This window comes from Camponotus vicinus, unplaced genomic scaffold, assembly GCF_025532165.1.
Source record: "Camponotus vicinus isolate PSW18456_S1 unplaced genomic scaffold, iyCamVici1.0 SCAF_2, whole genome shotgun sequence".
Classification (NCBI taxonomy): Eukaryota; Metazoa; Arthropoda; class Insecta; order Hymenoptera; family Formicidae; genus Camponotus; species Camponotus vicinus.
Genome location: NW_028141956.1, coordinates 21,911,315 through 22,199,672, shown reverse-complemented (window position 1 = coordinate 22,199,672; position 288,358 = coordinate 21,911,315). Strand labels below are relative to the sequence as shown.

The window sequence follows — 288,358 nt, the reverse complement described above, 5'->3', positions numbered from 1 at the left end:
AATTTTCAAACCGACAGAGGAAAAGAATTTTACAATGCGAGTGTCAGAAACTCATGAAGAAACACAACATTAATCATTACTCGACGTATTCCGTTATGAAAGCCTCGGTCATGGAACTATTCAATCGTACTTTAAAAAACAATATGTGGAAAATGTTTACGTTCAATGGAAATTACAAATGGATCGACGAGCTACCTCGACTCGTTGCAGAGTACAATACGCGAAAACATCGCACCATCGGTATGAGACCTGTCGACGTCATTCCGGCGATCGCCAAAAAACTTTTAAATACGGTGTATAGCAACGTAAAAATTGCGGCTCCGACAAAATTTAAAGTAGGCGATTCGGTACGCGTGAGTAAATACAAGACCATCTTTGAAAAAGGTTTCATACCTAATTGGATGACCGAAGTTTTTAAGATTGTCGAAGTGCAGAAAACTAATCCCGCGACATTCATACTCGAAGATTCGCGTGGAAATCCCGTCGCTGGAGGATTCTACGAATACGAACTACAACGCGTTGCTAATCCCGACGTATATCTCGTGGAAAAAATTTTGCGGGAAAAGGGTGATGACGTATACGTAAAATGGTTGGGAATGGATAAATCACACAACTCCTGGATACGTAAAATTAATGTATTGTAAACATTTATTAAAATATATAACATATAAAATGTGTATAAAATATATATAAAATATGTGTATAAAATATATAAAATTGTAAACATTTATTAAAATATAAAAAAAAATAAAATATAAAATATATAATGTATAAAATATAAAAATATATACATGGTTATGTACAAAATATACAATAATAAACAAAATATACATTTATTTACAATGGTATCCTATAATGTCCCCACGGTAGCGTATCGGTGGTTTCGGGTACGATATATCGCTTGTCGTCGTACGGACTCAGAGCAATTTTTGTCTCGCGGATTGCGTATACTTGATGTAATTTCGATCGTATACACGATTGCTGACGCGTCATTTCAACCTCTTCGTTCAAGCACCGCGTGTAATCGTCAAACGTTATCGTTCTCGCGACAACGTTGCTCTTGAGGCCTTTAACTTTCTTCGTGTCTTTCTTACCATCGACTCGTAACGCGTACATTTTTGCTCTGAGCCCGATAAATTCGATCATTATGGCACCGTTGTTTTCATCCTTCATTAGACCCGGTACCTTTTTATTTACAAGCGGTATACCGTACGCATTGTCTACCGCATAATCGCTCGTGTCGAATCTGCTGACATCGCGTTTCATATTCTCATACACGTCTTCGCACTCAATGTGATATATGAGACTGTCGGTGTCGGTGTACATGACTTTACCTTTGTCGCGATACATTGGCATATACTCGTGATGAAACTCGTACAAACATGTCTTGGATATGTCGAGTATACACATACCCACGTAAATTGGTTTGTAGAATTTCACCTCGAGTTTACGCAATTCCACAGCTATTAAATTTTCCGAAAAGACGCTTCTGCTGTGGAAATTTGGTTTTGCAATCTGCCTCTGCACCGTACCGGGAGGGTCCCGTTAGCGCACGGTGCGATAGTGCACCAACCCGATAGCACACGAAAAATTGAACACAATTCCCGATAGCACACGTCCCGATAGCACACAAGGTTCCACATGGGTTTGCAACGGGGCGGTGGGGCGCGGGGCGGAGGGGGGGCGGGGGCGGGTGCAGTCTATGCGTGTACTTTCTCATTGGTGTGCTATCGGGATTGTGCGCGATTTACTTTGTTGTGTGCTATCGGGACGTGTGCTAAAGGGACGTGGACTATCGGGAATTGTGTTCAATTTTTCGTGTGCTATCGGGTTGGTGCGCTATGGCACCGTGCGTTAACGGATCCCGCTCCACCGTACCGCCCGTCCCAGTGTGTTAGTAATTTTACATCTACACGATTGCGCACATTTTCCATCGTTTTGCCAAATACCGCATTATTCATCAATTTGTATAAATTTTTTTCAAAATCGTTTTTAGCCAATGTTCTAAAATGTGTGTTTAGTTCTATGTAATTTCGAAGCCAGGGAGATTGTGAAAACTGTAATATTCGGTATATTTTTGTAACGCGAAGACCGTGACGCGTACACTGCTGCAGGTTGCGATAGTGTATCATGTAACACTTCTTATCGTATAACGTTGCGAGCAGCTTGAGCTCTCGCTTACCAGGTGGTTTATCGCGTGTCGGGCAAAACGGTAGGTCAGTGTGCGCATCGTGAAGATGTTGCGGGTACTCGAGATCGATTTCGAGGATATAGCTTGTAGGCGAATATAGCGCGATCGATGATACGTCAAAATTGGACACGTCGTCGACCCATCGAAAATCGGCATAGGGCAACGGCTGACACATTGCCCATCCGTACAAGTTATTTACATCGAAATACATCAAGTATGACGATGGTTTCGATGGATCGAACGACTCCATGTAATTGTTACGAGCGTATTTGTTGGAACATTGGCTCAGACCACCGCGTATACCACTTTCGATAAACATAACCATGTCGATATCTGTAAGCAGCTCGAATGTAATTTTCGTATGCTTCAACATGGCGTCCCACGTGTATCCGGGGAGAGTATAGTAATACGCGGGGTCGAGTCCGTAACTTTCGATACATTTATCGCGAAAGTTTTCAAAAATATCGACTAATAACAAGACATCGATTTTGAGGTACAAGTCGCTATATTCGCCTAGCGTCCGAATGGAGAATCGCTTCCAGATGTTCTCGGCGTACGCGTAATCGTTCTCGGATACAGTTTCGCCGGTCAAGGAACTGTAAAATGATTCGCGCGATGGTAAACACGTATTTTGCAACTTGTCCACAGAGTCGATATATTCGTACGGAAAGACGCCTTTCCGTGTTAATAAATTGAAATGTTCGATGGATAAATTTTGAAATTCCGATTTTAAAATTTTGAGTTTATCTTTATCTAAAAATGATGCCAATTTATCGAGACTAGATGTAAGAAATTTGTATGAATCGATAAAACGTAATTTTACTTGATTTTTTGATTTTTCTTCTTTAAGCTCGACATTTTTAGTAAACGAAATATACTTTTCTTTAGTTATTGGAAGTAACTCGACTCTCCCTTCGAATGCTGTGGCTATTTCCTTGATAATGAAATGTGAATCGTAACCAGATAAATTATGAAATACTATGGGAATGCAAAAAGATTCTTTATAATTTAGATTAGTTTGAATGGGCGGGACCTTTGTATCGTCCGGTCAGATGGCAATGATCGCGTACGCGTGTATCGTCTTCCGCGAATGGTTTTTCACATATATGACATTAAGTAGCGTGATGCAATTTTTCCCACTCCTCGGGTGTTAAATCTACCATAGGGACATTAGTAGTTAAAATACTTTTTACACGCAGTGCTATATTTTTAAGGTCTTCGACGAACCATGCTATACATTCGGCACTGCGACGCGAATGGTATGCCGATAATGATTCGTCGTACGAACAATGTACATAATATGCAATACTAAATACCCTATGGTGTTGATACGCGTTCTTCTCTTCCTCCATCTTGGTCAGAACGCATTCCAAATCGGCGTATACGATGAATGGAAGCCGCTCCTTCCGATTAAAGTTGTTAAATTTGAGCCACTTGTCCTTGTCGCTCGGTAATCGGATAGCGCAGTCATTCATCTTTCCACAGTCGACCGTATGCGACTGCAACTTGTCGTCCGAATTAAAGTAATGCAGGCATCTGTAAAAGAAAAACATTTTTTAAAATTAAGATTTGAACAATTTTATATATAACTTATAATTATATAAATTATACGTACCGATCACAGATATATCTTTGACCGTTGTGTTTGCTCAGTTGCGAGCTTACGATTCGGGATAAGTTCGTGATCCACGCGAAATGTCCGACGTTGTTGCCGTCTTCAATGTACAGCAAGTTGACATGCTTGTCCCGTTTCTGCTGCGAAAGACGTATCGGGATAATGCTGTTCTTGTCTTCGATGCTGTACACATTTATAGAAATGTCATTAACAAGTTCAAAATTTTTTATTTGGTTCACAGTCACTGGAAACTCAATGTCCCGGAGATTCAGCACTGTCGCGTAATGCGGATACGATGATTCCCGTTCCGCCTTTCTTTCGGCGGGGTATAGAGCGGCGACCACTGCCCACGCGAAACACGCATTGTCTTTTGATTGCACGTTAATCACCGCTCTTTTCGTCATAATCTCCCGCGGCAATTTGATATGACATCCCGCGCGCATAGGATTATACTTATTTATATTTACAGTTAAATTTAGTATTCGCGACAGTGCCCACCCGCTGTCGCGTTCCTGAAACTCTTCCAGCGACGCTAGGGTGAGCTCGATGACGCACCGTTCGTACCACTCGCGTAAGTCGGATGTGCGAAAGAGTTCATAGGTTCTCGTATTGATACTTTTATTTGCGCGTTTATCACCCGACACGAATTCACCGTTAAATATAGTGTTCACTTTCACATTATAATGTTTCTTCATAATGTTCTTCACATGTTATAACACAATGTCTTTGGCGTCTTCGAGAAATTGTCGAGGTTCGATGTGATTATAGTTTATCACCGCACCAGTCAATATACGACTCTCGAACGCCGTATCAATCTCACGCCACACAAGTCCATTTTGACGCGCGCTACATCCGGCACCCGCGTGAAACGTCCGCGTAACGAATTTTTCAAACCTTCGAGACGCGCGATCCGAGCAATCAGCGATTGTCGATTTCCGATCGATAATCGTGGTCGTTTGATCCGACTTTGCTCTTCCAACGACTCAATATACGTATCGCATCGTTGCTCCCACACAATGTAGTCTTCCTATGAATTCACCAAAGTGGATTGCTCTCGCAAACTTTGTTCCTCCATATTGTATCAGACTTGCGAAATGCGCTTCCCAATGATAGTTCTGGATGTACTTTAGCGAAAATACTGGCGGGGTGTGCCTCTTTATCATGATTTATATACTGTCTCGTGCATATCATCGAACATTCTAGAATGATTTCATCTTAAAAAATTCCCCAGAATAGCGTGTGCAATTTAACCTTGATAGTTTCGCGTTTTGTCACGTACATTTGAAAATTCTAACGTGATTGTATCAGGAGCAGCCGTACATCGGCGCTTGCTTTTAGCGCATTCAGCTAAATCTTTGTTTAGGGATGATGCGCATTTTAACCTTGACGGTTATTTTTTTCACGTTTTGTCACGTACATTTGAAAATTTAACGTGATTGTATCAGGAGCAGCCGTACATCGGCGCTTGCTTTTAGCGCATTCAGCTAAATCTTTGTCTAGGGATGATGCGCATTTTAACCTTGACGGCTATTTTTTTCGCGTTTTGTCATGTACATTTGAAAAAATCTAACGTGATTACATCAGGAGCAGCCGTACATCGACGCTTGGAAGTTTAGTGCACTCAGCTAAATCTTTATTCTGAGGATGATGATATCATCGCAGCCGTACATCGGCGCGACAAAATTTTAGAGGAAATTAAAATGTTGCGTCAGCAATAATCCCCTCTACATCGCAATTTGCGATACTATTTGAATTAATAATAATTCTAATACGATCAGTATTACATCAATCGCGCGTGTGAAAGGTTCACTGAAGAAATCAACATGAATTTTTACGTTCCGATTCGAAACGGCGAAACTCCACCGTGTAAGGCTGCGTTCGGAAACATCACCCGGGTGTACCCGGGTATCATTTTATCCTTGTTTAACATTCGGTGAACAACAAGGATAAAATGATACCCGGGAGCACTCGGGTGATGTTTCCGAACGCAGCTTAAGAAGCAAAAATGCGACACGTAAGATTTGATTATTTAAAAAAATTTCTTTTCTTATTATTTTTTTAATATTGTGGTCTAATTATTTATATTTTTATAGCATTCAGCTTCGTTGTGCGGCTCGCATACTTGGAAGAAGATACGCTCTAACCCCGACGTCGTATATGTATTTGGACATTGGAATAAGCGTTGGAGCTGTATCGTACGTGGAGCTGATTCTCGGCGATAATCGAGGCAATCAAATAATATTGCCTTTTTCAACATGGAATTTGTTGATGCAGAAGCAAGCAGACATTGACTGTTTTCTACAATTGACTGCTCCCCCATTAAGGATTGGAGATCTAACGATCGAAATGCATATTTTGCATCAATCAAAAATTGTAAAACTCACATTATGCGAAAATTCTTTGTATATGAAACCACAAACATTATTACATTTATTTAATTTTGAAAATTGTATCGATCATATGCACAATTAGTTATGCGAGAATACCTATCTCGTAAATGAAAAATTTAAACAATTTGAAACTGTATTACAACGTAACAATATTACTACTGTATGCGATGCTGTAAAAACGATACGCGAGAGTGATGTCTTTAACAGCGAATCATTAATTGATTGCGAATTACTAACATGTACTGTAAATGATATTCTTTACGATGCGTGCAATAAATAATTTTTTATTCCATCTGTGATTTTAATTCTTTCCTTCCATACGAATAAGAATAGTTGATAATTTTCTCAACACGCTCCACCAAAGATGTAGAGAAATGCTGAGATAGATGAGACGTGATGCTCTAGTTAGAGTGAGACAAGAGATATTAAAAGATATAAAATGAAGAGGAGGCAATCTGCGGCATTAGAGTATCATTCTTGTGAGCCACAATTCTTGTAGTCATAATTCTATAGGGAGTGTGGAAATCGCGCCTAATCAAATTGATATGTGATATGTGATTCGTATGAACAAATTTGTTAATTATATTTGACAGTGAAAAAAAAACTTGGACTTGTGTGTGATTGTAATATATGAATAGTTAAAAGTATTGGATAAAGATAATATTTAAATTTAGATTAATTAATTAAAAGACAATTTTTATCAATACATATATGTGTGGACTATAGCATATAAAATAATATTACAACAATGGATCTGCAAACACGTATAGAAGAATGGAGACGCATAATCACCTTTGTTCGAGATGACAATAATAGTGCGATGGAAAAATCGAACACTAAACAGATGTCGCAATATGTGCGCGATCGAGATTTAGGCATACGAGGTATGCGTAAGCAACGTTTCGTCAAACAAACCGAGGTTACTATGTATGAAGGTGGTTATACAGAATGGCCCGATCATGTACAACTGAAAACTTTTCGTGAAATTCGAAAGACACAATCTCACGTCTCAATTGATGTAGACGATGATGATGACTCTTATTTCGGTAGTAAACGTAAAATTACTCAATTCATAGACTCTGATAATGTTTGGCAATACCAATGTATCAGACGCCATACTGGAGGATATTGTAATCAAATATTTAAATATGAGGACACACAATGTTTGTAGATATCAAGGTATTGATTACAGTTGGGTAGATAAGTGTATCAATGACTGCAAATACATCCCGTGTATAAATATACGTATCCCAACGGGTATAACCCAAACGTACATAGATTTGATACTCTGGGATGATTTCGATCATAATATTAAATATGATGATTTTAGAAAATGGATTGCTGGTAATCATCATAAATTATTATTACACATAACGCGGTATTGTACACAATGTCAATCTCGTAAATGTAAACGTCCACCCGAAATTATATACAAAAAGTATGTAAGTAAAAAGAAGAAGCAACAGGAAGAGAATGTACAGGTAACAGATAATTTTTGCTAATATAATTGTGAAATTAATTTAAAATATTTAAGTAATTATTTTGGGTGATTTTTTTGCAGGAGAATGTCTCAGGAGAGATGAGAAATCTGAATGAAGATCAGAATGGAGATCACAATGGAGATCAAGATGGAGATCAAGATGGGGATCTAGATGGAAATCAAAATGATGATCAAGATGTAAATTTTGATGAGCTATTCGCATACTTATAACGGATTAAATTTTATATTTTATTATTATTTTATTAAACACACATACACACACACACACAAATGTAATATTACACATTTTAATAAATTTTATATTTTAATTGTAAAAAGAAAAAATTGCAATTATTTATACGCCTTTCCTTGCGCTCCCATCCTTTGGCATCTCTCTCTCGCGCTAGTTGTAAGTCTCGCGATATCTTCGTTACGCTCTCTCTCTCTCGCGCGTTAATCATAAGTCTCACTATCTTCGGCACGCGTCATTGTTTTTACGCGCTATCTCTTTCTCTCGCGCTTAGATAGAATAAGTATAGTAATCTCTCTCGCACGCGCTATGACACAAAAATGTATATAGTTAAATAAATGTTATATTTTATATTTATAATTGAAAAATGTATTTATTTACACAAATTTGCCTTCCGCTCCCATCCTTTGCGCTATCTCTCTCGCGCTAGTTATAAGTCTCGCAATATTATCGTTCTCTCTCGCACGCGTTGCTCTTGCGATATTATCGTTCTCTTTCGTACGCGTTGTTCTCGCGATATTATCGTTCTCTCTCGCACGCATTGTCTTGTGCTATTATCGTTCTCTCTTTCGTACGCGTTATCGTTCTCTCTCTTTCATATGCTCGTCGCTATCACTCACTCACTCACTTACCTTTGCGTCGTCCTTCTCCCACTTATGCGTCATCTTACAATGCGTCGCCCTTGTCCCACGTTGACATCATCCTTGTCGCACGTTGATGCCATCCTTGTCGCACTGTCCTCTTCACACATTTAGCGCTATCCTTTTCCCACAACTAGCGCTATCCTTCTCACACCTTAGCACTGTTCTCTTTCCGCGGATCCCCCTTCCCCGCGCGGACCCCCTCGTCCATCGGTCGCGCCGCGGTTCCCCCTTCCCCGCGGATCCCCTCGTCCATTGGTTGCGCCGCGGTTCCCCTTCCCCGCGCGTGACGTCACTCCCCCCGCACCTCACCCTCCCTGAGAGGACCTGGGTTAGAACTCTCCTATAACATCTACTGCCGGGATGTCACATTTTTCGAGGAATTCGAGAACCGAGAGCAAAAGGAAGATGACGAAGCCAACAACAAAGAAAATGAGACAGAAGTCGTAAAGACTATAACTTACCTGCAACCACCGGTTGATGGAATCGATGACGAAGCTGATAACAGAGCTAAAAATGGAACTGACGATGAAATCGATAGCAGAGCCGATGACAGAACCGATTATGAAGAAGATGAAGTAGCAGAAGAGAACACGTCGGATACAAGCTACGAGACGCCTATCGAAGATTTTGGTTCAGAGTACGCACCACAAAGCGGAGAAAACTCTGAAGAAGACTCGTCGGACAGCGAGGGGCTGGAGCCAACAAACGACATAGAACCTGAATCTTTAGAACCGAAAAACGCGCCTGCAATGCCAAGACGATCCACAAGGGTACTTAAGCCAACAAAAATGAACGATTTTATAACTTATCTGTCTTTAGGAAAGTCAACAACAGATCCGGAAACTGCTGAAGAAGCATTGGAGAGGCCAGACAGGGAACTCTGGGCAAAAGCCATCGAAGAAGAAAAAAAATCGCTCATCGAGAACCACACCTGGACACTTACCCCATTGCCAGAAGGTAAAAAGGTTTTGGATACAAACTGGGTGTTCAAAACGAAGAGAAATGCTTCAGGAAAAAATCATTGAATTAGCAAATAAATAAATTCAATGATTTTTAAGTATATTTTATAATTAAAATAATTTGTCTGTTAAAATAATAAAAATATATAGCACAATAATAAAATAGAAAAAAGTCAAAGGTAAGATTTGAACCAGCGACACGCAGCGTACTAATCAGGTGCCTTATCCACTGCGCTACGCTGTTAGTTTAAAATTCGTTCTTTCCGCTAGATACATAACGAGCATGTAAATTTTCGACGCTGCTCGCGTCTCGATATTTCGATACGTACGATAGCGTTAAACGTTTTTCTCTTTTAGCTTGTTATATTATAGATATTTTTTATAACTGGTAAATATATTATATATATTTGCTAATTGTAAGAAAATATTGTGATATCTTTTCATATTAAAAAATCAAATCGTATAATTCTTAAAAATGAATATATATATATACAGGGCGATCCTGAAAAACGTTGTCTTTAAAATGACGTATTCCTGACACCATTCTAAGACAATTTTTCCTTTACCAAAATTTGATTTGAAGCGCAGTTTTTGAATTATGAGCAAAAATAGTTAGTAAATCACGCGTCGGGTACAGAAGGCAGGCAGGAACGGCGCGGCGTGCCGCGAGCGCGAGCGCAGCTGACCGCCCGACGGGTGATTATCACCGCATGAGTCGCTAACTATTTTATCTTATAACATAAAATTATGCTTTAAATAAAATTTTGGTAAAGAAGAAAATGTCTTAGAATTACGTCAGAAATACGTGTTCCTTAAAATAACGTTATTTTAATAATGAAAAGTTGTTCCGGATCGCCGGCCGTCCGACGTTGCAATCAGCTGATTGCTACACGCGATGTGTGTATGGCGGAGTGTGTGCGTAAGAGAGAGAGAGAGAGAGAGAGAGAGAGAGAGAGAGAGAGAAAGAGAGAGAGAGGGAGGATAGGAGGGACAGACATTCATACACACGCACGCACTTTTTTTCTCGCTCTCTTTCTCTCTTTTACGCAACACTCATACACTCTCTCATTCAGTCTCTCACTCACACTCTCTCGGTCACTCACTCACTCACTCACCTGCTTACTCACTTGCTCACTCACCTTGTAGCAGCGTAGCGAATCTTCATGCTATGTATTGTTGTTATCTGCTGCACGGTTATGATTGCTAGAGATGCGCGACACATCGAAATTTTTTCGATTATTAGTCTCACACTCGATTGACACAATACAGATTACACGATAACGAGTTTACTGTTTATTCACTCACTATTGATTTATCGATACCAAAAATTACTTTCAAAGAAACGCGAATGCAAACAGCACATGACTCGACGCGAAGCGACGGACCGCGGAGACTGCGCGACCACAAGAGTTATGTTGCCAGAAACGCGACACGCGACATGTAACAAACGACTTGCGCGTGGCGCGTGATTGACGCGAGATAAGACGAACGATCGGCTAAAACCTTCGCATTGCGAATGCGGTAGAAAACATGAAACGTATAATGACATACTTAAAAAATTAATTATTTATTATAAATAATAACTATTTCTAATTATAATAAATAATTATTATTTTAAAAAGCATGTGTTGTACGTTATTACGTTTTCGAAATTATTGCATTCACGATGCGAAGATTTAAGTCAATCGCAAGAATAATGTAATTAAAATTACATTTGGAAAAATTTATTTTTATTCTGCTCACAATGAAATGTTCCAACGTGAAAATGTATTGGTCGCTCTGAAAAGAGCGGATTGACTAAAAAAAATTTTAAAGCAGATGCTCAAAATGCCCGCCATCCATCCTAATGCAAGCTCTCATGCGTTTTAATAAGTTTCTTTCGACGTTTTCCATTATTTCTTCATCAATATTCCAAATAGCGAATCGTAATCTTGTCTCCAGATCTTCAATATCTTCGGGAAGCGTTTTATAAATTACTTCCTTGCAGTATCCCCATAAGAAAAAATCTAGAGGATTGAGATCCGGAGATCTTGCGGGCCAACGTATCGGGCCGTACCGACCCATCCAGCGTCCGGGAAAATTCTCGTTTAAGTAATTCGTAACGATCCTGGCGTTGTGTGGCCCAGCACCGTCTTGTTGGAAGATAATATCGTTTCTTTCAAATAATGGCATATCTAAGAAATGTGGTAGATTTTCTGTTAATAAATCGACGTAGGTTCTTCCAGTTAAAATATCTGGAAGAATAACTGGACCAAGTATTTCAGTGCCCATTATTCCAGCCCATACATTAATCTTCCAACGAGTTTGAAAATTTCGAAATCGCGTGACTCTGGGATTTTCTTCGCTCCAAAAGTGCATATTATGCACATTAAAAATTCCTTCTTGTGTGAATAGCGATTCATCGCTGAATATCACACGAGAGGAATATCTGGGATCTCGATCGACGTTTCGCAGAAAATTTTCGCAAAACGTTCGTCTTGATAATCGCAGGCTTATTGATTGCATCATCGATCGTGCGTCTAATTTATACGATCTTCGCTGGGGGTCTATGCCCCTCCTCGCCTCCCGCGACCAATCACTAATTAGCGTCCGCGACATTCGCGATTGGTCGCGGGAGGCGAGGAGGGGCATAGACCCCCAGCGAAGATCGTATAAATTAGACGCACGATCGATGATGCAATCAATAAGCCTGCGATTATCAGCGATTATCAATAAGCGCGAAGAAGATATGGCAGCGTACACAAGTCAAGAATATTATGACATGCTGATGGCACTTGGCGAGTGTCACGGGCAGCAAAACCCTGCTGCAAGAAGATACGCCGAATTATATCCAAACCGAAGACATCCATCGGGTTACGTCATACTTAGAGCAGCTCAAAGACTGTATGATACTGGCAGTGTCCTGCCGAACAAACACGACGCTGAGAGAAATCGCGATGTTAGAAATGTACGGAACACGGAGAGAGTCATACGTACTTTCGAGGATAATCCCGAAACAAGTATTCGGGTAGTTGCTCGAGAACATGATTTATCCTATACAACCGTACAAAGAATATTAAAAGAAGAAAAGTTGCACGCGTTTCATTATACACGCGTGCAGCATTTACGATCAGCAGATTACCCTGCAAGACGAACGTTTTGCGAAAATTTTCTGCGAAACGTCGATCGAGATCCCAGATATTCCTCTCGTGTGATATTCAGCGATGAATCGCTATTCACACAAGAAGGAATTTTTAATGTGCATAATATGCACTTTTGGAGCGAAGAAAATCCCAGAGTCACGCGATTTCGAAATTTTCAAACTCGTTGGAAGATTAATGTATGGGCTGGAATAATGGACACTGAAATACTTGGTCCAGTTATTCTTCCAGATATTTTAACTGGAAGAACCTACGTCGATTTATTAACAGAAAATCTACCACATTTCTTAGAAGATGTGCCATTATTTGAAAGAAACGATATTATCTTCCAACAAGACGGTGCTGGGCCACACAACGCCAGGATCGTTACGAATTACTTAAACGAGAATTTTCCCGGACGCTGGATGGGTCGGTACGGCCCGATACGTTGGCCCGCAAGATCTCCGGATCTCAATCCTCTAGATTTTTTCTTATGGGGATACTGCAAGGAAGTAATTTATAAAACGCTTCCCGAAGATATTGAAGATCTGGAGACAAGATTACGATTCGCTATTTGGAATATTGATGAAGAAATAATGGAAAACGTCGAAAGAAACTTATTAAAACGCATGAGAGCTTGCATTAGGATGGATGGCGGGCATTTTGAGCATCTGCTTTAAAATTTTTTTTAGTCAATCCGCTCTTTTCAGAGCGACCAATACATTTTCACGTTGGAACATTTCATTGTGAGCAGAATAAAAATAAATTTTTCCAAATGTAATTTTAATTACATTATTCTTGCGATTGACTTAAATCTTCGCATCGTGAATGCAATAATTTCGAAAACGTAATAACGTACAACACATGCTTTTTAAAATAATAATTATTTATTATAATTAGAAATAGTTATTATTTATAATAAATAATTAATTTTTTAAGTATGTCATTATACGTTTCATGTTTTCTACCGCATTCGCAATGCGAAGGTTTTAGCCGATCGTTCGTCTTATCTCGCGTCAATCACGCGCCACGCGCAAGTCGTTTGTTACATGTCGCGTGTCGCGTTTCTGGCAACATAACTCTTGTGGTCGCGCAGTCTCCGCGGTCCGTCGCTTCGCGTCGAGTCATGTGCTGTTTGCATTCGCGTTTCTTTGAAAGTAATTTTTGGTATCGATAAATCAATAGTGAGTGAATAAACAGTAAACTCGTTATCGTGTAATCTGTATTGTGTCAATCGAGTGTGAGACTAATAATCGAAAAAATTTCGATGTGTCGCGCATCTCTAGCAATCATAACCGTGCAGCAGATAACAACAATACATAGCATGAAGATTCGCTACGCTGCTACAAGGTGAGTGAGCAAGTGAGTAAGCAGGTGAGTGAGTGAGTGAGTGACCGAGAGAGTGTGAGTGAGAGACTGAATGAGAGAGTGTATGAGTGTTGCGTAAAAGAGAGAAAGAGAGCGAGAAAAAAAGTGCGTGCGTGTGTATGAATGTCTGTCCCTCCTATCCTCCCTCTCTCTCTCTTTCTCTCTCTCTCTCTCTCTCTCTCTCTCTCTCTCTCTCTTACGCACACACTCCGCCATACACACATCGCGTGTAGCAATCAGCTGATTGCAACGTCGGACGGCTGGCGATCCGGAACAACTTTTCATTATTAAAATAACGGTCTTTTAAGGAACACGTATTTCTGACGTAATTCTAAGACATTTTCTTCTTTACCAAAATTTTATTTAAAGCATAATTTTGTTATAAGATAAAATAGTTAGCGACTCATGCGGTGATAATCACCCGTCGGGCGGTCAGCTGCGCCCGCGCTGGCGGCACGCCGCGCCGTTCCTGCCTGCCTTCTGTACCCGACGCGTGATTTACTAACTATTTTTGCTCATAATTCAAAAACTGCGCTTCAAATCAAATTTTGGTAAAGGAAAAATTGTCTTAGAATGGTGTCAGGAATACGTCATTTTAAAGACATAACGTTTTTCAGGATCGCCCTGTATATATATACATTTGTTTATAAAAATTATGCCATTTAATTTTTTACATGAAAAAATATACCGATATTTTCTCACAACTGATAAATGTATAATATGTAAAATATATTTATCAGTTAAAAAATATATTAAATAGATTAATATTTATCAGATAAAAAATATATTTATCAGTTAAAAAATATGTGTATAATATAAAAAGCTATAAGGGAAAAACATTTAACGTCGCATGCATTGAGATATCGAGAAGCGAGAATCGTCGCGCGTCGCCCGTCTTTCGTGGCCAGCTTGGCAGAAAGGACACAGAAGACTGTATTCTGTCCTCTTCTACTATCCGAAGCTGGCCGAAGCGCCGAGCTCACACGTACGCTTACGCTCACATCCTCGTTACCCCCTCCATTACGCGTTGCATGTTGCTTGCGGAGAAGATCTGGCAGCTTTGTTGTCAAGAGGCTCTCTAGCTTAGAACGCTAGCACAAGAACTGGATCCGCAGGCAGTAAGATCAGGAACCGTCATATACTGTGACAATATGGGCGCTGCAGAACTGGCTAAAACTACGGGATATCGACCTCGTAGCAAACACATTGATGTGAGACATCATTTCTTCAGAGAACGAGTGGAATTACAGCAGATAATCGTGGAATACATTCCGACAGAGAAGATGATTGCCGACGCCCTCACAAAAGCCTTATTTCATCCTAAACTAAATTTTTGTACCAAAGAGATAGGATTAAAGGAGTTAAAATGTTTGGTTTAAAGGGGGGTGTTAGAGTATTAGAATATAAACCAACATTTATATTGCGCGCCATACTATACGAACCTGATGTACGTAACTAGTCCATAAATAGAGGAATTTTTAATTCTCTCGTTGTCACTTTCTGTGTGCAATATACTTAGCTTTTTCCGGTCTCTATCTGTAAGATTCCCTCCTTTTCAAGAATACACGTTTCATATATTCTAAAGGTGTTCGTTATATTATATGCAAAAACCTTCAATAGCATTCGTGAACCACTCCTCTGAAGGTATTTAGCGCTCAGAGCATTTGGTAACGCTTACTGGACTGCACCATTAGCGGTAACGATATCTCTTCGAAGGGGAAACGTTTATGGCGCCAAAATATTGGTCTCGGATTGGCTGAGCCATATTATCTAACTCTACGATTGGTCGCAATCTAATCATCATCGTGCATCGTGCATGTGTCGCAGACTCTCACTCTTTCTTCAACTGTCGCACAGCAAGTAGCAAGCTGAAGACTTTGTACTCACAGTGATTTTAAGAAGTAATAAGAGGTAGTGGATATACGAGACATTGTTTTGCAGCTGCAACATTCAAAAGAAAGATAAGTAAACATGAAATGTAAAAATAATATTAAATTTACTGTTTCACCGAAATTAATAAATACATTATCGGTGAGACAGCGTAGTAGGGTTATGTCTGAAATCAGAAATAGCATTGTGCAAAATGTTTCTTCTTCTACAATTATCAATAGTATTGATAATAACATACAAGATATTAATATTTCGTCAAATGTAGGTTGCAGTTCTTCTATTGATATTAATTTGATTAATGATACTTCGAATATGAGTCATGTGAATATAGAAGAGGATGAGCTTTCCTCTTCTTCTTCATGTATTTCTGATGTCAGTGATATATCCTCCTTGTCATCTACTAATTCTTTTGACTCACTATTTTCTGAACGTTTAGCATCTTGCTTTGTGAGTAACAATTTAACTCATGTTCAAGGTAACAGCATATTAGCTATTCTTCGAACACATCCTTGTTTTTCAAATTTGCCAAAAGATGTTAGGACTCTTCTCAATACACCTCGACATCCTGTTATTGTATCCAACGTAGAACCAGAAAAATATATCCACTTTGATCTCGAAGCAACGTTAGTAGAAAATCTCTTCAATGTGCCATTCGTATCCACTGTCAAGGAACTAGAATTGGATTTTAATATGGATGGATGTAATTTAGATAAGTCAGGTATTATCCATATTTGGCCTATTCAATGCAGAATTGTTAACATACAATGCATGAAACCAATAGTTATAGGAATCTATAAAGGTTCACAAAAGCCATTCGATCCTGTTGCGTAGAAGAGTCCTGCACGACAAACAAGCGTATTAGTCACATGTCAAACCCACGTATACGTGAACACACACGAACATATCCATGCATCCTCTCTCTCTCTCTCTCGCTCACGCTCTCTCGCGCTCTCTCTCTCTCTCTCGCTCGCGCTCTCTCGCGCGCTCTCTCTCTCTCTCGCTCTCTCTCGTTCGCGCTCTCTCGCGCGCGCTCTCTCTCTCTCTCTCTCGCTCTCTCTATCTCTCTCTCACATGCCCCCACTCACTCGCAGTCTTACAATAAGAAGTGGTTCTATTTGCCATAAACAAGGAAACAAAGAGAACAAAGAGAACTCTATGCATACGCGAGAAGCCCGGTGGATGGGCAGTTCAGTTAGCTTTTCGACATCGAAGGTGCGTGACGAATATCCGTACGAACCGAAGTTATAAGCGAAATATAAATTGTATCGAACAGACGATCCAGAATACGCAACGACTCAAGGACATCGTCCTCCAGGCGTAGTCGTATGCGATCCTCTAGGATCGTCCTAGAGACATCACGACTCAGGGATCACAGTCCCCCAGGCGTCGTCGTGATTGATGCGATGAACTATAGTGATATTAATGATACTTCTACGAACTTTTAAAACGTGAATGTGTAATTTCGTTATTTGTAAAACTGACATAATAAAGGGAAATATTGACAACCAAAAACAACGTGAATTTTAAAAGTAATTGACGTTGACACAGATCATTTGGTGCCTCCTGTGAAGTCATTCTGATCACGAACCCTGATAGACAAAGACACGAGCGAGAAGCAATCCATCCAGGACGGACGAGTTTGGACGTGGATTCGAGACCACGGCATCGGTCAAGAGAAATCAAGGGACGGTATCTATTACATTGCCAACAGACAAACCGTCTCTCCTTTCCCGTTCCGTATAATCATATAACCGAATAATAATGGCCGATAGACTTAAACTTCTTATACAAAAACGGACATCGTTGAAATCGCAAATCACTAACTTAACGAATCTTTTCGATAGGGGAAAGCTGGAAAATGCCGCGCTTAAATTACGAATGGTTCGTTTAACAGAACTTTATAACGCGTTTGAAGAATACAATGACGAACTTACGATATCCGATCCGGATACAACACATCAAACCGAATTCACGCACATTCAAGATCGATTCTATATGCTCGCGGGCAAGGTCGAAGATTTCCTAAACACGACCGGTCGGTCCAGCGCAAGTACCAGCACGTTAACCGAAACATCTCGGGATGAACACACGAATCCTACTGCGTCCGTTCAGAAACGACGCATCAAATTACCCGAAGCACCTCTTCCGAGCTTCGACGGCAAATATGAGAATTGGCTGTCGTTTAAAAACGCGTTCCATAATATGATAGGCTCGCGGACTGATTTATCCGAAATCGACAAATTACACTATTTAAAATCGGCACTAATAGGCGACGCCGCGAGCAAAATAAAGATTTTCGCGGTTAACGAAATAAACTACTCGAAGGCATGGGAATTGTTGGAACGTGCGTATGAAGTAAAGCGGATTTTAATTTCACGTCATCTTTCGTTAATATTAAATTCATCAGTGTTAGAAAAGGAAACGACAAGCGGATTATCGAAACTCGCCGACGACACCTAACAACATATCGCTTCTTTAAACGCGTTAGGAGTTTCCGTCGGATCCGAAATGATTATACACATTTTAGAAGGCAAATTACCGAGGCATACGCTAGAAAAATGGGAAGCGACACTTGAACGAGACGAAGTTCCGACACTCGAACAACTATACGAATTTCTATATAAAACCGCGGTATGCGCCTCAAAACGAGAACGATCTAAATTATCCGACACGGAAAAGAATAAAGGCGATCCCTCGGCTAAAAGGAAACGGATACAGTCTCCAAATACAGCGTTCATATTGAATGCATCGCGAAATTGTATAACCTGCAAGACTAAACGACATCCACTTTATTTATGTGACACATTCAAACAAATGTCGGTTCAGAAGCGCATTGATACGGTGAGAAATGCGAAGGTATGTTATAATTGCTTGCGTTCTCATCGCGACAGTCCTTGTAAATTCTCTAGTTGCACAATTTGCCAAAAACGGCATAACACGCTGTTGCATCTTGAGAGATACGCATCGGCTAACAAGTCGGATGCGGCGCCATCCGATAACGTGAAAAATTCATGACCGACCGATCGGACCGACGGGAGAATGGCTTGTCTCTCAACCATATCACGTACGTTCACGCCACAGTTGCTTACGAGTGCATTAGTATACGTTTATGACGATAAACATAAAAAAATCCGTGAAATGTCGCGCCTTGTTAGACACGTGTGCTACCGCAAATTTCATAACAGAATCCGTGGTGAAACAATTAGATATATATTCGATCGCGCATACATTACCAATTAATCGCGATCAACGCGATCAACGCGACAAACACCGTGTCCAGGGGCGTAACACGAATCATCGTTCAATCCACGCACAACAACTTTTCCAAGGAGTTGACATGTCTCACTATCCCAGCTATTATAGATTTGATCCCCTCCGAAGTCTTTCCACGGGAATCGATTAAAATACCCGCAAATATAAAATTAGCCGATCCGGACTTTCACGTACGACGTTCGGTCGATTTACTAATTGGTGCTGGGGCAACGTTATCATTATTTTCCGTCGGTCAGATCAATTTGTCTAACAAGGATAACGACTTATATTTACAAAAAACGCGTTTAGGATGGGTGGTTGCCGGCAATGCGGCAACTCGGATAAAACCGAAATTCGTATCGTGTTATTTAACGAATTTAGAAAATTTATTAACTAAATTTTGGACGATCGAAGAAGTAGCAACCGTTAAACCGCGATCGAAAGAAGAAAACGAATGCGAAACGTTTTTCACTAAAACCGTCTCTCGAAATCGCGATGGACGTTACATAGTTCGTCTACCGTTTCGCGCTTCACACAAACATCTTGGCGAATCGCGATCCATCGCAATCAAACGCCTCTTATCATTAGAGCGGAAACTCGACAGAAACGTCAATTTGAGACTCGAATATACGCGGATAATTGAAGAGTACAGGGAGTTAGGGCACATGTCTTTAGTGGAAAATCCCGACGACGACGGATTTTATATGCCGCACCACGCCGTGATTAAAGAATCGAGCAACACGACCAAATATCGAATAGTCTTTGACGCGTCGGCCAAATCAAATAACGGCGTATCCCTGAATGATATTCTAATGATCGGCCCCACAATTCAGAATAAATTATTCTCTCACTTAATTCGATTTCGCACGTATAAGTGCGCCATATCGGCTGATATCGAAAAAATGTATCGCCAAGTATTGTTACACGAGGACGATCGTCGATATCAGAGAATTCTGTGGCGAGAAAACGGGAATATAAAAACATTTCAATTGAACACGCTCACGTTCGGAATCGCTTCCTCACCATTTCTTGCAATTCGCACCGTGCAAAAACTCACGGATGACGAGGGTCAAAAATATCCGAAGGCGGCCGAAGTTCTCAAAAATCATCTATATGTGGATGATTTATTATCCGAAGTCGAAACTTTCGAACAGGCACGCGCAACTAGAGACGAGATCATCGAGCTGTTAAAGCAGGGTGGCTTCAATATTAGACAATGGGCGTCTAACGATTTGCGCGTAATTAACGATTTATCCGACAAGGTTTTGCATACGAATTTAACGTTAAATATCGATCGTTCTTTAAAAACATTAGGCATCTCGTGGGACACAGTCAATGATAAAATATATTATTCCGCACACCCGATTAACATCACGGGAACGCTAACGAAACGAAAGATTCTGTCGGAAATTGCTAAAATCTTCGATCCGATGGGTTTGATGGGTCCAGTGGTTCTCTACGCAAAAAGATTGATGCAGGACGTATGGCGATGCGGAGTACATTGGGACGAATCCGTTTCGCAGAGTATCCACACGGAATGGTCGGAATTCATTAAACAAATGAAGACCATGCATCGTATTCAGTTCGATCGCGAAGTATTGATGAAAGATCATTGCAACGTTCAGATTCACGGATTTTGCGATGCCAGTAACATCGGTTATGGAGCATGCCTATACGTGGAGCATGCCTATACGCTCGATCGGAAAACATAAAGAAATCAGTAGTAAATTATTATATTCAAAATCGCGGGTCGCGCCGTTGAAACCCGTTACAATACCGCGGCTCGAATTGTGCGGTGCCTTATTGTTAGCAAGGTTGTATCGCGAGGCCAGTGACGCATTGAATATCACGCCAAATAAAATCGTTCTTTGGAGCGATTCCACTATCGTGTTACATTGGCTGAAAACTCCGCCCCATCTACTCAAAACTTACGTCGCTAATCGTGTCGCGGAAATACAAGAACTCCCCGGTTCGATCGAATGGCGGCACATACGGTCGGAAGATAATCCGGCTGACGTACTATCGAGAGGTCAATTACCGCAGGCCTTTGCGCGAAATAAAATATGGCGTGAGGGACCTTCATGGCTAACGGGCAACGAGTGTGACTGGTACAACGAGAACATACAAACAGTCGAAATATCCGAATTAAAAACGAACACGTGTTTAATCGCCACGCCTAACGAACCTGAAATTTTCAAGAGATATTCTTCGTATTCTAAACTATGTAGAATCATGGCATATTGCCTCCGTTTCCGACCTACCCACAAACACTCCGGATCCCTACTCGTTGAAGAAATTAATGAAGCCGAAACGCGGATATTGAAAATCTTTCAAACCATATATTTCTCCGACGACATCACTAAACTCAAGAACACGCATCTGCCTTACAAGGGCAAATTCGTCGGTTTAAATCCTTTCTTGGAAAATGGATTTCTCGAAAACGGATTAATTCGTGTTGGTGGACGACTACAAATGGCAAATTTAACATTTTCCCAAAAATATCCCATTCTACTTCCGAGCCGGCATCAGATAACCGACCAAATCATACGCGAAATACACGAAACCCATTTTCACGCAGGCATTCAAACAACGTTATATATATTGCGACGTAAATTTTGGTTACTTGACGGTCGCAACCAGGTGCGAAAGGTCATTCGCACATGTATACGGTGCCTCCGATTCGTCGCCAAGGCAGTCGAGTATAATATGGGAAATCTTCCACCGGTCCGTGTACGCGAGGCATCTCCTTTCGCAAATACTGGCGTAGATTTTTGTGGGCCATTCTATATTAAAGAGAAAAAATATCGCAATCGTGCACGAATCAAGGTTTACGTGTGCGTATTCGTATGTATGACGATAAAAGCGGTGCACCTCGAAGTCGTAAGTGATCTCTCAACAGAGAGTTTTTTAGCAGCCTTACGAAGATTCATCGCGAGACGCGGTTTACCCGAGAATATATATTCCGATAACGGAACCAATTTTATAGGCGCGAATAACCAACTAAAGGAATTATATGTCTTATTTAACTCAAACGAACATAAGGAGTTGGTACTTCACGCATCCGAATGTCGTATTGCATGACATTTCATACCGCCAGCAGCACCTCACTTCGGCGGATTATGGGAGTCGACCGTAAAACTTTTTAAACATCATTTCAAACGAGTTGTAGGTGACTCTCTATTTACATTCGAAGAGTTGAACACGTTCACCGTGGAAATCGAGAGCATTCTTAATTCACGGCCCATCACAGCCCTATCATCTGATCCTAATGACATATTAGCCTTAACCCCTGCTCATTACTTAATCGGTAAACCGTTAACATCTCTACCGGAGAACGAATTGTCATCTGTTCCAGCTAATCGATTATCCGCATGGCAACATATAACTAAGGTTCGCCAAGATTTTTGGACACGATGGAGTCTCGAATACCTCAACGAGCTCCAAAGGCGTGCCAAATGGACCGAAAACGGTCCAAAGATCGAAGTCGGAACAGTCATCCTCATTAAGGATCAAAACACACCATGCACACAATGGGCATTGGGCAGGATCGAAAGGCTTCTTCCAGGCGCAGACGGTATAGCCCGCGCGGCTACCATCAAAACGGCAAACGGAGAGCTGAAAAGAACGACGAAATGTCTATGCCCTCTTCCAGTCGAGCGATAATCATATCGCACGACCTAAGCGTAAGCGTTAAAAAATATTCATCAGTCGAGCGATAATCATATCGCACGACTTAAGCGTAAGCGTTAAAAATCTTCATACATGAAGATTCCCATAATGCGAATTAAGATACACAACAGTGTATCATGCGGACCGCAATAGCTATAATACAAATTTCATATACGAATAATTGATCGTAACCCTCTCAACGGGGGGAGGATGTTGCGTAGAAGAGTCGTGCACGACAAACAAGCGTATTAGTCACATGTCAAACCCACGTATACGTGAACACACACAAACATATCCATGCATCCTCTCTCTCTCTCTCTCGCTCACGCTCTCTCGCGCTCTCTCTCTCTCTCTCGCTCTCTCTATCTCTCTCTCACATGCCCCCACTCACTCGCAGTCTTACAATAAGAAGTGGTTCTATTTGCCATAAACAAGGAAACAAAGAGAACAAAGAGAACTCTATGCACACGCGAGAAGCCCGGCGGATGGGCAGTTCAGTTAGCTTTTCGACATCGAAGGTGCGTGACGAATATCCGTACGAACCGAAGTTATAAGCGAAATATAAATTGTATCGAACAGACGATCCAGAATACGCAACGACTCAAGGACATCGTCCTCCAGGCGTAGTCGTATGCGATCCTCTAGGATCGTCCTAGAGACATCACGACTCAGGGATCACAGTCCCCCAGGCGTCGTCGTGATTGATGCGTGCGATGAACTATAGTGATATTAGTGATACCTCCACGAACTTTTAAAACGTGAATGTGTAATTTCGTTATTTGTAAAACTGACATAATAAAGGGAAAAATTGACAACCAAAATCAACGTGAATTTTAAAAGTGATTGACGTTGACACAGACCAGATCCCAATACTTTTTTTGAAAAATTTGTCGCAGATATCATTAGAATTATGTCCTGTGGAGGAATTATTTTTCGTGGCAATAAAATCCCAATACGTTTGAGAACTTTCATAGCTGATGCATCAGCTAGAGCTTTCATTTTAAATCATCGCAGTCATGTGTCTAGCAAACCCTGTTCCAAATGCAAAATTTCCGGTGTACATATGGAAAGTCGTATGGTCTTCAGTGGTATTAATCATGCTCTTCGAACTGATGAAGAGTATATTAGATGCTTAGACGAGGATCATCACAAAGAGGGTAAAAGTCCTTTAGCATCGCTTCCAATAGGTATGATATCATAAGTACCTTTTGAATACATGCATCTTGTATGCTTGGGCGTTGTAAAAAAACTTTTAACTGCATGGGTCCACGGTAAATATTCACAATTGTCAAAACTTTCCGGAAGATCTATTTCTATTGTATCTGAAAGATTAAAGATTCTTAAAGTATATTGCCCTTCAGATTTCGCAAGATGCCCTACATCTCTTGATACTTTTTCTAAATATAAAGCAACCGAATTCCGCCAATTTTTGCTATATACAGGTCCTGTTGTAATGTATGGTATATTAAACGAACAATTGTATAAACATTTCTTATTTCTTCATGCTGCTATTAGAGTTTTGGTTTCAAAATCACCATCGAGACAACATTTAATGTTTGCAGATCTTGCATTACAGAAATTTGTTCTTCGTTGTGATGATCTTTATGGTCCAACTTTTCATACGTATAATATTCACGGACTCCTTCATCTCACTGACGATGTCAAACGTTTTGGTAGTCTGGATTCATTTTCTGCTTTTCCTTACGAAAGTAATATGTCAATTTTTAGGAAATATTGTAGGAAACCAGGTCAACCCTTGCAACAGTTTTTTAATAGAATGGCAGAGAAACGGGTTCATGATTTAAACAATATTTGTGATGTTGATTCCTCTATTCGTGTGTCTATACCGCATAATAATGATGGTAGTAGTCGTCTTCAATAGCGTAAAATACAATTCAACGAAATATCGTTAAGTATAGATGAACGCGATAATTGCTGCATTTTAAATGACGGATCTATCTGTATTGTCGATAACATTGTTATGAACAATAATACCTACTGCTTAATTATAAAAAAATTTTTAGAGATTGATAATTTCTACGATGTTGGTATGGTATCATCGGTTTTTCGGGTATATAAATGTACAACGTTAAGCAATGAACTCTTTTGTATTAATTTGGAAGAAGTTAATGCAAAATGTTACAAAATGCCTTTTTGGAATTCTACATCGATGGACAATGATGAGGAAAATCATTTGGAAACAATACGTTGCAATACGTGGTCGCAGTTATTATACATAGTGAGAAGATGTAAGATCTGATGTTGTAAACATTTTTAATTTTTATAAAAATGCGAAAATATTACATTCTTTTTTTTACATTACATTTTATAATACTTTTCTTTTCTTTGCTGTCTCTATTCGTCTTATTTTTGTACCTTCTTTTCAAACATTTGCAAATATTGTAATTGAATGTTATTTTATATATACTGGCTATTTTATTGTTTTTCTTCTACAGTTAAAATCTGCTTCTCATCATCTGCGCGTTTCATAAGTAATTTATATATTTATATATTAGCATGTTTATTTTCCATTTTCTTAATACTCTCACTATGTTTGTTTCATATATATCTCATCAATGTGTTAAAATATTTTAATATTCTTTTATAATCTTTTATTAAACTGTATACTTAAAATTAAGAAAAACTAATTTTGCTCCCTTTTTACTGCAACTACATGAATTTTCTGTATACTATGTGTTATAATATGTTAATATGTACTTACAAGGCAGAGATGACCGAACGACCGAAGCGAAACATCGCGAAACCATCGCGGTATTTGACGACGTCTTCGGATGAGGCCCCTCCGAAACAAAGAAGGATCGCAACAACCAACAATGCTGCAAATGTTCAGGAAGATATCCAGGACATAAGGAGGACTCTCGAAGAAGAACCTACTTATTTCTATAATAATAATAATTATTATTATAATATTACAGAAGACTCTCTCTCTCGTACACATACATTCCATCACAAACAAACATTCTATCAGACGTAGCCGCTCCATCAAATACAAATTTTCAATCACTCGGTCAACAAGATACATTCGTTCAATCACACGCAGAAAATGAAGCACATACATTAACTCGATCATACATCAACATTCAACCTTCAACCTTATTTCATAACACTAACATATCACAAACACCACAAACACAAAATTATAACACATTGCGCCAAACGGCAACTATGCCGATAATGTTTTTGCGGAATTTTAGGATCATCGTGGAAATTCTGGTGCACGCAGAGACGTTCCTTCGCAAAATTTGAATGTTGGCAGTGGAGAATCAAGGGCACATAGATATGATTCAACGCAACCAGAAAAGTCGGACATTCGGTAAATTTATACATATTTACTTATTACATGTTTATGAGGAGTTTTGTGTTATTATATTATTATAAAGTTTAATGTTATTAAAAAATAGAAAAATATTAAAAATATAGATTAAAATATAAAATATTAAAAATATATCTATAGTAAAAAATATATTTGAAAACATTAGTAAAATGTATATATTCTTATAGAAGCATTAATATTTAAATGTTATTTTATGTTTACAGGAAAATACACGAACGCTTAGATCGCATGGAAACACAAATGAAGCAAGTATCACATCGATTAATACATTTAATGACATTTTCATTGTACTGATTTGTCGTTATATTTTATTTGCAGATCAATAAATACTAATCTGGAAAAAATTTTGAAATATGTCCAAGATCGTCATCGCGCACCACGAAAACCGGCCATTTTCCCTATAGCGTCACGTCAGGACATGAATGCTTACGGCGTTGGAATATCCATCTTCGTCGAAAGAATCGACGAAGATGGATATTCCAACGCCGTAAGTGAAAAGAAAAATTGTACTTTTTTTTATTTCTAGTTCTTCGTATTCCAACATATAATTTTATTAATCTTTGATATGTTGTAGGTGAATTATTTCCGTTACATTGGCGGTTTTAATTTGAGAGAAGCTGTCAACATCTGCCTAAAGAAAAGTTTGAAGGATATCATCGCGTCATCTTTTACATGGTGGGGCCGTGAAGGACACCGGTCATTGTACAATACTCGTTTTGTTGCGGCGATTTATGGTACGAAATCGAATATATTTGTTTATGCATTGTTGATATAACTTTGTGTGTCCTTAATGATAATGCAATTTGCGTTTATTTTTCAGATGGTGTATGCCAAAATAAACATTTTGAAAAACCTACGCGTTCTGAATTCCAAGCGCAAATGCGAGAGGCCTTGAGGATGTCCAAGGAGAGACACAGGAGCAGATCACGCAAGACCATTCCGCACGGCGGCGGCACAAGGGTTCAACGCGATCTATGGAACGACGAGCAGTCGAACGAAAGTACGGATCGAGAAATTATTGACGATTAGATAACGTGTATGTAAAAATTTTGATTTTATTTCTTATTTAAATATTTTTGTAATTTTTCGTAACATGACAAATTTTTTTATACATCTTTAGATAATGGAAACTATACTTGCGAGGACGAAGACGAGAAGGACGAGGACGAGGACGAGGAGGAGGACAAGGACGAAGAGGAGAGGAAGAGGAGAAGGAGGAGGAGAAGGACTACTACGCGATCAGTGGATTCAACGACATATGTCGTTGAATGGATCGCATCTCTCTCGAGAAGAGCAAACGGCACTTTTCAGCGCCTTTTTTAATCATCCAACTTGGATAACCTCGATTATCGCAATAAAGAGCACTTTTCAACGTTAAATTTTAAGAACCTGCCATACACACAAATACACACACATGCACACGCACTCACACACAAAAAATATGAAATATTAGAACGCTATAAAAAGCGTTGCAATTATACACGCACGCACGTACGCGCGTGTGTGTTATAATTGTAACGCTTTTTATAGCGTTCTAATATTTCATATTATAAAAGCTTTCTCGCGTATATTTTATATCGTGTGTCGCAAATACAAATAAATGAGTAGGTTTTTAAAAACTGTATTCATTTATTTGAAAATATTGACATGCGCGATATAATATATTACGTTATTAAAATAATATACAAAATAATATTTTAATAATAATTATATTTTATATGATAATAATAAATATTTTAATTTTCTATTTGTTGTCTGTTTAGATTCTTCTGGTCGCGGTCATTGGAAAATCCATCAGCAAGTTTATTCATTAATACTATAATTAGAATTTAACATCATGTAATTAATATCATGTAATTATTATAAAAATTATAGAATATTTAAAGGTCACAATTTAATTATAATAATATTTTTAATTTAGTTTAAATAACTTTAATTAATAGAAAGTAATATGTTTATATTTTTCATAACTATGATTATATAAAATTATGTAAAAAGTATATGTAAAATAATGTCTAAATAGTTAATTAATTAATAAACTTTATTGTTCCCCTCAGGGTTACAATCTTTTACAAAAAATCTTAAATCTACTTTTATCCTAAACTTAACCTATACTTATAAACTACTTGAGGGATCACGAATCTCTTCGCTCCTCCTCCCTCCTTTACACACACACACACGCCGTCGACTTCCGCTTCCTCTTGTCTTTTATTCAACCTCTCAACTCCGTCGTCCCTCCCTCTACCCTCTCTCTCCCTCCCTCTCTCTCTCTCACTCTCTCTCTTCCTCCTCCCCCTCTCTTCTCCCTCCTCTATCTTTTCTTACTTCTCTTTCTCTCTCTATCTCTCTCATCCACCATTCTCCCTCCCCTCCTCCCCCCAATATCCACCCCGCCATTTCCTGCCAGCTTTCCCCCCCAGTCCTCCACACTCTACACCCCTCCCATACGTGTTCCCAAGTTTCCGTCTTCCCCTCACATAACCTACATATTCTTTTATCTTCCTCTTCCCAATAATTACTCTCTCCTATCTCATTCCCCAATCTAAACCTCAATACCCTCCTCCACCTGCTCTCTCCCCATCCCTTCTTTAGATATTCTGGTATTCCTTCCTCCTTTATCATCTTATACCACCTGTTATATCTTGAGTCTCTTATCCTTCCTTCTCTCTCCAACCTTTGCTCCTCTTTGTCCTTCTTAATCAATTCTCCAAACCACCCATCCCCTTCCTCTCTCTTCCTCTCTACCTCTCCAATTCCCCATCCCCTGCTTTCAAAGAACCTCTTTCTCTCCTCCTCCCACTCTGATCCTACCTTTCCCCCCCTCGCCCCCTCCCTCAATTCCTTCCAGCATAGTCTCGTCAACTCACTACCTTTCCCTTCCTTCAGCCTTCCCTCAAATCCCCAAGCTCTCTTTCCCGCTCTCTCTCTTAACTTTCTCCTCTTAATTTCTTCCCTTATCAAATATCCTGGCGTTCTTCTCTCTAGGCGCAGTAGCCACCTCATATATCTTTCCTCCAGTCTCTCTATTCCTTCCCTTTCTTTCCAACCCCATATCTCAACTCCATAGCTCAATATTGTCCATATTAGCCAGTCAAACAGCCATAGCCTTCTACTCCAATCCTTGCCAAACTTTCTCTTCCCTATTCCCCATACTTCCCCCATTACCGCCGCCGCCCTCTTAATCCTTTCCCTAATATGCGCTTCTTGTCCTCCATTCCTCTGCAACGTATATCTCAGGTACCTAAATTCCTTTACCTCCTCCATCCTTTTTGTCTTTACTTTCGTCCTATACTTTTCGTCTCTCTCAGTGCTTCTTTCACTCTCTCGACTAAACCCTCTCTTATCCCTCTCATCCTCATCGTCTCACATAATACCTCTCTGTTCACCGTGTCAAATGCCGCCTTCAAGTCCACAAATAATGCTACTATTCTCTTTCCCTTTCCCAATTGTCTATTTATTAGATAATTTACCACATATATATTATCCATTGTACCCATTCCCTTCCTAAACCCTGTTTGATTCTGCGGAATCACCCTTTTAGCCTCACATTCCTCCCTCAATTTTTCCGCTAGCCCCATCATATACACCTTGTATAATACCGCCATCAATGTTACCGCCCTATATTCCTCCATTGTCTTCCTTCTCCTTTCTTCACAATTGGTACAATTACCCCCTCCTTCCATCCCTCCGGCCACCCCTCTCCCTTCCACACCCCCTTGCAAAAGTTCCACCCCCAGTCTACCAAATCTTCCCCTCCATATTTCCAAACCTCTCCTGGTATTCCATCGTACCCGGCTGCCTTCCCATCCTTCAACCTTCTGATCGCCCCCCTAATTTCCTCCTTACTTATTTCCCCTTCTCCATCCTCCCTTCTCCTATCCCAATTTCCTCTCACTACTTTGTACTCCACCCCTCCCAGTAATCTCATAAAATAATCTTTCCATTCTCTCTCCTCTATATTCTCGTTCACTCTCCTCCTCTTTCTCTTACCTCTATTCACAATCTCCCATACATCCTTCTCTTTCTTTACCTGCTCCGCTTCTTTTTCCCATCTCTCATTTTCCTCCCTTTTCTTTTGCTCGCCTAACTCCCTATATTCTCTTTTCTTTTCCCTATATCCTTTTTTATCTTCTCCCTCCCTCCTCCATTTCCTCAATTCCTCTCTCACCTCTCTTTTCTTATCCTTACATTCTTCATCCCACCATCCCCTTCTTATTATCTTTTCTTTTCCCTGCTCTTCCTCTGTCACCTTCATCGCCTTTACGGGGGGTAAGGGATATACAGTAATAGATTATGTAATTGGAGATGAGGATGTGAGAGGGAGAATCAAAAGAATGAGAATAGGAGATAAAATAGATTCAGATCATCATCCGGTGAAAGTATGGGTGGAAGGGAAAGTGGAGAAGAAGAGGAGAAGGGAAAGGATTATTCTCACTTCCATATCCCCCCATGCTTCTTCCAATCCATCTCCCATTAATTTGCCCATTAATTTCTAATGCCATCTTTTTCCTAAACATTTCTCTACCCTCCTCATCCCATATCACTCTTCCCACTCCTTCTATCCTTTCCCTTCTCCTCTTCTTCTCCACTTTCCCTTCCACCCATACTTTCACCGGATGATGATCTGAATCTATTTTATCTCCTATTCTCATTCTTTTGATTCTCCCTCTCACATCCTCATCTCCAATTACATAATCTATTACTGTATATCCCTTACCCCCCCGTAAACGTAAATTCGCCTTCCTCATCCCTCCTCATATTTCCATTAAAAATATTCCATCCTTTTTCTTCAACCAATTCCACTAACTTTCTTCCGTCTCTATTTATCATTTCGTCCTTTGATCTCCTTCCTTTCTCACCTCCTGACTCCTCCTCCTCTTCCTCTCCCACCGCTCCTCCCTCTCTTCCTGTTCTCGCGTTAAAGTCCCCACCTATCAGTATTCTACTTCCCACTTCCTTTTCTTCCATCCATATCCTTTAACACTTCCTCTAAATTCCCCTTTACATATACTCCTATTATTTTCCACCTTTCCCTCCCCACTCTCACTCTTCCTTCAATTATTCCCTCTCTTTCTGATTTTATTTCCTGTCCTTTCTCCATTACTTCTTTTCTTATTCCCATAGCCATTCCTCCCATTGCTCTTCCTTTCCTACTTCTCCTTTTTGCTATTTGTGTCCCCCATTTGTATCCTTTCGGTAATTTTCCTTTTATCCTATCCTATCCCTTCTCATCCACCCATGTCTCTGACAACACAATAACCTAACCCTCCTCTCCCTCCATGACAGATCCTCCAAAATTCTCTCCTTTCTACCTCTTAATTTCTTCTTTTTCTCCATCATCTCCCATTTTTGCTCCTCACTTCCTAATCTGACTAATAGCATCTCCCGCCCTTTTTCTTTCACTTCTCCTATCCTTTTAACTTCCCCTACTTCCACCTTCGCTCCCACTATCCCTAATATCTCCTCCACTTCCTTTCTTCTTTCTCCCTCCTTTACTTCTACATCTCTTATTACCACATTCCTCCTCCTCTCCTCCCTCTCTCTGGTGTCTAACCTTCTTTCTAACTCACCTACCTTGTCCATTATCTTATTCCCCCCGTCCTACTTTGTATCACGTTATCCTCCTTCCTCTCTCCCTCCTCCAATTTTTCTATTCTTTCCTTCATCTCCTCTAGCTTCCTCCTCAACTCCCCCCTCTCCTCCCTCCATTCCTTCTGTTGCTCTCTGAACCCCCTCCTCATTTCCTCCATCTTCTCGTTCAACTCCCTTCCCTGTTCTCTACATTCCCTTCTTACTTCCTCCATCGCTCTCTCCGTTCTTTCTGCCATTCTCTCAAGGCCCTCTTTCATTTCCCTCATCCACTCTCCCAGCTCACTCATCTCTATTTTCTTCACCGGCGATCTTTCTATTATTTTACTTTTCTTAAATATCTCCTCCTCTCCCCCTCTACTCCTCTCCATTTCATCCCTCTTCCTTTTCCACAACTCGTCTAGACTCCCTATACTCCCCCCTCTCCCTCCCCTTCCTTCCTAATACACCTACTCTCTCCTTTGCCTCCGTCTTCATTTGAACCACGCGCGCTTCTCTGTTCCCCCTTCTATCCCTACTGTATACTCTATGCCCCTCGTGCGCCTCGTTGTTTCCTGCCTATCTACCCACTGTCTATGCCTACCGCCCGTTTTCCTATGTCTCTATTTACTATCCCCCTATTCTATGCCTTTTATCCTGTCACCTCGCTTCCCTTTATTACCCGTTTTTTCCCTAACCCGGCCCTCCCCTTATTCCCTCTATACTCTCTCACACTCTTTCTCACCTCCGCTCTTACACTCCATCACTCTCACTATCACCACCCTTCTGCAATTCTCACTAATTCTCACTCACACTTGCCTACTTTTCACGTGTCAACCGTTATTGCACCGGAAGCGGAAGTTTAACTCGTTAAAGGAGAATTTACATTGCGTTCAATGTCCGATGTATAACGTCCGATTGGATACAATGGGTTTGGGACGCAACGTAAATCCTCCTTTAACGAGCTAAACTTCGGTTAAAATAAGTTATGAAACTGGGCCTATGTCTGATTGTACAAAATGACGTGAGGTATCTAATATCATTTTTTATGATCAGAAATGGTCAGAGATGGACATCATATCTAAGCATATACAAAAACGTATGCTCTGATAAAATCATGTGATATTATATATAATCATATAAGATTGTATATAATTTTACTTTTTTTTATAAAATAGACATGGACTCTTTTTTCCCGGGAACTTGTTAACCTTTAGAGGGATCGGAAAGCCACTATAGTGTGTGTGGCTCCAGCTTTGACAAGAATTTTATATAAACTTATTTGATATATATAGAAATTTTTAGAATAAATGTAGTGAGTTAATACCGACCCTCTAAAGATTAATGGTGTTTCTAAAATACATGTACTTTTGTTAATGTAATAAAAACCTTAATTCAAGCAAAATTCAAGCAATTTTATTTCATGTAAAATACAAAAACTCTGTTAAAGTAATAAAAACCTTAATTCTCAAATTAAAATAAGCTTTAGGAAATGTAAAAAATTGTTATTTAAATGTAGACAAGTTAAAAAAATAATTTTCAAAAAATATTTTTTCTTAAAATAAAAGCAATTGGAAAAAATATTTAAATTTTTAAAATTAAATCTGTTTACATAAACAATTGTTTGTTTATATATAAACAGGTATATGTTTTCATAATAGGAAACATACACTTGTTTATATTTAAACAATTATTTGTAAAGAATTATTTACCCTTATAGTTGATTGCTCTTTTAAATATAAAACAGGAATAGATAGAGCATCGTGCATCATGATTAGTATAAAGTAATAGAGAAAGCAAAAACTATTAAAACATCAAAGTTTTTCTAACCTTGAAGGTCGTTGACATTTCTTTGAGAATTTACTGTTGAGTGAAGTTTGCGGACTCCATAGTTGGACCTGTCTAATCTTTTATAAAAAAAAGTTTATTTTTATCTTTGTTAATCTTATTTTTATCTTTAATGAATAAAATATTTTAGCATTATTACTTACTTTTATAGCATCTATACTACTATTTGCTAATAAGCGCTTATTTCCCAGAGATTTCAATAAGCTTCCTAAATTGCAAACTTTTTTCCTCAAACGTTTGCATGTTTGCATAAGAAATCTCTTTTTCTGCCTACTATATATTGTTGACCTGACAAATGTATTCCACGCCTCATCAGATGTAAAGTTGCTTCTTGTAAAAGTTGCAACTTTATTACTTGGAAGATTCAAATAAATTTTTTTATGTGGCACATTTTCATTACAGATATCCATTTGCCTATAATTAAAAAATTTCTTGAATAAAATTAAATTGACATATGTAATCACTACTTACAAATACGTACACATTACTAATTTTCCTCTTTCTAATAGTAGCATTCGTGTTTTGATCTAAACAGTTTTTGTCTTCATAATCATTTATCTGCTCATTTATTTCCCTGTGTGTTAAACTGTTTCTAAAAAAAAGTATAAGATTAATATTAAATATATAAATACCCACATTAATTCTAAATAATGATAAATTGATATTTACCTATTCTCCTCTCACACGGAACATGACATCCATTGGAGGTCCATATAACCTCCATACCTCCATACGACCTCTATCTCCACGGTGGATGTTCAATGGATCTCTAATAGAAATCCATATTATCTCCATGGTAGATGTCGTTTGTAAATCCATCATGGATATCCATTAGACATCGATTATGGATGTATGATAGATGTGTACACATTTCTCTTAACATAAAGTAAAAATGTAATTTCTAAGTATTATTTAAAATTCTCACCTAGTATTTTGAGAATATATTGAAAATTTGTAGTATTCCATATTTTATTTTTAGCATTTTAAAAATTTTTACACAAAATTTAAATTTTTATTAAAAACTTTTAATAAATTCTAAATATCTCTATAATTAACAAAATTTTAATACTAAAAAGATTTTCTTTGATGATAAAATTTTTTACATAATATACAGGGTGACCCATTTTAACTTAGGCAGCCAAATAACTCGAAAAATAAGCAAGATAGAGAAAAATGTTTTAGACAAAAGTTGTATGGTTTCGAGGGGGCCATAAGATGGTATCATTGGTTTGACCTTGAAGAGTCATTTGAAGGTCACGTGAAGGTCACTTCAATTTTTTTAAATGGAACATCCTATATATTTTTGTACATTCTTGTAGCTCATCTCGAGAGCTTTCCAAAACACTATAATTAAGTACATTTTCGTTAAGTACTTTTTGAGTTATGAGGCTTGAAATAATTTCTTAATTTTACATAAACCGTAAAATATCTTGTAAAATATTCATTTTTCGATTACCTTACCTTAATAGTTTTATGTACAAAATAATGAGAGGAATCAATTGGTGTAAAGAAAACACATAGTTGTTTCGAAGAAAAAATATGTAATTTGCAATTAACAATTCCATATTTTTTCTTAAAAACAACTATGTGTTTTCTTTACACCAATTGATTCCTCTCATTATTTTGTACATAAAAGTATTAAGGTAAGATAATCGAAAAATGAATATTTTACAAGATATTTTACGGTTTATGTAAAATTAAGAAATTATTTCAAGCATCATAACTCAAAAAGTACTTAACGGAAAGGTACTTAATTATAGTGTTTTGGAAAGCTCTCGAAATAAGCTACAAGAATGTACAAAAATATATAGGGTATTCCATTTAAAAAAATTGAAGTGACCTTCACGTGACCTTCAAATGACTCTTCAAGGTCAAACCAATGATACCATCTTATGGCCCCCTCGAAACCATACAACTTTTGTCTAAAACATTTTTCTCTATCTTGCTTATTTTTCGAGTTATTTGGCTGCCTAAGTTAAAATGGGTCACCCTGTATATGTTAATTATTATATTAGAAAAGAGAAAACCTTTAATTTTTTAATTAAAACTAAAGATAGCTAAATTTATTATACATAATTGTATTTCGTAAAATTGTGGTAGCTCTTGTTAATATAATTATTTTCTTGTTAATATAATTATTTAAAAAAAAATAAATAAAATACAAACAATTTCTAAACAAATTATGTTTTTTATTAATTATTTTTCCTAATATTTGTAAATATTTTTTGTTACTTTATTATCTTATATCTCACTAATAATTATAGTCAGTGGAAGTAAAATTTCATTGTAAAATCAGTAATCGCGCTAATAAATCCTTGCGTGTAAACGAACATCACTTTTAGGGAGTTATAACTACGATTGTTACTAAACCAGATTAACGTTGCCGTGTAAACGTACTCTATGATAATCACTTAGGGTGGGGTCCCATGGAGCGTATTACGATACGCGCTTATCGGGCGTATTGAAAATCTGACCAATCGCAGACGTTCCGCTGTTTGTGACACGGGAAAGTTACGTCTGCGATTGGTCAGATTTTCAATACACCCGATACGCGCGTATTGTAATACGCTCCATGGGACCCACCCTTAGGGTGCAGTCCCATAGAGTGTATCGCGCGTATCGCGGATTGCGCGTATTGAAAATCTGACCAATCAAAACGAAACTTTCGCGTATCAAAAACAGCGGAACGTCTGCGATTGGTCAGGTTTTTAATACGCGCAATCCGTGATACGCGCGATACGCTCCATGGGACTGCACCCTTATCTAAAAGGAACGACGATTTTACTAAGAGTATATGTTTACGATGAGTATGTTTAGCACAAGATATAATCAGAAACTCTCGTTAGAGCAACGGGGTAATTTTGCAATGACAGTGAGAAGATTTGATGTTAGGTACGCAATGTGCAGGTTTAACATTTAATAATGCAGGTAACTCTGTAGTAATCTGTGGAAAGACAAAGTCATTCTTTATATCTTGTTAAATAGTAATATATTAATGCTAACACATACACACACACAAGTTTGTTATTAATATATTTATGTATATTAATATATTATATATATATTAATATATTTATGTATATGAATATTTTATATATAACAAAATATAAGAAATAATCATTTTTAATTTTTTAAAGATGATCATTTCCTATATCTTGTTAAATATTAATTAATCTATACATAGCATAAAAATAAATAAATTTCATTACCTTATTAAGAATTATTATTATTTAGATGCAAAATTGAGAATTATAATTGTATATTAACGTAGAGAGAAGAAAAAAGAAAAAAGTTTTTAGGTTATATAAACGCGCTATGATTGGTGGAACGTAACGTGTTAAGTTTCCATATGCCTTGACTTTCCCGCTTATGGACTACTGCTTAAGTCTTACTGTCTAAGTTTTTTATGTGCTCCAGGCTTTACTGGTCAATCGTGATTGGTCAATTTGCTTACTGATTACGTTTCACTGCTTATGTATTTTTGTGTGCCGAGGCCTTAAGAATTCCGAGTTGTTGATTTTCTTACTGTTTACGTCTTACTGCTTACGTATTTTTATGTGCCAGGGTCCTTAAACTGTTTCTACTTCAGAATGAAACAAATTTAGCAACTGATTTCCAGTTTGAAGTAAGAATGGCCGCATTCAGTGGATTCAACAGTTGGGCAACGTTACTAGATTTTCTGATGTAATTCGACGCTGATTGGTCGGACTTGAAAGGAGAAACCAATCATGTTCGATTGTTACTTAACAGTTAAGTCTGCTGAATGTGACCAATGTCCTTTCAGAACTACCAACTGTTAAGGTATCGGTTCATATAGCGCAAAAAATCGCCGCGAATCATGGATGTAAGAAATACACGAGGTCTGTTCTTTATAGCTGAACCATTGAACTATAGAATTAACTGGAATGAGCGCTCTTTTGTTACGAGCCGAGCCTGTCTGTGCGACGAAGGCCATCGCTATTTGGAATCGCTTTCTCTGTTACACTAACATGCTATAGTATATTTCTCCTATAGTTTCATGACGTACTATCTGTGCTCATATCTGACGTATATCTTTAGCTAAGGTAATACATGAAAAAGAGAGACGGCAATACTAATTTGGCGTCTCAGTGATGGCGCTAGAGGACCCGTGAGTGCGCAGGCGCGCCCTCCACCAATCCAGACGCTGGACGTGGACATCACGAGCCATCAAGACTGAAGCCTCTCTAGAGGCATTATTACAAAAGACTGATTTTTCCGTCAGGAATTCAATTCTAGTCTCCGGCGGAGAGCACATGTATTTTTAGTAGTCAAAGAATATATTTTGTTACGTGCCAAAGAAAACGCGAGAGTTCTTTCTCAATACACCTCTCTCTTCCTGCGCTTTCCAACCAACAAACCGCGGACCGCTACACTAAATAGATATTGTCTCCCTCGGCTCGAGATCACCAGGCAATAACAAAGACAGCGCTCGTTCCAGTTAGTTCTATAGTTCAATGAGCTGAACTGACCACAGATATCTATACTATAACTAGATCGCTAACTCCCATTGATTTTGTACATAAAATGTGTCCCCGAAAACCATGTAATATGGCGGTCGCGCATGCGTAATATTGGTGGAAAACTAATATGGTGGACACTTGTAGCCAGCTAATATTTAAGTTTTCACCTTAAAACTTGTACTTTTTACATTATAAACTTTTAATTTTGTAATAAAATAAATATAAATATATATATAAATGTTATATACATATATTTTTAATCTTAATTTTAATTATATCGTATACCTTTTAAATATATTTTGATATATTTTATCTTTAAAGGCTGTAATAAATTTTAATTAAAAATGAAGAACATTATATATTATTTAAAAATAACTTATATTCAACTGTAAGTTTATACACAAATTACACTTATGTACATTGTACATAACATCAACCAATCACAAACGTGACTGCTGTCCACCAACGTTACGCATGCGTGAGAATTTAGTACATAAATTTCGTGGACATGTATTTGACGCAAGTTAGCGGTCTAGTATATAGTATAGATGTCTGTGGAACTGACTGCACTAGTTCAGGGGTTAGGGCCTCCGCACAAGGTGTTCCGTAACGCATTACGTTACGTTAAGTATTGATCGTAAACTTAACTCCGTACGTAAACTTAAACTTCAGTCAACGCACAGAAAAAATCGTAACGTAAAGACAGTAGAACTGATTAGAAATATCAGTATATATAAGGTAATAAATTGTATATTTCAGATGAGTCACCCAGTATAGTATATATTCCGATGTCAGATGTCTCGCTCTGTATAGTGTATGTATAATAGGTTAAAAAGAGAGAGAAAGAGAGAGCAAGCGAGACAGAAGGTCACTGCCATGATTAGTTACCTACCAAGTCCGCGCATGTGCAATTCATTTTTAGCCACGCTGAAATTGCTAGAGTTGCGCTACTGTATATACTATTGGCGTTTTCGAGTGGTCGGGTTTGACCTGACCCAGGGTATTTTACTAGACGTAACCATACATTCTTCAGAAGAATGGCTGTGATTGATCAATAACGTCTAGTAAACTACCCCGGGTCGGGTCAAATCTGATCACTCGAAAACGCCATGTGACTGTACTGAACCAAGGCTACCAGATTGCATACGCTGCGTCCAGCGGCGGCACGATTTGTATCCCCATCACTTTCGCACACTAAGGCTGGTTCTACAATAGCTGTGGTAAGTCGGATGTCAAAAGAGTTAACCAATCACAGTTGATTTTAGAGAAGAATAATCGAATACGATTGGTCAACTCTTACGACACCCGACTTACGACAGCTATTGTAGAATCGGCCTAAGGCATAAGCTCTCATCCGTGTACGCTCGACGTTCGACTACTTTCAGTTATTTTTGGTTACCTTTGGCTTACAGAGAAAGACGGATAGATTAGCTTCTATCTCCTTCTCTCTTGAGAAGGTCTATTGTATCCATTGGATCCATGAAATCTCGAGCTGACGAAATGACGGTACAACATGTGCGATACTTATTATCACACATAATATTTTCCTATTGATTTTTTTTTTATAAAAGTTTATGTTGTTTAAAAAAGAGAATATAACATATACAAAAACAAATTTTACATATTTTTATCTAAATTTTATCCACTCTTGGCCAATACGTACGCTGTTTTATTAAAAAAAATTTCTTTAAAAAAATTGTAATAAAATAATATTTAAATTCATTTTAATAGAATTGCATTTTGTTATTATTATTTTGTATTAATGTATGACGTACATCTTGTTGCTCAACGGAAACTGCGAGAAGGTGGTGGTCTCTTCCGTTAAAAAGGAAATGTAAAAAATTTAATAAATGAATAATAATAAAAATAAAATAAAAATAAAATAAGTAGTAAGACTAGGAGAGTTCTAACGCAGGTCCTCCGAGGGGGGGGTGAGGTGCGAGGGGGGAACTGCGGCGGGGGGAGTGACGTCACGCGCGGGGAAGGGGGGATCCGCGGCGCGAGCGATGGACGAAGGGGTCCGCGAGGAGAAGGGGGATCCGCGGAAAGAAGACGGTGCGAAGGTGTAAGAAGGATAGCGCTACGTGTGGGAAAAGGATAGCGCTAAGTGTGTGAAGAGGACAGTGCGACAAGGATGGCATCAACGTGTGACAAGGATGACATCAACGTATGACAAGGATGGCGTCAACGTGGGACAAGGACGACGCATTGTAAGATGCTGCATAGGTGGGAGAAGGACGACGCAAAGGTAAGTGAGTGAGTGATAGCGACGAGCATATGAAAGAGAGAGAACGATAATATCGCGACACAATGTGTACGAAAGAGAACGATATTGCAAGAGCAACGTGTGCGAGAGAGAACGATAGCGCGAAGAGAACGCATACGAAAGAGAATTATAATATCGCGAGACTTAGAACGATAATAGCGCGAGAACAACGCGTGCGAGAGAAAACGAAGATATCGCGAGACTTACAACTAACGCGCGAGAGAGAACGATATCGTTATACTTGTAACTAACGCGCGAGAAAGAACGCAATGAAGATATTGCGAGACTTACAACTAACGCGCGAGAGAGAGATAGCGCAAGGAATGGGAACGCAAGGAGAGGCGCGTAAATAATCACATTCTTTTCACAATTAAAATATATAAAATTTATTTTAAAATGTGTGTGTAAATACATTTGTGTGTGTGTGTGTGTGTGTGTGTGTGTGCGCTTAAAATTGTAACGATGCATCCCGATGCATCGTTCCTAATTCCCGGCAGAACACCAGCCGGAAGCTGCCGCCCGGCAGAACACCCGCCGGGCAGAGGCAGGGGCGCGGTGCGCCCATCTTTTAATCGTTCTCATTACGGCCCAGAGCCGTTAAGGGCTCGAAACGGCCGAACACCGCCGATCAGAGCCGAGGTGGCCCGAACCGCCGACCGGCGAAAACCCGCGTTCGGCGCTCAACCCGAACCCCTCCGAACGGGCCCGACCGTACCGTTTCCGAAAAACCGTTCGGAAGGGGTTATACCGCCGCACGCCGACGCGGGCAATTAGTCGGTATAAAAAGGGCACATCTCGGCGTCTAATGACCATATTCCTGATCCGCTCTAAGCAGTACGCTTCAGCAGCAATCCAGAAATCCTACCAAGCACTCATTACAGAGGACGAAAGGTGGAGCGCGCTCCGTCTTAGCCGAGAGATCTCGATTCCAAAGTACAAGTGCAAACCACCTAATCCGCAGCTGGGCCATCACGGAAGGTGGAGCTCAGAGCCGCCCCGAGTCGAGTGTTCTCGACCCAGCTGCAACGCGAGTACCATCCTTCGCGACGCGATCCTATCTCGCGCACTTTGACATCGAACGCATACGCGCATTTGATTATCGCGGCCTCCGCCGCCGCGTATTTTGTTACCGAGCGCATCCGTTTATCGCGGCCCCCGCCGTCGCGTATTTTGTTACCGAGCGCATAAGCGCATTCATTTATCACGACATCCACCGCTGGGATTAAAGCGCACCGAGTTTAATAGACCAAACGCGGCCCTTTAAAGTGTAGCGCCAGGGAAATAATAATTCTCGTGAAAGCGCCCGTCGATTCCGAGAACCCGAGGATTCCAAGAACATCGGGATTCCCCGCGGAAAAAGTGCCGCAAAAACACGCGCTGTCTCGCACGTTGTAAACATCGAACAGGTGTTCGCGATCAAAGACCGGAATTAAATTCGAAACTGCATTTGTCGCGTCATTAATCGGCCAACTGAATTACCACACACACACACACACACGCACACACACACATCCACACACGCACCTTCGCATACACACTCTGTATATTGCAATAAATACGTTCATTTAACACACATCGCGTATTTTCTTTCCAACGTACCTCGCACCGACGATCTATCCGCGCAGCGAAAGAACGTCCGAAAATACGACCGTTACAAAATAATATTTAATAATATTTAATAATAATAATAATATAATAATAATATAATAATAATATTGTTGCGTCCCTGATTTATCGATCCCTGAGCGCCTACTTTCCTGCGATCTCCCGTGTATCATCGCTAAGTGGGCTGTTTATTAACAACCGGCGTGTTGTTGTTTTCCGGCACCATATTGGAGTCCGGAGCCAGCTGTCGTGCTGAGCGGACGCGTTTCGGTCCGCGGCTCTCTATTTCAAAAATCTGTGTTCTCCGAGTTCTGTGTTGTGTTCTCTGGTGTTAATAAAGTTCCTGAGTTCTACTTATAAATACGTATCATTATTTTCAAGTGCCGCGAGATTAGCGTGAGCCGATCGGTTGTGTCGCGCGCGATTCGAGAAATATCGTTCCGCAGGCGCAACATTTTGGGGGCTCGTCCGGGATAGACGGACACGCAGTGTTTTCCTAGTGCGATGGCAACGCTAGCCGCGAAGAGGAGGAGGCGCGAGCAATCCGAGCCGCCGTCAGAACCGAGAGCGACGGAATCGGCGGCGACGGAGTCGGCGGCGTCGGAGACGGCGAGGGCAACGGAGACGACAGCTCTGCAGACCGTTCTGCTTGAGATGCGGCGTATGCGTGAGGAGCAGGCGCGGCGAGAACGGATGAAGAAATCGCCGCAACGCTTCGCCGGCAAGACGAGGAGCTGCAGCTTCTGCGAGGGAGCCGGTCTCAGCCACAGCTAAGTCCTTCTTATAATAGATCTTGCGGAGATGTAGCGAGTAATGATTTTCGTGCGAGAACGGGCTTCAAATTGAAGCCCGATATTTTTGACGGAAAAGTTCCGCTGCGAGAGTTCCTCTCCCAATTTCTTCTGATTGCGCGCGCTAATAATTGAGATGATTCGACGAAGACGATTGCTTTGGCCGCGAGTCTAAGGGGAAAAGCGCGTACGGTCTTAGAGAACGTAGAGAATTTCGAAAGTCTGAGTTTCCCGGAATTGAAATCGAAGCTTGAACTTCTTTTCGGAGAGGGAAATTTGACGCAAAATTACTATTCTCTTTTCACGAATCGCAAACAAAAATTCGGGGAAGATTTGGCTTCTTTTGGTGCCGAGTTGGAGAGATTGTCGCGATTAGCCTACCCGGAGTGTCCTTTCGCGATAAGAGACAAAATTGCGTGCGCACAATTTGTTTCGGCTCTTTTGGATAACTTTTTGAGGAGAACTCTACAATTAGAGGGAATCACCTCACTGAATTTGGCCGTCGAGAGAGCAAAAGCGGTTAAAATCATTCAAGGGGAGAGTTTTGATAGAAAAAAGGAAAATTTCAGGAGGTTTAATAAAAATTCTGAAAGGGGGGGATTATCAGAAGGCGGAGAGGAACGACGCGCGAAAAGAGAAGGGAGAAAAGAAAAACGAGGAAAAGAAAAGAGAAAATCCTTCTGGAGGGAGGGAGATGGCGAAGGAATAATATTTCCTCAAAAGGGAAGGAATGCAGGACTTGTGGGAAAGCGGGACATTTCCGCGCAGAATGTCCTGAGGAGAGGGGAAACGCGGTTTAGTTGAGCTGCGCGGGGTGAGCTCGACTTATGCGCGGGAAGCCCCGATTGTTAATCGTTTCGTAGATCTAAGCATTTGTAGAACAGAGCAAGATGATTTTTATTATGTTGGAAAGGTTAATGGTAAAAAGTGTTCTTTTAAGATAGATACGGGCTCCGATGTTTCAGTCTTAAATAAGAAGTTGGTAAATAAAAATATTAAAAAGATTCGAATTAAAAAATGTAATCTGAAGTATCCGACGGGAGAAAAAGTATTAGTCGAATTCCAGGTTGAAATTAAAATAGAAATTGGAAAATATTCTATTCTGATTCCCATGTTCGTTGCCAAAATAAATGATGATTGTTTATTGGGAGCTGATTTTCTTCGAAAGATTGGTTTGCAAAATATTTTTGATCGTGAATTCAATGAATCGAGATTGAGTGAAAAGGAAATTTTTAATTGTTCTCGGATTATTGATTCTCCTACGGTTCCTTCTATCTTGAAAGAACTTTTTGAAAATAATTCTGTGAATTTGGAAATTGCTCAAAGGAAAATTTTTGCTAACTTCTTGAATAATTTTCATGATGTATTTTCTGAGGAGATCATGGCGGGTAATTGTCATATTGTTGAACATGTTAGAGAACGTATGATTTTAAAGTCTTCTCAGATGAAAACCCGTTACGACCGAAAAGTTAGAAAGGTTCTTTTTCAAGAGGGGGACAGAGTCTGGTTGTTTAATCCTCGAAGATGTAAAGGGAACGCTCAGAAATTGCAGAGCAATTGGGAGGGCCCTTACTTGGTAGTGAAGAAATTAAATGATGTGGTTTATTGTATTCAAAGAACTCTTAGACACAAGAAGAAGGTGGTACATGCTGATAGGTTAACTCCTTTTCTTGAGAGGACTTAGAATTGTTAGAATAGATTGGAGCCCGGAAAATTTCTGTCTATTGTAATTAGTTCTTTTTCTAAGAGGTTCGGAGGAAATTTTATTGCTGGTAAGGATAAAATAAGTAAATTTCTTTTCTAGAGCCCTCGATCTACTGAACATCGATCAACTTGTTTGGCTGAACAGCGAGCTGAATCATCTTGGGAGTGGAATCGTTTTTTTTTTGAAAGACTGCCTCGCCCACGGTTTTTGAGCCGTGGTTTTCCCGTGGGCCGGAGGGCGAATGCCGAGGCAGGGACTTGGGGAGTCCTTTTAGGACGATGGGTCCACGGAGAATACTCCTCCCCCCTTGTCTGAAGATTCCAAGATTGGCAGGAAGACTGGGACTCAACGAGAGGGACTTGAAGGTCGATTGGGTTCGTGATGGCGAATCGCTCGGTAACCTGAGGCAGGAGCCCAGGGTAGAGCAGGATGGTTCGTCGTAACCCTGGAGTCGACGATTCAAGAGGCTGACGGTCGGCTGGGACCATGTAAACGAGATCGCTCGGTAACCTGTGACAGCAGTCCAGGGTAGAGCTGGAAGACTCGTCGGTGCCCTGGGTCGGCGAAAACTTGTGCGGATGTGCGAGTGGATTGCGAATTGTTCGATAACCTGAGGCAGGAGCCCAGGGTAGAACAAGGGAATTTGCTGGTATCCTGAAATCGACATCGGAGCATAAAGTCCTGAGTCAGCGTTGGATCGCCCTCTGTTTCTGATTGTCGGGACGACAATCTTGGAAGACGGGGGGGCAGTGTTGCGTCCCTGATTTATCGATCCCTGAGCGCCTACTTTCCTGCGATCTCCCGTGTATCATCGCTAAGTGGGCTGTTTATTAACAACCGGCGTGTTGTTGTTTTCCGGCACCATATTGGAGTCCGGAGCCAGCTGTCGTGCTGAGCGGACGCGTTTCGGTCCGCGGCTCTCTATTTCATAAATCTGTGTTCTCCGAGTTCTGTGTTGTGTTCTCTGGTGTTAATAAAGTTCCTGAGTTTTATTTATAAATACGTATCATTATTTTCGAGTGCCGCGAGCCGATCGGTTGTGTCGCGCGCGATTCGAGAAATATCGTTCCGCGGGCGCAACAATATAATAAAAATATAAGAAAAAGTATATAATAAAAAATAAAAATATATATTAGGAGGGGGATGCGCCGGGCTAAGGGGGAGGCCGCTCCTGGAACAGAAAAAAGATGCTACGTTAATAGAAATATATTACGATAAGATTTATAAAAAGAAAAAAAACACTTACATCTGTCAATCCACTCCTGTTTCTCCACTCCTCTTTCCTCCTCCTCCTCCTGCTCCTCTTCCTGGATCCACTCTTCCTCTTCTATAATAACATAGGGCTCTTCCCCGAAGAGCCGCCGCAGGTCGAAAATATCTTCGACCTGGTGATGGCGACTCTCCGGGGTGTCGCCCCACATATACGAGAAGTCCTCCCTCTCGGCCCGGCGCACCGCCCGCACCCATTGGCGGTGCTCAATATTGATGAACCCCGGTATCCGGACTTCATCCTGGAACTACATAAAAATATAATTAAATACACAATTTTTTTTTCACAAATTTTTAACAACTTATCATGAAAATGATACTTACGTTCCACAGGAACGTCATGTTTAACACCACGACGCAAAATATATCTAACAATTTTGTCTTCCAGTCTTTGTATACATTATGTACGCAATCCATTTTTTTTTTAATTCAACACTTCTTAACTCGTGCACTGCAAGATACTTTGTGACGAGACAACGAGGTCTCGACACGAGATTTTATAGTAGAGATGTGGCATTATCACCATATCAAAAACGCGTTGTAAGACAAAAGTATGCGCGGTCCCATGAAACTCAGCATGGTATGTAATATAATATTAATATTATCATATCGCGACTTTGTGAGGAGACAGTCGTCTCGGCACGAAACTTTAGAATAGGGACATATCATTATCGCTTTATTAAAAACGCGTCGTAAGACAAAAGTATGCATGTTCCCATGCAAATTAGCATGATATAATATAACATTATAATATAATGCGTCAACCCTGCTCGAACGCCCATCGAACGGCTATCGAACGGTAATTGAACGGTCATCGAACGGCTATCGAACGGTAATTGAACGGTCATCGAACGGAAATGAATGACCGTCGAACGGTCATCGAACGGAAACGAACGACTGTCAAACGGTAATTGAACGCCCGTCGAACGGAAACGAACGCCCGTTGAACGATCATCGAACGGCAATTGAACGGCTGTCGAACGGAAACGAACGACTGTCGAACGGAAATGAACGGTCATCGAACAGAAACGAACGCTCGTCGAACGGAAATGAACAACTGTTGAACGGAAATCAACGACTATTGTTCGAGATCGAACTTCATTATCATTAATTACGAAAGGGAGCGCCTATCCTGAAACTAAAATTCGCCGCGTCGTAAGAAATCGTGGTTTCTCTAGCCGCAGATCATAGCGCGCTTTCAACGGGCGCGCTCCACGAGTAAGACAAGGACAGAAACAGCGATAGGTCGTTAGACGAGTAATAACAACACGACGCAGCAAAATTCGATTGCGACCTTTTCGCTCGAACAACAGATTCGAAAAAGGTTCGTTGCGTTCGCGAGAATGCGAGACCGTGCTCGAATTATGATCCGTATAAAAGCCGCGCGCGGAAGACCACTGAGCAGAACCGTGAGACTCGTGGAGTAAGGTGCGCGCTGCCAAAAGAGATTCTCGTTGCTTGCGAATAGTTCCGTAGCTTGCGGAAATTATCTTTTCTGCCTTGTAATTAAGATCAATAGTTATATTATTATTACCTTTTTTGTAATTTTTATTGTGTTTGTAGAAAAAGGGAAAAAATACATAATTCGTGTACATTTGAAATTGACTATTTGCGTTATTCGGAGTCCGTGTCTCGCACATAAATCTGGTCCTTCGAGCCGGAGCACAGTGACCGGTCTGCTTAAAACGTGTGAGTGCGACAGTGGCGTGCTTCCTTGGCGCTTCTAGGGTGACCGCCTGAAAAAACCGAATAGCAGAATGAGCCGTAAAGTGGAAGCTATGGCCGATGCCGCGGCCGAGCTGTACGGGAAAATCGCGCGCACGCATGAAAACTTAATGAAGCTGGGTTCTGCCAAAATTACCGTGGGAGCGGTGGAGGCGCGTCTTCAGCTTCTAGAGCGATATTGGTCCAAATTCGATGCGTTGAGCGATGAGCTGCTGGATCACTTAGATCAGATTAGCGGGTTGGACTACGTAAAGCTAGATATACCGGCGATGGCTGAAGAGTCTTACCTGCTGAATAAAGGCTCGCTTCTCGATCTGTTGAGCAGCCTTAAGGAGAAGGCCGCGGCCACACCCTCGTCTGCGGAGACCGAGACCTCGGCCCGGGTGCCGCGAACCACGCTACCTCGCATCCAGTTACCGCACTTCTCGGGGAAATATGAGGACTGGCCAGCCTTCCGCGATCTGTTTCTCTCGATCATAGGACGAGACTCGGCTACGTCACAGGTAGAAAGGCTTCATTACCTGAAAACATGTATAAAGGGTGAGGCCGAATTGCTAATCCGTAACCTGACCACTACGGGCGAAAATTACGAGCGGGCGTGGAAATTATTGAGCGACTATTACGAGAACAAGCGTTTAATAGTGCGCGCGTATCTCGCCAATTTCCTCGCCCTGCAGAGGATGAAGGGTGAATCGGCGTGCGAAATGCGGAAAATCTTCCATTGTCTCAAATCGACAATCCATTCGCTCGAAAGTATCGGTCGGCCCATTACTAGCAGCGAGGATCTATTCGTGTATCTGGCTGTCGAGCTCCTCGATCCACGATCTCGGCGCGGGTGGGAGACGCTAATAAGTGATTCTACGGAACCACCGTCGTATACAGTTTTGGAGCAATTTCTCGACCGCCGGTTGCACACCTTGGAGTCGATGTTGCCGGGCAAATCCGCCAATTCCGCCTCCGCCGCAGGGACATCAAAGTTTACCCGCAGTCATCACTCGCGGAAGCAGGAGAGCAAACCAGAAACCAAACGCGGCCGTTGTTCCCTGTGTCAAGGAGATCACTTCGTAATGTTCTGCGAGGATTACAAGAAGAAGACTGCTCAGGAAAGGAAGCAACTCGTCGAGGACAACAGTTTGTGCTTGAATTGCCTCGGCCGACACCAGGTGAGCGAGTGTTCCTCAAAAAGGTCTTGCTCAGCGTGCGGATCCCGACATCACTCCTCGCTGCATGATGCTAGCCGTGACCATGAGGTCGCGCGATCCTCCCATGTGATGCAGGAGCCATCGAAGAGACCTGTAACCGTGCTCCTCGCCACCGCGCGCGTTCGCCTCGCGGATCAGTATGGCAATTGGCACGACGCTCGCGCGCTGGTGGATCAGGGTTCAGAGTCGTCACTTATCTCAGAGCGCCTGGCACAACGACTGCGGCTGACCCGTTCGCCTGTCGCAATATCTGTATTTGGAGTGGGCGGACAGAAGACGGCCGTTGCCCGAGGTCGGGTCTCCCTGTCTCTATCGCCACGAAGAGGGGGGCCCGCGTTGTCGGTCTCTGCGCTAGTGTTGCCGCGTCTTACCATATATGCTGGAGGAGCCAAAATAGTAAGGAGCGCCTGGCCTCACCTGCAAGGACTGGAACTGGCCGACCCTGAATTCTGCTCCGATGACCCGGTGGATCTGCTCCTTGGCGCTGAAGTATACGCCTCCGTCTTAAAGCAAGGTCTTCGGAAGGGAGGAAGTCTCGAACCTATAGCCCAAAACACTATGTTGGGATGGATCTTATCGGGGGCGGTGAGTGATTCAATTTCAGAACATCGTTCATTCTCTCACCAGTGTAGAGTCGACACGGATCTCGTCGGTATGGTGCACCGGTTCTGGGAACAGGAGGAGACACCTTCGACTGGACCAATCCTCTCCAAGGAAGACCAGGAGTGTGAGGGGTACTTCGTCCGCACTCACGCGCGACGACCTGATGGGCGTTACACAGTTAGACTCCCGCTCTCCGCTCCGCTGTCGGACCTGTCCGAGACTCGCCGAGCAGCTTCTCGGCTCCTGAAACAAATGGAAGTGAAATTCGCGCGTGATCCTCCGTTCTACGCTCTTTATGCAGACTTCATGCGCCAGTATGCCGAGCTGGGGCATATGACGCCTGCTCTCCCTCTCACGGGCGCAACGCCTCCAGTCGAAGCGTGCTTTCTCCCGCATCATGGCGTGATGCGCGACTCGAGCTCGACAACGAAGTTGAGAGTGGTCTTTAATGGATCGACCGCTGTAGCCGGAGGAAAAACATTAAACCGCTGTTTAATGACCGGACCGAACTTGCTGCCTGCCTTGTCCGACATACTCCTGCGTTGGCGCCGTCACCGCTTCGTCCTCGCCACCGACATCGAGAAGATGTTTCGACAGATCGAGGTGCATGTACAGGATAGAAATCTTCAACGCATCCTGTGGCGAGAAGGCCCGAACAAGGAAATACAGGAGTACCAGTTGAATACCGTAACCTACGGCTTATCATGTGCTCCTTACCTAGCCATCCGTACGCTGCACCAATTGGCGGAGGATGAAGCTAATAGTCTTCCTCTGGGAGCCGCGGCCCTTCGAGAGGACACTTATATGGACGACATCCTAACGGGCGCCCCGAGCATTCCGGAGGCCCAGGACATTAAAAGGGAACTCGTTCGGATTTGCACGGCGGGCGGCTTCCCGCTGAAGAAATGGTCGGCGAACGATGCCTCGCTGCTCGAGGACCTGCCGAAGGAAGATCACCTACAGCGTGAGTCTCGATGGTGGGAGCCAGGCGAGAGTCATTCTACCTTGGGACTTCGTTGGCATCCTCACGACGACAGCTTCGCTTTCGCCACGCAGCTCCCTCGAGTCGAGGTCGTGTCCAAGCGAGAGGTTCTAGCCCTGGCCGCTAGACTATTCGATCCCTTAGGCTGGCTCGCTCCCACCACAGTACGCGCAAAGATACTCTTCCAAGCGACGTGGCTGCTAGGCACCGATTGGGACACCCCGCTACCCGATGACGATGTTCGCCAATGGCGCGAGTTCGAGGCGGAGTTGCCGCTCCTGGAGGAAATCCGAATTCCCCGGTGGCTAACGTGCGACATCCCTGGCAGCCAGCTGGAAATTCACGGTTTCGCCGACGCCTCGGAGAGGGCGTACGCTGCGGTAGTCTACCTGCGCACGAGAGCTCCAACCGGAAGAATAGAGGTAAGATTAGTCAGCGCCAAGACTAAGGTAGCGCCGTTAAAGCAGGTATCCTTACCTCGCCTGGAACTATGTGCCGCTACTCTCCTCGCCAGACTGGCGCTTCATGTGGTAAGAACTCTGGAAACCAACAACGCCTCCATTTTCTTGTGGTCGGATTCCACCGTAACACTCGGCTGGATCAAGGCCCATCCGGTCACCTGGAAAACATACGTAGCGAATCGCGTAAGCGAAATCCAGACTTCGTTACCAGGCGCCCACTGGCTACACGTTTCCAGCCGCGACAACCCGGCCGATTGCGCCTCACGAGGGTTAGCTCCGAGGGAGCTAGTGAAATTTTCATTGTGGTGGAATGGTCCACCTTGGCTCAGGATGGATGGCGAACGATGGACGACTCCAGCCGACGACGCCGTCGCAGACGGACTGCCGGAGCGCCGTATAAGAGCTCACGTCGCCGTTCCCGCCGAGGAAAAGAGTATAGATCCTGATCTCCTGACCCGGTACTCTCATCTCAATCGGTTACTCCGAATTACCGCCTGGTGTCGTCGCTGGCTACCTCGTCAGCGGGCGTCACAGCGGTGTATATATCGTCCTTCCGGACACCTCACTCCGTCCGTGCTCCGCGTCGTCGAGTTGGAGGGAGCCAGGCTGCAGTGGATACGCCAAATACAAGCTGCGCATTTCAGAAGGGAGTTAGCAGCCATCAAACAGGGCGGGATATTATCTGTGCGAGGGCCTCTTACCAAACTGAACCCTGTCCTTGATGAGAACGGTGTCCTTCGCGTTGGCGGGCGGTTGAGGAACGCGCCGGTACAATACGACGCCAAGCATCCAATAATCTTACCGGGCGCATCACACTTTACTCGGCTCATCATCGAAGACTTCCACCGGCGGACCTTACATGGCGGCGTCCAGCTGACTCTAGGGGCCATCCGTCAGGAATTCTGGATACCGCGAGGCCGGTCTTTGGTCAAGAGCCACATACATCGCTGCGTTACTTGTTTGCGATGGCGGGCGGCTAACCCTCAGCCTCTCATGGGAGATCTACCAGCCTCGAGAGTGACCCCCGCCCGCGCCTTTCTAAGCGCGGGTGTCGACTACGCCGGCCCAGTGTGGTTAAGAACATCGAAAGGACGAGGACATCGAGCGACCAAAGGCTTCATCGCAGTCTTCGTTTGTCTCTGCACAAGGGCTGTGCACTTAGATGTAGCCTCCGATTATTCCGCGGACGCTTTCCTGGCAGTGCTTCGTCGCTTCGTCGCTCGGCGCGGCCTATGCCGCGATCTTTACAGCGATTGCGGAACGAATTTCGTCGGCGCTGATGCACAATTGCGGGAGCTCTTCACGCAGGCCAGCAAGGAAGGACAACAAGTCGCGACGAGACTTGCCGAGGACCGAGTTCAGTGGCATTTCAATCCACCGGCGGCACCCAATTTTGGCGGGATCTGGGAGGCTGCGGTCAAGTCCGCAAAGCATCACCTGCGACGCACTATCGGTGAGTCCACCTTAACGTTTGAAGAAATAGTCACACTGCTGTCACAGGTCGAAGCCTGCCTCAACTCTCGTCCGCTCCAAGCCTTGACGGATGATCCTGAGGACCTCGGAACGCTCACGCCGGGACACTTCCTCGTGGGCTCGGAGCTTAACGCCGTACCGGAACCCTCCATTGCGGAAGAGAAACCAACTCGGCTTTCACGGTGGCAACACCTACAACAAATGAGAGAACATTTTTGGAACCGATGGTCGACGGAGTATCTGCATACCTTGGCTCACCGCCCGAAATGGTTCCGGTCGAACGTGGATGTTCAAGTCGGCCGTCTGTGTCTTCTGCGGGGAGAAACCACCCCGCCGAATAAATGGCCCCTCGCACGGATCGAGAAGTTGCGCCCGGGTAAGGATGGACACGTGCGAGTCGTTGAGGTGCGAACTTCATCATCCCGTCTTACCCGACCAGTGAACAAACTCGTCCTTCTCCCGAGCAGCGTGGCCCGAGAAGACGAAGCGACCGAGGAAGGCGATCATCTCGAGTAAACCGAGCGATTGCGAATCGCCCTCAAAGAAAAAAAAAAAAAACATTGTTATAGATCATCTTTCCTTAAATATCACGCATACAAAAGGCCTACCTAAAAAGCGGCGTTATTCTGCGAAGCTGAACTGCAGGTAGCGGAAGGCATCACTCCGCACTTATCACAGCACCTTTCCTCGCGCTGTTTAACACACAGCACTTAGATTCCGCTTAAATCCGCGACACTCGATCCAATTCAAAACCGAGCGTACTACGGAGCGCGTGTCAGCTGGTTGTGCGATTCAGCCTGGGCGTCTCCATAAAATTCGCATTAAAAAATGTCCCATGTAAAGCCGCCGCTAACCCGGGAGCTAACACGACGAGACAGAAGCGCCAAACCGCTAGTGCATTCGTAGGTTCACCATACGAGGCGGGCGGAATGTTCGAGATCGAACTTCATTATCATTAATTACGAAAGGGAGCGCCTATCCTGAAACTAAAATTCGCCGCGTCGTAAGAAATCGTGGTTTCTCTAGCCGCAGATCATAGCGCGCTTTCAACGGGCGCGCTCCACGAGTAAGACAAGGACAGAAACAGCGATAGGTCGTTAGACGAGTAATAACAACACGACGCAGCAAAATTCGATTGCGACCTTTTCGCTCGAACAACAGATTCGAAAAAGGTTCGTTGCGTTCGCGAGAATGCGAGACCGTGCTCGAATTATGATCCGTATAAAAGCCGCGCGCGGAAGACCACTGAGCAGAACCGTGAGACTCGTGGAGTAAGGTGCGCGCTGCCAAAAGAGATTCTCGTTGCTTGCGAATAGTTCCGTAGCTTGCGGAAATTATCTTTTCTGCTTGTAATTAAGATCAATAGTTATATTATTATTACCTTTTTTGTAATTTTTATTGTGTTTGTAGAAAAAGGGAAAAAATACATAATTCGTGTACATTTGAAATTGACTATTTGCGTTATTCGGAGTCCGTGTCTCGCACAACTATCAAACGCAAAACTATATTCAATTATCAAATATTTAAATGTATTACAATGTATCACCATGTATCGAAATACAATATCTGTGGCAGCTGTGTCACGTACGGAAACACGATACTGCGCACGTACATAGATAGAGATGAGGAAAGAAAGGAGAGAATAAGAAAGACGATAAAAGTATATTGCATCATCAATTTATTATAAATATGGATTCGATGAATCATTATCATGATGTTTCAACCACCAATTATAAATCTTAAATACATTTTGTAATGCACAATTTTTTACATGATTTTCACAACGCACAGTATTCTTAACATCTAACTTATTTAAAGAAGCTACATCCTCATAGTCTGCATCCAAAGTTTCGATAATCACATCGTTTCTCGCATCATTGTCCAGTATATCGGCTAATCATCGCCGTTTTTCATGTCTTTTAACGTACACGAGAGGTGACGCATCATCATCCTCCCCCGTTGCACCCATCACCGCCGTCGTAATTAAACGTTTCGATTTCCAATATGAAACGTGTCCATCATTCCACGATAATCCATGGTGATTTTTCATCAGCCATAAAACCTGACATCTCTCAGATTTTGTGAGCGTGTGTCATGGTTCGGGACATGTAAAAATGTAATGAGAAAGTACGGATCCCTTTCTCAGAACCGCAGCTTCCTTCACGACAAAATTTTTCCCAACGATAAATCCTTGTAGATCCACAAACGTTGGCACAGCTATGATGACAAGATCCGATCGCAGACTGATATCGATCGTCAAACATCTCAATCTTTTATATATTTTTTTTTCATATGCAATGGAGGGGATATTTGCTGACTTATGTAATTTTGCGAACTACATTGGTCAATGGATTATATTCGACAACTCGATCGTGCAAGATGAGACAATAGGCGGTAGTATTCGCCGGTATATTTTCCCTGCATTCAAACTCTATTCTCATGTATCTTCACGATAGCAGTTTTGACAGACTCGTTTTGTCGCGAGCAATCAATGACCGCGAGAGGACCGCAATGTAGAAACTATGAAATGGTTAATAGCGTGATGCTGTTATCGCATCTGTAATAGGATTTGCGAAAACGAGAGTACATGTCGAATAGGATGGCGAATCTATTTTTTTCAAAATCTAAATTTAAATCATCGTAGGGATAAAATTCCGAGTTTAAATAGAGTTTAACGTTGGTCAATTTGCAGTCATCGAATAATGTAACATCTTGTGACACTGAATTCTTTTTACCAGTTTGCAGTGCAAAGATCACGTATCGTGGTTTCTCTAGATGGGAGGCGGCTTTCACGGTCCATGAATGCTTAGTCGTGCTATGTAGCAGAGGAAATTCGTATATATCCCAAGATCGGAAACTCATGTTCAAGTATCGTCCGCTTTCCAACATTCATAACATCGAGAATTTATTAATCTCGTTCAATATTACATGAGGCATACGCCACTGTATCTTGAGTAATTCAATCTCAGCTTCCGACGATGGATGTCCGAATAGACAATTATTATCGTTGCGCGAACGTATCAGAATCAAATCGTGACGAGCGTTAATCACAACGCGTTTATAATCTTCGCAAAATCCCAGCAACATGTTGAGCGGTACGCAATAGTAGAAATAATTTTTGTCACCGTTGTACGTCAAATCCCACGCAGCGTTCTTCAAGTTTATACTTTTCTGGTGCGTTAGAGAGATATAATTTTTGAGCGTCGAAGTTATACCAACATTTCTGTTGCGATCAATCTCTACTACGTCGAGTTCGTATCGAAACTCATCAAACATGAATGCGACGCAATTGTTTCCCAATACAACCTTTATTTCGTCATTCGCTTTACGCACATTAAACCTTCCCTCGATGTAAAAAAAGCTTTCACACGGTAACGTGTACAAATCCTGATGTTGTATAGGTATTCGTATCTCGTCGCTGTATCCAAGCGTCGTAATGGCGTACGGATTGTACGTATGAGTCTCAATCTTGACGATGCGATCGTCAAAGACTGGTTCACCTCCGATATTCAAAATATCATTCATTCTTTTCGTACGATGAATCCCAATGATTTTAAAAATTCACGATTCAACGCGTTCAGCTTCTTCTTAACGACTATCTTATTATTGTCACCCGATACCGCAATAGTATTGTCCCTCGTAAAAGTATTGTCTCTCGCGTGCTCCGTTTCGTTCAGCACGAGCATACTATGTTTGTCGTTGCCGTATATGCAATCTTACGGTAATTTCCTCTCCTCGAAAATCGAGCAATCGACTTCTTTGATCCACAATACGTATCGTTAAATCCGTAATGCTCCGTACGATGCTCGGCAGATAAATGATCTGTGCCGGCGTTTCCGATATCTTATATCCTGGCGGTACGCTCGGTGAAAATTCACGTATCGTGTGTACGCGCATGCCATTGCTGTACGCACCAATAGTCACGTTACATTCTATACGAATAATATTTACGTTTATAATATTAACCGGTTCATCCGATTCGTACCACTTGCGAGGCTGCAATATACGATTCGACGAGAATCCAAGCAAGGATCCTACATTGTCGGGTTTGGTAAAGTTTATTCTGCAGGCGCATTTGATTTCGCTCTTTAGCGTGCTATGATTGGCGCGGAGCGCTATTGGATATTCCTTATCATAATCGTTTTCAACATCTCTGGAAAGGTGTTCATCTTGCAAAATTGCGCGTTTGAGATAGTCATTTATAGCGTGCAATTCGTACGATCCCTCGGGAATCGTAATTTCCTTGTCGTCGTTGCCAAAGTAAAATTTATTATTCGAAAAATTTACGTTCGGAATCGTATGATAAGTTTCAAAATCAGTTAATCCGAGCTCGTAATCGGCATCGGTCAAATCTATAGCGGGAAAATAGCTTACAGCGAGAACGCTGCTTCTGCCAGTCAACGTAAGTGTCAGTGACATGTCGAACGAATACTGAGTCGTGACGATGGATTGTCAGGCTTTAAATTGATCGTCGACTGTTTGAAGAAATTTTAAACACAACTGTCCACAGATGCTCTGATTGTAACTTTGATAAGATGCGTAATTGTATTCAATTTTCACTCGTCCGAAATATCGCACAAGTTCCTTGGGTGGTCGAAGATTTCCAAAACTGTCGAAATATACGACACGATCTCCCCTCTTTGCGTACGCTACCCAATGAGTACCGGGACCATCAACGTCATCCAAATTGACGAAACCGCTCTCGTTTCGTCGTACACCGTTTATCGGTAAATTATTGCGCATGAAAACACCTCTAAAGAAAGATATGTGCATACGTTTCGTCAATTGTTCCAATTGCACGTTAGTTGTCGCACCCGTAGGCATTTTTAATGTTTTTTCGATGTTTTTTTTTTCTCTTAGACTTTGTTGAGAATCCCTGTCCACGCTTGTGCGGAGCGAGATAAAGTCCGCGACCTTCCATAGCGCAATTGTGACGCTGCAACTCTTCCAGCTGACGTTGCGCCGCCTTGCTATCGTTTACCGCCTTTGCGATTCCAGCCGCACCGCCGGCCAAAGAACCGACAACTCCCAACAACGGTAAAAGTGGTAAAATACCACCGCGTTTCGCTACTGGAAGTATTAGTTTTTTCCTCCTCTTTGTCGTCGACGGCTTTTTCATCCCCATGCCGAGTTTTGTCTTTGCCTTCATTGCCGCCCAAACAGTCGTAGCGGCTGCTCTTTCGCCAAGAGTCGAATCCCTCGCGGTAATGCATTCTCGCGCTCTTGCAGCTAGTATGCGATCCGCGACGTGTCGTTGACCGAGGTCGTTGCTTCGCGAGTAAGCAATGTCGTGCTCGCGACAAGCGGCGTCCAATGGATTGATGCCTCGATCGCCTCTAGCCAATCGTTTCTCTAATCGAGTTCCCGGGCCGCAAAACTGATAACCGGGAATATGTAATTCGATGTGAAGCGCATTTATCGCACGATTTAAGAGACCGCTACCTCTTACGATTCTCGCTGACATTCGTAGCAATCTTTTATTAACGGTGGCGGACCGTCGATGTGCGTTCGCTGCCACGGCTGATTGTAATGTCGCATGCACGAATGATATTGTCGAACCTCCGAATCAGCCTTTATATATTCTGGAAGCTTGTCCCACAATCGTTCCACGTAATCACTAAAATTTTGCAGTAAAACAATCTTTGGGATATACTGCAGTTGTTCAGCGGTAAGCCAGAGAATGTCTCTGTTATCCGACAGAAGGAGAAACATTTTTGATACTGAACGGTTTCGAGTTGAGACACCTCTATAAATAGGTCTCCCCCCTCGTAATCATTCGCAAAATTGATTCGAAAGAGAAAACATGCGGTTCGTGCGACAAGCGCGGATAATCAAAGTATCAAATTTCGACGATAGACTAATATCGGAGAAAAAAGTACGCAAGCATGGAAACATGCTACCGACTACTATACGCGGTATCGTTTGCGGCCCTTCAAACTGCGGTAAGACAAACGTGTTGATTAGTTTGATAGAAAGTCCGTACGGTGTACGTTTCGAGAACGTGTACGTATACTCAAAATCGCTTCAACAACCGAAATATAGATACTTGGAAAATTTATTAGCACCTATAGACGAAATTGGTTATTTTACATTCTCTAATAACAGCGATGTCATTCCACCGAGCGAGGCGCTTCCGAATTCCATCTTTATCTTTGATGACGTGGCATGTGACAAGCAAGATACGATAAGAGAGTACTTTGCAATGGGTCGACACTCGAGCGTCGACTGTTTCTATCTTTGTCAAACGTACGCCAAGATACCTAAGCATCTTATACGCGACAATGCGAATCTTTTGATTTTATTTAAACAAGACGGCACAAACTTGAAACATGTGTACAACGATCATGTAAATACCGACATGTCTTACGACGATTTCCGCGCATTGTGTCAGAAATGTTGGCAACGCAAATATGGCTTCGTAGTCATTGATAAAGACAGCATGTTGATCAATGGACGATATAGAAGAGAATTTAATGATTTCGCGATACCGTAAAGCGATCAGTCGTCATCGACACATCGATCGAGCATCATGAACGGTGATCGTGAAAAGATTGCGAGAGAGATTGCAAAAACGAGCGAATCAATTCGCAAAAAATATCGTGCTTTGAAAACTGGTAAAATGGAGGAAGACGTTGCATTGGAAAGACACTTTAAGCCAATTACCGAACCTTTAAAACAGCTTGTCGAAAATACTGTGGAATCTGATGCGCCGAAAATCGAGCCATTGAGTTTAACGTTTGGAGAGAAGCACGAGGAAAAAATGAAAGAGTCAAAGCAAGGAATAAAGCGAGCACGGATAAATATGCCGATAAACGATTCGCCGATATATTCGACACCGAATCGATCAAAACGAAGGAAATAATTTTCTAATATGGCTACTGTTTCTACTCCGATAAAAGTACAACCGCGTCAAACAATGCCATCCCCATCCGTCGAAGAAATTTACGAGACCACGCCCGATTCGTTTGTAACATCGGTCCGACATGAATTAGAAACGTCCGAAGGTCAGAAAACGTTCCGAGATCATTTTGGTCCACTAGCGCAAAAATATATAGGAGCTATCATGAGTGTTGATAAAAATAAGAGTATGGATTACGTCTACGGTGTTAAATTTACCAGCGAAGGAATGATGCTCGGTGATAAACGTTTCGATGTGGACATGGAAGATAATATAATTATCGATGGAATAAAATATACGGAAACCGAAGGTATCTACGATTTGATTTTTAAAAATATTCCCAATCATAAAAAATACACTCAAGACGATTTGTATAAATATCAAAGTATATTAAAAGCAACAAATGCGCATAAATGTGACAACAAAGTTAATAATCCTATTAAAAGTAATAAAGGATACAAGTACAAATATATAATAGCACCATTATTCTCCGATAGAAAGGTGGGAAGACGTATAGACGCGCCGCGCACCATGACGCTAAGCGACAACATGATCGATTACGTGCATTGGAACGATCCCAACGAATTGGTAGATCGTTTGCGATTGCTGGATGCCTCGCGTCGAGCCGGCAACAATGCTCACGACAATGAAATCTTGTCAATTATCGAAGAACTTCGCGAGGCTGGCATTATTATAAATTAAACTATGCGTCGACGATACGTGTCATTCGGTCAAAGTTCTCGGTACCGAAATGTCGATTAATAAATTTGGATTATCACTCGGAACGTCGAATAATTTGTACTATCAATGGAATGGATTATTGAGAAATTACGTTCGCGATAACGCTCTCTGCCAGACTACCACAGGCTTTGATGCAAGGTCGCGCAAGATTCAACGTGTAGCGCAACCAGAAACTGATACTGACGCCGTCAACAAACGATACGTGGATAAACTTTTGAGAGATCGACAGGGAGAAATTGAGCAAAAAATTATCGCGCTCGAAACAAACGTGCAGGCGCTACGAATAATGATGGACGAGATAAAGAATATGCTGAGATATGCAACATCTGACTCGACGCAGTAAACGAGACGTACTAATATCGCAATATTAATTATGCCTCGATCAAACGTGCGAAAGAAGAAAAACACCTCCGAAAAGCGACAACTAGTCGACGAACTACATGCTCCGGCGAGAAGAAATTTTCCACGAAGTACGCGGATACGACGTACGCGGATACGACGATCTGTGGCAGGCGGACGTGGTCGACATGCGTTCGTACTCTCGACTCAACAAGGGTCATAAATACATACTCACAGTTATCGATGTGTTGAGCAAGTATGTGTGGGCCGTACCGCTCAAGAGTAAGAGCGGAAACGAAATGTCTGAAACAATCGCAAAGATTATTGGAGATAATAAAAGGTGTCCGAAAAATTTTCAAACCGACAGAGGAAAAGAATTTTATAACGCGAGTGTGCAGAAACTCATGAAGAAACACAACATTAATCATTACTCGACGTATTCCGTTATGAAAGCCTCGGTCGTGAAACGATTCAATCGTACTTTGAAAAACAATATGTGGAAAATGTTTACGCTCAACGGAAATTACAAATGGATCGACGAGCTATCTCGACTCGTTGCAGAGTACAATACGCGAAAACATCGCACCATCGGTATGAGACCTGCCGACGTCACTCCAGCGATCGCCGAAAAACTTTTAAATACGGTGTATAGTAACGTAAAAATTACGGCTCCGACAAAATTTAAAGTAGGCGATTCTGTACGCGTGAGTAAATACAAGACCATCTTTGAAAAAGGTTTCACACCTAATTGGACGACCGAAGTTTTTAAGATTGTCGAGGTGCAGAAAACTAATCCCGCGACATTCATACTCGAAGATTCGCGTGGAGATCCCGTCGCTGGAGGATTCTACGAATACAAATTACAACGCGTCGCTAATCCCGACGTATATCTCGTGGAAAAAATTTTGCGGGAAAAGGGTGATGACGTATACGTGAAATGGTTGGGAATGGATAAATCATACAACTCTTGGATACATAAAAATAATGTATTATAAATATTTATTAAAATATATAAAATATGTGTATAAAAAATATAAAATTTATTAAAATATAAAATGTATAAAATATAAAAATATATACATGGTTATGTACAAAATATACAATTAATAATAAATAAAATATACATTTATTTACAATGGTATTCTGTAATGTCCCCACGGTAACGTATCGGTGGTTTCGGGTACGATATACCGCTTATCGTCGTACGGACTCAGAGCAATTTTCGTCTCACAGATCGTGTATACTTGGTGCAGTTTAGATCGTATACACGATTGCTGACACGTCATTTCAATTTCTTCGTTTAAACACCGCGTGTAATCGTCAAACGTTATCGTTCTCGCGACAACGTTACTCTTGACACCTTTAACTTTCTTTGTGTCCTTTTTCCCATTCACTCGTAACGCGTACATCTTTGCTCTGAGCCCAACGAATTCGGTCATTATGGTACCGTTGTTTTCGTCCTTCATCAGGCCCGGTACCTTTTTATTTACAAGCGGTACACCGTACGCATTATTCACCGCATAATCGCTCGTGTCGAATCTGATGATATCACACTTCATATTCTCATACACATCCGCGCACTCAATGTGATATATGAGACTATCCGTATCGGTGTACATTACCCGGCATTTGTCGCGATACATTGGCGTCATATACTCGTGATGAAATTCGTACAAACATGTCTTGGATATGTCGAGTATGCACATACCCACGTAAATCGGTTTGTAGAATTTCACCTCGAGTTTGTGCAATTCCACAGCGATTAAGTTTTCTGAAAAAATGCTTCTGCTGTGGAAATTTGGTTTCGCGATCATCGCCTCTGCGCCGTACCGACCATCCCACTTTGTTAATAATTTAACATCGACACGATTGCGCACATTTTCCATCGTTTTACCAAACATCGCATTGTTCATTAATTTATATAAATTTTTTTCGAAATCATTTTTAGCCAATGTTCTAAGATGTGAATTTAGTTCTATGTAATTTCGAAGCCAGAGAGACTGTGAAAACTGTAAAATTCGATGTATTTTTGTTACGCAAAGACCGTGACTGCTGCAGGTTGCGGTAGTGTATCACGTAACGCTTCTTATCGTATAATATTGCAAGCAGTTTGAATTCCCGCTTGCCAGGTGGTTTGTCGCGTGTCGGGCAAAACGGTAGGTCAGTGTGCGCATCGTGAAGATGTTGCGGGTACTCGAGGTCCACTTCGAGGACATAGCCTGTAGGCGAATCTAGCGCGATGGATGATACGTCAAAATTGAACACGTCATCGACCCATCGAAAATCGGCGTAAGGCAACGGTTGACACATTGCCCATCCATACAAATTATTTACATCAAAGTACATCAGGTACGATGATGGTTTCGATGGATCATACAACTCCATGTACTTGTTATTAGCGCGAGCGTATCTACCCGAACATTGACTCAGACCGCCGCGTATACCACGTTCGATGAACATAACCATGTCGATGTCGGTAAGCAACTCGAACGTAATTTTCGTATGCTTCAACATGGCATCCCACGTGAATCCGGGGGGAGTCGATGTATTCGTACGGAAATACACCTTTTCGCGTTAACAAATTGAAATTTTCTGTTGATAAATTTTGAAATTCTGATTTTAAAATTTTGAGTTTGTCTTTATCCAAAAATGATACCAATTTATCGAGACTCGATGCGAGAAATTTGAATGAATCGATGAAGCGTAATTTTACATGAGTTTTTGATTCTTCATCCATACAAACATCTTTTGTGAACGAAATATATTTCTCTTTAGTTATCGGAAGTAACTCGATTTTCCCTTCGAACGATGTGACTATTTCCTCGATAATAAAGTGCGAATCGTAACCGGATAAATTATGAAAAACTATGGGAATACAAAAAGATTCTTTATAATTTAAATTACAATTTGAGTGTGCTGGACCTCTGTACCGTCCGGTCAGATGGCAATGATCGCGAACGCGTGTATCGTCTTGCACGAACGGTTTTTCGCATATATGACAATGAGTGGCGCTATGGAATTTCTCCCACTCTTCGGACGTCAAATCTACCATGGGGACATTTGTTTTTAAAATATTTTTTACACGTAACGCTAAATTTTTGAGGTCTGCGGCGAACCATGCTATACAATCGGCGCTACGACGCGAATGATACACCGATAAAGATTCGTCGTATGAACAATGTACATAGTAAGCTATGCTAAATACTTGGTGATGTTGGTACAATTTTTGTTGTTCTTCCTCCATCTTGGCCAGAACACATTCCAAATCGGCGTAGACCACGAATGGAAGCCGCTCCTTCCGATTAAAGTTGTTGAACTCGAGCCACTTGTCCTTATCGCTCGGCAATCGGACAGCGCAATCGTTCATCTTTCCGCAGTCGATCGTATGCGACTGCAACTTGGCGTTCGAATTAAAATAATGCAGGCATCTGTAAAAGAAAAATTTTTTAAAGATTTATATAATAAAGTGTATAACCTATAATTATTCAAATAATATAAATTAAACTTACCAATCGCAGATATATCTTTGACCGTTGTGTTTGCTCAATTGTGAGCTCACGAGCCGGGATAAATTCTTAATCCATGCAAAATGTCCAACGCTGTTGTCGTCTTCAATGTACAGCAAGTTGATATGCTTGTCCCGCTTCTGCTGCGAAAGACGCATCGGGACAATGCTGTTCTTGTCTTCGATGCTGTACACATTTATAGAAATATCATTGGCAAGTTCAAAATTTTTTATTTGGTTCACAGTCACTGGAAACTCAATGTCCGGAGATTCAGCACTGTTGTGTAATGCGGATACGATGATTCCCGATTCGTGTCTCTTTCAGCGGGGTATAGTGCGGCGACCACTGCCCACGCGAAACATGCATTGTCTCTGGATTGTACATTAATCACCGCTCTTTTCATCATAATCTCCCGCGGTAATTTGATGTAACATCCCGCACGCATAGGATTATACTTATTTATATTTACAGTTAAATTTAGTATTCGCGACAGTGCCCACCCGCTATCGCGTTCCTGAAACTCTTCCAGAGACGCTAGGGTGGATTTGATAACGCGCCGTTCGTACCACTCGCGTAAATCGGATGTGCGAAAGAGTTCATAGTTTCTCGTATTGATACTTTTGTTGGTGCGTTTATCTCCAGCCAAATTCAGCCAGTCCGAATTCACCGTTAAATATAGTGTTCACTTTCACATTATAATGTTTTTTCATAACGTCCTGCACATGTTCTATCACAATGTCTTTGGCGTCATCGAGAAATTGGCGAGGTTCGATATGATTATAGTTTATCACCGCACCAGTCGATACGCGACTCTCGAACGCTGTATCAATCTCACGCCGCACAAGTCCATTTTGACGCGCACTACATCCGGCACCCGCGTGTACGAAACGTCCACGTACCGAATTTTTCAACCCTTCGAGGCGCGCGATCCGAGCAATCAGCGATTGTCGATTTCCGATCGATAATCGCGGTCGCTTGATGCGACTTTGCTCTTCCAACGACTCGATGTATTGGTCGCATCGTTGCTCCCACACAATGTAGTCTTCCAGCGAATCAATCAATGTGGATTGCTCTCGCAAATTTTGTTCCTCCATATTGTATCAGATTTGCGAAAAGCGCTTCCCAATGATAGTTCCGGATGTACTTTAGCGAAAATACTGGCAGGGTGTGCCTCTTTATCATGATTTATATACTGTCTCCTGCATATCATCGAACATTCTAGAATGATTTCATCTTAAAAAATTCCCCGGAATAGCGTGTGCAATTTAACCTTGATAATTTCGCGTTTTGTCACGTACATTTGAAAAATCTAACATGGTTGCATCAGGAGCAGCCGTACATCGGCGCTAGATTTTAACGCATTCAGCTAAATCGTTGTCTAGGGGTGATGTGCGTTTTAACCTTGACGGTTAATCTTTGTTCCGATGTGCATCTTAACCTTGAAAATTTCGCGTTTTGTCACGTACATTTGAAAAATCTAACGTGATTACATCAGGAGCAGCCGTACATCGGCGCTCGATTTTAGCGCATTCGGCTAAATCTTTGTTCCGATGTGCAATTTAACCCTGAAAATTTTACGTTTTGTCACGTACATTTGAAAAATCTAACGTGATTGCATCAGGAGCAGCCGTACATCGGCGCTCGATTTTAGCGAATTCAGCTAATTCTTTGTTCTGGGGATGATGTCATCGCAGCCGTACATCGGCGCGACAAAATTTTAGAGGAAATTAAAATGTCGTGTCAGCAATAATCCCCTCTACATTGCAATTTGCGATACTATTTGAATTGATATTAATTCTAATACAATCGGTATTACATCAATCACGCGTGTGAAAGGTTCACTGAAGAAATCAACATGAATTTTTACGTTCCGATTCGAAACGGTGAAACTCCACCGTGTAAGAAGCAAAAATGCGACACGTAAGTTTCGATCGTTTAAAAATTTTATTTATTAATTTTTTTAAATATTGATCTAATTATTTTATATTTTATAGCATTCAGCCTCGTTGTGCGACTCGTATACTTGGAAGAAGATACGCTCTAACCCCAACGTCGTACAAGTATTTGGACATTGGAATAAGCGTTGGAGCTGTATCGTACGTGGAACTGATTCTCGGCGATAATCGAGGCAATCAAACAGTGTTGCCTTTTTCAACGTGGAATTTGTTGATGCAGAAGCAAGCAGACGTTGAACAATTTCTACAATCGACTGCTCTCCCATTAAGGATTGGAGATTTATCGATCGAAATGTATCAATCGAAAATTGTAAAACTTACATTATGCGAAAATTCTTTGTACATGAAACCACAAACATTATTATATTTATTTAATTTTGAAAATTGTATCGATCATATGCACAATTGGTTATGCGAGAATACGTATCTCGTGAATGAAAAATTTAAACAATTTGAAACTGTATTACAACGTAACAATGTTACTACTGTATGCGATGCTGTAAAAACGATACGCGAGAGTGATGTCTTTAACAGCGATTCATTAATCGATTGCGAATTATTAACATGTGCTGTAAATGATATTCTTTACGATGTGTGCAATAAATAATTATTTTTATTCCATCTATAATTTTAATTCTTTCTTTCCATATGAATAAGAATAGTTATACTTTTCTCAACACGCTCCGCTAAAGATGTAGAGAAATGCTGAGGTAGATGAGACGTGATGCTCTAGTTGGAATGAGACAAAAGATATTAAAAGATATATAATGAAGAGGAGTCTGCGACATTAGAATATTATTTCTTTCGTTGTTCTGTGTTTCGTTGGTCTTGTGTTTCGTTGGTCACGTATAATGGCTGAAGACGACGTTATTATCATCGATAATGATACGGATGATGATGATGATTATTGGATGGATCCAGTTGTGGCGGAAAGAATTGAGATGGAGAGAGAGAAGAGAAAGAAATGGAAGAAATTGTATGCGAAGGAAAAATCATCTGATAAGGAACCTGATTTCGATTTTCGGACTAGTGATGATGAAGAATTACTTCAATATGAGCGGGAATAAATTTCAAAGAAGAATCTTGAAACTTCAATCGTTCAGTTTATAAGACATCGAGAGCTCGACTTGAAAAAACCTCGCACAAATTCGTTGAAGAGATTTCTCAAATCTTGAAAATATTGTGAACTCACTTAGAAAATGTGATGCAAGTTCGTGTATCTACGAGGAAGATCCTAATCACACTACATTACGATGTTTTGGAAATAGACTATATGAAAATCTTGAATTACGAAAAAAAATGGACAAATTCGAATATGAGCACGAGAATATGCTACGGCAAGACTTGGAAACGTTGAAGGTAAAAATATTTTTACCGATGTGTAATAAATTTAAAACATTCACAGTTATGTTTAATTTTAGAGTTTACGAGAGTATATGAATGGTCGACGAGAGGATAAACAGATATGTGAATCCAAACCTGCGTAAAATTATAAATTGAGCGTATTGCTCAATATAAAGATGAGCCATGGATAATATTGTATCTTTCAATTTGTAATATATCAAAAAGTATCTTAAAATAAATTATTAAATAATTTAAAAATAATAAAATGTATTTCTGTTTCAGGAGCGGCATCCCTCAGTCCGGCGCATCACCCCTTCCCCCTATATATACACTCACCCGCAAAAAAAGCGGTACACCTAAAATTTGAGAAAATTTCATCAAATTTTAAATGATCATAACTTGGTAAATAATGATGATAAAAATATGTTTAAAAAAACAAAATGAAGGCTGTAATGTCCACTTTAAGAATATTTAAGTGGCAATTATGCTCAGCCATTGTTTTCAAAATGGCGGATAAGGAAGTGAAAGGATGTAAAATTGATTATTAAAGGATCGAGTTTGGGACGGTGCACGGCGTAAATCAGGTAACGCAGCCCAATGAGACCAAATGCTCGTGAAAGTGTGGAGTGTTATCTTTAAAATGTTTTTTTACCGAGCTCGATACGATGATTTTTCGCTGAGTTATTCCGAATTTAATTAAAAACGCTCTTTTTTCTTCTTCAATTTGCAGCTCAGCGAATAATTATCGTATCGAGCTCGGTAAAAAAGCATTGTAAAGGTGATACTCCACACTTTCACATGCATTTCGTCCCATTGGGCTGCGATACCTGATTCACGCCACGCACTGGAGCAAAGCGGGAACCTTTATTTATCGGTTTTGTATGCTTTCATTTATCCGCTATTTTGAAAAAAAATGGTTGCACATAATTTCAATTTAATTTAGGTGTGTGTGTGTGTGTGCTCGTTTGTATACCACAAGGATAAGGACCCCGTGGTTCGTCAGCTCCACAGTATTTAAAGACTCCAAACCCTCCTTGTGGCGTGTGTGTGTGTGTGTGTGTGTGTGTGTGTGTGTGCTCGTTTGTATACCACAAGGATAAGGACCCCGTGGTTCGTCAGCTCCACAGTATTTAAAGACTCCAAACCTTCCTTGTGGCGTGTGTGTGTGTGTGTGTGTGTGTGTGTGTGTGCTCGTTTGTATACCACAAGGATAAGGACCCCGTGGTTCGTCAGCTCCACAGTATTTAAAGACTCCAAACCCTCCTTGTGGCGTGTGTGTGTGTGTGTGTATGTGTGTACGGGCGCACGCATGTGTGTATTAATAGTAGGTATGACCTCCTCGTGTGCGTATTACCTCATTCATACGATCAGGCATACTCTGTATTAGTCTTTTTATTTCATCCTGCGTAATTGCATCCCATGCATTTTGAAGAACTCTTTGAAGTTCTTGCAGTGACTGAGGTGCAGGTACGTGATTTCGTACTTTCTTGCCGAGATTGTCCCACAAATGCTCAATGGGATTTAAATCCGGACTACTTGCTGGCCAAACAAGTCGATTTATGCCAACTTCATCGAGGAAATCAAACACTCTTCTCGCAGTGTGTGGTCGAGCATTGTCTTGCATAAACAAGAAGTTCTCTCCGATAAAGGGTGCATACGGAACAACATACGGAAGGAGTATGTCTTCCACGTATACATCTGCGTTCATGTTCCTGTCAAAAAAGTGCAAATCTGTATGAGCGTCCGCTGAAATACCTGCCCAAACCATCACAGAGCCTCCATTGTAGCTGTACCTTTCACTTACAGTACAATCTGCAAATCGTTCTCCACGACGACAATAAACTCGTTCTCGTCCATCTGGAGAATAGAGACAAAAACGAGATTCATCGCTAAAGAGTACTTTGCCCCAGTCTGCGTAATTCCAGTCTCTATGCGCAACTGCAAAATTGAGTCGAGCTACGCGATGACGACCTGTAAGAAAAGGTACAGCCGCTGGCCTGCGCGAAAACAGATTTTGTTCCGCTAATCTTCTCCGAACGGTGTCAACGGATACATTGCAATTGTGGACATCCCTTAAATTGTTTCGAATTTGAACAGCTGTTCGATGTCTGTCTCTTAATGAATTTAAAACAATAAATCGGTCATCGTTTTCATTGGTACGTCGAGGGCGCCCAGAACCAGGCCTCCTCTTGAAAGAATTGGTGTCTAAGTACCTGGCATAAGCACGTTGCACAGTTGACACTGACAGATCAAGTGCCTCAGCAACGTATCTTCGACTTCTGCCATCTTCAATTAAAGCAACAACTTGAGCAGCTTTTTCTGGAGTTATCGTTGCCATAATCGAGAAGTAATTTCGAGAAGAAGTAATTAATTATGGTTTCAATAGATGAAGTCGCAAGGAGCAACGCGTCTAGAGAGCTAGCAAATCAATCGCATAACTTGTACTATAGTCTTTCAATGTACCTGGCATAAGCACGTCTCAAACGGAAAAAACATTGAAAGACTATAGTACAAGTTATGCAATTGATTTGCTAGCTCTCTAGACGCGTTGCTCCTTGCGACTTCATCTATTGAAACCATAATTAATTACTTCTTCTCGAAATTACTTCTCGATTATGGCAACGATAACTCCAGAAAAAGCTGCTCAAGTTGTTGCTTTAATTGAAGATGGCAGAAGTCGAAGATACGTTGCTGAGGCACTTGATCTGTCAGTGTCAACTGTGCAACGTGCTTATGCCAGGTACTTAGACACCAATTCTTTCAAGAGGAGGCCTGGTTCTGGGCGCCTTCGACGTACCAATGAAAACGATGACCGATTTATTGTTTTAAATTCATTAAGAGACAGACATCGAACAGCTGTTCAAATTCGAAACAATTTAAGGGATGTCCACAATTGCAATGTATCCGTTGACACCGTTCGGAGAAGATTAGCGGAACAAAATCTGTTTTCGCACAGGCCAGCGGCTGTACCTTTTCTTACAGGTCGTCATCGCGTAGCTCGACTCAATTTTGCAGTTGCGCATAGAGACTGGAATTACGCAGACTGGGGCAAAGTACTCTTTAGCGATGAATCTCGTTTTTGTCTCTATTCTCCAGATGGACGAGAACGAGTTTATCGTCGTCGTGGAGAACGATTTGCAGATTGTACTGTAAGTGAAAGGTACAGCTACAATGGAGGCTCTGTGATGGTTTGGGCAGGTATTTCAGCGGACGCTCATACAGATTTGCACTTTTTTGACAGGAACATGAACGCAGATGTATACGTGGAAGACATACTCCTTCCGTATGTTGTTCCGTATGCACCCTTTATCGGAGAGAACTTCTTGTTTATGCAAGACAATGCTCGACCACACACTGCGAGAAGAGTGTTTGATTTCCTCGATGAAGTTGGCATAAATCGACTTGTTTGGCCAGCAAGTAGTCCGGATTTAAATCCCATTGAGCATTTGTGGGACAATCTCGGCAAGAAAGTACGAAATCACGTACCTGCACCTCAGTCACTGCAAGAACTTCAAAGAGTTCTTCAAAATGCATGGGATGCAATTACGCAGGATGAAATAAAAAGACTAATACAGAGTATGCCTGATCGTATGAATGAGGTAATACGCACACGAGGAGGTCATACCTACTATTAATACACACATGCGTGCGCCCGTACACACATACACACACACACACACACACACGCCACAAGGAGGGTTTGGAGTCTTTAAATACTGTGGAGCTGACGAACCACGGGGTCCTTATCCTTGTGGTATACAAACGAGCACACACACACACACACACACACACACACACGCCACAAGGAAGGTTTGGAGTCTTTAAATACTGTGGAGCTGACGAACCACGGGGTCCTTATCCTTGTGGTATACAAACGAGCACACACACACACACACACACACACACACACACACGCCACAAGGAGGGTTTGGAGTCTTTAAATACTGTGGAGCTGACGAACCACGGGGTCCTTATCCTTGTGGTATACAAACGAGCACACACACACACACACCTAAATTAAATTGAAATTATGTGCAACCATTTTTTTTCAAAATAGCGGATAAATGAAAGCATACAAAACCGATAAATAAAGGTTCCCGCTTTGCTCCAGTGCGTGGCGTGAATCAGGTATCGCAGCCCAATGGGACGAAATGCATGTGAAAGTGTGGAGTATCACCTTTACAATGCTTTTTTACCGAGCTCGATACGATAATTATTCGCTGAGCTGCAAATTGAAGAAGAAAAAAGAGCGTTTTTAATTAAATTCGGAATAACTCAGCGAAAAATCATCGTATCGAGCTCGGTAAAAAAACATTTTAAAGATAACACTCCACACTTTCACGAGCATTTGGTCTCATTGGGCTGCGTTACCTGATTTACGCCGTGCACCGTCCCAAACTCGATCCTTTAATAATCAATTTTACATCCTTTCACTTCCTTATCCGCCATTTTGAAAACAATGGCTGAGCATAATTGCCACTTAAATATTCTTAAAGTGGACATTACAGCCTTCATTTTGTTTTTTTAAACATATTTTTATCATCATTATTTACCAAGTTATGATCATTTAAAATTTGATGAAATTTTCTCAAATTTTAGGTGTACCGCTTTTTTTGCGGGTGAGTGTATATATATATATTTTTTTTTCTTTTACAATAAGTTATATTTTATATTATATTATTATTATTATTCTTATTATTATTATTCTTATTATTATTTTATTATTAGACACATACACACATACAAACACACACACAAATGTATTTACACACACACACATTTTAAAATAAATTTTATGTTTTAATTTAAAAAAAGAATGTGATTATTTACGCGCCTCTCCTTGCGCTCCCATCCTTTGACATCTCTATCTCTCTTGCGCTAGTTGTAAGTCTCGCGATATCTTCGTTGCGTTCTCTCTCGCGGGTTAGTTGTAAGTCTCGCGATATCTTCGTCCTCTCTCGCACGCGTTGTCCTCGCGCGATTATCGTTCTAAGTCTCGCGATATTATAGTTCTCTTTCGTATGCGTTCTCTTCGCGCTATCGTTCTCTCTCGCACATGTTGCTTTTGCAATATCGTTCTCTTTCGTACACGTTGTCTCGCGATATTATCGTTCTCTCTCTTTCATATGCTCGTCGCTCACTCACTTACCTTTGCGTCGTCCTTCTCCCACCTATGCAGCATCTTACAATGCGTCGTCCTTGTCCCACGTTGATGCCATCCTTGTCATACGTTGATGTCATCCTTCTCACACGTTGATGCCATCCTTGTCGCACTGTCCTCTTCACACACTTAGCGCTATCCTTTTCCCACACTTAGCGCTATCCTTCTCACACCACCGTCTTCTTTCCGCGGATCCCCCTTCCCCGCGCGGACCCCCTCGTCCATCGCTCGCGCCGCGGATCCCCCCTTCCCCGCGCGTGACGTCACCCCTCCCCCGCACGTGACGTCACCCCCCGCGTGACGTCACCTCCCCGCCGCAGTTCCCTCTCGCCCCTCACCCCCCTGAGATCCCTGCGTTAGAACTCTCCTAGTCTTACTATTCACCTGTACCTTGGAATCGAGATCACTCGGCCAAGACGGAGTTCTCTCCACCTTTCGTCCGTGGTAGTTGGTGCTCGGTAGGAATTCTCAGGATTTGCTTCTGTAGCGTACAGCTAAGAGCGGATCAGGAGAATGGTGATTAGACGCCGAAATGTGCCCTTTTTATACACCGGCTAATTGCCTGCGTCGGCGCGCGCGGCGGCGTAACCCCTTCCGAACGGTTTTTCGGAAACCGTGCGGTCGGGCTCGTTCGGAGGGGTTCGGGTTGCGTGCCGAACGCGGGTTTTCGCCGGTCGGCGGTTCGGGCCACGTCGGCTAGGATCGACGGTATTCGGCCGATTTAATATTAACGGCTTAGGGGCCGTATGCGGAAAGATTAAAAAAGGTGGGCGCACCGCGCCCCTGCCTCTGCCCGGCGGGTGTTCTGCCGGGCGGCAGCTTCCGGCGGATGGAATTGCCGGGAATCGTAACGATGCACCGGGATGCAGCGTTACAAATTCTAAGAATTTTTATTTTTTCAGGGAGGATAACGCTGATGAAGATATCCAGGATGAAGATTTCGACGACAACGCGGATGTCGACACGGTCCTAGACGAAGATAACGACGAAAATATATCAATACTTAATTTTCTAAAAGAACAAGAAGGTAAATGGTAAATGTTTATTTTTTAGGTACTTTGGAGAAGCAGTATCAAACTTGGATGTGCTTCACAGAAAACGACGGGGAGGGGCCGTTCTCACCCCTAATTTATTTGTTTCCTTTTTCAGGTATAAAATATGGAGGGGCAAATTGTTTGGTTGTGCCTCACAGGAAAGGGCGGGGATGAAGCCCTTTCCCTTTCAGTAAACACAAAGTAACATCATCAGTAATAAGTTTCTTAGGCTTATTGTTAATAGGACTTCCTTATATTCCGGGGGGGGGGGGTTAGCGGGTCACCTAGGGCTGCGAGAGGAATATTATGCCCCCGCACCATTGCAATGAACCCCGCACTACCTCTGGGCAGGGATGCAAGATAGTCTCCGCAAGCAACATGCCACGCGTAGTGGAGAGGATAACGGAGATGTGAGCGTAAGCGTACGTGTGAGCTCGGCGCTTCGGCGAGCTTCGGATAGAAGAAAAGGACAGAATACAGTTTTCTGTCTCCTTACCAAGCAGGCAACGAAAGCAACGGGCGACGCGGGACGCTGCTTGCTCTTCGATATCTCAATATGTTTCTCTCTCACAGCTTTTCTTTGTGTTTTATATTTTTGTTACAAATATATATAAATATGTACATACATAAACGTATAATATATTATATTTATAATATATATATTACATATATATGTATACACACACATACACACACGTTTTGTAATATATTAAATATAATTAATTTTTTTATATATTTAAAATATGAAATTAAGAAAAATAATGAGTGCCGATTTTCCACACCACCCATGAGGTATCACCAATGGCGCGTTAGGTTTTTTATGTGGACCTTCGCTTGGAGCCCTATTATACCACATTGCATTGTATTATATTTTACAAGTATGGTGTCTGTTAGACAGACAGACAGACAGACAGACAGACACACACACACACACACACACACACACAACATGTTTTTCATATTCTTGCTTTCTGCAAGTATGGTGTCTGTTATACAGGACAAGATATTTTTTATATTCTTGCTTCTTACAAGTATGGTGTCTGTTAGACAGACAAGATGCTTTTTATAAGCGTAATGTCTTTAATAAATTTACTATTTATGAGATGAGGGGCCAGCTACGTCAGTATCTGCAGCATGTAACCTTAAACTACTATTATTTCTATTTTCTTAGTAGCGGTAGCATATAATTTATCCGCTGACATAAGAGATAAATGCTTTTTGTCAATTTTCATTTTTATAGCTGTTTCGCCCCTCGTTTTTAATGCCGATTTAAATACACAAATAGCATTAACAGTAGTTGACGAAAACTTGTTACGGTTTTTCGTTTTTAAATTATTTAAAAGAGAAAACATTCTTTCTGGATCGGCATTTGAATTTGGAAGAGATCTTATAGTACTTATAACATTTGTTAAATTAGGATATTTAGTAAAATTATTGTGTCGATTTTGTAAAATTTTTTTCCACATGCTGTCGAAATTTAATTTAGAAAAGCTTTGTTTTTTTTCCATTGTAAAATCTAATGGTAAAGCAATCCATTCTTTTTTTAAACCATTTTCATCAAAACCGCCAATAATTTTAGCTATAAAAGAAACATCATTGAATAATGTTTCTCTATTATTATCAAATAAAGGTATGTATGGTCGAAAAACTTGTAACTTTGATAAAAACATGTTATTTATAGGTAATCTTTTACGAATTTCTTCCGCAGCAGTCACATAAAATGTTAAACAGTTCTCTTGAACAATTCTATGTTTATTTTATGTGACCTTCAAGTGTTAATTCGTTTAGATATTCTTTACATTCTGATCCCAAAATAATTTCATTTATAACTTTTTGATTTTCTTTTAGTGAGAATATAATATTTGTAGAAAATGGTTTTAAATATTCCTTTTAAAAAATTTCAACAGATTTGGAAAAGAAAGTTTCTAGATTTTGGATGTAATAAATGAATCCTTGTTTCTAATGCTTTAAATGCATGCAAAGAATGCATTAAATGCATTAAAGAAATTTAAAACATATTTTAAAAACAGGAAATAAGCTTTCATCTCTACGTTGTCCATCATAGACAATAGATATTCTCCAGAATTTGTTTTTTCACTTACAACCATTTCAGTAAGAAAGTATTTAATTGTATCCCAAGATTCAAGAAGCCTTTCGATGCATAAATAGTGCGAAAGCCAGCGTGTATCACATAATTTCAATATTTTGCGATTTGTTTCTTGGAAACACTCACAAAATTCCCGAAAAATAGCCGTACGTTTTGGACTGCTATTGAGATAAGTAGCAATTTTTTTTAGAAATTCCTCGCAATATGCAGGCATTTTAGAACAAGCAGCATGCGCTGCTAATGCAGAAGAATGGCATGGGCATGAAAATGTTAATAAATGTGGACATATTTCTTCCAATTTTTTTTTAAACGATAAATGTTTTCCTGTCATAACAGATGCATTATCGCATGATAAGCCTACGATATTTAAAAACGGTATCTGTAATTTCCACATTTCACATTTAAATGCCTCAAACAACTTTTCTGCGCTTGAATCTTTGGCATCAATATCGATTAATTTAACTAATTGTGAGCGAATATCTAATGTCTCTGGATCAACATATCGAACAAGAAAAGTCATCCATTTATTATTTGTTACATCAGATGTTTCGTCAATAAAAATTGTAAATTTTGTATTTTGAAGCTTATTGACGACACGATCTGTTTCGACCGGGCACAAAACATTTGTAATAATGTATTTACATTTTGTTCGGCTCATGCTCATGCTTTTTAACACATTAGGATCTTCTCCTATTGTTAAAAAAAACTGAGGATTTCTTTTGCCGTTTGATGCGAAATATTTTTATCAGCAATTAATGCAGCATACCGAATTTCTGCTATTTTCTTTCGCTCTTTAAACGACAAAAGTGAATCATCTACTACGTTTATATTTTCGTTCGTTATATTCTTTGTTTCTGTTTTAATTTTACATATTTCTATATGCGCTTTGGATTCTGCGATAAATTTTCGATAAATCAGCAACCATGGATTTATCATAAAATGAACAAAAGAATAAATTTATGTCATGTGACACTTTGCGTAGCCATGGCTTAAATAATTCAATATCTAGCCATTGATCTTGAAATTTACATTTTTCTGATGTTTTTTTATCTGAATTTTTATTATCAGTATTTAAAGATGAAGTATTTTCTTTAATATTATTTTTATGACTCGCAGAATTCGCATGTCTCAAAACATGTGTATTGCACGAAATATTTTTATTACATATTGTACAATGATACAAGTTCTCATCAAAAGATACTTTGTGTATCCAACATTTAATTCGCTCATCATTGAGCCAATACTCTGAAAAGTTTCGCTTAGATTTTTTTTAATTCATCGCACATTTTTATGAAATAAAAAATAGGCGAAACGAGAAACAAAGAATTAAAGAAGAGTGAATAAAAGAAGATAAAGAGTCAAAAGGATAAAGATATATAGAAATTTTAAATAATAACTCACAATCAGGATCGTGATAGTCTCTTGAACACCAAGGTTTCACAAGGCACGTATATAAACAAATGAACAAATGCCGAGTGTGCCTCATTCTCAGTGAGGTCCTTCACACGAAAGGACGGCGATAAACGGATTTGGACTGAACGTCAACATTACATTTATTACATCCAAAATCTAGAAACTTTCTTTTCCAAATCTGTCGAAATTTTTTAAAAGAAGAATATTTAAAACCATTTATTAAAAAAATTTTACAAAATCGACACAATAATTTTACTAAATATCCGAATTTAACAAATGTTATAAGTACTATATCTCTTCCAAATTCAAATGCCGATCCGGAAAGAATGTTTTCTCTTTTAAATAATTTAAAAACGAAAAACCGTAACAAGTTTTCGTCAACTACTGTTAATGCTATTTGTGTATTTAAATCGGCATTAAAAACGAGGGGCGAAACAGTTATAAAAATGAAAATTGACAAAAAGCATTTATCTCTTATGTCAGCGGATAAATTATATGCTACCGCTACTAAGAAAAATAAAAGTAGTTTAAGGTTACATGCTGCAGATACTGACGTAGCTGGCCCCTCATCTCATAAATAGTAAATTTATTAAAGACATTACGCTTGTAAAAAGCATCTTGTCTGTCTAACAGACACCATACTTGTAAGAAGCAAGAATATAAAAAATATCTTGTCCTGTATAACAGACACCATACTTGCAGAAAGCAAGAATATGAAAAACATGTTGTGTGTGTGTGTGTGTGTGTGTGTGTGTGTGTGTGTCTGTCTGTCTGTCTGTCTGTCTGTCTGTCTAACAGACACCATACTTGTAAAATATAATACAATGCAATGTGGTATAATAGGGCTCCAAGCGAAGGTCCACATAAAAAACCTAACGCGCCATTGGTGATACCTCATGGGTGGTGTGGAAAATCGGCACTCATTATTTTTCTTAATTTCATATTTTAAATATATAAAAAAATTAATTATATTTAATATATTACAAAACGTGTGTGTATGTGTGTGTATACATATATATGTAATATATATATTATAAATATAATATATTATACGTTTATGTATGTACATATTTATATATATTTGTAACAAAAATATAAAACACAAAGAAAAGCTGTGAGAGAGAAACATATTGAGATATCGAAGAGCAAGCAGCGTCCCGCGTCGCCCGTCGCTTTCGTTGCCTGCTTGGTAAGAAGGAGACAGAAAACTGTATTCTGTCCTCTTCTTCTATCCGAAGCTCGCCGAAGCGCCGAGCTCACACGTACGCTTACGCTCACATCTCCGTTACCCTCTCCACTACGCGTGGCATATTGCTTGCGGAGACAATCTTGCATCCCTGCCTCTGGGCCGGCCCAGAGGTGTCTGGTAGCAGATTTCCACCTCCTCTGCCAAAGGAAAGAAAAAAAAACATGCAATATATGCAACAATTTGTTATTATTGAGAAGGTATAACATTGCAATTATATTATTTATATATGTATACATATATAATTTTAATTAAAATTATCTATCTTTATATATATATATATTGCGACGTCTTTTTATTTTTAATTTTTCGATCCTCCTCGGGTGTTGGAGAGGAGGATGTTAATGGGGAGCGAAAACGCCGTCAAAAAAGAGACACAAGGTGGATAGAGATACTCGCGCTCGGAGGAACTCAGATGGAGGGTGTTCTCGCGCGAGCCGCGGCGGAGCGAAGGCCGTCTCGAGTTCTCGAAGTTGGGCGCCAGATACGGTCTTCCACGTATCAATTCGCAAAATCGTCAGAATAACGCGAAGAACGTTAGCCTGTTTCGCCACGGGCCGACTAGCTCACCTAACGGTAGAGGGGCAGGGTCCGTTGAAAAGGATCTAGCATTATTTTATGCGAAGCTGTCGGTGATTACGAAAATTGACGAACACAACGGAATTTAACACACACGAGAAACGAACACTCAAATAAATTACGCGAATTTAATATAAAAGAGAATGTAACAAATTTATTTAAATAAAAGAAATATAATACAAAAGAATATAAAGTGAAAGAAATAACAAGTTCTAGAAAGAAATAGTAATAATGACATAAATTAGCGAGACTGAATTAACGAAATATAACTGAGTTTAACATAAATGCGAAAATTTGAAATAACGTACAACAGATCGACAGCGGTGATAACAATAGCAATACGAAATCGAGATCATAAGACAGCGGAGATATTTATCGTCCTCCAGGCCCGTTTTTATGGCCGGACTTTGCGAAACCGAACGGCGTTTCGAGAGCGTAACGGAAATTTCGACAATCTCCTCGAGGACGCATTTAACAGATCTATTCCCTTTGTTACTCGCTCTTTTAATCGACAGCACTATGTTTGAAATGAGGCTTAATAATTGAGCGATAGTAATCAAGCGATTTGCGAAGACGAAAAATCTCGCTTGCTACGAGCAAGATCGATTCGCTCGGAATTCGATAGCCGTCGGACGCCGCTTCGCCTCTTTTCGGCGTAACGCTTTCTATCTACGCGAAACCCTCGAATTTCGACACTTTCTTAATCTATTATGCACCGCGACACACTCCAACGTACGACAAATACCGCGCAATAAATGCAATTCGTACAAGTATCAAGAGCGACAAGGACAGCACGACATTTGCCACGTCGTCACACGCACACGATCACACGCTCACATACACGCTAATACTGTTGCTCGCGCTGTCGTCTCTCACGGGGGCCCGTGGTCTCGTTTTGCGGCTGGACCCCCCCGTTCGACATTCGCGAGCTGTTTCACTAAAGGGATTTAATTAAGGACGGGAATCATAAGAACAACGAAAGAAAACTCCTCGCTACCTATTTATTGTGTTAAGGTGCGATACAGGGATTTCAAACCGGACGACAGCAGAACGGCAACATATTTCCCGGCAAAACCCTTAGCAGGAAAGTAAGAAAAGTAAGAAAAGGGGAATCCGGACGACAGCCTTTAATACGGTCCCTGACGGGGATTACGCCTTGCCTGGCGGCCTCTCGGTGGATCCGGTCCTTGGTGGCCCCTGCCTCGGATATACGGGCCTTGAGCCAACCATCCCGGGCGACAATATGGGCAGGTCCTCACCGTGCAGCCCCGGGTGCCACACCGGAAGCAGTACTCTCCCGTTATCCTCCGGGAGCATTCCCGGGCATAATGGGCGCTGGAACCACAGTTCCAACACCCGTCCGTTAGGTCCGGACTCTCGGGCGGACATGGCCCGGCGGGAGGCACTGGCCAGTCCGAGGGGGCTGGCGAAGACCGCTGTGTGCGGGAGCTGTCCCACGGAGATTCGTGGACTGGGGCTTCCCCGAACATGGACGCGGAGTTCGACTCCGGATCCGACTCCTCCGGTCCGGCTCGGGCTGCAGCCTCGCGCCCTGTTGCGTCAGCCGTCTCTGTAGTCGCGTCCTGTGTCGACACGACAGCCTGTATCGCGGCCTCCTCCTGGGCCGGGAATTCCCGCACTATAGCGCCGCAAGTGGTGACGCGCTCCTCAAATATCCTCCGGAGCTCGTCGGCCATCTCCGTCCAGAAGCCGGGGCGCGCCTCGTCGACAGCGTCGAGAATGTCGCGATATCTATCGCGAAATTCGCGCGACATTCTTCGGAGGTTAGTTCTCTCTTTTTTTTTTTTTTCAATTGCCTGGAGAATTAGGGGGAACATGATATGGCTTCAAATCTTTAATATGCACCTTGCCTATCGATCTATTAGCGCAGTCTTTTAATTCGTACACTACCGGCGACAATATTTTCGCGATAGTAAACGGACCGTGATATTTAGTCGCTAATTTAGCCGAAATATTCTGAGCGGCTGACGACAACACGGGCTGCCGCTTTAGAACTTGCTCGCCAATCGCAAAACGATGATCTCGTCTTCGCAAATTATAATAATGCGCCTGTTTATTATGCGCGGCCTCTAAGTTCTCTACTACCCAATCTCGCAAAGCCTGAATTCTTTCCATGCGCTCTTTCCAAGTCTCGGGATTCGCTTCCGCGACTTCGACAGCTGACTCGTGTCTCCCACGCACGGTGTTAACCGGCTGGGGTTCCCTACCGAAATTTAAGAACGCCGGAGTAGCCTGTAAGGAGGTACGCCGTGTTGTATGCGAATCTGAACTCAGCCAAGTGAATATCCCATTCGCGATGATCGTTTTCGAGAAACGCCGTAATCATAGTTTTCAGTATCCTATTGACACGTTCTACCGGATTTGCCTGAGGATGATACGGAGGTACGGTAGTGTGAACAATGCCATATTCTTCCGCAAACGCCTGTAATTCGCGGTTGATGAATTCAGTGTCGTTGTCCGTCAACAGTATCCGCGGCGCGCCCCAACGGTTAACGATTAATTCATTTAAAAGCTCGCGAATCTTTTTGCCCGTTGCTTTCCGGAGCGGGCTACATTCAATCCATTTGGTGAATAGGTCTTGGATTACCAGAATATACGCGTTACCGTTTTTGCTCGGCGGAAAAGGACCCATAATATCCGCCGCTACTACCGTCCACGGAGTTTCGACAGCTCGGCGTCCCATTAAACCCATCGGCACATTCTGTTCCACCTTTGTCCTCTGACAAACGTCACAATGTCTGACATAATCCGCTACCCCACGAAACATACGCGGCCAGAAATACCGAGTCGCTACTCGCTGATATGTTTTCTCGACTCCTAAGTGACCTGATTGTGGAACATCGTGAGCCTCCCTAATAACGTTCGCGCGCGCTTCTTTAGGAAGTACTAGTTTCCATTGCTCGAGATCGTCGACAACTTGAGAAACGACAGCGTTCGGAAAATACAGCTGATCGTTTTCGATTTTCCAACCCGAATTCTTACGCGGATTAGTTTCCACGTCTCGAACGCGTGCATCATACCAAGTGTCTCCGGTAATCGCAACAGCACATAATTCGTCGGTAGTCTCATACATGCGCGACAACGCGTCTGGAACATGATGTAACGCTCCTTTCCGGTGCTCGATCGCGTAGTCATATTCCAACAATTCGAGAGCCCATCGCGCTAATCGACCTGTGGGGTTCTTTAAATTATGTAACCAGCGTAAGCTGCTATGGTCCGTGATGACTTTAAAAGTATACCCCTCGAGATACGGTCTAAACTTTTTAATCGACCAAACGACAGCCAAACATTCTTGCTCGGTCGTAGAGTATTTCTTTTCGGCCTCCGACAGCGCTCTACTCGCGAACGCGATGACGTGTTCTACGCCTTCCGTTTCTTGGGTCAATACCGCTCCCAAACCGACCGAACTCGCATCCGTTTGTAAAACAAACGGCAATTCAAAATTCGGACACGACAGCGTAGGCGGTGACGTGATGCACGATTTAATAGAATCAAACGCAGCTTTTTGCTCATCTCCCCACTCCCAAGAGAAACCCTTCCGGAGGAGACGAGTTAGCGGTTCTAAGCGCGTCGCACACTGCGGTATAAATCGGCGATACCAAGACGCCATCCCTATAAATCGTCGCAATTGCTTTAAGTTTTTCGGTGGCGGATATTCGACAATCGGCGCGGTTTTATCAGGGTCAACCTTGAGCCCTTCCTGTTGTATCAGGAACCCAAGATATTTCACTTGTGACCGACAGAATTTACTCTTCTCAGGATTTATTGTAAGGCCTGCCTCTCTTATCCGATCTAGTACGCGTTTCAACCAACTCAAATGTTCTTCAAAAGTACGGGTTACGACAACGATATCATCTAAATAAGCGAAAGCATGCGGTTCCATTTCAGGACCTATAAGCCGATCAAGTAAACGCTGAAATGTCGCGGGGGCACCGGTGAGACCATACGGCATTCGAGTAAAATGAAACAACCCCTTCCCCGGTACCGTAAACGCCGTTAACTCGCGACTATTTCTCTCGAGCGGAATCTGAAAATAGGCCTGACTTAGATCGATAGTCGAAATATAACTAGCCGATCGTAACTTATCGAGAATTGCGTTCATATACGGTAATGGATACGCATCCTTTTTCGAAACGCTGTTTAATTTTCGAAAATCCAGACAAAATCGATAGCTTCCATTAGGTTTCTTAATCATTACGATCGGACTAGACCATTCGCTTTTAGATGGTTCTATAATCCCCGCCGCTAACATTTTATCTACTTCCGCGTAAATCGCTTCCTGAATTTTTGGCGAAACGGGATAATACCTCTGTTTAATCGGAGCATGTCTGCCGACATCAATTTTGTGCTCCGTCAAACTAGTCGCTCCCGGTTTATTCGGATCGCCTACGATATGACCCTCTAAGAATTTTTCCAATCGCTGGCTTTCGCGCGACGACAACTCACTCAAACCGCAGCAAATAAGCGGATCAGATTTCGACAGCCGAGCCCGTTGTGTTTTGTGAACACGGGTCGTTTCCGCGGGAAGACTAATTTCTCGCGGGCCGTCATCCGACTTTCGGTCTGCTAATTTCGCGATTTCGGACACGAAATAATTACTTGATTCACGACTAGCCGAATTCTCGATCAAATTTAAGTGAAAAATGGGGTCCACTGGCTGGTTCTCGAAACGATACACAATGGCGGGTTCATCCTCAAAGTACCATTCTTGGCGTGGAAAATTGACCACCATACCAAATAGCCCCAAAAAATCAAGCCCAAATATGCATGATATTGCTAATGACGGCAAGGCATACGCTCTCACAGAAAGCGTCCTATTACACAATGTAAACGGAATATCCACCTCCCCCCTAACGCGTGTCGTTTGGCCGGTCGCCGTAACCACTCGTCGGCCATCTGACTTTCGAAATTTTAATTTCAGTCTGTTCACTAATTCGACAACGCTAGAACCTACGAAAGTTCGAGTCGAACCACAATCCACTAGAGCGCTAATCTCGTTTCCTAATAATTTAACACGAATAAATAACATCGACGAAATGTCACGACAACCAAAAGCACTGAACGAAAATTCACGAGAACAATTAACGACACGAAAAGGGGGTTGGGTTTGAATAGGAGTCGGTCCCCCCTATTATTCGACTCCTTTATTCTTTTCCCGAACAGTCGGGACACGTTCGTAACGTTACTTCCGCTCGACCGCAACGATAGCAATGTAGTCGCGGAGCGGCTGAACAATTTCGCGAAAGATGACCGACACCATCACAATTCCAACATTTTAATGCAGAATTTCGCGAAGCAGTTGATTCTACGGCCGTCGTCCCTGAAGACGACAAACTTGTCTGAGCGGCCTCCGTTCCGGTCGCGGCTCGAGTTGCGCGATTTTTGTTTTTCCTCTCCCTGCGAGAGGCGGATCTCGTTTCCGATTCCGCATTAGGAGTACTCAATGCGGCCAGCGTTTCCCGGTCTCGGGTAGACTGTTTCGTATTGCGCGGTGCGTGGTACGCGAGATCCGGAAACAGAGATTTCTCCGGAGTCGGGGGAGCCCGATAGCGTTGCGACAGCTGATACCGATATACAAAATAGCGATGGGCAACCTCACCGATACTCGCTCCCGTTGACAGGGGATGATCCTCGGTCTCGTCCTCTCGACAACCTCGGCTGCGACACACAAAACGACAACGACAATATACGTTTCGCAAAACGACTACAAGCTGAGAGCGCCCGCACCAGAGTGATTCCCTGGATCTCGCGATCCAGGGTCGATAGCGGCGTCAATTCTGCGCGCAGGATTAGCGGCCAATAGCGCCGCGACACGCGAGGTATTACTGCGCCCCGCGACAACGCCGTATCGGGGGTCGTAACGGCCCCGATAATTTAAAAATGCTGACTTTCGGCAATCCTGTTATCCATGATCGTCCGGAGGTAGATTTTCCGTCCTCCCTCCTCTGAGGGTGGCGCCGATCCGGCCCGGTTATTTCAACCCACAAGACAGCTGATTTCCTTCCTTTATTTGAAGGGGGCGATCTCCACCCGAGACTCTGTTCCTCCGGCGTTGTCGTATCGGCTGTCGTAATGATTCCTCTTGGGCCTCTTCTGGTTTCCCTCCGGCGGGTTGCCCGACGTACAAAAATGATACAAAAAAAATAATTAATACTAGCGCGAAAAAGGATAATGGCTCGTCTCTCCGGAGATTTCGACACGGCTCTCGCAATCTTTTTCTGGCGCGGCCGCTCGGCTCGCGCCCCGTGAAGATTTCCGGGGCGGATGGACGCGCGTCGGGACGGCAACGTCACACCATATATATATATATATATATATATATATATATATACAGGGTGACCCATTTTAACTTAGGCAGCCAAATAACTCGAAAAATAAGCAAGATAGAGAAAAATGTTTTAGACAAAAGTTGTATGGTTTCGAGGGGGCCATAAGATGGTATCATTGGTTTGACCTTGAAGAGTCATTTGAAGGTCACGTGAAGGTCACTTCAATTTTTTTAAATGGAACATCCTATATATTTTTGTACATTCTTGTAGCTCATCTCGAGAGCTTTCCAAAACACTATAATTAAGTACATTTTCGTTAAGTACTTTTTGAGTTATGAAGCTTGAAATAATTTCTTAATTTTACATAAACCGTAAAATATCTTGTAAAATATTCATTTTTCGATTACCTTACCTTAATACTTTTATGTAGAAAATAATGAGAGGAATCAATTGGTGTAAAGAAAACACATAGTTGTTTATAAGAAAAAATATGGAATTGTTAATTGCAAATTACATATTTTTTCTTCAAAACAGCTATGTGTTTTCTTTAGACCAATTGATTCCTCTCATTATTTTGTACGTAAAAGTATTAAGGTAAGATAATCGAAAAATGAATATTTTACAAGATATTTTACGGTTTATGTAAAATTAAGAAATTATTTCAAGCATCATAACTCAAAAAGTACTTAACGGAAAGGTACTTAATTATAGTGTTTTGGAAAGCTCTCGAAATAAGCTACAAGAATGTACAAAAATATATAGGGTATTCCATTTAAAAAAATTGAAGTGACCTTCACGTGACCTTCAAATGACTCTTCAAGGTCAAACCAATGATACCATCTTATGGCCCCCTCGAAACCATACAACTTTTGTCTAAAACATTTTTCTCTATCTTGCTTATTTTTCGAGTTATTTGGCTGCCTAAGTTAAAATGGGTCACCCTGTATATATATACATATATATGAAATGTTAATAAATAAATTCTTTACAATTTAAATATAATTAAAATGGCTGTTTTTTACATATATAAAACATAATAACTTTTAATAATAATAATTTTAAAAAAAGGGGTAGAGGGGGAGCTGAGTCGGCATGAAAATGCATTTTCGTACTTATATTCTGCTGGTACTGTGTGAGTATAAAGTATGATTATTAAATCTACATCAAGCGCACAGTAGCGCTACGGTAACCGTATCGCGTATCAGTACGATATACTATTAATGTATGTCTACGATACGCACGTACGTGGTAGGTACAGTACTGCTACACAAAGTACGATGTACGCCTATCATACCAGTACCGTGAAAGTATTTTGTTATCTGGAGTTTGTTATTATTATTATTATTATTAAAGCTACATATTTATTATTATTATTATTATTATTATTATACACATTATATTCGGGCCTTCGATACGGTCGATCCAAATAATTGACATTTATGTACCGATCAATTTATTATGCAGTCGGTAATCTCCCGCATGAAAAGATTGACACAACCCAGATAACGAAATACTTCTACAGTATCGCTACGGTGAGCATACGTCGTACTTTACGTATCAGTACCGTACCTACCACGTACGTGCATTCCGTAGGCGTACACTACCAGTACACCGTATTGGTACGCGGTACGACTACCGTAGCGCCACTGTGCATTGATAGAGAGTTATAATCGCACGAAAATGCTTTCTTGTACTCGTATTGTACTGATATTATACTGGTATCGTACTGGTACTGTAATGATATTATGAGAGACAGCTCTACTCTCACAATACCAGTACAATACCAGTACAATACCAGTATAATATTAGCATAAGAAAGCATTTTCGTATGAGCTTTTTCCTCTCTTCTACCCCCTTTTTTCCCTTTTTTATCCCTTTTTTATTATTAAAGAAGGTTATATATTAATAAACAGTATTTATTGTAATTTTATAATTAAAAAATATTTATTTATTTCAACATTACTAGACACATATAATTTAAAAAAATTTTATGTATGCGTATATATGTATAGGTATTTTATAATGTAAATAATGTATATTATATATGTATATCATATAATATAATACATAATAAATAATTTGTTATATAATGTATGACATAAAATAATATATATGTATATTATATATACAATTATATGAATACATATAATTTTAAATTTAAATTATATTTATAATTTTAAACAAATTATATATAATTAATATACAGGGTGTTCTAAAAACGTATGTCAAAAATTTAAGGAGATATTCCTCACACCTGAAGGATGAAAAAATGTTATATGGACATAGGTGCGGAAATGCTTATTTCAGGAGTTATGTTGAAAATACTGTTAGCTGTATTACTTACACAAGGAAAAATTTAGGATTAATTATTGTAGACGACAATCGTTTAATTAGGCTTATTTACATTTGGTTTTAATGTGACCTTGAGTATGTTACAATAAATGTTGAAAATGTTCACCATTTTCATTCTTTTTTTTTTCCAGATCGTGACCGTATCACTGCAGGTTGCGAGACAATCCGCTGTACGCCAGGCATTTTTGAACGTGTCCGTGAATCGATGCGTCGATGTGTCACTGCTTGTATTCAGGAAAATGGTGAACATTTTCAACATTTATTGTAACATACTCAAGGTCACATTAAAAGCAAATGTAAATAAGCTTAATTAAACGATTGTCGTCTACAATAATTAATCCTAAATTTTTCCTTGCGTAATACAGCTAACAGTATTTTCAACATAACTCCTGAAATAAGCATTTCCGCACCTATGTCCATATAACATTTTTTCATCCTTCAGGTGTGAGGAATATCTCCTTAAATTTTTGACAAACCTTTTTAGAACACCCTGTATATAGTTTTATCAACAATATACGTAATATATACTTAATTATATATAAATTAATTACATTTTATATATTATAATTAATTTATACATATATGATTATATACAGGGTGTCCCATTTTAAAAGTTCCACCCTCATAACTTTTCAGGATCAACGTTTGAAGGAAAACGACTCGGACAAAAGTTGTAGGGAACAAAGAGAGCTATCTAATAGTGACCTTGGATTCAACATTAAAGGTCATTTTCAAGGTCATTTGAAGGTCAACTTCTATTTTTTAAATGGGAACCCCTATTTTTTATTACTTATTCTTGTAGCTTATCTCGAGAGCTTTCCAAAACACTATAATAAAGTATTTCTTCATTCAGTACTTTTCTAGTTATGAGGCTCGAAATAATTTCTTAATTTTATATAAACCATAAAATATCTAGTAAAATATTCATTTCTTGATTATCTTACTTTAATACTTTTATGTACAAAATAATGAGAGGAATCAATTGGTGTAAAGAAAACACATAGTTGTTTTTAAGAAAAAATATGTAATTTGCAATTAACAATTCCATATTTTTTCTTAAAAACAACTGTATGTTTTTTTTACACCAATTGATTCCTCTCATTATTTTGTACATAAAAGTATTAAGGTAAGATAATTGAAAAATGAATATTTTACTAGATATTTTATGGTTCATATAAAATTAAGAAATTATTTCAAGCCTCATAACTCGGAAAGTACTGAATGAAGAAATACTTTATTATAGTGTTTTCGAAAGCTCTCGAGATAAGCTACAAGAATAAGTAATAAAAAATAGGGGTTCCCATTTAAAAAACGGAAGTTGACCTTCAAATGACCTTGAAAATGACGTTTTTCTTCAAACGTTGATCCTGAAAAGTTATGAGGGTGGAACTTTTAAAATGGGACACCCTGTATATATTATGTATATATTATGTATATTGTTATATAATTATATATGTTAATTATACAATTAAAGTTTAAAATTATTAATATAATTTAAATTTAAAAATAACAAATTATAATTAAATTATTTTAATTAAATTATAAATTAAATTTTAAATAAATTGTAAATTAAATTCAATTTTAATTAAATTATAAATAATAAAAAACGTTCATTAAACACAAAGCAACAATTATATACAGGGTTTACCAAAAGTGTGGAAACCCCTTAATATTTCGAAAAATACGCATTTTAAAAAAAAATGTTTCATACAAAAGTTATAGGGTTTTATGTGGCACATTACACAGCAACATTATTCTGACCTCGAATAGCGTTGTCAAGGTTATGTGAAGGTCAGCTTCAATTTTTTAAATGGAACCCTATATTTTTTATTACATTATCTTCCAGCTTATCTCGAGAGCTTTCCAAAACACTATAATTAAGTTAGTTTTCATTAAGTACTTTCCGAGTTATGAGGCTTGAAATCATTTCTTAATTTTACATAAACCATAAAATATCTAGTAAAATATTCATTTTTCGATTATCTTACCTTAATACTTTTATGTACAAAATAATGAGAGGAATCAATTGGTGTAAAGAAGAAACATAGTTGCTTTTAAGAAAAAATATGTAATTTGCAATTAACACATTTTTTTTTAAAAAACAACTACGTTTTTTCTTTATACCAATTGATTCCTCTCATTATTTTTTACATAAAAGTATTAAGGTAAGATAATCGAAAAATAAATATTTTACTAGATATTTTATGGTTTATGTAAAATTAAGAAATGATTTCAAGCCTCATAACTCGGAAAGTACTTAATGAAAACTAACTTAATTATAGTGTTTTGGAAAGCTCTCGAGATAAGCTACAAGAATATGCAAAAGCATATAGGGTGTCCCATTTAAAAAATTGGAGGTGACCTTCACATAACCTTGACAACGCTATTCGCGGTCATAATAACGTTGCTGTGTAATGCGCCACATAAAACCCTATAACTTTTGTATGAAACATTTATTTTTAAATGCGTATTTTTCGAAATATTAAGGGGTTTCCACACTTTTGGTAAACTCTATATATACAGGGTGTATCAGACCACCCGTGCCAGCCAAATATCTCGAAAACCAAGAACGACAGACAAAAGTATTTCAGACAAAAGTTGTAGGGTTTCAAGTAACGTATTATATAGTAATATTGGTACGACCTTGAATAGTGTTATCAAGGTCACGTGAAGGTCATCTTAAATTTCTTAAATGGAACCTCCTATTTTTCATTACATATTCTTCTAGCTTATCTCGAGGGCTTTTCAAAATACTATAATAAAGTATTTTTTCATTGAGTACTTTTCGAGTTATGAGGCTTGAAATAATATCTTAATTTTACATAAACCATAAAATATCTTGTAAAATATTCATTTTTCGATTATCTTACCTTAATACTTTTATGTACAAAATAATGAGAGGAATCAATTGGTGTAAAGAAAACACAAAATTGTTTCGAAAAAAAAAATTTAATTTGCAATTAACAATTACATTTTTTTTTTCGAAACAATTTTGTGTTTTCTTTATACCAATTGATTCCTCTCATTATTTTGTACATAAAAGTATTAAGGTAAGATAATCGAAAAATGAATATTTTACAAGATATTTTACGGTTTATGTAAAATTAAGAAATGATTTCAAGCCTCATAACTCGGAAAGTACTCAATGAAAAAAATACTTTGTTCTAGTGTTTTGAAAAGCCCTCGAGATAAGCTACAAGAATATGTAATGAAAAATAGGGGGTTCCATTTAAGAAATTTAAGATGACCTTCACGTGACCTTGACAACACTATTCAAGGTCGTACCAATATTACTATATAATACGTTACTTGAAACCCTACGACTTTTGTCTGAAATATTTTTGTCTGTCGTTCTTGGTTTTCGAGATATTTGGCTAGCACGGGTGGTCTGATACACCCTGTATATACAGGGTGGCCCATTTTAATCCATCCAGTCGAATATCTCGAAAACCAAGCCCGGAAGAGAAAAATGTTTCAGACAAAAGTTGTTTGGTTTCGAGGGGGCCATAAGATGGTACCATTGGTTTGACCTTGAAGAGTCATTTGAAGGTCACGCGAAGGTCACTTCAATTTTTTTAAATGGAACACCCTATATATTTTTGCACATTCTTATAGCTTATCTCGAGAGATTTCCAAAACACTATAATTAAGTACCTTTTCGTTAAGTACTTTTTGAGTTATGAGGCTTGAAATAATTTCTTAATTTTACATAAACCGTAAAATATCTTGTAAAATATTCATTTTTCGATTATCTTACCTTAATACTTTTACGTACAAAATAATGAGAGGAATCAATTGGTGTAAAGAAAACACATAGTTGTTTATAAGAAAAAATATGGAATTGTTAATTGCAAATTACATATTTTTTCTTCAAAACAGCTATGTGTTTTCTTTAGACCAATTGATTCCTCTCATTATTTTGTACGTAAAAGTATTAAGGTAAGATAATCGAAAAATGAATATTTTACAAGATATTTTACGGTTTATGTAAAATTAAGAAATTATTTCAAGCATCATAACTCAAAAAGTACTTAACGGAAAGGTACTTAATTATAGTGTTTTGGAAAGCTCTCGAAATAAGCTACAAGAATGTACAAAAATATATAGGGTATTCCATTTAAAAAAATTGAAGTGACCTTCACGTGACCTTCAAATGACTCTTCAAGGTCAAACCAATGATACCATCTTATGGCCCCCTCGAAACCATACAACTTTTGTCTAAAACATTTTTCTCTATCTTGCTTATTTTTCGAGTTATTTGGCTGCCTAAGTTAAAATGGGTCACCCTGTATATATATACATATATATGAAATGTTAATAAATAAATTCTTTACAATTTAAATATAATTAAAATGGCTGTTTTTTACATATATAAAACATAATAACTTTTAATAATAATAATTTTAAAAAAAGGGGTAGAGGGGGAGCTGAGTCGGCATGAAAATGCATTTTCGTACTTATATTCTGCTGGTACTGTGTGAGTATAAAGTATGATTATTAAATCTACATCAAGCGCACAGTAGCGCTACGGTAACCGTATCGCGTATCAGTACGATATACTATTAATGTATGTCTACGATACGCACGTACGTGGTAGGTACAGTACTGCTACACAAAGTACGATGTACGCCTATCATACCAGTACCGTGAAAGTATTTTGTTATCTGGAGTTTGTTATTATTATTATTATTATTAAAGCTACATATTTATTATTATTATTATTATTATTATTATACACATTATATTCGGGCCTTCGATACGGTCGATCCAAATAATTGACATTTATGTACCGATCAATTTATTATGCAGTCGGTAATCTCCCGCATGAAAAGATTGACACAACCCAGATAACGAAATACTTCTACAGTATCGCTACGGTGAGCATACGTCGTACTTTACGTATCAGTACCGTACCTACCACGTACGTGCATTCCGTAGGCGTACACTACCAGTACACCGTATTGGTACGCGGTACGACTACCGTAGCGCCACTGTGCATTGATAGAGAGTTATAATCGCACGAAAATGCTTTCTTGTACTCGTATTGTACTGATATTATACTGGTATCGTACTGGTACTGTAATGATATTATGAGAGACAGCTCTACTCTCACAATACCAGTACAATACCAGTACAATACCAGTATAATATTAGCATAAGAAAGCATTTTCGTATGAGCTTTTTCCTCTCTTCTACCCCCTTTTTTCCCTTTTTTATCCCTTTTTTATTATTAAAGAAGGTTATATATTAATAAACAGTATTTATTGTAATTTTATAATTAAAAAATATTTATTTATTTCAACATTACTAGACACATATAATTTAAAAAAATTTTATGTATGCGTATATATGTATAGGTATTTTATAATGTAAATAATGTATATTATATATGTATATCATATAATATAATACATAATAAATAATTTGTTATATAATGTATGACATAAAATAATATATATGTATATTATATATACAATTATATGAATACATATAATTTTAAATTTAAATTATATTTATAATTTTAAACAAATTATATATAATTAATATACAGGGTGTTCTAAAAACGTATGTCAAAAATTTAAGGAGATATTCCTCACACCTGAAGGATGAAAAAATGTTATATGGACATAGGTGCGGAAATGCTTATTTCAGGAGTTATGTTGAAAATACTGTTAGCTGTATTACTTACACAAGGAAAAATTTAGGATTAATTATTGTAGACGACAATCGTTTAATTAGGCTTATTTACATTTGGTTTTAATGTGACCTTGAGTATGTTACAATAAATGTTGAAAATGTTCACCATTTTCATTCTTTTTTTTTTCCAGATCGTGACCGTATCACTGCAGGTTGCGAGACAATCCGCTGTACGCCAGGCATTTTTGAACGTGTCCGTGAATCGATGCGTCGATGTGTCACTGCTTGTATTCAGGAAAATGGTGAACATTTTCAACATTTATTGTAACATACTCAAGGTCACATTAAAAGCAAATGTAAATAAGCTTAATTAAACGATTGTCGTCTACAATAATTAATCCTAAATTTTTCCTTGCGTAATACAGCTAACAGTATTTTCAACATAACTCCTGAAATAAGCATTTCCGCACCTATGTCCATATAACATTTTTTCATCCTTCAGGTGTGAGGAATATCTCCTTAAATTTTTGACAAACCTTTTTAGAACACCCTGTATATAGTTTTATCAACAATATACGTAATATATACTTAATTATATATAAATTAATTACATTTTATATATTATAATTAATTTATACATATATGATTATATACAGGGTGTCCCATTTTAAAAGTTCCACCCTCATAACTTTTCAGGATCAACGTTTGAAGGAAAACGACTCGGACAAAAGTTGTAGGGAACAAAGAGAGCTATCTAATAGTGACCTTGGATTCAACATTAAAGGTCATTTTCAAGGTCATTTGAAGGTCAACTTCTATTTTTTAAATGGGAACCCCTATTTTTTATTACTTATTCTTGTAGCTTATCTCGAGAGCTTTCCAAAACACTATAATAAAGTATTTCTTCATTCAGTACTTTTCTAGTTATGAGGCTCGAAATAATTTCTTAATTTTATATAAACCATAAAATATCTAGTAAAATATTCATTTCTTGATTATCTTACTTTAATACTTTTATGTACAAAATAATGAGAGGAATCAATTGGTGTAAAGAAAACACATAGTTGTTTTTAAGAAAAAATATGTAATTTGCAATTAACAATTCCATATTTTTTCTTAAAAACAACTGTATGTTTTTTTTACACCAATTGATTCCTCTCATTATTTTGTACATAAAAGTATTAAGGTAAGATAATTGAAAAATGAATATTTTACTAGATATTTTATGGTTCATATAAAATTAAGAAATTATTTCAAGCCTCATAACTCGGAAAGTACTGAATGAAGAAATACTTTATTATAGTGTTTTCGAAAGCTCTCGAGATAAGCTACAAGAATAAGTAATAAAAAATAGGGGTTCCCATTTAAAAAACGGAAGTTGACCTTCAAATGACCTTGAAAATGACGTTTTTCTTCAAACGTTGATCCTGAAAAGTTATGAGGGTGGAACTTTTAAAATGGGACACCCTGTATATATTATGTATATATTATGTATATTGTTATATAATTATATATGTTAATTATACAATTAAAGTTTAAAATTATTAATATAATTTAAATTTAAAAATAACAAATTATAATTAAATTATTTTAATTAAATTATAAATTAAATTTTAAATAAATTGTAAATTAAATTCAATTTTAATTAAATTATAAATAATAAAAAACGTTCATTAAACACAAAGCAACAATTATATACAGGGTTTACCAAAAGTGTGGAAACCCCTTAATATTTCGAAAAATACGCATTTTAAAAAAAAATGTTTCATACAAAAGTTATAGGGTTTTATGTGGCACATTACACAGCAACATTATTCTGACCTCGAATAGCGTTGTCAAGGTTATGTGAAGGTCAGCTTCAATTTTTTAAATGGAACCCTATATTTTTTATTACATTATCTTCCAGCTTATCTCGAGAGCTTTCCAAAACACTATAATTAAGTTAGTTTTCATTAAGTACTTTCCGAGTTATGAGGCTTGAAATCATTTCTTAATTTTACATAAACCATAAAATATCTAGTAAAATATTCATTTTTCGATTATCTTACCTTAATACTTTTATGTACAAAATAATGAGAGGAATCAATTGGTGTAAAGAAGAAACATAGTTGCTTTTAAGAAAAAATATGTAATTTGCAATTAACACATTTTTTTTTAAAAAACAACTACGTTTTTTCTTTATACCAATTGATTCCTCTCATTATTTTTTACATAAAAGTATTAAGGTAAGATAATCGAAAAATAAATATTTTACTAGATATTTTATGGTTTATGTAAAATTAAGAAATGATTTCAAGCCTCATAACTCGGAAAGTACTTAATGAAAACTAACTTAATTATAGTGTTTTGGAAAGCTCTCGAGATAAGCTACAAGAATATGCAAAAGCATATAGGGTGTCCCATTTAAAAAATTGGAGGTGACCTTCACATAACCTTGACAACGCTATTCGCGGTCATAATAACGTTGCTGTGTAATGCGCCACATAAAACCCTATAACTTTTGTATGAAACATTTATTTTTAAATGCGTATTTTTCGAAATATTAAGGGGTTTCCACACTTTTGGTAAACTCTATATATACAGGGTGTATCAGACCACCCGTGCCAGCCAAATATCTCGAAAACCAAGAACGACAGACAAAAGTATTTCAGACAAAAGTTGTAGGGTTTCAAGTAACGTATTATATAGTAATATTGGTACGACCTTGAATAGTGTTATCAAGGTCACGTGAAGGTCATCTTAAATTTCTTAAATGGAACCTCCTATTTTTCATTACATATTCTTCTAGCTTATCTCGAGGGCTTTTCAAAATACTATAATAAAGTATTTTTTCATTGAGTACTTTTCGAGTTATGAGGCTTGAAATAATATCTTAATTTTACATAAACCATAAAATATCTTGTAAAATATTCATTTTTCGATTATCTTACCTTAATACTTTTATGTACAAAATAATGAGAGGAATCAATTGGTGTAAAGAAAACACAAAATTGTTTCGAAAAAAAAAATTTAATTTGCAATTAACAATTACATTTTTTTTTTCGAAACAATTTTGTGTTTTCTTTATACCAATTGATTCCTCTCATTATTTTGTACATAAAAGTATTAAGGTAAGATAATCGAAAAATGAATATTTTACAAGATATTTTACGGTTTATGTAAAATTAAGAAATGATTTCAAGCCTCATAACTCGGAAAGTACTCAATGAAAAAAATACTTTGTTCTAGTGTTTTGAAAAGCCCTCGAGATAAGCTACAAGAATATGTAATGAAAAATAGGGGGTTCCATTTAAGAAATTTAAGATGACCTTCACGTGACCTTGACAACACTATTCAAGGTCGTACCAATATTACTATATAATACGTTACTTGAAACCCTACGACTTTTGTCTGAAATATTTTTGTCTGTCGTTCTTGGTTTTCGAGATATTTGGCTAGCACGGGTGGTCTGATACACCCTGTATATACAGGGTGGCCCATTTTAATCCATCCAGTCGAATATCTCGAAAACCAAGCCCGGAAGAGAAAAATGTTTCAGACAAAAGTTGTTTGGTTTCGAGGGGGCCATAAGATGGTACCATTGGTTTGACCTTGAAGAGTCATTTGAAGGTCACGCGAAGGTCACTTCAATTTTTTTAAATGGAACACCCTATATATTTTTGCACATTCTTATAGCTTATCTCGAGAGATTTCCAAAACACTATAATTAAGTACCTTTTCGTTAAGTACTTTTTGAGTTATGAGGCTTGAAATAATTTCTTAATTTTACATAAACCGTAAAATATCTTGTAAAATATTCATTTTTCGATTATCTTACCTTAATACTTTTACGTACAAAATAATGAGAGGAATCAATTGGTGTCAAGAAAACACATAGTTGTTTTTAAGAAAAAATATGGAATTGTTAATTGCAAATTACATATTTTTTCTTAAAAACAACTTTGTGTTTCCTTTACACCAATTGATTCCTCTCATTATTTTGTACGTAAAAGTATTAAGGTAAGATAATCGAAAAATGAATATTTTAGAAGATATTTTACGGTTTATGTAAAATTAAGAAATTATTTCAAGCCTCATAACTCAAAAAGTACTTAACGAAAAGGTACTTATTTATAGTGTTTTGGAAAGCTCTCGAGATAAGCTACAAGAATGTGCAAAAATATATAGGGTGTTCCATTTAAAGAAATTGAAGTGACATTCACGTGACCTTCAAATGACTCTTCAAGGTCAAACCAATGGTACCATCTTATGGCCCCCTTGAAACCACACAAAACATGTCTGAACCATTTTTCTCTAAAATAAAAAATGAGAGAGATATTTGGGGTGGACACTTAAAATGGGACACCCTGTATATATACATATATATATATATATATATATATACAGGGTGTCCCATGTATATATATATATCCTGTATATATATATATACACAGGGTGATTCTGAATAACTTTATGTTTTTGCAAAAACATAATCTTGACCGAATTCTAAGACGATTTTTCCTTTGGCAAAATTTCGTGCAAAGTATAGTTTTTGAATTATTAAAGGAAGTAGTTAACGTATGACGGGTCGAATACAAGAGGCAGGCAAGGGTGGCGTGATTCACCGTCAGACGCGGGCGCTCACGCGGGGCGCCTTCGGCGATCAGCTGGTCGCTATACTATGCACGGACATACATGCGAATACATACATTCTCTCTCACTCTCTCTCTCTCTCTCTCATTCGCTCACTTACCCGTGGTTTTTTTTTTTTTTTTTTTACGAGGGGAAAATGCATTTTATGCATACTCGCCGGTCGGTCCGGTGAGTTATGTGGGACTCGAGTACCAAGTCGAATTACCAACTCGGTACTCCCTACCCACTAAAATGCCCTCTCTTTTCACGAATTTCCTTTGACACACTGTCCCTCTGACTTCCCTAGATCTGTTTTCACATAACGTCAAAAAATAGTTATTATTACCTTGTTCGATGACTTTTGATGTATTGCTGTAATTGCTTGAAGGAGAAATGAATTTTCCGATAGATCGTACGTTCTCAAATTTAACGTAGATATCACGTTGCAAAAGACAAGAAATCCACACTAAATTATTAACTGAAAGTTTTTCTTCTTTCATGAACTGTATTCTTTTATAAACTTTAACGTAATCACATTTATTTACTCACTCGATGAGACGAGAAATTTACTAATGACTCTATCACTAATCACTATTAATCACTGTCGAATAATAACTGTTGGCGATTAAAAATCACTCGATGAAAGAAACACGCGCGGACACGTTACTACACGACGCGACGACGCGACAATGCGACGGTAATTATTCGGCGACTGCAAGCAGTTTTTTGTCATGGTAGGTTGCGGTAGGTTAATGTACTACTGGCGCTATCGAACGCGATCATGTGTTCGATTGAAGAATGCGGTAAACATAATAAACATTTAACATATTAATATTATTATTATCATGAATGTGTGTGATATCCATACATCGTATGATATCTATTTAAAAATTAATTAGATTAAATAAGTGTTTTTAAAATATTTATTACTTTTACTATTATCTTAAATAAATATTTAATATTAATATTTTATATGATAATAGTAAAAGTAATAAATATTTTAAAAACACTTATTTATTCTAATTAATTTTTAAATAGATATACGATGTATGGATATCACACACATTCATGATAATAATAATATTAATATGTTAAATGTTTATTATGTTTACCGCATTCTTCAATCGAACACATGATTGCGTTCGATTGCGCCAGTAGTATCTTAACCTACCGCAACCTACCATGACAAAAAACTGCTTGCAGTCGCCGAATAATTACCGTCGCATTGTCGCGTCGTGTAGTAACGTGTCCGCGCGTGTTTCTTTCATCGAGTGATTTTTAATCGCCAACAGTTATTATTCGACAGTGATTAATAGTGATTAGTGAGAGTCATTAGTAAATTTCTCGTCTCATCGAGTGAGTAAATAAATGTGATTACGTTAAAGTTTATACAAGAATACAGTTCATGAAAGGAGAAAAACTTTCAGTTGATAATTTAGTGTGGATTTCTTGTCTTTTGCAACGTGATATCTACGTTAAATTTGAGAACGTACGATCTATCGGAAAATTCATTTCTCCTTCAAGCAATTACAGCAATACATCAAAAGTCATCGAACAAGGTAATAATAACTACTTTTTGACGTTATGTGAAAACAGATCTCGGGAAGTCAGAGGGACAGTGTGTCAAAGGAAATTCGTGAAAAGAGTGGGGTTTTTAGTGGGTAGGGAGTACCGAGTTGGTAATTCGACTTGGTACTCGAGTCCCACATAACTCACTGGATCGACCGGTGGGTATGCATAAAATGCATTTTCCCCTCTCTCGTAAAAAAAAAAAAAAAAAAAAAAAACAGGTGAGTGAGCGAATGAGCGAGAGAGGAGGGGGGAGAGAGAGAGAGAAAGAGAGAGACAGACAGACAGACAGACAGAGAGAGAATGTATGTGTTCGCATGTGTGTATGTATGTGTATAGCGACCAGCTGATCGCAGCAGGCGCCCCGCGTAAGCACCCGCGTCTGATGGTGAATCGCGTCACCCTTGCCTGCTTCTTGTATTCGACCCGTCATACGTTAACTACTTCCTTTAATAATTCAAAAACTAAGCTTCGGACGAAATTTTGCCAAAGGAAAAATCGTCTTAGAATTCGGTCAAGGTTATGTTTTTGCAAAAGCATAAAGTTATTTAGAATCACCCTGTATATATATATATATATATATATATATATATATATATATATATATACTTTGACTATATAAATATGGACTGCTAGTCGTCCCCAAAACAATGACAACATTCTAAAAAGAGAATCCAACATTGATTCGATATATCGAGATTTAAGCTCCGCCCCGATGACCAAAAAGCGGGAATTCAAACATAGGTTATATTTAATGTAGAAATCTTTGACTCAAAGGTAAAAATAAAATACACTTTCGAATATTTATTCATATAATTTACTGACCCTTAAACGGAACGGTTTTTATACAAATATGTCTTACAAAATTATCATGCTCTTTCAGAGAAATAATCTTAGCTTCATATTTTAATTTTATTTCTAGGTATTCTAATATAATTAATTTTATCAGTTCATATTTATGGTTTTCTAATACATCTAATTCTAAAATATGTGCCTCAAAATTAATAAAAATTGTATGTAATTGTAAATTTCTAAAAACATTACTTACTATTCGCATATTTACATTTTTAGATTTTAACTTATTTTCTAATTTGTACATGTTGAAAACTTTTTCTGTTGTGGAAGTTATGATATACAAATCTGCTCGTGGGTATCTTAAGAATCCATAACTTACACGATTAATAAACGGTGCAAGAGCTTCTTCGCATTCATTTAAAAGATTGCAACATGTCAAACATTTTAATTTTTTTAATATATTTTTTTCTACAAATCCTGAAATATAAAGAACAGCATGGTTTAATGATTTATTTATTACTGACAGAGGCAAATCGTTTATAACTGAGGAACTTTCTTCGACATATTCGTCATCATCGTGACGGTCACTTATAACCCAGTCGACACAATTACGTGTTCACTATATAACAGCTATACATTTCAATATCACATTTTATATAACGTGAAAGTTGCTGCAATGTTGTAGTTATATTATAATTTCGCCCCTTTTCAAAAGTAACGGTGATGATACATTTATGTTATAAATACATAACCGAAAAACATAGTTGCTATATATATGTTACATACTTACTTGAAAATACTGCAACCAAGGAATAACATTAATGAAACATATATAATACATAACATATATATAAATAAGATATATACCATTAATAAAACATATATATAACTTATACGTAAATAAGATATAATTACGATGTAATAAGACGATATAACGTTTATAAGGCTGATGGCAGAGAACAGACGTAAGCGCTTACATCTGTCGTAGTCGTAGACATAAAGTAAAGCAGAACAAAACATATACGTACGTCGTGAGAGGCTCTTGTGTGGATGCGGTTACATATACGCTTTTCTCTGCCTTACTTTACGTTAACAACTACGACAGATGTAAACGCTTACGTCTTGTTCTCTGCCATCAGCCTATTAAAGAAAAAATAATTGTTACGATCCCGCACAGCACCTTTCATTGTAAATATATATTAAATACGTAACAATATTGCATTTACATTGCATTTCATTTCATATCAAACATAATGTATTAAATACGTAATTAGCGCAATAGATATATACAGTGAAATATCCAAGTCAAAATATATATATAAATAACATGCAGGTATGTTGCGCATATTATATAAATATATAAATATAAATGTATCAAACACGTAGTTGATACATATTTAATAAAATGTAAAAGTAGCGCATATATTCTACCTGGCGTATAATTCTACCTGGCTTTTGCTAATTTTTTCTGTATCGTATTTTTTTTAGTATTATTGTAGACTCATCAAATTTTTAGTAAGGCGAAGATTTAATACAATATCATATATACCTTGCCTCACTAATCTTTTCGGTACCTATTTTTTTTTTTAGTATATTATAAAGTTCAAATTTCGAGCGCTCTATTAGCGACAGATAATTAAAAACGCATGCGCGCGTAGTCACATTTAGGCTGCGTTCCGATATTCACTGCCAGTACTGAAAATCTATAGTATGCGTGACAGAAACTATAGATTCTCAGTACTAAGTAAATATCGGAACGCAGCCTTACCCATACAGCACAGAATATTGCAGCAATATTATTAATATTGTTGTAACATTGCAGCAACATTGCAATATTGCCGCAATATTACTGCAATGTTCTGTGCTGTATGGGTAATCGGTATGAGAGGTTTCCTAACCTTAAACAATTGTCATCTTAAATGTCCCGAGTTTTCGATAACTTTTTTCGTAATTAAGAGTGTTTTACGTAAAATTGTGAAATTTTCACGAAATCAATCGAAGCTAGAAAGCCCCTCTCCTTCACAATTACCTTTAAATTAAACAGTGAATCAAAGGTAAGTTCTTATTTTGCAAAGCCATTCATTATCAATAATTACATCATTGTGGTTGTTTTCCGAAATTAACAATTTCTGCTAATTCCTTCTGTCTCTTTTGACACTGTAATCATAATTTGAAACAAGTATCGATTAATACTACAGAATAGTTATATTGGAACAAAGCATAAATGAATATCGTTTATGATGGTAATGTGTATAATATTATAAATTGATATATGTATATTTGTAGCTGTTGTTCGTTTATACGCATATTCAACCGAGGAAATAATTATAAAAATTATGATCAATTGGATCGTCCAAGCTCCTGCACGTGTTCGTAGAATTGCGTAAGTAAACATTATTTTTTTTAAATATTAATATTTATAGAAAAATTGTATATATCAATTCAGAGTTTTTTTGAAGTAATTTGTTTCTAATAATCTTTTATGATATTCATTATGTTTTTCTATTCAAAGTAAACATATATTCAAATGAATATTGAAAGATTGTACGTTTCTTATAATTATATATATTTTAGAAATTATTTTATTATATATTTCTTTATTATATTTCTATATTTAATAATAACTATATTACATTAAATATTAAATTTATTGATTATTTCAGAAACAAACAAAGAAACCAAACTGATAATATTCAAGATCAACATCTTCAAGAATGATGTACAAAAAATGAAGATACAAATATTTAAAAAAAATCTGCATCATAATGAACATTAGAATTTTGTTTTTTTATTTGTTATAATTAGATATTTTTCTTTTTTTTTATTAAACTATGTAACATACATGTATGTAACATGTATATAACAAACAGCAGATGTTTCGTTCTTAAGTGCAATCATTAATATAAATAATTAATATAAATATTTAATATAAATAATTATGCGTTGAACATTAAAGATTTTTTAATAATTATATTTTAATGTTTATTAACAGTATTTTATTATTGTTTATTAAAAGTATTTTATTATATTATAATAATGTTTTCTTAAGAACTAAGAAATATAATATACTATTTATCTGAAAACATTTTGTACAAAATGTAAAACTATATTTAATCTTTGTATTAAAATAAAGTTAAAAAGTACTGAATGGGATATATATGTGTTATTTGCATTTCTTCAAACTTTTTATTTTATTTAGTTTCGGAAACAAATAAAATATAAAGTTTACAGTAATACAAATACTTTATATCATTAATATATTTCTAAATATTAACATCAAACATTTAAAAAATATAATTATATAGTATCGGAACATTTTTATTACTTTAAACTTTATGTATATATATGTATATATATATATATATATATATATATATATATATATACAGGGTGAGCCATTTTAATTAACGCACGCAATTATTTCGGAAACAAAGCATTTTAGAGAAAAATGTTTCAGACAAAAGTTTTATGGTTTCGAGGGGGCCATAAGATGGTATCATTGGTTTTACACTGAAGAGTCATTTGAAGGTCACGTGAAGGTCACTTCAATTTTTTTAAACGGAACACCCTATATATTTTTGCACACTCTTGTAGCTTATCTCGAGAGCTTTCCAAAACACTATAATTAAGTACCTTTTCGTTAAGTACTTTTTGAGTTATGAGGCTTGAAATAATTTCTTAATTTTACATAAACCGTAAAATATCTTGTAAAATATTCATTTTTCGATTATCTTACCTTAATACTTTTACGTACAAAATAATGAGAGGAATTGGTCTAAAGAAAACACATAGTTGTTTTGAAGAAAAAATATGTAATTTGCAATTAACAATTCCATATTTTTTCTTAAAAACAACTATGTGTTTTCTTTACACCAATTGATTCCTCTCATTATTTTGTACGTAAAAGTATTAAGGTAAGATAATCGAAAAATGAATATTTTACAAGATATTTTACGGTTTATGTAAAATTAAGAAATTATTTCAAGCCTCATAACTCAAAAAGTACTTAACGAAAAGGTACTTAATTATAGTGTTTTGGAAAGCTCTCGAGATAAGCTACAAGAGTGTGCAAAAATATATAGGGTGTTCCATTTAAAAAAATTGAAGTGACCTTCACGTGACCTTCAAATGAATCTTCAGTGTCAAACCAATGATACCATCTTATTGCCCCCTCGAAACCATAAAACTTTTGTTTGAAACATTTTTCTCTAAAATGCTTTGTTTCCGAAATAATTGCGTGCGTTAATTAAAATGGCTCACTCTGTATATATATATATATATACACACATATATATATATATATACACCTGGACATGTGTGCTGTTAGGAGCATATATTCACACACACACACACACACACACACACACACGCGCGCGCGTGTGTGTGTATGTGAATATATGCTCCTAACAGCACACATGTCCAGGGAACATCCAAAGAACAGCCAGAGGACATAAAACATTCTCTGGCTGTCCTGTGAATGTTTTTTGGACATGTGTGCTATTAGGAGACTCACACAGTCAAAATACACAGTACATTGTAAACGCGTATTTGCAATATTACAGATACGTATCAAATACATAATTTATGTATTTAACACATATCACACACACAAATTGTATATAGTCATATGTATGTGATATATAACGTAAAGTATCTATAGCGCGGACATTTATTGGTATTAAACATGTATCTGGTACATGATTCATACGTATTGTTGCGTATTTGCTATATAGTAATATTTCACATTTTATGTATCTGCTGTGTACCTGAAATATAAAGTGTTGTGCGGGATGTTATTGATAAAATACTTTATTTCTTAAAATTTATAGTATTTTTTTAAAATACTTAAAATTATAATGCACAATATCAATATTAACATTGAGACATAATATAATTATCACAAACAAAAAAAATTATTATATCATGAAAATTTCTTGTACTTAAGGCACTTAAGTATCACAATACATCACAATACAATGTAATTAAAGAATAGTAACTCAACTTATCTATTGTTAATTTTTTAGAAAAGTGAAATCTCAAGAAATTATAAAAAAAACAGACAAATAATAATCATTACATTAATACATATACTATAAACCCCTATTATTTCTTTAACGCAAGAGTTGCAGAGAAGCTTTAAAAAATATATAATTCTAATACCGGAAACCAGTACATTCTGAGTTAATGTAATTGAGCAAATATTTTTCTTGATATTATTGCACGCTCTTCTTATCCTTGAGAGAGGTTAGACCACACTAATCCTCGATAATTTGAGGAATCGCAGATATGATGCTGCAAATAATAACAGCAATCTAATATTAAACACAAAAGGCTTTCCTTTTTACATTTAAAAATAAATGCACTGATAATAAAATAACTTACCTATTAAAGAGTTTTCTATATGGTATAGGAAGCAACGACAAGCCAAAACGGAAAGAACAAAAGATCCAACGCTACGGACGATTGCAATAAAGGCTGCGTTCCGAAATTCACTATCAGTAATGAAAATCTACAATATACGTAACGTAAACTATAGATTTACAATACTGGCAGTGAATTTCGGAACGCAGCCATAATATAACATCTATGTAGTTTCAACGTTTAAATTCTATATAAAAATAATATTATCATATAACTGATTAATGATATTGATTTTACGTTGCTGCAATATCATACTGCAATATTGGTTATATATTGAAGCACCACATGCTTGTTATGTAAATAATATGTTGCATTCGTACATTTATATTACATAACAGGAAGCGATAAATAGAAGTAACTGTGATATAAATATCACAAAACATTTGTTATATAAAGCAGTGCTGGGATTTACTTGCAACTTTCGGCCGGATTTCTTAGCTTACGCCTACTGTTCCCCTCTTACCGCTCGCGCCGCTCGTAACTAAGGAGCGCTCAGGAACGTGTGCGTCACAAATATAATGTGGCAATCTATCTATCTAAGTTCTCTTTATTGTAATTACGTTTCAAAACACAAATATTTTAAATTGTTACAGAACATATACGTAATTAATAACAGAATACTTATTTTTATTATTAATAAACAATAAAGAGAACTTAGATAGATTGCTACATAACATTTGTGACGCGTACGTTCCTGAGCGCTCCTTAGTTACGAGCGTCCGGTGGCGCGGTCGCTAAGGCGCGAGTGGTAAGAGGGGCACAGTAGGCATAAGCTAAGAAATCTGGTTGAAAGTTGCAAGTAAATCCCAGCACTGATATAAAGTATTACTCTCAAGTTATATAGCAGTAATAAATTGTGTCGACTGGGAATTGAAGAAGATATATTTCTTCCTGACGAAACCGTTAAAATTGAGGTGCTGTCAACAGGTATGCAATTAGCTTCAGCAGAAGATTTAATTTCATTGTGATGTAATAACCGTTTATAAGCTGCTGCTAAATGCATACAATTTGGGTTATTGTTAAATCCACCCATTGCTCGAATACATGAAAAAAAATCTCTATGTGATCTTGGGATAATTTGTAAGATAAAATATATTTTAAATACCCAGTTTCTACATAAGAGTGATACATCATTTTAAAATTTTTCATATTTATTATGAACCTAACAAAGCCAGTCTTTACTTTAGAGTCAATAACAAGTTTTCGATCCATTAAACGAATTGTAGAAAAATAACGTAATGCCTGATCAAAGAATTCAAAAAAGTGAGACGCTGTACTTTCCATTAATGGCTTTTTAAAACCATTTGAAAATAAACTTCTTGAATTTAAGCAATCAAAGGTGTTGTTTACCATCCTACAAAATTGAGCTGTTGCTGCACAACGAAATCAGGATGTCCGTCATCCTGAAGCTGCTCTAAAGCTGCCGCGCAACTTTCGCTTAATGTTTGCGCTGGTTATTTAACGTTCATTTTATTTCTGTACCACTTCACGTGTTTCTGATTTAATTTATTACGTAAATGGAAGCCTCCAGATTCCTGTAATTTTACTACATTTTCGATATACTTAAAATCGATAACACGACTCTGATCATCATATAATCTTCTTTTCGATACAAAAGCAGTTCTTACAAGCTTCAGCATATGTGCGGCATCGAAAAATATAAAAATATCATAAATGCCTGATGGGTGTGTAAAAAATGACTTGTCATGAAATACATCAGCATTCAGTGCCTTGCACATCAAAATATTTGCAGGTAATCCGTTGAAAGTTAAGGCAATAATGTGCACACCTGACTTGGTGACAAAATCTATTACCTTTTTAGTAATTTCAGCACGTTCATCCGCTGTTAATCCGGCCACCAAGAAATATGCTACGGGTATTTTCCATCTTTCATTGATTCCAGTTAACAAATATAACAATGTTTCTTTCGCGACTGGCAAATTTTCTGGATCTTCAATTTATTAATCCGTAGTCAACATATCCAACGAATCTCTTTTCACTGTGACTGTACTGAATTTGTTTTCTTATGGCCATTTCATCCATCGTTAAGCATGCATATAGTTTTTTATCACCGGCAGCTTCAACCTTTCTCTTTAAAATATCTACTGCTCCTTGAGTAAAGCCAGGCGACCCATTCGTATTGCTATACCATAAACGTATTGTTGATGGAGCCGGTAATTTATTTTTGAAAACTTGTCGGATATAATTATAGGCTTTTGGGCTATAAAAGTTTATCGTTAAAGCAAAGGCACGTAGTTGCGGTGAATATGTACCTTTAACTTTTCCTTTTTCTATTTCTTTGATGATTGTGGTCTCTTCTGATATAGCCTGCAGATTCATTAGAAAATTGCATGAAACAACTAGTACAATTGAATAATTCTAACACAATTTATTTATTATGCCTATAAATTAGAAATTACAATAATCTTAAATTTAATATAATACATATATAAGTGGATATATAATATAACTAAATTATTATGGGAGATTCACACTGCGTCCGATATTACGATGTACGACGTCCGATATCCAATAACAGAGCTATGATAAAATACCTCTAGCTAGAATTCCTAGAAAACAAACTCTGTTATTGGATATCGGACGTCGTACATCGTACATCAGACCCAGTGTGAATCCCCCATTAAAGTATTAATTACATTCAACTTCCTATCAAACAGATCATTACATATTAAAATGTATCGTTTTATTAACAATTAGATGAAATACTTATAATTATAAATATTTTAATTATTATATTATACAAATATTCCCGTGTTATATAGGAATCTACTGTACTTTATTTCTTAGATTATTAATAAGGAATTAAATATTAAATCTAATTAAAATTTAATCTAATTAGATTAAATCTAATTGTAATGTAATCTAATTAGATTTAATATTTATAATTCCTTATTAATAATATAAGAAATAAAGTACAGTAGATTTCTATATAACACGAATTCGTTTAACGCGCGGATTCGTATAATATAATTCAAAATATCTTCTTTTAAATTTATTTAGTTTTAAAGACCAAATCTCAACAATATCAGAAGAATTTGAAGCTGAAAAAAGACATTGTTGCTTCAGATCTGTTAATAATTTCTGCAGAGATTCTATTTTTTTCTTCCGACGATTTTGTTCATTCCGCAATCGTTTTATCGTAATATCTTTTTTCACACAGGCTTGCTTCAGTAACACCTCACAGATCTTATTGCTGTACGTGGCGTCATATCCTGAATGCATTTTCACCTATATCACCAGGATATCGCATCTTTTTTGTTGGAGTTCTATTTATATGTTCTGGAATATTTTGAAGGTCCTTTTCCATATTTTCAGTTTCCAAACTATGAAATGCAAAATTAATATGTATAACGACAACTAAAATATCATATAATGAAAATTATGTTATTACCGATCGATGAATGTTCTCTTTGAAGTCATTGAATTGATGACTTCTTCGACAACTTGAATTGTTGCATCAATGCTGTCAACTTCTTCAAGTTTATCTATTTCGTTATTATTCTCCACATTAATTTTAAACGATTCAACTATTTCCTTCAATGAGTTGTCATGTGTTATTGATTTATCCAAACTACAAACACAGACATGATTAAAATAAACATGATAATTGATTGTATGGTTTTATAAAAATAAAACTGTATTATTACCTATCATTTTGCATACGTGGAAATTTTGATGGTATTGAATTTGGTTTTAAGCGGACGTGGCAAAAACCAAATTGTTCGAAGCAGTCCTCTGCAAAATGTAGTTTACAAATTTTGCTTGTTTTACGTATCTGTGTACCGTCTTGTTTGTTCAAATTGAACAATGCCTCGATCCATTTTTGCTTCAAATCTGGATTCGTTGGAAATCTACAAATAAATGAAAAAATGAATTTTGATCTTTTTTAAAACTATAAGATGAAGTAGTGTTTTATAATTATACAATAAAAAATAAATAATGTATTTTAGGTTAGAACAGAATCTTCAAATACTTACCCATAAAATGTTTCTTTGTTATAATTTTCATCATGTTTTTTCTTATATCTTGTTGATTTACACCTTCTACAAAACAATAAATTACCATTTTAAATAAAATAATTTAAAAAAGTATGTAAATGATACACTGTGGAATTTTTGTATGACACCAAAGTATGTGTGACACACTTCACAAGAATTAGTTCCTACGTTCACCACTTGGTCATTGATGTCGCAACATATCTTGACTTTCGATATCTCGCGATATCAGTTAGCACTAGCAGTCCATATTTATATAGTCAAAGTATATATATATATATATATATATAAAGTATATATATATATATATATATATATATATATATATATATACTTTGACTATATAAATATGGACTGCTAGTGCTAACTGATATCGCGAGATATCGAAAGTCAAGATATGTTGCGACATCAATGACCAAGTGGTGAACGTAGGAACTAATTCTTGTGAAGTGTGTCACACATACTTTGGTGTCATACAAAAATTCCACAGTGTATCATTTACATACTTTTTTAAATTATTTTATTTAAAATGGTAATTTATTGTTTTGTAGAAGGGTGTAAATCAACAAGATATAAGAAAAAACATGATGAAAATTATAACAAAGAAACATTTTATGGGTAAGTATTTGAAGATTCTGTTCTAACCTAAAATACATTATTTATTTTTTATTGTATAATTATAAAACACTACTTCATCTTATAGTTTCAAAAAAGATCAAAATTCATTTTTTCATTTATTTGTAGATTTCCAACGAATCCAGATTTGAAGCAAAAATGGATCGAGGCATTGTTCAATTTGAACAAAGTATATATATATATATATATATATATATATATATATATATACAGGGTGCGCCAAAAGTCTGGATACACCTAAATATCTCACAAATGATGCATTTTAGAAAAAAATGTTTCAGGCAAAAGTTGTTTGGTTTCGAGGGGGCCATAAGACGGTACCATTGGTTTGACCTTGAAGAGTCATTTGAAGGTCACGTAAATGTCACTTCAATTTTTTTAAACGGAACACCCTATATATTTTTGCACAATCTTGTAGCTTATCTCGAGAGCTTTCCAAAACACTATAATTAAGTACCATATCGTTAAGTACTTTTTGAGTTATGAGGCTTGAAATAATTTCTTAATTTTACATAAACCGTAAAATATCTTGTAAAATATTTATTTTTCGATTTATCTTACCTTAATACTTTTACGTACAAAATAATGAGAGGAATCAATTGGTGTAAAGAAAACACATAGTTGTTTCGAAGAAAAAATATGTAATTTGCAATTAACAATTCCATATTTTTTCTTAAAAACAACTATGTGTTTTCTTTACACCAATTGATTCCTCTCATTATTTTGTACATAAAAGTATTGAGGTAAGATAATCGAAAAATGAATATTTTACAAGATATTTTACGGTTTATGTAAAATTAAGAAATTATTTCAAGCTTCATAACTCAAAAAGTACTTAATGAAAACTAACTTAATTATAGTGTTTTGGAAAGCTCTCGAGATAAGCTACAAGAATGTGCAAAAATATATAGGGTGTTCCGTTTAAAAAAATTGAAGTGACATTCACGTGACCTTCAAATGACTCTTCAAGGTCAAACCAATGGTACCATCTTATGTCCCCCTTGAAACCATACAACTTTTGCCTGAAACATTTTTTTCTAAAATGCATCGTTTGTGAGATATTTAGGTGTATCCAGACTTTTGGCGCACCCTGTATATATATATATACAGGGTGAGCCATTTTAATTAACGCACGCAATTATTTCGGAAACAAAGCATTTTAGAGAAAAATGTTTCAGACAAAAGTCTTATGGTTTCGAGGGGGCCATAAGATGGTATCATTGGTTTGACCTTGAAGAGTTATTTGAAGGTCACATGAAGGTCACCTTCAATTTCTTAAATGGAACCTACTATTTGTCATTGCATATTCTTGTAGCTTATCTCGAGAGCTTTCCAAAACACTATAATTAAGTATCTTTTCGTTAAGTACTTTTTGAGTTATGAGGCTTGAAATAATTTCTTAATTTTACATAAACCGTAAAATATCTTGTAAAATATTCATTTTTCGATTATCTTATCTTAATATTTTTATGTACAAAATAATGAGAGGAATCAATTGGTGTAAAGAAAACACATAGTTGTTTTTAAGAAAAAATATGGAATTGTTAATTGCAAATTATATTTTTTCTTCAAAACAACTATGTGTTTTCTTTACACCAGTTGATTCCTCTCATTATTTTGTACGTAAAAGTATTAAGGTAAGATAATCGAAAAATGAATATTTTACAAGATATTTTACGGTTTATGTAAAATTAAAAAATTATTTCAAGCCTCATAACTCAAAAAGAACTAAACGAAAAGATACTTAATTATAGTGTTTTGGAAAGCTCTCGAGATAAGCTACAAGAATATGCAATGACAAATAGTAGGTTCCATTTAAGAAATTGAAGGTGACCTTCATGTGACCTTCAAATAACTCTTCAAGGTCAAACCAATGATACCATCTTATGGCCCCCTCGAAACCATAAAACTTTTGTCTGAAACATTTTTCTCTAAAATGCTTTGTTTCCGAAATAATTGCGTGCGTTAATTAAAATGGCTCACCCTGTATATATACAGGGTGTCAGGGAAATTTTCGCCCTCACGAAGTAAGGAGGTAGATTGGTTCAAATTAAGAAGGAAGGACTTCTACTGTTTTGTGATATTCGCAATAATTAACGAAAAATTAAACAAAGAATATCCGTCAATCTGCGTGAGTAGAAGCGCGCGGAGACGAGAGTCGTCCCACTGTAATCTTATACTAGGCGCGCGGCGAAGCGGTAGGCGGATCGCCCTCCGAAACATGATGGTGGCGTGCGATATATCGCAGTACCGCGCCAAAAAATGACCCGTCCTTTTAGTGGCGAGAAAATGATGCACTATCATTTCCACACCACCTTGCGTTAGATAGCATGGTGTGCTTTTTTTATAGTGGTTTCTCCCATAGGCCTATTCCACTCTCAATTTAATGTGAAAATTGTTCAAAATGCCGTTAAATACTGTACGCTGAATGTATCGTAAATGTAAAAAATTGATGATGACAGTACCTTCACAAAAACTGATCCGTGGTTGAAAATCCTTCGACAAAATGTGTTGCACACGTTGGTAATGATACGGGCGTAATCCGTTACACGTAAAGCGTGATGTACCGCGTATCGCGAAAAACCAAATTCGTGTGCCACACGACGCACGCTAGTTCCAGGATTTTCATAAAATGCTTCAAGAATCCTTTCTTCATCTCGTACACGAAGACGCACTGCTGGACCAGTTATCCCGATATTATGCACGATACCCAGTTTCACATAATTATTGCACAACACGTAAAATTATACGTCCACTTGGTTTTCGTGCATGCCCGGGAAATCATTTCACGTAAATTGCGGTCGCGCGATAAGTATTTTCTCCCGCTAGCCCGTATGCCACAATCATATCCGTAGATTTCTGCAGAGTATACTTCATTTTCACTGTTAATTTACTACGCGAACACAACATTTTTACTAAAACCGTCTTAGCTCTCGCAGGCTGTTGCCAGAGTGCATACGCCAGCAGCACGCAACTACAGCTGAGCGGACATGTGAGTGTAAGTGTACGTGTGAGCTCGGCGCCTGCGCATTGTGATTAACCAACGGTTTCATATAACCAACGGTTTCATAAACCGACGGTTTCATAAACCGACTTTTTCCGGAAGATACCTCCACTTTGAGTCGCGACACCCCCTTTGCCAGAAGAAGGGTACGATAATCGGCTTAACGGATAAAGTTTTCTGGCTTTCTCATCCAAGATTCCATAAAGAAAATTTTGTATTTGTCATTAACATTCTTTTGAACAATGGATATCCGCTCTCTTTTATTTTTCACACTATTGCTGACCGGCTTAATATTCTGTTTCACAGATTCAGTGACAAATGTAATAACATTCTGACGGACTTTGAGATCGGGACAGATGATGTTAATGGGGGAAGCAGAATTACATATTTTAATGTCCCATATGTGAGGAACATATCGGAACGTTTTCGACATTGCGTCGGGAATCTTAATGTTAAGCTCTCTTACACGGGAATCAATAACTTACGCCGATTTATTAAGGTCGGTAAGGATGGTTTGCAGAGAGATTCGCGCAGTAATATAGTGTATAAAATTAACTGCATGGACTGCGACGCTTCTTACGTGGGATAAACTGGACGCTTGTTGAAAACGAGAATCAAAGAACATAGAAGGAATCTTATGTCCGTCATCGCGGAGCATAGAGCGCTTGATCACACTTTTGATTTTGATAAGGTTGATATTTTGGATGAGGAAATGTTTTTAGGTAAAAGACTAATATCTGAAATGATTCATATCAAGCGCCAAAGGAATTCGTTGAACCTCCAAAGCGATACTTTAAAGTTGAACACATCGTGTCTGTCGATTATTGAAAACATATCTAAGATTTAATGAGCTGATGTTTGCCCTCCATGTACACGGATTGTTTTTGTTCGACCACAGTTTGATATCGCTTTCCGTTGTTGTTTGAATTTTCGACTTAGTTGATTGTTTGCGTGCTGGGTGTTCGTTTCGTCTCTGTCGGTCTTCTCGTTGTCCGAGTGAGTAGCCCTTGACTGTTGTCAATCAATTTTTATTGCAAATATATGACTCTGTTATGTTTACTTTGTCAGTGCATCGCTCCTCGCGCTTTTTACCGTTGAGAGTGCTGCTTGCATCGGTCTTTTTCGGGTGGATCGACTTGGATGAGATAGCGTTCACTCCTATAGACTATGTATGTATGTGATTATGCTTTTTTTCTCTTTTGTATTTTTTATTGACACCGCATCCTTTTTACTGTCTTAATTGGCATTTTTTGATTGTATTAGAATCACTGAAGATGGCTCGAAATGAGGCCGAAACGTATGAAATAAAGAAGAAATATCGTTTCAATTGACTGTTTGGAGAAAAAATTTGTTTTCACGCCCTACAACCGCGTTGGCTCCTTATTGCCTCTTATTATTCATTTTAATTTTATAATATAAATGTCTGTGGTTCATTCGCTCCGGGGTAGTTTACTAAACGTTATTGACCAATCACAGTCATTCTTTTGAAGAATATATGGTTACATTCTTGAAAAGAACGGCTGTGATTGGTCAATAATGTCTAGTAAACTACCCCGGAACGATTGAACCCGACAAGTCGAAAACGCTATATATTAATCCTTCAAATAGCATATATATAGTACACCGAAAAAATTGTATTCTCAACTTGAGAATATGTCACTTATCTTTAGAATATATTCTACTAAAATAGGCGCCAAGAGGATCCTCTTAAATTAAGAGGAAAATCTTCTAAAGAAATATTCTTATTAAATATTCTTATTAGATATTCTTAACATAGAGAGAAAAAATGTTTCTTTGGATTTAATAAATTTTACTGAAGTCAAATAAATTTAATTATTGGTCTAAAAGTTTTTTTCCGTCTAATTTCAAATAATCTGTTTAATATTCTGAATCCCAACAAGGAATCCAGATTATTAAATAAATTATTTTAAATTCAGTTTAAAATTAAACTGATAAACAGTGATGTCAGAAAGAGGATGCGGCTCAAATGCACACAATCAGAGAACCTGTATGTGAGCAGCGTCCACTTTTTCGCACCACTGCTAAGAGAAAAAAATATACTTTAGATCTTACGTTAATACAAGTCCTTTATATACATTTTATGATAAATATTGAATACGAGAGAAGTTAAGAGTGGTGTCGCCGCGTAGCGGCAAATGAAGAAACATGTGCCATTGCACGCATGTCGCACACGCGGAAATCGAATTGCGGCGCAGAAATCGCAAATTAAGAATATATTCTTATTCATTAAGAATATTTATTAAGAGGACTTATAAAGTATACATTTCAAAAATACAATTTTTTCGGTGTATCAATCATATATTTTCTGAACTAATTTGGGATGTAATGAGGAACACAAAAAGATATCCTTAAAATATCTCTTATAGCCAGGCAGGGCTTCCTTAAGAGATCCAAAAAACATCCTGAGCTGTTTGGATTATGATCCTGAAAACGTCTTGTGCTGTCTTGTGCTGTCTAGATAAGGAATACAAAAAGATATCCTTAAAATATCTTACAGTTGCGCAGGACTCCCTTAAGAGATCCAAAAAATATCCTGAGCTGTTTAGTTTTATATCATATCCTGAATAATTACCGCTGTTCTTTCGCTTCTGATGACGTCATAAACGTCATGAATACGTCATAAAACTAAGGGTGCCGTCACATGCGGCGTAAGGGTGGGGTCCCATGGAGCGTATTACGATACGCGCGTATTGAAAATCTGACCAATCGCAGACGTAACTTTCCCGTATCAAAAACAGCGGAACGTCTGCGATTGGTCAGATTTTCAATACGCCCGATACGCGCCCACCCTAAGGGTGCAGTCCCATGGAGCGTATCGCGCGTATCGCGGATTGCATAAGCGTAACTTGCATAAGCGTAACTTGCGTATTCTAGTAACTTTTAATTGAAGTTACATCATTTTTAAAGTCGGCTTTCACATGGGGCGTATTGTGCGGAATGCGTAACAAATACAATCAATTGTAGATTAGATTTTCCGTTGTACACTCTAATGGAAATGCTAAGAAGATTTGCGATTGGTCTTCGTAACCTACGTGTCTCGGAAAGTACGCATCATGGGGAATCGATGCTCTGCATACAAGTATGTGTGAAGCGAAATGTATGCAATATTTATAAAGTTAAAAAGATTGAAGTCAGAGCTGTAAAATATTTAAATATTTTAAATTCAAATACCAATATTGATATTGGTATTTGATAATTTTAGCAATTACCAATCCTGTATTTGTATTTAAAAGATTTCAAATATCAATACTATATTGGTATTTGTATTTAAATATGGTCACATATTTGCAAAAACTGGCTGAAATACCAATAAGTATTTGCAAATCGTATTCAAATCCTATTCAAATCCGTCGCAAATATTTCTGTATTTTAAAACATATTGGCAATATTTTTTCAATACATTTCAAATACATCTCAAATATGCACATGTGTAGCTGTTCGAGAATGGAAGAGCAAAATTTAACATTGATACATTTTTCGACAATTACTTTGAATTCATTTGATCTTAGAATTTTCATTTCATTTAAAATCCTTCGAGAATCTTCCATTCCGATTAAAAGAAACTTTATCGTTCGCTTTGCGTTAGTTTTTATATCACAACGATACATGACTCGCACACGGTTACTGGTAGATACATAGATACCAACACGAGGCTTTCCGCAAATGCGCAAACAGCTTTGGTTTTGGCACTTCTCTAACCGCGTTCGTGAAGTGAAGTTCAGTGACATCGAAATTTTTACGATTATAAGGGTGAATTAAGTTTGCGTTTTTTCTGTAATTTATCGCAGAAGAGACATGTGCGATAGCGACGCATCAAATGATTTTTCCTCAGACGATTGTTTCCATGATTTTTCATGGCGTGATCGTCCTGAAAAGAAGAATGCGAAGCTGAAGAAGTCCAATAACAAAAAGAAAGCGAAAAGAACTCAAAAAAGAAAGGCAAGCTCCGCCGCAGACGAGAGTGAAAGAAATATTTCAAAACGGGCTAGAGTAGATTTTGATGTAAAGAAAAAGTCACTTCTATTTAATAATGAATATTTCACGGATCTAGTAAGTTTACTTTTTGTACTTAAATTATTGTGTCCAGTTCTTCGTCAACAACAGTACATGTTTTGTGTAGTCAACGGTTCGGTGAATGGCATATGTGTAAGTATGACTGTGCCGGCAACTGCCTAAGCGCCCACTATAATAGTCTCTAAAATCTAAATTATACTCAGATTTTAGACGGCAAGAATTCAACTTCAAGTTCAACCTCAGCCAAAGAAGCTACTACGGCGAAATGCGTTGAATGTAACATGCGTATAAAAGGCTATTTAAATGTTACTTCAAATTTTACAAACCATCTTCGAAATAAACATCTTTCAAAGTACGAAGAATACACTCAAAGGAGTAAGCTCAGCGGCAGATGCAGAGACAACGGACAAGATAAGCAACGACAATTCGTGTTGTATTTTCACGTGGGAAGGGAGATTAACGGTGGCACAATTATGCACTGATCGTACGCTTTATTCTTTAAGAGCGTCTTACAAAGAGTGGAAGACATGGACAAAAGACTGACTGCGTCCACGAGAGAGAGAGAGAGAGAGAGAGATATCCCCACTCTTATGGCGGGTTCTCAGTGTGCATAACAATAAAGTCTCATACACAACATTTCCTCCCCCACGAAAGAAAAAAAATAAAACATTAGAAATTTAAGTGACGTTAATGTTAATAGATTTAATTTGGTGAAAATCGCCGTGGCGGTCGCCGTGGTCGCTGGGAGCGACGTGGTGTCGGCGCAAGAGTGGACGCAGGGGTTGCTCCTTGCATCGGAGCATTTGCTGGAGATGCTGCTGGTGCAGCGGCAGACGGGCATACTGGTGATGCCACTCCCGTCCTCTTGTAGTGTATACGCCGAGACTGTTCTGAAGTTGTTTTACTCAGGCTCGTTGGTGGGGCGAGCCGCGCCAGTTCGATAGCTTTTCGATCCACCTGACGGCTTCTGATCTGATCGACATGCCTCTTAAGATGTCGTCCATTATATTCGATTTTATAATGGAGGTCTCCCAGACGAGTGGCGATAACTCCGGGAAGCCACCGGTCCATGCGTGGATTACCTGAAAGAAAGTAAACTGCCTGTGAGGGTTGGAACGTTCTAAAACGTAGGATTCCCTGATTCGGAGGCTTCACTGCCTCTGCGGGCTTCCTGTCGTTGTGCCGCACCAAGTCGAGGCGGGTACGCAAGTTTCGTCCCAGGAACAGCTGCGAAGGAGGTTGTCCCGTGGTCGTGTGCGGAGCTCTGCGATATTGCCGCAAGAACTCATTTAAGTTCCGTTGCAGGGTATTTTTGGTAGTTGCCATTGCCTTAAGCGCGTCTTTAACCGTCTGGACGTAGCGTTCAGCTTGGCCATTCGTTGATGGGTGATACGGGGCCGTAAATTTGTGGTACTTGATTCCACTTATTCGTAGAAACTCTTTAAATTCCGCTGACGCAAACTGCGTGCCATTATCCAACATCACAGTAATTGGAACGCCGTAGGTTGCAAACAGTTCGTCCAGGATTCCGATCGTAGCGGTTGACATAGTGGAACTCGTAACTTTCACTTCTAGCCATTTACTGAAGGCGTCCACAATAATGAGTAACATCATGCCCTCGACTGGGCCCGCGTAATCAATATGGATCCGTTCCCAAGGTCCTTTGGGATATTCCCAGTGGTGCTCGCGATATTTTGGCGGTGCATGTGCATGCTCTGGCGATGCCCTCAATGTCCGCATCTATGCCTGGCCAGAAGACAAAAGAGCGAACTAGGCCCTTCATCTTGACGATGCCTATGTGCGCTGCATGCAGGTCGGCGAGAATAGCTGGCCGCAATGATGGTGATATGATGACTCGATGCTCCAAGAGCAAACAGTCTCTCGATAATGTGTAGTTCGTCTCTGGAGCTTTGTATCCGAAACGCGCAAGGCACTACCCTGTTTCCAAGATTTGAATTATCTTGCTCAAGTGTGGATCCTTGCGTATTTCGCTTGCGATGTGCTCTGCTCGCACCAGTAGCTGCTTGATCTGGTGCATAGCAAAGTGATAAAATCCGTCGCCATGCTGTATCTCTCTCTCCTCCTGTATAGACAATTTATGAATTGTGTTTGTTACCAATGGTAAAGGCATTCTGGAACAATAATCGGCGTTTACGTTGGCTTTCGTAGGTTTATATACAATATCGAAATCAAAATGGGAAAGGTAATCCGCATAGTTCGCCATTCTGCTAATACATAATACAGGAAGAGATTTCTCCGGGAGATTTCTGCGTTAGAGGCTTATGGTCCGTTATCAATGTGAAATGACGGGCGTAAACATAATGGAAAAACTTCTTTATAGCCCATACTATGGCAAGCGCTTCCTTGTCAATTTGTGGGTACCGCTGTTCCGTAGGCGTCATCGTGCGGCTTGCGTAAGCGATTGGACGCTCGGGACCATTGGTAAGCCGATGAGATAATACAGCTCCTAGACCTGTTTTACTAGCGTCTGTAGCTAGTATCAGTGGCAATTGCGGGTCATAAGGCATTAAGACCTGGGACGATATCAATGCATCCCTGATATCTGTATATGCCAATTCCGCTGATATTGTCCATTGAAAAGGATGTGTGTTCAGTATGTCCCGAAGTGGACGACTCCTGCTAGACAGGTCTGGAATGAATGACCCGTAATACGTTGCTTTTCCTAGAAATAACTGGAGTTCTTCTGGCGTGGATGGCTTAGGTGCATCCCTAATCGCTCTAATATGCTTATCGGACTTGTGTACTCCCTGCGCGTTTATTTTATGATGTAAAAAAAAAATCCACTGTTGGGGTAGCGAAAACACATTTATCACGGTTCAATTTCAGACCCAATTTTGGCCCTCAATCGACGAAGAACTGTATCGAGGGATGACAACAGGTTCTCAAAATTATCTGCAAATACCAGTATATCGTCAAAAAAATTAAACACATTCGGAATGTCTCTCAGAACTGTTTCAATTCGGCGTTGCCATACTGCCGGGATGTTGGCTGTTCCGTATATTGCCCGTGTCGGACGAATAAGTCCGTGTGTTGGAGTGTTTAATGTTAATGCATGACTAAACTCCGCGTCAACCGGTAGGTGTGTGTACGCGTCGGTAATATCTAGATGACAAAAAAGCTTTGCATCTTTCATTCGGTTGAACAGATACTCTGCCCTGGGAATAGGATATTCGTCTATGACAATGCGTGGATTTAACGTTGGCTTATAATCCTCAATTTACCGTTTTTCTTCGTAACTATGTGTGTTGTAGAGGCCCACTCAGAATGCTCTACTTTTTCGTAGAATCCTGATGCAATTTTAGCATCGATTTCCTTGGCATATGCATCGCGTAATGCTAAGGGGTACTTCCCGTGCGCGGGCAAAGACGGGTGTCGCTCTTGGTTTAAGATGGACCGAAATCGGCGGTCCTGTCAGCTTGCCCGGTCTCGTACTAAATATATCTTCGTAATTCATTAAGAATTGATCTAAACGAGTCTTCTGTTCCGCGAGGAGACTAGGTGTCTTCGTGGTTATCGTGTGAATGCGATCCGTCGCATCAAAAAGTTCGTGAAACTTTATCTCGTGCACAAATTAAGAGATTCATTCCCTGCCAAAAAGTGAATCAAAATTACCATCAACGACATAGAGATTCAGTCTCCGAGAAGTCGTCCCTATCGTAACTTCCACGGGTATGCGTCCGATGCAATTGATGCGGTGCCCTGTGTAACTGGCAAAACGTCTGTCTGTTTTGAATAACTTGCAACTGGGTTTGATTAAATACAAAATTTCCTTACTCACAATACCGCAAGACGCGCCTGTATCTAATTCCATTTCTAGATCTTTGCCGTCAATCCTTACCGTAAGCATACGTTTAGGCGAAGTTTCAAGTCTATTAATTTCACTTAGTTTGTCCAAACGCTGCACAGTGTCGATCCGAGTTACTGATTGAGTGTCGGTTGTGACCTGGTCCGTTATTTCTGCAGGGGCTTGAATTTGCTTTGTCGACTTACAAACCTTGGCAATATGCCCTTTTTTACTGCAATTATGACACATAGCCTCTCGGAACTTGCACTCGTAGCGAGCGTGTGATCCACAGCAGCTTGCACAGATGCGTTCCTTTTTTTCAGTACTCCGTTTGTCGCCTTGTCGTTGAAAACGCGGTTTTCTCTGCTCATTACGCTCATGAGGTTGTGATTTCTGGTGTGTGCCCTTCTTTTGTCGCTTTACTTGTAACGGTGCGTATCCTAATTTATGCACGACTTCGGATGTGGTTCCTACTCCGGCAACCTTAACCTCATTGCTGACGTCTCGCGTGGCTTCAAGCGTGTGCGCGATTTCGTATGCATCTGCGAAAGTGGCTGGCTTTTTAGCAACAATCTCGTCACATGTTTCACGTAATAAAAGTCCATGTATAAATTGTTCGATCAACATCCTATCAAGGAACTCACCGTATTCGCAATATGCAGAGCCCTGTCTAAGGCGTAGTGCAAAAGCAGCAATAGTTTCTCCCTTTTGTGGCGGAATTTAATACTTTCCACAAATTTATTTCTTGCGCGGTCAAAGTGGCTAATTAATGTCGAACGTAACTCGTTATAGGTTAGGTCTTTTGGTGGCCGCGGGCTGATTAGAAACTTGAGTGCATTATTTAACTCTCCGCCCATATATACGCGAGCGTAGTTCGCGTGTTGTTCTTCGGGTATCTTACTCAATTGGAGGGTCCAATCGAATCTCTTAAAATAATCTTCAACTGAAGATCCTTCCGCCGATCGATATTCACTAACTGTGAGCGATGGTGGCTTCGGGGACTGCGACGCCAATGTCCCACCAGTAGTACCTGCATTAGTCGTTGCTTGCGCCGCGGACGACTGGATGGCGCTGACCATCATGCTTGTGATTGCTTGTAATAGCTCTGGGGGAACGTCCATCTTGGATCTCTGGATCTAACCCTTGTAGTAGTCGCAGATTCGATGATCGGATTTTGCCACGAATTCGCTCGTATTCCTCTTGAGCTTATGAGATTCCGCTTCTGACACCAGTTGTTGTATTTTCACATGGGAAGGGAGATTAACGGTGGCACAATTATGCACTGATCGTACGCTCTATTCTTTAAGAGCGTCTTATGCGGCGTCTACAATGAGATTTTAAGGAGACTTAAGGCGTAAGACTTAAGTCTCCTTAAAATCTCATTGTAGACGCCGCTTTACAAAGAGTCGAAGACATGGACAAAAGATTGACTGCGTCCACGAGAGAGAGAGAGAGAGAGAGATCCCCACTCTTATGGCGGGTTCTCAGTGTGCATAACAATAAAGTCTCATACACAATTCGAAAATTCAGTGATTGATTTCATCACTGATAATGCTTTGTCACTTTCACTTGTTGAAAAGGATTCTTTTAAAAATTTATTTAAAACTACTGGATTTTGTGTACCAAGCCGACCACGAATAATGCGATTGCTTGATAGCCGATATACTGATATGGTTGATTTGATTCGCAAGAAAATATCCAACACTCACTATGTTTGTACAACTGCTGATATATGGTCGTCTAAGGGTGCAGTCCCACGTAGAAGAAAAAGCGGAACGGAAAAGAAGTATAGTGGGGGTAACCAATCAGAACGTTTCTCCAAAAGACATATCTGTTCCGATTTTAAATAACCGGGTTTCCCATGTACCGGAAAAAGCGGAAATAAGTAAGAGTAAAAAATTATTTTTTATGAATTGTAGTTAACAAAAATAATCAATTTTGTAAAAAAATATCTTTTTATAATAAATGGAAAATTCCAATGGAATATAATTTACGGAAAAACAAAGCTAATTCAGAATTATTGTAAATTTTAGGTTAGAATTTTTTCCGTTTTTGCGTAAAATATATTCCATGGGGAACCCAGTCATATAAAAGCGGAATGGAATAAAGAACTTTATAATAATATAAATTTAACAAGAGAAATATATTATTTTAGTGTAATTTTGTCTTTATATTTTGTGAAATATAAAATTAAACTAAACTATTTATATGAAACAATGATAAAATTACATTTTATATTGTAACAAATATTTTATTCAGAATAATATATTTTCACCTAATTTAATGTTAAGTGTAATAAATTGTTACAAAATTTAATATATATATCTGAAAATAAAACACACACACACACATATTTTATATTATAATAAAAAAATTTACCGATGACATTATTATTTTATATAAAAATAAATTTATAAATTTTATTTATGAATAAGAAAGACTAGATATGCTAGGTATGTACATACATACGAGAACGCTAGGTATGATGTCTTTTGGAGAAACGTTCTGATTGGTTACCCCCACTATACTTCTTTTCCGTTCCGCTTTTCTGTTCCGCTTTTTCTTCTACGTGGGACTGCACCCTAAACATAGAAGCTTCTTCGGGTATACTCTTCACTGGCTGAACGATAAATTTGAAAGAGTTTCTGTGGCTTTAGCGTGTAAAAGATTCGCTGGAGAACACACAGCAGAAAGAATAAGAGATATTATAATTGAAATTAATGAAAAGTTCAACATAGATCACACAAAAATTGTTGCGACAGTCACAGATAATGGCACAAATTTCATAAAGGCGTTTAGAGAGTATGGGATAACGAACCAAAGTCAACATGCGCAAACAGATGAAATCCTCGATGAAGACGACGAAATGATCGATGTTGTTTTGAACGAGGAAAAAACGGAAGAAATTGCGAAGCAATTGTTACTGCCGAAACACCTGAGATGTGCTAGTCATATTCTCAATTTACTTGCGGGCACAGATTTTGTGAAAATATTGAAAAAAGACAAAAGCTTGTTCAACCGTCATCAGCAAGTACACCATAAATTTTTGTTGTTCTGCGTGCCATAATATCCTACGGATTTTCACTCTCAATTTAACTTTTAGGTATTCAACAGATGTAATGTGTTGTGGAAGAAAAACAGTTGGCCAAAATCTTCTGAGATCATAGTAAAAACGTTGAGTTTATCTCTGATTACGCCTGTTATCACGAGATGGAATTCAATGTTTGATTCTGTTTATTTTTTCCTCAAGCATAAAGCAAAACTGGGCGAATTGTGCGATGCTCTTGCCGTTTCCAGATTGACCACCAGTGACTTACAGTATTTAGAAGAATACGAAAAATTAATGGCTCCAATTGCATCGACGCTAGATTTTTTGCAGAAAGAGGAGAACCATACATTTGGTTGTTTAATTCCCTCTTTGATGACTCTTAGCACGAAACTAAAGAAAACAGCTAAGTTCGGAAATCTGGTGTTTTTGAAGGCGGCAACAACTGAACTAGAGGAAAAACTGAGGGAAAGATTCCTGCCGTATTTTACACTAGATGCAGAGGCGGATGGTGCTTTAATTGCAGCCGTATTATCCCCTAATGTAAAAATGAGATGGTTTAAGGCATTAAGCTCGGTTAAAAGTGTGAAACGTTCTGCCGAGGACATTCATAGCCTTGTCATACGGACAGTGCAGAGTATGACTGGAGCAGCCCTGGCAAAAATGAGACGTTTGTTTGGCGTTTACATGAACGTTTGTGGAAGTTCGTCGAGAGTTTAAAAACGATTAGTAAAGAGTTTGTAGAACAAAAATTGCAACACTTTAACGTTTAAAAGACGTTTGTACGTTATAGCGTAATCGTAAACGTTTGAAAAGTCTGAGTAAACTCTGTACACGAAGATGTATCAACGTTTACTGAACGTACTCTGAAAAATGTTACCTCAGCATTGCAAAACTTTCATGTAACATTATATAAAGAGTTTGTAGAACAAAAATTGCAACACTGCAGCGTTTGATAAGCATTCAAAACCCAACAGCGTTATGTAAGTGCTCTTACAAAGTTTGAAAAGCATATAAACTTTCAGAAAACCCTCACTCAACGGTTGTTAACGCTTTATAAAGTTTCTTATTTTCGCCAGGGAGCTGATGATGATATTGGCGAAAGCGCACATTCAGACGAACAGGACAAATTTTTCGATTTCGATGATGTCGGTACGTTTTAATATTGTCAGTATCATTATTTGTTGATGTTAAAAAAATGATATTATTGCCTTATTGGTATTTTCAGTCAGACAATATAGATGAATCCGGAGATTTATTTCCAACCGTATCAATCGCTTCTGTTTCGACTCCGGAATCATTACGGGGAAGTAAAATAGCCCGAGAATTTTTCAAACAACTAAATGACTCGGAAAAAGGAACAAAAATTTCCAAGTATCCTTTATTTAAAAAAGTGGCAATAAAATATAACACGCCATTAACTTCTTCTGCTCCAGTAGAAAGGCTGTTTAGCTTTGCTACATTAATTAATAATCCACGAAGACAAAGCTTGTCAGACTACTCCTTCGAAAAATTAGTATTATTGAAGGCAAACAGTAAATTCATTAAAAAAAAAATAAGTAAGGAAATGCCTCTTTTGATTGTGTGAGCAGTGAGACAAGTATAAAAAATACTTTGTGAGGTTTTTTTTATAGTATTATTATGTATAATATAACTTTTTTTTTTCATTTTTAGCATTCTGCGTACATATAACATTTGAATAACAATATCCGTTATTTTTTCCTTTTACATTCTTATTTTGATAAATATGTATATTATGATATGAAATAATGTGAAATTCAAAACAATGAATATTAATCCAATAAAATATGGACATTGTACACCTACACATGTTGCACCTACGTTTTCATACTTTTTCCTTAATCCCTTCATAGTCCAGCGAAAAGAAACTTTCCGTGCCAAAAGTGTGTTGAAGAAAAAAGTTTTTAAATTGCATGAATACGTCAGTATAAATATTATTGAGGTCGCCGAATCCGAATCTGAAGCCAGAATTACAAAATTCAAAATGGTGAATCCAATATAGCGGATCAAAATTCAAAATAATTTTGAATTTCAATTAAAATGTGCATCATTTTTGGGATTGCAAAATCCAAACCTAATATCAGATTTTCCAAATTGAAAATGGCAAATCCAATATGGCGGACCAGAGTTCGAACAAATAGTTGACATACATAAAGGTTGTATATTTCTCTTTTCAATTATTTTTAAATCCCGCTCTCTGCCGAACCCAGAGTCACGAATCGAGGACGTGGCGGTTATTGACTCTTTTTTTTTATTTTTTTTATTTCTTGAAAACTGGTATACGTTTCCACTTCTGTGCAAACAGCTTGATTTGATAATTCGTGACTCTGGATTCAGCAGATAGCGGGATTTATAAGTAATTGAAGAAAAAAGTGTACATCTTTTATGTATGGCAATTATTCCCATACAGCACCGAAAGATTGCAAAAACGTTGCATAGACCTAACATTGAAACATTGTAATATTGCATAGAAGTTGCGAAATGTTTCTGCAACATTACTGCAAGCTTGCAGCAACGTTGAAATGTCCGCCCTCAGAAATATTACAATGTAAGATTATAGTAATGTTACGGTGCAACGTATTTGCAATATTAAAACGCGTTTTGCTACAAATGCAGACTGTTTTAAATTTAATAAATAAACCTCGAAAATATAAAGAAATGTTTAAAAAAGATAGGAAAAAAACATTTACCGCCTTTGAAAAAAAACATCTATTAATGTTTTTTATCAAATGTGTCTTATTAAATATTTATCTCAGTAATATACAATTATTTTACGTACACTCGATACTAGAACATTTTAATACGTGCAATAAATGAATTATTTCCCATTTACCCATTCAATGAAAAAAAATCTGTTTAATATTCTGAATCCCAACGAGGGATCCAGATTATTAAACAAATTATTTGTTTAAATAATCTAGATCCCTTAGGATTCAGAATATTAAATAAATCAAGTTAGTTTATCAGAAATTTAACTGACACAAGACAAGAAGTATAATTACTACATTAGTCCTTTGTAGTACTTATATCCACTTTAGATGAAAATTCGAATACGAGTTAGTTAAGTTTAGTGTCGCCACATAGCGGCAAGTAAAGAAACACATGTTATACATTTTCGCTATGTTAAAATGTTGCTGCAACATTGCCAAAGTAATATTATAAAATAATGTCTCTGCAATATTTCTGCAGCATTACACTACTATGTGCAATGTTGTAACATTGCAGCAATGTTGATGCAAGCTTCTGTGCTGTATGGGTTTGTTCTGGTCTGCCAGATTAAATTTGCAATTTTTAATTTGGAAAATCTGATATTAGATTCGAATTCGGCGACCTCAAAAACGATAAGAAACCCATTTTTATTCAAACCCAAAATTATTTTGAATTTTGATCCGCCATTTAGAAGTTCGAAATTCTGATTTCAGATTCGAATTCAGCGACCTCAGAAACCTTAAAATACTCAAGGACAATCAAATCGTAATAGTAATAACATGTTTTTTTCAAGATGCTTCCCCCCTATAGGGCCCCCTATAGGGGCCATGAAGCAAAAATGGCACGAATTTTTTTGGCTCCTATAGGGGTCCCTGACAGTGAAGGGGTTAATCGAGATTACCATATTTGAGATGTATTTGAAATGTATTGGAAAAATATTGTCAATATGTTTTAAAATACAGAAATATTTGCGACGAATTTGAATACGATTTGCAAATACTTATTAGTATTTCAGCCAGTTTTTGCAAATATGTGACCATATTTAAATATAAATACCAATATAGTATTGATATTTGAAATCTTTTAAATACAAATACAGAATTGGTAATTGCTAAAATTATCAAATACCAATATCAATATTGATATTTGATGGATATTTAAATACGAAATATTTAAATATTTTACAGCTCTGATTGAAGTATATACAGGGTGGCCCATTTTAATCCATCCAGTCGAATATCTCGAAAACCAAGCCCGGGAGAGAAAAATGTTTCAGACAAAAGTTATTTGGTTTCGAGGGGGCCATAAGATGGTACCATTGGTTTGACCTTGAAGAGTCATTTGAAGGTCACATGAAGGTCACCTTCAATTTCTTAAATGGAACCTACTATTTGTCATTGCATATTCTTGTAGCTTATCTCGAGAGCTTTCCAAAACACTATAATTAAGTACCTTTTCGTTAAGTACTTTTTGAGTTATGAGGCTTGAAATAATTTCTTAATTTTACATAAAATATCTTGTAAAATATTCATTTTTCGATTATCTTACCTTAATAATTTTACGTACAAAATAATGAGAGGAATCAATTGGTGTAAAGAAAACACATAGTTGTTTTAAAGAAAAAATATGTAATTTGCAATTAACAATTTCATATTTTTTCTTCAAAACAACTATGTGTTTTCTTTACACCAATTGATTCCTCTCATTATTTTATACATAAAAGTATTAAGGTAAGATAATCGAAAAATGAATATTTTACAAGATATTTTACGGTTTATGTAAAATTAAGAAATTATTTCAAGCCTCATAACTCAAAAAGTACTTAACGAAAAGGTACTTAATTATAGTGTTTTGGAAAGCTCTCGAAATAAGCTACAAGAATGTGCAAAAATATATAGGGTGTTCCATTTAAAAAAATTGATGTGACCTTCACGTGACCTTCAAATGACTCTTCAAGGTCAAACCAATGGTACCATCTTATGGCCCCCTTGAAACCAAACAACTTTTATCTGAAACATTTTTCTCTCCCGGGCTTGGTTTTCGAGATATTCGACTGGATGGATTAAAATGGGCCACCCTGTATTTACTTCAATCTTTTTAACTTTAAAACAGTAAATGTGTTCTTGAGGTCACTTTAAGGACGATCGGTGATACCAGTAGGCTCACTATTCAAAAAATATTAATTAAATCTATTATTAATCGTGTATTAATCCTAATTATAATAATTTAGTTAAAATTAAAATTTAAAGTTAAAATTTGAACATTAGTATTTATATATTTAGAAAGTAATTCGGAGGTTTTAACCCATAGAAAAGTATTTAATAAAGGATCCTAACTTAATATTAATAATTATTTGGAAACGATGGCAAAAGTGGAAGATTTGATCGTTATTCATATTTTATTAAAACTTTTTGACAATGCCTCTTCAACCTACACTATCCTATGTCTTGAACAACACTGAACGACAGGTTTACTAATACACATACATCAGCGTTTTTTCTGCCAAAAATTGGATTCGGCGTAACGATAATAGCGTAAACAGCGTAAAATAACTAGGCGGAAGCTGATACTTAAATGAAACGATGTGATTGGTCGGCGCAAGTTACGCCGTATGTGACGGCACCCTAAACCATTCTGGCTCCATCCATATTGGCACATGTTCCTTCCTAATATTCTTTATTCAATGGCAGAAACCAAGCAGGATCTGCGTACGCGTAATTTGACTGCAGATTGACGGCAGAAGTGGAACAGGGTTTGCATGCGTGATCTGATAACAAATTGGCAACAATCTGCATTTGATTCGATAGATCTTTCGCTTACCGCTATGTAATGTACCTTCTCGTAATCAAATTTTTGTTAGAAATAAATATATAGTAACGATTATTAATAAAAGATCAAAAATATAGTAACTATTTCTATCACTTTAATTTCTGATATCTGATACAAGCAGATGAGATTCAGAATATTGAACTGATTGTAATCAATAGGATAAATGGAAAATTATTCATTTATTGCCTATTTGAAGCATAAAGGAAGAATTTAATTCTAAATAAATTATATCTAAAAAGAACCTTACAAAGGTACAAAAAATACGCCAAGTACATAAAAAATATTCTATCTTGTATGCATCTTTAATAAAAAAATTCCTTAAAAATAATTTTTTACAGTAATTTTCTCTCAAAAAATTATTTTCTTAAAAAACAAAACCTCAACAAATAATTTTCATAAAAAAATATTAAAAAATAAAATATCAAAACTAAATATGAAATAAATAATTACTATTAGCCAAGTACTTAAGAGCAATTTGTAAATTTAATATAATATTTGCCGTGAAATATCAATTTTATACAGTAGAAATATTATACATAAATTCTCCCTAAGAAATTAAAACGCATTTTATATTTATTCAGAGAAAATTGATTTTTAAAATATTTAATGAAAATTAGGATTCTTTTAATTCTTAAAACACATTTTATATAATGTATATAATTTTAAAAAAAAAGGTTCACGCAAGTTTTAAATCGCACAGTCTTTAAATCGAAGTAAGTTATGAAAACTTGGCGTGCCCGGATTGTTTACATTATAAACAAATATATCTCCAATAAAATGTAAAATATTAGACATGTAATTAAATATTTAATCTGTATTTGATTACGATCCGAGCACGCCAAGTGCTCGGTTGCGGGAGGGGGGGCCGAAGGCCTCCCTTGCACCTCCCGCGTGTGTGTGTGTGTGTGTGTCTACACATACATTTGTGATATTTTTTAATTGTATTAAATTGTATTAAATTCTATATAAATTTAAATTGTATTAAATGTATTTAAAATTATTATTTTTTCACATAACAGCTAAAATAGTAGGTTTATGAAAAAAATGCATATAACCTTTTTTGTAGAGTTTTTCAGCGGCTTTATTTTTTGCTTAAAATTTTTTTCTCAAATCAATATTTTTGGAGATAAAAAGCATTAAAATTGTGAAATTTTTTTGTTAATAACTTTTTAATAAACAACGTCCGCCGGCTAAAATCTTCAGAATATTAATTAGAGATATGACCTTGACAACATATGTCAATAACACATTTGTGCGAAAGTGCAGGTTTTATATTTTTGTGGTATACCGTTTCTAAAATGTTAGATTTCACCCCAAAGGGTGGTTTTTAAAAATTGTTATCATATGGTAAATTAGTCTTTCTACAAGTCATAACTAACAGTACAGGTTTTATATTTTTGTGGTGCACCGTTTCTGAAATATTAGATTTCACCCCCAAGGAGTGGTTGTTAAAAATTATCATTATACGCTAAATTAGTCTTTGTAGAAATCTTAACTAACGGTACAGGTTTTATATTTTTGTGGTATACCGTTTCTAAAATGTTAGATTTCACCTCCAAGGGGTGGTTTTTAAAAATTATCATTATACGGTAAATTAGTCTTTTTACAATTCTTATCTAACAGCATAGGTTTTATATTTTTGTAGCACACCGTTTCTGAGATATTAGATTTCACCCCTAAGGGGTTAAATCTTTTTAAAAATTATTATTATATAATAAATTAGTCTTTGTAAGAAACCTTAATTAACGGCGTGAGTTCCATATTTCTGCGACGCATCATTTTCGAGATATTATTTTTCGTCCTCAAAAGGTGGTTTTTGAAATTTGCTTTTATAAGGGATGGTTTTTGAAAATTGTTACTATACGATAAATTACTTTTTTTTAAATTTTATTTAACAGCAGTAGTTCCGTATTTTTACGGCTCCGTTTCTAAGATATTAAATTCCATCCCGAAGGGATAGTTTTGAAAATTGTTACTGTACGATAAATTAATCTCTCACACGTACGTACACACATACATATACATATCACACGTATGCACGCATATGATTTTGTCTCTTAAAGCATTGTACATATCGAAGCAATAATCGTATTGTGGCGTCCCTCCATCTGGACAAAATACAGATGAATGGATTTACGAACGCACTAGCGCCATCACATAGGCTGATGGCAGAGAACTAGACGTGAGCTCTTACGTCTGTCGTAGTCGTGGACGTAAAGTAAGACAGAGAAAAACCGTATGTCGTAAAGACCATTGTGAATGCGGAAAGTGCATCATGAACGAGGTAAGTAATATTAATATATAAATATATTGAAATACATATTTCTGAATATTTTATTTATAAGTAAATATACTAAAAAAGAATAAAATAAAAATAACTTTATTTAAAATGATTTGTCTTCATTTCGTTTATCGAAAAAGTAATTGTCAAAATAGTAATTGTTATTTTAGGTTAATTAATATTTTTCTTTGCTATTTCAAAATACATTGATGGAAAAAATTTTCTTAACAAAATTTCTTAATTAATTTTCTTAACAAATTTTCTTTCTATTTTTTAAAATTTGTATCTAATTTTTAATTTGTTTCTTCAACAGAAAATTTATCTTTTTGACAACCGCTACTAAGAGTAATATAAAAAAATGTCTGATCATTTAAATTACTGCAATACTATTGCTGATTTGCCTGATGAAATCAGTACAGATGACTGGGATAATGGTTGTGAATCTGCATCTATTGATATTAACGAAAAGAGTGGCGATGAGCTTCTCATTGAATTATATAGAGAACGTCCATTTTTATATGATAAGAATAATACCAGTTTTAAGGATTGTTTGATGAAGCAAAATGCTTGGGATGAAATATCCAAAATAATGACTGAAACTAATGGTGAAAAATAAATTTGAAAATTTATATAATAAATCATATAATTACAAAATAATGTTAATACACACACACATATATATATTAATTTTTTAATCTTATACTTTCTGTTTAGGTGACATGTACACTCCTTCATATTGCCAAAAAAGATGCATCTCCTTAATAGACCAATACAGTAGAGAGAAAAGGAAAGCTGAAATTGAATGTAAAAGTGGAAGTGTTGCGGCTAACTTCTTTTACCACTTCTCTTACAGTAGATTCCCCAATTCGAAATGCCAAAGCTATGAAACATGGTAGGTCACCTGTCGCAAGATATCTAAAAAAATATAATAATTATAATACACTTATATTAACTATCTAGATATTTAGGCATGAAATATGTACTTCAATAAATACCTTAAAGTTATTAAAAGTCGTAACTCTGGAATTAAAGCACGAGAACTTTGTTTTACCAAGTATGGATTTATCATATGTAATAATTGCTGAAAATGTACCAACGTCATTCTGGTGTAGCGATAAAATAATTCAGAATCGTTTTTTATTTCTTGAAATAAATTGTTATAATCTCCATATTGAAGTCTCTTGTCATTGATCGGACTCACAAGCCATCGCCTATTTAACCACCTGATTTGCCTTTTTTTACGTATCAATAGAAAACACAAGTTTATCCAGTACATCACCAAAATAAAAAATTCCTTCTTTTTCATTTTCATTAAAAAGTGCTGTTATATATAAATGTATACTGAAAAAAATAATATATAAAATTTGTTAATAATTTACTTATTTTATTGATAATAAATAAATCATAATTAATTCATAATATGATGTACATCATATTTTTAAAGATATTATTAGATTTTAAAATATTTTTCTCAATGTGCAATATATTTTGAAAAAATAAAGGAAAATACTGGTTAACCTAAAAATAGTTACTATTTCGACTATTTAGTAAAATAAAATGAAGACAATAAATCATTATCTTTGTTTTTATATTGTCTGTATTATTTTTAATTTATTTTAGTATATTTATTTATAAATAAAATATTCAGAAATATGTATTTCAGTATATTTATATATTAATATTACTTACCTCGTTCATGATGCACTTTCCGCATTCACAATGGTCTTTACGACATACGGTTTTTCTCTGTCTTACTTTACGTCCACGACTACGACAGACGTAAGAGCTCACGTCTAGTTCTCTGCCATCAGCCATACCTCGCCCCGATCCACCAAAGACATAGAGGCACTCAGGTCCGAATTCATAGTCGTTTCTCAAATCTTAAGACTAGAGAATTTCTTAAATCTATCCTAATGCGACCATTTCATTGGTTGAATAGGATAGCTCAACCAATGAAATGGTCGTATTAGGATAGATTTAAGAAATTCTCTAGTCTTAAGATTTGAGAAACGACTATGAATTCGGACCTCACTCTAGTGTGTCTCGTCGTCCGAAGCGGACGCAAGTTACCAAAGACTGAAACCATAGTTGTAAATTCCTTTGTTGTAAAATATATTTTTATAAAGACAAACTGAATGTATCAATCCACCCGGCATCGAACGACAGTTAATAGGAGGTCTTTAATAACCTGACTCCCTATAGTGGTAACCACCGACGTGAGATATATTTTTTTTTCCCGCCTCGCACCACGTGGCGAACGAAAACACGTGGCGATATTTAGGCAAGAGGTATGCCGATTGAACATTCGCCAACAAGACTAGTCAAAGGAAACAACACCGAGCACACGACGTCCGTCGAGGAAAAATCATTCGACAACCCTTATCCGAAAGCTATGAATAACGACGGAGAGGGATCAAAAAGCGCAAACATCGACGCAGTCCAGGCAGTGCGCTTACCACCATTTTGGAAAGACAATCCGGCATTATGGTTCGCACAAGCCGAAGCAGCTTTTGCAATACACCGAATAACAAGTGACGAATCAAAATTTCGCTACATAGTACTCAATGCTGATCAACCCGTTCTTCCCTTTGTGGCGGATTTGATAACTAACCCACCTGAGCAAGACAAATATCAAACCTTGAAAGATCGCATATGCTCGATTCTGGGAGAGACAAGTGCAACGAAGATCAGAAGACTTTTAGGCTCACATGAACTAGGAGACGAGAAACCCTCCATCTTCCTACAACGTCTACGGAATTTGGCAGCAAATCAGGTAACGGATGAAATTCTAAAATCTATATTTATGGAACAACTCCCAGAAAGTGTGCGTACCATCCTGGCAATTAGCGAAGTTCAAGATTTAGCAAAGCTAGCGGCCCAGGCAGATAAGGTGGTAGAAATGGCCAGACCAGCAGCGACAGCAATCCAGACTATCACCGAAAAACAGACAGACGCAGACAATCAGATCCTGCAGGAGATTGCGGAACTGAGGAAACAAGTCAAGAAACTCTCCGTAAGAGATAAATATAGGCGACGCAGTAGATCGCGAGGACATTCCAGCGGCCGAGAACGAGCAGACAATCGCGAATGTTCACATCACCGTCAAGACCGCGAAGGTAACGCCGAGTACTGCTATTATCACAACAGATTCGGCGACAAAGCGTTTAGATGCACACAACCTTGCACATTTAATAAGCCGAAGGCGGTGGAAAATTAAACCCGCCGTCGCGAGTACAGGCGGTCGTCGACGGGGTGGTTAGAAATAATAAACGCCTGGCAATAACCGACAAGAAGAATGGCATTACGTACCTTATAGATACGGGAGCAGACATATCAGTAATCCCGAAGAGGATGATGAGAGGAAAGCTCACACCCGTAGATTTTCAACTGTTCGCAGCAAACAACACAATCATAAATACTTACGGCAGCAGCTCACGAGTAGTGGATTTAGGACTACGACGTTCATTTAGATGGCAGTTCATCATAGCTGATGTCCGACAGCCGATCATAGGCGCAGACTTCCTGGCGCACCACGGGATTCTACCGGATCTAAAGAATAGAAGACTGGTCGAAGAACAGACTCTACTGAGTACCAAGGCAAGGATAACCACAGGGAAACAGCCCACCGTTGCCACAATAGACAAAGGATGCAAAGTCAAGGAACTCTTACGCAGGTACATCGAAATCACACGTCCTACAGCGCTCAAGAAGACCGTACACGATGTGAAACATCACATTGTGACCAAGGGACCACCATTGGCAGAAAGACCACGCAGACTGCCCCCAGAAAAGTACGCAGCCGCGAAACGAGAGTTCGAGACGATGTTGGCACAAGGAATATGTCGCCCCTCTTCATCACAATGGGCAAGTCCGTTACACCTAGTACGTAAAAGCAACGGAGAATGGAGACCGTGCGGAGATTTTCGTAAATTGAACAGTGTGACGATCATGGATAAGTATCCTCTACCTCACATACAGGACTTTACATACCACTTAGCTGGATGCACCGTTTTCTCCAAAATAGATCTTGTGAAAGCATACTTTCAGATTCCAGTAGCGGAAGAAGATTGCCATAAAACTGCAATAACTACACCATTCGGATTGTATGAATTTTACAGAATGCCATTTGGTTTGCGAAACGCAACGCAAACTTTCCAAAGATTTATTGACGCAGTTCTAAGAGGACTCGACTTTTGTCACGGCTATATCGACGATCTGTTGGTAGCATCAAGAGACGAAGAGGAACACCGAAGACATCTCGAGCAAATATTTCAACGTTTAAAGGAGCACGGACTATCTATCAACGTGACAAAAAGCGAATTTGCGGAAAAAGAAGTCGAATATCTCGGATACACAGTCAACAAAGAAGGAATACGTCCGACGAACGATAGAGTAAAAGCCATCGTTGATTTCAAGAAGTCGAACAATATAAAAGAGCTTAGGAGATATCTTGGGATCATCAACTTCTATCACAGATTCATCAAAAATGCAGCAGCCATTCTAGCTCCATTAAATGGATACCTGACAGGAGCGAAGAAACGCGACAAGCGGCCAATAGAGTGGACTACACAAGCAGAGGAAGCCTTTCATGAAAGTAAAAGACGTTTAGCAGAGACTACCCTACTGGTTCATCCACGAGGAAACGCCAAACTATTCCTCAGAACAGACACTTCCAACGTAGCCATAGGAGCGGTATTGGAGCAGTATCAAGAGGGAGAATACAAGCCATTAGGATTCTTCTCTAAGAAGTTATCTGAGGCACAACAAAACTATAGCACATACGACAGAGAACTCCTAGCAATTTATTCCGCATTAAAATTCTTTCAACACATGGCAGAAGGACGAAACGTAGTTGTGTTAACGGATCACAAACCACTACAATACGCGTTCTCACAAGCTTCTAATAAAGCCTCTGAACGGCAAAGGAGACAATTAGACTTTATAAGTCAGATTACTATTAATATTGTCCATATTGCAGAGCATGAAAACCAGGTAGCGGATGCACTGTCACGAGTAGAAGCAGTCAACCTACCAGTTATCGTCACAACAGACGAACTTTACGAGGAACAGCAGAAAGACGAGGAACTCAGAGCTCTACTGGAGACTGAGACATCACTCTCACTAAGGCCACTACGGTTAGACGGAGGAGACAAAACCATATACTGCAGTGTCGACAAGGAAATTCGAATATACGTACCGAGAGTATTACGGAAGCAAATTTTCGACAACATACATAATCTGTCACACCCAAGTGGAAGGACAACAAAGAAAACAATCGCACAAAGATTCGTTTGGCCAGGTATGCAGAAAGATATTGCTAACTGGGCCAAGACATGCTTACCGTGTCAGAGAGCGAAAGTCCACAGACACAATCACAGAATTCCAGAGCGAATTCCAGTCCCGAACGATAGGTTCCAACACGTACACCTAGACATCGTAGGACCGCTACCCAACTCTAAAGGAATAAGGTACTGTTTAACCATGATCGACAGGACAACAAGATGGCCGGAAGCTACACCAATAGCGGACACATTAGCGGACACTGTAACAGACGCATTTTTTAATACATGGATCGCACGATTCGGAGCACCATACATGATTACAACCGACAGAGGAGCGCAGTTCGAATCAGCAATATTTGAAGCGATGGTCAAGCTAATAGGAAGTCGGAGAATCCGAACGACAGCGTATCACCCGCAGGCAAATGGGATGATCGAGCGATGGCACCGATCGCTCAAGGCAGCAATCATGTGTCACGGCACCACGGATTGGACTAATGTACTTCCTATGGTACTTTTAGGATTGCGAAACAGTTACAAGGACGACATTAAGACATCCGCAGCAGAGATGGTCTACGGAAAAACACTACAGATACCCGGTGAATATTTCGCAGCCGAGGAGCCCACAGGATGCCCGGACATGTTCGTGCAGAAACTACGCGAGCGAATGCGGCGAGTAGGACCGAAGCCCACAGCGCATCACATCAAACAAAAGGCCTTTGTTCACAAGGAGTTGGAGGACTGTACACATGTCTTCGTCAGGGTCGATCGAGCGACCAGATCCCTAGAACAACCATATGAAGGACCTTTTCCCATAATCAAAAGACTGACTGATTTTTTGTACAGGATCAACTACAAGGACCGACCGACTGAGATCAACATTGACAGATTGAAGCCGGCGTTCATTGAAAGGGCTAGGGAGAACCAACAACTATCTGAGGATAATTCCCTTCCAGAATCTTCGCCAGCTGAGACAGAGAAAGGACATCTTGCACGAAAAATTAGATTCGCGACTCCATGAACGGAGTCACTAAGGGGGGAGTGATTGGCGTCCCTCCATCTGGACAAAATACAGATGAATGGGTTTACGAACGCACTAGCGCCATCACATACCTCGCCCCGATCCACCAAAGACATAGAGGCACTCACTCTAGTGTGTCTCGTCGTCCGAAGCGGACGCAAGTTACCAAAGACTGAAACCATAGTTGTAAATTCCTTTGTTGTAAAATATATTTTTATAAAGACAAACTGAATGTATCAATCCACCCGGCATCGAACGACAGTTAATAGGAGGTCTTTAATAACCTGACTCCCTATAGTATACGCAGCGGTGTAAACGCCGCTTGAGGGACAAACTCGCTTTGCTTGTGTGCGTGCGAGCATACGTACGTGAGACTGAAGAAAATCCGGGAGGAAAATAAAGTAACGTAAAATGTCACAATTTTGATATACGATCATCATTTCTTGGGATTGACCGCACCGATTTTATTCAAACTGGTCGCAATCGAAAACTTGTATTCACATTATATTATAAAAGTGTCGTTAGATTTTTGATTACGGTCTTAGTTTCTGAAATATCTGAATCGAAAGTTTACATGACCTGAAATTCCGGATAAGGTATTTGGTAGCGCCGCGTCGAGAGCAGTGACTCTCAATGCTCGGATCCTGTTTTTTATGTACTTGGCGTCACGACGTTACCGCGTCGCTTGATCTCAAGTATTATAAGTTAAATTCAATTACTTTCACTATTTACTGTATTATTAATTTAATTAAATTGAACTAGTCCTTTACTATATGTGAGATATAACTATGATATAACATATATTACATATTATATGTTATATTAGAAGAAAATTGTAATTAACCGATAATTCGCCGATAAGTCTTATTTAGCATCTGTAATAATCAATTTTATTGCATTTAGATTACATATTTATATGAACGACCAGACGCTGGAGATTCTGCTCGGGATCTGTTGCCAATCTGCCGTCAGATTACGCGTGCGCAGATCCTGCTCGGTTTCTGCCGACAATTTGACGTCAAGCCATGTTAACAGATCCTGCTCGGTTTTTGCTGACAATCTACTGTCAGATTCTGTGAGCAGGTTTTGCTAGCAAATCGTGAGCCTATTGCGGACATAACGAATGTCAATCTGTTAGCAACTTTTGTGGAAATCTGTCGCGTCTGCTGGCAAATTGCGCGCATTTTGTTTACCGAGATGTTAAGATATTAAGATATTAGGATATTAAGGATAGTTTAAAAATGCTTATAATCCCAGTAAACACTATTATATTAATGTTATAAGCAATATAAAACGAAATGTTACAAGTAATATATATAAGTATCATGAGTAAGATATTGATTAATTGTAATTTTTTATTTATATATGTAATATGTAATTTAACATATGCAGGGTTGAGAAGTAACTCGTTACTTGTAACGAAGTTACAGTTATAGTTACTTTTTTTCGGTAACTCTAACTTAACTCGTTCCTTTTTTTCAATTTGTAACTGTAATTTAACTCAGTTACATATTTTCGGTAACTAGTAACTAATTTAATAATTACTTTAATAGTTACTTTATATATATATATATATATATATATATATATATATATATACATATTAAATATAAAGATATAAAATATATAATAGATATAAAATATATAATATATAAAGATTTAAAAAATATATATATATATTTTTTTTTTTAATCTTTGCAAATCGTATTGGACCGCCTTGCACTTGCGCATAAACGCTTTTATCGATACTTTATGATCCAATGCATATGCTCCCATTTTTTATTAATAAATATTTTAAACATTAAAAAAAACTAACTAAAAAAATATAGTAATAAATATTTGTAATTTGGATTATTTGTGATGTATACATATACACATATATAAAAAATATAGTAAAAAAGTAAAGATTAATTATATCCATATACTATCTATCTTAAAATAATGAAATTATAAGAGTGATGCAATAAAATTATATTTTTTATAAGTTTTCTTTTACATTAAATAAAAATTTTTGTTTTTATTCAGCTGTTTTTAAATTAAAATAAAATATATATTTCTCTCTTTAAAGTAAATGCCATTCTAAAATTCCCTATAATTTGCAAGAATTAAATTAATACCTTATAAGATTGTCATTAAACTTTTATTACTACGTGCAGATTTAATATTTTTATTTCCATTCCAAGGAAGTAACTACAAAGTAACGACTCGTTACTTTTTAAGTAACTGTAACTGTAACGCGTTACTTTTCAGAATCGGTAACTTGTAACTGTAACTAATTACATTTTTTACTAAAAAAACTGTAACTGTAACTAATTACTTTTATAAAGTAACTTTCCCAACTCTGAACATATGTTACATCATAGTTATATTCTATGTAAAATTAGTTCATATAGAATACTGATCATATATATGAAATAATTAATTAAATAAAATAAATTATGTATATTCATTAATTTATAAAACTTGGAATTTAATTTATATATAAATTGTAATTTTTTACTTTAGACAATAAATAAACTATTTCCCATTTACCCGTTTCATTTCTGATAATCTGTTTAACATTTTGAATCTCTTATTAGGATTATATTAGAAATTAAACTAAAGATATATAATTTGGATCTTATGTTGGTTGTCTTTTGTAGAATATATCCATTTCATGATAAAGAATTGAATATAAATTAGTTAAAATTTGGTTTCGGTATATATAGCAACCAAATATATAACAATATTATATTACAATATTTTTTGTTATGTTACTGTCGTAATGTTGCAAAATAATACGATATATTAGTTTTATATCATATAGATAACTTGTGTTATATTATTTGTTACTTCTATATATTACAGCAACAGTGTTTATTGGGATAATATTTAAAATATATTAAGAATAGGGCACTTTTTGAGATTATAGTCCATATTCTAAATCCTCTTTTATCGATAAAAGTGTCTCTAAAAGTGGTTTATAGCCAATCAGAATATTCGTATTAAGTTAGCCGGAAATTTTTCAGCCAACCAAAAATCTCCTTATGGAATCGTTTGTATTTCGTATGAAGATGTTTGAAGTGTGATTAAAAACGTTTGTGAGTAATTAGAATAATTATAAAAAATTAATCATTTTTACAGTATGTAGTTAGCCAACATAACTAAATATTAAAAATTCTCCTTATGAATCGTTTGTATTTCGTATGAAGAGTTTTGAAGTATAATTAAAAAGGTTTGTGAGTCATTCGTTTAATTTTAATTAAATTTTTTTATATTGTGAAGTTAGCCGGAAGCTATATAAAATGGACGCCGTCCTGTGATTGGTCGATTTGCTTATGGTAAATACTAAAATTTTCTCATGTGTACTGACTTTAAGTGTAAGCAAAACGAGCAAATTTATCTCTTTTGTAACTTTTAATCCATGACTAATTTATTATTAATTCCGCATAATCGCATAATATACCATGGATCGTGGATAAGCGTAGATAATTGAAATATGTTTTTCTACCAATAAATAAGTAAATCTTTTATAATTGTTTTATAATGTAGTCATCATTCAGAAAATGATCACAATTTGTGATTATGTATTTAATTGTTATTTTATATTCGCTTTCAAATAATAAACTATATAATAATAAAATTTATATAAAAAGATGGTAATATATGTAATCCAATTAATTATAATTGACAAAATAATTTCTTGTGAAAAAATAAAAGTAAAAAATATAGAAGAATTTTTTTTATAGCTTGTATAAAAAATCAGTTTTATGCTAAGTATATTATAATTTTCTGGACTGTAGTAAGATTTAATATATAATTTTTGCTATATAAATATATATTTCTGATATAAAATCTATTTCTACAGATAGTAAGATCGGCTGAATTATGTCACAGAATATCGGAAGGCTTACATCAAAATGCGAGAGAGAGGAAATGGCATATATCAATATGAATCCATTGCTGATGTTGTAAGAGCAAAAATAGATATCTCTGTAGATTTTATTATTTTTGCATCTGAAAACTTGAAAATTGCCCATGCCTTATCGGAAGTAAATCTTCTTTTGTATTTTCAAATATATATAAGCGCACATTTTTAGCATATTCTTTTATGTTATCTTTTTTTTTGTTAATTATTATTGATTATTATTGATTACTTTGTTAATTATTGTCAATTAAGAAGAAATATATATTTATATAGCAAAAATTATATATTAAATATTACTACAGTCCAGAAAATTATAATATACTTAGCATAAAACTGATTTTTTATACAAGCTATAAAAAAAATTCATCTATATTTTTTACTTTTATTTTTTCACAAGAAATTATTTTGTCAATTATAATTAATTGGATTACATATATTACCATCTTTTTATATAAATTTTATTATTATATAGTTTATTATTTGAAAGCGAATATAAAATAACAATTAAATACATAGGTCCATATTCTGAATCCTCTTTTATCGATAAAAGTGCCTCTAAAAGTGGCTTACAGCCAATCAGAAGGCTTATAAGCCACTTTTAAAGGCACTTTTATCAATAAAAGAGGATTCAGAATATGAACCATAATCACAAATTGTGATCATTTTCTGAATGATGACTACATTATAAAACAATTATAAAAGATTTACTTATTTATTGGTAGAAAAACATATTTCAATTATCTACGCTTATCCACGATCCATGGTATATTATGCGATTATGCGGAATTAATAATAAATTAGTCATGGATTAAAAGTTACAAAAGAGATAAATTTGCTCGTTTTGCTTACACTTAAAGTCAGTACACATGAGAAAATTTTAGTATTTACCATAAGCAAATCGACCAATCACAGGACGGCGTCCATTTTATATAGCTTCCGGCTAACTTCACAATATAAAAAAATTTAATTAAAATTAAACGAATGACTCACAAACCTTTTTAATTATACTTCAAAACTCTTCATACGAAATACAAACGATTCATAAGGAGAATTTTTAATATTTAGTTATGTTGGCTAACTACCCAGTAAGCAAAATGCGCGCAATTTGCCAGCAGATTGGCGACAGATTTCCACAAAAGTTGTTAGCAGATTGGCATCCGTTATGTCTGCAATAGGCTCACGATTTGCTAGCAAAACCTGCTCACAGAATCTGACAGCAGATTGTCAGCAAAAACCGAGCAGGATCTGCTAATATCACTTGACGTCAAATTGTCGGCAGAAACCGAGCACGATCTGCGCGCGCGTAATCTGACGGCAGATTGGCAGCAGATCCCGAGCAGAATCTGCAGCTTCTGATCATTCATATAAATAAGTAATATAAATACAATAAAATTAATTATTACAGATGCTAAATAAAACTATTATCGGTGACTTATCGGTTAATTAAAATTTTCTTTTAATACAACATATAATATGTAATATGTTATATCGTATTATAGTTATATCTCACATAGTAAAGGACTCAATTTAATTAAATTAATAATAAAGTAAATGGTGAAAATAATTAAATTTAACTTATGAAACTTGAGATATAATTTATTTAGAATTAAATTCTTCCTTTATGCTTCAAATAAGCAGTAAATGAATAATTTTCAATTTATCCTATTGATTCCAACCAGTTTAATATTCTGAATCTTATTTGCTTGTATCACATATCAGAAATTAAAGTGATAGAAATAGTTACTATATTTTTTATCTTTTATTAATAATCGCGACTTTATATATATTTCTGACAGAAATTTGATTGCGAGAAAATACATTACATAGCGGTAAGCGGAGGAACTATCAAATCAAATGCAGTTTGTTGCCAATTTGCCATCAGATCACGCATGCAAACCCTGTTCCACTTCTGCTGTCAATCTGCAGTCAAATTGCGCGTACGCAGATTCAGCTTGATTTTTGTCGACAATCTGATATCAAGTCATGTTAGCAGATTCTGCTTGGTTTCTGCCACTAATCTGCATCAGATTCTGTGAGCAGGCTCTGCTCGATTTTTGACATCAATTTGTCAACTTAATTGGTAATAACAGCTTCAGTACCAAATTTGTAGCCTTTTTGCTAACATTAATTGATAGCAGACACTTGGTATGATATGTTTTCTACAGACTTTGCTATCTGGGTACATACTGTAAAAATGATTAATTTTTTATAATTATTCTAATTACTCACAAACGTTTTTAATCACACTTCAAACATCTTCATACGAAATACAAACGATTCCATAAGGAGATTTTTGGTTGGCTGAAAAATTTCCGGCTAACTTAATACGAATAATCAGAAGGCTTATAAGCCACTTTTAGAAACACTTTTATCGATAAAAGAGAATTCAGAATATGGACTTATATACACCCAGTTAGCCAAGTCTGCTTGAACAGATTTCGCCAAGTGCTTGCTAAAAATTGTTGTCAGCAAAAAGGCTACAATTTTGCTACAAGAGTTGTTATTACCTGATTAAGCTGGCAGATTGGCGGCAAAAACCGAGCAAAGCTTGCTGACAAAATCCGACAACAAATTGGCGGCAAAAAGCAAACGAAGCTTGCTGCATTACTTGACGTCAAATTGGCGACAAAAACCAAGCAAGATCTGCGCGCACAAAATTTGACGTCAAGTTGGCGGCAAAACCCGAGCAAAATCTGTGCAGGAAAGTCTGATGACAAATTGTCAGCAAAAAGCAAGCAAAGCTTGCTGCATGATTTGACGTCAAATTGGCAGCAAAAACCGAGCAAGATCTGCGCGCATAATTTGACGGCAGATTGGTGGCAGAAACCGAGCAGAACCTGCATAATCGGTATTTAGATGCCTTGATTCAATAGTTCCTTCGCTTTCCGCTACGCGATGCACGCTTTCTCGCAATCAAATTTCTGTTAGAAGTAGATATAAAGCCTGCTAGTGGCTATTAATAAAAGATCAAAAGTATATTTCTATTGGTTTAATTTTTGATATCTCATACAAGCCTAATATGAGAATATTAAATTACTGATTAGAATCAACAGGATAAATGAAAAATTATCTTATTTGAAGCATAAAGCAAGAGTTTAATTATCATATAAATGATGTCTCAATTTTATAAATTAAATTTAATTATTTTCACAATTTACTTTATTATTAATTTAATTAAGTTGAAAGAGAATTTGCTACGTGAGATATAACTATATAACTACGATATAACATTACATTTCATAGTTATTTATGAAAAGAAAATTATAATTTACCAATAAAACCGCGCGCGCAGATCTTGCTCGGTTTTTGCCGACAATTTGACGTCAACATGTCAGCAAGCTATGCTCGGGTTTTGTCACCAATTTGCTGTCAGGTTATGTCAGCAAGGTTTGCTAGCAAAACACGAGCTTAATGCGGACACAGATGGCTATGGATTTGGTGTGGAAATTTGATTAAATTTGCTGCCAATTTGCACGCAATTTGTTAATATTTTGCTTACTGGGCATATATAGGTATACACACACACACACACACACACACACACACACACACACACACACACACACACACACACGCACGCACGCACACGCACACACACATATATATACAGGGTGTCCCATTTTAAAAAACGCATCTCGATAATTCTTCAACGAAGCATTTTCAGACAAAAGTTGTATGGTTTCAAGGGGGACATAAGACGGTGTCATTAATTTGACCTTGAATAGTTACTTGAAGGTTACGTGAAGGTCACCTCCAATTTTTTTAATGGAACCGCCTACTTTTTATTGCATATTCTTACAGCTCATCTCGAGAACTTTCCAAAACGCTATAATAAAGTATTTTTTCATTGAGTACTTTTCGAGTTATGAGGCTTAAAATAATATCTTAATTTTACATAAACCGTAAAATATCTTGTAAAATATTCATTTTTCGATTATCTTACCTTAATACTTTTATGCACAAAATAATGAGAGTAATCAATTGGTGTAAAGAAAACACAGTTGTTTTTAAGAAAAAATATGTAACTGTTAATTGCAAATTACATATTTTTTCTTCGAAATAATTATGTTTTCTTTACACCAATTGATTACTCTCATTATTTTGTAAATAAAAGTATTAAGATAAGATAATCGAAAAATGAATATTTTACTAGATATTTTATAGTTTATGTAAAATTGAGAAATTACTTCAAGCCTCATAACTCGGAAAGTACTTAATGAAAACTAACTTAATTATAGTGTTTTGGAAAGCTCTCGAGGAAACGTTCAAAAATGCCACCAGTGCGTGATATTCAAGATCTTCGTGACCGTATCACTGCAGGTTGCGAGACAATCCGCTGTACGCCAGGCATTTTTGAACGTGTCCGTGAATCGATGCAACGTGTCACTGCTTGTATTCAGGAAAATGGTGAACATTTTCAACATTTATTGTAACATACTCAAGGTCACATTAAAACCAAATGTAAATAATCCTATTTAAACGATTGTCGTCTACAATAATTAATCTTAAATTTTTCCTTGTGTAAGTAATACAGCTAACAGTATTTTCAACATAACTCCTGAAATAAGCATTTCCGCACCTATATCCATATAACATTTTTTCATCCTTCAGGGGGCCTATTACGGTTTTTGAAACGAAGTGAAAATAACAAAAGTGAGGAAATTTACTAATCTACAATTTCATTTGTCGAAATCTAGTAAATCTGTTCACTTTTGTAATTTTCACCTCGCTTCAAGAACCGTAATAGGCACCCAGGTGTGAGGAATATTTTCTTAAATTTTTGACATACCTTTTTAGAACACCCTGTATATATTCAAAGTGAGTCTGATAAAACGTCTACCGTGTTTTTCTCGAAAACGGTAAGAGACAGGTAGAAGACATCCATTATGAAAATTGTAGGATAAGTAGGGGCACATACTTTGATGACCCTGAATAACCTTGAATGTCCGTTTTTGACATCAAGAATTAAAAAAAATTTTTTTTTAAATGGAAAGGGGTACTTTGTAGTCATTCTATCGATAGTACTCAATGAGCTTAATAACTTTTGTATCAGAGTTTTTCGAAAATTCAACCGTTGTCAAGGTATCGACAAAATAAGTCAGAATGAAAATTTGGAAAAATCCAAACATGTTAAGTCGGGTGATCGACCTCACTTTGGAATAAATACGAGGCAAGAGTTCAACAGAATGTTTCCAAACAAATGGATAGGTAAAGATGGTCCTGTACTATTTCCTGCGAGATCACCCGACTTAACATGTTTGGATTTTTACCTCTGGGGAAGAGTGAAGGAGTTAGCATATTTTCAACGTCCTACCACTCGAGAAAATATGATAGAAAGAATTAAAATAATTTTTCGCGAAATAACCACACAGGAGTTAGAAGAAGTACAAACAAGCTTTCCGCGAAGACTACAAGCATGTCTGGCTCAACGTGGTGCACATTTTGAACACTTACTACGGTAAGTGTACTACAGTAAGTACAGTTAGGAATAATAAAAAAATTTATTCCAAATTTTCATTCTGACTTATTTTGTCGATACCTTGACAACGGTTGAATTTTCGAAAAAAACTCTGATACAAAAGTTATTAAGCTCATTGAGTACTATCGATAGAGTGACTACAAAGTACCTCTTTCCATTTAAAAAAAAATTTTTTTTTAAATTCTTGATGTGAAAAACGGACATTCAAGGTTATTCAAGGTCAAAGTATGTGCCCCTACTTATCCTACAATTTTCATAATGGATGTCTTTTACCTATCTCTTACCGTTTTCGAGAAAAACACGGTGGACGTTTTATCAGACTCACCCTGTGTGTGTGTGTGTGTGTGTGTGTGTGTGTGTGTGTGTGTGTGTATATATATATATATATATATATATATATATATATATATATATATATATATATATATATATGTGTGTGTGTGTGTGTGTGTGTGTGTGTATATATACAGGGTGAGTTTTCTAAAGTGTCTCAAACTTATATCTCGAAAACAAGGTGTTTTAGAGAAAAATGTCTCAAGTTACACCACTTGAAAGTTATAGTATCACCGGCATTAGCATTACTTAAGGTGTACCATGTGGAAGTTGCCCGGTCAGATTTACACCTCTTTTGTGTTGTGTGTGTATAATGCTAATGTCGGCGGTACTGTAACTTTCAAACATCATACTCGGAAAATACTTAATGAAAAATAATTTAATTATAGCGTTTTGTCGTGATGAGTTACAAAAAAGTGCATCGAAAAATGGGAGTTTCTATTTAAGAAATTGAAAGTATGAAACATTTCCCTCTAAAAAGCTTTGTTTCCGATATAAGTTTGTAACACTTTAGAAAACTCACCCTGTATATATATACCTCGCTAACGCATGAACTTGGCGCGAGACACTACCGTGTCTCTTGATATATATATATATATATATATATATATATATATATATATATATATATATATATATATATATATACAGGGTGTTTCATTTTAATCCGACCAGTCGAATATCTCGAAAACCAAGCCCGGGAGAGAAAAATATTTCAGACAAAAGTTGTTTGGTTTCGAGGGGGCCATAAGATGGTGACAATGATTTGACCTTGAACAGTCATTTGAAGGTCACATAAAGGTCACCTTAAATTTCTTAAATGGAATACCCTATATATTTTTGCACATTCTTGTAGCTGACATCGAGAGCTTTCCAAAACACTATAATTAAGTACCTTTTCGTTAAGTACTTTTTGAGTTATGAGGCTTGAAATAATTTCTTAATTCTACATAAACCGTAAAATATCTAGTAAAATATTCATTTTTCGATTATCTTACCTTAATACTTTTACGTACAAAATAATGAGAGGAATCAATTGGTGTAAAGAAAACACATAGTTGTTTTGAAGAAAAAATATGTAATTTGCAATTAACAATTCCATATTTTTTCTTAAAAACAACTATGTGTTTTTTTTACACCAATTGATTCCTCTCATTATTTTGTACGTAAAAGTATTAAGGTAAGATAATCGAAAAATGAATATTTTACAAGATATTTTACGGTTTATGTAAAATTAAGAAATTATTTCAAGCCTCATAACTCAAAAAGTACTTAACGAAAAGGTACTTAATTATAGTGTTTTGGAAAGCTCTCGAGATAAGCTACAAGAATGTGTAAAAATATATAGGGTGTTCCATTTAAAAAAATTGAAGTGACCTACACGTGACCTTCAAATGACTCTTCAAGGTCAAATCAATGGTACCATCTTATGGCCCCCTCGAAACCAAACAACTTTTGTCTGAAATATTTTTCTCTCCCGGGCTTGGTTTTCGAGATATTCGACTGGTCGGATTAAAATGAAACACCCTGTATATATATATATGTATATATTTAAATAATTAAAATTAAATACAACATATAAATGGTTAAATTTCTATTCATATTCATAATTGTTATCACAATATTCATCTTCAGATGTCGCATGAGATTCAAGTATCTGTCCAAGTGATATTTCCGTAGATTCAGGTTCTTCTTCATCAAAATAGTCATCATTATCATAAACTGTAACAGAAATAGAGAACTAATAAGATTTATTAATATTTAACACTATTATTTATTATTACTTAATAAATATTAATCATAAAATAAAAATAGACTAAAAATGAAAAGATTATACCACCGTTTTCGGTCATATTCGCTGTAACTACATCTACCGAATTAATTTCTTTTTTCGTGAATTCTTCATCTTCCTTTTTTAATGTTTTATATTCTTTTTTTGATTGCTCAGTATTCGGTTTAATAGAACGATATTTTTTCGGTAGCGGAACGTCTGCAGTCTTCAGTGTAGAATTGATCGTTACTCTAATAGATATATAATAATTATTATGTATTTGTCAAGCGATTAAAATTGATTCACCCAAAACTATGAAATATTATATACTAACGGATTATTAATAGTTGCATTGTCTAACTCTAACATGTTTTTTGTAAGTAATTTTTGATTGTTTTGTTGATTATTTTGTTGGTAATTATTTATGCTTTTTAACACTTCATAATTAATTTTAGACGATATTTTTTTTTCTTGCAGCATTTTTTCAATTGCTTCACCTAATGAGAAGAAGAATATAAAAAACCTCAATATATGTATAATAAATATATCGATAAATAAAAACAAAAAATTAAAGTAAACTTACTAGCGGTATTCGCAGGCATTTTGTTCTTCCTGGAAACTGTCTTTCTCTTTTTCTTTTCATTTTTACCTTCTTCCTTCTCTTTCAAACGCTTTTCTTCTTTTTCCTTTTGCTGAACAAGATAGTCAGCGTTTACTTTGTTCCAAAGAGCAGATTTAGATTGCGATTCTTTTTCCGAAAGAATGTAGCTATCTAATTCTTCATCATCAATGTCACTTAAATAAATTTCCTTAGAAGACTAACAAAAAAATTTCCTAATTATTATTATAAATGTCCAGTACATAATATTATAGATTAATTAATTTTGAAAAAATATAAAGACAAGTTTTATATCTTATATTTAAAATATAAAAGAACAAGAACAAAGTACTTACAAAGTGAGGTTGCAGTTGACTTTTCACCGATTTTAATCTTCTTGTTGTAGTGAATCTATATTGAATATAGTTAAGCCCTGTAAGAGTTTTTCACCTCCATTGCGCTTTTTTTAAGTAATATTTGAAATTTTAATGATCGGTAATGTATGTTGTAAAACATAATGAAAGACAGATTTTCAACTAGTGCTGTATGCTTGTATGCTGTAGTGAATGAGCGCAAGATTAGTAACAGAGAACCCGGGAGCGAAACCTATGGTTTCGAGCAATTTCTTTTTTTGTTATTTTTTTAAATAATTTTATATGTAATATATAATTATTTTATATATTATATGTACATATAATATATAAATTATTTACTATATAGAAATAAATATTTGGCATATATTTAAATACGTGCATATATCTTCTAATATATTTGTCTGCATACAAATGACAGTGAAATAAATGAAATATTTTTATTTTTATTTTTAAATATTTATACATTTTCTAAAATTTCTTATTAAATAAATATAAATATATAATAAATTATTTTATTGTTATATAAATAAGACATAATATCATTTATATAAAATATTTGTTTTTTTTGCTTTTGTGATTCGTATCATCCGATCCAATGTACAAAATCAATATAAACATTGATAAATATATGTAAGCAACATGCATTCTAACATGTTCATTAGTGTATCATTTATATAACAATAAAATAATTCATTTATTATAAATATTTATTTATTATAAATAATTTATTTATTATATATTTATATTTAATAAGAAATTATAGAAAATGTATGAATATTTAAAAATAAAAGTAAAAATATTTCTCTGTAAAAATTTCATTTATATTTTACTGTCATTTTTATGCAGACAAATATATTAGAAGATATATACGCGTATTTAAATATATGCCAAAATATTTATTTCTACATAGTAAGTAATTTATATTACATGTACACATACACTACCGCTCAAAAGTATTTGCCCACTGTAAATTTTATCGAAAATTTTAAAACAAAAGTCTCTATTGTGACTTTATCAATATTTATTGTTTATGTACATATATAACATCCTTATCGATAGCTATTATGTTGAATAAGATTTGATATTTACCGATAATTAACCACGAAACTAAAGATAGCGCCTATGATTCATTTCTTGGAATTAATGTACTTATGTTTTACCCGCGACAGGCACTTGATTATTTCGATCTTCTTTTATTTGGTAGCTTGGCATACAGAAGTAAGACGTATAATACAACTTTGCTTTAGTTATCTGCTCACTTGACTAAAAATCATAACTGTCTAAAATACTCTCTTTTTATAAAGACTTTTTTTCCCTCAATTTATCAAAATGGGCAAAACAAAGGAATTATCGGGCTTCATATGGCTGGAAAGAGCAATCGTCAAATCGCAAAAGATTTGAAGATATCAAGGCGAACTGTTGACTACAATGTGAAGAAATTCACTACTCAAGGCAAAGTTACCAATAATCCTCGCCAAGGCAGACCAAGAATAACGAATTCAAGGGATGATTTAAATATTATAATAAAAAGCAAACGTAATAGACGCCTTACCGCTCCTGAAATAACAGCACAAATCAATGAGAGACGCAATAAACCTATTAGTTTATCCACTGTAAAAAGACGACTTTTAGATGCAGGCCTTAAAGGATGTTTAGCTGTATCAAAACCGCTATTGAAGACTGCAAATAAGAAGAAAAGACTTAATTGGGCTCAACAACACAAAGATTGGACAATTGAAGACTGGAACAAGGTTCTTTGGAGTGATGAATCCAAATTTGAAATTTTTGGGACTAAGAGACGTGTCTTCGTTCGCCGATATTCTAATGAGAGGGTAGCTGACGGCTGCACAGTGGCTTCTGTCAAACACGGTGGAGGTTCTGTCATGGTATGGGGATGTTTTAGTGGATCTGCAGTGGGTGACTTGATTAAAATAGAGGGAATTCTCCGAAAAGAAGGATACAAAAAGATCATAGAAGAAAATGTTGTTCCTTCTGGCACTCGGTTAATTGGAACAAACTTTATTTTTCAACATGATAATGACCCCAAACACACATCAAAACTGTGTAAAACATTTTTAGAACATTTGAAAAGGCAACACGTTTTAAAAGTTATGGAATGGCCCCCGCAATCACCTGATCTTAATCCGATCGAGTTATTGTGGGATGAACTGGATAGACAGGTGCGAAAATCTTGTCCTACATCCCGAGAGGACTTGTGGAGAATTCTACAAGAAGAGTGGCAGCAAATATCCAGAGAAACGCTAGAAAAATTAATAAGAAGATTGCCAAGACTTTGTGAAGCCGTAATCAAAAATAAAGGCGGGCATATAGATGAATCAAAAGTTTAATGTATAAGTGTTTTGTTAAATGTATAAGTTAAGTTAAGTGTACAATTTGTACTTGCAATTCTAGTTTATTATATATGAATACTTTTCATAAGATTATTACATTGTTTTATTTATTCCTAGCCATTAGAGCACAAGTATCTTAGGTGGGCAAATACTTTTGAGCGGTAGTGTATATCAAATAATTATACATATATTACACATATAAAATAATGTTAAAAAATAACAAAAAAAGAAATTGCTCGAAATGACGGATTTTGATCCCAGGTTCCCTCTGTTACCCATATAGCACAGAAGCTTGCATCAACATTGCTGCAATGTTACAACATTGCACATTGCAGTGTAATGCTGCAGAAATATTGCAGAGACATTATCTTGTAACATTACTTTGGCAATGTTGCAGCAACATTTTAACATAGCGAAAATGTATAACATGTGTTTCTTTACTTACCGCTACGTGGCGACACCAAACTTAACTAATTCGTATTTGAATTTTCATCTAAAATGGATATAAGGTCTATAAAAGACTAATGTAGTAATTATATTTCTTGTCTTGTGTCAGTTTAATTTCTGATAACTGACTTGATTTATTTAATATTCTGAATCCTAATAAGAGATCTAGATTATTAAATAAATGATTTGTTTAATAATCTGGATCCCTCGTTGGGATTCAGAATATTAAACAGATTTTCTTCAATTTGAATGGATAAATGGGAAATAGTTCATTTGTTGCACGTATTAAAATATTCTGGTGTCGAGGGTATGTAAAATAATTGTCTGTATATTGAATGTATATTGAAATAAATATTTAATAAGAAACATTTAATAAAAAAACACTAATAGATGAATTTTTAAAAGCGTGAAATTTTTTTTAAAGTTAAATGTTTTTTCCTATCTTTCTTAAACATTTTTTTATATTTTCAAAGTTAATATTTAATAAGAAATTTTTTATTAAATTTAAATTTTATTAAATTTTATTTATTAAATTTAAAACAGTCTGCATTTGTAGCAAAACGCATTTTAATTACAAACATGTTGCACCATAATATTACTATAATCTTACATTGCAATATTCCTAAAAGCGGACATTTTAACGTTGTTGTAATCCCACAGCAATGGTGCAGCAACATTTTGCAGTGAATTTGCAACGTTGCAACATTGCGGTGAAAGATTGCTGTAATGTGTATGCAATCTTTGTGTGCTATATGGGTACTAATCTTGCGCTTTCACTACACCATACAGTACTAGTTGATAATCTGTCTTTCTTTATGTTGTACAACATACATTACAATCGTTAAATTTCAAGTATAAAAAATATTACTTACAAAGTGCATTGGACACAAAGCTCTTACAGAGCTTAACTATATTCAATATAGATTCACACAAAAAAGGAAATCAAAATCGGTGAACATTCAACCTCTCCTTATTAGATTATACATATAAATCTAAGAATAATATATAATAAAATATACTTGTACTTTATAAAATTATAGTTTCTAATTAGAATTTTGTAATTTTTGAATTCAGAGAGAACACAGAAATTAAAAAAAATATTTACCTCTTCCAAATTATTATCTTTTTCTTTCGATTCATTTGGACAATTGTTCGTAAACATCATCGATGCTATATCCGGACCTATATATGATTCGTGAAATTACAAATTAGAATGATAAAATATAATGATATTAAATAATTTTATATAGATACATACCTAATCTTCTAACAATTGAACTATTACTCTCATCTCTAATACTGTCTCGATAGTTTTCATCAGGATCATCGATATGATTCTCAACATATTGTTGGATTATGTTCAAATGACTCTCTTGAATAAATCTATCTGCGTCTTCATTCTCTATAGAAGATACTGTAAAAGATGGTTATAAGATATATATATATATATATATATATATATATATATATATATATATATATATATATATATATATATATACACGGTGTTTCAGACCACCCGTACCACCCATTTAAAAACTAGAGAAGTGGTTATTTCAAAACAGTAAAAACATTTTCTTTATAAATCGCGTGCGCTCTATCGAATGGTGATATCTTCAACTTCTGGTTCCGGCCGGAAATAGGCGATTCAAATCGGAAGTGCATTTTTTTAAATGGAACATGGTATTTTTTATTGCATATTCTTATAGCTTATTTCAAGAGCTTTCCAAAACACTATAATAAAATATTTTTCTCTCAAGTACTTTTTGAGTTATAAGGCTTGAAATAATTTCTTAATTTTACATAAACCATAAAATATCTAGTAAAATATTCATTTTTCGATTATCTTACCTTAATACTTTTATGTACAAAATAATGAAAGTAATCAATTGGTGTAAAGAAGAAACATAGTTGCTTTTAAGAAAAAATATGTAATTTGCAATTAACACATTTTTTTTTAAAAAACAACTATGTTTTTTCTTTATACCAATTGATTCCTCTCATTATTTTTTACATAAAAGTATTAAGGTAAGATAATCGAAAAATGAATATTTTACTAGATATTTTATGGTTTATGTAAAATTAAGAAATTATTTCAAGCCTCATAACTCGAAAAGTACTCAATGAAGAAATACTTTATTATAGTGTTTTGGAAAGCTCTCGAGATAAGCTACAAGAATAAGTAATAAAAAATAGGGGGTTCCATTTACAGAATTCAAGGTGACCTTTACGTGACCTTGACAACACTCTTCAAGGTCATACTGATATCGTCATGTAATGCGTTACTTAAAACCTTACAACTTTTGTCTGAAATATTTTTGTCTGCCGCGCTCAGTTTTTGAGATATTCGGCTGATACGGGTGGTCTGCGACACCCTGTATACATACAGGGTGTTTCAGAGCGATCGTATCAGCAGTTTTTCGAGAAAACAACGCATTTTCATGAAAAATGTTTCATACAAAAGTTGTAGGGCTCTAAGTAGCGCATTATATAATAATATTAGTATGACCTTGAATAGCACCGTCAAGATCACATAAAAATCACTTTGAATTTTTTAAATGGGATCCCCTATTTTTCATTACATATTCTTGTAGCTTACCTCGAGAGCTTTCCAAAACACTATAATTAAGTTATTTTTCATTAGGTACTTTCCGAGTTATGAAGCTTGAAATAATTTCTTAATTTTACACAAACCGTAAAATATCTAGTAAAATATTCATTTTTCGATTACCTTATCTTAATACTTTTATGTACAAAATAATAAGAGGAATTAATTGGTGTAAAAAAAACACATAATTGTTTCTAAGAAAAAATATGTAATTTGCAATTAATAACATATTTTTTTACGTGGTGCTTTTCAAAGTGGTATATGACTTTTTAGTCAGTTTAACGAGATCTATCTTTAGTTTTTTTTTTTGGCGGGAGATTGCCCTGACACCCTGTATATATATGTACAGGATGTTCCCGGTATCTCGGAACAAAGTAAAGCCATAAGTAGATCTCGTTAAACCGCGAACTAAAAAGTCTTTTATTATTTTGCAAAAACCACGTAAAATTTCTAGATATTAATTAAAAAATATCGACCATTATGATTCGAAGAATCCATTCATCTCTCTCTCCTCAATCATCGCTTCGCCGCACGGCGCCATCAAGATATAGTGAGACCGCCTTCGCCGCCGCGCGCTTCTAGCCACGCGCATTGACCGATCTTTTTTAATTAATATCTCGAAATTTTACGTGGTTTCTTGCAAAATGGTATAAGATTTTTTAGTTCAGTTTAGCAAAATCTACTTATGGTTTTATTTTGTTGCAAGATACCAGAAATACCTTGTATATGTAAATGGCAAGTATTTATTTTCATATAGCCTATAAAAAACTTTTGAGTGACATATTTGGTCAAAATCATGATTAAATTATGTGAATCATGATTCTAAAAATTTTTAAAGTTTTAAATTTTCAGTTATCATTTGACGATTCGACAATTTAACAAATATTTCTTTTTGTATTTCATTACAACTAAATTCCAATGCAAAAAGTTCTAAAGCATGGTAGTAATTCGTCTTTTCAAGTATATATTAAATATTGTTATTTATATAGAAAATAAGAAATTTTTATTAAATGAAATATTTATTATTTAAATTAAATTGAATAAATTATATATTGTAGTAAAACTAAATATTAATAACTAAATATTAATAAATAATTATCGGAAAATTGATAAAGATCTAAATTTATTTAATTTATTAATTGATCATATAATCTTCTAAAGATTTTTAAAAAGGAACTGAAATATTCGATTTTTAATTTTATGAAGAATTTTTTTATATTATATATTTTTTTATATATTTATAATTGTTATATACAATTATATCTTAAATAAGAAAAAATTAATTCTCTGATATTTATAAAATAATATATGACATTATAATTACCATTCTTTCGTTTTCTTCCTTTCCCTATTCTATAATCTTCCAATTGTCTATCAATTTCCGCTTGTAGTTCGCTTATTTCCACGTCTATGTTTTCTAACTAAAAAGATATTTTTAGAGTAGTAAATGTTTATATAAGATTAAAACCTAAATTAACTTAAATTTAATTTTAAACTTTTACAAGTAAGAATATTTTCTTTTCAAGTAAAAATATTTTCTTTTCAAGTAAGAAAGTAAGAAATATAAAATTTTAAAGAAAATTTTTAAAGAAAATCATATACCCCTTGTAAACGTTCTCTATCCTTTTTACGTGCTGCTTTAAATGCTGGAGGATCTTCTTCTTCTAAATCCACTGTTTCAAATTCATCCAAAGTCAAAGCACTAGATGGTGTGTCGCCAAATTCCATTAATCTACATATAAGAAAAAATTCTTATTAACATATATCCTATTATGATATAAATAACATTATGATATAATTATTATGATATAAATATATATTTTAAAATATTTTACCTCTTACGTAAGGTGGATTCATGTACCTTAACAATTTTTATAATATCAGCAGGAGATCTGTTAAATTCGTGCAATCGCGCAGCAATCAGTAAAGCTATGGAATAAAAATATATAAATAAATATATAATTAAATATATAAATATATAAATAAATAAATATATAATATGTGTGTGTGTGTGTGTGTGTGTGTGTGTGTGTACACATAAATACGTATGTAATCGCATATGCAAGCACAAAGAGTGCACAAAATTCAGAATGGCAAAATATTTTGAAGAAAATATTTTTATTTATAAAGTATAAAGATTTTAGGTATTAAATAATATATTTAAAAGTTTGTTAAGTCCTGAATTGATTTCCAAAGTCATTAAAAATTTTCAAATAATAATTTCTATTTTTTTAATTCTTATAGTGATTGCTAAGATATCGGCAGATTGATCGAACAGAAATCGATATTTTTCGGAGACAATTTTCAAAAATTCATTGCAATAGTAATCGAAAAGAAACTCTTAATATAAGTCAGTTGGATCTTATTATAAGTCATTGGATTTATCTCTTTAAAACTTATCAAATGATATTTTTTTCAAAAGTCTCTATTTAAAAAATTTGTTTCCTCTACTTTGTTCTCTCTACTTCACAAAATGAGTTTCGTAGTTGGTAGTTGCTAATTGTCCTGTTTTTACTTTTCCGTTTAAGAGATTACATTTTACATAATATAGTTGAAGATTAAATCAAACATATATATACGGGGCGTCCCAACACTCCCAATTGAACTTTTAATAATATATTTCTGAGTAAAAACTGAGTCCAAAATTCTAATACAAAAATATTGAGGCTACAATAGTTTTTGAGTTATATATAAGCGATCAAGCGATCAAAGTTTGTCAATGATGTCGTGTAGAATTCGCGCACTTAAGTCCGTAACTACATGTGTACCGATCTATTATCTTATTGATTTTTTCATGTCAGATGATATTGATTTTTACTGTATAGCTGATTTCATTTTTTAATATTTATTTTATAATGATAATAGATAAATTTCTACAAATATTTCTTTGATTAAAAAAATGTCTCATTTTCCAAATAAGTTAAAACATTAGATTTTATAAAGGGAAGCTCAAAATAGGTGAGAGATTGAGAAATATATTTTGAAAGAAATGGAATGTCCGGGATAGAAATTTAAAAGATTATTAAGAGATTAAGAGAAGAAGATTTCGAAGTAATAGAGAGGCTAAGCGAAAGAGATGTAGAGAATTAAAAACAGGCCCAACAGAATAAAATTCAGAATTCTAGATATAAGATATAGAGAGTTATACACAATAGGAATATCAGAATATTTAAGAAAACAATGTCAGAAAGATTTTCAAAAGATCATAGCGAGATTTAGATGTGGAAACGAAGAATTCCGGAATAAATTTTGGCGTGAACAGGAGAAGAAATTGTGTAGGATATGTAAAAAGGAAGTAGAAACATTAGAGCATTTAGCAACAAATCGTATAGAATATGAGGAATAATAAAAGAATGAATCAAATTTTAGGAAAAAGGAGAGAAGGAATGAATTGGATGAAGAAAATTTTAAGGTTAAGAAAGGAGAATAAGACCAAAGAAATTAGAACAAAGACAATCTAGAAGTAATTGAAATTATTCTAGGATAAGAAACAACATTGTATAAGTTAAGCATATTTTTATGTAAAATATTATAAAATCTAGAATGTATATTTTATGTAAAATCTCTTTCAAATGCCGAAAGGCAAGAAGTAAATAAATCTATCTATCATTAGATTTTATAATTCTGTTTAAATGTAATAATTGAACAATTATTTAAATTTTTATTTAAAAAAATGAAACATTTTCTGTATATTATTTATAATTTTTTAATACTAATTAATCATCATAATGTACATAATAAACACGCACGTAAGAAACGACAAAATAACATCAGCTACAATAGAAATCAATACAACCTGATATGAAAAAATCAATAACAGATCAGTACAGGTGTAACTGTAGTTACAGACCTGAGCGCGCGAATTCTACACGATATCATTGGCAAACTTTGATTGCTTATAACTCAAAAACTATTGTCTAGCCTCAACATTTTTGTATGAGAATCTTCGTCTCAGTTTTTACTCAAGAATATGTTATTAAAATTTTAATTGCGAATGGTGAGACACCGTGTGTGTGTGGAGGATGTTTGGAGGGCGTGTACAGGATGTTTACAAAAACCATTCAATATTTATATAGTAGATAGGACACACCATACTGAGTTAAAAAGAAAACTTTAGTAAACGTAGATCGAAAACTCAAACGTTTCTGAGATATAAACATTTTTGTATATTTGCAGTAAATAAAATGCAAAATACGAAATTCGGATTCCAAGTAAAGATAGGAATGTATGTAAGGGAGGAGATCAGATGTGTCTATATGTTCATTTGGTCAACAAGCGGCAGAATCCATCCGTGGCAATGGTACTGACGCATATATCCTGTATAGAGAACATTTACACATTTTTCAACCCAACATAATTATTAAAAAATAATATTTGTGAACTAAAACAATATGTGAAGCACAAATGGCTGGATCAGGATTCGAATTCGAGTCTTTCGTTTTACGGGCAATTGCTCTGAACCACTGAACTATCTAGATCTCATATCTAATGCCGCTATTTAATAATTACTATTTAATAATTATATATGACTCCAGAGCGATATGCGGAATCTCGCTCGATGCATACAATGCTAATTGTCACGGAGAACTCCTAAATAGCCGATCGCTGACTAAATGAGTGCCGGCGGGAGGTATTCGCATGTACTGCATGCTGGTTTTCGTAAAAACGGCACTGACGCGAGCAGAATTCCATAGAATGACCACATCCCTCAAGATCCCTCTAGTAAATAATAATATCCCCACTATAATGATGGTAAATAGTGGCGGATGAACACAGAATGGGCCGCGGTTAGCCTCGAAGTAAAGATAGGGATATATATGTGAGGGAGGAAATCAGGCATATGTTTACGAAGGTTTTTTTACTTAGTGTGTCCTATCTACTATATAAATATTGGTTTTTTTAAACATCTTATATATGTTATACATGTGTAGTATTATGTATGTACGTACATATTTTAAAAAATTATTGCGAAAAAAACTTTGAATCAATATATCTTTTATTTCAATTCATACAATTTAGTAAAATTATTGTAAAATCATCTCGAGACTAATTATAAGAATAAAAAAAATAAATTGCTATTTGAAAACTTTTTTATAATCATAATCTTTGAAAACTAACTTAAGATCAAATTAATAATATAACTATTGTTAATGATATCATTATTAAATTAAATTATATAATATTTTGCTCATTTTTTTGTATTTAAAATTGTTTCAATGTATCTTTTGTCTCCAAAATATTTTAGCGTCAGTTTGGTTTTTTCTATCCAATTTTAAAAGCATTTACAACATTTTAAAAAACATTGTTATCAAAATAAAAGAAAACATTATTATCAAAATAATATATCTAAAAAAAAATTTATTTCAACCTGCACCACATAGACCGGATGGTCTACGACCAATATGAATACTATCCTTATTCATTCTTTGAAGTATTCTAGTGGCTGTCCGAGCTACGGCTTTAGTTTCCTTTCCAAATTCAAGTTTCCGCGCAAACTTTTCGATGTATAAACAAGGATCTAAATAAAACAGATAAAAGACATTTATCAATTTGTATTCTTTTTTTTTGGTAAAACTGCATATTAGCGACGACCTCACCAATTTCGATGACCTTGACATATATTATCAAGGACATGTCCCTGAGTGACATTCAAAAGATTTTAACCGTCGCTCGTTATTTATAACAAAGTTATAAATAATTAAAGATAGTGACTAATCAAAATCGAAATCACTCATCGAAATTGATGAGATCGCTAATATGCAGTTTTACCATTTTTTTTATTTTAGATCACGAAAAGTCCAAATCTATTTCTTTAGTTCAAATTTTGAGTTATAGATATTTATAAAATTCAGCGAGTATTTAATAGCAAATTAATGTATATATAAAGTTGTTATTTATACTATATTTATATTACAAAAATACGTTAACTTTTTGATTAATTATATTAATCAAGAGGGGACATACCCCCAAGTGGGTAAAACAAATCGATTTTTTAATTTTTGCATTTTCTTATAGTATGATATCTTAAGCATATTTTCCTAAAGTTTCAAGCCGAAATTCAAAAAAATAAAAAAATTACAACGTTTTAAAGAGGTAGACGCTCGGTTTCACGGTTGGCGAGAGAACATTACCTGGGCTGCGTTCGGGAACATCACCCGAGTGTACCCGGGTATCATTTTATCCTTGTTTAACATTCGGTGAACAACAAGGATAAAATGATACCCGGGGGCATTCGGGTGATGTTTCCGAACGCAGCCCTGGCAAGCGTCATATTTGCCCCGTTTTCTTTTTGTTAAATGTTAAAAAACATTAGTAATGTGTTAATGTCAAAAGAGAAAGAATAAATATTGGATACAGAATATTGAACTTTACTTCACCATAATATTTGAGTGTGTGAAATGTAAACATTGTGGTGATATAACATTCAAAACAAAAAGTACACGTGGATTCGGACTTAAAATTTAAAATTATTGTAAATCAATTCATGCAAGCAATGAACATCACTGCAGAACTAAATGCGCATCAATATGCTTTTCCAGAAAATTCGCGTCGAATAATAAGAGCGAAGCGCACTGCTCAAGACAACGAATGAGGCAAGATTACGCCGTAGACAAGCTAAACTTGAATTGATAGAGGCTGTCATGTGTCTGCAGAGGACTACTATATAGCCCTGAAGTAAATGATTCCATGTAAATAAAAAAATTATTGATATAATGTTTAAAAGTATACTTAAAACTTTAAACGCGTTTTTCTCGAAACTGTGTTTTCAAAATCGATAACCAAAATATCTTAAGAACTGGATAAATCGCATTCTGGTTTTTTCTACTTATTCAGCATGAAATTACGCAGTCTTTGTCGTAGCCGTCTTTTTGTATGTCTTTTATTTTTTTTATAAAAACGATCGATTTTCTAAGCGAAAATTCGCACTTTCAAATTCAGATGAACGCCATTTTTTAAATATTGCGAATTTTTTAAATCGGCTACGACAAAGACTAGATTTATTCATCTATTTTAAGAATTAATTGATTTTTATTTGTTTCAAATGAACTTTGTGGCACCAAAGAGCACAATGGTTACCGCAAAGCGTAACACGTGCGAACACGTCTAACGCCAGCGACGATATCTCCTATATTTTTAAATATTTTTTAATAAAAATTTAACGCTGTATTAAAGAAAATATATACAATACATTGTTAAAACTCATGTTTTGATAATTCTAATATTTTCCGCAAAAAAAATCGTGAAAATTGAAAAAGGTTATTTTTTCGTTTGAGGGTATCTCCCCCCTTAAATAGAAAATATTTGAAGTTCAGAATTCTAAGAATTCTCTCTCTTAGCTTATTGATACGTCTAACACAAATTATTTTATGAATTTAATATCAATTTAATATGCATAAAATACGTTTTTTTTATTCTTTAAAAAAAAATTTTTTTTTAATTCTTACTAATACTACTATTATTGTTTAGTTCGACTGTTAAATAGTTTTTGTGTGTAAAACAATTTTGTATATCAATTCCAAAGCAATTTTATTATTATTTTTAGATTAAATATTTTATAGAATGTATACATATATAGACCAAGTGGATCTTATACCTATAAATACTTTGCAGGTGACCTATGTGAACTTGATATCTTACTTTAAATAAATTAAATATTTAATATAAAAAATTAAGAATTATTCCTTTCTTTTTAATTTAAAGAAAAAGCTAAGAAGAGAATTAAGGAAATGAGAGAGAAAAAAATGAGATTGATAAGAAGAAGTATAGAGAAATAAAGAAAGAATATATAAAAAGCTATGTGATAGAAATAGAAAAAAAAGGAGGAAACAAATAAGAGAAATAACAAAAGAGTAAAAATAAAAATAGAAATATATGGAAGATAGGAAAGATAGAAAAAGAGAATAAGATATAGAGAAAGAAGAATGGAAAAAGTATTTTAAAGGGTTACTAAGAGAGAGATGAACAAAAAGAAGATAAAGGATTAGGCGACAGGGAAAAGAAAGAAAGAAAAAATAAACATAGAGAGGTGGTGAAAAAGTGATAAGGCATTCAAAGAAAGCAATGCGAAATGATGAGATTGCAAAATATGAAAATAATAAATAGAAAAATGGAAGATATATGTAGAAGAGTTTGAAAAAGGGAAAAATGTGGCTGAAGGGTGAAAAAAAGAAATTATTGTATCAATTATCAAAAAGGGAAGAAGATAATGAGATATAAAAATTCTTTAAAAAAGGAAGAAGATAATGAAATATAAGAACTGAATATTGCCCGCGCTTTATACCCTGTATTCAAATCCTAGTATCTATAAGTATCTAAAACTTATATTTTATAATATAAAAATTGTATTTATTAAATAATAAAAAGATTAATACATACAATATTTACACACATATTTAATCTATAACATTTTATAAAATTCTATAAGCACAAATTCTAAAACACAAACATAAGTAACAAACACAAAAGTGATAATTTATGATAGCTTATCAGTCTAATAAAATTATAACTTACAGACTAACATTCATTTATACAGGATGTCCCACCTAATTTGAGCACCTTAAATATCCCGCTTGTTTTTGATGGTAGAAAAAATGTCAGAGAGAAAAATTATTTTGTTTGAAAGGGTCAATATTATAATGAGAAAGAAATTTTTCTCAGGGTCATATTTTTCGAGATTTCAAGATCATCAATATTTCTTTAAATGGAACTCCTTACTTTTTTATTACATATTCTTATAGATTTTTTCGAGAGCTTTCTGAAACACTATAATAAAGTATTTTTTTTGTTAAGTACTTTTCGAGTTATGAGGCTTGAAATAATTTATCAATTTCACATAAAATATCAAACTATAAAATATCTCGTAAAATATTCATTTTTCGATAATCTTACCTCAATACTTTTATGCTCAAAGTAATAAGAGGAAAAAATATGTAACTGTCAATTGCAAATTACATATTTTTTCTTAAAGACAACTGTGTTTTTTTACACCAATTGATTTTATAAATTAAGAAATTATTTCAAATCTCATAACTCGGAAAGTACTTAATAAAAAAATACTTTATTTATAAAAGTTCTAGAGATAAGCTATAAGAATGTGTAATGAAAAATAGGAGGTTCCATTATCAAATTTTAAGATGCTTTACGTGACCTTGACAACATTATTCAAAGTCATCCTAATAGTATTAGTATATAATATGTCATTTAAAACCCTGCAACTTTTGTATAAAATATTTTTCATGTGAACATGAGTATGTTTCAAAATAAACGTCTGATACGGTCACTTTGCAATACCTTGTATATACAGGGTGTCCCAGCTATCGTATGCCAAAGAAAAACTATAAGTAGATTTCGCTAAACTGAATTAAAAAGTCTTATACCATTTTGGAAACAACCATGTAAAATTTCAAGATATTAATTAAGAAAGATCGACCAATTCGCGTGAGTAGGAGCGCGCGGCGAGAAACACTGTAACTTGATACTAGGCGCGCGGTGAAGCGGTGAATGGAGTGTGAGGAGCGATGACTGTGTAGGAGGCGGCGAAGTGGTGTGTGAGGAGGGAGCAGCGATGAGAGAGAGTGTAGGCGCACAGCGAAGCGGTGAGTGGGGAGGGAGTGGAAGGATTGTCCCATACAGCACAGAAGCTTGCATCAACATTGCTGCAATGTTGCACATAGCAGTGTAATGCTGCAGAAATATTGCAGAGATATTATTTTGTAATATTAATACTTTGGCAATGTTCCAGCAACATTTTAACATGGCGAAAATGTATAACATGTGTTTCTTTACTTGCCGTTATGTGGCGACACCAAACTTAACTAACTCGTATCTTCTATAACTTCGAATTTTCATCTAAAGTGGATATAAGGCTTACAGAGGACTAATGTAGTAATTATATTTCTTGTCTTGTGTCAGTTAAATTTCTGATAAACTGACTTGATTTATTTAATATTCTGAATCCTAATAAAGGATTTAGATTATTAAACAAATCATTTGTTTAATAATCTGGATCCCTCGTTGGGATTCAGAATATTAAACAGATTTTTCTTCATTGAATATATATATATTTTTTTTATTATCTTATAGAACATTTTATTTCATATTTTATTTTTGTTTTTCTGTACATTATTTCTATGTATTTTTCACATACACATATATGTAAATGGATCTTAACAATTTTTAAATAAAAATATGTAATTAATTCTAATTAATGTTTGTTCTTTTATATCATTATAAGAGTATATATAAAAACATAAATTAAAAAACTTGATATAAATAAAAGTTTGCAATGATTTTATTCAAGATAACATATTATAAAGTCATATCTAAATATATATATTTAGATATGACTTTATAATATGTTATCTAAAGTTTATAAAAACGTATAAAATAAAAAATCTTGATATAAATAAAAGTTTGTAATAATTGTATTCAAGATAAGATATTGTAAAGTCATATCTAAATATAATATATTTAGATATATAATAAAATCTAAATATACATATTTAAATATGACTTTACAATATATTATCTTGAATACAATCATTACAAACTTTTATTTATATCAAAATTTTTTATTTTATATGTTTTTTATAAACTTCCAAGATACATGTATCAAGAATTATTTCGAAAAAATGTTTTATATGCAATATTGCTACATGATTGCAGCAACGTTGCATTTTTTCAAATATATTACATTGCAACATTGCTGCGACATTTCGTTGTAATATCACAAAAAGCGGACATCTTAACGTTGCCGCAACTTTACTACAGCAATGTTGCAGCAAAGTTTCGCAACCGATTTGCAATATTGCAATGTTTCAATGAATTCTGCAATATTCTGCAATATATTTGCAACCTTTCTGTGCTGTATGGGGTACGAAACATCATAACGGCGCACGGCGATGGTCCGCCGCTTTCTTGCGACTGCTCGCAAGTGAATATCGGGTGGCAGTGAAAAGCATTAATGATTAATATGAATGATCTTCAATTGATCTCGTCCATATTAATCGTCAAACAACATTCTGTTAATGTCGTTTATATCGATCGTTATCGAACATTTTTTTTTCAAGTTAATCGTTAATCCAAAGAACTTTAATTAAATTTGATTATATCAGTTGATATAACTAAACATGATAATTAATAAAAAGAAGTAATTAATTAATCACAATTGCCACTCTGGCGTAGATAATGATTTTTCGACATCTCGCGAGCGCGTCGTGTGCGTATCACCGAGAAATAATTGTCGCACATTTTTTTCTCTTCGTGATAATTGCTATCTTTTCCACATCACTTAGTAGACGGTAGATAATATGGCGCGTTTTTTTTAAGTGGTTTCCTTAGCAGGCCTAATCTACTCTCATTTATTGTAGCAATTGTTCAAAATGTCTCCCTCCCTCCCTCTCGTACGCAGATTACTTAATTTTTATTAATTAAATAAGTAATATATTTCATAAATATTTCTTATACATAATTTTTGTTATTTTTCAATGAAATTAGTTACTTATAAAGATGCATGTATTATATGAGTTATCTTATGCAATTACAGCATATACATTTAATTTATATCTGATTGAACTATTAAAAGAAATTATATAACTGCTTTTTTATATATATATATCTCTCTTTATATATAAGCAATCTTCCTGCAATATAAACTGTCATTCATATTGCATGAACTACATAAGATTGTTACTAGAGATGCATGATTTATGCATGAAGTGTGTTTAAGAAACAGAACGGACTCTGCATTTCATGTTTTATATTAAATACTCATGTGTTTCATGAAACGGAACACAACCGTGGACTAAACATTGCATATGCAAACGCAAATACACTGTAAAGAAAGAGATACTATATGAAAGATTTATGTTTGTCTCTTTTACTACTATCTCGTTGGTAATTTTGCTTCCACCCCTCCAGATCTGATAAGGGACAAAATTACCAAAAAAAGACAAACATAGGCCTCCCATGTAGCATCTCTTTCTCTACAGCGGGCGTGCGTTTCTCTATCACGATGCCCAGTCTATTCTACATTCAGCTCTAATACATAGCTCTAATACATACTGGAGCGAGCTATTCCTTTGTTTAGGCATAGTAGGTGGCGAGCACAGATTGGAGAAAAGGACACAAATAGCATATAGATAATTGACTTGTCTCGTTCTAACATGTTTATTAAAAACATTTGCATGAATTAATTTCAGTGTTGTTAATGTCATGTGGCGCAATAAGTACTATTAACAGTAATTATTTACAAGAATATATCATAGTAAATTAATGTAATAGTAAATTATTGTTGAATCATTTATAGATTTTTCTTGAATATTATCTTGGAATATTTCTTCCCAGCAAACACAGAATATTGCAGCAATATTGCGGCAATATTACAACATTGCAGTAATGTTGCGGCAATATTACAACATTGCAGCAATGTTGCTGCAATATTCTGTGTTTGCTGGGTTGAACAATGTTTTTGAGAAGGGTTTTACTGAAGCGAGTTTTCTGCGTTAGTAATCAATCAGAAAATCGCAACAAGGATAGCAATTCCTATACGATGATTGTCTCTTTTTCTAAATTGTGCCAACCCCCCACTCTTTGATGGTTACAGTATTAGAGGTTAAAGATTCTATATGTTGATGAGTCCATATAGAAATTTGTGGTTAAAACATTTGTGATACACTCCAAAGACTAAGCGCTATTACACATAAATTGACATAGACCGCATTTAGCGGACTCAACCGCTAAGTAGCAATCGAACATATTTGGTTTCTACTTTCAGGTCCGATCAATCAGCGTCGAATTACACTGGAAAATCTAGTAATGTTGCCCAACTGTTGAGTTCGCTGAATGCGGCCATAGATACATATGCATGGCATAAGACTGGACCAATGAGCATTTTTGCATTAAGTTATTATAACTTTAATTTATTAAATTAAATTTTGCGCTAATATTTATCAAATGCATGAAACCGCAGTAATTTACCTCGCGAAATGAGGTACTCCATGCGATCTTATGCACCGGAAGAGGGGAGCAATATAGTTGAGAATAGGTTTGATCATGCATGCAGCATGCACATGAAGAGAAACCGAACGAACTTTCATGCTTCTATGCACATCATGCATGAAACGGAACGCACTCTATATGTCGATGATTATACTAGATCGCTAACAGCGATGTTATCTGTGAAGTTAAGGTAGATATTTACAATTGGGCACAATCACTGGTGGCACAGGCTGTGTACGTTACGTAAACTATAGATTTTCAATAATGGCGGTGAATATCGAAACGCCACAATATAATTACTGCGCTAATGGGCAAAATATCTAGAATATTAATTAATATTTATCTATACATGAAAATAGCTTATATTTTAATGACCGTCAAAGTGTGAGAAATGTAACTTTCTATTAAAATATAAATTAGTATATTAATCCAACCTATATATTTTGCCTAATTATAAATAACTACCTGTCAATGTTAACAGTCTACGTGTAATATGTAAAAATCTATAGTTTCAACGTATAATATACGTCATTAATAACAAAAAATATAATTATTAATAAATGACCAAAAAAAATTTAACGAGAATTTTGCGATATTAGAGAAATATTGCCATTGTCACATATTATTATTATATTATTGTGCAGGTTCAATGATATCCATATTTTTATATATATTTGTTTTGGAAGTTATATTGTCCTCGTAAAACTTCTTCTTAACATATTCCTTAACATATTAACTTATAAATAAAAAATACATTTAAAAAAGCAGATTTTATAATTTGATTTTGAAATATTATAATAAATAAAATATAGACCATATTTAGTGTATTTTAACCTACGATTAGCTCTTTAGCTTTTTAAATGTCAATTTATTTTTATTTTATATTGATTTTTTTCCTCAAAAAATCATTCTTAGCATATTCGTACGCATTTTTATTAATTATGAATATTACAATTATAATAAGATTCTATTTATATTTTGGCCGTAATTTGTGAATTAGAATGGTTCACAATTATTCCAACAAATAATTCCACTTCATGTTTCTCCTCGATAATAGACAATAATCTGTCCCTTTGAAAATACATACATGTAAGTATAGCAAGAATAAAATATCTGTGCTCAAAATATTTTGCTGATGAAGGTACAATAGAAAATAGAGAAATTTGAAAAGAAAAAATAAAGAAGAACGATAGAATTATTTATTTTGATTATTTATGCTTATGACATCACGGTATTTTATTTTCTTTATCCTAAAATGACACAAATAGTTATCCGTACCATCTGTGCCATCCTTCTCTTTGTCGTTCAATGTCTATCGACCGACAAGCGGCAGCGCTGGCGGTGGCAGCGCCTCTCTAACAACGCCTGTGTGCAAGAAATGGCGGCTGTGTAGTCGATAACTCTCGGACTCGTTTTGTGTGTATCGTACGCGTCGAGGGTGGATTACGACGTGACGAAAAATTAACATCAAACAGGTTGTTGATGATGGCAATGTCGAATCTCTACTCGAAGATTTCTACCAAGCCGATGAAGCGCTTTCAAGACAATGTCACAGTCAAACAGACTAATGCCTGGATGAACGGTGAGAAAGAGAGAGAGAGGAAGAGGGAGAAAGAAAGAGAGAGAGAGAGAGAGAGAAGGGGGGGAGAGATAAAATGAAAGAGCTCTATTCGTATGTCACTTATGCGAATAAGCAAATTTGTTATTTGTATAATGCACCTGATTTCGTGAGTGTGAATCTTTAGAGTTTACCGATCTTCGAAACGCGCAAAAATTTCTATTTGTATGTATGTAGAATATATGGTAGTTCTTATATATATTGTTATTTAAATTTGACACACACATGCAAACATACACAGATGTTTCAGGTAGTTCTTATATATATTGTTATTTAAATTTGACACACACGTGCAAACATACATAGATGTTTCAGTCAAGATGGGCAATTGCTCGTATGCATGCAGAGTAAATAAAAATAATTCTATAAGTTCTTATAAAATTTATTTTTATAACTCCTCTTGTTATCATCATTTTATTATCATCATCGTTTACTTTCTATTCGATCAAAATGTGATTTTTTTCAAAAACAACTAGATGAAATGAAACAGCAGTATCCCTTTTTTAGAAAATGATATAGAAAAACAATCTAAAAACGTATTTAAAAATTTAAAGGATCCTACCTTCAAAATTTTGTAAATTAGAAAACTTACAGTCTGGTTTTCCGATGTAGTATCAAGAAATCTATCACGCTATATATTTTAATGACTTTTATTAAGAGTAATTATTATAAATTATAAAAATCTACAGAATGATATAAAAATTATTTTTAAAAAATGCTTCTCAAATTTTATTTTACCAAATATTTCGGTAGAGATGTTATAGAAAAATTTTATAAAAATTTTCATGGGATTATTTTTATTTGTTCTACATACGAGAAATTGCTCTTTACTGAAAACATTAAACGGAATGTAACTGAAAAACACACACATACGGAGCACACTGATCAGATACAAGATAACAATCCAAATCAAAAAGTCCATTTTTTGACCTGCGCTTTCTTTTCGTTTTTATACAATGTTAAAATTAGCTAATTAACGCCTGTCTATAGTCTGTTTATAGCCCGATTGCCCCGCTACTCTCCGATTTCCTGTCCTACCTTCCCTGCTTTTGTTATAGATAAGCACTGATTAACTAACTTTAACATCGTATAAAAACGAAAGAAAAGTTTAAATCAAAAAGTGTCTCAGTATTTTTCAATTTGGATTGTCCTGTATCTAATGATGTACTCTGTATATGTTTTTTTAGTTATATTCTATACACATACACACACACACACATACACAGGGGGAATCTAATAAAAAGTTCACCAAATTTTTTTCGTTTAGAGATAAGGAAAAAAATCCATTATTAAAATTGTAAAATAAATAAGAACACATACTATGGTGACCTTAAGTAATCATGAATATTCTTGGTTTCCACGTTATTAATAAATTATAATAATTTTTTTTTTAAATAGGAAGCTTATACTTTTTTTTAAGTCATTTCATCGATAATACTCAGTGAGCTTAATAATTTTTGTATCAGTTTTTTTTCAAAAAGTTAACCGTTTTGCCAAAATATTTACAAAATTAAAATGAATCAAATTAGAATGAAAATTTGAATCTGAATGATCTCACAGAGATAATGCACGTCTATCTTTATCATTTAGAAACATTGAGCTCTTACTTTGTAATTATTTGAAAACTAATACAATTTTACGAAATGACTTTGGATGGTTTGGAAAGCGTAGCATATAAATGCAGTATAAGTTAGCTGCTTGAGTAGCATTTTATCTGCACTCACTGTAAGTTATTATCAAAAGTTTCTTCATTAGAATGTACAAAATTTTTTCCATTGAATTGCGTATTTGTTTATTGAACAATTATAGTCCAAATATAAATATTAGAATGCGCTAATTTTCAAATAACTACAAGACAGAAACTCGATGTTTCCAGACAAATGGATAGATAAAAATAACCTTGCATTATTCCAGATTCAAATTTTCAGTCTGACTTTTAATTTTATAAATATCTCGATAACAATTGATTTCTCAAAAAAATACTCCAAAAGCTTACTGAGTATTATCGAATGGAGTAACCTAATATATTCCTTCCTATCCCCAAAATATTCTTTCCTATTTAAAAAAATATAATTATGATAGTATGAAAACCAAGGATACTCAAAGTTTTTTATTCAAGATCGTCATAATATGTATCTTTATTTATTCTTACAATTTTGATAATAAATATCTTCCCCTATTTCTAACCATTTTCGAGAAGAATATAATGAACTTTTTATCACTCATCCTGTATATATATACATACATATATATATATATATATATATATATATATATATATATATATATATATATATATATATAAAACATGTATATGATATCTATATAAATTAATATTAAGTAATATTAAGAAGTTATTTAGGTGACATGTTTTAAGTACACCTATCCTGTATATATACATATATATATACAGGATAGGGGTATTTAAAACAAGCCACCTAAATAACTTCTTAATATTTAATAAGAGAAAATAATGTTTCAGACAAAACTTGTTTTGTTTCAAGGGGGACATTCGAAAATGATATGACTTCGATTGAACGTTAGAAGGACAAGAACATTTCAAGATTATCATTTTTTTAAATGGAATGATATATTTTTTCATTTATCTCTTAACAGAATATTTTGTGATGTGTACAATGATATATGATACAAGGTTAATCAAAGTCAACGAAAAAAAAAATTTATTTTAACCAAGAGATCATGTACTCCCTTATCTTATTGTTTCAAATACATAATGTTACTAGAGGTGATTAAAATGATAATTTTAAGCATCGATTTGTGGAGCAAATTAAAACAACTATACGATATCAATATCTAAGAAAAATATGAAAGAGCATATTAGAAGAGCATGTATTCTACAGATATAAATAAAATAGATGTAAATAAAATTCAAAATGCAGTATTTTTTACAAATAATTGTTTTAGGGCATGTATCGATGCTCAAGATCATGATTTTGAACACCTGTAAAAGCACTACGTATTGGAAGCAATAAGCTAAAAAAGTGCTTAACTTTTTCGTTAAAATAAATTATTTTTTCTTCATAGGCGATTTTGATTAACTTGATATCATATATCAAGATGTTTTAAAATGTTCTATCAAGAAATAAATAAATAAAAAAGTACAGGTATTTATGCATAAAAGGGGCCCCCTCTCGGATTTGCTTTATTTTTAAATATGTTATAGAGGAGATCTTCCCGAGTAATTTTGTATATACATATATATATATATATATATATATATATATATATATATATATATATATATATATACAGGGTGTAACTGAAAAAGCGCCCACGGAGCAAATAGCGTTATACCTGATTAAAAATCGAGTCGAAAAGTCCTGAATTTTTTTTCTATAATGCTTAATAAAGCGGTAATTATTGATAGAAAGTTGCGCCAATCTTTCCAGAAAAGATAGGGATGTATGTGGGAGGAGGTCGGACGTGTCTATATGCCTATTTGATCAACGAGCGACAGAATTCGTGGCAACGAATGGGTACCCAAACTTATTTGAAATAGAAAATGCAAAATAGTTGGAACTTTCGATTTTAAAAATGCAAAATAAATTTAGACACTCATTTGAAATAGGAAATGCAAAATAGATATTTTTGAAATGGTTTCTTAAAATGTTTTTTTTTTAATTTTTAAAGATTCTTTTTTAATTTTATAGATTCATTTATATTAAATTTTATTTTTTTATTTATATACTTTTTATTATTATTATTATTTTTTATTCTTAATTTTTACATAAACTTGGAATTACAAGAATATATATATATTTGTCGTTTTCAATCAATTATTCTTTTAAGTTAACATTTTTACTGTATACTATGCTCTTCAAAAATAGAACGTGATGCTTTTAATAGAACAAGTTTTTCAAAAAGGGAATTTCCCATTTTCTTTCTGTAAGGTTTCATTAAACCACCATACGAAAAAAAGCGCTGAACTCGAGAGGCATGTATTGAATTTGAGAAATATTTTTTTGACTATTGGATAATATTTTAACATTGAACATGAAAGTAATGCATCTCCATCTTATAAATATTGAAGAGTTTCCTGTTGTCTCGCTTGTAGATGATGAATCTGATGAATCATCGTGGAACATAAAATATGATTCATTTCTTTCCTTTTCCGTATTGCTATTTTTTTGATTATTTTCTGCTTCAATTTCTTTATTTCCAAGAATAATGTTTTACAATTTTAAGAATAATGTTTTTACATATTCTTTTTTGTCTTTCGGTACTCAGTTCATTCTAAAGAAAGGATGAGCCACTGATATCAAAACTGACATCATTCGCTATTGATTCAAAAAGTAAAAATTGCTTAAACCGCTGTTTTAAGTTTTTCTCTATTATCTCAATTAAATATCCGCAATATTTAAGATATTCCATTTTCAAAGACGAAAGAATTTCGATGATTCTCATGAATTCAGGCAACAGTATTCCATAGTATGTATTCTTTCTCTCTGTAAATTTTATATGGCTTCAGCTTTTTTTTCGACATTTGACATATTCGCTCAAAAATTGCAAATCTGTTTCTTCAAAAAGCGGAAATAAACTTTTTAGTGCTTTATTCAAATGTTCCTTCACAGTTAAAAGATTGTTCACTGAGTCAAAATAAAAATTTCATCTTGTTGGGCTTGGAGAAGTGGAAGATTTTTCTGTATATCTTAATTAATTTTCCTGGATATCTTTATTAATTTTTACAATTTGCAACAAAAATGCATTTGGAATAAAAAATAGGTAATAATAACTATTTAAATGGAAATATAAAATAGCTTATGAAAATATATATTTTAAGTGCAAAATACAAAATAGATATTTTGCATTTTATATTTCCGTTTTAAATGTATATATTGTATTTTAAATAATGCACATCTCTGGTATTTTCATATATTCACTTTTCAATCATCGATCAATATTCGCATACTGAACTCGGATGATATAAATTTATCGCTGTGAGGGCGATTAATGACATCATAAGCTAATTACAATTATTTTATTCTTCTAAAGAATGGATGTGATTAGCCAATGATGTCATTAATCACTTCTATAGCATAAAACCTGTGATTCAAATAATTCTATATCTTAATCCAAATAATTGTCATATATTTTAAGAACAATTCTAAGTTTAAAATTATCATATTAAAATTTTTAAACATAAAATTGAACAAAATTGTACAAAAAAAATATAATTTTAGCTGTATTTATAAATTTAACAAAAACCGAAATTTTTTTATTTTGAGCGTTTTAATACCTGTCTGCTTAAATTTTTTATGGTTTCACAAATTTAAAATAAAACATTTATTGTTTTTATTAATAATTTAATAAAAAAAACATTACAAAAATAAACTTCTTAATTAATCTTATCTCGTTCTAGCATTAAAAGTAACGATAAAAGGAATGAATCGTTAATTTTTAAGTAACAATAATTGTAACTAGCTATTTTTAAAAATCAGTAACTAATAACGGTAACTAGTTACTTTTTTAACTCGATAACAAGAAACGGTAATTAATTGTTTTCAAAAAGTAACTTCTCCATCTCTGTAAATAACTCATTATATCAAAGAAAGCTATTAAATATTGATATAGATATAATGAAAGAATAAAAAATTATTTATAACGTTTTCAAGTTTTTTATATTCTAATATATTATTTAATATAAAACCTTTAGTATATTTCGCACATTATAAAATACACACACACAAGTGTATGTATATATGCACATCATATATATATTTAATATAACACAAATTTTTCTTTTATTTTAGTGGAATCTCCAAGCAATACATCAGATTCACCACCGTCAGTTAGCCCACTTTCTTCATCTATCGTATTACAACGCGAAGGAACCAATGCAATAAATCAGCCATTGAGTGCTCCTGCATCGCCTTTGTCTTGCTTATCATCACCCATAACGCAATTAAATTTACCATCGCCCGGAGATTGCACTCAGGATCCCAATTGGCAAGCAACAAAACCTACAGTTCGGGAACGGAATGCGGCCATGTTTAATAATCATCTCATGGCCGATATCATATTTATTGTTGGCAGCCCAGGTACTTATCTATTCTTTTTTTTTTACTATCACTCGTGGAACAAAATGTTAATGTCATAATTATCATAATATCACAGGTCATACACAAACAATACCAGCACATAAATATGTTCTTGCTACTGGTAGTTCTGTATTTTATGCCATGTTCTATGGAGGATTACCAGAAAATAAAAGAGACATTGAAGTTCCTGATGTTGAACCAGCTGCCTTTCTTGCGCTATTAAAGTAAGCATAAGATCAGAATAACTTGAAGAAGTACCAATCAGAAAAAATATAATATCAGAAGTTATTGAAAATATAAATAAATAATATAAAATACGTTTATATATTATAAATTCTTAAATTTTAGAAATTTTGACTTTTGCTCTAGTTTACATTATATGCTGTATTATTTGTCATTAAAAAAACTAAATTAAAGAAAAAATCTATCATTTTGATTAGAAGAAAAAAATATATACATATATTCATATTATTATAATAAACTTTTTTCAAGGTATATGTACTGTGACGAGGTACAACTAGAAGCGGACACAGTTCTGGCCACATTGTACGTTGCAAAAAAATACATAGTTCCACACTTAGCACGAGCATGCGTCAATTATTTGGAAACGAGTTTGACGGCAAAGAACGCATGTTTACTTCTGAGTCAATCTCGATTGTTTGAAGAACCTAATCTTATGCAACGTTGTTGGGAGGTGATCGATGCACAAGTAAGTCAAATCCAAAGGCCACTAAAAGTCATTGCTTTGAATGACAAGAATTTGGACGAGATGCTCGAAGATGATTCGAGTCCCTCCAGCGACTCAATCAATCGCGCTTCAAGTTTACATTCTTATGCTTACAATAGTAAATTTGATAATTTTTTATATCAAAATAATCAATATGGCAACAATGGATTGAGTGACAACAATTGTGAACGTCTCAAGGGCAGATTATCAATAGTGCCACATTACTTGAGTCTCTCGGAAAATGACTGTTGTAAAAACATCCTCGCAGATGAGCATTTATCGTTCTCGCTTTCCCGAACACGAAGTGAGCCTTACTTTTCGGATAATAAATTAGATCATGTTGAGGTCACGCAAAATATCACATATCAGGATAATTTGATAGATGAATATGAATATGGTAAAATTAATCGCAACGATGTCCTTAGGATAGCAACAAATCCTAATCAAATAATCAGCTAAGCGAAAACGGATAAAAACCAATAGATTTTTATACATATTGAATTGCTTTTAATTGCTTATATGATCATAGACAATTTCTAAAAAAATATTGTTTCGATTAGACATATATATATATATATATATATATATATATATATATATATATATATACACACACATATACAGGGTGGCAGGGAAATTTTGACAGTCCCGAAGTGTGAAGGTAGATTGGCTCAAATTAAGAAGGAAGCTACTATACTATTTTGCGATATTCGCAATAATTAACGAAAAATTAATTAAAGAAGATCGACCAATGTGCGTGGCTCGAAGCACACGATGGCGAAGGCGGTCTGACTGTAACATAATGGCGGCGCGCGGCGAAGCGGTGATTGGGGAGGGGAGGAACCGCGCTTACACACTCATCGCTCCTCTCCTCCCCAATCACTGCTTCGCCGCGCACCGCCATTATGTTACAGTCACACCGCCTTCGCCGTCGTGTGCTTCTAGCCACGCGCATTGGCCGATCTTCTTTAATTAATTTTTCGTTAATTATTGCGAATATCGCAAAATAGTATAGTACCTTCCTTCTTAATTTGAGCCAATCTACCTTCTTACTTCGTGAAGGTCAAAAATTGCTTGACACCCTGTATATACTGGGTGTTAAAAGTCTGGACACGGTCGAATATCTCGATAAGGAAGAGTTTTACTAGAAAGTGTTTCAGACAAAAGTTGTATGGCTTCGAGGGGGACATAACATGGTGCCATTAGTTTGACCTTGAAGAGTCACCTGAATGTCACGTGAAGGTCACGTCCAACTTTTTAAATGGGACACCCAATATGCTTTTACATATTCTTATAGCTCATCTCGAGAGCTTTCCAAAACACTATAATTAAGTTAGTTTTCGTTAAGTACTTTCCGAGTTATGAGGCTTGAAATAATTTCTTAATTTTACATAAACTGTAAAATATCTAGTAAAATATTCATTTTTCGATTATCTTACTTTCATACTTTTATGTACAAAATAATGAGAGGAATCAATTGGTGTAAAGAAAACATACAGTTGTTTTTAAGAAAAAATATGGAATTGTTAATTGCAAATTACATATTTTTTCTTTGAAACAATTATGTGTTTTCTTTACACCAATTGATTCCTCTCATTATTTTGTACATAAAAGTATGAAGGTAAGATAATCGAAAAATGAATATTTTACAAGATATTTTACGGTTTATGTAAAATTAAGAAATGATTTCAAGCCTTATAACTCAAAAAGTACTTGAGGGAAAAATATTTTATTATAGTGTTTTGGAAAGCCCTCGAGATAAGCTACAAGAATATGCAATAAAAAATAGAGGGTTCCATTTAAGAAATTGAAGGTGACCTTCATGTAATCTTCAAATAAATCTTCAAGGTCAAACCAATGGTACCATGTTATGTCCCCCTCGAAGCCATACAACTTTTGTCTGAAACACTTTCTAGTAAAACTCTTCCTTATCGAGATATTCGACCGTGTCCAGACTTTTTTAACACCCAGTATATTAAAACAATGTAATTTTTTAATTGCATATTTAAAATAATGATTGAAGAAAGACGTGTGTTATTTACCTTACTTTTAGTAAGATATATATATACATATATATATTGTTATGTCCCCGGTTTGCGCGGCATTCGAGATATTTTGGATGTGGCTTCTAGCACATTGGTCGATCCTTTTTAATTAATATCTCGAATTTTACGTGGTGCATTTCAAAATGGTATATGACTTTTTAGTCCGATTTAACGAGATCTATGTATTTATGTTTTTTTTTCCTAAGAGATTGCACAGACATCCCGTATATATACAGTGTCCCATTTTAAATAATACGCTCAAATATCTCTGAAACGGTGCGTTAAATAAAAAAAATGTTTCAAACGAAAGTTGTATGGCTTGAAGGGGGCCATCAGATGGTGGCAATGATTTGACCTTGGAGAGTCATTTGAAGGTCACGTGAAGGTCACCTCCAACTTTTTAAATGGGACACCTTATACGCTTTTGCATATTCTTGTAGCTCATCTCGAGAGCTTTCCAAAACACTATAATTAAGTTAGTTTTCATCAAGTACTTTCCGAGTTATGAGGCTTGAAATCATTTCTTAATTTTACATAAACTGTAAAATATCTTGTAAAATATTCATTTTTCGATTATCTTACTTTAATACTTTTATGTACAAAATAATGAGAGGAATCAATTGGTGTAAAGAAAACACAGTTATTTTTAAGAAAAAATATATAATTGTTAATTGCAAATTACATATTTTTTCTTCGAAACAAAAGAAAAAATGTAATTTGCAATTAACAATTACATTTTTTTTTCGAAACAATTGTTATTTTTTTTTTTCAAAACAATTATTTTATACATAAAAGTATTAATGTAAGATAATCGAAAAATGAATATTTTACTAGATATTTTATGGTTTATGTAAAATTAAGAAATGATTTCAAGCCTCATAACTTGGAAAGTACTTAATAAAAACTAACTTAATTATAGTATTTTGGAAAGCTCTCGAGATGAGCTACAAGAATATGCAAAAGCATATAGGGTGTCCCATTTAAAAAGTTGGAGGTGACCTTCACGTGACCTTCAGGTGACTCTTCAAGGTCAAACTAATGGCACCATCTTATGTCCCCCTCGAAACCATACAACTTTTGTCTGAAACATTTTTCTCTAAATTGCTTCGTTTCCGAGATATAAATTTGTAACACTTTACGTGGGCCACCCTGTATATATATATATATATATATATATATATATATATATATATATATATACAAGGTGAAAAATATGTTATGTAATAAAATATTTATATAATAAATTATTTTATATAATAAAAATATTATATATACAGGGTGATTCTGAACAAACGTTTGTCTTTAAAATATCAAATTCTTGAATGAATTCTAAGACGATTTTTCCTCTTGCAAAATCGTCTTAGAATTCATTCAAGAATTTGATATTTTAAAGACAAACGTTTGTTCAGAATCACCCTGTATATATAATATTTTTATTATATAAAATAATTTATTATATAAATATTTTATTACATAACATATTTTTTGTAGTTATCAAATCTATACGCGAGCCGACCAATTGAGATCTTAATATCACATAGTATATATGTATAATATTATTTGATATGATATGTACAGACTTTTTTTTGTTGTGTGTATTCTTATATCATCTCACTGTATCATTATCGTATAAATGTGAAATGTATTTTAAATTATATATTAAATTGCGGATATACAATCAAAGAAGAAATACGCAATATATTTCTCATTTTTGATATACAATTTATAACATGTCCCATATTTATACGATGATAATATACCAGTAAATACTGTTTGTTACAGTAAAGTGAAATTAATAAATAATATAACGCAAAACTCATGATATAAAATTATATATATTATTTTTTGAAACATTACAATAATAATATAACAGAATTGCATAATAATATTGTTATATATGTGTTTATACACTTGTTATAAACCAGACTAACTCATATTCAGTTTGTCATCATGAAATATAAAGCCTATAAAGGTCTTACATAGATCCAAAGTATATCTATTTTCTGTCAGTAATATTACATGTTATAATTTTGAATGGGAAATTGCAATTAAAATTTAATGGTAATACTTATGTATATTACTTGTAACATTCCACATATTGCTTTTATAATATAACAGTGTTTATTAATATACAGTGTTTACTACGTAATAAAATGATATAAGAATATACAACAAATTTGTATGCATTTTTAGATAATACAGTCAGTATGGCTGATGTAATGATAATTGACAAAGAACAAGAGAAAACAAAAGAGAGTGAAAGAGAAAGAGAGAGAAATTGGAAAAGAGCGAGAAAAAATAAGACATAGCGATTGAGCGAGTAAGAGAAAGAAAAACAAGAAATGTTTGACTATTGAACGCTAGCGCAATCTTGTATTAAGCACTGCCCATACAGAACATAATTTGTATACTGGATCCAAATGTTCGCCATACGAGATTTCATAAATAGGATATAGGATATCCATGGGATATCATGGATATATAGATAATATATACACATCCAGTAGATATCCCCGCTAATTTGGGGATATAGATATTTTATACATCTAGATATCTATTAATTATCCATAGTAGACATTGTGTAGATATATAGATGTTCGATAGATATCTATTAGATATATTTTTCGGTGGGTGGATTTGTACATTTTTTAAATAAGGAATGAATTCTTAACAGATTTCTTTAAACAAAAATTTTCACATTTTGACTTTCATTACGATATTTCCGTTTGAAGAATATGTATAGTAAAAATAACATTTTCTTTATATATTTTAAATTCAAGCTGTCAATTAAACCTAGTAAGAATTCGATTTATATATATTGAATGGTTATTCAGATAATAAGATATTCTCAACTAGTCGATTCTCGTATAGGTGTCTCACTCCTGCTGCGCGTAATTTTTTATTTTAAAATAAAGTTTATACTCTAAATTCTGCATCGGTTCTTATTTACCGTTTTTAATTTTATGTGATTATTTAAAAACATTCGTATTAATATCTATTATAATTTAGATTACACACGCACATATACACATACTCACGCACGCACGCATGCATATTTATGTGTGTGTGCGCATGCATCTGTATATAGAATGTCACAGAAATAATATATTTTTCAAGATAATTTTGACTTATTGATTTATTCAAGATAAATTTGATATATTTATGTTCGATTAGGTAAAGTAAATAAAAAGTATGATATGTAGAACATCCCCTTTCTATATATTTTAAACTCTTTCCAATAAATACTTTTTAGGAATATAATATATGTAAACATATGAAATTAAAGAAATTGTTATTACAATATTATTCAGGCAATTGTGTTAATATTAAACGCGCCATACGTTTTATTTACTTATGAACTTTATCAATATTATAAATTTATACGCTAATGTAATACAATTATATAAAAAAAATTATATAATTATATACAGGGTGAGCCATTTTAATTAACGCACGCAATTATTTCGGAAACAAAGCATTTTAGAGAAAAATGTTTCAGACAAAAGTTTTATGGTTTCGAGGGGGCCATAAGATGGTATCATTGGTTTGACCTTGAAGAGTTATTTGAAGGTCACATGAAGGTCACCTTCAATTTCTTAAATGGAACCTACTATTTGTCATTGCATATTCTTGTAGCTTATCTCGAGAGCTTTCCAAAACACTATAATTAAGTACCTTTTCGTTAAGTACTTTTTGAGTTATGAGGCTTGAAATAATTTCTTAATTTTACATAAACCGTAAAATATCTTGTAAAATATTCATTTTTCGATTATCTTATCTTAATACTTTTATGTACAAAATAATGAGAGGAATCAATTGGTGTAAAGAAAACACATAGTTGTTTCTCACATAGGTGTAAAGAAAAAATATGTAATTTGCAATTAACAATTCCATATTTTTTCTTAAAAACAACTGTATGTTTTCTTTACACCAATTGATTCCTCTCATTATTTTGTACATAAAAGTATTAAGATAAGATAATCGAAAAATGAATATTTTACAAGATATTTTACGGTTTATGTAAAATTAAGAAATTATTTCAAGCCTCATAACTCAAAAAGTACTTAACGAAAAGGTACTTAATTATAGTGTTTTGGAAAGCTCTCGAGATAAGCTACAAGAATATGCAATGACAAATAGTAGGTTCCATTTAAGAAATTGAAGGTGACCTTCATGTGATCTTCAAATAACTCTTCAAGGTCAAACCAATGATACCATCTTATGGCCCCCTCGAAACCATAAAACTTTTGTCTGAAACATTTTTCTCTAAAATGCTTTGTTTCCGAAATAATTGCGTGCGTTAATTAAAATGGCTCACCCTGTATATTATTTATTATCATTTTTATTAAACGGATTTTTCATATAAAACATTACATTAAGTGTAATAATGAAATAAGAGAGATAATTTCAATAAAATAGCTTTTTGAAAATAAATAGTTGAAATATTATGTATAACTATACTAAATCAGTCTTGTAGCAATATATGAGATTCTCTCTAATACATAAATATAAAATTGTAGAAGTAATGTATATCTTGTTTTTCTCCATTTTTATGTATCAAATTTTGATAATTACTATTTTACAAATTAGATTTATCATCATTATTTCTATAAAATAAATGCTACACATATAATATCTCAACATTTATTCATAATGTAAATATGATACGATTTATATTAATATTTATATTATATATTAATATTTATATATTAAGCAACATTATTGTAAGTATAATATAAATTAAAACTAATATAAATAAACAAACAGAAATATGTTTTAATATTCATACAGAAATATTTTACTCATAACATTAAATCAATTCTAATGCACATTGTAAAAATATCATATTAATTAAAGTAAAAACAAATTAACGCTTATTAATTATTAAAAGATATAATTATTATATAGTTGTAAAATTTTATTTGAACGTGTAAAAAAACATATAATTATATATAATTTTTATTAAAGAAAATTTATATAAATTATATTTTATAAATTATATTTTTAAATAAATTTTAGATTACAAAAGTGCAAATAAAAATAATCGAAAAAATAAAATTAGTAGCAATATATAAAATTGAGTCTAAACATTAAGTAAAAATTGTTGTATGACAGGCAGAAATGGCACTAAGATCCGACGGATTTATGGACATTGATATTCATACACTCGAATCTGTCTTATCTCGAGAGACACTAAATTGCAAAGAAATTCATATATGGAATGCTGCATTACGATGGGCTTCTGCGGAATGTATACGGCAAGATCTTGAGCCTACTCCAGTCAATCAAAGAAAATTATTAGGTAAGAAAAGAATGCTTTACGTGCACGCACACACATATACATGCGCGCACACGCACACACTATGTTCATATATGTTCATTTTTGAAAAAACAGTTTGTAAATAAAAGTTATAAAGGAGATATTTGTGTGAGTGATGAACATAGTTTAAGTGCAATAGAAATAATCTTCAGACTTCTAAAACGTTTTTTATATTGACTACAAGATGTCTCTTTTACAACTTTTATTGGCAAATTATTTTTTTCAAAAATAAATAATTTCAGAAATATTAAAAATATACAAATTAAATATACAATATTAGAAGTATTAGAATTATACAATTTAAAATAAGCTCTCTAGTGTATCTGTGTATATCTATATTTTTTTAGGGTCTGCCTTGTATTTAATTAGACTTCCTGCTATGAATCTAGAAGAGTTCGCAAACAATGCCGCACAGATAGGAATTCTAACGCATCAAGAAACAATTGATTTGTTTTTGCATTTCACAGCTAGTAACAAGCCACAACTTTGTTTTCCTATCAAATCACGTCAAGGATTAAAAACTCAAGTAAGTAAAGTCTAAGTAAATATATTATATAGAAAAATGTAATAGAAAATTTCGTATTCTTTTTCGGTCGCATTTGTATTATGTCATTTCAATATTGAGAAAAAATTATAAAACTTTAAATAGTATCGATAGTGTAATAAGTTCTGTAAATAAGACATCTAATGAAAAATTACTAATGTCATATTAATGTGTATGTATGTGTACACACATGAATCTATTATCTTTCAAAAATTTTCATAAATTATATTGATGACTCATCAAGAAACTGAATTAAAGCGATGTGAGTCATTATCAAGCAGTTTTTGTAGATTCTTACGACTGGATGTACCTTTCAGATAAACGTAACAATAAATAATAAATTTGCTTGCTTGAAGCTTAGAAAGATGAGAAATTCAATGTCCTTTAAATATAAAAACATATCCTATTCACAGAAAGTACTTTTTTATCTTTGATAAATAACCACCATGTCAAGCAAATTTATATATATTGTATTATTAATATAATTAACAATAATCAATAATCCTATATTATTTTAGTTATAATTTTGATTAAATAAGGATATCTGTTATTCACAGGTTTGCCATAGATTTCAATCCTGTGCATATAGATCAAATCAATGGCGATACAGAGGTCGTTGCGACTCGATTCAATTTAGCGTTGATAAAAGAATATTTGTGGTGGGATTTGGTTTATATGGAAGTTCATCTGGTGCTGCAGATTACAATGTTAAAATAGAGTTGAAAAGGCTCGGGAATGTTTTGGCAGAAAACAATACTAAATTTTTTTCTGACGGTTCGAGCAATACGTTTCATGTGTATTTTGAGAATCCGATACAAATAGAACCAGAATGTTCGTATACGGCAAGTGCAATATTGGACGGTGGAGAATTGAGTTTTTTCGGTCAAGAAGGTATGTCAGAAGCGACGATCGGCAGTGTAAACTTTCAGTTTCAATGTAGCTCCGAAAGCACTAACGGTACCGGTGTACAAGGTGGACAAATTCCCGAATTAATTTTTTATGGGCCACCATCCGATGACTGACAGAAAAGTACAATGGAACATATGGTGTAATTAATTAATAGCTTGCAACAAAAAATATTCAGATTATTCGTTGCAGATCTGCCAAATTTTAAAACATGGGAGAGAACGTGTATTCTATATAAGTATATTCTCTATATGAACTGAATATTCAAATTTCACAAATTGAAATATTTGATTTAAATTATCCCCCAAAAAAACACTTTTATAAAATTTTGAAAGCCTATACTCGAAAATAAAAAATAGAACAAGATTGTGTATAATATTTTCAGGAATGCAACTATTAATGTTAAATTAATTCAATACACACAAAAAGCTATTTCCTTTATCTATTGTAGATATAATTAATTAAAAATGTCAGCGTAAAATTATGCAATTATTATATTAATGAACAAAATTATTTTTAATGTAGAAATAATCTCAAGTTTGACATTTTATATATCCTTGTAATTTATTAATTTAATAAGATTATATTCACTGATCTTTATATAATTTAGAATACGTCACAAATCTTATTATTTTATTATTATTAATTGCTTAAAAAAATATGATCAAAGTATAATGCTAAAAGTTGTTTCAATATAAAGGATGGTAACAAATTTTAATGCATATTCAATATATTACTGTCTAAACGTGACTTATTCAGATATTATATTTTCATAGAAAACAAAAGTCTATTATGTATAGTATTATGCAATCTGAAAAAAATAAAAATAACATTTAAAATTAGATTCGCGCTAGTTAAAATTTTTTTACAAATTTTTAAAAAATTTATATATTTGATGTTTAAAATTTGTCACTGACATCATTATTTGTATTGTATAAACGTTTGATTGTATATAAATATTTAATTGTATAAATATTAAATTGTATATAAACATTTAATTATAATTTTAAAAAAATTTTCGAAATGTCCTATTATCTTGTTCGTAAATTTATGTAAACAATTTTAGAAAAGTTGTTATTTTTTATACGTATTTTATATGCTTGATTACATATTTTTATTTGATTTGCATCACAAAATTGATGTTTTGCCAAATTGCCTTTTTGGGTAAAAAAATGATTGCTTAAAAAGTGTAAATATCTGGAATAATAATATAATGTAAAAAAAAGAAATGTTTTATATCGCAAAAACTAAGTATTTATAAAATTAGTATCTCTCTCTCTCTCCCTCTCTCTCTCCTTCTCTCTCTTTCCTATCTCTTCTTTCCTTAATATAAGAGATATTATGAAGAAATTAAAGGTATAAAAGATATAAAAATTTTACAAGAAAATTATTAATACTGTATCTATGCAACTAACTATGAATATTGTTAAATAGCATTCTAGAAAGAGAGAGGGAGGAGGGGAGAGAGAGAGAGAGAGACATATAGTATATGTGAATAATATACTTCTTATCTTTAATTGAATGACGTGAATAATGTCATAATTGTTTCTAAGAAAAAATATGTAATTTGCAATTAACAATTATATATTTTTTCTTAAAAATAACTATGTTTTTTCTTTATACTTATAATTTATTTCTCTCATTATTTTGTACATAAAAATATTAAGGTAAAATAATCGAAAAATGAATATTTTACTAGATATTTTGTGGTTTATGTAAAATTAAGAAATTATTTCAAGCCTTATAACTCGAAAAGTATTTAATGAGAAAATAATTTATTATAATGTTGCAAAACGAAACAAAGTTCATTCTTAGTGAGAATTAAGATTAGATGTAGAATGAACTTTGCTTCGTTTGCATAGTGCATGCGTGGATGCAATAGGAGACATTATTACAAATGGGGTGGATAAATGTTAACAAATGTAAAGAATTTGAGTTTAATATGTCATATTTCCCTATAGTTCCACATAGAGTAACAGTTCGTAGGTCTACTTATCGAGATCGATGAAACAAAACGCGTTTCAAGTGACTTTAGTTTTTCACCTATAACTCTGTTTGAAATAGGAATTAAGAAGTAATATGCCTCGATTCCTCTCATTAAGACCCATCTTTTAATATAAGTTTGAAAAAGATTCTGTACAGTTCTTCACCGCCTTAACTAATAATTTTCACCTTTATTTGTTAATAATTTTTGAATAAAGAACCACCGCCAGCTAAAACACGGTCTGGCTATAAAGTTTTAGGACTAGTTTTCTAAAACGTGCCCAAACAGTCACTTATCTTTCCCAACTTGAAATCTCTTGCATTAATGTTTAACTATACCTCTAATTAAGTTTTATCAATATTAGTTGAGTGCAGTTTATATTCGAACCGTTTTGTGTGATGTGTTTGTTTTGTCTCGTTATGGAAGCGTTTATCGAGTAATGCGATCGAGTATGCGATCAAGTTTTGTATAAAATTGGGTAAAATTACTATAGAAACAAATGAAATAATAAGAAAGTGCAGATAGATTGGAAAAAATTCACTAAGAGCGAAAATATGTCGATTCTAAAAGTCGAGAATGAAAACAATATTCATTGCTTTCTTTGATGTGAGGGGCATGATTAAGAAAGAATTTGTTCCACTAGGGACAATAATTAATTGAATTTTACAAGATCGGCAAAAAGTTGCTTGCAAGAATCAGCCGCGTGAGACTTGAGATGAAAAGGAATGGTGATTATGAATGATTTTTGATCCATTCTAACGCTTCGGCATGCATAACGGATGCATTCGGGTTGCAATCACTTTTTAGCATCTAAAAACAATTGTGCTTTATCATCCCTTCCTATTCTCTAAATTTGGTCCCGGCTGACTATTTTCTTTCCTCCAAACTTAAACTAAAGTCCAAAGAAGCCGATTTGATGATGTGAAACAGATTCAAAGCAACGTTACAAGACTATTAAAGCGTCCCAGTTCCGGATTTTCAGAACACCTTACACGAGTTGGAGAAACGCGCCAAGTTCTGTGTAGAATTAGAAGAGATATATATTGAAAAGTAAATGATAGGTGATGATGTTGAAGATATAACGACTATTTTATTTTTGATAGAGATAGTCCTAAAACTTTATAGCCAGACCGAGTATGATAACCGATAAACATTTGTATAAGAGTGGGAATTTTGTTATACCTAATTATCGAATCTTTATATGAATTCGGTTGGATTGACGAAAATTACATGGTATACTTCTCAAACTTTATTTATTTATAATTTTTGAATAAACAATGACCGCCAGCTAAAACCTTCAGAATGTTAATCAGAGATATGATCTTGACAACATATCAATGATACACTTGTGAAAGAGTGGCTCCTTTTTATGTATAATTACAAAAGAAGTTGCAGAGTATGAAATAGTTGCTTCATATTCTCATTTTCTATTTTTCCTACATCATATCTTTTTAAAATATTATGTGATACATGAAGTATCTAACTACACATATCTCTGTCCTTCAATCTTGTCAGCTATTGCATAAAAGTGCGCAATTTTATACAGGATATTGCATTTATCTGAAGGCACTCCAAATATCTGTTTTTTTCATATTAAAAAATGTTTTAAATATATAAAAATTGTTTGTTACAAAGGGAGAAAAAATAAAGATTGATTTAATCTTAAATGTAGATGCCAAAGTCATGTAAAAGTTAATCTTACTTTTTAAATGAAATCCTAATTGTTTTACATAAATCGATTTCTCACAATATTCAGTGTAAAAAATTAAAAAGGTAAAATAGCCAGAAATTGAATAGTTTACGTTTACGAGATATTTTATACCTTAATTTAATAATTTTGCATAAACTGTGAAATGTTTCGTAAAATATTCATGTTTCGGTTATCTTATCTAAATATTTTTATAAAATAATGAGAAAAATCAATTTGTGTAAAAAAAATACGTAGTTGTTTTTAAGAAAAAATATGTAGTTGCTCGTTTATACTTCTTCATACTTCTTTACCAATTGATTCTTTTCATTATTTTATTCTCATTATTTTACAAAAATATTGAAGTAACATAATCGAAAAATATTTTAAAAATATTTTAGAGATATTTCATAATTTATGTAAAATTATTTCAAATTAAAATATGGAATGACTTATAAACTATTTAATTTTTAGTCACCCTACTTTTATAATTTTTTACGTCAAATAATGCGAAGAATCGTTTAATATAAAAAAATTAGGGTACTTCGATTCAAAAAATCAAGTTAATTTTTACATGATCTTGATCCCTATATCTAAGATTAAAATATTTCTATCTTTTTCTTGAAATCAAACAACTTTTCTTTAAAACATTTTTTAATATGAATCCAAAAATAAAAGTTATTTGAGATGCAAAATAAATGGAACACTGTATAAGTTTATGATCTATATTTAGTACTAAAATTTATTATATAGTAAAACTTAATTTTGACAATATTCAACATGAAATTAAACGAAAATTTTTTCGAAGAGAGTAATAGGATATTTTAATTATGAGCAAAATTGCTATACAGTTGCATTTTAAATATATCGTTAAGTTCAACTGCGTCATCATATATGTCCACGTGCCTAGTATCAGGTTATAGTGAGACGGCTTTCCTCGCCACGCGCTTTTGCTCACGCAAATTGGCCGATCTTTTTTAATTAATATCTCGAAATTTTACATCGTTGTTTCAAAAATGGTATAGGACTTTTTAGTATGGGTTAACGAAATCTACTTGTGGTTTTTTTTTTGACAGATGATACGATGGACACCCTGTATAAACATATGCTTAACACAGGTCTTTATTTCTTTTCTTGAAATTATTTTCAATTTTTAATAATTTTAAATATTGTGCATTGTATAGTGGCAATAATGTGATATAATTGCAAGTAAAACTTTTAGATTTCTTGTGCAATAATATATAATTTGCAATTGACAGTTACATATTTTTTTGTTAAAAATAACTATTTTATACCAATTGATTCCTCTCATTATTTTGAGTATAAAAGTATTGAGGTAAGATAATCAAAAAATAAATATTGTAGGAGATATTATATAGTTTATGTAAAATTAAGAAATTATTTCAAGCCTCATAACTCGGAAAGTGCTTAATGAAAACTAACTTAATTATAGTGTTTTGAAAAGCTCTTGAGATAAGCTATAATAATATGCAATAAAAAATATTGGGTTTCATTAAAAAAATTCAAGGTGACCTTGTCCTGACCTTGATGATATCCTGATTTCCCTTGGTCTCAATGCTTTTCCTTAAATTTGATAAATTGATATTAGGAACATTGAAGTTTGTGTATTAATCTATTTATTATTTTTGAACTAGAAAAAGTTTTTGTTTATATTATATAAAGAGTAGTTACGTGATCGTGTGGATATTCTATTAATAATTAGTATTACTTTCTCATAGTGCATAAACAGTTTTCAATATGTGACAAACAAAATATACAAGTAGCTTATTATTTTACCTTATTTCTTCTCATTTCAGATAAATAAATATTTCTAAAATGAAAAATAAATATTTTTAAAGTATTTTTCTTACAAATTATTAATATTAGTATTATTATTTATCAAATGCATGAACTCCGTTCCTTTCTATATATTCAAAAACTCTTACTTTCCAAAAAATTTTAACCTAAAAAATCAACCCAACTCATAATTTTCTCTAATCTCTAATCTCTTTTCTCTAATTTAAGAATTATATATTTTGAATAATTCATTTCTTAGAGAAGCGTTAAGTTAGATTAGAATTTTTTTGGAATGAAGGTGCACGGGGAGGGATAAAACTTTGGTAAATGTTTACTTTAGGTTGCCAGCTCGAAAAATTTTTATTTTCACATATATTGTAGAGGATACATTCCTAAGTAATACACCGTTTGAATTTTGTGGCGGTCTCTTTTCGTTTCTGAGATATGCACTTGTGAAGTTTCATACTTTTGTCATCTTTTCGTTATATCCTATTTATGTGTTTACATTTTTTGTTTACATTTGCTCATCAACGGTTTCATATTATATTTTACTTGTGTGTTTATATTTTTTTGTTTATGTTTGCCCGTTGTCGCTAAGCTATAGAATTATTGTTTAGTTTCGCTAGAAATCTTGAAATCTAGAATATATGTATTTGTAAACTTTGCTTTGTCTTGCAAAGTACATGCGTGGATACCGTGTGTTCCGCCCCCCCCCCCCCCCACGGGGGGCTCCACTTTCGGGAGATATAACCTTACCTAACCTGTGTCTGAATACCTGGCTTGAAACACATAAATAGGATATAACGAAAACATGACACAAAAGTATGAAACTTCAAAAGTGCATATCTCAGAAACGAAAAGAGACCGCCACAAAATTCAAACGATGTATTACTTAGGAATGTATCCTCAACATATGTGAAAATAAAAATTTTTTGAGCTGTGTAACCTAAAGTAAACATTCACCAAAACTTCTTCATCTGCGTGTGAAAATCATAAATAGACTTTTCCAAGTCCGAAAAATAACACAGATCTACATGATATTGCGGTCTGGAAAAAGAAAATAGTTTCTTATAATTTTTTGTGCTCTGAATCCGAATCTGCAAGCAAAAATGTCTTATCAATGTCAAGTTTACGAAAAAAATTGAATTGAAACCCCCAAAAAATGCATTTTTGACTATTTTTGAAAATTCATAGCTGATGAACCTGATGTCCGAAAGATTTTTAAAACAGCTTAAATTGAAGCTTGATCATTATACTTTAATATGAAAATGTCAAATATTTTACCGCAAATATTATGGAACATCAGATTGCTTTGCTTTGATGCCTACTCGCAGGATAAAGTCGCGTAATAAGCATAATAATAATAGTTTCGAATTCATGTGCGAATGAATTTTATATACTATTTATTAGTTTAAAAACTTTCATCTCGATATTTCAAGTTATATATAGAAATAGAAAAAAAGAAGTAAATATAAAAAGGAAAAAATATAAAATGTATAAAAAACATAATAAAACATTTAAAAAGGATAAAAATATATAAAAAAGAATAAAAAAAGATAAAAAGTAAAAAAACAAAAAAGAAGAGTGTAATGTAGGTCGCTTCCACATTGTACACTTTAGTTAAAGCCGCGTCCAGACTTGTGTCGTATCACCGTATCGTATCATGATCGCCTCTTATCATGATACGGATATGCTGATTATGATGATACGCCATGGCCTTGTTTTCAATCCGTATCCGTATCCCGTATCTGTATCTTTATTTTAGTTTTCCACCTAGCACGTCCGTACCGTTAATTCCACGTTGCTTGCTGTGGAGACAATGTCTCTCTCTGTACAGTTAGCGTTCACACTGACTGTATCCGTATCACGTATCATTTCTTTCATGTTTCGGCGAAATACCGACTCCGAAGTGGATCATGGTCGTATCGTATCTGCGTATCACCTTGATACGCAGATACGATACGCAGACACGATACAGTGCCCCGTCCACACTTGGCTGATCATGATACGCGATCATGATACGATACGGTGATACGACACAAATCTGGACGCGCCTTTACATTGAATATGAGCAGGCTGTTCTATAGCTAAATGGTCTACATGATATGCTATAATACATTGTGCCTGTGATAAAAGATTTGACATTTTCATATTAAAGTATGAAGTTCAAGTTTTAATTTGAGCCATTTTAAAAGTCTTCGGACATCGGGTTCATCAACTGTGAATTTTCAAAAATGATCAAAAATGCGTTTTTCGGGGTTTTCGATTTCAATCACATTTTTCTCGTAAACTTGATGTGATAGAACATTATTGCTTGCGGATTTGGATTCAGTGGACAAAAACTACAAGGAATTATTATTCTTTTCCAGATCGCAGAAAAAAAGTATAAGTAAAAGTATAATTTTGCAGATCTGTATGAGATAGATTATTAAACTTTACTTTGTTATATAAAATTTTAATTTGTTATATCTTCTAAATCAATGCCATTCCTCACTTGATTTTTGTGAGGAGTTATTCAAAATAATCTTCCAATATATCTAAGCAACGAAAAAATCGGTGAAGTGTGATTATGAATATTTATTAAGATGTGTATTATTTAATTTAAAAAGTGTTAAAAGTATATTATATTGCATAATAGATTATTAAACAAACTCTGTTATATCAAATTTTGTAATTTGTTATATTTTCTAAACCAATGCCGTAAATGTTTACACATTCTTAGACAGCATGAATTATTTCCTTTTGACATATATTACAAGGGATATATTCCTAAATAATATATGTTTTGAATTTGGTGGCGTTCTCTTTTGATTTCTGAAATATATGTGATTTTGAAATATCATAATTTTCGTATTTACTTGTATTACCTTGTCATTATATCCTCTTGTGTATTTATTTTTTTTATTTATATTTACCCGTTATTATGTCACTGCCAATACACTTGTGGATTACTGTTCAGTTTCTTTTATTCATATTTGCTTGTCATTGTGTGACTGCTGTATTTATTTATTGTTAAAAATAAAAAAAATAAATTTTTAAATAATCACGAGCGGGAAAGGGACTTCGCCTCTCCTCTGCGTCCTTATGTCGAAAAAAAATTAACTCAATCTGACTCAATCTGACTAATCTAACTCAAATCTGTCTTTAATTTTAAATTGAAATTATGTTTGGATTAGATTAGTTTTTTTTTAATAAAATGGAGGATATATTGAAGGCGACACATACTGCCTACGTACAGTAAGCGACAACGATTCTTTCCTAGACATTCCGATGTTGCGTCCTTCGCGCACGGCACAAGAGCGAGAGAGTGCGAGCGAGACAGCCATATACCGCGCGGGACACCGCGCTATTTCTATACGTGTCTCTTGCGCTCTAGTATCGATATGCGTACTTTTCTTTTCTTTCTTTAAGAAATGCGTCTTAACCGCGTGCACTAAAGCATTCATTCTATTAAATTAAATAATAATTAAATTATATAAAAAGATAAAATTTAATGAAGTAATAAATTCTTGGCTACGTGCGCGCTTCGCGTGTGTGCGTATAACGTCGGCTGTCCACACATACATACCGGGACACCATTCTTGCCGGTGCGTATACATCCACATATCAATTGATAGAATAATGATTGATTTATTAGAAGACTCTAATGTTCAACCAATTAGCAATGTGGACTATCGCATCCCTTTTTTTTGGATAACATTTTTTGTTAGATCAGATAATCACATTATTCTTTATATCATATTAAAAAAATATTTGTATTATTTGTTTATTATGAATAAATCATCAGTATAGAACATTTTTTCTTACAAATATATAGAATATTTCTTAGAAATTCTTATTAAAAAAAAAAAATCTATTCCATAAATGAATTTTGCGTACAGTTCTTGTTACTTTAAAAAAAATAATTTACTCTTTAAACATTCAAATATTGTATATAGTTTTTGCTGTTTCTAAAGAAACTATAAATTCTGTAAGTAACCTGCATATAATATTTTCAAAAAATCGATTTATTCTGTAAACATATGCTGCATGTTACACGTTATCTTGCACAAAAACATATAATACAAGTCAGTGAGTCTCGGAAACAAGAACCAGAATAGTGATTTCCTATGTAATTCTCGACGCTGAATCCGTATCTGACCGCAGAATTACACTCTAGCACGTCAAGATTTCGAAATATCCTAATCTAAAAGTACACAAAATGCCATTTTTGGCCGTTTTCGACCACCTTTAAAATCTATAACAATTTTTTATCAGCATTCGAGCTGCAATCGCTTTACAATAAAACCATCCAACCCCGGTATAAAAGAGATTTAATTTTATGATTAAATATCGATTTATAAGCTTTCAAAATACGTGAATTTGCTTGATTATTAAGTTGCAACCGCAATAAAATCCGCAATAAAATCATTCCACATCACCCCGGCATAAAGGAGAACTAAATTTAAAATGAAAGATATTAACTATTGTACAAGTAAATATTGTTTTATATTGCATATTTTTTACATACTTTAATTTAATTAAAGAAAGAATATATAAAAAGAATATATACTAAGATTCATCAAAATAAATTAAAAATAATATATTTGATTTTTTTTTAATTTCTGATTTACAAGATATGAAAAAATTATTGAATTATTTTGAACTATTAAAAAATTAATATAGACAAAAATATAAATTTTTGTTATTTTAACTATATAATTTATAATTTTTAACTATAATTTATCATTTTCATCATATGAATAATGAACATGAATAATAGTATTCTTGCAAAAAAAGTCATTAAGAAAAATGCACATAATTTATGAACTCATAAATTAGCAAACAATAATTATTTACAAAATAGTTATTATTTTTCATTTTGAGTATAGTTCTCTCTTGTGTTGAGATGACGTGAAATGATTTTATTGTGAAAGGGTTAGCTCAATAATCGAAATTCCCCTTTTTTGTGAGCTCATAAATTAGTAAATAATATTTACTTGCAAAATAGTTAATATTTTTCATTTTAAGTATAGTTTCTCACTTATGCCGGGAAGATGTAGGATAGTTTTATTGTAAAAGAATTGCAGCTAGATAATCGAAATGTATCTATTTTAAGAGTTCATTCTTAGCATTTTGTATGCTATATATGCAATACGATGTATATTTATTTTTTTAATATTTCTCTTTTAAGTTGCATCAATTAGGAGTTGTTTTGAAGTTTAGAGTTGAGAGTAAGCTCAAAAATCGGAACTATATCAGTTTAAAAACTCATAAATAACTCCTAATTCTATCGCAAAAATTGATTCAATATTTTTATTTTCGAATGGTGAGAGAATCAACTTTTCTCCTCTTGCACAAAAAAATGTTAATTTTCTGCTTAATGTGACGAACAGTTCAAAATTTCTTAATTGCAGGATATGAAAGCTCATAAATAGCTCATAATTGTGGCAGCTAAATAAGAGTCTGAGAGCGATGTGAGATCTCGTTTTGCATGGAAAATTGCAAATTCATGTGGAATCAATAATACAATAATAGATCTAGACGTCTCGTATTAATTGTAGGGGTGAAATGGATCTTGTTTCGTGTGGAAAATTGAAAATCTATGTGGGATCGTACAATAATAAAATTAATGAGTATAATTTCACATGAGTTTTCAATTTTCCGAAACGCGAAACAAGATTCAACCCGCATCACTCTGTGTTTTCAATGCGAAACGAGGTCTATTATTGTCCAGTTACACATGAATTTGCAACTTTCCATGCAAAGCAAACTCCATCTTATACCGCTTTATGCTTTCAGTATGATATATGAAGTAAGAGTAAGGAGATAACTACATAAATTAAAAGTGGCAATGAAAAGTGTTCCGTGTAGGACCAGGTTTGCCGAATGTAATAGCTTACAACATCTTGTCGCCATCTTGAAATTGTATGTAAATGACAGATGATGACATAACAAAGGTTAAAAATTATTTCTGTTAAAAATTATTTATACTAATATTTGGATAATTACACTTAGAAAATATACTTATTCTAATTATTAATGCCATACAAGATATTGTATAGCTAAATTTATATTAATTTATTCGACATGTTAACAATTTTGCGTTATAAAAATTAAAAGTTTTGCTGAAATTAATGCTGAACGAAATATTATAATTTTTTCAAAATCTTATAAAACATCATACAAATTACAAAAATAAAATTTAGAATATACTTACTTTAAAATGTATTATCAAGATTTGATACACAAACTCTATAACTTATACTTAATACAATTATCAAGATTTGATACACAAACTCTATAACTTAATACAGTTAAAAACGAGATGACACAATTCAAAATGTGACTACATATATACAAATGACACTACACATAAGGTCTGTTTTTTATTCTTGCACTAGACTGAACTAGAATTGAACTTGCACTGAATCAGTGCAAGCGAGAATTGAGAGTATAGGTGGGAATAAAAAACGCTCGAAGTGCAAGAGTAACACACATGGCGTCATATATTAAATAAAATAAAATAAATAAATAAAATAATATTAATAATATTATTTATTATATTATTATTTATTATTTATATATTATATATTATTATTTATTATATTATAAATTTGAAAAAATTTTAATTTTTATAATTTTTTTATAAATTTTTAACCTATTACATTTTACTATTAATCAAATATTACCTTTTGTAATTGGTTAACGATTGGTTTAACGCAATTTACAATAATAAATATAGAATATATGGATATATACTATATATATATATATTTATAATTGGATATATACAATATTCAAGATGGTGAAATGTTGTAAATTATTCCATTCAGTGAACCTGGCCCTACATGGAACATTTTTAGTGACCAATGTTTGTCTTTCTACATTATGAAAAGTTAAGTTAAGTCTCCTTACTCTTACTTTATGGTATGATAGGGAATCCATTATTATATGGTGGTGTCCGGAAATTATGTATAGTTCATGAAACTTTTATTTAACTTTTTAATAAACAATAAGTGATGGCTAAAATTTTTTGAAGCTCATTCAGAGTTTGATGATCTTAACAACATATGTCAAGGTTAAGACCATTCGACCATATCATATTTTAAATATTTATCACGGAATTTTTGCCACACTATACATAAAATATATAACGTTGCAAATGTGTCAAGTGAAATATATTTTTAATATTATAGAATATCACTAGCGAAATCTTTTGTTGAAAATAAGAATCGTATAAAATTTTTTTATATGTGTATGTATGTGAGTATAAATAAATAATAAAAGAAAATTGACAATACAAACATCGTATCTCAAATGAAAATTTTAACAAATAATATAACTCTTTCTATTCACAATATACATTATATATAAGCAATAATACTTCAATGCAATAACACTTTCCTTACAGGAATAAGAATTCATGGCACAATCAAGAAAGAGATGACTCTATGTCTCAAAATAAATCGAAATAATTTATAACTTTTTTTTTACTGGGGTCTTCGAGAAAAATGAGTTTGAAAATGTATAGAGTACACTTGACTGAAATTCGATAAATCCAGTTTCACTACAGATTGTTGTTATTTTCCTTTAAGTGCGATACAATGTTATGGCTAATCTTTGCTTAAGGGGGTATTCTAGTCTAGCGAGTCGGAAAAATTTTTTTTTTCTTTGCATATTTTACAAGTATTTTATATGGAAAATATATCTGCAAAAAGATTTAGCCCGATTCACAAAATTGACAAAGTTATAGCACTTTGTAGGAAGCGATCTCCGGCGCGCGCTCAGTGCTCGGGCCACGCGGCACATAATATAGCATTGTGTCGGCATTTATATTTCGATTAGGTTCGGTTAATGAATTGCTGGAACGTTGTTTAGTAGCAGAAACACAAAATAACAATGAAAATTCTTTGAATTCATTGATTTGGACTTTTGCTCCAAAACACTTTCATTCTGGAGCAAAGATTGTTGAAACTTTTCTGGCAATTATTATCTTCTATGAAGGATTTATGACAATTTTGAAAGTTATAAACGTAATGGGAGTGACTATTGGTCAGCAAGCGGAAATGTACGCAAATTTTCGGAACGAAGCTCACATCATCTGCTCGGAACGGTATTCAACTGACTTTGCTAGAGACCAGAGAATAAATCGCAGGGAAGAGAGAGCAGCTCAGTAGAACTTCTATAAGCAGGAGGAAGGTCCCCTATATGGCTCTGAGCTAGCTGATTGATCGTAAATAAAATTATTTCTATGTAATCAGTATGAAAAACTTTAAACGCGTTTTTCTCGAAATCACATTTTTCAAACTGGCGAACATGAATCTCTCGAAAACCAATTGACCAATTGAATCGGGCTTATGCACACATCTTCAGCATATGTGTGGCTATAGCCCCTACCAAAATCAAGTCGAAAAATATATTTTTTTTTAATTTTTACAATCCTTTAATGATGAAAAAAAAATGGCAAAAATCGGAACTTAATTTTTTAAACGATGCCATTTTTTAAATTTTAAATATTTTCTTTTCATTTTGGTACCTGCTATAGCCAAACTCATACTAATTAAGAATCTTTTTAGTTTTTTTGTTTCAAATAAACAGAATAGCCGGAATCATGTTCGCCATGGATTAACTTTTTTTTTCACGGTCTTCTTTAATATTATATACTAAGCTTATTTATAATCATTTTCTAATAAAAAAATTTTTTGAAGGTACTTCAAATATGTAGAAATATGTAGGAAAAAACCTTATTCTAAAAAACCTTATACCTTTTTTAAAAAAAATTCGTAAAAATAGCATAAAAATTCGACTTCTAGACTAGAATACCCCCTTAAATACAATAAATACAAATACGATGCAGCTGTTAAACTGTTCGGCAAAAAAGTAGACTGGTGATTTCATTTCCTATTATTCCAATCCATTTTTTTCCAGCCCATATATTCATAGTCCATTTTTCTTGAAAATGTGTTTCTAATGTAATATAAAGATTTTCTTCTGATAAAAAGCGTGTATTACAAACATTAAAATCTTTATATTATATTAGAAACACATTTTCAAGAAAAATGAAATGTGAATGTGTGGGCTAGAATAATAGGAAATGAAATCGTCAGTCTCCATTTTTTGCCGAACAGTTTAATAGGTGCATCGTATTTATTATTCGATGAAATATCTACATTATTAGATATTGTATCTTTATCAATGTTAGAAAAGTCTACAGGGGGCTCTATCCTATTTTACTAGAGAAATATATAATTTTTTAAATGAAAAATATGAATTTCCGATTAATCATGGTGGAATTATTATTCAATTCGTCTTCATGCTCATCAGACCTGATTTTTACTTATGAAATTATGTAAAATCAATTATTCATTATATTCATTGAAGTTATCACAAGCTAGAACAACTAAAAGAAATAATTATTATGATACTTGAAAAGATAAAAGGATAGAACAATTCATCATGATTTAATTTGTAGAATACAATTTTATATGGCAAAACGGCTAACATTTTTAAAACAATACGTATAATTGAACTAAAGAATAAATGTTTAAAAATAGTGATTTTGTTTATTTTATCTTAAAAATGAACTGACAGATAATTTTGATAGAAAAAAGTCATAACATTGTATCGTATTTAAAGAACTTATTTAAATAATTTGTACAGGATATATACAGGTTACATACAACTTGTACAGAATATATTGTACTGTGTATATTGTACTTGTATATACAGGGTGATTCAAAATAATCCTATTGTCCGTGAAATGACACATTCTTGAGTCAATTCTAAGACGATTTTTCCTTTGGCAAAATTTCGTCCGACGCTTAATTTTTGAATTATTAAAGGAAGTAATTAACTTATAAAGGGTCGGATACAAGAGGCAGGCAAGGGTGGCGCGATTCACCGTCAGACGCGGGTGCTTACGCGGGGCGCCTGCTGCAATCATCTGATCGCTACATACACACACATGCGAATACATACATTCTCATTCTCTCTCTCTCTCTCTCTTTCTCTCTCTCTCTGCCTCTCTCTCTCATTTGCTTACTCACTTGGTTATTATTACTTTTACTTAAATTATTATTTACTTTTTATTATTATACATTTTCACTTTAATTATTATTATTTTTTTATATTGTAGTTTCTTTTTTACGAGAGAGGGGAAAATACATTTTATGCATACTCACAGGCCGGTCCGGTGAGTTATGGGACTCGAGTACCAAGTCGAATTACCAACTCGATACTCCCTACCCACTAAAAACCCCTCTCTTTCGCGAATTTTCTCTAACACTGTTTATTTGACATCCCAAAATCTGTTTTCACACAACATCAAAGAATAGTTATTATTACCTTGTTCGATGCATTGCTGTAATTTCTTGAGAAATGAATTTTCCGACAAATCGTACTTTCACGCAAATTGAACGTAGATATCACGTTCTAAGGGACAGAGATCCACTCTAAATAATTAATCGAAAGTTCTTTTTTCTTTTATAAACTGTATTCTTTTATAAACTTCAACATAATCACATTCATTCACTCACTCGATAAGATGAGAAATTTACCAATGACTCTATCACTAATCAATCACTGTCGAATAATCACTGTTGGCAATTAAAAACCACTCGATTAAAGAAACACACGCGCACATACGTTATTACACGACGCGACGACGCGACAACGCGACGATATTTACCTGGCGACAGCAAATAGTTTTTGGTTATGGTAAGTTACGGTAAATTCTTCAATCAAACACATGTTCACGTTCGACAGCGCTGTTAGTACCTTAACCTATCATTGCCTTACCGTCGCGTTGTCGCGTCGTCGCGTCGTGTAATAACGTATGTGCGCGTGTGTTTCTTTAATCGAGTGATTTTTAATTGCCAACAGTGATTATTCCACAGTGATTGATAGTGATTAGTGATAGAGTCATTGGTAAATTTCTCATCTTATCGAGTGAGTGAATGAATGTGATTATGTTGAAGTTTATAAAAGAATACAGTTTATAAAAGAAAAAAGAACTTTCGATTAATTATTTAGAGTGGATCTCTGTCCCTTAGAACGTGATATCTACGTTCAATTTGAGTGAAAGTACGATTTGTCGGAAAATTCATTTCTCAAGAAATTACAGCAATGCATCGAACAAAATAATAATAACTATTCTTTGGTGTTGTGTGAAAACAGATTTTGGGATGTCAAATAAACAGTGTTAGGCTAATATTACATTTGTCGTTAGAGAAAATTCGCGAAAGAGGGGTTTTTAGTGGGTAGGGAGTATCGAGTTGGTAATTCGAGTTGGTAATTCGAGTTGGTAATTCGAGTTGGTAATTCGACTTGGTACTCGAGTCCCACATAACTCACCGGACCGGCCTGTGAGTATGCATAAAATGCATTTTCCCCTCTCTCGTAAAAAAAGAAAAAAAAACAATATAAAAAAATAATAATAATTAAAGTGAAAATGTATAATAATAAAAAGTAAATAATAATTTAAGTAAGAGTAATAATAACTTCAAGTGAGTAAGCAAATGAGAGAGAGAGAGAGAGAGAGTGAGGGAGGGAGAGAGAGAGAGGCAGAGAGAGAGAGAGAGAGAGAGAGAGAGAGAGAGAGAGAGAGAGAGAGAGAGAGAGAGAGAATGAGAATGTATGTATTCGCATGTGTGTGTATGTAGCGATCAGATGATCGCAGCAGGCGCCCTGCGTAAGCACCCGCGTCTGACGGTGAATCGCGCCACCCTTGCCTGCCTCTTGTATCCGACCCGTTATAAGTTAATTACTTCCTTTAATAATTCAAAAACTAAGCGTCGGACGAAATTTTGCCAAAGGAAAAATCGTCTTAGAATTGACTCAAGAATGTGTCATTTCACGGACAATAAGGTTATTTTGAATCACCCTGTATATTCAAATTTGTAAATAAATTGCCTAAGGATTTTCTAGATATTTTTGTTCAAAATTTTAAATAAAATTGAAGTATTTGTAGATGCAATTTTAAGATAAGTTTATTTATTGTACGTGCTTTTTAACATAAATAAAATATATTTTAATATATTTTAAAGGACCCCGCACATTTTATATGAAAAAAGTGGCTTCGGTCAAATTGGCTGAAATTGAAATATGTTGTAGTTTAGGTAGTGTTGATCGAAAGTTTCCTGAGGCAAAAAGTCCAAAAAACAAAAATAAAAGATACGATGATTTGAAGTTTAAAAAACGTCTGTTTTTGAATACATAGATTAAATATATAAATGTTTAAAAAAGAATTATTTATATATAAATATTTATATATAATGTGTGTCACTTCTACAATATTTAATGATTCTAAACTCTTTTTGTCATGCGTGTCTGTTACGCAGTGATCGTGTTACGCGCACACACATACGCACGCACGCACGCACGCATGCACGCATATATAACAGAAAGGATTTGGAATTATTAAATATTGTAGAAGTGACACACATTATATATAAATATTTTTTTTAACATTTATGTATTAATTTAATCTATGTATTCAAAAATAAACGTTTTTTAAACTTCAATACTATCACAATACCCACTTCAAATCATCGTATCTTTTGTACTTTTGATTTTTGAACTTTTTGTCTCAGGAAACTTTTGATCAGCACCACCTAAACTACAACATATTTCAATTTCAGCCAATTTGATCGAAGTCACTTTTTTCATATAAAATGTGCGGGGTCCTTTAAAAAATTTCATATATTTTATGAATATATTTTAAAATAACTATTTATGTATTAAATAAAATGTAGATTTTAAAATATTAACACTTGATATCGATTAAATAGTCATGAAATTTGTGGATAACACATATAATCAATACTATCTAAATTTTAAAAATATCATAAACTCAAGAAATATTATAGAAGTGCGTGGTGGTGAAGGCGGTCTGACTGTAACATAATGGCGATGCGCGGCGAAGCGGTGATTGGGGAGGGGAAGAGCCTTCGCCGAGCGCCTACACACTCATCGCTCCTCTCCTCCCCAATGACCGCTTCGCCGCGCGCCGCCATTATGTTACAGTGAGACCGCCTTCACCGCCACGCACTTCTAGCCACGCGCATTGGTCGATCTTCTTTAATTAATTTTTCGTTAATTATTGCAAATATCGCAAAACAGTAGAAGACTTTCCTTTTTAATTTAGAGCCACTCTACCTTCACACTTCGGGACTGCGAAAAATTTCCTGACACTGTATAACATGTTATGGTAATTATTTAGCTCAGGGGAGCCAGCTCGGATAACTTTGACCTTGACATATATTGTCAAGATGATGACCCTGAGCATTCAAAAGGTTTTAGTCGGCTCGTTGTTTATTAAAAAGTTATAAACAAAATAAGTTTCATAAGTTCATTAATACATTTATCGTAAGAAAAGCAAAATTCACTCTTAACGAGGGTTAAATGTAAGTTAAGGTTAAATATAAGTGAACGTCGTTTCATCTTGAAAAATACATGCGTGGACGCAGTGTTCCGCCCTCCTGCGGGGAGCTCCACTTCCAGAAGAATTACGCACGCGTGCGTGCGTGCGTGCGTATGTGTGTGCGCGTAACACGATCATTGCGTAACAGACACGCATGACAAAAAGAGTTTAGAATCATTAAATATTGTAGAAGTGACACACATTATATATAAATATTTATATATAAATTTTTTTTAAACATTTATATATTAATTTAATATATAACCTAACCCAACCCATATCCGTGATGTGGGATATACCTCGCTTTGCATAGAAAATTATAAATCCATGGTATCTTGCATTTATTTTATATTATAGTACGATTTTTGTTAATAACTTTTTAACAAACAACGACTAATTAAAACCTTTACAACTCATTATGGTTGAATTAATGGTAGAGAAAATATATGACCCTTAAGAAAAAATATACAGCCCTAATACTACAATTATATAATGTATACAATATATGTATTATCTTGTTCGCTTAGATTGGTTTGTTTACTTTTCTTATACTGAAGTCTACTGAAAAAACAATTCATCTCTCTATATCTCTTGTTAATATTTTATATTTTATAAATACTGAAGGACATATGAGTCAGTACAAAATAGATTGTTGGAAGAGCAACACTCAATTTTAAATGAATTAAATAGAAAATGAAATTCTACGAATTTCTATACAAAGCGAGGTATACTTCATATCACGGACATGGGTTGGGTTAGGTTAGGTTATATCTTCCGAAAGTGGAGCCCCCCGCAGGGGGCGGAATATACTAAAGAGAATCCAGAGAAAGATAGGGATATATGTGGGAGGAGGTCGGACGTGTCTTTACGCCCATTTGATCAACGAGCGACAGAATCCATCCGTGGCAACGGCATATCCTGTGGAGAGAGCATTCACACATTTTTCAGCCTAACGAATAATTGCTAGAATATTCGCAGACTAGAAAAATATGTGAGGCTGGATCGGGAATCGAACCCGAGTCTTTCGCTTTCCGGGCAACTGCTCTAGACCACTGAGCTATCCAGACCTCACACCTAATGCTGCTTTTTAACACAGTGATATGCGACTCCAGAGCGATGTTGGAATCTCACTCGATGGATGCAATGCCGATTGCCATGGAGGATTTCTGAAAGGTCGCCCGCTGACCAAATAAGTGCCGGTGGAGGTATTCGCGTGCATGCTGGCTTCCGACTGGCCTTCCGTATAAAACGGCACCGACGAGCACAACGCCGTAGAGTGACCACATCCCCCAAGATCCCTCTAGTATATACTAAAATCCCCACTGTACCAAATAGCAGTGGCGGATGGACCCTAAGATAGGGCCGGGGCAAGCCAATATCTACGCATATACTTTTCAAGATGAAGCAAAGTTCATTTAATCTTGATCTTAAGAGTGAATTTGGATAAACTTCCGAAAACGACCCACGCTCGATTGTCACGAATTTTTGTAGAAACACTGTAAATAATGTCAAATGAATGTCCTTAAGCGGATTTTTACCGATACAAACATTTAATGTTAAAAATATTTAAATAAAGTTATATATAAATTATTGTCTATTACACTGTTTGGGACGATTGCAATAATTTATTCAAATAATTATTCTTAATGTGTATTCAAATAAGTTTAAATTTATTAAAATTATATGTTCTACGATAAATAGTTTTTGAAATATCAATTTTTTAAAGTCATAACAAATCAAAACTAGAAAATTGGAATCAGCCCTAATAATGCTTTGCATGGAAAGTTGCAAACCCATGTGTAACCTCGCTTCGCGTGGAAAAGTGTATGCGTGAACACAGTGGGTTTCGCCCTCCTTATTTAAATGTTTTTAGCAAAAATCGGTAAAAATCCGTTTAAAGATATTTATTTGACATCATTTACAGTGTTTCTACAAAAATTCATTGCAATCGAGCATGGGTCGTTTTCGGAAGTTCAGCCGTGAATTTTGCTTCGTCTTAGAAAGTACATGCGTAGGTACAGTATGTTCCGCCCCCCTGCGGGGGGCTTCACTTTCGGAAGATATAACCTAACCCCCTCAGTTCGGAAGATATAATCTAACCCAACCCATGTCCGTGGTATGGGGTATACCTCGCTTTGCATAGAAAGTTATAAACCCATAATATATGTACATGCACCGGCAGAAATAATTTTTCGGTATGCTTGTGTTGACGCTACTGACGTCACACTCACACAAGCGAAGCGCGCATATACGCAGGCCGCGGGCCGGGCAGTGAGAGAGAAAGTGGGGGTAGAGTAGTGGGGGGCATTCCGATGTTGCGTCCTTCGCGCACGGCACAAGAACGAGAGAGAAAGCACTATAAGACGATACGGTAAAACGATAAAACTGCTGTTTAGGGGATCCAGCCCGAATGACCTTGATCTTGACATATGTTGTCAAGGTCACTGTCCTGAGTAACGTGCAAGAAGTTTTAGCCGTCGCTCGTTGTTTATTAAAAAGTTATTAACAAAAGACGTTTTATAAATGGAACTTAATTTTCGAACACCATGTATGTTAAATCTGTACTTCTTGAGTGGAAATCAACACACACACACACACACACACGCGGGGGGGTGCAAGGGGGGCCTTCGGCCCCCCTCTCGCAACCACCCCGCCGGTAGGGGACGCATTGCGAAGAGTTCAATCACAATAGATATATGCTGTAAGTTGTAAAGCGAGGTCCGCCTTGCCTACCGGCGGGGTGGTTGCGGGAGGGGGGCCGAAGGCCCCCTTGCATCCCCCGCGCGCGCGCGCGCGTGTGTGTGTGTACACATACATTAGTGATTTTTTTAAATTGTATTAAATTGTATTAAATTCTATATAAATTTAAATTGTTTACCTTTTTTTTATTTACCTTTAATTTGCCTTTTTTTTTGCGTTTTTCTTCATGTTTATTCACGTTTATAACTTTCAACGCGACAAAAGGTTTGTTATTGTACATGGTGTCCGAAAATTAAGTTCCATTTATAAAACGTCTTTTGTTAATAATTTTTTAATAAACAACGAGCGACGGCTAAAACCTCCTGCACGTTACTCAGGACAGTGACCTTGACAACATATGTCAAGGTCAAGGTCATTCGGGCTGGGTCCCCTAAACAGCAGTTTTACCGGTAATTATGCAGATATACGGAGCCACTTCCGATTTCAATAATTTTCACATATGTTGTCAAGGTCAACATTCTGAATAATGTTATAAAGATTTTAGCCCGCGCTCGTTGTTTATTTAAAAATTATTAACAAAAGAATTTCACAATTTTAATGCTTTTTATCTCCGAAAATATTGATTTGAGAGAAAAAATTTTAAGCAAAAAATAAAGCCGTTGAAAAACTCTACAAAAAAGGTTATATGCATTTTTCCCATAAACCTACTATTTTAGCTGTTATATAAAAAAATAATAATTTTAAATACAATTTAAATTTATATAGAATTTAATACAATTTAATACAATTAAAAATTATCACAAATGTATGTGTACACACACACACGCGGGGGGTGCAAGGGGGGCCTTCGGCCCCCCTCCCGCAACCACCCCGCCGGTAGGCAAGGTGGACCTCGCTTTATAACTTACAGCATATCCATTGTGATTCAACTCTTCGCAATGCGTCTCCTACCGACGGGGTGGTTGCGGGAGGGGGGGCCGAAGGCCCCCCCTTGCACCCCCCGCGTGTGTGTGTGTGTATACATCCATTTGTAAAATTAATAAAACTTTTTTTGTCTATAACTTTTTAATAAACAACGAGCGCGGGCTAAAACCTTTATAATATTACTCAGAGTGTTGACCTTGACAACATATGTGAAAATTATTAAAATCGGAAGTGGCTCCGTATATCTGCATAATTACCAGAATTTATTGCTCATTAAATTTTATCTCTTTATATAATCTAATTATTATTTAATTTAATAGAATGAATACGCCGGCCTTGCACGCGGTTCAACTGCATTTTAACTCCGTTAAAAAAAGAAATGAAAAATACTGGGTGAGCCATTTTAATTAACGCACGCAATTATTTCGGAAACAAAGCATTTTAGAGAAAAATGTTTCAGACAAAAGTTTTATGGTTTCGAGGGGGCCATAAGATGATATCATTGGTTTGACACTGAAGAGTCATTTGAAGGTCACGTGAAGGTCACTTCAATTTTTTTAAATAGAACACCCTATATATTTTTGCACACTCTTGTAGCTTATCTCGAGAGCTTTCCAAAACACTATAATTAAGTACCTTTTCGTTAAGTACTTTTTGAGTTATGAGGCTTGAAATAATTTCTTAATTTTACATAAACCGTAAAATATCTTGTAAAATATTCATTTTTCGATTATCTTACCTTAATACTTTTACGTACAAAATAATGAGAGGAATCAATTGGTCTAAAGAAAACACATAGTTGTTTTGAAGAAAAAATATGTAATTTGCAATTAACAATTCCATATTTTTTCTTAAAAACAACTATGTGTTTTCTTTACACCAATTGATTCCTCTCATTATTTTGTACGTAAAAGTATTAAGGTAAGATAATCGAAAAATGAATATTTTACAAGATATTTTACGGTTTATGTAAAATTAAGAAATTATTTCAAGCCTCATAACTCAAAAAGTACTTAACGAAAAGGTACTTAATTATAGTGTTTTGGAAAGCTCTCGAGATGAGCTACAAGAGTGTGCAAAAATATATAGGGTGTTCCATTTAAAAAAATTGAAGTGACCTTCACGTGACCTTCAAATGACTCTTCAGTGTCAAACCAATGATACCATCTTATTGCCCCCTCGAAACCATAAAACTTTTGTCTGAAACATTTTTCTCTAAAATGCTTTGTTTCCGAAATAATTGCGTGCGTTAATTAAAATGGCTCACCCTGTATATCGATATTGATATTAAAGCGTACGAGACACGTATAGAGATAGCGCGGTATTCCGCGCGGTATATAGCTGTCTCGCTCGCACTCTCTCGTTCGAGCGTCGAGCGAGAGAGACGGCTATCGAACATCTCTAAAGCCTACGGCACACGGTACAATTTTTCGTACTGGATTTGATAAGATTTAGTAAAATATTAGAAATGCTGCATTCTGATTGGTGCATTTTTAGTATTTTACTAAATCTTATCAAATCCAATACGAAAAATCGTACCGTGTGCCGTCGGCTTAACTTGGTATCGTCTTATAGTGCTTTCTCTCTCGCTCTTGTGCCATGCGCGAAGGACGCAACATCGGAATGCCCCCCACTACTTTACTCCCACTTTCTCTCTCACTGCCCGCGTACATGCGCGCTTAGCTTGTGTGAGTGTGACGTCAATAGCGTCAACACAAGCATACCGAAAGACCATTTCTGCCGGTGCGTGTACATGTAATAATATATGTACATGGTATCCGAAAAATATGTTCTATTTATTAAACTTCTTTTGTTCATAACTTTTAAATAAACGAGCGCCGACTAAAACCTTTTGAATGTTATTCAGGGTTATCACCTTGACAATATATGTCAAGGTCAAGGTTATCCGAAGTGGCTCCCCTAAGCTAAATAATTACCAAAAAAGATCAAAATTATATAAGATTTTAAACTTTAAATATTGTACAAGAATAATTTCTTAACTTTTTAAGCTATTAAAAATACAGTCTTTAGAATTTTAAAATTAAAGCTGTTTAATATAAATGTTTAATGTTAATATAAATGTTAATATAATGTTAAAATATAAATGTTTATGAATTCTGATCCATCCTATATAATTGAGACCTAAGCTATCGATTAAATCTATTAAGAATTCAATTTAGCCATTACTGAGCTCCAATAATAAAAAATTACTTACTAGACACGTTATAAAATTTATTCAAACAGATTTTGCCAAAAGTATCTACTATAAATTCTTATCATCAGAAGGCTAATTTAATATAGAACTTGTTAATTCCAATTTCTGTCGACAAGCTGTAGAATTATAATAAGCAATAGAATTATAATGAAGTTTGCTGACATCTGATAATAGATTGCACGAGCGTGCAGATTTTACTTGGTTTTACTTGGTTATGAAATTCTGTGAGCAGGCTTTGTCGACAGATCACAAACTTAATACGGATATAGTTGATGTCGTTTTACTAGCAACTTTTGAATAAATCTATTGCCAATCTGCTAATATATTGCGCGCATGTATATTATATCTCTTGATAATAAGTGTATAATTAAATTTGTTGTCTTTCCTTTTAAATTACTTTGAATTTATATATTTCCTGTCCTAATGTAGTTTTGTAATGTTATCATTTATATTTAAAAAAAGTGAGTGACACTTTATAAATTAGCAATGATATGTACAAAGTAATTCCAATAAAATGATCGCGATGTAAATATTTGCAAAAATCGAAAATATGTAAAAAATTTCATATATACAAACAACTTTTAACATAAAGAGAGACATATGGTGGAAACGACTTTTTTATAGGTGAAGGTATCGAAAAGATTTTAAGATCAATTTCTTTAAATGGATTACTATATTTTTTATCTATTAGAATAATAGCTATTTTTAAAATAAGTTCAATGATATTTTATAAGGATATTTTATATAAAGATACTCAAGGTCCATCAAGATTATTAATATAAAAAAATAAAATTTATGAATTTATGTCATATATTTTTTTACGTTTAATAAATGCTCAAAGTTTTGACTATGAACTTGTAAACAAAGATGAATTCTGCACATTAAATAGTACTCCTACTCTTCCTTTGTACTTTTATTAGAATATTTTGAAGTGTTTTGGTAATTCGGACAATCATCGTCATGTCAGTTGTTAATAGGTCATAGTATACATGTATGTAAATATTTAGTATGATATTCCAAATAGACACATAATTGAGGACAACTTACTTCTTCAAACATTAAATGTTGCAATGTATCAGAATTTTTTTGCAAGTCATCTATATTATTATGTAGAAATTATATAGATATTATTATATAAATATAGGTTTACCCATTTGAAGGCAAATGGTTCTATTAAAATGAAGCACAATTTCATTCTACAAAGATATAAAAAATTTTGCTAAATATCCAAATCAATAGATCAAACGTAATGGCCATTTTGTATTAACTTTGTTCTAATTTTTAGATTATTTTATAAATCAAAATCATTATGTAATATGAATCACTAACATCTTATGATGTGTAATACGATTTGTGATGTAATACGAATTTTTGTAAAGTATATATGCGCGTATTTACTTATATAATATACAGGGTGTTCCATTTTAAAAGATCCACTCAAATATCTCAGAAACAATGCGTTAAATCAAAAAATGTTTCAGACATAAGTTATATGACTTGAAGGGGGACATAAGATGGTACCATTGGTTTGACTTTGGGTGGAGTTGTCAAGATCAGGGCAAGGTCACTTTGAATTTTTTAAATGGAACTCCTTATTTTTTATTACATATTCTCGTAGCTTAGCTCGAGAGCTTTCCAAAACGCTATAATAAAGTATTTTTTCATTGAGTACTTTTCGAGTTGTGAGGCTTGAAATAATTTCTTAATCTTACATAAACTGTAAAATATCTAATAAAATATTTATTTTTTGATTATTCTTACCTTAATACGCACCTTTATGCACAAAATAATTTGAGGAATCAATTGGTGTAAAAAAAACACATAGTTATTTTTAAGAAAAAATATATAATTGTTAATTATTTTTTCTTAATCACAACTGTTTTTTCCTTACACCAATTGATTTCTCTCATTATTTTGTATTAGAGGCGAGCAAATCTGCTCTCACTCCCGCTCGTTCCCGTTAGCCAGACTGGATTCTCGAGACTCAGATTATCGGGAGCGCTGTTATCGAGAATAGAGGCTCGGGAATGAGCGAGTCCCGAGCCTCTATTCTCGATAACAGCGCTCCCGATAATCTGAGTCTCGAGAATCCAGTCTCGCTAACGGGAACGAGCGGAGTGAAAGCAGATTTGCTCGCCTCTATTTCGTATATAAAAGTATTAAGGTAAGACAATAGAAAAATAAATATTTTATTAGATATTTTATGGTTTATGTAAAATTAAAAAATTATTTCAAGCCTCATAACTGGAAAAGTACTCAATGAAAAAATACTTTATTATAGCGTTTTGGAAAGCTCTCGAGCTAAGCTACGAGAATATGTAATAAAAAATAGGGGGTTCCATTTAAAAAATTTAAAGTGACCTTGCCCTGACCTTGACAACGCCCAAGGTCAAACCAATGATACCATCTTATGTCCCCCTTCAAGCCATACAACTTATGTATGAAACATTTTTCGATTTAACGCAGTGTTTCTGAGATATTTGAGTGAATCCTTTAAAATAGGACACCCTGTATATAACATAGCGTAAATGTATGCGCGCATATGCGCTTTACACGGGTTTGAAGGAAGAGGCAGCAAAATCGAAGCACTTCAAAATATTTCAATATGGAAATATTAAAAAGAACAGTGAATCATTTGACGCGTAAGATTCACCTTGCCTACAAATTCAAGCTCAAAACTTCTCATACAGCACAGAACATTGCAGTAATATTGCGCTAATATTGCAATGTTGCTGCAATGTTACAACAATATTAATAATATTCAGGGTTGGGAAGTAACGCGTTACTTGTAACGTCGTTACCGTTATAGTTACTTTTTTTTGGTAACGGACTGGTAACGGCGTTACATTTTTTTTTCTGTAACTGTAACGATAACGTAGTTACATTTTTTTAGTAACGATAACGATTTTAACAGTTACTTTTATCGTTACTTTTCATATTTTGAAAATACTTATGACATCGTATTTCTGTCATATTCAATTTTTAGTCATCGACCGACATTCATATAAAATTCGATAATACTTCGGATGAAATTTATTGCTCTGAGAGGTGTCTGTGAAGCTGGCACGACAATCTACGAATTTCAAAAAAATACTAAGTGTTCTGATAGCACTTTTCATAGTTCTACAGTTCCTGATAAAAGTTAAAAAGAGTTCCACATTCCTTATATTAAAAAATCGAAATCGAAAAAATGTGCTAACTTCGCGAATCTAGCACGACACTCTTCCCTCTAAAATACCAAAACGCGTTGAATATTATTATTTTTAGCAAGAGTTCCGATAGTTCTGCTATAGTTCAGCCTATATATTCAATTTCAGATCGATATTCAAAAAATTAATAATTTTTTATGAATTTTTAATGTTCTTGACCAGCACATTTAGTGAAAATGTGTCGTGCTAATGATTTTCCGTAGTTTTAACGGCAGTTCTGGACGGTTCTATAAAAGTTCTACCCTTTAGAAACATTTTTGCGCAGACTTCCGACCGTTTACCATTTTATAAATAATTATTTAATTATTTATTAATTTTCAGGAATTGTAGAACTATGAAAAGTGCTATCAGAACTCTTAGTATTTTTTTGAAATTCGTAGATTGTCGTGCCGGCTTCACAGACACCTCTGAGAGCGATTAATGACATCATTGGTCAATCACAGTTATTCTATTCTTCTGAGGAATGGATGTGATTGGCCAGCTTTTAAGTTTGACGTAATATCGGACGAGAGCGCACAAAAAGAATGTAAATTTAGCTGTATTTATAAATTTAATGGAAATTAAAATTTTTTTATTTACATGTGAAGTTACATGTTAAGTGCTTTAAAATCTATCTCTTTAAATTTTTTACGGTTTTGTAAATTTAAAACAAAAAGTTTGTTGCTTTTATTAATATTTTAATAAAAAATATTACCAAAGTAAATTTTTTATTTAATTCTATCTTGTTGACATTAAAAGTAAAAAAAGGGAAAAGTAACGAATCGATACTTTTGAAAAGTAATGGTAACGGTAACTAGTTACTTTTACAAATAAGTAACTAATAACGGTAACGAGTTACTTTTTTGACTCGGTAACGAGTAACGGTAACGAGTTACTTTTAAAAAGTAACTTTCCCATCCCTGATAATATTGCTGCAATATTCTGTGCTGTATGGGTTTGAGCATTTATTGTGAAGAATAAAAGTACATACATTCATAAATTTTATTACAATTAATAAAAAGTATAAGACTCGAAATATAAAATTAAACAAATCAGTTTTAATGGCAATACGAGTCGAGTGTCGATGTTATAACACATTTATTTATTATACAATCAAATAAACATGGAACAAAATACAAAGAAAGGATAGCGAACGTTTCGACCCTATTTTTGGGTCATCTTCAGCGCAAATGTGATGATGTGATAAAAAAAAATAACAAAAGTGTTTTATATCGGAGTCAATTACAAAGGGTGCCGTCTAAAGTAATAATAAATGTCTCGGTATCTCATTATCTTGACGATGCCTATCTATAAAGAACAAAAATAAAGAACAAAAAGTGAAATAAGTTAAATAAATAATGTAAACTAATATGAACAAAGATAGAAATAAGTACTAAAATTCAACATGAAAAATTAAGAGGTTGAAAAGATTTTGTCAATTTTTTAAAAAATAATTTAAATAAATATAAACTGAACATAGAGTCAAGAAGAAATAAAAATTAAAAAGATAAGAAGTTAAAACGAAATTAAGACTGTTCTGACTTGTTCTTTATTTTTACATAGGCATCGTCAAGATAATGAGATACCGAGACATTTATTATTACTTTAGACGGCATCCTTTGTAATTGACTCCGATATAAAACACTTTTGTTATTTTTTTTATCACATCATCACATTTGCGCTGAAGATGACCCAAAAATAGGATCGAAACGTTCGCTATCCTTTCTTTGTATTTTGTTCCATGCTTATTTGATTGTATAATAAATAAATGTGTTATAACATCGACACTCGACTCGTATTGCCATTAAAACTGATTTGATAAATTTTATTATCTAATATTAATGATCTTGATTGACTTTGAATCATAAAATATATTGTTTGATATTGTAAAATATATTGAGTACATCCTAAAAACAATTATTGTTTTGAATAACTTAGAAATATAGCGATCCATTTAAAGAAATAAAATTGACCTTGAAATCTTTTTAATGCCATCATCTAAAAAAAGGCGTTTTTATCACATATGATGTTCCTATCGTAAATTAAATTTAATTGAATATTTTTTTACATAAGGAATTTTTTTATACATCTTCAATTTTTGTAAATATTTATACCACTCACTATACAAAATTCTCTCTCTCTCTCTCTCTCAAAAATAACAGATCATGCGTGGCTAAAAATCGTTTTATATTTAAATAAAATTAAAAATAAGTATAGAGATTTAATGCCAGAGACTATAGTAAATTTAGTATAGATGAATTTAGTAGTTTAGTGGAAAACAGAATGGGGGAAGATCAAGATTTGGAAGTAAATAGGAGAGCGAAAAAATTTGTTGATAGCATAGCAGAGGCACTGGACATTATAGCACCTAAGAAAAAGTTTAGAATTCCAAAAGTTTGGGAAGGGAAACAATGGTTTTCAGATGATATAAGAGAAGCAGCAAATAAAAGGGATGAAGCATATAATAAGGCAGTGTACGACAATATGGAACAGAATTGATTGCAATTTAAAACTGAAAGAAATGCGATAGTTAAATTAATCAGGGAAAAGAAGAAGGAATACTATGAAGATATGATAGATAGTAATAAAGAAAACCCTACGAAAATGTGGAAAACTTTGAAAAAATTAATTAGAGGTGAATCAAGGGGTACAAAAGATATAGATAATATAGATTTTGAGATAATAGACGACATTAACGGATGTAATATAGCTGATAAATTCAACATATATTACGTACAAAGTAACATAGTGAAATCTATAAATATTGATAAGTCTAGAGATACGGATAGAAGAATTGTTTATATTATTGAAAATACAGGAATTGTAGAAAACTTTGAGATGATTAATGTAGAGGATTTAGAGGAAATTGTTATAAAATTACCAAAAAAGAAAGGGACGGAAGAAGGAATAACTAGCGATGTATTAAAGTCAACGTTTAATGTAATAAAAGAAGAGTTTATTGAAGTAATAAATAATTCTTTGAGGGAAGGTTGCTGTCCAGAGAGTTGGAAAACATCAACGATAATACCGATTCCAAAAATAGAAAAAGCTAAAAAAGCAAATGAATATAGACCTATTAATATGCTACCAATATATGAGAAAGTGTTAGAATTAGTGGTAAAGAAGCAAATTGAAATGTATCTGGAATTTAATAGTATTATAATAGAACATCAATCAGGTTTTAGAAAACAGTATTCGTGTGAAACGGCAATTCAAACTGTTGTTGACGAATGGAAATTAATAGTTATCGAAGGAAAAATGGTTGGAGTAATATTTATGGATCTTAAGCGAGCTTTCGAAACAATAGATAGAGAAAGATTAATAGAAAAATTATATCAATATGGAATTAAAGGGATGGTTTTAAAATGGTTAAAATCATACTTAAATAATAGAACGCAGCAGGTTCGTTTCAACGATAACTGGTCTAAATTAATTGCCACTGAATATGGAGTGTCGCAAGGATCTGTACTAGAACCCTTGTTATTTATTGTATATATTAATGATATAATTAAAATTTGCCCTGAAGGATGTAGTATAAAAATGTTTGCGGATGATATATTAATATATGTAGCTGGTGAAAGTAGTGAGCAGTTAGAGTCAGAAATGAATATGGCATTTAATATGGTAGAAAAATGGATGAATATAAATAAATTGAAAATGAATGCAGGAAAAACAAAATATATGATAGTTAAGAGTGTAAGAAAGGAACTGAAAGGAAATATTGTATTGAAATGCTTGGACGGAACTGAGATAGAACGAGTAGAAATAATGAAATACCTAGGAATAATTATTGATGATAAACCGATTTAAAGATCATTATGACTATACAGGGTGTCCTATTTTAAAAGTTTCACCCTTATAACTTTTCAGGATCAATGTTTGAAGGAAAACGACTCGGATAAAAGTTGTAGGGAACAAAGGGGGCTATCTAATAGTGACCTTGGATTCGACATTAAAGGTCATTTTCAAGGTCATTTGAAGGTCAACTTCCGTTTTTTAAATGGGAACCCCTATTTTTTATTACTTATTCTTGTAGCTTATCTCGAGAGCTTTCCAAAACACTATAATAAAGTATTTCTTCATTCAGTACTTTTCGAGTTATGAGGCTTTAAATAATTTCTTAATTTTATATAAACCATAAAATATCTAGTAAAATATTCATTTTTCGATTATCTTACCTTAATACTTTTATGTACAAAATAATGAGAGGAATCAATTAGTGTAAAGAAAAAACATAGTTGTTTTCTTTACACCAGTTGATTCCTCTCATTATTTTGTACATAAAAGTATTAAGGTAAGATAATCGAAAAATGAATATTTTACTAGATATTTTATGGTTTATATAAAATTAAGAAATTATTTCAAGCCTCATAACTCGAAAAGTACTGAATGAAGAAATACTTTATTATAGTGTTTTGGAAAGCTCTCGAGATAAGCTACATGAGCCTTTGTTCCCTACAACTTTTATCCGAGTCGTTTTCCTTCAAACGTTAATCCTGAAAAGTTATGAGGGTGGAACTTTTAAAATGGGACACCCTGTATGTTAAAAAAGATAGGAAAGAAGACGAGTTTTTTAAATAGAATAGGAAATTGTATATCGGCATATACTAGATGTATTGTATATAAGGCAATCATAGCACCTCATTTCGAATATTGTGCAACGTTGTTAATGGATATGGGAGAAACACAACTGGATAAATTGCAAGTAGCGCAAAATCGGTCAATGAGGGTTATATTACAGTGTGATAGGTATACCAAAGTGGAACATATGCTGCAAGCGTTGCAGTTCATGTCCATAAGACAGAGGCTATATTATAATGTATGTTTATTTATTTTTAAGATTGTAAAGAATTTGCTGACAGAGCAGCTACGAAATAGACTAGAAATAGTAGGAAATGTAAGTGAAAGACAAACGCGACAAGCCGGAGATATTGCAATACAATTTCGCAGAACAAGAAGTGCGCAAAAGAGTATGTTTTATGAAGGAGTGAAATTATATAATGATTTACCAGCCGAAATGAAACATTGTGATAGGATCGAACCATTTAAGCGAATGTTAAAGGAATATATATTATTTAATGTTATTTAATGTAATTTAAAATTGTATACTACAAATAGCTGAGAAAGCTAATAAAGGTCAATCAATCAATCAATCAATCAATCAATCAATCAATCAATCTCTCTCTCTCCCCTCTATGTTTTTTTTGTTTTTTTTTTTTTTTAAGTGTTTTGGAAAGCTCTCGAGATAAGCTATGGGAATATGCAATAAAAAATATGGGGTTCCATTTAAAACATTCAAGGTGATCTTGTCATGACCTTGACGACGCCACTCAAGATCAAAGTGATAAGATCAGTAAATAGATCTTTTTAAACCCTACAACATTTATCTGAAGCAATTTTCTATAAAATTTATATTTTTCGAGATATTTCAGGGTTCCGACCTTTTTTCCTTATCTTGTATATGTATATACAGATAGATATATATGTATAAGATGATTTTTATATAGTGATCGTAGTAAATATTTGCAAAAATTAAGTATATATAAAAAAATTATATATTTTTTATTGTTAAATATATACAGTACCCTCCATAAGTTTGGAAACACTCTATAAAGGTATACAATATAAAGAAAATAACTTTAATTTCTTTGATATTTGCCGGATGTTATATCCTTCTTCTTGTAAAATAATAATCTTGACTCGCAATTCATATGGAATCTGGCACGTCGGAGCCATTTTTAATGATTGTAGTAATTTTTGTTACTTTTACAGAAACTAAAATCAAACTGCACTTAAATGAGTTCTTATTACTCTGATGTATGTTTCTAATGCGCGTAAACATTACAGGCATTTCACTACAGCATCTGATATGCTGTAGTAGCACTAATTGGCAGAACAAATCAACGCGCGAAATTTAACTCCGAGCAGTTCGGTGCCGCGTAATAATTATTCGACATATTTTCGGTATAAACAGGCGTCATATCATTATTTAAACGTCTTGCAATATATTCATATGAAAAATCTGCACAGATTGCTGCCATGCGATTGTTTATCTGTAAAATGCAATGTGTTTCCAAACTTATGGAGGGTAGTGTACATTGTTTTATTGTTTCAAAAAAGATATTAAAAGAAATTTAATAGTAAATTTCTGTGGTCAAAATATGAAAAAAATTATAAATAAGTATCTGTAAATACTTCATGTCAGAAATATAAAGTATTGAAAAAAAAATTAAAATATATATTTTCCAAATATCTTTTTAAAATAAATATCTCTTTACAATTACTTTGAAAAGTGCATTAAGTAATTATTTAATTTTAGAAAAAAATTGACTTCTTAATAGTTTATTTTTTTGGGATAAATCTAAAAATTTTGCTTCTATTTATCTAACTATATGTAAAAATGGCAACAGTAATATCAAAATTACTCCACATGACCTACAAATGTACTATGTATTCTTAAGATTTTTAATTTTAATGTATGATTATAATTTTATTTGTAAAAAGTATTTTTTTAGCCACACCTTTCAAGGATTGCATTTCAGAAATGGAGTATTTTCAGACACATGTTTATACGAATATTTTTTATTTTGACTTGGAAAAGTCTCTTCCCGTAAATTTTTTAAATATCTGTTTGAAACATTTTGTATGTGTGTATGTTACTACATCACATTAATAGTAATGTTCTAACAGTGATGTAAGGATAGCCATATTTGGAGTAAAATATATTGGATTAATATATCATAGATTTTTATATACTGACCACTAACATGGCTAATGTCTATATTGTTTGCATTTTAGCAGAATACATCAATATCAATTATTAATTGTTGTATATATAATTATCAATTAAGTTATAATACATATATATAGTTATATGCAAGTTGCTTACCTGCAAAAACTAAATTGACATCAAGTGCTTGTATAAATCGTAGATATGTCCGTCCAAGTTCATAAACACAAATGTGAAGAATATCACTGATGTCGATAAGCATAATAGAATGAAGAACTATATAAACTGTTAAGAATTTTTCTATTTTTTTATACTTTCCTTTCTTATACTCTTTTATATACATTTGTACTCTACATATGACTTAACAAATAAATTCAATTATATATTAATAAAAATCAACTAATGTATATTAAAAAAAATTTGTACAAATATAGCAAATTTGTAAAAAAAAAGAGAAATAAGAAAATTACTAGATTCTAGATAAATTTTTTGCATTATTGTAAATATAAAGGATACGAGGATTATCTCCATGTCGACAAGTAATATATACACAAGCAGCCTGATTATGTACCTGTTTTCTCCCACGTGTCATATTACGTTTTAAAGCCGATTCATAAATTCTTACAGACATGCTGATGTCATTCTCGTCTAAGCTGAAATAAAAATTTCAAATTCTGAAAATTTTACAAATAGATCTCATTTAATTATATGCATATATCATAAAGAGACAAAAATTTTTTACCCTAATTGCATGCCAAGATGTATTATACCTTTCCTTGCATTTTCTAAGGTCTGTTTACTAGATTCCTTTTCATTGAAATAGCCTGCAAATTAAAGGATTTTAAGACAATTTATAACTTTCAAAAGAAGGAAAAAAGAATATTATTTAAATGACTTACGTGCACCAAAATTTGTAGCACCACCTGTACTATCATTAGGGACAAAGTATTTAGGCATTACTTTACCAGAGGACGATTCCTCAAAAGTTGGTTGACTAACAATAACTGAATCCTCCAATACAAAACCACATTCCATACAAATAGCATCTCCACGTGCAGGGTCGGTCTCAATATTTGTAGACCCACAATTACGACACTTGTTTCCAGACATCTGTTACAATAATACAAATATATAATAAACTTTTATTATTAAATTATTATATATAATTATTGTTTACTTTATTACAAAAGATTATAGTGAAAAATATTAATATAAAAGATCATATATTATATCTTTATATGTTAATTTATTAATTATTTATTATTATATAAACATGACATGATATGAAACATATATATATATATATATATATATATATATATATATATATATATCCTGTTGTATATTCTAATGTAAGTTAGGCCCTACGCACAATAGGAAAAATATTAAATATTAAATTTATAGAACGAGAGAAAGAGAAAGGAACTCTTCTCTTCTCTTTATCTCTTTCTATAAATTTAATATTTAATATTTAATATTTTTCCTATTGTGCGCAGGGCCTTAATGGAACAATTAATAAAAATTAATAAGTTTATATATATATATATATAAACTTATTAATTTAACAATTAATTAAACAATTAATAAAAATTAATAAGTTTATATATATATATATATATATAAACTTATTAATTTTTATTAATTGTTCCATTAACTTACATTAGAATATACTACAGGATTAAATTACATAATTACAATACACAATATATAAAATTAACAAAATAAATTTTTGTAAATAATTTTTGTGCTGTAAAACAATATTAAATATGAATTAAATAAACAAATGTGTACTAGATTACTACATTTTACATACCTTGATAATTGTTTATTTATTTACTGAAATACAAACATCAACCTTCGCAAAGTTAATATCAGAAAGAAGAATGAGAGATGTATCACGTTTTTAGATAATTTCTGAAAGCGAGACGCCCTCTGTGGACATTAAAAACGTGGACATGAACTACGAAGTCAATATCAGAGAGAAGCCTGAGAGCGGCTATGCCACCGATGTAGGCTGCGGTCAAAGGTCCATATTCTGAATTCTCTTTTATCGATAAAAGTGCCTCTAAAGTAGCTTACAGCCAATCAGAAGGCTTATAAGCCACTTTTAAAGGCACTTTTATCACTAAAAGAGGATTCAGAATATGAACCAAAGGGACGCTGAAGATCCTTTGAAGCGTTTGATTGACCAATCAGAATAAGGGTCAGTTTCACCCACGGTCGTGTATACAGGTCTTGCAACTCAGGCTCTTTTTAGGTACAGTGAGTGACTCGCAATTTGAAGGAGTTTTTAGTGTTTGATTTTGCCACCATATGTCGCAGCGATCGGGTGGGAATCTCAATGAGGCAACGTGCTCATCAACAAAACTTACTGTTGCCAGTACAGTTTGGGCCTGAGCAGAATGGCTGCCTTAAGATTTTAAGACTATGTTTTATGCCTTAGGTCTTTGTCTTAGGTAACGCACAATACTGTGTGTTATGTCTCGAGTCTTATGTATACGCGAACGTTTATTTCTTACAAACGTTCGCGTATACATAAGACTCGGGACATAACACACAGTATTGTGCGTTACTTAAGACAAAGACCTAAGGCATAAAACATAGTCTTAAAATTATAAGGCAGCCATTCTGCTCAGGCCCTTTGTTAAAAAAAAGAAACAGTCAAAATTAACAAACTATTAAAATCATATATTTTACGATATTGCGTTATTATTTTTTTCCTATATCTTTTTCTATAACACTTAAGAGTATCTATCACACCCTGGTGCTTCGCACGAGCGCAAGAGATATCGTTGCATATTACAAACGCACTTTTCCCTGAAATTATCAATGTTTTGTAAAAAAAAATAATATTTAGCCATTTTTTGCCATAATTATGCAGTATTTACGGAAATGTTGACACGAACGTTGTCTTGTATTTTTTAATTATGCATAATCGGCGCCTTTGAGGTGCTACTGGTGTGTGATACATAATTTTAAGAACAAATGCTCTTGACAAATAGTACATTTTCATATCATCTAGTGGAATGCCTAATTAATGTGCGGAACTTATAGGTTCATATTCTGAATCCTCTTTTATCGATAAAAGTGCCTCTAAAAATGGCTTATAGCCAATCAGAAGGCTTATAAGCCACTTTTAGAGGCACTTTTATCAATAAAAGAGGTTTCAGAATATGGACCTTAATCCCCCGTAAGCAAAATGTTAGCAGTATGTCGGCAGACTGGTAACAGATTTAATCAAAGTATATCAGCAGACTGACATCAACTGCGTCCTCATTCAGCTTATATTCTGCTGACAGAGCCTGCTCACAGAATCTGACAGCAGATTGGTAGCAGAAATCCAGCAGGATCTGTAAACATGACTTGACGCTCGATTGGCGGCAAAAACCGAGCAGAATCTGTAAACATAATCTGACAACAGATTCTCGGCAGAAATCGAGCAGGATCTGCGCACGCAATCTGATGGCAAATTGACAGCAGAAACTGAACAAGATTTGGGCTTATTTATATTAATGTTGTATAAATGCAATAAAATTGATTATTACAGGTGCTAAATAAGAGTATTATCGGTGAGTTATCGGTTAATTACAATTTTTTCTGATATGACATAATGTATAATAATATATGTTATATTGTAATTATTCTCACATAACGAAGGACTAGTTCAATTTAATTAAATTAATAATAAAGTAAAAGTAATTTAATTTATAAAACGAGATATAATTTATTTAGAATTAATTCTTGCTTTATGCTTCAAATAGGCAGTAAATGAATAATTTACCATTTATCCTATTGATTCTAATCAGTTTAATATTCTGAATCTCATCTGCTTGTATCAGATGTCAGAAATTAACCCGACAAAAACAGTACGTGAAATCCACGTTATTACCACGTAGACTAATATCGTTGAATCCACGTATATATTCGAGTGGATAATCCGCTCAAAAACGGTACTAGAATCTACGTGGAATCTATGTGAAAATTTCATGAACTTTCGAGACATATTACTTTTTTCATTTTTGATAAGTGAATATCTTGGACATTTATAAAAGTATATAAATACACTCAGCCATAAGAATAATTTTATTTTTATTTATATTTTATTTTTAATATACGCAATATATAAATAGGCTCCCACACAGCAATCTATATCTCAGACGTAAATCAGATATCATTTCGTCAATAAATTTTTGTTGTATTTGAGATATCTTGATATCTGATATATCTTGAATATCTTCAGAATATCTGATATCTTCAGAATATCTGATATCTTAATTATCAAAATATTCTAATAATATTTTTACGAAAATATAATCTTTTCTATCTGATTTGTTGCAAGATCAGATATCATATCTCAGATGAAAAAATCATACATTTTTGCAGTCTGGAAGATATCTTATAGATATCCCAGTCATATCTGAGTAGCATTATTTAAATCAGATATTCTGATATTTAGATATCTCTTAGATCTCTCTATGATATATTTTGCTGTGTGGGCTATCTCCCATTTATCCGTTTAATTTCAAATAATCTGTTCCATATTCTGAATCCCAACAAGCGATCCAGATTATTAAACAAATTATTTTAAATTAAATCAGTTTATTAAATTAAACTGACTAAAGGACCGTCTACAATGAAAATAATATCGGTGGAGTGGACGGTGGAGTAAAGACTAGGAGTAATGCGAAATGGAAAAGAACCATTCGCTTACGCCTTACTCCACCGTCCACTCCACCAATATTACTTCCATCGTAGACGGTCCTTAAAAGAAAAAATAAACTTCGGACCGTGTTAGTATCAGTTCTTTATATACACTTTATGACGAAAAGTTGAATACGAGTTAGCTAATTTGATGCAGCGCCGCATAGCGGCAAAGCGAGGAAGCATATTCTATATACATATGTACTATTACATATTTAGAAACATACAGATATAATCATTTTTTTAGCAAACTTTTTTATCTTTCTGAAAGATTTCAGAAATATTGCAAATACAATATTATATAAAATATAAATATTATAATATTATAATATAATTATAAAAAACATGATGCAGGTATATTTCTGAAATATTTCAGATACAAAATTACAATTGAAAAATTTTAATAAAATATCTTTTAACATTACAATATACCGAGTCGAATGAGTTGAATGATTAATCATAATTTCAATAGAAATATCCACATGAAATCTACATTGATAGTTCGAGAATAAAGTACCTCGATGTAATAATGAAAAAAGAAAGTTGTATCCACGTAGATAATTCGTGGATAAATCTGCATCCACGTAAGCCACGTAAAATACGTGGACTCGACGAGGATGTGACGTAACTGTTTTTGTCGGAAAGTGATAGAAATAGTTACTATATTTTTGATCTTTTATTAATAATCGCGACTTTATATATATTTTTGACAGAGATTTCCCAGATAGCAAGTTGATAATAGAAAGAATTCTTAATGTTCTCTCATGCAAGATTTGGACATCCAAAAATTTCTTTAGAAAGACAACATAATGAGTTCAGAAAGAGCTCTTATGCGTCGTATTGAGAGAGAAAAAAGATTTTTTCTGATAGTCATCAAAAAGATTACTTTTTTTTAGATATCTTGTAATAGAAATCACAAAGATATCTTAAACTAGATATCTGTAGGAGTTCATGTTTATGAAGTTAATAAGACTTATATTCTAAAACATTCAAAACACTAAGAAAACACAAAGTCTTTGGTGATATATTTAGCAAGCTCTCCAAGAGAGGTTTTTGATAATAAAGGACGATATTTTTCTTCATTATATTCATCCTTTACATTGTCATTCACATCTTTTCCTTTGGAGAGCTTATTGCTAAATATTTCATCAGAGGCTTCGTGTTTCTTTAGTGTTCAGAGTAAATTGAAGCTTTAAAGAGAGAGAGAATGAATGATTTCCAAGACATATATTTTATAATATAATATATTTATAATGTAAAATACATTTTTTGACTTTTAATAAATTAAACTTATTGAACTTTGGACGGTTTGATTACACAAGCCACAAAAATAGACAGTCTTGAGACATATATTTGAACAAACGAAGTAGTTTCCTACTTAATTTTGTGCGCTGAATCCGGCCTCGGAATTTGCCCATCACGTCAGATTTCGAAGATAAATGAAGTTAAAGATGTAAAAAATGACGTTTTTTACATCTTTAACTTTAATCAATTTCATATATTTATTTTAGAGGCACAAAATTTTTTTAAATATTTTTGATAATGCCATTGCATGATACTAGTCTTCCCCTTCAAAATCTTTTTTAATCATCTTCTTACAATATTTTGTTTTCGATATACACAACTTTAAAGATATTAAAATTACAAATGAATACATGTGCAAAATATATATCAGTTCTTTAACTTTCTATAACTTAACTTTCTTTAACTTTCATTCAAATAAGATCATTTAGCTGTTTTTCAGCATTTTAATTTGTACTGTACTGTATATACTATGTATATATTAGTTAAGTTATAGAAAATTTAAAAATTTATACATGTATCTATTTATTCTTTTAACATTTTTGAAGTGTATCTTGGGAACAAAATATCGTACGAAGATGATTAGAAAAGGATTTTGAAGGGGAAGACTAGTACTATAATATATAATGGCATTATTGAAAATATTTTAAAAAGTTTAGTCTCTAAAATAAATACATGAAGTTGATAAAGTCATTTTTTACATCTTTAACTTTATTTGTCTTAAAAACCTGATGTGATGGGCAAATTCCGAGGTCAGATTCGGATTCAGTGCACAAAATTACGTATGAAACTACTTCATTTCACCCAAACATCAAAACCATGCAGACCTGTTATATTTAGAATATTAATCGGAACTTAACATTTTTAATACATATTATTTATAGACTAATATAATATTAATATAAAATAAAAAAATTGTGAAAAATTTTTTAATAGAAATAAAATGAATTATTATGAAAAAAGAAAACAAATCATTATAAAATAAACAATAAACTATGAAGATAAAATATTATGAATAAAAAAAACAAATTTTATGCCAAAAGTTTTCAATTATGTTCAGCGTGTTTTTTTTCAACGTAACGCACTCTATCACTTGCATGTTGTAACCATTTTTGAATGGTTTCTTGTACATCAAAGATTGTACAATTACGCTCAGAATTAATTATAGTCTCTGAAATCAAAAGTTATATAATTAGGAAATAAAGTTTACTGCAACAAAAATACTCATATTACGCCCACACAGCACATGATATCGTACGAATATTCTATATTCATTCTGTGAATGTACGTACTGTACGTAATATACTGAGAACATCTCTATAATATCTTGTGTAGTATATTATTTTTCGTATATTCACAGGATATTATCAGAACATCTTGTGTAGTATATTATTTTTCGTATATTCTCGTATATTCTCAGAATGTACTTTTAATATCTCTTATAGTATATTATTTTTCGTATATTCTCATAATATACTATTGAATTACGCGCATTTTTACTTATGACCGGATATGTATGCCATTTTGGATACGTAATTTCCGCTATTGCCGTCATTTGTCTTTTCCTTCTTCTTCTTCACTGACCACGTGCAAGTGCTATGTGCAATCTGGTGCAATTATATTACGATTGTGATTAATCGCAGGTAATCCTTTTTATTTTCAAATAAATTAAATGTAAAAAGGGTATTTTATAAAAGCTATTCAATGATTTATTAATACTTCATAATTATAAACACACAAATTAACCTCATTAATGCAAATTATAACCTCACAATCGAATATTATAATGTATCAAAAATATGTATTTTTATGTGAAATTCTTATTATTATGTTACAGCATTTGCACAAAAAAGGACGTCATTATCAATTGTCGTATATTATATCAATTATCATTTTGTGATCTCTGCAGAATCTTTCTAAAGAAAAAGTATCTCCGCATACACACATATATATATATATAGATGGGATATGTAAAAAATAAAAGTAAAACTCTGGATTCGCAAAAATCAAGTGAGTTTTATAACATATTTTAATTATATAGTGTGCGATTAAGTAAGAGCTAAGTTATTACTGCAATTAATTTTTAAAATGATTTTAAAAGTTAATTGCAGTAACAACATAGAGCTTATTAAATATATGTTAGATATTAAATGTATTCTTATGTGAAATTATTATTATATGTTACAGCGTTTGCACAAAAAGAACATTATTATCAACTTCGTGATCTAATACTTTCTGGGAAATAAGAAAAATTATATACATATATATACGTGGGATATTTACAATATATATTTAAAACAAGGAAATATAAACTGCGGACTCAACAAATCACAACAAATCAAGTAAGATTTAATGATATTTTTTAGTGTAAGTAAACTAGCTGTTATTGCAATTACTTGTAAAACGATTTAAAATTACTAAAGTCTTATTTAAATTCACTACTACACTAAATTATTTTATATTTTACAAAAATGTTTACGTATCAAATATATAATTATGTATATATAATTTAACTGGAAAGTACTAATTAATGCTAATGTTAGAGGCAAAATGAATTTAAAAATAACTAAAATTTATTTATTAAATTACTTAGAAATGTTCCAATTGTTTTATATGTTTATAGTTTTAAACGCTCATCTGTATACATATATTGTAGAAATGAGGTCGAAATTTTTTTTTCAATATTTAACTTGAAATTTTAAAAAAATTAAAGAAATTTTATTTATCAATAATTCATAAACAATTTTAAAAACTTTTCCAGGTGCAGTAAGAAAATTGCACAGCAATGCTACAGACGAACAGATTTCAGCTCCAATAAAAATATGGTTGGCTCATGCCAAAGAGCGTATGCAGAGACAAACATTGAATAGTGAAAAGGACTAAAATAGTACTTCGTTGAATTTTTCTTCAGTCTTTTCTTGAATCTTTATAATTTATAATTTGTTTTGAGTTATTGTTGACAACGTTTATAATTACGGTGATTATCCGTCCTTTATTTTAAGTAGCTATTCTTTAGATTTATTCATTTTTCAAAACTCACACACACAATTTTGTCCTAAGTTTTCTTTTGTTTTATCAGTACTAAAATTTTTTTAGTGAATGTTATAATGTATGTAAACTCTTTTATATTCATTAAGAAGAATTCTATGAAAATCTCGCCGGTGGGTGCTGGGACTGTCAATTTTTAAATGACAGAGTCCGCACCGACGAGATTTTTAGAGTTTAAATATATATATAATATAGCTAAACATATAAACTATAAAAATGTCATGTTTATGTAAATGTTTAATAGTATGTGTTAAAGTGTTTCATATATATAAAGTATATTATAAATATATAAAAGAATAAAATTTTATAATAAATAATAATAAGTAAAATGTTTATATAAAAAAATATAAAAGTGCAATTATATGTTCAAATAATATATGTGCAATTATAACATATATTTAAGAAATTTGAATAAAAAGATTTTATATGTGAACAAAATGTTAATATTTTACACCAATAATCCATTTATAGTATAAATATAAATGGATTATATATATATGTACCGTAAACACTCGAAATCTGTTTTTCCGTATACTTAGTAGTCAAAATTTGTATATTTTTACTAGTAAGTATATGAAAAAACGGATATGGGGTGTTTACGGTAACATATATCATTTATATTTATATATAAAATATAGAAAATATAAGTTAATCTATAGAATGTCTTGAGTATATTATTAGTACATTATTAGTACATATATGTATATACCAATGTCATACTCAAGACATTCTATAGATATACTTATTATATACTAAAAGATATTTTCAGTATGTACTGAGAAGCAGGAAAAATCGGACATAGTAGCATTCTTAGTACATACTCAGTATATCGCAGTATGTATTTCGAATGTTCCTGGAACATACGCAATATACTTTTGTGATATTCTCAGAACATTCTCGGAATTTACATGTGCTGTGTGGGTACTTTATGATTGGCAATTTTTATGAGACTCATGAGGACATTTGTTATTGTAATTCATGGATGAAGGATGTTACATTTAAATATTGTTGAATATAGACTTGTAATAATTTTAATTTAAAAATAAAGACTTTTGAACAAGTATCAATGAACAAATTACAATAAAAACAAAATTTAAAAATAAATTTTTTGATGTAAAACTTTAATGATAATGTTTAAAAATAGTAATTACTGTTACCATTTTCATATTAGTAAAACAACTATGGTTATTATTTTTTACAACATAAGTTATTACATCACTAATTTTTTATTACTAATGTATACTAATTTTATTTTTATTATTACTTTTATTACTAAAATAAAATAATAATAAAAATAATAATAATAATAGTGATTCAAAGGAATATAAAAAAGATGTGATGAGATGTGACTGAAGATAAAAATCATGTACCTATTATTATGTCCACGAACTTCATATCTTTTACTTTGATAGTTTTTTTCTGTCCTGTCCATGATAATTTACATGACAATTCATCATTTAATATTAATGTCAAGGCTTGTCGAACATGTTTTTTAACATCTTTACCGCCAATATTTTTAATTATTTTTTTCTAAAAAATAATACAATATGTTAGTATTATAATATAATCAAAAACAGTTAAAATTACAGACCTTAAATTTAATCGATATCGTTAGTTAAATTGTAATAAAAAAGCTTGTACGCTTATTTATAAGATTAAAATGAAAAATAACAAATTATATATTTCTTATGTGGGTAGATAAATAGATAATTAGATAGATAAGACAAATAATCAATGTAATTAGAAATTATTCATGATTATGAGCATTATTGTTATATTGGAAAATTAAAATCAAGTTTTTAAAAAATTTAGAAAGTGTAATACATAAAATACTTACATATTGTGTACGAGCTATTGCATCTTCCCTTAATAATTTATTAAAATTTTCTAATTCTTGAACTGTAACAATCGGAAACTGTGGTAATAGATTATTTTCATTATTTCGCTGGGATTCATTATCATAAAAATCTACTAAATGCATATCAATTGTATTTATCTTATGCAAAATAACTTGTAGATTATGACGACATGCTTCTGCAAAAAGAAACGTAATGTTAGTCAGTTGACATTATTATATTTTAATTGAATTTATACAACTCAATTAAATTTAAACCATTTTTCCTTCTCTCAAAAAGTTACCAAAAAATTGAGTAAAAAATGTATTTAGCTCTATAAATGTATTTATTTAAAAAATGTATTTAAAAATGTATTTATTCAGTATAGCAAGCTTATTTACTGTACTGTACTTACTACAACAGTATGATGTTGATGCGTAGAGGACTCCTTTGTATCATCATTAATTAAAGCATTAGTACATATTTGCTCATTGTCAGAAAAATTAGAATCTTGAAAATGAGTTTCTTCCTGTTCTTTTTGTGCAGATGTTGCAATTCCTATTGGTATATCTATTTAAACCAAAACAATAAGATTCATTAACTTAAGATAAATAATATAATTTCGCTTATACATACATATAATATCACATTTATAATTTAGAATTCGATTAAATCTTTTATAAAATAATGGTTTAATGAAAAGTTCAGTTTATTGTTAATAAAATAAAAATTAAATTTAAATAAAAAGAACTAATGTTTGAATGTTTTCAAATCAACTTCAAACAGCGTAGTAAATAAAAAATTTCTGTACTCAACTATTTTTACAATTTTTTAATTAGATCTTAATCAACATTCTTGAAATAATATTGAAATAATGCTTTTATAAAGCATATTTAAAATAAATTAAAAATTAATATTTGTAATTAAAACTTTTTTATGCAGTACATGCTGTGAATGCACAACAAAACTTACTTGTATTAATTACACTGAGAATTTTAGGCTTATTATGTAAAATTGACAGATCTTGATTATGTGAGCGATGTGAATCTAAAGAAAAAAATTGGATATTCTGAACAAATGTTACATAATAATAGAGTAAATTTATGTTCTATGTTTTTTTTTCGAAACTTACCAACATTTTTCAATTGTAAATTTTCTTTCATGTTTACATGTTCTTGAAATTTCAAATTTTTGTCAATATGTTCATGAACAGGTTTAACAGTTGTTTTTATTTCTTTTATTGGTTTGAAAGAATAATCTGCCAAATAATCTCCATAATCCAAGGGTAATGATTCATCATTTTCAAATGATTCATTAGAAAAATCATTATTGTTGTTATCATTATTTTGCTTATCTTTTTGAGCATTTTCATAGCTGCAAGACTTTGTTAAATCTATTAAAATAATTAGAACAAAAATGTTAAAGACATCAATAAAAGCTTCACAATTTAGGGAATACACAAAGAAATGATCAATTTTGATATAAAAAATTAATACTAAAAGATTAAGATAAATTAATACAACAAGACAATTATTTTGTATTTTCTGTATAATATTAATATTAATGTAGCGTCTCAATCAAAAATCGTACAAGAAACTAAATCAAAACGAAACTATTATCTTAAAAACTTATTAAATTTATATGTAAATTGAAACTTTTTTTATAAATATTAAGAATTAATATTAAGAATTCTTTTTAATTAGGGAATTATCTTTTAATTTATATACATTTTTAAGTATAATGAAGTTATATTAAATATAAAGAATTATTTGTACCTTTTTTTTTGTTCCTGTTGAAGTTTCTATTTTTTTGTTATTAACATGCGATTTATAGGTTTTTGGTGGATCCGCTATTACAGGCGCAGCATTCGTCTTAATACTATTTTTGACTGTTATATAAACATTATAAACTTTAATTTTATTAGTATTGTGTTGTTGGAGAAAATATAAACTAATACTTACGTATCGATTCGTCATCATTATCTTTCTCGTCAGTAGATGAATGTAAATATGCCGGTTTTTTAATAATACGTTTCTTTGGAAGTTTCTGAGAGTTACTAATAATGTCTACCAGTGCCTCTTCATCGTTAGTAGAAATATCTATCACTGAAATTTCTACAGCTCTGGCTTCATTATAAGTACCTTGAATAAAATAATTTTAATAATAATCACAGTAAAAAATGTTTAAGATAACCAGTTACTTATCATTAATTGAATTTACCAAACGGTCCTAATAGTCTGTTGTACTTTATTGTGTTCCAATTTTCTTTTGGTTCTGATGCTTTTTTACATTCAATGGTGACATTATTATTTTTCGGTGGCCATCTTAATTTCTTGATCTTTATATTTAACCAACATGCTGGTACAGTAGCACACCAGTCGTTTGAAAAAGCAACGAAATACATATCTGAATGTAAAATAATGTTTAATTAGATTATATATAATATTATATACAAATACTACTTTTATTACAATTTTCAATAAGAAAAAATGTGATTACTTGTAAACTGACGTCATTTACTTGTATGAAGCATAGGGAAAAAATAGTTAGTATCTCCAAAAAATAATCTAACAGCTTTGTTAGTAATTTCAGTGGCTTTAAATTCTTTTAATTTTGACCATTTATTACCACAACAGATTTTTAGGTCTAATGAATTACAGGGATAATTAGATAAAAACTGTGGATCTTTCAAAGTAATTCCGAGGATTACAGGATGATTATTTTTTTTACCGATATAACAAACACTACAAATGGATCCATCGCTTAAGTAACAACAGCAATCTGAGTTTCGTTTACATGATAATGTAAAATTTTTAAATTTTATTTCATCATGGGACGCAGAAACACCCATAGGTAGCTGTTTTTTATTTGAATTTAATAGTAACGGAAATAAATCATTTGAATTAATTTCTACTTTTGTGACATTAAAATTTGCCATTTCATCTAATCGTTTACGTAATTGTGACAATGGTTTATCACTTTTTCGTAATAAATGTTTAATATTCTTTAGATAATTTTCAAAAGGAAAACAACTGAATGTGTCTAATGGTCCAAACTTCATTGCATCACTTGGAAGATGAATGGCATTATGAATATTATAGGATACATTATACGGTCCATAAAGTATTTTAAAAACTTGAACAAAATGTAGCAATAAGTTATACGCATATTCATTGTTATATTTATAATCAATTGGATCGCATAAGATACGTATTGCACAATGCAAAGAATTATAATGTTTCATATTTGCTTCTGGTAAATATCGTTGTAAAACAATCGGACCTACATATAATAAAAACGTACGATGTTCAGTAGCTTTCCACCTGCAAAACTCATCCAAACTTCTCACTTTTCTTGCAAATTCTAGTGGAATCCATTTTGCTACAGATATCAAATCTTCTGATAATTTATTTTTAACTGCAGTTGAAAACTTTACAGTCTTACAACCATTAATACAAAGTGCTAATATCTTTTTTGCTATTCCTAGACATACGAGGTGCATATAGTCCAATGGGAAATGAGACACCATTGATAAAGATATAAGTTCAAAAGGTGTTTTGTCTTGACGTTTATGATATTCAGCATTGGTTCGATTTTTAAAGCTTTCATCTGTTCTTAATTGTGCATCTTCTTTCAGAAAAGCCATTTTATTATTACCATAATCACCTTCTACTTCGCATTTGGTACATGCAAAAAACCCATTATGCCCAACAATGCCAGTAACAAAAGCTCTCGCAGGTGCATCACATAATACAGCTCTAATAGATATCATGTATTTTTTTTGTTGATACATAAAACTATTCTGTTTTAGATGTAAATATTCGGCACAAAATTCATTAAGTATTTCTTCGGGTTGTGAAGGTTTACAGTAGCCATGAAATATTCCAATTACAAATGGTTGTAGACAATTTGAATGAGCAATCTGTCCTAAAAGCGTCCATAATACGCTTTGACAACTTTTTGTGATTGGTAGACCATCCACATGAAGATTTAATTGTAAATTTTGTTCAATATCAGTATTAGATAGAAGTTGAAGCTGTTGTTTTAATGCATGCTCAAGACCATAGTGCAAATATTCTCCTGAATGTGTTTTTGTTAATTCAGTTATTCTTGGTGTACGTAAAAGTGTACGTGCATCTAATGGAAATCCATTTACACCTGCTTCTTTGAATAAATGTAATAAGGCATTGACTGAATTATGTGGCAAATTATATGTGATTGCCCATATGGAAATTTTTTCACGTAAAATATTCATTGCATGCCACATTTTGTTACATTTTTCACAATCATCATAAACGTTATTATTGATAAATTTTCTATAATTATTTGTTGAATTATATTGTTTTAAAACATTTTGTAATGATTCATTTTTTATAGACTCACTCTTTTCATCATGTAAAATTTCTTCATAATCTTCATTTATATCTACAACTTGATGTAAAACTTCTTTCCGATTCATAATTGTAGATAAATTTACATCATTTTTTAATCGAGTTGATATTTTCAAATCTCCGCAATCTTTATTCAAAATTAAAAAATTTTTGAGACGGCGATTTTGTTGACTTCGCGAAAGGTCCCGCAATTTTTTCAATTTGGGCATTTTTACGTCTAAATATTTTATTTTTATAATTAACCTAATAAATGAGACTTATTAATTTAATTAATCTAATATAGTCAGTTTTTTAACCATCGGATAATTTTATCCTCCGGTTAAACTATATCTTTGTTTCTTTTTAAGAACGTCTATCTGAAAACAGACAAAGATATAATTTATCTGGAAGTTATCCAACGTTGAAGAAACTGACCATAAGTCCTATTAATCAAAATTAGAATCAATTTCTAATGTTCTTAAAACAACATTCTGAAAAACATAATTAATATTTTTAAAAAATGGTAACAAAAAAATTTAATAAAATTATTTAGTTCCTCTTTATATTTTTGTTATTAAAAACTTTTGTTAAATAAATTCAATCTTTAACGAGTACATGTTTTTTTAACTGTAAACCCAATTGTCATACTTTTATATTTAATTTTTAAAAAAGGTTTTGGAATTGATATGGTTTTGATTCTTTTAAATATAATGTTAAATAAAGTTTCTCCTTTTAAAATTTTATAAAATGAATGTTATTTAGGATTTTTAGTTAGAATTAGCGACGTACACAAATTACTATAAATTTTAACGTTCCAATAAGAATATTCAACTTTTTGTATATATTTTTTTTATATGTAAGAATATTTAATTATTACTTTATCCTTTATTATTAAAAAATTATTAAAAAAATTATAATGGAACGAAAAAATGAAGAGAATGATTATTCCCAATAAACAAAACATAACAGTATATAATATTATTTCTCATTTAACAATGTAACATGCAATAATAAAAATGCCTTGTACGTAACAGTTACATTGTTATAAGTAGGAAATTATATAATATTGATGTTATATATGTTACTGTTACTTTTTGTGTTGCTTATTTTTACATTACAGCAATTCTACTTAAAAAATTTATTGCAAAGTAATATTAAAATTAATCTGCAGAAAAAATTAAATTATCAAATTCTCACCTGTATATGTGTATTATCAGAAGATGTGGTGACGTTAGTCTCGAAAGTTTTAATTAGATCAATAGATTTTCTTCAAGTTTATATTATAATAAAAGAGATATATGTTCCCTATACAGTTGAAGATTCCCAGTGAAACAGTCTCTTCTTGAGAAAATATCCATTCCTATATATGTCCTACATATGTGCATAAATACATTACATATATATTATTATAGGTATTTTGTTTCATTTGTCGATACTATAAATATAATTATATAATAAAAATATATTAAAAATTATAAATTTGGTTAGGTTATAGATTATTTTGGATTTGATTATGTTTAACATTTATATTCATTACTTTAATTACATCGTGCATTTTTTGTACTTATCTTTGATAGCATTTATTGTTTAATTAATATTTATATCATAAATCTCTTACCTATAAATCATAAATCAATCACACATGACAACACGATGCATTCTTCTATAGCTGCACAAAGAATAAAGTACACCGCGGAGTCAGTGTTGATATGCGGGGCCGGTTTCAGAACAAAGATAGAATGATATTTCAAAGCATTCAGAGCGTCTTCCCGACCGCAGCCACTGTCTGGAGCACATGTATATTTTATAATGCGCAAGCGCGCGAACAAATCTAAAAGACATCAGATACAAGAACACGTTCTGTTGTCTTAATTAAGAAATCTATTTGACCAGCTGAAAAAAGATTTCTTATTGATCTCGTAAAATTAATTTCTTAAACAAGATATCTTAAAGAAATCTTATAATAGACTTCTTAAAATTGAAATCCATTAGATATCATATTGAGAGCTCGGAGAGCAATCTCTGATAAGATTTCTAATTGAGGTCTTTTTGACATTCGTGCTATCTGGGTTGATTGCGAGAAAGTATGTCACATAGCGGTAAATGAAGGAACTATCGAATCATGCAAACCCTGTTCTGCTTCTGCCGTCAATCTGCTATCAGATATTGTGTGCGCAAATCCTGCTCGGTTTCTACAGGCAATCTGACATCAAATTTCACCGCACAGATCCTGTTCCATTTCTGCCATCAATCTGCCGTCAGTTACATCAGCAGGCTCTACTCGGGTTCTGCTGACAATTTGATATCAAATTTCATTGCGCAGATCCTGCTCGATATTTGTTACCAATCTGCTGTCAAAATTGCGCCGCACAGATCCTGTTCAGTTTCTGCCATCAATGTGCCGTCAATTATATCAACAAGTTCTGCTCGGTTTCTGTTGATAATCTGTTGTCCAGTTATGTGAACAGATTTTGTTATATTTCTGTTGACATTCTGCCGACATCACATGATATATCAGAACCTGCATCAATTCTGTAATCTTTCTGTCGACAAAAATTTGTAACAGATTACCTGACAAGATCTGCTTTAGCAGACTTGGCTATTGGGGTCGTTATGTAAAAATACTCGAAACGATCAATTGGCTCATTTTTTTAAATACATCCATTAAAAGCAAACTTTCCTTTTGTAGTAATAAATACTTTATACCATAAATTTAATACAGTACATCTCAATGTCTGCATTGTAAAATTGAAACTTTTAGAAATTATCTTTATCGATATGAAGATTATTGACAAGATTAATGACAAGTTTTTACAATAAAATAATTGTAATGTCTTACTCATTTTTACAGCAATATTTAAACAATAGAGTATAAAATAATGTCCATTCGCTTTATCTTCACTATAATATATTTCTTTAGGAATTACTTTTGAAAACAACCCAGCAAATACCAAGTAACAGTATATAACTATTAGTTATAATTTCCTACTCAACAATAATAACTGTTACAGTAACATATACATATACATATACAATAATAACAATTACTAACTGTTACATGTTATATAACTGTTATGTGTTAGATAACAATTATATTGTTGAGTAGGAAATTATAACTAACAATTATATAACTGTTATACTTGGTGTTTGCTGGGAACAGTACAGCATTTAATCACGAAAATGAAAATATTTTTTATGGAAATCGCACTTCTGGATATTCTAGTGAGGTAAGTAATGAATAACCCGTTTTTTGCTTAAATATTATAAAATAAAATGAGGTATATAATTTACTTTATTTTTATATATAAAATATGAGGTATATAATTTACAATTTTAGCGTTGTGCAAATAATTAGAAAAAAAAATCGCAGATGGAATCGAACCGCGACCTGGGTTCAAAAGAATATGTCCGTAAACCATGCCTTATGCCACTCAGCTAAATATTTGTTTTAATAAATTGTGCAAGGATTTCATTCATGTTTATCGCCCCCATTTGAGTATAAAATATGCTTAATGTTTAATGATTTATTAGTCATTGGTGTATTTTTAATTCCATTGCATTTTTATCATTAGTCTACTTAATTTTACAGTTCTTATAACTCTATTAATACAGTTATATAATAAACTGAGATTACATTACAGTGCGCTGTAACAGAGAAAAATCATTTTCTATCTCTCTCACACCCGTGGGTGGACACCCGATCACAGCGACTCTTAGGGCTCCTGCACACAGGACGCGGCAACGCTTGCCGCGCGGCGGAAGTCGACGCGATAGCCAATCAGCAGATACATAACATCCACCGTGCGTCAAGGTTAAACTAAATCCAACTTTTGTATTGGCTTACCGCGTCGGCTTCCGCCGCGCGGCAAGTGTTGCCGCGTCCTGTGTGCAGGAGCCCTTACGGTTAAGCGATGAACTGAAAACGGCTTCAAGATGTGAGTCACCCCCCACCACTAGAGTTGCAAGACCTATACACGACCGTGGTCTGGACATAAGATAGGCTGCGTTCAGCAGGAAAAACTGCTTTGCAACTGTTGTAAAATTCGTGAATCTGATTGATGTATGCTCTTAGATTCAGTCAAAATTAAGAGCATACACCAATCAGGCTCACGAATTTTACAACAGTTGCAAAGCAGCTTTTTCTGCTGAACGCAGCCATAGCAAGCTCTGATTGGTCCGCCATTTTTCTTCAATTCGCGCCAGTTTTATGAAATTTCTATTGCTATCAAATATAATAAATTATTAAATATTTAAAAAAATACATGGAAATTTTAATTTTTCTTATTTAATTTGTTTTAATATTATTAACTTTGCAGTTTGTTTAGAATAATCTCTTACATATAAAAAGGTATAGAAAAAAATTTGATTGAGTTTATAAATATAAATAAAAAATAACAATCTGAATAACAGAATAAAAAAAATGTTTTTAACCATTACGAGAGAGAGAGAGAGAGAGAGAGAGAGAGAGAGAGAGAGAGAGAGAGAGAGAGAGTGAATGAGTGAGTGAGTTGAAAATATAAACTTTGATAGTAATTAAATTGAAGTAATCAATTAATAGTTAAAAAAATAATAAGAAATAGGAAATAAGTAACATATATATATACATATACATCATAAAAAATATTTATTGTATATATTAATTATTTATATTATACATGTAAAAAGTAATACATTATTTTATTTTAAACTATGATGCATCATCATCGATTTGCTATCGTAATATTTACGATTAATTAATACAGTTTTTTTGTTTTTAAATTTTAGTCTTAAGCTAGCAAATTTTTTAAATAATTTTTGACGCAAATTATGACACTCAAATTTTAAGTTTTCTAGCCTTCGTCGTAATGTACGCAGAGATGGCAGTGGCATTCCTTGTTGGAGAAGCTCTTCATAACCGGTGGTCCCACAAGTAATTTGTAATTTTAAGGCACGTTGAATGGTCTCATTTGATCAATTTCTGATACTACGATTTTTGGTAAATAGAGCCTGAATTTGATCATCAATTAGCATCTTCTTTAAAATTTGCCTACTTATTATTATTAATCATATTTTTTAATTTTTGAATCGTATATTTCAAAATCTTATTTTGTTTACGTAAATAAATTAAATTAAATTAAATTTTATTATTAATTTCACAAGACTTTTTATTTTCAATTTCTCTCTCTTCATAAATTTCATTTTCACAAACTGTATTTGTTGTAGATGCATTAAGTGTGACAGATTCATTTGTAGTTATCTAAAATAAATTAAAGTACACATAAAGAAACATTTAAATATATATGTCATTTTTTATTATTAGATTTTATTATCTCACACTTACTCTTTGTTCATCTTGATCTTGATTTTGAACATCATGAATAATATGCTCTCTCTCTCTACTAGATTTTCTGTAGGTTCCTGTAAGTTCTCTGTATATATAGGTTCTTTAAATTTTACTTTTTCTTTTATAAAAAAACCGAAAATGGTTGGTACAGCGTGTGGTTTCAATTTTCTTTTATTATCAATTCTGTTCTGCTCCCACATTTCAGAAGCAAAATGCACCTATAAAAAGAAGTTTATAAAATAATATTATCATGGTCATTATATTTTGAGCACATAACATATTGATATATGCCATCTCCTCTCTTGCGCATTTTGATGTAAGCCTTCCGATATTCTGTGACATAACTCAGCCGATCTTACTATCTGTAGAAATAGATTTTATATCAGAAATATATATTTATATAGCAAAAATTATATATTAAATATTACTACAGTCCAGAAAATTATAATATACTTAGCATAAAACTGATTTTTTATACAAGCTATAAAAAAAATTCTTCTATATTTTTTATTTTTATTTTTTCACAAGAAATTATTTTGTCAATTATAATTAATTGGATTACATATATTACCATCTTTTTATATAAATTTTATTATTATATAGTTTATTATTTGAAAGCGAATATAAAATAACAATTAAATACATAATCACAAATTGTGATCATTTTCTGAATGATGACTACATTATAAAACAATTATAAAAGATTTACGTATTTATTGGTAGAAAAACATATTTCAATTATCTACGCTTATCCACGATCCATGATATATTATGCGATTATGCGGAATTAATAATAAATTAGTCATGGATTAAAAGTTACAAAAAAGATAAATTTGCTCGTTTTGCTTACACTTAAAGTCAGTACACATGAGAAAATTTTAGTATTTACCATAAGCAAATCGACCAATCACAGGACGGCGTCCATTTTATATAGCTTCCGGCTAACTTCACAATATAAAAAAATTTAATTAAAATTAAACGAATGACTCACAAACCTTTTTAATTATACTTCAAAACTCTTCATACGAAATACAAACGATTCATAAGGAGAATTTTTAATATTTAGTTATGTTGGCTAACTACATACTGTAAAAATGATTAATTTTTTATAATTATTCTAATTACTCACAAACGTTTTTAATCACACTTCAAACATCTTCATACGAAATACAAACGATTCCATAAGGAGATTTTTGGTTGGCTGAAAAATTTCCGGCTAACTTAATACGAATCATATTTCTCTCTCTCAGGATTTTGAAGAAAAATGTCGGACAATCTAACCTAACCTATTTATGTCCAGACTCTGATTAGAGGGTCTCTAGTGTTGCTTAGGGCCTCTGCACAAGATGTTCCGTAACGCATTAGGCCCTGCGCACAATAGGAAAAATATTAAATATTAAATATTAAATTTATAGAAAGAGAAAAAGAGAAGAGAAGAGTTCCTTTCTCTTTCTCTCGTTCTATAAATTTAATATTTAATATTTAATATTTTTCCTATTGTGCGTAGGGCCTTACGTTACGTTAAGTATTGATCGTAAACTTAACTCCGTACGTAAACTTAAACTTCAGTCAACGCACAGAAAAAAATCGTAACGTAAAGACAGTAGAATTGATTAGAAATATCATTATATAAGGTATAATCAATATATAAGGTAAGTAGATGACATTTTGTATAAAACAAGGGACTTATAAATATTTCTTATACGTGGGCAATTTGATAAGTCAGTGACTTTTACCAGAGATAGCACTCAAATCACAGTTTAATTTTATTTCTGATATTTGCCATCTTTTTAAAGTATACACACAAAGTTTCAAGTAGATCTGTCAAATAGAAATTTTTTGACAGCGTTATAAAGCGGTTAAGTTTGTGTTCTTTTGCTAAAATGGAAAAAATGGAAAAAAGTCAGTGAACCACTTGTGAACCATTTCATGCGGCGGAGCAGAGTCCCCATAATATTTTTTTAACTTTTCTTCAGTTTCCTTAATGGTTTTCCACGCAAAAAGTAATGTTTTCTTATTAGCACACGGAATTCACTTTTTTCCATTTTAGCAAAAGAACACAAATTTAACCGCTTTATAATGCTGTCAAAAAATTTCTATTTGACATTTTTGACAGATCTACTTGAAACTTTGTGTGTATACTTTAAAAAGATGGCAAATATCAGAAATAAAATTAAACTGCGATTTGAGTGCTATCTCTGGTAAAAGTCACTGACTTATCAAACTGCCCACGTATACGACGGAGTTAAGTTTACGATCAATACTTAACATAACGTAATGCGTTACGGAACACCTTCTGCGGAGGCCCTAGTCTGTGATTGTTACGCTATTGGATGTGCCTATTGTGGTTAAGATCTATGTTTCAAGTGACTTAACTCAATTTTTCTTGCGTGCTATAAATATAATCGTGAAAAGTAATTATATATAATTGTGAATACAGTAATTACACAATTTAATATTAATAAATATGCCTCGACTGCCTTTGCATCCTTCATCTGGAACAAGTATTATTACGCCATTCGCCAAGGCAATACGGTTCGTTCGTTATGGCTGCACTAATAGACCGTTTTATCATATTATTATAATTGACGTAAGTTAGCCTGATTATTTTTCAAGAAAATTGAAATTACATATGTCTTTTTTTAATTACATTTCTTTTATAATTTTGATAAATATTTAGTTTGATCTGTTCTATTTAAATATTAATAAAAGTGCACTTAATCGATGTATTTTTGCATAAAAATAAAGGCTTGAGAAGTAAAAATCATCGCTCGATAATATAAAAAGAGTCATTAAGCGTTAAAGACATCGATTAAGCATATTTTTATTTAAATGGAATGCAACAAAATAGACATTTAGCATAATTTTTATATTTCTAAAAAAGCTAATTTAACTCATGCTTTTAAAATAGAAAATGAAAATAAATAAGAATATAGTAAAAAATGAAATGCTTGCAGTGTCAAGAAATTAATTTTTTTTAATATCATAGGTTAAAAAGCATCATAAAAAGCCACCAATAGAGCAAGTTGGTACTTACGATCCTATTCCAAATATATACAATGAGAAACTAGTATCATTCAATTTTGAAAGAATACAATACTGGTTGACTAAAGGAGCACAAGTATCTAAACCTGTTGCAGATTTATTAGGACTTGCTGGATTCTTACCTATTCATCCAAGAACATATATGAGAGCATGGAGAAATCGCAAAATTATAAAGGAAAGTGTTGCTAAAGAAAATATATTTCAAGAGCAAGCTGCATCAAAGAATTAAGATATATTTCTTTTGCAGTGGACTTTCATTATTTTGTACACATTTTGATTTATTAATAAAATTTTTGTCAAGTACTTGTATGAATAATGTATATAATGTTGCAATATTAACTTTTCGTTATTGTGTTTTCAATATAAAATAGAATACTCTAATTTATTGGAGTAAACTTTTCTAGTTACGAATGTGTTAAATAGTATAATATATGGTTTTATTATTTGAAAAAAAATTAAATACTTATACTTTATATAAAAAATTGTTTATATATATATATATATATATATATATATATATATATATATATTTATTTATTTATTTATCAAGGACTGTTATATGGATGTATATTATTATTAATCGTAACCAACAATAATGTTGTATAAATCAAAGTAATTTCATATAAATAAATCTGTTATATATAAACTAAAATATAAAAAAAAATTTTCCCCAGGTGAGGCTCGAACTCACAACCCCGGCATTGCTCACAGAATTACTGTCTTATAAGTACCGTGCGCTAACCGATTGCGCCACTGGGGACTTGAATCATTGTTTCTTTTATGTAGTAGATCCATTAGTGTAATATATATATACGCATATATTTACACATTCATATATGCATGTGTATATAAATAAGTTAATACAATGAGATAAATATATATCATTTTAATTCGAACAATCAAATATTTCTAAGAATATTCATTTAAGCACATAATGTAAAATATTCCTAACAATATTTATTCAAGTACATAACTATAAGCATAAGAAAATTGATTGGTCCATTTTCTTATGCATATATTTATGGACTAATCAATTTCCTTGTGCTTATGATTTTACATCTATGCGAAAGCCTGTACTCTCGGTTTAAAAGTATTAATCGATTATGAAACCTCTTAAAATATCAAAAGTATAATAAATAATCTTATATAAAAAAAAAGTTATGGAAACGCGAAGAAGTTTGTCGGTAATCGCGGTCTATTTGTTTTTCGTATTCCGCGTATGTGATTGACGATCACGGTCGATGAAAGGTGTGAACGTTTTTGAGTTCAGGTATTTGACAGTTTAGTGACACTTCGAGCGGGGGGTTAGATATTTATTCGTATAAATTATATTTAAAGTATATTTTTAAAAAATGCGCGTCTCTAATTGATGGTCGATGAAGGGAGTCGAATATAAGTGAATGTTATCGAATTCGTATGGTTCATATATCATATGCAAGATCTGGCGATCTAAGAAGAAAGCACGAGAAAAAAAAATTATTTAAAAACAGTATGTATTCCCTCGGCTTTTTCACACACGCGGTTTTTTTCTGCAAAAATTGTGTCATTTTATACATAAGTAATCATAAGTATTACTCTCTATTACTCCCTAGACAGCATACGGACGTCTTTTGGATCTCCTAAGGACGTCCTGCATGGATATAGGAGATATCCTGAGGATATCTGTTTGTAATCCTCGTACATTCTGAGGATGTCCTGAGGAATAGTAAATGAGCGCCTCACATAAAGCCTAGATATATCCTCAGGAGATTCTATTTCAAAATCCTAAGGATATTTGCAGGATGTCCATAGGAAATTTTATAACTCTTGAAACGTCTACAATACATCCTAAATTGGTTCAGAATATATCGTTGAGGTGCTTTATATGCTATTTTCAGAATTTTAATTTAGGTTATATCTAGCATATTTTTTCCCATATTTTATATCGTGTTGCTTGATTTGGCAGTTTATATGTCAAATATATGTTTGTACCCAAACAGCACCAAGTCGACTGTTAATTGATTGTCAGTCGGCAGAAAAAGTCTAAAGTCGACTTCAAAGTCAGATTGAATGTCAACTTAAAGTCGACTAACAGCCGACAAATGACTCGACTATAATCGATTGTCAGCCAGTTAATAAGTCGACTTAGAAGTCAACTTTATGGCGATTATAAGTCGATTTTCAATGAATTTTTAGTCAATTTTCAGTCAATTTAATGTCATGTCATTAACTACTAAATTTTTATTTTAATGTCATTTCTCAAAAATTTGATCGATTTAATGTTCTGTATATAGATACATATATGATGGAATTAAAAAAAATTAACTGTCTGCGGTTAATTACATGGAGCTCTGAAGCTCCTTGCAAAAGCTAAAGAAGATGCGACTATAATAGCGCTCTTTGATCGATAAGCTGTAATTCGTGGGACTTGTGTCGTGGCCTTATATTACTGTCTTAGATGAATTCCACTTTCGGGTTAAGCGTTTTCCTTTTCGCCACTTAACGGCGAGGCGTAAAACTCGTGGAAGTATATGAATATTTCTATTTATCCATTGGATATCTTTGGTAGCTACTTGGTGAATATACACTCACACACAAAAAAACAGGCCACAATAATAAACGTCGACTTAAAAAAACGACTTTAAGTTGACTGAAAAATGTCGACTAATAGCCATTCAGTCGGCAAATAGCCATTCGTACTGTGTGGATATATGTAACGCATATATAATTTTTTAAATTTCTTCTTAAATAATCCTTGAAACATACCCGACAAAAACAGTTACGTCACATCCTCGTCGAATCCACGTATTTTACGTGGCTTACGTGGATGCAGATTTATCCACGAATTATCTACGTGGATACCACTTTCTTTTTTCATTATTACATCGAGGTACTTTATTCTCGAAATATCAATGTAGATTTCATGTGCATATTTTTATTGAAATTATGATTAATCATTCAACGACTCGGTAATATTGTAATGTTAGAAGATATTTTATTAAAATTTTTCAATTGTAATTTTGTATCTGAAATATTTCAGAAATATACCTGCATCATGTTTTTTATAATATTTATATTATAATATTATAATATTTATATTTTATATAATATTGTATTTGCAATATTTCTGAAATCTTTCAGAAAGATAAAAAAGTTTGCTAAAAAAAAGATTATATCTGTATGTTTCTAAATATGTAATAGTACATATGTATATAGAATATGCTTCCTCGCTTTGCCGCTAAGCGGCGCTGCATGAAATTAGCTAACTCGTATTCAACTTTTCGTCATAAAGTGTATATAAAGAACTGATACTAACATGGTCCGAAGTTTATTTTTTCTTTTAAGGACCGTCTACGATGGAAGTAATATTGGTGGAGTGGACGGTGGAGTAAGGCGTAAGCGAATGGTTTTTTTCCATTTCGCATTACTCCTAGTCTTACGCCTTACTCCACTGTCCACCCCACCGATATTATTTTCATTGTAGACGGTCATTTAGTCAGTTTAATTTAATAAACTGATTTAATTTAAAATAATTTGTTTAATAATCTGGATCGCTTGTTGGGATTCGGAATATAGAACAGATTATTTGAAATTAAACGGATAAATGGGAGATAGCCTATTTATTGCGTATATTAAAAATAAAATATAAATAAAAATAAAATTATTCTTATGGCCGAGTGTATTTATATACTTTTATAAATGTCCAAGATATTCACTTATCAAAAATTTAAAAAGTAATATGTCTCGAAAGTTCATGAAATTTTCACATAGATTCCACGTAGATTCTAGTACCGTTTTTGAGCGGATTATCCACTCGAATATCCATGTGGATTCAACGATATTAATCTACGTGGTAATAACGTGGATTTCACGTACTGTTTTTATCGGGATTTTACGTATTAATATTTTTTGTTTGTATTTATATATATATTAACGATTGCATTGTTGCATATTTTTAATAATAATAGGAATAATAATAACAATATCAATAATAACAATAAATTAAAATTTTTCCTTGCAGAACATACTGAAAAATGACCGAAAAATATAGTTCTAATGAAAATTTAAATGAAGAAAATGATTACATCGAAAATGAGCATCCAATAAATTTATTTTCTACAAATGATGCAATAGATACTATTAAAGTTTTCGACTCAACTGTGTGTCTAATATAAATTTAATAAAATAAAATATAATAAAATTTAATAAAATATATGTTAAAATTATATTTTAATTTTCTTATTTCCAAATGCATTTATTTAATATTTTTTGTATTTTTAGTTTAATATTTTTCGATTTTTATAATGAAAATTATATAAAGTTATATGTAAAAATTCATAATATATGTCAGTTTTACAGTCTTCATTTCGAAATCTTAATCTTCCCGGAAAAATTATTTTTCAAATAAAAAAATTATTTTAAAAATAAATTTGATAAAATTTAAATTTCATTTTTCTTTAAAATATAATATTGTTCATTTGATACATAATCATTGATTATTTTTATTAGACGTATTATAGTGAAATAATCGGTTATGTCTCTGAAATTGGTTCCCAGATAGCCAAATCTGTTAGAACAGATTTTCGTCAAACACCCATTACAAATTTTAAAGGCAGAAAGACTACAGTTTGCATAGAGGAATTGATATATTCGATCATGTTGCCAGCATGTCAGCAGACATACAACAAAATCTGTTCACATAACTGGACAACAGATCATCAATAGAAACCGAGCAGAACTTGTTGATATAATCGACGGCACATTGATGGCAGAAACCGAGCAGGATCTGTGCGGCGCAATTTTGACAGCAGATTGATAACAAAAACCGAGCAGGATCTGCGCAATGAAATTTGATATTAAAATGTCGGCAGAAATCGGGTAGAGCCTGCTGATGTAACTGACGGCACATTGATGGCAGAAACCGAGCAGGATCTGTGCGGCGCAATTTTGCAGCAGATTGATAACAAAAACCGAGCAGGATCTGCGCAATGAAATTTGATATCAAATTGTCGGCAGAAATCGGGTAGAGCCTGCTGATGTAACTGACAGCACATTGGTGGCAGAAATCGAGCAAGATCTGCGCAACACAGTTTGATATCAGATTGCTTGCAGAAACCGAGCAGGATCTGCGCAATGAAATTTGATATCAAATTCTCGGCAGATATCGAGTAGAGCCTGCTGATATAAGTGACGGCAGATTGATGGCAGAAATCGAGCAAGATCTGTGAGGCGCAATTTGATAGCAGAAATTTAACAGGATCTGTGAGGCGCAATTTGATAGCAAATTGATAACAAAAATCGAGCAGGATCTGCGTACACAATCTCTGATAGCAGATTGACGGCAGAAACGGAACAGAGTTTGCATGATTCGATAGTTCCTTCACTTACCGCTACGTGAGCTGTACTTTCTCGTAATCTAATTTCTGTCAGAAATATATATAAAGTCGCGAATATGAAGAAAAGACTAAAAATATAGTAATTATCATTTTAATTTCTATCACTTTAATTTCTGATATCTGATACAAGCAGATGAGATTCAGAATATTAAACTGATTGGAATCAATATGATAAATGGAAAATTATTCATGTACTGCCTATTTGAGGCATAAAGCAAGAATTTAATTCTAAATAAATTACATCTCCAGTTTTACAAGTTACATTTACTTTATTATTAATTAAATTAAATTAAATTAGTCCTTCGCTATATGAGATATAACTACGATATAACATATATTACATTAACATATATTACGATATAACATATGACATATATGTCATTTTAGAAGAAAATTGTAATTAACTTGCCGATGATATTCTTATTTAGCACTTGTAATAATCAATTTTGTTGCATTTATATAATATTAATAAAAGTAAGCGCAAATCTTGTGCAGTTTCCCTGGCAAAAATGAGACGTTTGTTTGGCGTTTACATGAACGTTTGTGGAAGTTCGTCGAGAGTTTAAAAACGATTAGTAAAGAGTTTGTAGAACAAAAATTGCAACACTGCAGCGTTTAAAAGACGTTTGTACGTTATAGCGTAAACGTAAACGTTTGAAAAGTCTGAGTAAACTCTGTACACGAAGATGTATCAACGTTTACTGAACGTACTCTGAAAAATGTTACCTCAGCATTGCAAAACTTTCATGTAACATTATATAAAGAGTTTGTAGAACAAAAATTGCAACACTGCAGCGTTTGATAAGCATTCAAAACCCAACAGCGTTATGTAAGTGCTCTTACAAAGTTTGAAAAGCATATAAATTCTCAGAAAACCCTCACTCAACGGTTGTTAACGCTTTATAAAGTTTCTTATTTTCGCCAGGGTTCTGCTGTCAATTTGCTATCAGGTTGCATGCGCAGATTCTGCTCGGTTTCTGCTGGTAATCTAACATCAAATTGCATCGCGCAGATGCTGCTCGGTTTCTGCTGTAAATTTGCCATCAGATTGCGTGCACAGATTCTGCTCGGGTTCTGCAGACAATCTGTTGTCAGATCATGTTTTACAGATTCTGTCGCCAAAACAAAAGCTTAATGCGGACACAGATGGCTACGGTTCTGATATAGAAATCTGATCGAATTTGCTGCCAATCTGTTGCCAACCTGCTAACACTTTGCTTACTTGGTTCTTTTTTAAATTTTATTTTAATCCTTTTTTTTGTTTCTTATTATCTTTTCTAAGAAATAAATTGAATATTTAAATAAATTAACTTAATAAAATCATTAATGTCTTTATAATATTTTTACATTGCATTTAGTGACATTTTTACGCATAATAATTTAAATAAAATAGAGATTATAATTTAAATAAAATATAGATCTAACAAATCATAACATTTTTAACAGATTTGGAAACAGTTTTTATATTTTATTTAAAAAATATATTATTTTCAATTTATCACATATATTACAGAGTATATTGCCTAGTTGTCTGAAATATTTTCACAATCCTTTTATGAAATATTTTCAAATCCTTTTTATATTTGTTTTCAAGTTTAACTTTTCTTTAAATTTCAATATAAATTAGTTATACAGGGTGTCGCAGACCACCCGTATCAGCCGAATATCTCAAAAACTGAGCGCAGCAGACAAAAATATTTCATTTTTAAATGGAACATCCTATATATTTTTACACATTCTTGTAACTCATCTCGAGGGCTTTCCAAAACACTGTAATTAAGTTAGTTTTCATTAAGTACTTTTCGAGTTATGAAGCTTGAAATCATTTTTTAATTTTACATAAACCGTAAAATATCTTGTAAAACATTCATTTTTCGATTATCTTACCTTAATACTTTTATGCACAAAATAATGAGAGGAATCAATTGGTGTAAAGAAAACACATAGTTGTTTCGAAGAAAAAAAATGTAATTTGCAATTAACAATTACATTTTTTTTCTTCGAAACAACTATGTGTTTTCTTTACACCAATTGATTCCTCTCATTATTTTGTACATAAAAGTATTAAGGTAAGATAAATGAATATTTTACTAGATATTTTATGGTTTATGTAAAATTAAGAAATGATTTCAAGCTTCATAACTCGAAAAGTACTTAATGAAATCTAACTTAATTATAGTGTCTTGGAAAGCCCTCGAGATGAGTTACAAGAATGTGTAAAAATATATAGGGTGTTCCACTTAAAAAAATTGAAGTGACCTTCACGTGACCTTCAAATGACTCTTCAAGGTCATATCAATGGTACCATCTTATGGCCCCCTCGAAACCATACAAAACATGTCTAAACCATTTTTCTCTAAAATCAAAAATGAGAGAGATATTTGTGGTGGACACTTAAAATGGGACACCCTGTATATAGTATCAATCACATATTTTCTGAACTAATTTGGGATGCAATGAGGAACACAAAAGGATATCCCTTACAGTTTCGCAGGACTTCCTTAAGAGATCCAAAAAATATCCTGAGCTGTTTGGCTTTATACCATATCCTAAATAAATACCGCGTATATCCCGAGGATATTTAGGATATATTCAGGATCATCCTGAGGATATCTTGTGCTGTTTGGGTCTGTTCTACCATATAAAATATAATTATTTATATTAAAGTTACGAAAAAATAAGAAGAAGAGATTAGATGACAGAGGAAAATAGAGAAAAAGAGATAGAGAGAAAAGAAGATAGAGAAAGGATTTTCATTGAGAGAAGAAGAGGAAGAGGGAAGAGAAAGGAGGGAGAGGGAGAGAAGATAAATAAGATAAAAATAAAAAATACAAAAAAAGAAAAAAAATAAGAAAAGTAAATATCATTCTTTTTCACATTTTCCTTTTGTAAAAATTATATATTTTATATATACGTTATATTTTGCTTATTACAAATAATCATTTACATGTTATATAATGTATATATCATTATACATATATAGATGCGTGTACTATTCTGCAGCCCATATAGCACAGAAGTTTGCATCAACATTGCTGCAATGTTACAACATTGCACATTACAGTGTAATGTTGCAGAAATATTGCAGAGATATTATTTTGCAATATTACTTTGGCAATATTGCAGCAACGTTTTAACATAACGAAAATGTATAACATGTGTTTCTTTACTTGCCGCTACGTGGCGACACCAAACTTAACTAACTCGTATTCGAATTTTCGTCTAAAGTGGATATAAGATCTACAATGGACTAATGCAGTAATTATATTTCTTGTCTTGAGTCGGTTTAATTTCTAATAAATTGACTTGATTTATTTAATATTCTGAATTCTAATAAGGGATCTAGATTATTAAACAAATAATTTATTTAATAATCTGGATCCCTCGTTGGGATTCAGAATATTAAACAGATTTTTCTTCACTGAATGGATAAATGAAAAATAGTTCATTTATTGCACGTATTAAAATATTCTGGTGCCGAGGGTATGTAAAATAATTGTATGTATATGATTGAGATAAAAATTTAATAAGAAACATTTATAGATAAAAAATTAATTATTAATAAATTTATTAATAAAAAACACTAATAGATATTTTTTTAAAAGCGTGAAACTTTTTTAAAGAAAAATGTTTTTTTCCTATCTTTTTTAAACATTTTTTAAATATTTTCAAAGTTTATTTATTAAATTTAAAACGGTCTGCATTTGTAGCAAAATGCGTTTTAATATTACAAATACATTCCCTGGCGAAAATAAGAAACTTTAAAAAGCGTTAACAACCGTTGAGTGAGGGTTTTCTGAGAGTTTATATGCTTTTCAAACTTTGTAAGAGCACTTACATAACGCTGTTGGGTTTTGAATGCTTATAAAACGCTGCAGTGTTGCAATTTTTGTTCTACAAACTCTTTATATAATGTTACATGAAAGTTTTGCAATGCTGAGGTAACATTTTTCAGAGTACGTTCAGTAAACGTTGATACATCTTCGTGTACAGAGTTTACTCAGACTTTTCAAACGTTTACGATTACGCTATAACGTACAAACGTCTTTTAAACGCTGCAGTGTTGCAATTTTTGTTCTACAAACTTTTTACTAATCGTTTTTAAACTCTCGATGAACTTCCACAAACGTTCATGTAAACGCCAAACAAACGTCTCATTTTTGCCAGGGTTGCACCGTAACATTACTACAATCTTACATTGCAATATTCCTAAAAGAGGACATTTTAACGTTGCTGCAATCCCACAGCAATGGTGCAGCAACATTTTGCAGTGAATTTGCAATGTTGCAATATTGCGGTGAAAGATTGCTGCAATGTGTATGCAATCTTTGTGTGCTGTATGGGTAGTGAAAGATTAATTCAATTTAATTAAATTTATAATAAAGTAAATGGTGAAAGTAATTAAATTTAGCTCATAAAACTTTTTTTATTTAGAATTAAATTTTTGCTTTATGCCTCAAATAGGCAGTACATAAATAATTTTCCATTTATCATATTGATTCCAATCAGTTTAACATTTTGAATCTCATCTGCTTGTATCAGATATCAAAAATTAAAGTGATAGAATATATATAGTTATTATCCAGATAGCCAAATCTGTTAGAACAGATTTTCGTCAAATGCCCATTATAAATTTTAAAGGCAGAAAGATTACAGTTTGTATAAAAGAACTGATATATTCGGGAGTGCCTCGTTTGACCACATTGTGATTGACCACAGTCAATTATATTGACCTGTGCCTAGGGTAACCAGCAACGATTGACCAATCAGAGAGTCCTATTTTGAATTGGCCAATTGGCGACGTGGTCAATTGGGTGTCACCCACAGATTTTTATATAATACAACTAGACTGCGAGCTCCTGTCCGTGAGATGTACCCACAGACTTCTATATAATATACTAGACTGCGAGCTTCTTATATACTAAATGTACCCAATTCTTATGTACAAAACTAGCGCATGCGCCAAATAAGCTGACATAGTTTGTTTTCCAGCAAGGTGACACAGTGCGACACCGTGCGACACACTCAAACACTGTGCATGAGTGTTTGTTGGAACGCAAAACTCGACCATTGCGGACTACATTAATATTTTCACTAGAATTTTTCACTAGGATAATTTTAAAGTGTGAAAGCAATAAAATAAGGTAATGATAAAAACAAAAACTAATGCTGATATAAAAGATTATTAGTATTAAAGTATTACAATAACAATTTACACGGATAGTTTTAAAAAATATTATTCAAATATACATTCAAATGTTAAATCTTTTTAAGTAAATTCTTTTTCTTCTCTAGCTTTTTGACTTTGTCGCGGTTATTATATCTAGATCGACACAAATTATTAATTTAGGACTGATCCAAAAAGTTCTCACTTTTAAAGATTGGCAACAATGACTAGGAAACACACTCAAAGGGCGTTTTCCAGCAACGAGACACAAATAGACACAGTGTCAGACACTGGAGAGTGGAGAGTTGTGTAAAGCTGCTTGTTGGAATATTATTTAATTCTCAGTACAGCCGATAATTCGCGCTTTAATAATAGTGATGTTTCTTGTAAAATTTTATTCTTACATCTCTTTATAAATAACCTAACCTAACCTATCAATTTCTAAATATTATATAGAAATTAAAAATTGTGTATTAACGGCATAGTAAATGTAATTTATACAAATACATTTTGTGCTTAATATTAATTTTATAAGAAATTTCCCTATGTTCGTCAAATAATTGGCAGCCATGAATTGAATACAAATCTCTCAACTCACCCTTTTAACTGTGTATACTTGTGTCGAGTTGTGTCGTTGTAGGAAAACATTGTGTCGAACACTGTGTGACTTTGTGTCGCCTGTGTCCCTTGCTGGGAAACAACCAAACTCTACACCGATGCTGTGTCGAGTTGTGCCTCGCTGTGTCTGACACTGTGCCACACAGTGTCGCCTGTTCCTTGCTGGAAAGCACCCATGGAATGTGGTTTTCTGCTAGCATGACGATCATATAGTTAGCAGACAAATTTGATATTCCCTATTATCTATTAAACCAATCGCTTGGGAATCGTTTGGGCACATTTAGGAATAGATTCTCATAGTTTAGGAAATAATAGTTTATTTATAATTAATTAAAATAAATTGAGCGTATAGTTAGCAGACATAAATATTAAAAAAAATTTTTTTTTTTAATTAACGTGAAATTATTTGGGAAACATGTCTGTAATTTTAACGTTTGGGAAATAATTATTTCATCTGAAAATCGGTAAATATGTCGATGAAAGGAGCCCGCCTCGATTACCTTGACCTTGACATATGTTGTCAAGGTCACTGCTCTGAGTCCAAAAGGTTTTAGCCGTAGCTCGCTGTTCGTTAAAAAGTTATTAGTAATAGAAGTTAGAAAGAGAATATAGATTTTATTGACACCGTATAGATAGAACTATAGTATGAAAACACAATTCGAAAGTATTTTCCACACAAAGTATGCTTATAGTCCGAAATATGTAAACATAACAATATTACAGACTTAGGGCTCGTTCCCACTGAGCGCGTCACGCGTCGCGTCAACCAGCGTGAGCCAATCAAAACATCCCATTGTAATAACACGGAAAACATGTTATTACAATGGGATGATTTGATTGGCTCACGCTGGTTGATGCGACGCGTGACGCGCTCAGTGGGAACGAGCCCTTAAGCTGTAGAAATATTCCTTGTATTTAGTGCTTGCAGAACTCTTAATACGTGAACATGAGACTTCACGAGTTTCTCCGTTTAAGGGGTTAGACCACTGTGACGGGTGTTTTTTCAGGGTAATTTTCAGGAATTAATTTCTAACAAAATATTTATGAAACACCAGTAATTTTTTTTTATTATCTTCTATACACATTGAAGAACGTGTCAAAATTTTGTTGTCCAAAAAAATATAAAACTCGTCGAGTTAAGCCGCTTCGCCCATCTCTATGATTTTCATGCATGGTCGGATGGTGTACATGATTTCGCGAAAACCAGTCGTCTGAAACAAAAATAAAAAATATGCTCATTATCTATATTGTATTGGCTTTCGGTTGACGGAGCATTTTATTTTTTTTTCATTTTTGGCGACGAGAAAAAAATTCCTGAATTTTTGACTGTAATTTTTGGGCCCAAATTACATGTTATTATTATTAATAATTATTGAACAAAACATAATATTGACAAAATCGTCCGTCAACCGAAAGACACTAGTCCTTAGAATAAGTGTACCAAATTTCAAGTCGATTCGTTAATTATATCTCGAGATATCGTGTACACCGTTTTGAAAAACATACCCTGGCGAAAATAAGAAACTTTATAAAGCGTTAACAATCGTTGAGTGAGGGTTTTCTGAGAGTTTATATGCTTTTCAAACTTTGTAAGAGCACTTACATAACGCTGTTGGGTTTTGAATGCTTATCAAACGCTGCAGTGTTGCAATTTTTGTTCTACAAACTCTTTATATAATGTTACATGAAAGTTTTGCAATGGTGAGGTAACATTTTTCAGAGTACGTTCAGTAAACGTTGATACATCTTCGTGTACAGAGTTTACTCAGACTTTTCAAACGTTTACGTTTACGCTATAACGTACAAACGTCTTTTAAACGCTGCAGTGTTGCAATTTTTGTTCTACAAACTCTTTACTAATCGTTTTTAAACTCTCGACGAACTTCCACAAACGTTCATGTAAACGCCAAACATACGTCTCATTTTTGCCAGGGTAGTTTTGAGAAAAACGCGTTTAAGGTTTTGGTACTAGTTTTTTCAGTGAAAAAATGTATTTAAGCTTCTTACCCTTAATCTGCCATTCCTGCCTCATAAAGGGGACCTTCCTCTTCATAAAAATCTTCTTCAAGAGCCGATCTCATCGCTCTTCTTTCGATTCTTCCCTCTTTTGAGGCCTCGAATGATCGCACGTCGGCAATTGAAATCCTGGTGTCATCCACCTCTGTGCACAATGCAACGGCATTTGGTCCAATTCATAATGTTATATTCATAATGTGCATCATTTTTAGAAGACTCTCGTAACCTTCGTTGAAAATGCTCGCTGCCAAATATGATGCAATTTCTACCGTCTTTGCGCCGCTGAACACTCGCTTTGGAGCAAACGACCATATGAGAGCGTTGAGACTTTCATTGTTATTTTGCGTAAACCTTCCAATGCACCGCTGTGGTAAATTTTCGCTGCTTAGCTCTTCGTAGATAGGAGTGATTGCGCTCAATACGTAATCGCTGAGAGTTGGTTTTTCGAGTAATAGCTCGAAATTTCAATGAAAACGACTTCGGGCGGGTATGAGACCTTTTGTCCCTTATTCTAGAGGGTTGAAAGGATTTTTTAAGCCAATAAAAAAAATTCGATTTTTTGAAAATTTCACAGTGGTCTAACCCCTTAACTAATAATTACGAGGAATTAGTTTCTTATCTTTAATAATAATATTGCTGAATAAAATATAAATATAAACATAAATTTGAATATTTTTCTTTCTTCGACCACGCATGTACTTAAATTTATATAGAATTTAATACAATTAAATATAATTAAAAAATATCACAAATGTATGTGTACACACACACGCGCGCGCGCGCGCGCGCGGGGGGTGCAAGGGGGGCCTTCGGCCCCCCTCCCGCAACCACCCCGCCGGTAGGGGACGCATTGCGAAGAGTTCAGTCACAATGGATATATGCTGTAAGTTGTAAAGCGAGGTCCATCTTGCCTACCGGCGGAGTGGTTGCGGGAGGGGGGCCGAAGGCCCCCCATGCACCCCCCGCGCGCGCGCGCGCATGTGTGTACACATACATTTGTGATATTTTGTAATTGTATTAAATTCTATATAAATTTAAATTGTATTAAATGTATTTAAAATTATTATTTTTTCATATAACAGCTAAAATAATAGGTTTATGAAAAAAATGCATATAACTTTTTTGGTAGTTTTTCAGCGGCTTTATTTTCTGCTTAAAAATTTTTTTCTCAAATCAATATTTTCGGAGATAAAAAGCATTAAAATTGTAAAATTCTTTTGTTAATAACTTTTTAATAAACAACGAGCGACGGCTAAAACCTTTTGAATGTTACTCAGGGCAGTGACCTTGACAACATATGTCAAGGTCAAGGCAATCGAGGCGAGCTCCCTTCATATTTACCGATTTTCAGATGAAATAATTATTTCCCAAACGTTAAAAACATTACAGACATGTTTCCCAAATAATTTCGTTAATTAAAAAAAAATTTTTTTTAAATATTTATGTCTGTTAACTATACGCTCAATTTATTTTAATTAATTATAAATAAACTATTATTTCCTAAACTATGAGAATCTATTCCTAAATGTGCCCAAACGATTCCCAAGCGATTGGTTTAATAGATAATAGGGAATATCAAATTTGTCTGCTAACTATATGATCGTGCTAGCATGACGTATTTTATTAGAGCCATAGACTATACCCTAGACTGCTAACTTCTTTATATACTTGCAATCGTTCGTGGACCCGAAACCTATGTACTACGGTACCCATAGACGTCGGACATAATAACCAAATGGAATGTGGATAGAAGTTTTATTGTCCTCCGCCTATGTACTGAATTCTACACTTTACTGCCACCTTTCTATACCATGTTACTCTTCGCAGTTCGCATATGTTACATATGTATTATTGTAAGCTGTATTTTCCCTGTATTTTTGGAAATTTAAATTGTGAAGATATAGATTTACTAGAAATTCCACATAAAATAAAATTAATAACTGCCTTAGTCCAGCGCTATTTAAAAATACGATTGTATTCATATGCAAAATTTTATACTCAAGAGATATTAAAACCATTGCGAAAGAGACATAGGCTTACTAAACAAATTTTATTTGCATGTGAGTAATAATTTGTATTTAAGCTTACCTTTTTCAATAAAATAATTATAATCAATATTAACAGAAGTTTATTATTTAATGTTTTTTATGTACAAATATACAGGGTGTCCCATTTTAATGCCCCACCCCAAATAACTTTCTTATTTTTAATTTTAGAAAAAGATGTTTCAGACAAAAGTTGTATGGTTTCAAGGGGGACATAAGGTGGTGTCATTAGTTTGACCTTGAATAGTTGCTTCAAGGTCACGTAAAGGTCACCTTCAATTTTTTAAATGAAACCCCTTACTTTCTATTGCATATTCTTACAGCTCGTCTTGAGAGCTTTCCAAAATGCAATAATAAAGTATTTTTTCATTGAGTACTTTTCGAGTTATGAGGCTTAAAATTATCAAACATATCTGTTATGTAACAGTTATATTGTTGAGTGGGAAATTATAACTAACAGTTATATAACTGTTATTTGGTGTTTGCTGGGATACGAGGTCAAAATGATATTAAAGGTCGGAAATTATTCGAATCGGGACATGTGTTAAATGTAATAGAGATAGAAAATATGGATAATCAAAAAGTGTTCATTAACGTCGTAGCTCATGTGTCAAATGTTTATGATGTAAAAGTAACGGTGCGTATTAAAAACTTCTTCATTAGTCATGATATCATACTAATAATATCATGATAATATGTTAAAAATTATGAATAATAGCATAATTTTTATTTTCTAGCTTGATTATAACAGTAATATTATAAATGCTGCATGCTCTTGTAAAGCCGGTCAATCTAGAAAATGTAAACACATGTGTGCCTTGGTTCATTTTATCAATTCTCCCGCATTAATCCATTTATTTCGCTTAACACTTTTCCATGGAGCATAGACAGTGCTTTCCGGAAAAGAATAAAATTTAATTGGTGGATTAATATCCTGAACAGATCTTGGTGTATTCGAACAGCCTCGAATGCAACAACTTCTTCTTGATAAAGGCATCACGAAATATATTTTTATTTTATTAATTTAATGTAAATAAACAATAACTCTCATATATAGGTTTGTTCTTTTTTAGCTGAACTACCCTGGCAAAAATGAGACGTTTGTTTAGCGTTTACATGAACGTTTGTGGAAGTTCGTCGAGAGTTTAAAAACGATTAGTAAAGAGTTTGTAGAACAAAAATTGCAACACTTTAGCGTTTAAAAGACGTTTGTACGTTATAGCGTAATCGTAAACGTTTGAAAAGTCTGAGTAAACTCTGTACACGAAGATGTATCAACGTTTACTGAACGTACTCTGAAAAATGTTACCTCAGCATTGCAAAACTTTCATGTAACATTATATAAAGAGTTTGTAGAACAAAAATTGCAACACTGCAGCGTTTGATAAGCATTCAAAACCCAACAGCGTTATGTAAGTGCTCTTACAAAGTTTGAAAAGCATATAAACTCTCAGAAAACCCTCACTCAACGGTTGTTAACGCTTTATAAAGTTTCTTATTTTCGCCAGGGTAGTGCTGCACTGGGACTGCACTAGAACCAGCGAGTTCACAGAAAATTCTGCCAGTGCACAAGCACAATGAGGAATAAAAAGAACGGTTTAGTGCAGTACTAACATGGCACATCAAAATATGAGAAACATAAATGTCCTATAAATAACAGAATTATCCGATGAAGAGAGACTTATTTGTAATAAAATTTATTTTATTACAAATTTGTAGAAAAATTAATTGTAGATAAATTAACTTTAAATTTATTAATTATAATTAAAAATTTATTTCAAATTTTTTTTTAATTTTTAAAATTTTTCTATTAATTAATAATTGTTTTTCTCTATATTCTTTATATTAATGTTATTTACATGACTATTATGTCTTCTTTTTCGCAATTAATGCGTTATTAATTATATCTTAAACTGCTGTTTGTGTTTAAATAAATCGCCATATTAAACTGCACCGCTGCACTACCTCAAGACCTATGGCAGGCAGTGCAATGAACTGTTGCACTGAACAGCACTGCACTGCTAAAAAGAATAGCAGTATCTGACGTCACTTCTGCTAAAAAGAACGTTTCAGTGTACACTTTCTGAACTAGTGCAGCCAGTTCAGCTAAAAAGAACAAACCTTATGTAAGTAATAAATTTCACCACATAAATGTTGATGGCCATCAGATGGCACTGCAAACGCCTTGCACGGTCCCTATATAATGTAAAGGCCATCACACACGAAATTGCATAGCTGCATATGCATAACATAAGACCATATGGATCAATGAGCATCGAGTATTATGTTATGTAAGTTAATATGGCGACTTAATACTCGATGCTCATTGGTCCATATGATCTTATGCTATGCATATGTAGCTATACAATTTCGTGTGTGATGGCCCTAATTATAATAATGTAATTATAATCATATGTATATATAAATAATGTAACATTAGAATTATATATATATATATATTAATTATTTGTATATATAAATATATATAATTATATATACATTTTTTTAATTATATGGTAAAGTAGAAGGAAATAAATGGCGCGCGCGAAGCGCGCGCAATGTTGTGTGCTAGTATTGGCTGCGTTCAGCAGGAAAAACTGCTTTGCAACTGTTGTAAAATTTGTGAATCTGATTGGTGTATGCTCTTAGATTTAGTCAAAATTAAGAGCATACGCCAATCAGACTCACGAATTTTACAACAGTTGCAAAGCAGCTTTTTCTGCTGAACGCAGCCATTAATATAAAATCATATAATCATACTCCGAATCGTTTAAGAAAGATAATAAACATATGAATGCATAGATAACGGTTGATCTATCATATTCTGTGCAAGGGAAAATCCGTTGTTGTCTATTTTATGTTCCGTTTCAATATTTGTATCTAACTTCATAATAAAGCATTTCTAGCCAACTTTATATAATATTTTTTTATTCCACTTTTTTTATTCCAATTTTTTTATATTCACTTGTAAAATATGCTACTGCAATTTGTCGGTTAACTCTCGGGATATATTCTATATGTATATAACTTAAAACAAATTTAATAATTTACTTTTTTAAGTCAGTTTTAATAAATAAAATTTTTAAAAAGTAAAATAATTTAATTTTTTCTAATTGGCAAATTCTTTATATACAGGGTTTAGCAAAAGTGTGGAAACCCCTTAATATTTCGAAAAATACGCATTTAAAAAAAAAAATGTTTCATACAAAAGTTATAGGGTTTTATGTGGCGCATTACACAGCAACATTATTATGACCTCGAATAGCGTTGTCAAGGTTATGTGAAGGTCACCTCCAACTTTTTAAATGGGACACCCTATATGCTTTTGCATATTCTTGTAGCTTATCTCGAGAGCTTTCCAAAACACTATAATTAAGTTAGTTTTCATTAAGTACTTTCCGAGTTATGAGGCTTGAAATCATTTCTTAATTTTACATAAACCATAAAATATCTTGTAAAATATTCATTTTTCGATTATCTTACCTTAATACTTTTATGTACAAAATAATGAGAGGAATCAATTGGTGTAAAGAAAAAACAACTGCGTGTTTTCTTTACACTAATTGATTCCTCTCATTATTTTGTACATAAAAGTATTAAAGTAAGATAATCGAAAAATGAATATTTTACAAGATATTTTATGGTTTATGTAAAATTAAGAAATGATTTGAAGCCTCATAACTCGGAAAGTATTTAATGAAAACTAACTTAATTATAGTGTTTTGGAAAGCTCTCGAGATAAGCTACAAGAATATGCAAAAGCATATAGGGTGTCCCATTTAAAAAGTTGGAGGTGACCTTCACATAACCTTGACAACGCTATTCGAGGTCATAATAATGTTGCTGTGTAATGCGCCACATAAAACCCTATAACTTTTGTATGAAACATTTTTTTTTAAAATGCGTATTTTTCGAAATATTAAGGGGTTTCCACACTTTTGCTAAACCCTGTATATATATATATATATATATATATATATATATATATATATATATAACTAAAACTAAACATATATATATATAACTAAAACTAAACATATATATATATATATATATATATATATATATATATATATATAAATAACTAAAACTAAACTAACATATATATATATAAATAACTAAAACTAAACTAACATATATATATATAATTGGTATTTTTTAAAGAAATTTATATTTAAAGAGGTAAAAAAGAAAAAACTCCTTTTAGAAAGAGATTATAATCTATATATCATAAAAATCATTTATTTATTAATTTTAATATAAGCTCTTAATCTTTCATTTAAATAATATACTTGATTTATATATATTTTATTCTATATACAATATTTCTGTGCATATTGAATTTTGAGGAATAAATTTTATGCATTTATCTCTTCAGTATAATTATCAATAGCAATGCACAATCTATCCCACAATTCCACAAGTTTGTTTTTTGTCAAACCAATTTCGCAAAATTGTTTTAGTAAAGTTCGATTTTCTTCGGAAAATTTTATTCCTAAATTAATAAATTATCACTAAATATTTTCTACTTATTTAACTATCATTATAATTTCTATTTATACAGATATATTAATTTTTTTACCAATATTTGTGGGTTTTACTATAAAGAAATGTTCAATGTGCCATGTTAGTTCCAAAAATTTCATTGTCCACTGGAATATTAAGTAATTTTCTTCTGTTTTCATAGATGAATGTATATACACTAATATGCCTCCATTTTCCTGAGTATATTGTTGTACAGTTGCATATTTCCTTGATTTTAAACTATTCAGAATCTTAGATCTAAGATTGTTATTTGCACTGTAATCAGAAAGTGCTGAAAGAGAGATGGCTCATTATATAACATTAAAATTGCTATAACTTATTAATGATAGCATTATGGTTATTATAATATTTACCAGACATAAGAAGAGGAAAGTTTTTTATGCTTGTAATCTTTTCAAACCAAGGAGATATTTCAAGCATGTAACAATCGTCAATGTTTGTAAAATAGCACATTATGTTGTCGATTTTAAAATAATCTAAATGCTAAAAAAAAGAAGATAAGGAATTAAAAAATAACATTAAAAAGTTAGTAATTACAGAGCATTGAATTTTATAATTCTCTCATACCAATGTGTGTGTGTGTGCGAAAACTACTGTTAATTCAAGATTGAAGGAAAAGGTTTTTGTTATTACTTTAGCTGTATAAATAAAAGTATTGTTATGTAACCATTTTTTATTGATGTCTTTAAATGTTATTCCCATCACTTGACCCGCAATCTCACATAATTTAGTCTTGTATTTGATGGATTGTGGTTTCGATGGTTTATGATCTTCATTATCAGAAGGTAGTGTGCTACAAATATCCGGAACAGTTAAGTTTATTGATTAGAAAAGTTTAATCATCATGAAAGAATCAATTAGTCACAGAAATAATTCACATATTACATATTAAAATTAATTAATGCCCGATGTTTATCTTCTTGATCTTTTAATTTGTCTTTTAACTGAATCGCTTTCTTTAAAAGTTTTTCTTTCAGCTTGTACAATTGTATTATTTCTTCATTCTCCATAATTACACTGATACTTATTTTTTTCTTTTTTTCATAATTAGACTAGTACCAGAGAGAAGCCTGAGAAGAGCCACGCTACCGTTTTTCATGGAACGTGGAACGCTTTTACTACGTCCTACGTCGCACACTAGCGGCGCGTACATCTATTTTAAGGTAGAGTTCCTCAAGTAAGGGTGCGTCCCGATGGAGAAAAAAATAGCGGAACGGAATAGTAACGGAAAAGTAACTATATGATGGCTAACCAATCAGAATGATTCCGTTCCGCCTTTACATGGCCGGGTTCCCCATGGCAAACATTTTACGGAACGGAATGAAAACGGAAATTATGTACTACATAATGTCATCATGTATTAATATAATATAATGAATATTTACCATGTCGCGTTAATAATAAAATTAATTAAAAAATCATTAATGATAATATTAATGTTAATTATATAATATAATGTTAATTATTGATAGCATAATGTTAATTATTTTATTACACGTGATTTCAGTAAAGTGCTTCACCAGGTTATAGGTTATCACAGACATGATATATCTATGTAATACATGATGATATTATGTAGTATATAATTTCCGTTTTCATTCCGTTCCGTAAAATGTTTGCCATGGGGAACCCGATCACGTAAAGGCGGAACGGAATCATTCTGATTGGTTAGCCATCATATAGTTACTTTTCCGTTACTATTCCGTTCCGCTATTTCTTTCTCCATCGGGACGCACCCTAAGAGTTAGGACAATGTCCGCCATTAATAGGGAACTGTAGCGCGCGCAATTTGAAAGACTTATATCATTCTATTCTATCATGTACATTCTATTAAATAGATATTTATATTTCATTTATGTTAATAAATAATAAAAAATTCTGTAATATATTCTAAGTAGCAAATTTTAACGTTAATGTAATATAAATATTTATTTAACGTTTATTAAATATTTAATATTTCATTAATAAAATATTAATTAAATATTAATAAAATAAATATTTAATAAGCATTAAATAAATATTCATATTACAGTAACACTAAAATAAACGTTCTTTTAATGAATAAAAAGGGATATTATCCAATTATTTTACCATTTTAAAAATATCTTTGAAAATAAGTTTGAAACATTTTTTTTATACATTTGTTTGCTACTTGGAATTATTTATATTATGTTTTTAATTTATATTATTGTAATTTATTTGTATCTATTTGTAATTTATGATTTGTTTTTTAATTTAAAATTATCTTTCCAAACTATTTTTATATATAAGTTTAAAGTTTTACATTAAGGTTAGTTATATCTCAGTTTTAAGTTTATAAATTTACAATAAAAGAATACGTTTTATTAATAAATATTACTTAATAATCGTTATATGAAATGAAATAGATATAAAAATTAATTCTTTGTTATATTTGAATTATTTTTAATACATACCTATACATTATTTACCGTGACATGTCTCGAATAGCTTTGTCTTCTTCCTTCTTCTTTTCTCTGTCTCTTTCTCACTCACTGCTTCCCTATAAATGGCGCGACCAATCAGAAATCATCACGCGGTGTCCTAACTCTTACTTGAGGAACTCTATTTTAAGGTAGAGACACTGTAATCAGAGACTGGACACGAGTTAGCCACTTTTGATCATGGACCTAAGAAGATATGGATGGAGTCTAGAGCCGGGGCGGTGTGAAATTTGCGGTAAGGGGGGTGTATAGCTCTGTCTCTTTCCAAAAGCAACCTTCGGGTGTTTCCGTCGCATATCCGATAATGCCCGAAAGGTTATATATCCCATATTAGCTAACTTTCGAATAAAAATACATGTATTTTTATTTGAAAGTTAGCTAATATGGGATATATAACCTTTCGGGAATTATCGGATATGCGACGGAAACACCCGAAGGTTGCTTTTGGAAAGAGACAGAGCTATACACCTCCCTTACCGCAAATTTCACAGTCCCCTCGCCCATATGAGCGCTTTAGACTATTCGTATTAAGTTAGCCGGAAATTTTTCAGCCAACCAAAAATCTCCTTATGGAATCGTTTGTATTTCGTATGAAGATGTTTGAAGTGTGATTAAAAACGTTTGTGAGTAATTAGAATAATTATAAAAAATTAATCATTTTTACAGTATGTAGTTAGCCAACATAACTAAATATTAAAAATTCTCCTTATGAATCGTTTGTATTTCGTATGAAGAGTTTTGAAGTATAATTAAAAAGGTTTGTGAGTCATTCGTTTAATTTTAATTAAATTTTTTTATATTGTGAAGTTAGCCGGAAGCTATATAAAATGGACGCCGTCCTGTGATTGGTCGATTTGCTTATGGTAAATACTAAAATTTTCTCATGTGTACTGACTTTAAGTGTAAGCAAAACGAGCAAATTTATCTCTTTTGTAACTTTTAATCCATGACTAATTTATTATTAATTCCGCATAATCGCATAATATATCATGGATCGTGGATAAGCGTAGATAATTGAAATATGTTTTTCTACCAATAAATAAGTAAATCTTTTATAATTGTTTTATAATGTAGTCATCATTCAGAAAATGATCACAATTTGTGATTATGTATTTAATTGTTATTTTATATTCGCTTTCAAATAATAAACTATATAATAATAAAATTTATATAAAAAGATGGTAATATATGTAATCCAATTAATTATAATTGACAAAATAATTTCTTGTGAAAAAATAAAAGTAAAAAATATAGAAGAATTTTTTTTATAGCTTGTATAAAAAATCAGTTTTATGCTAAGTATATTATAATTTTCTGGACTGTAGTAATATTTAATATATAATTTTTGCTATATAAATATATATTTCTTCTTAATTGACAATAATTAACAAAGTAATCAATAATAATTAACAAAAAAAATGATAACATAAAAGAATATGCTAAAAATGTGCGCTTATATATATTTGAAAATACAAAAGAAGACTTATTTCCGATAAGGCATGGGCAACTTTCAAGTTTTCGGATGCAAAAATAATAAAATCTACAGAGATATCTATTTTTGCTCTTACAACATCAGCAATGGATTTATATTGATATATGCCATCTCCTCTCTCTCGCATTTTGATGTAAGCCTTCCGATATTCTGTGACATAACTCAGCCGATCTTACTATCTGTAGAAATAGATTTTATATCAGAAATATATATTTATATAGCAAAAATTATATATTAATATATTACTACAGTCCAGAAAATTATAATATACTTAGCATAAAACTGATTTTTTATACAAGCTATAAAAAAAATTCTTCTATATTTTTTACTTTTATTTTTTCACAAGAAATTATTTTGTCAATTATAATTAATTGGATTACATATATTACCATCTTTTTATATAAATTTTATTATTATATAGTTTATTATTTGAAAGCGAATATAAAATAACAATTAAATACATAATCACAAATTGTGATCATTTTCTGAATGATGACTACATTATAAAACAATTATAAAAGATTTACTTATTTATTGGTAGAAAAACATATTTCAATTATCTACGCTTATCCACGATCCATGATATATTATGCGATTATGCGGAATTAATAATAAATTAGTCATGGATTAAAAGTTACAAAAGAGATAAATTTGCTCGTTTTGCTTACACTTAAAGTCAGTACACATGAGAAAATTTTAGTATTTACCATAAGCAAATCGACCAATCACAGGACGGCGTCCATTTTATATAGCTTCCAGCTAACTTCACAATATAAAAAAATTTAATTAAAATTAAACGAATGACTCACAAACCTTTTTAATTATACTTCAAAACTCTTCATACAAAATACAAACGATTCATAAGGAGAATTTTTAATATTTAGTTATGTTGGCTAACTACATACTGTAAAAATGATTAATTTTTTATAATTATTCTCATTACTCACAAACGTTTTTAATCACACTTCAAACATCTTCATACGAAATACAAACGATTCCATAAGGAGATTTTTGGTTGGCTGAAAAATTTCCGGCTAACTTAATACGAATCTTTAGACTCCATCCATATCTTCTTAGGTCCATGCTTTTGATTGGTCCGCCATTTTTAGGCTATTCCCGCCGATTTTTAAATTTATTAATAAAAAATACAATAGAATAAAATAAAATTTTAATATTTTTTTGCAATACTTTTTTATTGATTATTATTATAAATAATAAAATTATTATTATAAATAATTTACATATTATTCATTAATATTATTTATCATTAAGTAATGGATTTTGTACTTAAATAATAATAATTTTGCATTCAAATAATAATAAATAATTTTATATATTATTATTTATTATTATTTAAATGTTAAATGCATAGCCATAAATTTGCTATCATATACATTTTTTAAATCAGTTTCGTCTTTCTTATACAAAATTTTTAATCTAAAAACTATAAATCTTTTTATAATTTTAAGTAACAAATTGTGACAGGATAATATATGTTCCGCTTTTATATTTTTACATTTTTTTATTAGAAATAATTTTAAATTAGTATTTTTTATATTATTAAAATCTTTACTATAGTATTGAAATATTTGTTCTAATTTTAAAAATATTTCATCCTCAGTAAAAACTGAACTCAAAGCCTTTTTGTATTTATCACTATTAATTTTTCTTTTTAGCGCCTGTATTTCTAGTGCCTTTATAGCTACTGTATTTCTCAGAGCTTTCATAATTCTTCGTGATTTAATCAAGGATAATTGTTGCCTTTGAATGATCTTTTTGTACTTTTCTTGTTCATATTTCTTTTCTTTATCAGGTTTATTTATAGATGAAGTATATGTAACTGATGTACTAGGGTCGGACATGTCATTTATAATCTAAAAATTTTACATATTAAAATATTTTTAAATATATTTTGTATTTTATGTAACTTCATTATTTTAATACTAACCCGATTATCTTTGTTTTGAATATTATTCATTATTTCATTATTTTCTTTGTGTTTGTCAAATTCTACTGTAGATGAAATATGTGTTGTTGATAGTGTATTAATTTCAGAGACATCATTTATAATCTAAAAAATTCTTTACATATTGTAGAATATACTGAAAATTTGCTATACAGTATATTCTACAATATGTAAAGAAGTACAGTATTATCAGATAAAGTTAATATAAAGTTGCATCTAAATTTAATCCAAATTTATACATATTTATCTGAGATATAATCTGTTTTTGCCCTCTACGTATATTGGTTTGTTTTTGTCGAATACGTTCCGATGCCTTTTTATCGTTATTGTTTGAATGTTCGGGCTTAGTCGATCATGTGCCTGTTGAGTGTCCGTGTCGTCTTTGTTGGTCTTCTCACTGTCTGAGTAAGTTGCCTCTGACTAGCTGAACAACTTATTATCGTGCCTTATAATTACATTTTGTATTATTTTGGTAGTACATCGCTCTTTGCGATTTGCACCGCTCAGAGGTTGCTTGCATTGGACTCTTTTGTGTTGGACCGGCTTTGATGGACGTGGAGCTCTCCGCGACTTTGTATGTATGTGACTATGTCATTTGTCCTCTCGCATTTATCACTGTTATTGCGTTTTTAATATTATTTCATTTGATTCCTTTGTAATTTTTGTTATTAGAATCACTGAAGAAGACTCGAATTGAGTACGAAACGTTTGATGTATATACGATAGAAGAAAGATCGTTTGCATATAATAAAGAAGAAAGATCATTTGTATTTAAGAAGAAAGGATCGTTTGAATTAACCATCCTCATAAAATTTCACGCCTTACAACTACGTTGGCTCTTTATAGCCTTTTTACCAGATTATCCAGTTTAATTTGTTATTTTTGAGAGCCTTTTATTTTTATTTTTTATTTTTATACATATTTATACAATTACCCAAGGAGAACGCAAAAATCAAAGTAATGTCATTTGATCATATTGATATCAAATTGACGTTACTTTGACTTTTGTATTCTCCTTGAGTATTTTTGTGTTAAGGCATTTATATATCTAATATAATTCTATTATTGTGTTAAGGCATTTATATATCTAATATAATTCTATTATTTCAAATATTTCAAAACTACTAACTTGATTTTCTTCATTTAGAACATTAATTGGCTGATTAAATTCTAATTCATTTCTTCGCACAATATTGCTTGCTTTAATGCTTTTAGTTGGTACTTCAGTTGACGCTTCTTTTTCAGTTATTCTCATTTTTTCTTTGATAAAAAATCCAAATATAGTTGGAATTGCATTTGGTTTTAATTTTGGTTTATGGTCACCTCTTTGTTCCCACATTTCTAGACTAAAATGTACCTACAATAAAAATAATTTTAATTTTATAATTCAATAATTACATTTACGATTACATTTATGACTACATAAAAATAATTTTACCTCACAGAGAACAGAATTATCTGTTGGTATCCAATTTTCGCGACCAATATTGTGAAGCCATTGAGCTCGACATTCTGGATTTTTTGGAAAAACTCATAATGTAACCTTTTTTTGAGGAATTATTGCAAAATGGGGCTGAACATCCACCCATTTTACAATCAGTCACAATGTATATAATGTAATTAATAAGTATAATAATGAACTGATCAAACGCACGTTATGTTATTTACACGTATGTCTCATTACGTTAAGCCGACGGCACACGGTACGATTTTTCGTACTGGATTTGATAAGATTTAGTAAAATACTAAAAATGCACCAATCAGAATGCAGCATTTCTAATATTTTACTAAATCTTATCAAATCCAGTACGAAAAATTGTACCGTGTGCCGTAGGCTTTACATTAGGTTAGGTTAGTGAAGTTAGAGTGAAATAGTTTATATATCTTTCTCTCTCGTAGGATTTAGCCAAAACATGGCGAACTTCCGGCTTGTGTCCAGTCTCTGATTGAAGGTGGAAGTACATAAAATTGCAGGAGCACATAACCCCTGGCGAAAATAAGAAACTTTATAAAGCGTTAACAACCGTTGAGTGAGGGTTTTCTGAGAGTTTATATGCTTTTCAAACTTTGTAAGAGCACTTACATAACGCTGTTGGGTTTTGAATGCTTATCAAACGCTGCAATGTTGCAATTTTTGTTCTACAAACTCTTTATATAATGTTACATGAAAGTTTTGCAATGCTGAGGTAACATTTTTCAGAGTACGTTCAGTAAACGTTGATACATCTTCGTGTACAGAGTTTACTCAGACTTTTCAAACGTTTACGTTTACGCTATAACGTACAAACGTCTTTTAAACGCTGCAGTGTTGCAATTTTTGTTCTACAAACTCTTTACTAATCGTTTTTAAACTCTCGACGAACTTCCACAAACGTTCATGTAAACGCCAAACAAACGTCTCATTTTTGCCAGGGACCATAAGCATAAGAAAATTGATTGGTTCATTTTCTTATGCATATATTTGTGGACCAATCAATTTCCTTATGCTTGTGGTTATGCGCTTATGCAATTTTATGTGCTTTCACCTTAAGGCCCTTGCACAATGCTAGGCAATAGGCAATAGGAATAGGGAATAGAAACTATTCACCAATAAATACGCGGAATAGAAAATATTCGCCAATAAGAGCAAAGAATAGATACTATTTCTGTTCTTATTGCTTGTTGCCTAGCATTGTGCAAGGGGCTTTACAGTGTCTCTATTTTAAGGGCTCCTGCACACAGGACGCGGCAACGCTTGCCGCGCGGCGGAAGTCGACGCGATAGCCAATCAGCAGATACATAACATCCACCGCGCGTCAAAGTTGAACTCAATCCAACTTTTGTATTGGCTATCACGTCGGCTTCCGCCGTGCGGCAAGTGTTGCCGCGTCCTGTGTGCAGGAGCCCTAAGGTGGAAGCACATAAAATTGCAAAAGCACATAACCATAAGCATAAGAAAATTGATTGGTTCATTTTCTTATGCATATATTTGTGGATCAATCAATTTCCTTATGCTTATGGCCTATACTAAAGTCACTAGATATATAAAGTACCGCAATCATTCGCCATTTTGGCTCCAATAAGCAGTTCATTCAAATTATATATTTACACGAGTCCTTAAGGATAATGTATTTTTGGCAATTAATTTCAGCCATTTTTTACATTTTTTGTTGTTATTTTCGCTTTTTGGGATGCGAAATAAACGAAAACCTTTTTCGCTTTGATTTCCACCTTAAGGTGGAAGCACATAAAATTACAGGAGCCATAGGCCTACTGCACACAGGACGCGGCAACCCGTTCCGCGCGGCGGAAGCTGACTCGATAGCCAATACAAAAGTTGGATTGAGTTCAACTTTGACGCACGGTGGATGTTACGTATCTGCTGATTGGCTCTCGCCTCGACTTCCGCCGCGCGGCAAGCGTTGCCGCGTCCTGTGTGCGAGAGCCCATAAGCAGAATGCAGAAGTCATAGCGCATGCGCTATGATTTTGAATTCTGCCTATGGCTTTTGGATTTCCAATCTACATAAAAATACATAGGCTGCGTTCGCTTTGCACGCTTGTGCGCTGTGAGCATCATTCTGTCTTTATTGCACATCGAATATCAAACGAAGATAGAGCGATGCTTTCAGCGCTAAAACCGTCAAAACGAACGCAGCCATAATGTATAGCCACGGACATAAGGGTGCCGTCACATGCGGCGTAAGGGCCCTCACACACGAAATTGCATAGCTATATATGCATAGCATAAGACCATATGGACCAATGAGCATCGAGTACTAAGTCGCCATATTGACTTACATAACATAATACTCTATGCTCATTAAAAGTACTCAATTTTTATGTACAAAACTAGCGCATGCGCCAAATAAGCTGACATGGAATGTAGTTTTCTGCTAGCATGACGTATTTTATGACGTCATAAGGTTTATTATAGCATCTCGTAGCGCTAAGTGAACCAACCATAATGCTGCTACAAATGCTCTGCAGTACTTGTAGCGCTTACTGAACCGCAGCTTGTATATAACATTCTTCATCAGCTTATTTGACGCATGCGCAGTACAGTACTTTTAGTACATACTTTTTCGGGACACGAATATAAGGCTAGTATATAAGGAGCTCGCAGTCTAGTATATTATATAGAAGTCTGTGGTTTCACCATCTCCGGTTAACTTAATCGGTCGATTAAATTTGTCATCAGAATTGCCAACCACAAGACGTTAACTAATCTACTCTTGTATTTTATAATGCTTTTAATTAATTTTACATATTTATTTAATATTATATGCACGTGGCAATAACAATATTACACACTTGTACTTAACAGCTGCTAATATGTATAATAAGATGTCTATGGCCCAGTTCCACAACTTACTTTAACCGAAGTTTAGCTCGTTAAAGGAGGATTTACATTGCATCCAAAGCCCACTGTATCCAATCGGACGTCATACATCGGACATTGGACGCAATGTAAATCTTCCTTTAACGAGTTAAACTTCGGTTAAAGTGAGTTGTGGAATTGGGCCTTAATCGGATTTAATAACCTTCGTCCGTAGTTCTGAGATTGGCCAATCGCAGCCATTCTTCTAAAGAATGGAACGGCCGCGATTGGCCAGTCTTAGAAGTACGAATTATTTAAACTCGATTTAACAATAAGAGTGGGCCTTTCTTTTTAACTGCACTACTGCACTAGTGCAATTAGTTAGAGTGAAAGAAAGTATGTTTGTCTCTTTCTAACTTATTGCACTAGTGCAGCAGTGCAGCTAAAAAGAACAGACCCATTGATACGTGTAACGTATTAATATTTCATCGTATATTTAGAGGTTATGTGTCTCAAATATAATAAATATTAATTTATTTCAAATAAGAAGTGCTTTTCTCGAGTGTCATTTTATTAAAACATTATTACAACAAAGATTTTAGGTAGGTACAACTTATAGTAATAGAAAATGTATTATTATATTATGATAATTGTGAATTGTGCTGTTATAAATTAGTCTTTCTATAGCAAAAATTAAATGCATTTATGTAGTCTATATTATTTTCTGTTAGAATTAGATTAGAATGACTTAATGTTAGTATTTTTATTTTCAGACAGTTTATAAAATAAAATGTCACTTAATGAATGTGCAGAAATAGATGTTGACGAGCCAGATGAAAATATTGATAATAATGAACTAAAAAAAATAAAAATCTTATAGTGAGTATTGAAAATTCCACTCGCACTCGAAGTATTGCCAGAGAACATTTTGGCATGCTTAAAAATAGTGAAAAAAGTATTGTAGTAGACAGATTTCACGTATATTGTAAGATGTGTTTTATGCATCCTGATGGACGAAAAATATGTAGATATAAAAAAACAGTTAGTACTGGAAATTTAATTGTCCATTTAATAGAAGAACATAATATAAAATCAACACAGTTATCAAATCAAAGAGCCAACATTAAGAGATTCTTTCATTCTTATGGACAATCTGAACAATCATCCAAATCTTCAAAAATTATAGAGAAAAAAAAGAGTTAAGTGATAGCATGACTATCTGGTTTTGTAGAGATCTCATTCCGTTTTTTAAAGCTGAAAAAGATGGACTAAAAGACTTTTAAAAATACATGGTATTGTACACGCACCGGCAGGAATGGTGTCCCGGTATGCTTGTGTGATGCTCATTGACGTCACACTCACACAAGCAAAGCGCGCATGTACGCAGACCGGGCAGCGAGAGAGAAAGTGGGGGTAAAGTAGTGGAGGGCATTCCGATGTTGCGTCCTTTGCGCACGGCACAAGAGCGAGAGAGAAAGCACTATAAGACATGATACCGAGTTAGAGGTGTCCGATAGCTGTCTCTCTCGCTCGATGCTCGAACGAGAGAGTGCGAGCGAGACAGCTATATACCGCGCAAGTACATTATCTCGACATTCACTTTCAAGGGTATATAATGATTGCGTATTTGCTGTTAAAGCAAAAATAAATGAGGATAATCCAAGTGCAATTTCACTAACCATGGATGCGTGGACTGACAATTATCGTCATATTCCATTTATGACTTTCATTTTACATTGGATATCGCCTACAGAAACACAGTTGAGGTTATGTACATTACAAACAAGTTTCTTACCACATCCTCATACAGCAGATAATATTGTTGAAGAATTAAAAAAGGTATTAACAAAATTTAATTTAAACGACAAAATTATAACTCTCGTAACTGATGGAGGAACAAATATGATTAAAGCTGCAAAACTTATGAAAATTGAGAGGGTACCTTGTATTGCACATGGACTCCATAATTTAGTGATGGTAGACACTATTTCTAAATTACCAGATGTTGATAATCTTATAGTTAAGAGGATGTCGGACCGTCCGATTTTACCGACAAAACGATTATTTTTTTCTGCACCGAAATTTTTTTATAGATCGTACGGAATAATAAATCCTTTTCTATGATTAAAGTATACATAGTAATATACACCGGAGCTATTGATTTTTTGTTAGAAACGAAAGAAAATTAGAAAATTATAGGTTTTTTATCGACTTCTGATGTCAGATCGTAATAATACTTTCTTAATATAAGTTTTACAGTTTGTGCGTGCAAAATAGAATCAGTCCGGGCTTGTCATTATATGAAGGAATATAGATGAACTTCTAGAAATAAGTTTAATAGTCGAATAAAAAAAATTTCGGTGCAGAAAATTTTTGTGCATATGTGTTTGTGTGAGATCGAGGCAAAAGAGTAAAACAGACCCGTAAATTAGTTGCCCGATGTCACGATAGGAGGCGCTACAATCTGTTTGTGTGACAAGGAGAGACAATATCATACCATCCTTCTCTTCCATTTCACGTGCAATAGTATACGTCAGTATACATGTACGCGCACACTAAGGCATTACACTCCTGTGTTTTCTTTCTCGTATTGCGCGTCATAGAGTACGTTTACACGGCAACGTTAATCTGGTTTAGTAACAATCGTAGTTATAACTCCCTAAAAGTAATATTCGTTTACACGCAAGGATTTATTTTATCACTATTCTTCTTTAAAGGGTCGTCTACAATGGCAGTAGCATAAGGTTGTAAGGCCGTAGTCGTAAGAAATTGACCAATCACAGTTGATTATTCTCCTGAACTTCAACTAGGATTGGTCAATTTCTTACGACTACGGCCTTACAACCTTATGCTACGGCCATTGTAGACGACCCTTGACACACTTACTTTAACTTATTGGCAGTTTTTGTATACTAGTACTCGTCACTCGTTGATACTTGATTATTCAGGTTGGCAATACGATTGTTATAACTCTCGTAGCGTTTAAACGTCTTCTTAAAGCCGGATTTGTAAGTCTATTCCTTTTCCTCAGCAGGAGTAGCGTTACTACAACTGGTGTAATAACATCGGCGTAAAGCACGATTTACACGGCATCTAAAGCGGCGTCTACAATGAGATTTTAAGGAGACTTAAGGCGTAAGACTTAAGAAATTGACCAATCACAGTCGAGTATTCTCTTAATTCTTGACTGTGATTGGTCAATTTTTTAAGTCTTACGCCTTAAGTCTCCTTAAAATCTCATTGTAGACGACGCTTAACACCAGTAGTTGCAACAGCGGTTGTTACTAAACTTAACATATATAAATAATATATATAATAAATATTTAATATTAATATTTTATATGATAATAGTAAAAGTAAATATTTTAAAAACACTTATTTAATCTAATTAATTTTTAAATAGATATCATACGATGTATGGATATCACACACATTCATGATAATAATAATATTAATATGTTAAATGTTTATTATGTTTACCGCATTCTTCAATCGAACACATGATCGCGTTGGATAGCGCCAGTAGTATCTTAACCTACCGCAACCTACCATGACAAAAAACTGCTTGCAGTCGCCGAATAATTATCGTCGCATTGTCGCGTCATCGCGTCGTGTAGTAACGTGTCCGCGCGTGTTTCTTTCATCGAGTGATTTTTAATCGCCAACAGTTATTATTCGACAGTGATTAATAGTGATTAGTGATAGAGTTATTAGTAAATTTCTCGTCTCATCGAGTGAGTAAATAAATGTGATTACGTTAAAGTTTATAAAAGAATACAGTTCATGAAAGAAAAAAAACTTTCAGTTAATAATTTAGTGTGGATTTCTTGTCTTTTGCAACGTGATATCTACGTTAAATTTGAGAACGTACGATCTATCGGAAAATTCATTTCTCCTTCAAGCAATTACAGCAATACATCAAAAGTCATCGAACAAGGTAATAATAACTATTTTTTGACGTTATGTGAAAACAGATCTCGGGAAGTCAGAGGGACAGTGTGTCAAAGGAAATTCGTGAAAAGAGAGGGGTTTTTAGTGGGTACTCCCTACCCACTAAAAACCCCTCTCTTTTCGAGTTGGTAATTCGACTTGGTACTCGAGTCCCACATAACTCACTGGATCGAACGGTAGGTATGCATAAAATGCATTTTCCCCTCTCTCGTAAAAAAAAAAAAAAAAAATTACAGGTGAGTGAGCGAATGAGAGAGAGAGAGAGAGAGAGAGAGAGAGAGAGAGAGAGAGAGAGAGAGAGAGAGAGAGAGAGAGAGAGAGAGAGAGAGAGAGAGAGAGAGAGAGAGAGAGAGAGACAGACAGACAGACAGACAGACAGACAGACAGGCTAGATGAGGTCGGTAAGCTGATGGAGCACGTTATCGTCGGGCGGCTCAACGAGCACTTAACGGGCAGCGGGAGGCTGAATGCCCAACAATATTGGTTCCGGGCAGGCCGGTCGACCATAGACGCCGTTATCGACGCCGTTATCGACCTGCGGACCTGCTCGGAACGGATTATTCGTGGCGTTGGCTGTATCCTTGGATATAGTCAACGCCTTTAACACCCTCCCGTGGGAGAGCGTGGGGACTGGCCTCCGGTCACACGGGGTCCCGGACTATCTCTTGAGGATTATCTGGGACTATTTTAGGGGCCGGGGGCTGGTATATCGTGACGCGGATGGGGTGGTTGTCCGGAGAGCGGTGAGGTGCGGGGTTCCACAGGGGTCCGTCTTGGGCCCACTTCTGTGGAACCTCGCATATGACGTAATCTTAGGGAGAGTCCTCCCCCCTGGCTGCCACGTCATCTGCTATGCAGATGACACTATGGTGGTAGCCGGGGGGAGGATTTGGGAGGAAGCTATCGCGGTGGGGAACATTGCGGTCGCTGGCGTGGTAAGAGTGATCCGAGGGCTGGGTCTGGGGGTGGCCCCACGGAAAACGGAAGCGGTATTTTTTCATGATGGAGCGCGGGGGCCTCCCCCAGACCTAGTCCTGTTAGTTGATGGCCAGGAGGTCCGGACGGGGACTTAGATGAAGTATCTGGGTTTCCGTCTGGATAGTAGGTGGACCTTCGAGGAGCACTTCGCCCAGCTGGCCCCTAGGATAGGGGGGGTAGCGGGCTCACTGGCGAGACTGCTGCCCAACCTCGGGGGGCCGGACGGCCGTGTCCGCAGACTATATGTGGGCACGGTCGGTTCGGTCGCTCTCTACGGAGCCCTGATCTGGGCGGGGATCTCCTCGAGATCCAAAAAAATTAGGGACCTGTTGAGGAGGGCCCATAAGTCCATAGTGTTAAGGGCGGCCAGAGCATATAGGACAGTGTCCTATGCGGCAGCGGCGATTTTGGCGGGTACCCCTCCCCTGGAGCTCCTGGCCCGTGGACAGGAAGCCACGTACTGGGAGGTCCGGGGGCTCCGGGAGAGGGGGCAAGTAGTAGTGAGCGAGCGGACCAAAGAGGCCATTAGACGACGCGTTGCAGAAATGGTCCTCGTGGACTGGCGGAGACTGTTGTCTGGGCCGGCCCACGAGGACCAGAGAGTGGTTCAGGCAATTTTGCCTGATTTGGATAGATGGGTGGCAAGGACCTGGGGACAGCTAACCTTCCGGGTGTTGCAGGTGCTGACCGGACACGGATGTTTCGGTCGGTACCTGCACCGCATCGGGAGGGAGGCATCCCCTAGGTGTCACCATTGCGGAAGTGACCAGGACTCGGCGCAGCACACCCTAGAGGCCTGTGTGGCCTGGGATGTGCTGCGACGGGAAATGGTCAAGGTTATAGGTGGAGATTTATCCCCGAGGGCCGTGGTCGAGGCGATGCTGCGCAAGGAGGAGGCCTGGAGCGCACTCACGAGCTTCTGTGAAGCCGTAATGCAGGAAAAGGAGGAGAGAGAGAGAGAGAAAGAAGAGGTGAAAGGAGGAGGATGCCCCCCCTCATCCACCGGGAGCGGTGAGAGGGGGGTATTACGAGGGAGGAGGAGGCTGATGCGACCACGACGACCCGAGCCTCCCCAGTGGGATCCTCCCTAGATTAGTGTTTTCTCTGTTTGTTGTTTTGTATGTGTTTTTGTACTGTTGTTTGTCCTGTTTTCTGCTGGAGGAGGGGAGAAATCCCCAGCTATATTATCTGATTTTTCCCTTATTTCCCTCCTTAGATAGGAGTAGGAGCCCGAGAGGACGCTGGATGTGATCTGGGGGAGGGTAGGACTGGACATCCTTCTCCCCCATGGCGGATGGGAGAGGGGACGGAGCGAGGGGATGAGAGGGTCCAGCTGTAGCCGATGCCCTCATGTGTTCCCCACCCGCTTCGTTCCTCTCCCCATGTGTGGAGGAGTAATCCTCCTGTGGAGGACCGGGGCCCGGGGAGGGGACGGGGACTCTTCCCCCCCTATTGGGCCCGTGAAGAAGCTGGGAGACGAGGGTGTCCCGTCTCCTGGCTAGCTCGAAGGGATGGTTAGGTCTTCAACTAACCATCCACGGTGGGGGGGCTGCGGAAGAATACTTAGGTGTTACCCGTGGTCCCCCCGTAAACCGTTTGGAGGACACCCGCAGGGGTTTTAGCCGGTAAGAGTCCGGCATAACCCCTCCTTCTTCCCCGAGGAGGAGGGGTATCCATGAGGATTTCCCCTGCGCATAAAAAAAGAAAAAGACAGACAGACAGACAGACAGAGAGAGAACGTATGTGTTCGCATGTGTGTCTGTATGTGTATAACGACCAGCTGATCGCAGCAGGCGCCCCGCGTAAGCACCCGCGTCTGACGGTGAATCGCGCCACCCTTGCCTGCCTCTTGTATTCGACCCGTCATACGTTAACTACTTCCTTTAATAATTCAAAAACTAAGCTTCGGACGAAATTTTGCCAAAGGAAAAATTGTCTTAGAATGGTGTCAGGAATACGTCATTTTACAGACAGAAGGTTTTTCGGGATCGCCCTGTATATATATATATATATATATATATATATATATATATATATATAAGCATTTTTTAATTAATAACTAGAGCGTACATGCAAACCGCATCTGGTAAAATGTATAATCTGTATATATATATATATACATATATATATATATATACAGATTATATATTTTACCAGATGCGGTTTGCATGTACGCTCTAGTTATTAATTAAAAAATGCTTATTAAAAAATATTTATCCCAGAGGCGATCTATTCGTGAGCTGATTATTGAAAAAAATCCAGAGGCGATTTAATTCGTGCGCTAGTTTAAAAAAATCCAGAGGCGATTTAATTCGTGTGCTGGTTATTTTTAGAAATATTTCATACCAGATGCGGTTTTCATGTGCGCTCTGATTATTAAAATATTTATTTCAGAGGCGATCTATTCGTGAGCTGATTATTGAAAAAAAATCCAGAGACGATCTTATTCGTGCGCTGGTTTAAAAAAATCCAGAGGCGATTTAATTCGTGTGCTGGTTATTTTTAGAAATATTTCATACCAGATGCGGTTTGCATGTGCGCTCTGATTATTAAAATATTTATTTCAGGTGATCTATTCGTGAGCTGATTATTGAAAAAAAAAATCCAGAGGTGATCTAATTCGTGCGCTGGTTTAAAAGTCCAGAAGCGATTTAATTCGTGTGCTGGTTATTCAAAAAAAAATCCAGAGGCTATTTATTCGTGGGCTGGTTATTTTTAGAAATATTTCATACCAGATGCGGTTTGCATGTGCGCTCTGATTGTCAAAATATTTATTTCAGAGACGATCGATTCGTGACCTAATTATTCAAAAAAAAGAATCCAGAGGCGATCTAATTCGTGTGCTGATTTAAACAAAACCCAGAGGCGATTTAATTCGGGTGCTGGTTATTCAAAAAAAAATCCAGAGGTGATCTTAATTTGTATGCTGGTTATTTTCAAAAATATTTTACATTAGATACGATTTGCATGTGCATTCTGGTAGCGAAATTTAATTCAGAGATCATAAAGACACTGCCTCAACTAAAAGGCATGTTTAATAAGAATAAAAGTCCAGATAAGATGAATCATTGGATCGATTTTTAAGCGTTATAAAAGATGATTCTTATTTTAAAGTGTGCTATATTTCGATAATTCTTATATAATTATAGCATATCATATAGCGGTAAAAGCTAACAAATTATTGGAGCAATTTATAGTGATCGCTGGCGATTTTTTTGGATGATACCAAGCTTTGAATGATACCTACTCGGCTACGATACCTACTCGGCTGTACATATGATAAATTGGTGCCTAAAAAATTACTTTCATCGCCGTTGCCTAGAAATAATAATATTTGAAAAACTTCAACAACTTGATAGCATATGCCGTGAAATTTATGCTGCAGCTTTTGCTACACTACTATAGCCTTAGAAGGAAATCCTTGTAAAGAAAAATATTTCAATAATGTAAAATGTATGAAGCAACATTTTTAAAAAAATTAAAAGTAAATTGCCTTTTCTAAAGTGGTAAATTCATATATCATATCTTACATTTATCATATCACGATATTCCAATGAATATCGTTAGAAAAAGATGCCTCATTGTCAGTATAAATATCTCGTTTGTGTTTCGGAGAGACGAAAAAAATACATATTATGGTTGCGTCTCATGGAAATGGGCGATGAAAGGGCTTATTATATTATCGATATAAATCTATTATTTCGATGGTTTTGAGGCAAAGAATGTATTATGAAAATATTTATAAATATTATTTATAAATTTTACATTACATCAAACAATTTACATAAAACATTTTATATTGTTAGCTTCTGATTATATCGATTTAATAAACGTCGTGCATAATTTGTAATTTGTAGAAAGTTATATGCAAATACTCTTTTTATTGTATATACAGAGAGTCGCAGAGTACTATATATAAGCGCTTATGAGAAGCAGTAAATTGAACAAAAAAATCCCATAGCATTTTACGATTTTCGCAATAATAATTGAAATATTAAATAAAATCAGACGAATGTGTATCTGCGTGTGTGTTTGTGTGTGTGTGTGTGTGTGTGTGTGTGTGTGAGAGAGAGAGAGAGAAGCGCTCGGCCGTTCGAGCTATCGCATGGTCCAACGTGTCAGGTATTTTTGTCGGCGCGCGGCAAGGGGAGGGACAGCGGGGCACGCCGTTGTCATTCGTCATATCATCATTGCCACGCCGCGGGTGACCTCCTTTTGGACACGTAACTATTCGACACCGCTCGATTGGACACGCATTATTGGACACGTTTTATTGGACACCGCTCGATTGGACACCGCACGATTCGACACCGCACGATTCGACACTGCACGATTGGACACGCACATTGCACGATTAGACACGGCAGCATTGGACACTGCACGATTGGACACGTACATTGCACGATTGGACATGGCAGCATTGGACACCGCACGATTGGACACCGCACGATTCGACATCGCACGGTTGGACACCGCATGATTGGACACCAAACAATTGGACACCGCACGGTTGGACACCGCATGATTGGACACCGCACGATTCGACACGCAAGATTCAACACCGCACGATTCGAAACCGCACGATTGGACACCGCACGGTTGGACACCGCACGATTCGACACCGCACGATTCGACACCGCACGATTCGACACCGCACGATTCGACACCGCACGATTCGACACCGCACGATTCGACACCGCACGATTCGACACCGCACGATTCGACACCGCACGATTCGACACCGCACGATTCGACACCGCACGATTCGACACCGCACGATTCGACACCGCACGATTCGACACCGCACGATTCGACACCGCACGATTCGACACCGCACGATTCGACACCGCACGATTCGACACCGCACGATTCGACACCGCACGATTCGACACCGCACGATTCGACACCGCACGATTCGACACCGCACGATTCGACACCGCACGATTCGACACCGCACGATTCGACACCGCACGATTCGACACCGCACGATTCGACACCGCACGATTCGACACCGCACGATTCGACACCGCACGATTCGACACCGCACGATTCGACACCGCACGATTCGACACCGCACGATTCGACACCGCACGATTCGACACCGCACGATTCGACACCGCACGATTCGACACCGCACGATTCGACACCGCACGATTCGACACCGCACGATTCGACACCGCACGATTCGACACCGCACGATTCGACACCGCACGATTCGACACCGCACGATTCGACACCGCACGATTCGACACCGCACGATTCGACACCGCACGATTCGACACCGCACGATTCGACACCGCACGATTCGACACCGCACGATTCGACACCGCACGATTCGACACCGCACGATTCGACACCGCACGATTCGACACCGCACGATTCGACACCGCACGATTCGACACCGCACGATTCGACACCGCACGATTCGACACCGCACGATTCGACACCGCACGATTCGACACCGCACGATTCGACACCGCACGATTCGACACCGCACGATTCGACACCGCACGATTCGACACCGCACGATTCGACACCGCACGATTCGACACCGCACGATTCGACACCGCACGATTCGACACCGCACGATTCGACACCGCACGATTCGACACCGCACGATTCGACACCGCACGATTCGACACCGCACGATTCGACACCGCACGATTCGACACCGCACGATTCGACACCGCACGATTCGACACCGCACGATTCGACACCGCACGATTCGACACCGCACGATTCGACACCGCACGATTCGACACCGCACGATTCGACACCGCACGATTCGACACCGCACGATTCGACACCGCACGATTCGACACCGCACAAAGAGCATGGAGCAGACACACACACACACACACACACGGGGGGGGGTGCAAGGGGGCCTTCGGCCCCCCTCCCGCACCCACCCCGTCCCCCTCGCTTCGCGTGAAAAGTTGCAAAGTGGAACCTCGCTTCGCGTGGAAAGTTGCACCCTATCGTAGGCACCCCTACCGGCGGGGTGCATACATGTCCAAATGTGCGGTGTCGAATCGTGCGTGTCGAATCGTGCGGTGTCGAATCGTGCGTGTCGAATCGTGCGGTGTCCAATCGTGCGGTGTCCAATCGTGCGGTGTCCAACCGTGCGGTGTCCAACCGTGCGGTGTCCAACCGTGCGGTGTCCAACCGTGCGGTGTCCAACCGTGCGGTGTCCAATCGTGCGGTGTCCAATCGTGCGGTTTCGAATCGTGCGGTGTTGAATCTTGCGTGTCGAATCGTGCGGTGTCCAATCGTGCGGTGTCCAACCGTGCGGTGTCCAATTGTTCGGTGTCCAATCATGCGGTGTCCAATCATGCGGTGTCCAACCGTGCGGTGTCGAATCGTGCGGTGTCGAATCGTGCTGTGTTCAATCGTGCGGTGTCCAATGCTGCCGTGTCCAATCGTGCAATGTACGTGTCCAATCGTGCAGTGTCCAATGCTGCCGTATCCAATCGTGCAATGTGTGTGTCCAATCGTGCAGTGTCGAATCGTGCGGTGTCGAATCGTGCGGTGTCCAATCGAGCGGTGTCCAATAAAACGTGTCCAATAATGCGTGTCCAATCGAGCGGTGTCGAATCGTTACGTGTCCAATCGGGATACGCCCCCGCGCTGCGCTGTTCCTTCTTTTGCCGCGCGCCGATAAAATGCTTGACACGTTGGACATGCGATAACTCGAACGGTCGAGCGCTTCTCTCTCTCACACACACACACACACACACACACACACACACACACGCAGATAAATATTCGTAAGATTTTATTTAATATTTCTATTATTATTGCGAAAATCGTAAAATGCTATGGGACTTTTTTGTTCAATGTACTGCGTTCTTCACAAGCGCTTATATATAGTACTCTGCGACACTCTATATATACAATAAAAAGGATATTTGCATATAATTGTCTACAAATTACAAATTATGCACGACGTTTAATAAATCGATATAATCAAAAGCTAACAATATAAAATGTTTTATGCAAATTGTTTGATGTAATATCGTAAATTTATAAAATTTATAAGTATATAATATTTATAAATATTTTCACAATATATTTTTATAGCTAATGAAAACAATAATAGAATTGTGTTTAAATATATACGCAGTAAAAACAGTGTTTAAATATGTACGCAATAAAAACAGATCTATGTTCTAAAATTGTTGTTTGTGCGAGACAATAGAGCAGTGAAAATGCAACATATTTTTTGTTTCAATAAACACAATTAAACACAATATAAAGCTTTCACATGCTCTTTCTAAAATATATGCATGTCTTTTTATTCTAGATAATATTGTCGGTAACATAACTATGGCCGGTATTCATAGTCCGGTCTTATATTTAAGATCGTCTTTAGTTTATCTTCAGATAATCCATAGCCAATGAAATGATACATACAATATCTAAAGATGAACTTAAGACGATCTTAAATATAAGAACGGACTATGAATACCGGCCTATAAGTGTTGGTAATGTACCGACGCTTTTAGTTATGTTCAAGTGAGGGCGTCTTCCCATCACAGTTCGGCTGCGACTCCGACATCCTCTTAAAGCTAGAAGTATTGTAAAAATTCTTGCTTTTAAAACTTAGGATATTGATAAAACAAAAGAAATTATTCAGCAAGAGGACATTAATAATATATTAGACAGTGCTGAAAATTTGGAAGAGATTTTAGAAGCTGATGTAAGATTTAATTCCACACTTTTTAAAAATAATAATGAGCATTCATATGCTCAGAGTTTTCCTTCATTTGTACACTTTTTGTCACATTCAGGATTACATAAAGATGTATCAACTAGTTGGAATAATACATTAGAAATGTTATCGAGTTTACTTAAAAATAAAGGTAAGCTGAGCTGTGATAAAATTTATATTTATCTAAATGTATTGGCATTATAAATTTATAAAATATTATTTACAATAAATTTTTCTATTTTACTGTAGAAGATATATGTTTAAGTTAATAATGTAAATATTACTAAAGAATTATGTAACTTATGCAATTAATATTTTCCATTTATAATATATGTATAACAATTAAATAATTTACATTGGACATATTTATATGTTATGATAACTGAAATAATTTAAATATTTGATTAAATTAAGAAAATATCTCTTTATTATCGCATAATTATAAAACTACCATTTTACAAACATTAATATTCAAAACTTTATGTATTATTATAATAGTTTTTTATTTAAATGTTATAATTTATTTTTTAGAGATAGTGATACTGTTTGGAAATAAACGTTATGATGCAATTCCTACAAACAATGAATGGAAGGAAATCGAGGGTGTAGCAAACTGCTTAATAAATATTAAAACAGCAACAGAAATTCTTTCGGGAGTAGAATATCCAACAACCAATCTTGCACTTTTATTTAGGTTTGTAATATATTTTTAAATGAATATAGAAATTTAAAATGAAAAGCAATAGCATAAAATGTGTATTGATGTAATGTTCTTACTCAAGTTTAATAGTTTTGTATTTTAACATCACTAATTTATTTTACATAAGAAAGGAGTTATTAAATGCTACTATATCAATTTTTTCTTTAATTTTTTCAGGGCAGAAGTTGAAAGTAGCATGTATGTCAATGAAGATGATTCGGCTATAGTAAAACAACTTAAAGAAACTACCCAGATAGCCAAATCTGTTAGAACAGATTTTCGTCAAATGCCCATTACAAATTTTAAAGGCAGAAAGATTACAGTTTGTGTAAAGAAACTGATATATTCGATTATGTTGCCAGCATGTCAGCAGAAATACAACAAAATCTGTTCACATGACTAAACAAAAGATTGTCAACAGAAACAAGCAGAACTTGTTGATATAACTGACGGCAGATTGATAGCAGAAATTCAACAGGATCTGTGAGGCGCAATTTGACAATAGATTGTCGGCAGAAACCGAGCAGGATCTGCGCAACGAAATTTGAGTCAAATTATCGGCAGAAATCGAGTAAAGCCTGCAGATATAACTGACGGCAGATTGATAGCAGAAATTTAACAGAATCTGTGAGGCGCAATTTGATAGCAAATTGATAACAAAAATCGAGCAGGATCTGCGCACACAATCTCTGATAGCAGATTGACGGCAGAAACGGAACAGGGTTTGCATGATTCGATAGTTCCTTTACTTACCCTAATCTAATTTCTGTCAGAAATATATATAAAGTCGCGAATATGAATAAAAGACTAAAAATATAGTAATTATCATTTTAATTTCTATCACTTTAATTTCTG

The 288,358-nt window shown here is 34.3% G+C and overlaps 14 protein-coding genes, 8 long non-coding RNA genes, 1 other non-coding gene and 3 pseudogenes across 37 annotated transcripts in view; 14 read left to right on the top strand and 12 right to left on the bottom strand.

The window, feature by feature from the left end:
* Window positions 1-18,720: 18,720 nt before the first annotated feature.
* Window positions 18,721-23,770, top strand: LOC145966759 (uncharacterized). Its single transcript, XM_083091093.1, has one exon. It carries the CDS (start codon window positions 20,800-20,802, stop codon window positions 22,237-22,239), a length of 1,440 nt encoding a protein of 479 aa, XP_082947219.1. The 5' UTR covers window positions 18,721-20,799; the 3' UTR covers window positions 22,240-23,770.
* LOC145967203 (uncharacterized) lies at window positions 22,278-22,821 on the top strand. Its single transcript, XM_083091859.1, has 2 exons — window positions 22,278-22,290; window positions 22,352-22,821. The coding sequence occupies exons 1-2, from the start codon at window positions 22,278-22,280 to the stop codon at window positions 22,819-22,821; spliced, it is 483 nt and encodes a 160-aa protein (XP_082947985.1).
* LOC145967202 (uncharacterized) lies at window positions 23,459-26,614 on the top strand (annotated as a pseudogene). The gene is made up of 5 exons (XR_014437305.1): window positions 23,459-23,535; window positions 23,686-25,076; window positions 25,557-26,161; window positions 26,386-26,427; window positions 26,501-26,614. The product of XR_014437305.1 is annotated as an uncharacterized LOC145967202 (transcript).
* On the top strand, window positions 26,601-27,952 carry LOC145967201 (uncharacterized). The gene is made up of 4 exons (XM_083091855.1): window positions 26,601-26,669; window positions 26,757-26,916; window positions 27,003-27,218; window positions 27,303-27,952. Exons 1-3 carry the CDS (start codon window positions 26,601-26,603, stop codon window positions 27,209-27,211), a joined length of 438 nt encoding a protein of 145 aa, XP_082947981.1. The 3' UTR covers window positions 27,212-27,218; window positions 27,303-27,952.
* A 19,318-nt stretch (window positions 27,953-47,270) lies between these two features.
* On the bottom strand, window positions 47,271-52,158 carry LOC145967084 (uncharacterized). 3 transcript variants are annotated; one of them, XR_014437290.1, is made up of 9 exons: window positions 51,390-52,158; window positions 50,705-51,319; window positions 50,250-50,629; window positions 49,963-50,184; window positions 49,267-49,488; window positions 49,060-49,183; window positions 47,728-47,961; window positions 47,577-47,649; window positions 47,271-47,451 (listed from the first exon to the last, which is right to left on the bottom strand). It is a non-coding gene; the product is annotated as an uncharacterized LOC145967084 (long non-coding RNA). The 3 variants fall into 3 exon arrangements; XR_014437291.1 differs by lacking the exons at window positions 49,060-49,183; window positions 49,267-49,488; window positions 49,963-50,184; ... (1 more) ...; window positions 50,705-51,319; window positions 51,390-52,158 and having other exon boundaries at window positions 47,728-48,193; XR_014437292.1 differs by lacking the exons at window positions 49,060-49,183; window positions 49,267-49,488; window positions 49,963-50,184; ... (1 more) ...; window positions 50,705-51,319; window positions 51,390-52,158 and having other exon boundaries at window positions 47,577-47,660; window positions 47,728-47,755.
* On the top strand, window positions 48,121-52,235 carry LOC145967200 (uncharacterized). The gene is made up of 2 exons (XM_083091854.1): window positions 48,121-52,141; window positions 52,189-52,235. Exons 1-2 carry the CDS (start codon window positions 48,121-48,123, stop codon window positions 52,233-52,235), a joined length of 4,068 nt encoding a protein of 1,355 aa, XP_082947980.1.
* A 14,259-nt stretch (window positions 52,236-66,494) lies between these two features.
* Window positions 66,495-67,126, top strand: LOC145967199 (uncharacterized; annotated as a pseudogene).
* A 34,353-nt stretch (window positions 67,127-101,479) lies between these two features.
* On the top strand, window positions 101,480-102,622 carry LOC145967368 (uncharacterized). Its single transcript, XR_014437382.1, has 3 exons — window positions 101,480-101,792; window positions 102,025-102,121; window positions 102,402-102,622. It is a non-coding gene; the product is annotated as an uncharacterized LOC145967368 (long non-coding RNA).
* A 5,598-nt stretch (window positions 102,623-108,220) lies between these two features.
* LOC145966789 (uncharacterized) lies at window positions 108,221-109,245 on the bottom strand (annotated as a pseudogene). The gene is made up of 4 exons (XR_014437163.1): window positions 109,158-109,245; window positions 108,828-109,031; window positions 108,572-108,751; window positions 108,221-108,503 (listed from the first exon to the last, which is right to left on the bottom strand). The product of XR_014437163.1 is annotated as an uncharacterized LOC145966789 (transcript).
* Window positions 109,246-119,322: 10,077 nt separating this feature from the next.
* LOC145967198 (uncharacterized) lies at window positions 119,323-121,776 on the bottom strand. The gene is made up of 3 exons (XM_083091852.1): window positions 121,519-121,776; window positions 121,300-121,360; window positions 119,323-121,197 (listed from the first exon to the last, which is right to left on the bottom strand). Exons 1-3 carry the CDS (start codon window positions 121,774-121,776, stop codon window positions 120,452-120,454), a joined length of 1,065 nt encoding a protein of 354 aa, XP_082947978.1. The 3' UTR covers window positions 119,323-120,451.
* A 9,644-nt stretch (window positions 121,777-131,420) lies between these two features.
* Window positions 131,421-132,710, top strand: LOC145966577 (uncharacterized). Of its 2 annotated transcripts, XM_083090764.1 has the most exons (4): window positions 131,421-131,544; window positions 131,855-132,146; window positions 132,256-132,433; window positions 132,502-132,710. In XM_083090764.1, coding segments are annotated over exons 2-4 (426 nt in total). In that variant the 5' UTR covers window positions 131,421-131,544; window positions 131,855-131,899; the 3' UTR covers window positions 132,503-132,710. The 2 variants fall into 2 exon arrangements, with proteins under 2 accessions (XP_082946890.1, XP_082946889.1); XM_083090763.1 differs by having other exon boundaries at window positions 132,256-132,710.
* Window positions 132,148-133,364, bottom strand: LOC145966578 (uncharacterized). The gene is made up of 3 exons (XR_014437074.1): window positions 133,231-133,364; window positions 132,537-132,882; window positions 132,148-132,456 (listed from the first exon to the last, which is right to left on the bottom strand). It is a non-coding gene; the product is annotated as an uncharacterized LOC145966578 (long non-coding RNA).
* Window positions 133,365-149,092: 15,728 nt separating this feature from the next.
* On the bottom strand, window positions 149,093-222,525 carry Brf (Brf RNA polymerase III subunit). 2 transcript variants are annotated; one of them, XM_083092348.1, is made up of 15 exons: window positions 222,368-222,525; window positions 221,454-221,664; window positions 221,297-221,378; window positions 221,071-221,207; window positions 220,714-220,830; window positions 161,078-161,227; window positions 157,545-157,638; window positions 157,312-157,441; window positions 157,034-157,130; window positions 154,360-154,515; window positions 154,207-154,283; window positions 149,915-150,149; window positions 149,666-149,828; window positions 149,398-149,582; window positions 149,093-149,282 (listed from the first exon to the last, which is right to left on the bottom strand). In XM_083092348.1, exons 2-15 carry the CDS (start codon window positions 221,662-221,664, stop codon window positions 149,155-149,157), a joined length of 1,962 nt encoding a protein of 653 aa, XP_082948474.1. In that variant the 5' UTR covers window positions 222,368-222,525; the 3' UTR covers window positions 149,093-149,154. The 2 variants fall into 2 exon arrangements, with proteins under 2 accessions (XP_082948474.1, XP_082948475.1); XM_083092349.1 differs by having other exon boundaries at window positions 149,401-149,582.
* On the top strand, window positions 170,052-192,392 carry Lute (BTB/POZ domain containing protein 3 lute). Its single transcript, XM_083092350.1, has 7 exons — window positions 170,052-170,290; window positions 176,098-176,385; window positions 176,462-176,609; window positions 176,878-177,094; window positions 184,273-184,459; window positions 184,825-185,003; window positions 185,579-192,392. Exons 1-7 carry the CDS (start codon window positions 170,191-170,193, stop codon window positions 186,041-186,043), a joined length of 1,584 nt encoding a protein of 527 aa, XP_082948476.1. The 5' UTR covers window positions 170,052-170,190; the 3' UTR covers window positions 186,044-192,392.
* Window positions 222,526-226,467: 3,942 nt separating the features above from the next.
* Window positions 226,468-231,586, bottom strand: LOC145966167 (uncharacterized). The gene is made up of 3 exons (XM_083090050.1): window positions 231,443-231,586; window positions 230,976-231,135; window positions 226,468-227,728 (listed from the first exon to the last, which is right to left on the bottom strand). The coding sequence occupies exons 1-3, from the start codon at window positions 231,584-231,586 to the stop codon at window positions 227,604-227,606; spliced, it is 429 nt and encodes a 142-aa protein (XP_082946176.1). The 3' UTR covers window positions 226,468-227,603.
* Window positions 228,046-230,043, top strand: LOC145966168 (uncharacterized). The gene is made up of 4 exons (XR_014436979.1): window positions 228,046-228,200; window positions 228,395-228,567; window positions 228,745-228,899; window positions 229,319-230,043. It is a non-coding gene; the product is annotated as an uncharacterized LOC145966168 (long non-coding RNA).
* On the bottom strand, window positions 231,443-238,437 carry LOC145966166 (uncharacterized). Of its 4 annotated transcripts, none has more exons than XM_083090046.1 (9): window positions 237,429-238,435; window positions 237,008-237,181; window positions 234,744-236,187; window positions 233,661-233,846; window positions 233,402-233,581; window positions 232,573-232,833; window positions 232,413-232,487; window positions 231,856-232,010; window positions 231,443-231,639 (listed from the first exon to the last, which is right to left on the bottom strand). In XM_083090046.1, the coding sequence occupies exons 3-9, from the start codon at window positions 236,038-236,040 to the stop codon at window positions 231,598-231,600; spliced, it is 2,196 nt and encodes a 731-aa protein (XP_082946172.1). In that variant the 5' UTR covers window positions 236,041-236,187; window positions 237,008-237,181; window positions 237,429-238,435; the 3' UTR covers window positions 231,443-231,597. The 4 variants fall into 4 exon arrangements, with proteins under 4 accessions (XP_082946172.1, XP_082946175.1, XP_082946173.1 ...); XM_083090049.1 differs by having other exon boundaries at window positions 234,744-235,367; window positions 237,429-238,432; XM_083090047.1 differs by lacking the exons at window positions 232,413-232,487; window positions 232,573-232,833 and having other exon boundaries at window positions 237,429-238,437.
* Window positions 233,617-235,586, top strand: LOC145966169 (uncharacterized). Of its 2 annotated transcripts, XR_014436981.1 has the most exons (5): window positions 233,619-234,293; window positions 234,451-234,695; window positions 234,928-234,992; window positions 235,078-235,178; window positions 235,252-235,586. It is a non-coding gene; the product is annotated as an uncharacterized LOC145966169 (long non-coding RNA). The 2 variants fall into 2 exon arrangements; XR_014436980.1 differs by having other exon boundaries at window positions 233,617-234,293; window positions 234,451-234,992; window positions 235,252-235,585.
* Window positions 238,438-240,417: 1,980 nt separating the features above from the next.
* On the bottom strand, window positions 240,418-241,949 carry LOC145966791 (uncharacterized). 2 transcript variants are annotated; one of them, XR_014437166.1, is made up of 3 exons: window positions 241,843-241,949; window positions 241,131-241,495; window positions 240,418-241,046 (listed from the first exon to the last, which is right to left on the bottom strand). It is a non-coding gene; the product is annotated as an uncharacterized LOC145966791 (long non-coding RNA). The 2 variants fall into 2 exon arrangements; XR_014437165.1 differs by lacking the exon at window positions 241,843-241,949 and having other exon boundaries at window positions 241,131-241,836.
* A 1,301-nt stretch (window positions 241,950-243,250) lies between these two features.
* Window positions 243,251-244,481, top strand: Mrps16 (mitochondrial ribosomal protein S16). The gene is made up of 2 exons (XM_083091357.1): window positions 243,251-243,723; window positions 244,123-244,481. The coding sequence occupies exons 1-2, from the start codon at window positions 243,601-243,603 to the stop codon at window positions 244,405-244,407; spliced, it is 408 nt and encodes a 135-aa protein (XP_082947483.1). The 5' UTR covers window positions 243,251-243,600; the 3' UTR covers window positions 244,408-244,481.
* Window positions 244,482-244,844: 363 nt separating this feature from the next.
* Trnai-uau (transfer RNA isoleucine (anticodon UAU)) lies at window positions 244,845-244,938 on the bottom strand. The gene is made up of 2 exons: window positions 244,901-244,938; window positions 244,845-244,880 (listed from the first exon to the last, which is right to left on the bottom strand). It is a non-coding gene; the product is annotated as a tRNA-Ile (tRNA).
* Window positions 244,939-245,262: 324 nt separating this feature from the next.
* Window positions 245,263-252,510, top strand: LOC145966764 (uncharacterized). 4 transcript variants are annotated; one of them, XR_014437150.1, is made up of 4 exons: window positions 245,263-245,448; window positions 245,561-245,667; window positions 245,771-246,033; window positions 248,179-248,315. It is a non-coding gene; the product is annotated as an uncharacterized LOC145966764 (long non-coding RNA). The 4 variants fall into 4 exon arrangements; XR_014437152.1 differs by lacking the exon at window positions 245,771-246,033 and adding an exon at window positions 246,452-246,678 and having other exon boundaries at window positions 245,263-245,667; XR_014437153.1 differs by lacking the exons at window positions 245,771-246,033; window positions 248,179-248,315 and adding an exon at window positions 252,221-252,510 and having other exon boundaries at window positions 245,263-245,667.
* Window positions 252,511-256,378: 3,868 nt separating this feature from the next.
* LOC145966476 (uncharacterized) lies at window positions 256,379-258,024 on the bottom strand. The gene is made up of 2 exons (XR_014437052.1): window positions 257,346-258,024; window positions 256,379-256,549 (listed from the first exon to the last, which is right to left on the bottom strand). It is a non-coding gene; the product is annotated as an uncharacterized LOC145966476 (long non-coding RNA).
* Window positions 258,025-263,613: 5,589 nt separating this feature from the next.
* LOC145966914 (uncharacterized) lies at window positions 263,614-265,125 on the bottom strand. Its single transcript, XM_083091341.1, has 5 exons — window positions 264,830-265,125; window positions 264,512-264,737; window positions 264,298-264,427; window positions 263,982-264,215; window positions 263,614-263,894 (listed from the first exon to the last, which is right to left on the bottom strand). Exons 1-5 carry the CDS (start codon window positions 264,952-264,954, stop codon window positions 263,758-263,760), a joined length of 852 nt encoding a protein of 283 aa, XP_082947467.1. The 5' UTR covers window positions 264,955-265,125; the 3' UTR covers window positions 263,614-263,757.
* A 4,107-nt stretch (window positions 265,126-269,232) lies between these two features.
* On the bottom strand, window positions 269,233-271,395 carry LOC145966685 (uncharacterized). Its single transcript, XM_083090968.1, has 3 exons — window positions 271,303-271,395; window positions 270,994-271,221; window positions 269,233-269,772 (listed from the first exon to the last, which is right to left on the bottom strand). Exons 2-3 carry the CDS (start codon window positions 271,201-271,203, stop codon window positions 269,248-269,250), a joined length of 735 nt encoding a protein of 244 aa, XP_082947094.1. The 5' UTR covers window positions 271,204-271,221; window positions 271,303-271,395; the 3' UTR covers window positions 269,233-269,247.
* A 10,177-nt stretch (window positions 271,396-281,572) lies between these two features.
* The window catches only part of LOC145966999 (uncharacterized), an 8,281-nt gene continuing 1,495 nt past the window's right edge, over window positions 281,573-288,358 (top strand). The window contains exons 1-5 of the mRNA XM_083091540.1: window positions 281,573-282,000; window positions 286,396-286,791; window positions 286,883-286,954; window positions 287,335-287,497; window positions 287,681-287,831. Of these exons, the coding sequence (XP_082947666.1) occupies window positions 286,927-286,954; window positions 287,335-287,497; window positions 287,681-287,831 (342 nt within the window). The 5' untranslated portion in view covers window positions 281,573-282,000; window positions 286,396-286,791; window positions 286,883-286,926. The remainder of the gene's footprint in view (window positions 282,001-286,395; window positions 286,792-286,882; window positions 286,955-287,334; window positions 287,498-287,680; window positions 287,832-288,358) is intronic.

Coding starts and splice junctions, on each gene's coding strand:
- LOC145966759 (XM_083091093.1), top strand. CDS start 20,800: ATGCCAGTAACATCGGTTATGGAGCATGCCTATACGTGGAGCATGCCT.
- LOC145967201 (XM_083091855.1), top strand. CDS start 26,601: ATGAATGCTTACGGCGTTGGAATATCCATCTTCGTCGAAAGAATCGAC. Junction 26,670..26,756: donor AAGATGGATATTCCAACGCC/GTAAGTGAAAAG, acceptor GATATGTTGTAG/GTGAATTATTTCCGTTACAT. Junction 26,917..27,002: donor TTTTGTTGCGGCGATTTATG/GTACGAAATCGA, acceptor TTTATTTTTCAG/ATGGTGTATGCCAAAATAAA.
- LOC145967200 (XM_083091854.1), top strand. CDS start 48,121: ATGAAGGGTGAATCGGCGTGCGAAATGCGGAAAATCTTCCATTGTCTC. Junction 52,142..52,188: donor TCACCTGCGACGCACTATCG/GTGAGTCCACCT, acceptor CTGCTGTCACAG/GTCGAAGCCTGCCTCAACTC.
- LOC145967198 (XM_083091852.1), bottom strand. CDS start 121,776: ATGGACGTTCCCCCAGAGCTATTACAAGCAATCACAAGCATGATGGTC. Junction 121,361..121,518: donor AACACGCGAACTACGCTCGC/GTATATATGGGC, acceptor CCGCCACAAAAG/GGAGAAACTATTGCTGCTTT. Junction 121,198..121,299: donor CTCTGCATATTGCGAATACG/GTGAGTTCCTTG, acceptor CCACTTTCGCAG/ATGCATACGAAATCGCGCAC.
- LOC145966577 (XM_083090763.1), top strand. CDS start 131,900: ATGTCTGATCATTTAAATTACTGCAATACTATTGCTGATTTGCCTGAT. Junction 132,147..132,255: donor AATAATGACTGAAACTAATG/GTGAAAAATAAA, acceptor CTTTCTGTTTAG/GTGACATGTACACTCCTTCA.
- Lute (XM_083092350.1), top strand. CDS start 170,191: ATGATGGCAATGTCGAATCTCTACTCGAAGATTTCTACCAAGCCGATG. Junction 176,610..176,877: donor GCCTTTCTTGCGCTATTAAA/GTAAGCATAAGA, acceptor ACTTTTTTCAAG/GTATATGTACTGTGACGAGG. Junction 177,095..184,272: donor GGGAGGTGATCGATGCACAA/GTAAGTCAAATC, acceptor GTTGTATGACAG/GCAGAAATGGCACTAAGATC.
- Brf (XM_083092348.1), bottom strand. CDS start 221,664: ATGTCTGGAAACAAGTGTCGTAATTGTGGGTCTACAAATATTGAGACC. Junction 161,228..220,713: donor TGTCAATTTAGTTTTTGCAG/GTAAGCAACTTG, acceptor TGTTTTATTTAG/ATCCTTGTTTATACATCGAA. Junction 154,284..154,359: donor TTCAATTGTTAGAAGATTAG/GTATGTATCTAT, acceptor AATCATATATAG/GTCCGGATATAGCATCGATG.
- LOC145966167 (XM_083090050.1), bottom strand. CDS start 231,586: ATGCATTTAGTAGATTTTTATGATAATGAATCCCAGCGAAATAATGAA. Junction 231,136..231,442: donor CAATAGCTCGTACACAATAT/GTAAGTATTTTA, acceptor ATTATTTTTTAG/AAAAAAATAATTAAAAATAT. Junction 227,729..230,975: donor GTTCGTGGACATAATAATAG/GTACATGATTTT, acceptor TTTTGATTTCAG/AGACTATAATTAATTCTGAG.
- LOC145966166 (XM_083090046.1), bottom strand. CDS start 236,040: ATGCCCAAATTGAAAAAATTGCGGGACCTTTCGCGAAGTCAACAAAAT. Junction 233,847..234,743: donor GTGGAAAGCTACTGAACATC/GTACGTTTTTAT, acceptor TTTTACATTCAG/ATATGTATTTCGTTGCTTTT. Junction 232,488..232,572: donor TTTACAATTGAAAAATGTTG/GTAAGTTTCGAA, acceptor TTTTTTCTTTAG/ATTCACATCGCTCACATAAT.
- Mrps16 (XM_083091357.1), top strand. CDS start 243,601: ATGCCTCGACTGCCTTTGCATCCTTCATCTGGAACAAGTATTATTACG. Junction 243,724..244,122: donor ATCATATTATTATAATTGAC/GTAAGTTAGCCT, acceptor TTAATATCATAG/GTTAAAAAGCATCATAAAAA.
- LOC145966914 (XM_083091341.1), bottom strand. CDS start 264,954: ATGGAGAATGAAGAAATAATACAATTGTACAAGCTGAAAGAAAAACTT. Junction 264,428..264,511: donor TCGCACACACACACACATTG/GTATGAGAGAAT, acceptor TCTTTTTTTTAG/CATTTAGATTATTTTAAAAT. Junction 264,216..264,297: donor CTTTCCTCTTCTTATGTCTG/GTAAATATTATA, acceptor TCTCTCTTTCAG/CACTTTCTGATTACAGTGCA.
- LOC145966685 (XM_083090968.1), bottom strand. CDS start 271,203: ATGTGGGAACAAAGAGGTGACCATAAACCAAAATTAAAACCAAATGCA. Junction 269,773..270,993: donor TTCTAAATGAAGAAAATCAA/GTTAGTAGTTTT, acceptor TAAAATTTTTAG/ATTATAAATGACATGTCCGA.